Source organism: Pseudorca crassidens, chromosome 3 (genome assembly GCF_039906515.1).
Source record: "Pseudorca crassidens isolate mPseCra1 chromosome 3, mPseCra1.hap1, whole genome shotgun sequence".
NCBI classification, from domain to species: Eukaryota; Metazoa; Chordata; class Mammalia; order Artiodactyla; family Delphinidae; genus Pseudorca; species Pseudorca crassidens.
This window is the reverse complement of record NC_090298.1, coordinates 166,855,358-167,067,704: the sequence shown is the minus strand read 5'-3', so window position 1 is coordinate 167,067,704 and position 212,347 is coordinate 166,855,358. Positions and strand designations below refer to the sequence as shown.

Sequence of the window (212,347 nt, the reverse complement as noted above, 5' to 3'; positions counted from 1 at the left end):
GCTAAGGGAGGCCCACCACCACCCTACTGGGGGCTTCCTTTAGCCGGTCCCTCTGGGACAATCTCCCTCAATCTAGCAGTTTTCCGTTACATTAAAGCAGGAAACCAAATGTAAATCCTGACTCCTGTGTTGTCATGGAAACCTGCTTTAATACATTACATTTAGGAGTGGGGGGGGGACTGCAAACTGATTTCATTTGTGAACAACAGGGCAAAAACACAGCAGTGAGAATTTACCAACAGAATCAGGCTGAAGATTGAAAGAACACAACACCTATACCAGGATTAAGTGGACCTTGGGCCAGGAGGGCAAAGACGGTTCAATGCTAGGAAGTCTAGTCATCAAGATCACAGTATTCGCATGTCCAAGGAGAGAAGGTACAAGAACATCTCCATGCTACTAAAAATGTATTTGATGAATTCCATAGCCATTCAAAAATGAAACCATAAGACTGCAATTTGGAAATTTTGTTTTATAATTGCAAAGTAAGGAAAATCTCTTTAAGCAAGATGCAAATCCCAAATCTAAAAATAGGGACTTCCCTGGTGGCACAGTGGTTGAAAATCCACCTGCCAATGCAGGGGACATGGGTTCGAGCCCTGGTCCGGGAAGATCCCATATGCCGCGGAGCAACTAAGCCTGTGCACCGCAACTACTGAGCTCGAGTGCTGCAACTACTGAGCTCGAGTGCTGCAACTACTGAAGCCCGCGTACCTAAAGCCCGTGCTCTGCAACAGGAGAAGCCACTGCAATGAGAAGCCCGTGCACTGCAACAAAGAGTAGCCCCCGCTCCCCACAACTAGAGAAAGCCCACGCGCAGCAGCAAAGACCCAACGCAGCCAAAAATAAAATTTAAATAAATAAAATAAAATAAAATCTAAACACAACAAATCTGGCTATGAAAAAATTAAGTTAAAAGTGAGAAAACTATATGCAACTTAAGTGACAGAAAAAGGGCATGCATTATAACATTTTACATAATATATAATACATAATACTAATTTTTTCAGTGAGAAAAAAAAGCCCAAACTCTTATTTGCCAAAATAAAAATGGCAAAGGACATGAATAGGCAGCTCACAGAAACAGACCCACTGAAAAGAAAAAAAGAAGGAATACTAAAGGTATTCAAATATATAAAGGGATGTTCAGTCTTCTTCATAGTTAGACATATGCCCATGTCATCTTCACTGAGTTTGCCAACTGTCAGGAAAATGGGCAACACAATGTGAAGATTTGTGAGAATCCGTTCTCATCAACACTGGTATAAATGAGTTCAACTAAGGGGTGTGGCAGGGGGGAGATTTGGCAAAGACTTTCAACATGTAAATTGCATTGAGACTTTTTCCCACTGGTCTCACTTCTAGGAAATTACATGCTGCACAAATATCCTCCCATGGGTGTCAAAAGAAGTATTCTCAAAGATAATCATTGCAGTACAACCTGGAATCACCCTAAATTAATTTTTCCCCCAAGAAACAGGGAGACCTCTACTTTCTCCAAAAATGCCTCATCAATTCAAATATTTCAAATTTTCCTTTTTCTCTCTCTCTCTTTTCTTTCTCCTCTGATACCACTCACATATGATTTGCATTGACAAGTTATAGTAATTCGTAATATTCTCATGTGTTTTCCTGGGTTTTTTTTTCCTCTGGGGGAACTTTGAGGATATAAAGGCAGGGTGTGAAATTGGTATAAGAAAACAGACATCCTGTACTTACACAGCTTGGTGTCTACCCATCCTGGTCTCATGGGGGTTTATTTCAACACTTCCACATAGCTCTGTTATTCGTAAAGTCTTCATTTCTGACCCTTATTCAAATACACTGGGCTCTCGTTTTTGGTTGCTTTTTCTTATTATGGTAAAATACACATAACATAGAATTTACCATTGAAACCATCTTAAAGTGTACAATTCAGTGACATTCAGTACACTGTTGTGCAACTTTTACCACTATCTTGTTCCAAATTTTTTTTCATCACCCCGAACAGAAACTCCATACCCATGAAGCAATCACTTTTCAGTCTCCCTCCCCTCAACCCCTGGCAACGGCTAATCTACTCTCTGTCTATATGGATTTGTCTATCCTGGACATTTCCTGTAAGTAGGATCATATATTAGGTGACCTTGTGACTCTCACTACTTAGCATACTAGTTTTCAAGGTTCATCCATATTGTAGCATGAATTAGTGCTTCATCTTTTTTTATAGCTGAATGACATTCCATTATCAATAGATGTAGATATGGATTTTGAATCCTCAGACCCATTCCATGATCCCATGTTGCACCTACATTTGAAACCACACTTTCGGAAATGGGCAACATGGCTGAGCTGCAACCTATGAGAATTTTTGAGTGTTGGGCTTCCCTGGTTTCTGATGCTACTGGGGTCATCGTCCAAACAGAGGCTTCATCTTAACCCGTTTCAGAGAGAATTTAGATTGTGACTGGACCTGACAAATAAAATGCTTAGGAGGTGGATAAGCTTCCGAGACGAACTATTTGTACCCGAATAAGACAAAAATATTAAGGAAGTACTGCCAACTAAATCTAAAAGGATTAACACTGTGGTGTTTGCCTCTCCTTCTGCCTCCTTCCCTCCTCCCAATGTAGTTTTCAAGAGAGATGAAAGACGGGATGAAACTCATGTAAAATATTTTTATTTCTCAGAAACATTTCCTTTCATTGTTGCGATGTCCAGGACTCTTTTCTACTGGCTTAGAGTGACACCCAAATCTAGATGGAAAAATATATACATAAAAATTATAATTGAGAGAAAACTGTTTCCCAGGCTCACAGACATAGAGAACAGACATGTGGTTGGCAAGGGGAAGGGATAGAGTGGGAGTTTGGGGTTAGGAGATGCAAGCTATTATATAGAGAATGGGTAAACAACAAGGTCCTACTGTATAGCACAAGGAACAATATTCAATACACTGTGATAAACCATAATGGAAAAGAATATGAAAAAGAATGTATATATATGTTTAACTGAATCACTGTGCCGTACAGCGGAAAGGAACACAACATTGTAAATCAACTATACTTCCATTAAAAATAAATTAAAATAAAATAACTGTTTTCTAACATAAATATAATAATGGAAAAATATTCAGTGGGGTTCTGTGACCTTTTTAGAAAACAATGAGTTAAATCCACAGGTACAGAGATGACAAAATGTCCAAGATACATATTATTACACAAAAAGAATTAAGTGAAGAATAGTGTAAATAGAGCGCTATCATTTGCGTTTTAAAAGGGGAGTAGACTACAGCAACACCAATTAGCATATACACATTCACAGATGTGAATGATCTCTCAGGAAATATCCCTCAAAGAAGGCACAGGAGCTGGTAATCCTTTTTTATCTGTTTGGATTGTTTTAACCATGTATGTGCATTCCTTTTCAAAAATCAGCATAAGACAGAGACTTTTTTCAGAATAGCATCATCATATCTACGAAGTGAAATAAAATAAAATACAGAGGAAAAATTTTAACAGCAATAACTCTGACCCATATCTTTAAAAAAAACTATAGTACTTTTTAAGGGGACATAAAATAGGACTTGAATAAATAAATAAATATGCCTTATTTCTGGATAAGAAAACGGAGTGTTGTCTAAGGGCCACCCCTCCCCCTCCAAGAAAATAATTTACAGATCCAATTTAAATCAAAATCTGTATCTAAAAGAATATAGGGGGATGGACTTCCCTGGTGGCACAGTGGTTAAGAATCCGCCTGCCAATGCAGGGGACACGGGTTCGAGCCCTGGTCTGGGAAGATCCCACATGCCGCGGAGCAACTAAGCCCATGCGCCACAACTACTGAGCCTCCGCTCTAGAGCCCGCAAGCCACAACTACTGAAGCCCACGCGCCTAAAGCCAGTGCTCAGCAAGAGAATCCACCGCAATGAGAGGCCCCCGCTCGCTGCAACTAGAGAAAACCCTTGGGCAGCAACAAAGATACAACGCGGCCAAAAAATAAATAAAATAAAATAAATCTACTTTAAAAAATGAAATAATGCCATTTGCAGCAACATGGATGGACCTAGAGATTATCATACTAAGTGAAGTAAGCCAGAAAGAGAAAGACAAATACCATACGGTATCACTTACATGTGGAATCTAAAATATGACACAAATGAACGTACCTACAAGACAGAAACAGACTCCCAGACATAGAGAACAGACTTGTGGTTGCCAAGGTGGAGGGGGGTGGGGGAGGGATGGATTGGGAATTTGAAATGAGCAAATGTAAAGTATTATATGTAGGATGGATAAACAGCAACGTCCCACTGTATAGCACAGGGAACTGTACTCAGTATCCTGTGATAAACCATAATGGAAAAGAATCAGAAAAAGAATGAATATATGTTTATGTATAACTGAATCACTTAGCTGTACAGCAGAAATTAACACGACATTGTGGATCAACTATACTTCAATAAAATAAATTTTTAAAAATAAATAAAATAAAATGGAAAGCATGGGGGAGGGATGTTTGAGGGCACTGTTCAAGTCCACTGTGCCACTTATTTGAGTGCAATCTTGGCCAGGTCCTTCATGTCTCTGGACCTCAACTGTGCAATAGCCTCATCTTTAAAACGGCACCTGCCGTGTACCTTCATTCTGCAAATATTGAGCTCCTACCGTGGGCCGAGACTGGGGATCTAGAGGTGAAATTAGAGCCATTTAAACTCCCTTTTTCTCATACAGCAGCGCAGGGAGACACACGATAAGCAAAACATGTGACTGACATATACAGACTCAGTCGGACTGGGCTGTATGCTGTGGAGAAAAATGAAAATGGGATAGAAGTTACCAGTGGGTGAGAAAGAGGTGAAATTTTAAATAGGAGGCCTTCTCTGGCATGACAACATTTGAGCAAAGATCAGAAGGGAGTGGCGGCAGATCTCGTGTGGGTATGTGGAGGAAAGGCATACGAGGTAGAGGGCACAGCCTGTGCAATGGCCCTGAGGCAGGGTGATGACTCGCATGTTGGAGGAACAGAGGGAGGCTGGTGGGGCTGCAGCTGAGTGAGCAAGTGAGCGGAGATATCAGACAGGTAAGGAGGGGACACTCATATACCCCAGAGTCTCACAGCCCATCATGAGGTTTTCAGATCCAACTCCTAGGTCATCACGGGGATTAAAGGAGTTGGTACAGACCATGCACTTCACACAGAGCCTGGCATATAGCAAATATTCAGCCAACACCAGCCAAGGATTCTTTCTCGAGACCGTCAGCAAAAACCAAAACGGAGCCTTCTGTAAATTGCATTGGAAAATGGACCATCATAAACGGTCCCAGTAATAAAATAACCATCTCCCACCAGCGCGTATCAGATTACCAAGAGCCAAGAAAACTCCTAGAACTCAGCCTCAGCTGTTCTCCAAGCGGCCCGACCTCTGAATCCAAGGAGTGGGTCCATCTGAGACCTCAAGGCATGTTCCCATCCCAGGAGAGCCCAAAGGTCAGTTTTGAAGTCACATCCTCCTTCTATCCAACAGGCAAAGCCCCAAACGAGCAGAGGCTGAAAACCCAACTCCATTCTGAGTAAGTTCCCACACACCCAGACTGCCCTGCCCTAAATGGAAAGACACTTCTCTCTCCTTGGCTGAGAAATGTGACTATATTCAAGGGCACAGGAAAAAAAAAAGAAATAAAATGATTCCAAGAGGGGTGTTCATTCAGTTAGGAGAGGTTTTCTGTTGACATTTTGGGGCAGGATAATTCCTTGCATTGGGGCTGTCCTGTGCACTGTAGGATGTTTAGCACCATCCCTGGCCTCCACCCACCAGAGGTCAGTAGCACTCTCCTTTCCAGTTGTCAAAATTGTCACCAGACATGGCCAAATGTTCCCTGGGAGGCAAAATGACCACCAGGTGAGAACCACTGTATTAGGATAGCGCCAGCTGCTGTAACAAATAAACCCCAATGTTTTCGTTCTTCCTTGCTCATGTATGTGACTGTTTATTTCTAGACCTCAGTTTCTGCATCTGTAAAATGGGTATTCTGGGTTGATGGATGATGATTCAGGGATGTAACCCCCTTCCATCTTGTGCCATCCCTAGGATCTCTGCACATGTTTGCAGTAGCATCCCTTGAAAGGCAGGGGGAGGGAAGGAACAACCCAACTGTCCCTCAGCAGGGGACTAGGTAAATAAACACTAAACAAGATTCAAGTCATAGAACAAGGGTTGGTTTTTGTACAAGGCTTTATGGGCACACAGTCATGCTCATTCATCTTTTATACTGTCTGTGACTGTTTTTGTGCTAAAGCAGAAGGGTTTTAATTGCAACAGAGACCATTTGGTCCATAAGGCCTTAATATTTACTCTCCTTCCCTTAGAGAAAAATTTGCAAAGTCCTGCTGTGGAATATACCCTCTTTAAAAGTAGTGGAATCTGGGACGAAGTGAGAGTGTGGCATTGACATATATACATTACTAAATGTAAAATAGATAGCTAGTGGGAAGCAGTCGCACAGCACAGGGAGATCAGCTCAGTGCTTTGTGACCACCTAGAGGGGTGGGATAGGGAGGGTGGGGGGGAGACACAAGAGGGAGGAGATATGGGGATATATGTATACATATAGCTGATTCACTTTGTTATACAGCAGAAACTAACACAACAATGTAAAGCAGTTATACTCCAATAAAGATGTTAAAGAAAAAAAAAAAAGTAGTGGGACTTCCCTGGTGGTCCAGTGGGTAAGACTCAGGGGGCCCGGGTTCGATCCACGGTCAGGGAAATAGATCCCACATGCATGCCGCAACTAAGACCCGTCGTAGCCTAAATAAATAAATAATAAAAGTAGCATGATAAATCTTGTTTTCCAGGTAATGACATGGAAAGACGAACGCTATCTATTACTATTTTTTTTAAGTTGCAAAAATTATGCATCGTACAATTCCATTTTGGCAAAATGTATGGGTATTATTTATTCATTTGAGTCTATGTATGCTCATTATCTTCATTATGATGATGGCTGTATGTCAGAACTCATCAATTTTTTTACTTTAAATCTGTGCAGTTTATTGTTTGCCAGTTATATGTCAACAAAGCAACTAAAGGTAAAAACAATGAGATGCATTTAGTCCAAAGTAGTTCTCCTGCACACACAGCTGGCAAAGAGGGTCACTACTTTCCGTATCCTTTTATCTCCTTCCGGTACTGCTAAGCGCCCCCTTCCTGAACTCCGAGCTTCCACTTCTGCCCCCTAGAGGCCTTTCTCAGCACTGCAGTCATGGGACTTTTCTTTATGTGGTGTCCCTCCCAGGGCTCCATAGGGCCGGCAAGGCCACTCGTGGGCCCCCCTGCTGACCTCCCATCACACTCACTCTGGCTCCCTATGTTCCAGCCATTGGAGGTCTTTCGGCACCATCCATCAGCTACAGATAGGCTGTGTTCACTGCTGTGTCCCCCACATCTGGACCGAGGTTTGGCACACAGCAGGCATCCTAGGAGTTGTTTCCTCCATAAATATTTGTGGATGCCCACGTTGGACCAGTTCCTTAAGTTGGTACTAGAAAACAGTGGTCTCTGCCTTCGTGGAGCTTCCAGTTGAATCAAATAATCACACAAATAAATATATTAATATATTATAGTATATCATAAATATATTAATTCATTGTGTTATATGATAAACTTAACAAATAAATTATTGCAGATGCCATTTATTCGTCCATTCAACTGCACCTTGTCAATGATCAATTCTAGAATACAACTGGTCTTTCATTCCTCTGTGGCTGGTGTCTCAACTGGAAAGAACCTCTTCTCCTTCTAGAAAACTCCTACTCATCCATCAAAGCCCAACTTAAAGTATACTTTCCCTGACTCTCCTCTCTCCTCCACATCATGAGATGAATACCTCCCTCCACTGTGCTACTGTGGAAATAAATGAACTGCTGAAGCATTTAATTCAATAAGTCAGAAAGAGAGAAACAAAACAAGCAAGGAAGGAATTTGTAATGAGTGACAGAGTAGATCTTCATCAGTGAGAACACATAAAAACACTAGAATAAAGAAAGGAATTCAGGAACTGAAGAACCGTATCTTTAGCCCATTTATTCAAGAAACAGAAAAAGAAAACAAATACAATTATCTAAAACCAGATATAGAGGGGGTTTTTTAGTAAAAGAATATGACATACAACTCTAAGCTGAGAAATTTGAAGATCTCAGTGAAACTGAGCTTTCTACAAATAAATACATTACCAGCATTAACTCAAGAAGGACGAAAACACCTGAATGAATAAATAAAAAATGATGGGAATAAAACCTAAAGATATTATCAAAAATAAACCCTCCCCAAAAGGTCAAATCTCAAATGCTTTCACCATTCAACCTTCAAAAAGTTCAATCTTCAAAAGGTCAAGAAATAGATAAAGATTTCTAAGCTAGATGGAAATTTCCTAATCATTCTGTAAACAGCCCAACCCTGATACAAAACCTGACAACCTAGGAAAAAATGTTTAAAGACTGAGCTCATCAAAAAAATAAAATAAAAATAAGAGGAAAAGTACTAAATATGACCCAGGTTCACAGACTCTTATCCATAATTCTGAAAAACCAAAAAGTTCTGCAAAGTTCCTTTTTTTTTGGTAAGTTTGCCATCAAAACTAAGTTAATAGCCAACTTGACCCAAAGAGATGTGAGCCTCTTTATAGTATTTATGACACAGAATGTGAATATTCATGCATCTTTGCTGCTGAAATATTAATGTGCTTGATTACAAGGTCTCCTACAACCCACTAGGGGTGTTAAGTGACAATTTAGTATATGCACTCTGTTGCATATGTATGAGTGTGTAAAAACAGTAATTTGCCGTGACCTTAGAGGCTTATGCAGGAATGCAAGGATGAATCTATGTTGGCAGTTGGGTCACAGGAAGCATCAGGGTGCATTTCTCCATCTCCTCATTTAGCGATATCACGTTGGTAGTTTGAAATCATCCGTGGGAAGAGTCTTTACACCACAGAAATTGGCAAGTGCTTCTGAAATTTTCCCCCCATTTACCAGCACTCTACCGAACATTGAAAAGTCTTTTAAATAAAATTCAGTATCGGTAAGTGAAAGAAACGATAGTAGATGTTCATTTCCAGAGAAGTCAGAAAGTTATTTGGTAAAATCTTGATCCATTCCTCATATAAAAGTTTACTAATGCAAGGACATTTTTATTGTCCAGGAAGGCATTTTAGCATACAGTGAAACACACGGGCTCAGAAGTTCTATTCCCTGTTTTTAAACCTTGATTCTTCCATTAGCTGTTTTTTCTCGGGTTCTCTGAACCTAAGTTTCCTCCTGTGAAAATGGGAATAAGAATAGTACCTACCTCTGAGGACTGAAAGAATTAAATGAAACCATCCTATGAAACACATAGAAAAGTGATAAGCAAATAGTAAGAATAGTAAATGGTAGTTATTGTTATTGTGTTTTTGTGTGTGAAAGTTGTTTTTTTTTTTTCGTTGGAGTATAGTTGATTTACAATGTTGTGTTAGTTTCAGGGGTACAGCAAAATGAGTCAGTTATACTATTAGTTATACATATACCTATTCTTTTTCAGATTCTTTTCCCATTTAGGTTATTACAGAATATTGAGTAGAGTTCCCTGTGCTCTACAGTAGGTCCTTGTTGATTATCTATTTTATATATAGTAGTGTGTATATGTCAATCCCAATCTCCTAATTTATCCTCCCCGCCCCCCAACCTTTCCCCTTTGGTAACCATAAGCTATTAATTGTTAAATATGAAAAAAATAACACTTTCCTAATAACAAATTATTTTATCTCAACCAGTCTATTATGTTTAACATAGAAACACAAGCTTTCTTGTCACAATTAAGGAAAGACTATGTTGCTATTATTAGTTAACATTTGGATGTTCTAACCAACACAATAAAACAAGAAAAAATAAATATCAAGAGAAAAGGAGATCAAATCATCTTTATTTACAGGTAAAGCCTTATTTGCCCTAGAAAATCTAGCTGAAAAACTATTCGAGTTAACAGGAAGTCGGGAAGGCAACAGGGTAGAAAAAAATACACAAATACTAATTACTTTCCTATAGACCAGCAATTATCAAATAATATAATGGGGAAATGACTCATTTTATAATAGCAACCCAATATATGTATGAAATGTGAATGAAATCATTAAAAATTTAATGTGAATAAATGTGAGTGAAATCATTAAAATCTTAAGGAATATAAAAAATGAATCAAATAAATATTCCTGAATGGGAAGAATATTATGAAGAACTACTATGGTACAGAAAACAAAAAATACAGATTTATAGAAAAAAAACAGAAGATCCTTAAACAGACCCAAATATAGATAATTATTTCGTATTTATAAATGAGGAACTTCAAATCAGAAGGCAAACAGCTACTTATTCAATAAAATGGATCTGGGACAACTGACTAAACTTTTGGAAAAAAAAGTTACATTTGACCTTCATTTCAACCCTCACAACCAAATAAATTCCAGATGGATAGAGAAGTAAAATGTAAAAAAAAAAAAAAAAAAAAAAAAAATTGCAGTAACACACCACTAGAAGAAAATACAAGATGGAATATTTACCAAAGTTATCAAGAATAAAGAAAAAGACTGAGAAATTTGACTAGATACAATTTTTTTTAATTCTGGGGGCCAAAACCATCTTCAAAAAGTTAAAAAAGAAAGGAAAAACTAGAAAAGGCTATCTGAAACCTATTTGCCAGTGGATTATTTTATACGTAAGAAATCTTAGAAATCAATAAGGAAAAGATGAAAGGCTCATGGCCAAGAGACACATAAAAAATGCTCAACTTCGTTAGGTATCAAAATGTTACAAATTAAAATGAGATGCGGTATTTGCCAATCAGTTTGGCAAGACAAGAAAAAAACACCCTTATGTATTCTACTGTGTATACAGAGTATATACACTGTATACTATAGTAGCTTTATTTATAGTTGCCATAAACTGGAAACAACACAAATGTCCCCCCACAGGATAAACAAACTGTGGCATAAGCCATACACCAGACTACTTCTCAACAACAAAAAGGAACAAATGCCAAACACACGCAACTAGAGGAATGAATCTCAGATTCATTCTCCTGAGTGAAAGACTCCAGGCTCAAAAAGCTAAATATTGCATACTTCCACTTATACAACATTTTGGAAAAAGCACAACTGTAGCAACAGACATCAGAGCAGTGGTTTCCAGGGACATGGGTGGAGGGAAGAAGTTGAATACAAAAGAGCCTGCAGGAATTTGGGCAGATGACAGAAAATTCTGCAGGTATTTGTCAAAACCTATAAAATTATAGACTGAACTGGGAGAATCTTACTGATGTAAACAATACCTCAATAAACCTAAAATTTTAAAAAGAATTATCTTAAGGAAGAGTATATGCAAAGAATTGTATATACGGTTGGTTGACATAACATAATACAAAATACATAAAAATGAATCATTTAGAAAAATCTAACTGTATAATAACTGAGGACTGACACAGTAGACTGTGGAATATCCATATGGGGTCCTGGATTGATTCCTGGAACAGAAAAGGGACATTAGTGGAAAAACTGATGAAATCCAAATAACGTTTGTAGTTTAGTTAATAGTAATGTACCAATGCCAATTTCTTGGTTTTGATAGAAGTACCATAGCTGTATAAGATGGTAACTTTAGGGGAAGCTGGGTACAGGATATATGGAAACTCTCTGTATTGCTTTTACCATTTTTCTGTAAATCCAAAATGATTTTAAAAATGAGTTTTTTAAGACTGTTTAAACATTCATTATGCAGACATAGATAAGAACTCTGGACATGTATGCCAAAATGTTAACATAAAATCACAACTGGCTTTTATGTTATTCCTTCTATCTGCACTTGGATTTCTTCACAATAAATATACATGTATAATTTTTTTTACAGTGTTACAATAAAAAACAAGAAGCCAGGGACTTGCCTGTGGTTTGCCATAGATTGAAAAACAAACAAACAAACAAACAAAAAACAAGAAGCCAGTATGACTTTCCATGAAGCTTGGTCTCGTAAGCTCACCTTGTGAGTTTTTTATTCATAAATCACCTACTATGTGTCAGATCCAGAGTCCACCTTTGGACAGAAGTTGTCGTCACAGAAAATCCAAAGTGATAGATGGTATGTTTTCTGCCCCAAGTCATCAATTTCATGAGACAAGTCCATCTGAGCCCATGCTCTAAGAATTGCATTGGTGAGCTGTGAATAAACAATAATTTCCTTAAAAAACAAGTGGGCACAAGTTTTCGATAGTTTTCCTTCTCCCCCACCCTCACCATCTCCATGGACAATAGCCTCCAAGCCCCTAAAATTTGTTCAGATTGTTGGAATAATTGACTCCGTTTCTTGCTGGCTGTTGGACAGGGGACGTTTTCAGTTTCGTGCCATATGTTCCTAGGGCAGCTCACAACTTGGCAGCCTGTTTATTCAAAGCCATCAAGGTCGAGAGAGAGAGAGAGAGAGAGAGAGAGAGAGAGAGAGAAAGAGAGAGAGACTGCTAGCAGAAGACAGTATCATATCATCCTAACATCACAAAATCCTGAGCACATAATCACAAGCATCCCGTCACTTTTGCAATGTTCTATTGGTAAGAAGCAAGTCACAGACCCAGCTCCCACTCAGAGGAGAGGCTTACACAAAGATGCGAACCCCAGAAGGTAGTCACTTCGGTGGGGTGGAGGCGTGGCAATCTGAAATCCGCTTGCCTCTATAAATCAGATCACTGCTTCAACTCCATTTTAGCTCAGAATCTCAAACACAGCAGCCAAGAGATTCCATCAGGGATTAAGGCTGGGAACATCAGAACATTATGAGCTGCCTGAGAGCACACAGCTCACAAGTATAGTCAAAGCTGATATATACATAGGTATGATTCTGACACTTATCCCAAAGATGTTTCTGCGAGCAATTCTCACACAGCAGCTGGGTGTCCTAAATTCAGCTCAATTCTGTCTACCTGGAGATCGTGTCAGATTCCATAGGTTAAGGGCTCAGTCCCACAGAACTGGCCCCGCCCCCAACTTCAGATGCCAATTGCAAGTCCAGGCTGTCACTTGTGCTTCTGACCCATCAGTGTATAAATAGGAAGTTCCCACGACCCCCTCCTTAGGTTTGATTAATTTGCTGGAGCCCCTCACAGAACTCAGAGAAACAGTTTACTTACTAGATTACTAGTTTATTATAAAAGGAGATAACTCGGGGGGGGGGCGGGTGATGAATTGGGAGATTGGAATTGACACATATACACTGTTGATACTATGTAAAAAATAGATAACTAATGAGAACCTACTGTATAGCACAGGGAACTCTACCTAATGCTCTGTGGCGCCCTAAATGGGAAGGAAATCCAAAAAAGAGGGGATCTATGTATACGTATAGCTGATTCATTTTGCTGTACGGCAGAAACTAACACAACGTTGTAAAGCAACTATACTCCAAAAAAAATTAATTTAAAAAAGAAACAGAAAAAAAAAGAAAAGTTAGAACAGGATTAATATAGGGGTGTAAGTTTTCTTCTTGTGTCTTGCCTACCCAGTCCAAATGTGACATTTATATAATTACCTGCATACATTTTAGTTTTCTTTCTTTGGGAAAAAAAAAAGATAATGAATTCTGGATAATTCTCTCTTAACCATTCTGAAACCTTCTTCATTGAACTTTAGCCTACCAACATTCATAACAAAGGCAAGTTTTTTTTTTTTTTTTTTGCGGTACGTGGGCCTCTCACTGTTGTGGCCTCTCCCGTTGCGGAGCACAGGCTCCGGATGCGCAGGCTCAGCGGCCATGGCTCACGGGCCCAGCCGCTCCGCGGCATGTGGGATCTTCCCGGACCGGGGCACGAACCGGTGTCCCCTGCATCGGCAGGCGGACTCTCAACCACTGCGCCACCAGGGAAGCCCCAAAGGCAAGTTTTATGTCGACTCACAATATGTCTCAGAATAGGGCCAAAGTTATTTTTTATTTTTAAGATTTGAAACTGTGCACTGAGAAAATTTTTTTAAATATATCTATTACTGAATACAGAAAAAAAAAAGAAAAAAAAAAAAAGTAACTTAGGAGCAGCGGGATGGAAGAGATGCCCAGGGCAAGCCATGGGGGAGGGGGCGGAAACTCCATGACCTCTCCAGGAGCACCACCCTCCCAGCACCTCCACGCGTTCACCAACTCGGAAGCTCTCTGAACCCCATCCTTTTCGGTGTCTATGGAGGCGTCATTACACAGGCATGGTTGATTACATTATTGCCCATTGGTGACTGACTCAACCTCCAGCCTGTCTTTCCTCCCCAGAGGTCAGGGGGTGAAAGTTCCAAACTTCTCATCACAGAATTGGTTCCCCTGGTGATCAGCCCCATCTTTAGGTAACCTGGGAAGCTTTCCAAAAAGCACTTCATTAACATAACAAAAGACACCTTTGTCACTCTCAGCACTTGAGAAATTCCAGGCATTCTAGGAGCTCTGTGCCAGAACAAGGGATGAAGACCAAATATATATATTTTTTTGTTTTTTTTTTTTTGGCTGCCCCACTCGGCTTGCGGGATCTTAGTTCCCCGACCAGGGGTTGAACCCGGGCCCTCGGCAGTGAGTGCGTGGAGTCCTAACCACTGGACCGCCAGGGAAGTGCCCCAAATATATATTTCTTATTATATCACAATATGCTACACTAAGTTGGTCCAGTTGTAGCTTCCTCCTCCAAGAAGACTTCCCTGATGTCCAATGCCCCTCCCAACCGTGGTGGGAAGAAGTGTCAATTAGCATTTTCTGAGCTGGTCTCAGACGCTCCTCAGAGGGGCTAAAAGCCTTTTCCTCTCTGCACTTGCCCTGCCCCTACTCTGTCCACACAATGACCCTGTTGGGACCCTCCGTCAGAACCATCTTCCTAAGCTCAACCCCAGCTCCTAGACCTGGGAGTTTTGATGTGGCCTCCAGCCCTGGCCCGGCTGACTCACTCAGCCTCGCAGTGATGGGGGTCGATATGAAATTAGTTCTAACCTTACACCTCAAGCAAAGCCATGGGTATACAGCTCTGGACCACACCCCCAGACTCAAGTCACATCCCAGAATGAGATATCAAAGAAGTTTCCTGAAGGGGCAGACCCAGGAACGTGGGCCAGAATACCTCCCCATTTTGATTTGCTCTGTTTTTTAATTCTGGGAAAATAAATACACATAACGTGAAATTTACCATTACAGCCATTTTTAAGTGCACAGCTCAGTGGCATTAAGTTACATTCACATTGTTGAGTAACCATCCCCACCATCATCTCCAGAACTATCTCATCTCCCCAAACTGAAACTCTGTCCCCATGAAAAACTAACACCCCCCTCCCAGTCCTTGGTACCCACCATGAAACCTTCTGTCTCTATGAATTTGGTTCTTCTCGGGACCTCATATAAGTGGAATCACACAGTATTTTTCTTTTTTGTTTTTGTTTGTTTGTTTTTGTTTTTGTTTTTTCGGTACACGGGCCTCTCACACTGTTGTGGCCTCTCCTGTTGCGGAGCACAGGCTCCGGATGCGCAGGCTCAGCGGCCATGGCTCACGGGCCCAGCCGCTCCGCAGCATGTGGGATCTTCCCGGACCGGGGCACGAACCCATGTCCCCTGCATCGGCAGGCGGACTCTCAACCACTGCGCCACCAGGGAAGCCCTATTTTTCTTTTCTGTGTCTGGCTTGTTTCACTGAGCATGATGTCTTCAAGATTCATCCATGTTATAGCAGGTGTCAGAATTTCCCTCCTTTTTAATACGGAATAATATTCCATTGTGTGTGTATCACATTTCGTTTATCCACTCACCCATCATGGCCATTTGAGTTGCTTCCACTTTTTGGCTATGGTGAATATGTAAATCTACATATTTTTAATGATTATAATATAATATAGTTGTCTATATTCACTATACCATGCATTAGGGTCCTAGGTCTTTTACTTACTACTTGTTGCAAGTTTTTACCCTTTAACAACATCTGTCCTATCCTCCCACACCCCCATCTCCTGGTAACCACCATTCTACTCTCTGTTTTTACAAATTTGGCTTTTTTATTTATTTATTTTTTTTATTAAATTTTTTTTGGCTGCGCTGCACAGCATGTGGGATCTTAGTTCCCCAACCAGGGATCAAACCCATGGTCCCTACAGTGGAAGCATGGAGTCTTAACCACGGGACCACCAGGGAAGTTCCAGTTTGGCTTTTTTTTTTAAGTTATTTATTTTAATTTATCTATTTTTGGCTGTGTTGGGTCTTCGTTTCTGTGTGAGGGCTTTCTCTAGTTGCGGCGAGCGGGGGCCACTCTTCATCGCAGTGCGCGGGCCTCTCACTGTCGCGGCCTCTCTTGTTGCGGAGCACAGGCTCCAGACGCGCAGGCTCAGTAGTTGTGGCTCACGGGCCCAGTTGCCCCGCGGCATGTGGGATCTTCCCGGACCAGGGCTCGAACCCGTGTCCCCTGCATTGGCAGACGGATTCTTAACCACTGCGCCACCAGGGAAGCCCCAGTTTGGCTTTTTAAGATTCCACATATAAGTGATATCATATAGTACTTGTCTTTCTCTGATTTATCTCACTTAGCATAATGTGTTCAAGGTCCATACATGTTGCGGTACATGAGAAGATGTCCTTCTTTCTCATGGATGAATAGCGTATTTTTATTCCACATCTTTTTTATCCATCCATCCATTGATGAGTACTTAGGTTTTCCATATCTTGACTATTGTGAATAGTGCTGCAATAAGCATGGGGCATGGGAGTGCAGATACCTCTTTTATATTTTTTATTTCCTTTGGGTATATACCCAGGAGTGGAATTGCTGGATCATATGGTAGTTCTACTTTGACTCTTTGAGGAATCTCCATACAGTTTTCCATAGTGGCTGTACCAATCTGATTTCCTACCCACAGTGCAGGAAGGTTCCCTTTTCTCCACATCCTGGGAAACACTTGCTATCTCTTATCTTTTTGATAACAGCCATTCTGACAGGTGTGAGATGATCTCACTGTGGTTTTGTTTTGCATTTCCCTGATGATTAACTCTGCTGAGAACATTTTCATGCACCTGCTGGCCATCTATATGTCTTCTTTGGAAAACTGTCTAGTTAGTTCCTCTACCCATTTTTTTTTATCAGATTGTCATATTGTTTTGATTCAGTTTTTGTTTTTGTTTTACAAACCTCAGTTTTGACAAGGGAAAACAACACGTTGAAAGGGAGTTAAATAGAGAGCGTCTGAGCCAGCTACAGACTGTATGATAGGGGGAAATACCTACCTTCTCTGAGCCTCGGGAACCTGACCTGGAAAATGAAAATACCTCCCAAAGGGGGAATGAAAGTTCAATGAGACAGGCATATAGTATGTGCTCAGCAAATATTCACTGGTATCATAATTACTATTATTTTTTAACTTCAGCCTCTATGGTGTGAGCTTACTGGTCTGTGCCTCTCTTTTATAGTTGACACATAGCAGGTTCTCAACTAACATTTGTTGAATGAATGAATCTTTGCATTAATGGAGCTGTATGCCCAGGGAATCTTCCTTCCTTCCCTCCTTCCTTCCTTCCTTCTAGTAAGATTTTTTTGAGCACTTGATAATAATAATGGATAACTTTTGAGCCCACATGTGCCAGACACCATATTCTAAGCACTTCCCATGGCTTTACTCTGAATAAAGAAATATTATCATACCCATTTTATAGACCAGAAAAATGAGGCACAGAGATGTTAAAGTGCTTGCCCACATGGATGGTAAGTAGTGGAGTATGAGATTCAGTTAGAAATAGACCAGATAGGACCCTGACCACACAAGTTTCCATTCTCTAATTGCAGAGAGGAAAAAAATAAGCCCAGTAACAAGAAAGAAACTCAGAGTGTCATAAACATAATAAAGAAAATAAAGTCAAGTGATGTGATAGTGAGTGATGGGGTGGTGGTGGGGGATTCACTTTGGAAGGGAGGGAGCATTTGACCTAAGACACAGAGAATGAGAAGGGACTAGCCATGAAGATCTAGGAGGGAAAAGAGTACCAGGGAGCAAAAACAGCAAGTGCAAAGGCCCTGAGGCTGGAGAAAGGTCCGTGCAAAGGACAAAAATGTAGCTGGTGTGTCTGGAGGGCTGTGAGCAAGAGGAGAGGGGTCCAAGTTATTGGGAGGAAAATAAAAAACAGCATTTATAGCATCTCAGCCCTGGGCCTGACACACAGCCCACACTCAATAAATGTCACGATTGTTCTGACTGAATTCGAAGAGGTAGGAGCTGCCTTTGTTGCCTCAGAGGCTGAACTTTGGGAAGTTCCCTGGCCTTTAGGTGTGGCTGAGGCCCAAGTGTCAGCCATGGGAACCTCTCCAAGGCCTAGCTCAGGAACACCCTGCCTGGGAAGCCCTGACCAGTCGGTGCACCATTCTTCCCAAGTCCTCAAACACTGCCCTGAGGTCACCCACACCCACCTGCCAGGAACAGGGCTGGAGAGTCAGCACCACCTTCCCACTCTCCCAAGACGCCTCCGTCAGAGGTCAGCGACTCTTTTTCACACAATAGTGAAACCGAGGAAAGGAACAACCAAAAAGAAGAAGATGGAGAAGAAGGAGGGGGAAGGGGAGAGGGTGGGAGAAGAAGAGGAAGAAAAAGGAAAGAAAGAGAGAGAGTGAAAGAAAAGAAAGAAAGAAAGAAAGAAAGAAAGAAAGAAAGAAAGAAAGAAAGAAAGAAAGAAAAGAAAGAAAGAAAAGAAGGAAGGAAGAAAGAAAAGAAGGAAGGAAGAAAGAAAAAAGGAAGGAAGGAAAGAGAAAGAAAGAAAAAGAAAGGAAGGAAGGGAGGAAGAAAGGAAAAAGGAAAGAAAGAAGGAAGGAAAGAAAGAGGGACTTCCCTGGCGATCCAGTGGTTGAGGCTCCATGCTCCCAATGCAGGGGGCGTGGGTTCAATGGGGTCGGACAGCTAAGACCCCACATGCTATGTGGTGTGGCCAAAATATTAAAAAATGAAAAAAAGAAAGAAAGAGAGAAAGAGAGGAAGGAAGGAAGGAAGCAAGGAAGGAAGGAAGGAAGGGAGGGAAGGAGGGAGGGAGGAAGCTTTGTTCAAAATTCATCTTTACTCAAAATGCTTGTAGGTATTAACTATATTTAAAGCACCTGCGATGACTGATGATCAGGGCAGGGTTTTCATGGACGCTTGTGTCTACCAGGGACTTAAAATCCTGAAACATGGCCTTTGAGCTGGGTTCCTCCTTCCCGTGGGAAGCACCATGAACCCTAAGCCCCTGGTCTTGAGGCTGTACAGGGCTATCCTGCTTGATCAGAAAACATGACTGTAATTCTTCGCAAGTCTGTTAGGAAGCGGAATCCACTTCCCCAGACCTGGAATCTGGGCTGGTTGTGTGACGTTATGACTTGGTCTGACCAATAGAATGTGGTTGTACCATCTAATGTTCCACTAGCAGAAGCACGGAGAGTTCCAGTTGCTCCACGATTTTGTCAACATTTGGTATCGTCGGAAATGTCCACTCTGGCCATTCTGGTGAGTGTGTTGTGGTACCTCATGGTGGTTCTAATCTGGGATGGCTGAGGACACTGCGCATCTTTTCATGGGCTCACTGGCTATTCACCTGTTCTTTTGTTTGTAAGCATCTGATCACTGAGGATGCTGGGCATATTTTCGTGGGCTCTTGGCTATTCACCTGTGCTTTTGCTCTGAAGCATCTGTCAAGTCTTTTGCACCTGAGATACCTTTTATGTCTCTAAATTCAGCCCACGCTTCAGGATCCTGTCTGTCCCCAAAAAGACTTACAGGAGAGTTTCTCAGCCTCAGCACTGCTGATATTAGGGGCTGGCTCGTCCTTTGCCATGGGGAAGGCGGTGTGCTGTCTTGTGCCTTGTAGGATGTTTAACAGCGTCTCTGGCCTCTACTCACTAGATGAGAGTAACACCCCACTCCACGAGAGTGACAATCAAAAACACCCCTAGATATTGAACAATGTCCCCTGGGGGCGAAGTCACTCTGCAGTGAAGGACCACTGGCTCAGAGTGACCCATGCTTGAATTAAATCTCTCTGGGTCTCCCTAGCTCTGAAATTTGGACACTACTGACAGTGCCCCTCAGGGTGTGCTGAGGGTTTGGCACCTCAGCAGGGTGTGCTGAGGGTTTGGCACCATAGCCTCTCAGGTTCACCATCCAGGTACCCACTGGCTGTCCAATAGATCACCTCTGATTTGTTAAGTATCATCTAGTTCCACATGTGAACTCAGCAGTGACTTCATGGAGCTGAATCCTGCCAGCAGAATCAGACCCTGAACATCCCAGAATTTGTGGTCCCAGCTCTTGCCCCCTGGGAGCCGGGGCCCCCGTCCAAGAAGATTGTTCCCACTCCAGACAGCTCTGGATCCCTCCATGGGAACCACAGGGAGGCCCGGAAGCTGCAGGGAGGAATTTCCTCCACTGCATCCTTGTTCTCTGAAGGCGAGTTTGGCTTGGGGGGTAGCCAGAAGGTTCAGAGTCAAGGCTGGGGGACAGAGGAAGTCAGGGCCTGTCAAGCTCTTCTCTCAATCTGAGGGCGTCGGGAGATCCCTTAGCTCAGGACACGCTAGCTCTGAAGGCGCGTGGGCACCACGCATGGACACACTCAGACCTGGGGACACACGCAGGCGTGTTGGGGACACATGTGTGTTCGTGTGGGCACATGCGCAGACGTGCTCAAGCATACATCTGTGCGTTAGTAAGCACATAGGCAAGAATATCCTCCAAAACACGCGTGCAAACACACACACCCACGTGCTCAGGGGCATGTGGACACCCGTGTAATCACACACTCACAGATATGCTCCAACACACTGACATGGGCACACACACAGGTGTCATCAGGTGTGTGCATGTGCCTGTTGGGCAGATGTGCACAGATTCCTATGTGCAAGGTACACCCGTGTGGGATGGCACACAGGGACTCGTGTGGGCATGCACCTTAGACAGCCTCGGGCACACATACAGATGTGCTCAGCACACGCAGGTACATGCGTGGCACATGCAAATACATGCGGGACACATGCAGAGATGTGTTCAGACCCATGCACCGACCAGCACAGTGTCACCCACGTCCTGTTTGCTCATGCCACTACCCCCAGTGCCCAGCTGCATATACACTTGTCAGATTCAATCAACAAATGTCTACTGAGTACCTTGTGTATGCGGGGTGGGGGGGCTGGTATGTGCTCTGCTCTTGGGATCCAGTGGGGACTTAAAAAAAACAAACTGGTCTTACTATTTACAAAAGTCAAGACATGGAAGCAACCTAAAAGTCCATCAACAGATGAATGGATAAAGAAGATGTGGTACATACATACAATGGAATACTACTCAGCCATAAAAAAGAATGAAATAATGCCATTTGCAGCAACATGGATGGACCTAGAGATTATCATACTAAGTGAAGTAAGTCAGAAAGAGAAAGGCAAATACCATATGATATCACTTATATGTGGAATCTAAAAAATAATACAAATAAACTTATATACAAAACAGAAACAGGGCTCCCCTGGTGGCACAATGGTTAAGAATCCACCTGCCAACGCAGGGAACATGGGTTCGAGCCCTGGTCCGGGAAGATCCCACATGCCATGGAGCAACTAAGGCCGTGCACAACTACTGAGCCTGTGCTCTAGAGCCCGCGAGCCGCAACTACTGAAGCCCGCACGCCTAGAGCCCGTGCTCCACAAGTGAAGCCACCACAATGGGAAGCCCGTGCACCGCAACAAAGAGCAGCCCCCGCTCACCGCAACTAGAGAAAGCCTGCGTGCAGCAACGGAGACCCAGTACAGCCAAAAATAAGTAAATTTATTTTTAAAAAAAAAAAGAAACAGAAACACACTCATAGACGTAGAAAACAAACTTATGGTCACCAAAGGGGAAAAGGGGAAAGGATAAATTAGGAGTATGGCATTAACAGACACACACTACAATATATAAAATAATTAAGCAACAAGGATTTACTAGATAGCACAGGGAACTATACTCAATATCTTGGAATAACCCATAATGAAAAAGAATCAGAAATATATATATATATATCTGAATGTATATATGAATCCCTTTGCTCTACACCTGAAACTAACACAATATTGTAAATCAACTACATGTCAGTAAAAAAGAAAGAAAAACAAACAAACAAGCGGGTCTTGCCCTGCAGGAGTAGAGAGACCAGAGGGGAGCCCAAAGCTCAAATCCAGCCACCTGCCAAAACAGACTTGAAGCGGGGAGAAATGTCTGGGGACATGTGGGTTCCCAGAGTTCCACAGAGGTGGCAGGATCGGGCCATGGCAGGAGACCCAAACACGATTTGGGAGTCAGGAAAGGTGTTGTGGGAGCGAGACTCTGACAGATGGTGTGTTTCGCTGACACACTTACACATGCCACACCGGGGACACGTGCTTAAACTGGAGGGCACACACAAGCTTGCATCCCCACCTCCCTCGCGCCCCTGCATTTCCCCAGGCCCACCCCACACGATATTTATCCCCAAAGTAAAGAGAAGCAGCCCGGAGGACTCACATGGGGCTGAGGGGGGGGGGGGTACGACTCACAGGGAAGCAACTCCAGGACTCTCCCCAGCCTCCATCTCGTGGGATCTCCCGCCTCCTCGGCGCCCCCAAGTCGGGGTCTCGGGACTGTCTGGCACCCAACACGCTCACACTCAGGATCTGACATTCCCCGCAGCCAAAACTCTCAGGTTCATCCTTGCCTCCACCAAACGTTCTTTCGCCCCCCAACTGTCTGCCCTCCATCTTGAACTGTAGCCGACCTCAAATCTTACCACCAGCTCAGTCTTCAAAATATACCCAGAATCCAGCCACTTCCTTTTCCCACGCTCCCTCACCTGGTCTGACCCCAGCATCGCTCACCTGGACCCGTGCAGTCCCCTCAGCCCTCGACCCCGGCTCCCACTCTCGCCCTTACAGTCGGTCCTCCCCGAAGCCGCCACCAGAGGGCGCCTGTGAGCCCCCGACTCAGGTCGCGTCCCTCCTCTGCCCACAGCCCACCAGGGTTCCCACCTCCCTGGGGTAAAAGCCCAAGTCCTCCCCGTGGCCCACAAGGCCCTGCACGGCCTGCTCTTGTCCCCTCCCTGACCTCACCTCCTTCCTCTCTCCGCCTCGCTCCCTCTGGTCCAGCCACGCGGGCCTCCTTTTTGTTCATCCAACAAGGTGGGCACAGCACTGCCCCAGGGCCTTTGCATGGGCTGTGCCGTCTGCCCAGACAGCTCTTCTCCCTGATATTCAGTCTCACTCCCTTAACCTCCTCCGGTCTTCATGTCTGTTCTCTGTCCCCTGCCGCTTGAAAAGTCACTCCAGACAAGGATGTCTGTGGGCTTTGTGCTCTGCTGGTGTCTCGGTTCCAAATGGTGCGGGTGCACAGTATGTATTCCATAAATATCCCTTAAAGCTGCGTAAACGTTAGACATCATTGTTGCTGTTATTAACCTATCTACTATCTGTCTTTCAGTCCCCCGGGGATGAGGGCTTTCTCCTCCTTTCTTTTAACAAATGTTTATTGAGCACCTACTATGTGCCTAGCGGGCAAAGGAAATAGACGAAAATCCCTGCTCCCAAAAAACTTGCATTCAAGAAGGCAGAAGGCAGGTCAATGTGTGCAGAGCAAGAAATGATTTCAGATACAGCAGAAACTAACACAACATTGTAAACCAACTATACTCCAAAAAATTTTTTTAATTTATATATATATATAATAGATTACTAATAAGAACCTGCTGTATAGCACAGGGAACTCTACTCAATACTCTGTAATGGGAAAAGAATCTAAAAAACAAAAGAGTGGATATATGTATGTGTATAACTGATTCACTTTGGGGTTTTTTGTTTGTTTTGGTTTTCTGTTAATGTTTTCCATTTATTTTTTGGATGAAGGAACTAAGTCATGCCGTCATAAAATGTAATCAAGCACCCAGTGAAGGTACAGAAGAGTACCTGCCAGCCTTAGAGCTGTGATCATCTGATTCACTTTTTTGTACACCTGAAACTAACACAACATTGTAAATCAACTATACTCCAATAAAAACAATTTTAATTAAATAAAATTAAGTCCAATCTAAAGAGTGCAAAAAATATGATTTCAGAAAGTGGCAAGAAAATGCAGACAATAGAGAAAATAAAACAGGGAGAGAGTGGAGAGTGGGAGGGGGAGAGGCAGAGTAGTGGAAAGATGGGGAGGCAACCACTTTAGGTCAGGCTGGCGCTGTCATTTCAATTCCAGCTGTGATGGGCGAATGAAGGAAGGAAGGAATGCACACAGCAGAAACACGTGCTCCAGCACGCAAGACACACCCCCAGGGCAACATGCACACACACGTGTCCAGATAACCAGCTCCCCAGCCCCTTACCGCAGACCTGGGCTTCTTTGACCCCTAAGTCCTTGAGGGCGTGGGAAGAGAGGTCCCCATGGCTGGGATGCCCCACCCTTCCTCCAGGTTCCAAGACGCCCTGCCAGTGGGCTCCCCAGGAAGGAAAAGGAAGAGCGTCAGCCCGGGGCAACCTCTCCCTTGTCGGGTGGGCCAGCCACTGGGGTGGGGGAACTTCTTCCCAGCACTCTCCCTTCCAGGGTGGCCAGAGGGGTTGCTGGAAAATTCCAAGCACGGGAAATAGAGACGGGCAAATGGCGGGAAGCAGGCAGAGACGTTACACCCATAGACTGGTGGGAAGTGAAGCCATGCGTCCCAAGTGCGGAGCCCCGGAGCCTCTCCCAGGGCCTGTCTGCTAGGGAACCAGGCTGATATCCAGGAGGCATCCTCACTCCATACCCTCCCTCCATATCTACATCCAATCCAGCTCATTCTGCCTCCGGAATCCCCCTCAAAGCCACCCGTTTGTCTCCCTCCTGTGCCCTGGCCAAGCAACCACCCTCTCCCCACCCCGCCACCGACCTGCTTTCCATCCTGCTGGTTGCACCCTCTCTCCATCCTGCCCCCACCCAGCCCCAGCCAAAGGGATTTCTTTCTAAAACAAACCACAGACCTTGCCACCTGCCCCCAGCATAAATCCTCCCATGGCTCCCCATCGTCCTTGGAGCCAAGCCTAAACTCTTCCCAAACCCACAACCTCCAACCCAGCACACCACGGCCTCTGTCTCTAGCATCCTTCGTTATAGCCTCTCCCCTTCATGGTTCTGCTTGCAGCAGACAGGTGGAATCACTTTGGATTCCCCTGCAGCTTTGTCACGGGGTCCCCCAGCCTCCTCCATCCTTCAAGGGTCTGCTGAGCATCGCTTCCTGAGGATGGCTCCCTGGACTCCCAAGTCCAAGTCCACCTGGGCTCCCGCTAGAGCACAGGCCATATTGCTTTTTTCTTACCTGTATCTCTGTCTCCCCAGCGGACTTGAGCTCTGCAGGGGCCTCCCACACCTGGCACGATGTCTGGTTCAAAATAAATGCCTAACAGATAACACAAGAGGTCCTGTACAGGGAGGTGGGTTTCAGAAGACTGGGCCAGGCAGGGGACAGCCTGCTACTGTCCTAACCACTGTTCCATGGTTGCGATGGATGAGTGGTTACCAGGCACTTACTAGTAATTCTTCATGGTTCACACGGAGGGTGGACATAGGTGATCATTTTCTCTGCTCTCTTAGCCAAGATGAGCTTCATGGGCCAAAAAAAGAAACTTTCTCAGTGGTGCCCAGGGCAGAATCAGCATCTAAAAGTTCAAAGCTTAACTTTCCCTAGCAGGGGGGGCTTGATTAACCCTGGTGTTGGGGTGCTCACTACCTCTCACCATTGATGACCCTAACCACGAGAAGGCAGGTTCTGGCACCATCTCTCCCGAGCCTCTGTGCACCCCACCCAGCAGTGGAGGATGCAGTGGAGGATGACCCCTGCCCCACCATAGACACACCTCAAGAGGGAGCTTGGGCTGGAAGAAGCCACAGGACTCATGTGTCCAGGTAACTAGCAGAGACAGGCAGGGCTATCCATTTCAGGACTCATCTTACAATTGGAAGTAGGTAAGGAAATGATGCTGTGCTTCTGTGGGCATCTCGTTGTGAGAACGTTGGGTTCTTGGGTTATATTAAGATGTGGTTTTCCTGTTGGAGCCTCTCATGTCCTCTGTGGTTTCTCCGGGGGTTCAACAGGAGGGGAAGGAGAAGGTCCTCAATAAGGAGTGGGCATGAGAAGGGGCCCAGCCTCCCCCTACCTCGTGTTGCTGTCTGAACTCAGAATCCAGCCCCCAGGGGACCCCAAATGGTCCCTGAATGGGTTGCCACAATTCACAAATAAAAATATAAGATGTCCGGGGACTTCCCTGGCCGTCCGGTGGTTAAGACTCCACGCTTCCAATGCAGGAGGCGGGGGTTCGATCCCTGGCCTGGGAGCTATTGTATAAGATCCCACATGCCACGCTGTGTGGCCAAAAATAAATAAATATTATATATATATATATATAATGTCCAGTGGCCTCTACTTTATTTGGCAAGCCTGAGTATACAGGTATGCTAGGGAGCCTCTCCTGCCTGAATAAACTATGTGCCCTGCATAGAGGTAGGTCTCTTTTTGTAAAGGGGGCAGGTACTGTTTTGCTTTAAAAATACAAATGGATTAAAGTCATTAATGAAAGAATCATAGCTTTTTGCCTACACACACACACACACACACACACACACACACACACACACACACACAGGGTTATGTAGTTAAAAGGGCACCAGAAGAGGACTATTCCAACAGACGGATCTGCAGGTGCAAAGGCCCTGAGGCTGGAAAGCTATTGGCAGAAATGGAGAGAAAACCTACCTGGTGCCTACGGCGTACGATATCCTGTTCTGAGTCCTTTACCTGCATCACCTCATCTAAACCTCTGTTACAGAGGCGGGATTGCAGCACAGACAGATGTAGGTGCTTGTTCACACAGCAAGTCATTGGCAGAATCAGGAATTGAATCCAGACCCCACACTCTTAGCCCCTGCAGATCCTGTCACCTCCACTTTCCATCCAGGGATAGTAAAAGCCCCAAGAGCAATCATCCAAATTTTCTGATGTCACAAATACAGACAACCAACTAGTGGTTACCAGTTGGGGAAGGGAAGGGGGAGGGGCAAGAGAGTGGTAAGGGATTAAGAGGTACAAACTACTATGTATAAAATAAATAACCTGGGGTTTCCCTGGTGGCTCATTGGTTAGGAATCCGCCTGCCAATGCAGGGAACATAGGTTTGAGTCCTGGTCCAGGAAGATCCCACATGCCGCAGAGCAACTAAACCTGTGCGCCACAACTACTGAGCCCACGTGCCACAACTACTGAAGCTAAGACCAAATGCAGCCAAAGATAAATAACTAAATAAATATTTTTTTAAAAAAAATAAATTAAATAATCTACAAGGATACATTGTACAGCACAGGGAATATAGCCAATATTTTATAATGACTTTAAGTGGAGTATAATCTATAAAAATGTTGAATCCCTATGTTGTACACCTGAAACTAACACAATATTGTAAGTCAACTATACCTCAATAAAAAAAGGAAGGAAATCAACATTGGTAACAATGTAGCTATTAAAATTTTTTCTGATGTTATAAAGGGGCCCTAACACAATGAGAGACCACTACACACCAACTGGAATGGCTAAAATTAGTAAATGACAACACTAAGTGTTGACAAGGGCTTGGAGCAACCAGAACTCTCAAATGTTGCTGGTGGGAATGCAAAATGGTGTATTATTAGCACTATTTTGTAAAACAGTTTACATCTTTCTTATGGAGGTAAATACACATTTACCATATGACTCCCAGCAATGCCATGTCTAGATATTTTCCCAAGAGAAATGAAAAGTTGTCTTCACACAGAAACTTTGACATAAATGTTTATTGTGGCATTATTCATAATTGCCAACAACTAGATACAATTTAAATGACCTTCAGTGGGTGAATGGATAAACAAACAGCGGTATATAGCATACAATGGAGTACTTCTCAGAGACCGAAAGGAATCACCGATACACACAACAACCTGGATGAATCTTTAATGCATGAGTGGAAAAGGTCAGACTCAAGGCTAAAAAGCTGAATGATTCCGTTTATTTAATAGTCTGGAAAAGACAAAACTATAGGGACAGAGAAGAAATCAGTGATTTTCAGGGCTAGGGAAAGAGGATGCCTACCAAACTCTCAATCCATCCCTCTCCCACACCCACCCCCCTTGGCAACCACACATCTGTTCTCTATCTGACTCCATTTTTGGTTTTTTTTTTTTTTTTGCGGTACACGGGCCTCTCACTGTTGTGGCCTCTCCCGTTGCGGAGCACAGGCTCCGGACGCGCAGGCTCAGCGGCCATGGCTCACGGGCCCAGCCGCTCCGTGGCACGTGGGATCTTCCCGGACCGGGGCACGAACCGGTGTCCCCTGCATCGGCAGGCGGACTCTCAACCACTGCGCCACCAGGGAAGCCCCTGACTCCATTTTTAATGAGACTTCTGTTTATTAATTTCAAACGGGCAGCCTCAGCTGTGATTGTTTATGGTCTATACATGTTAGAGGAAGAGTAACTAAACATATGATAGATGTCCCAGTACCCTTTTCTCTGCATCTCTGTCAGCAGTAGGTGTTATCACTTTTTAATGTTTTTTTATCACTTTTAAAATATTTTAGGACAATTGCTTGAAATTTTTTTGTTCAGTTTTAGAAAATATTGGATTTTCCATATCATGGACAAGTTAAACCTGTAGAATTTCACAAATTTTCTGATTTCCACCACAATTTAACTACAATAAGATGATAATTAAATACATGTTTTTCCCTTTTGTTGGTTGTTGTTTTCGCGCCTCACTTGGGTGTGAAGTGATAGCTCATTGTTACTGAAATTTGCACTCTCTGGGCTCCCAGGGATTATATTTTCTCATATACTTTGGCTCTTGGGTCTGAGACGTACCTGTTCACATCCTTTCTAAATTTTCTGTTTACGTTCTTTGTCTTTTTCTTATCAATGTGTAGAAACTCTTTATATATGAAAGTCTAACCCTTCTCAGACGACTAATTGATTTTTACTTATTGGTTTTGTTTATAATATCAATTCCCTAAAATTTTGTAAGTTTATATATCATCATATATTTCTTTCATTTATGCCTTCCAAGTTTCCCGTCTTAGTTTAAAAAACAAAACGAAACAAAAAAACAGTTTTTAACCCTAAGTTGTAAAAGTAGCTTTGAAATCCATTCTACCACATGTGTTGGGTTTCTCGTTTTTGTTTTTTTGTTTTTAATATTTATTTATTTGGCTGCGCCGGGTCCTAGTTGTGGCTCAAAGGATCTTCTTTGCTGCCTGTGGGATCTTTAGTTTCGGCGTGCATGTAGGATCTAGTTCCCAGACCAGGGATCGAACCTGGGCCCCCTGCATTGGGAGCGTGGAGTCTTAACCACTGAACCACCAGGGAATTCCCTCGGTTTTGTTTTGTTTTTACATTTTATCTTTAGCCCTTCTGGATTTTTCTGCAGCACAGAAGTATTTCACTCAATCACATTTCAATGAACAGTGGGAGAAAGAAAGGTAAACCTAAGGTCCACGTGTGTTCCACACCCATGTCCCTCATTAACTCAGCCATGGTCTGGCCCCTCGGCCTCGGGTGTTCTATCCCTGGTCTGGTTTTTCCTTTTTCATCTCTCTGTGGTCTTAGCTCAGCCAGAGAAGCCCCGGGGAAGCATTGCCTTCTATTGGCTATCAAAGTGATAGCACCCACATTCTGAAGAAAAAGCCATCTCTTAAAGCTACAAGCAGGATCTATTCACATGCCTGGGCTTAAAACTCTCCAGCAGCAGATACCAAAAGGATTGAAATTAAGGACTCAGATAGGTATTTGTACACCCGTGTTCACAGCAGCATTATCACAGTAGCCAAAAGGTGGAAACGACTCAAGCGTCCATTGACAGACGAATGAATAAACAAAATGTTCTCCATACACACATGGAATATTATTCATCCTTTAAAAGGAAGGAAATCCTGACACATGCTATGACAGGATGAAACTTTTTCTTTTGGCTGAGTTGGGTCTTCATTGCTGTGCGCGGGCTTTCTCTAGTTGTGGCGAGCGGGGACTACTCTTTGTTGCAGTGCATGGGCTTCTCATTGTGGTGGCTTCTCTTGTTGCAGAGCACGGGCTCTAGGCACGCGGGCTTCAGTAGTTGTGGCACGCGGGCTCAGTATTTGTGATACACGGGCTTAGTTGCTCCGTGGCATGTGGGATCTTCCCAGACCAGAGATCAAACCTGTGTCCCCTGCATTGGCAGGCAGATTCTCAACCACTGCACCACCAGGGAAGTCCCAACGTGATGATACTCGAGGACATGAAACTCAGTGAAATAAACCAGACACAAAAGGACGAATTCCACTTATATGAGGTCCCTAGAGGAGTCAAATCCATAGAGACAGAAAGTAGGATGGTGGGGGACTTCCCCTTCCAATGCAGGGGGTATGGGTTCGATCCCTGTTTGGGGAGCTAAGATCCCACACGCCTCATGGCCAAAAAACAAAACAAAACAGAAGCAATATTGTAACAAATTCAATGAAAACTTTTAAAAAAAAAAGGTCCACATCAAAAAAAATCTTAAAAAAAAAATAAGAGGGCCTTCCCTGGTGGCGCAGTGGTTGAGAGTCCGCCTGCCGATGCAGGGGACACAGGTTCGTGACCCGGTCCGGGAAGATCCCACATGCCGCGGAGCGGCTGGGCCCGTGAGACATGGCCGCTGAGCCTGCGTGTCCGGAGACTGTGCTCCGCAACGGGAGAGGCCACAACAGTGAGAGGCCCACGTACCGCAAAAAAAAAAAAAGAAAGAAAGAAAGTAGAATGGTGGGTTCCAGGGCTGGGGGAGGGGATGGAGAGTCAGTGTTTCATGGGGACAGAGTTTCAGTTTGGGAAGATGAGAAAGTTCTGGAGGTGTCTGGTGGGGCTGGTTGCCCAACAATGGGAAGGAACTTGATGCCACTGAGCTGTGCACTTAAAAATGGTTGGCATGGTAAATCTTACGTTATGTATATTTCACCACCAAGGAAAGCAGGAAAGGGTAGCACAGGCGGGGGGCGGGGTGGGGGAAGCCTCATGGAGGTGAGACGGGGTAGTGGGTGGGGAGAGGGGAGCCAGGGGCACACGGCTGAGAGGTCAGCATCCAGGAGGTCAGTGGGGACCTCAGCAGGGAGGACATGGGGCCATGAGGATGGAGACTGAGAGTCTGCAACCTTCTCAAGCACTTGGGCCATAAGAGGGGGCAGCAGGGCAGGGTGGCAGGGAGAGGGCAGTGGAGTCAGGGGACAAGCCTGAGAGAGTTTAAACTCTGGAGGAGGGGGAGCCCAGGAAGAGAAGAGTAAGAAGAGAGATGGAGAGAAAATCAAGGTACAGGAGAGAGAGACAGCAAGAGAACGAAAGAGGAGGAAATTCCTGCCACCCAGAATGCCCTTTCCCCAGACCTTCATTTATACGCCTGGCCCCTGGGCACTCAGGTCTCAGCTCCCATGGCCTTCCCTGACGCCCTTCCCCCTGTGCCCAGCTAAAGCAGCCACCACCCACCCCCACCCAATCTCTGTCACATCACGATGTTTACTTCCTGTCACAGCAGTTAACAACATCTGAAGTTACCTTGTGGGTCTGTTTCCTGGTTCACAGTTTGCTTTCCCCAATGAACCGTGAGCTTCCCCAGAACAGGGGGCTGCTTCTGTCTTTTTCACCACAATCCCACGCCTACAAAAGTGCCCAGCATACAGTAGGCGCTCAATCAATGCGTGCTGCATTAAACAAATAATCAACTGGTTGCAGGATGTGTCGTGCACGTGAATCTGTATGCCTTCGTGTCTCCTTGGTTCCAGGTGTATCTTGCATTTGCACATTTCTGTGGACCGTCGTGTGTGGGTCCCAGAGGACAAGCACGGGGTTCTCAGTCAGAAACGGTTTGTGTTGAAGGCCCCTGGGTCTGTGTACTTGTGGCTTTTGTGGGGGGGGGGGACGGGTTGTGTCACAAGACAACCAGTGTGTCCGTGTCTCCCCGTGTGTTCTCACAGGTGCCCAGCATCTGCCCTTGTGTGCATGTATGTGTGTGTGAGTCATTACGTGCCCCCATGTACGTCCAGGGTGTGCACTCTGTGTGTATGTCCTCATGTCCATCCTGAGTGTCCGCGTGATGGCACGTGCTCATGTGTGACCATGTGCGCATGAGCACAGCGGTCTATGTTAGTATCTCCTTGCCTGCCCCCCTCTGGATGCATCTCTGCAGGTTCATGTTTCCAGGAGTCCAGGAGCCTGCTGTGCCTGTGTGTGTCTCTGGTGTCCTGTGGGGGGAGGGGGGCTCCTGCGTTCATGTATGAGGTGTCACACGTGCAGGTGCAGTGGTGTGCTAGTAAATGGCGAACAGCTGGCTCTCAAGCGGAGGACGCTGATTTGCCCATTTGCATGGTGTAAATACCCTCACCACGATCAACTTCAAAGCACCAATGTGATGTCACCAAATACAGAATTGCAAAGATACAGTCCAGTATGCAAAGGTATATCTTGATAGATAGATGATAGATCTATATAGATATATAGATATGGAATATTATATAACGCCTTTATATACTATTTCCATCAAGCAGTTTCAGTAGATATAAATAACCTCAACAGCATGAGTAAGACAACGTAATAAAGGCCATATATAACGAACCCACAGCCAACATCGTTCTCGATGGTGAAAAACTGAAACCATTTCCTCTGAGACCAGGACCAAGACAAGGCTGTCCACTCTCACCACTATTATTTAACATAGTTTTGGAAGTTTTAGCTACAACAGTCAGAGAGGAAAAAGAAATAAAAGGACTCCAAATCAGAAAAGAAGAAGTAAAGCTGTCACTGTTTGCAGATGACATGATGCTATACATAGAGAATCCTAAGGATGCTACCAGAAAACTACTAGAGCTAATCAGCGAATTTGGTAAAGTTGCAGGATACAAAATTAATGCACAGAAATCTCTTGCATTCCTATACACTAATGATGAAAAATCTGAAAGAGAAATTAAGGAAACACTCCCATTTACCATTGCAACAAAAAGAATAAAATACCTAGGAATAAACCTACCTAAGGAGACAAAAGACATGTATGCAGAAAACTACGACACTGATGAAAGAAATTAAAGATGACGCAAACAGATGGAAAGATATACCATGTTCTTGGACTGGAAGAATCAACATTGTGAAAATGACTCTACTACCCAAAGCAATCTACAGATTCAATGCAATCCCTATCAAACTACCAATGGCATTTTTCACAGAACTATAACAAAAAATTTCACAGTTTGTATGGAAACACAAAAGACCCCGAATAGCAAAAGCAATCCTGAGGAAGAAAAACAGAGCTGGAGGAATCAGGCTCCTGGACTTTGGACTATACTACAAAGCTACAGTAATTAAGACAGTACGGTACTGGCACAAAAACAGAACTATAGATAAATGGAACAGGATAGAAAGCCCAGAGGTAAACCCACATGCAAATGGTCACCTTATTTTTGATAAAGGAGACAAGAATATACGATGGAGAAAAGACAGCCTCTTCAATAAGTGGTGCTGGGAAAACTGGACAGCTACATGGAAAAGAATGACATTAGAACACTCCCTAACACCGTACACAAAAGTAAACTCAAAATGGATTAAAGACCTAAATGTAAGGCCAGACACTATAAAACTCTCAGAGGAAAACATAGGCAGAACACTCTATGACATAAATCACAGCAAGATCCTTTTTTGACCCACCTCCTAGAGAAATGGAAATAAAAACAAAAATAAACAAATGGGACCTAATGAAATTTAAAAGCTTTTGCACAGCAGAGGAAAACATAAACAAGACGACCCTCAGAATGGGAGAAAATATTTGCAAATGAAGCAACTGACAGAGGATTAATCTCCAAAATTTACAAGCAGCTCATGCAGCTCAATAACGAAAAAAGAAACAACCCAACACAAAAATGGGCTGAAGACCTAAATAGACATTTCTCCAAAGAAGATATACAGATTGCCAACGAATATATGAAAGGATGCTCAACGTCACTAATCATTAAAGAAATGCAAATCAAAACTACAATGCGGTATCATCTCACACTGGTCAGAATGGCCATCATCAAAAAATCTACAAACAATAAATGCTGGAGAGGGCATGGAGAAAAGGGAACCTTCTTGCACTGTTGGTGGGAATGTAAATTGATACAGCCACTGTGGAGAACAGTATGGAGGTTCCTTAAAAAACTAAAAATAGAACTACCATATGACCCAGTAACCCCACTACTGGGAATATACCCTGAGAAAACCATAATTCAAAAAGAGTCATGTACCACAATGTTCATTGCAGCTCTATTTACAATAGCCAGGACATGGAAGCAATCTAAGTGTCCATCGACAGATGAATGCATGAAGAAGATGTGGCACATATGTACAATGTAATATTACTCAGCCATAAAAAGAAACAAAATTGAGTTATTTGTAGTGAGGTGGATGGACCTAGAGTCTGTCATACAGAGTGAAGTAAGTCAGAAAGAGAAAAACAAATACCATATGCTAACACATATATATGGAACCTAAGAAAAAATTTTAAAAAGGTCATGAAGAACCTAGGGGCGGGCTTCCCTGGTGGCGCAGTGGTTGAGAGTCCGCCTGCCGATGCAGGGGACACGGGTTCGTGCCGCGGTCTGGGAGGATCCCACATGCCACAGAGCGGCTGGGCTTGTAAGCCATGGCCGCGGAGCCTGCGCGTCCGGAGCCTGTGCTCCGCAATGGGAGAGGCCACAACAGTGAGAGGCCCGCGTACCAAAAAAAAAAAGAAGAACCTAGGGGCAAGACAGGAATAAGACACAGACCTACTAGAGCATGGACTTGAGGATATGGGGAGGGAGAAGGGTAAGCTGTGACAAAGTGAGAGAGTGACATGGACATATATACACTACCAAATGTAAAATAGATAGCTAGTGGGAAGTAGCCGCATAGCACAGGGAGATCAGCTAGGTGGTTTGTGACCGCCTGGAGGGGTGGGATAGGGAGGGTGGGAGGGAGGGAGGAGACATGGGCACATATGTATATATATAACTGATTCACTTTGTTATAAAGCAGAAACTAACACACCATTGTAAAGCAATTATTCTCCAATAAAGATGTTTAAAAAAAAGACGATGTGGTACATATATACAATGGAATATTACTCAGCCATAAAAGAAACAAAACTGAGTTATTTGTAGTGAGGTGGATGGACCTAGAGTCTGTCATACAGAGTGAAGTTAAGTCAGAAAGAGAAAAACAAGTACTGTATGCTAACACATATATATGGAATCTTAAAAAAAAAAAGTTCTGAAGAACCTAGGGGCAGGACAGGAATAAAGATGCAGATGTAAAGAATGGACTTGAGGACACAGGGAGGGGGAAGGGTAAGCTGGGATGAAGTGGGAGAGTGGCATGGCCATATAAACACTACCAGACAGCTAGTGGGAAGCAGCCGCATAGCACAGGGAGATCAGCTCGTGCTTTGTGACCACCTAGAGGGGTGGGATAGGGAGGGTGGGGGGGAGACGCAAGAGGGAGGGGATATGGGGATATATGTGTACATATAGCTGACTCACTTTGTTGTACAGCAGAAACTAACACACCCTTGTAAAGCGATTATACTCCAATATAGATGTTTAAAAAAAAAAGAGAGCATAAGTAAGAGAAAAATGTAGCAAAATAATTAGGAAGTGATGAGCTTTTATTTTATTGCAGTAAAACGGCGTGACCAAAAATGTGCCACTTTAACCATTTTGAAGCGTGCAGTTCAGTGGCGTTAAGTACGAGGTGATGGATTTAGTGGTCATTACTTTTGTTCTGAACAGAATTTATTTAACCATAAATTCATATCATTAAATTTTTATGATGCCTGTCTTTAACGACTTGCTGGCAAAATTCCTAAACATTTAAGAACAGGCTCCTGTGAGCCAGGACAGCTGGCCCCGCATGTCCCGTCACAGGCTCCTTCTAGCCTCAGCATCCAGGTGTGTGTCCCCACGTGAGTGGTTCCCGGGCTCTCCATGACTATGTTGTGTGCGCCTATGCACCCACATGTCTCTGAGTGCAAAAGAGCCTAGGTGTGCCTTGCACGCACACAGGTGTGTCTGCAGGCAGACCGCTCTGTCTGCACACCCCCATGTCTTCGAGACCCACGGTTATCTACGCACCTGCGAGTTTGGGGGCCCGTGTCTCTCCAAGAGAATCCACTTGCCTGGGTACCCACTCCAGGGGCGTGCGGGAGGCAAGTCTGAGCATCTCTTCGTAACCCCACACCAAACAACATCAGGTTGGCAGTTGAAATCAGCCACGATGGGAGTATTTACACCACAGGGATCTGCAAATGCTCACATCATGGCTCTTTTTGTGTGTGTGGTCAAGAGAGGTGGTTGGTAACCCTTTACCAACACACCATGGGGACCCATGTGCCCCATGTAACCTCGTGTGTGCCCACACGCCAGTGCCTGTTCATGGGTGTGCACGAGTGCCTGTGTCTCCGTGAATCCACATGACTGGTGTGTCCCCGTGCATCTCTGTGTGTGTACCCACGTGCTCGGGTGAGGCCCCAGCACCCCGTACCTCTTCGGCAGTTGGTTCCGCAGGAAGTTGTCTGGGTGGGGGGAGGGTTCTGAGGCTCCCCCCCCCCCCCGCCCCGTCCCCTACCCCAGCTCCTCGAGACACCTGCATGCACAGGTCTGGGCGAAAGAGGAGGGCTCCCTCTTCTAAAACCAGTCCTGTGCTGTACGCAGACCCTGGCCTCAGCCCCCGGCTGCGAGTGGAGGCGTCAGCCAGCCAGGCAGGCGGCGATTGTGGAAGAGGAAGTTAGGGCAGAGTTGGGTCACCCTGTGGTTTACCCTGGGCTCTGGCCCACAGATGCTCCCCCCCAGGCTCAAAGCCCAAGCCATGGGTCCTGGAGGATGCAGGAGCTCGTAGCCAAGCTGGATACCCACAGCGGTGAGGGCAAGGCTCCATCTGGTGAGTGACAATCACTGGGGAGTGGGGGACAGGTGGACCAACGGGGGCAGAGCGGCAGTGGGGTCTGCGGAGGAGGCCTGAGGGGCCGCAGACAGACCATCCAGGATTTCTGTCCACCTTCCGGTCAGCCCGCTTCCCGAGTGGGCGGGGGGAGGCTGCTTGCCCTTCTGCAAAAGTCTGTGGTCGCAAGAACTTATACCTCAGGGGGGTGGGGTCCACGATGGGCAACAAAGCCAGACAGAAAGATGGAGCCCCTTGTAACCAAAGTCTGCACAGGGAACAAGGGACAGGGGCTGAATGGTGGGGGGGGGGGGGGGGGTTGGTGGATCAGGCTCCCCGTGGCAGAGTCGCCAGGGGCGCTTTGCTTCTTAAACGAGAGATTTGGCGTGAAGAGAGAGGTCCCAGACCTCCCTGAAACAGAATCCGAAGCGTGGCGCTGGGGAGTTTGACATTCAAAACAAATTCCCGCTTAAGACTGAGGTCTGAGAGCCAGTCCTGAGGAGAGCCTCACCCTGATCTTCCAAGGTCATCCAAGAAGGAGGACCCTCCCCCCGGGCAGCCCTCCTGGTTGGAGCCCTCCCGGTGGCCCACCGAGGGGAGTCTCACTCCCCCAGCTGCCAGGGGTGGGGCGAGGTGGAGTGGGGAAGGCTGTGGTTTCTGCAGGGCACACCCAGGCCTGCAGCTTCCTCCCTGCCCTGGGTGCCAACAAGGCCATCAGGTGGGTTTCAGGCACTCTGCGGTCAGGGAGGGTGGCCCGGGAACAGCCAGGAGAGGGTGAATTGGACTGGACGGCTGAGGCCAGGGACGATGGAGCTGGTGGGGTTAGCCTAGGGGGCACATCGGGGAAGGCCCTGAAGCCCGCACTCAGAGAGTGGACTGTCCACGGAGAATTCCACTGGCTGGGTCACCCGCGGTTCTAAGGAAAGGGTTTGACAACCAGTGACAGCCAAGGGAATGCCATCCCTACTCCCAGCCCCCTTTGAGCTCCCTGGTCACCACCGCAAGGGAGTCCCTGTGGGAAGGCTTCCCGGCAGAGGCAGGCTTTTCACTGGACCTTGAAGCACCAGTGGAATGTCAACCGCAAACCCATCAGTGTATCTAGTCTGGGACATTCCCCGCATGCGCCCTGGCCCCCCAGCCCCCGACACAGCACTCAATACTGACTTAAACGGCAGAGGAACTCCATCACAAAATCGAATCTTTCTTTGCCTTTAACAGTGAATTCAAATCCTCCCTGGAGCTCCCCTTTTCCCATCAGTTATAGTCTGGGGCAGGTCTCTGACATGTAAGTTTCACATTCCAGGGAGGGGTGTTGGTCAGGACACCACTGTCACCACTCTGGGCTTCCGTTTGTTCCTCTGTAAAAGGGTCGTTGTAGACCTTGCATGTGAAATCATGGCACAGTGCCTGGCATGCAGTAGGTGCTCTGAAACATTGTCAGCCTCGCCTGTTCTCTCTTATTCTGTCTCTGTCCCCAAACCTGGCTTCCCTGAGCAATCCCTGCCCATGCCACAAGTGTGCAACCTCAGGAACTTTCTGTGCCACACCTAGAAAGAGGGACTAATGGTGGGTCTCAATCTCTATGAAGTATGTGGGGTAGACTTGTAAAAAACATGGCGACCATCTCCTTGGACTCTGCTTGAGGTGGGCTCTTCCTCAAGAGGGGTGGGGTTTTAGCATCCACAGAAGCATCGGAACACAGCAGTGAGGTTCATTTTAGAAGAGCCCTTGGGACCACACCCCCATGGAGAAGCAACTGGGTGGAAGGGGATATACTGGGGGTAGGGAGACCCTCTCAGGAGATGAAGGTGGCTGGACCAGGTCAGGGCAAGAAGGATACAGATGCAGGAGGAGGACCGGGGACAGGACTTGGGGACCATTTGGTGGCTCTCGATGGGGTTCAGGCTAAGAGGGAATCCAGGACAAGGTGCTGATTTCCACTCAAATGAGGGGATGGAGGTGATTTGAGAAGAGGCTGTGTTTAAGATGTTTGTTACTTACCCTCCTTGTGTCTCGGTTTCCTCATTTGGACAATGGGAGTGATGGAAGTGTCACTACTACCATCCCACCGTAGAGTGGCTGAGAAGACTAAACGAGCTATTGATGTAAAACTGTTGGACTGGAGCCTGGCACAACACAAGCTCTTGTTAAATGTTGGCTTGGGTTGCTGTTACTTCATCCCTGGCCTTTAGACTGGCATGACCCCCACAGCTGGCCCCCTAGTTGGCACCCCCTCCCCATACCCATCCTCTTAGCCTGTCCCTACACCTGCCCACACGGACTCCAGGCCCACACACTCTTCCAGAATCTCTCCTCTCCACATCAAGAGGTGGAATCAAGGTGGAGTCCCTTGTGCCTGGACTTGGGCAGACCTTCATGGGTCCCTCAACTAATAAAGTCTAGCAGAAGCAATGTGAGATCATAAAGGACAAGGCCACTTATACCTGGCTATCTCTCTCTCTCTCTCTCTCTCTCTCTCTGTCTCTCTCTCCCCCCGCTTGGGAGCCCTGAGCCTCCAAGTGAGAAATCTGGCTTCCCTGAGGATGACATGCAGAAGAGACTATGAGAAAAGACCACAGAGAGACGAAAAGAGATGCCCATGGAACCCCAGCTCTTTGAGTTTTCCCAACTGTGTGAACAAAGATGCCTTAGCCCCATACAAATACAAAGTTAAAGAAATAGAAAAATAAGGTGCTTCCCTGGTGGCGCAGTGGTTGAGAGTCCGCCTGCCGATGCAGGGGACATGGGTTCGTGCCCCGGAACGGGAAGATCCCACATGCCGCGGAGCGGCTGGGCCCGTGAGCCATGGCCGCTGAGCCTGCGCGTCTGGAGCCTGTGCTCCGCAACTGGAGAGGCCGCAACAGTGAGAGGCCCGCGTACCGCAAAAAAAAAAAAAAAAAAAAAGAAATAGAAAAATAATTTTTTTGTGATGAGAATGCTTAGGATTTACTCTCTTGACAGCTTCCATGTATAACATACAACAGTGTTCATTATATTTATCATGTTGTACGTTACATCCCTAGTAGTACTGATTTATCTTACAGCTGAAGTTTGTATCTTTTGACTGCCTTCATCCAATTGTTTAGCTCATGACTTGTTGGGTCAGCTGGGTGGTTCTTCTTGCCTCAGCCAATCTCTGCTGGGTTCATCAATGGATTCATGGGACGCTGTCCTGGAGGCTTCCCTGGAATCTGCCCTTTCTAGGGGTCAGGACACCGTTGTGTCAAGAGAGTACCCTTACCAAGGGTACCCTTACCAAGATGGCAGCCCCCATCAACAAGATGGTAAAAGACCTCACTAAAATGGTGGAGACTGTCACCAAGATGACAGATGCCCTCACCAATATGGAGGCTATCCTTGCCAAGATGGCAAATACTTCTATAAAGGTAGAACACATTCTGGGACTTCCCTGGTGGTCTAGTGGTTAAGACTTCGCCTTCCGATGCAGGGGGGGTATGGGTTCTATTCCCTGGTCAGGAGCTGAGATCCCACATACCTCGTGGCCAAAAAGCCAAAAACATAGAACAGAAGCAATATTGTAGCAAATTCAATAAAGACTTTAAAAAAAAAAATGGTCCAGGGACTTCCCTGGTGGTGCAGTGGTTAACGGTCCACCTGCCAACGCAGAGGACACGGGTTTGATCCTTGGTCCAGGAAGATCCCACATGCCGCAGAGCAGCTAAGCCCGTGCGCCACAACTACTGAAGCCCACACACCTAGAGCCCGTGCTCCTCAACAAGAGAAGCCACTGCAACAAGAAGTGCGCGCACCACAACAAAGAGTAGCCCCCGCTCGCCGCAACTAGAGAAAGCCCGCACGCAGTAACGAAGACCCAAGGCGGTTAAAAATAAATAAAATAAATTTTAAAATAATAATAATAGGGCTTCCCTGGTGGCGCAGTGGTTGAGAGTCCGCCTGCCGATGCAGGGGATGCGGGTTCATGCCCCGGTCTGGGAAGATCCCACGTGCCGCGGAGCGGCTGGGCCCGTGAGCCATGGCCGCTGAGCCTGCGCGTCCGGAGCCTGTGCTCCGCAACGGGAGAGGCCACAACAGTGAGAGGCCCACGTACCGCAAAAAAAAAAAAAAAGAAATAATAATAAAATTTTAAAAAATTAGAAAATTGTCCACATCAAAAAGAGAATCTTTAAGAAAAAAGATGGAACACATTCCATATCTTGCACCTCCATTCAAACTCTCCACCAGCTCTTTCTACTATTACCATCCAGGACCAGAAGACCACCCTTTGGCAGGCCAAGGGGCTATTTACAACTCACAGGAACTAGCGTCAGGTTAGAGGAGGCAATCCAAGTGGTAAATGCCATCAGAGCCTCCTTCTGGCACAGACACACAGTAAAATCAGAACACTTTAACCTGAGACATTCAAGGTCACTTGGCCCTCTGCCTCTAATGACTCCCACACATGCAAATCCACCCAGCCTTCCTCCCCTCCCCACAACATCACAATCAGCTCGACAGCTCAAGGTGGGAACCACGGGTTCCTAACCTAGTACTCGAGCAACACCATGGTCCACTCTGGCCCTGGTGAAATAAGAGAAATTGGGGGGTTAACCACAGTAGAAGTCACCTCCCACGTCTACTCACTACATAGTCAACCCTCCGTATCTACAGGTTCTGCACCTGTGGACTCAATTAACTGCGGATCACGTGCTATGTTTATGATCTGCAGTTGGTTGAATCCGTAGATGCGGACGGCCAGCGATGGGACTTGAAGATCTGAGGATTTGGGTATTCACCGCAGGTCCTGGAACCAATCCCATGCAGGTACTGAGGGATGGCTATATATCAGAACTTTCCACTAAGTGGGTACCCTTGATACTGCCCGTGGAGAGGATACCTGGAAATATCTCTTCCCCGTGATGTTTTACACCAGACCAACCCATCCCTGTGCCACATTCTGCTGTACTTTTCACTGCAGTATCTGTATCTTCTGTGGGTCTGTTGCTATTGTCGGTTTTCTTCTGATTTTAGGTCACGAGATTCTATCTTCTGTTGTGCTTCAATCTTGATTGAATGCCTGATAATGTTTATGAAAGACTGTAGATGTCATTGGTGGTTCTTCGTGGTGTTATTTCCCTCCAGAGAGGTTTTACTTTTTGCTTCTGGAAGGTAGTGAAAGTAAATGCAGGTGACTTTAATCAGGGATGAAGCTGACTTGAACCTGGATTTTGGTCTGGGTGAAGGTTGGTCCATTTCTGGTCTCCCCTTGCTCCTAGGGTATAGTCTTTGGTGACCCCAGCTCTCTCCTCTTTGTGAGCCCTGACTTCCAATGTCTATTTCTCCAGCCCCAGAAGATTGCCAGAAGCTACACTCAGTTTCTCAGCCCCTTTCTGGTCTGCTTCACACTTAAGAACTGCATTTAGGGCTTCCCTGGTGGCGCAGTGGTTGGGAGTCCGCCTGCTCAATGCAGGGGACACGGGTTCGTGCCCCGGTCCGGGAGGATCCCACGTGCCGCGGAGCGACTGGGCCCGTGAGCCATGGCCGCTGAGCCTGCGCGTCCGGAGCCTGTGCTCCGCAACGGGAGAGGCCACAGCGGTGAGAGGCCTGCGTACCACAAAAAAAAAAAAAGAACTGCATTTATATCAACGATTCGCTTGTAAGGGAAAAAAAAAAACACCCAGCATTGCATTATGTCTACCTCACCTCTCTAGGATTCTGACACCTCAAACCTTGGCTGCCAATGCCTTCAAATTGAGGGTGTTTTTTTTTTTTCTTCTGCTTTTATCCAGATTTTTTAGCTGGATTTACCCTGGTGGAAAGGTGAATCTGCAGTAAGGTAGCCTGCCATCGTTAGAAACAGGTATCCCTGTTGTATTTTTAACACAAGATTTTTAATCAAGCCTCCATTGCTAACTGTGCTTGACTCACTGTGTTTCTCTGTTCCTGAGCTCCTGGGTCCCTGTCTTTGTTGCCATCAGTTTGATGGAGGTCCCTCCTGGCTTCTCACTGCTTTTAATTTCCCTGAAGTTCTCATATCTGCTCTCCACCCAAAGGTCTGGAAGATCCAAGAGGCATCTGTAGTCTGTCCAGGGAAAAGTATGTGGTGGGAGATGAGGAATTAAACCCTGGAGCACAGCAGAGGAGGTGAGTTTTTAAATCTCCCTGAGCTGGTATCTGGATTTCTATGTATGTATGTGGCTGTTTGTGTATAATTGTGTGTGTGTGTGTGAACATATGTCTGACTATTTGCGTGTGTACGTTTGCCATTGTCTACATGCACTGGGAAGTGTATTGGATGGTGTTGGTGTATAGAGTGTGTGTTTTTATATCTTTTTGTGAGTGAAAGATCTGGAGGCCACCTACTCATAATAGGATGGCGGAAGTGATGAGAGAGGTGCAGATGGGGTCACCAAGGCCAGTGGGGAGACCATGAAGTGGCTAAGGACAGAGCCCTGGGAACACAGAGTTTAAAGGTCAGGCAGAGAAAGGAAGAGCAGCCGAGTCAGGAAGGGATACTGAGAAGGAGCAGACAGAAGAAGAAAAGGCATGAGAGGAATGGATTTCAAGAAGAAAGTGGTCATACTTGTGCAGTAAAGGGGAAACTGAAAAGTGCCCATTAGATTTAGCCCCAGAGAGAGCTAGAAGACTGGAGGGGATGGAAATAAGACTTCAGTGGGGCTTCCCTGGTGGCGCAGTGGTTGGGAGTCCGCCTGCCGATGCAGGGGATACGGGTTCGTGCCCCGGTCCGGGAAGATCCCACATGCCGCGGAGCGGCTGGGCCCGTGAGCCATGGCCGCTGAGCCTGCGCGCCCGGAGCCTGTGCTCCGCAACGGGAGAGACCACAACAGTGAGAGGCCCGCGTACCGCAAAAAAAAAAAAAAAGACTTCAGTGGATGATGGAGTCGAGTAGGTATGTATAGGTAAAGACAGACTTGTGGCTAACCCTTTGAGAAGGGAGGGTGGAGGATGAGAGGTCACTGAAGAGAGAAGGGACAGCCAGGAATTTTTCAGGCATTAGTGAAAATGCAAGTAAGGAGGCTTCCACCACCAGGCGGCAGCACTTGTACAGACAGGCGCTGGCTGGCACCCACACAGATGCACACAGAGATAAAGACACAAAAGTAGACACAAAGAAACCCAGGCAGATACAAAACCCCCCACAAATACCGGATTCAGATCTCCCCAAGTCCCAGATGAGTCATGTAGACCCAACCCCACAGATACTGATGGGCATTCAGATAAACACACACACACACACACACACACACACACACACACACACACACGATCACAGAGATTTTTAAACTACGAGGATAATATTATTCAGCCATAAAAAAAGGAGGGGAATCTTGCCATCTGTAACAACATGGATAGACTTTGAGGGCATTATGCTAAGTGAAGTAAGTCAGACAGAGAAAGACAGATACTGTGTGATCTCATTTAGATGTGGAATCTAAAAGAAAACACCACCACCAGGGACTTCCCTGGTGGCACAGTGGTTAAGAATCCACCTGCCAATGCAGGGGACACGGGTTCGAGCCCTGATCTGGGAAGATCCCACATGCCACGGAGCAAGCAAGCCCGTGGGCCACAACTACTGAGCCTGCACTCTAGAGCCCGCGAGCCACAACTACTGAGCCCATGCGCCACAACTACTGAAGCCCACGCACCTACAGCCCATGCTCCGCAACAAGAGAAGCCACCGCAATGAGAAGCCCATGCACCACAATGAAGAGTAGCCCCCGCTCACCGCTAGAGAAAGCCCGCACACAGCAACGAAGACCCAACACAGCCAAAAATAAATAAATAAACTAATTAATTAATTAAATTAAAAAAAAACACCACCACCAAACTCATAGAAAAAGAGATCAGATCTGTGGTTATCAGAGGCAGGGGGTGAGGGTGGGGGAATTGGATAAAGAGGGTCAAAATGTATCAACTTCTAGTTATAAGATAAATAAGTCCTGGGGATGTAACGTACAGCATAGTGACTATAGTTAACACTGCTGCATGGTGTGTTTGAAAGTCGCTAAGACAGTAAATCCTAAGAGTTCTCCTCAGAACAACAACAAGAAAACATTATTTTCTCTTTTTTTTTTTTTTTTTGGTATCTGTATGAGATGATGGAAGTTAACTCCACTTACTGTAGTAATCATTTCACCACATATGTAAGTCAAGTCATTATGCTGTACACCTTCATCTTATACGGTGCTGTATGTCAATTATATCGCAATGCAACCGGGGAAAAAAACCCTAAAACGCTTGTATACACACCCCCCCATAGACAAGTTGACACTCAAGACTTGAAAACACACACTCTGTGCTAACACACAAATACACTGTCAAAAGCACAGAGACAATGAAACACACACACACACAAACACTCAGACATTCACGCATACCCAGGTCCCCCTCAGGACCCAGTCTATACTTGTTTTCTGAGGAACCCTCACTGCACCCTTCAGCTCCTCCTGGGAATGTCTTGTCCAGCCAGGGTGAAAAGCCTATAAGGCAGGGGAGGTGGGGGTTAGTACTAAGGACTTGGCCTCCTCCAAGGCTGGAGTCCCTGGGGCCCCCCCTGCCCCAGCCCCAAGCTCCCATCAGCTGATGTATCTGGCAGCCCTTGCAGACAGGCTCCGCCCCTCTTGCTGGCAGCCCCGTCCTGGCAGATATTCCCAGCCGATCGCCTTCTTCATCCTGCTGTTCACTCACATGCTCGCACACACGGCCCCCATGGCTAGCTCAGCGCTCAACCACACCTGGCCGGCCCTCTCCAAGCTCTGGCTGAAGCGGTGGGCCTTCAAGAGAGGTAAGGGGGCAGGCAGTGAGCAGTGGGTACCGGCCACCCAGGCAGGGCTCCCTGGACAACCTGCCCAACCATCCCACCCCAAGCCTTTCCTCGGCCCAGGGGCACAGACTCTGCCTGAACCAGCCCCAAATTTCATGATCTCTGGTTCCCTGGGACCCCAACAGAACATCACAGACTTGTGGGGTCCCTCTTGTCTCAGAGGAAACGTGTCCCCAGGCTCAGCCAGGATCTTGTCTTGGGAGGTAAATCTGTAGAAGGAGAATCCACCCTAGAACCGGGGTAGCCTGGTGGCTTCCTGGGGGCTCCTGATGCGAGTTGTTCCAGGATGGCTGCAGGACAGAGGTTCAGAGAGGCAGCAAAAGGAAGGAGGTTTGAGACTTCCAGAAATTCTGGTAGACACCTCCCTAGAACACACACACACACATACACACACACACACACACACACACACATTGGCTGGTAGCCCCCGGGTCCCAGGACTTCAGTTTACTACGTGGCAGCTGGAGAGACCCTTGTATCATATCACCCTTGTATCATATCCCCCCCAGGACTTCAGTTTACTACGTGGCAGCTGGAGAGACCCTTGTATCATATCCCCCAAGGTCTGGGTGAATTGCTTTTGCAAAAAGGCATTTCTTACATCTCGGCAGGAGTTTAGTCCTGGAAGATAGCCAGATGGTGTCCAAGGCCATGGGGCACGGGGGATAGTGTGATAGGAGCCCCCTGTACCCCCTGCATAAGCCGAGTACTTGTTCACGAATGAGTTTCCATGCAGGAGAGCAGTCAATAAGAAGATTCGTTAGCTTGTTCATTACGTACGCTCTGGTTGAGGACCTGTCGTGCGCCAGGCACTGTGCTGGAGGAGACTGGAATATCGAGAATCGGGGGACCTGGAGGCTGGGGCTGGGGAGGGAGACGGTGGCGTGCGGACTGAGATGCAACGGAAGAGCAGTCGTAATGGTGGGAATTGCTGCCAGTTACTGAGCCCTTGTGAGGTTCAGCTCAGAACGGAGGAGTGATGATCTCAGGGTCACACGGCAAGTACATGCTGAGGGAGCCAGGATTTGAAACCAGGTGTGTCTCGAGGCTACCTCTGTGGTGTGTTCTGACCAGTGAACAAAGCTACCAGTGTGGGCAGCTGGAGGGCTTGGGGAGGGTTTTTTAATCCACCAGTGGATGGTAATGTTAGAGAATTAGGGTATCAGCCTCGGTTCCCACCTGGGACCCAGATCCTTACGAAGGTCTACCCACTCTTGGCCGCCCAGCCCCCCCGTCTCCCTGCCCGGGAAGGTTGAAGCTGTGACTTATAGGCCGACAGGTTGGGGATGAGCTGTGGGAACCAGTGGGAACTCTTAAACCCTTTTATGGCTGATGCTGCAGGGGCTGCTGTGGGAAGAGGCTGCCTAGAACTTGAATACAGGCTGGGAGGTGGCTCCTTAGCGAGCAGCATGGGGGTGGGGCGCAGAGAGGGACTCCCTCACCGAGTCCTTCCATTCTCTCGCCTTTCTGTGTCCTTCTTAACCTCTGTAACTGGCTGCCTGGGCACCAGATGGAACCTCCTGGGAAAATAATGGAGTGGATTTGGAGAGGCAGACAAGACTATGGAAGTGGGGTTGGGACCTGCAGGAAGTTCCCTGGGGCAGAGCCCCACTGGCCCTTCCCCTCAGGTGCTCAATTACCCATTTCGGCCATACTTTTTCACTCATTCCCTGGTACATAATAAGTGTATATATAATGTGTGCGTTCTGTGTCTCAACTTGGTGTCCTTCTTGCCTGGCCTCTCTGCCACAATTCTGCCTCTTTCTATCTACGTTTCTCCCCTCTTCATCCCCTCAGAATACCAAGTAATGCATCACTGCCATCTAACCATCTACTCGTCCATCCATCCAACCACCTACCCATTCATCCGTTCAACCAGACAGACAGTCAACTATCCATCCATGCATCCACGTATCCATGCATCCATCCATCCACCCATCCATCCGTCTAACCACCCAACTATTCATCCATCTAAGTATCTACTCATCCATCCATCTAACCACCCATCCATCCATTTATTTAACCATCCATTCATCCAACCACCCAGCCAGACAACGTTCCCTTCAGCCAGGCAGCCAGCTAGCCAACTATCCAACCACTCGTCCATCTATTCAACAATTCATTCATTCATCCATACCACCGTCCACGCTTCCCTCCAACCATATATTCACCCATCTATCCGTTCATCTGCTCACCACAGGATAGCTCTGTGGTTGTGAGCCCTTGCTTTGGAGCAAGAAATACTTGGGTTCACATCCCAACTCTGACTCTTGCCAGTCCAGTACGACCTTGGATGAGTCAGTACATCTCTCTGAGCCAGTTTCCCCTTCCATAATGTGGGAACTCAGAGGGTTGTTGTGAGGATAGAAGAATGCAAAGAACACGACAGGCTTAGCACAAGGCAAGGCATATTGGAACTGATCCACACATGTAAGATGTTACCACTTGGGACTTGGGGGTGTAAAAGTGTGTTGGATACAGAACTTGCCTCACGATCTGGAGCGGGGGACAGCAAACCGTTTCTGTAAAAGGCCAGAGAGTAAGTGTCTTCAGATTTGCAGGTCATATGGTCTCTGATACAACTACTGAACTCCGCAGTTGTAGCATGAAAGCAGTCAGACAATACGGACACGAATGGGTGTGGCCGTGTGCTACTAAAACTTTATTTACAAAATCAGGTGTTGAGTCAGATTTGGCCTGGGAAACTCCTGGTCTAGAAGCGAACAAGTAAGCCAGTTAAAGTACAACAGGGAGTAGAAAAGGGGTGCAGACGAATCCAAAGTCTTCTGGCTAAGACGGTCTGCAGAGGATCAGAGAAAAAGTCCTCGGCTGCCAAGGCAGGAAGAGTGGAAAAGGGTGGTGGGAACAGCACAGGGGCACACAGGAGAATACTGAGTTAGGGGCTCAGGTGTGCGTGGGGAGTTGAGAGGGTAGACTGAAAAGGGCTCGAATGTCATTCTAAGGGGAGTCCAGGGGTAAGGACCAGAGGAAGGGGAGTGACTCTCTGAAATGTCATGCCAAGAAGACATACCAGCTACTGCAACAGAAGAAGCCAATTGTGGTTGGCTATTGTTTGTGCAGGAAAATCCCAACAAGAGTTGTGGTTGTGTAGGAAGAGCTATAATGGAGGCTGACATTAAGATAGTAGCAGAGGCAAAAAGAAAAGAGGATGGAGTAGAGAAATGTCGGGGAGGTGAAATTGACAGGGCTTGGTGTCCTGAGGGGTAGTAAGGAGGCAAGGCTCATCTCCGGGTCTCTGGCAGGGTCACTGGGAAGACTGGGAAGACACTGATATGGGGACACAGAAGGAGGAAGGAAAACAAAGAGTTTGGCCTTGACAGCTTGAGATTGGAGCGCGGGTGGGAGGGTTGGGGTTCAGATTGTGGCTCTAGGATGGGAACTCAGTCTATGACACCAGGATCAGGGCTCAGTCCATGACACCAGGATCAGGAGTCAATCCATGACACCGGGATCAGGGCTCAGTCTATGACACCAGGATCAGGACTCAGTCCATGACACCAGGATCAGGGCTCAGTCCATGACACCAGGATCAGGGCTCAGTCCATGACACCAGGATCAGGACTCAGTCCATGACACCAGGATCAGGGCTCAGTCCATGACACCAGGATCAGGGCTCAGTCCATGACACCAGGATCAGGGCTCAGTCCATGACACCAGGATCAGGAGTCAGTCCATGATACCAGGATCAGGGCTCAGTCCATGACACCAGGATCAGGGCTCAGTCCATGACACCAGGATCAGGGCTCAGTCCATGACACCAGGATCAGGGCTCAGTCCATGACACCAGGATCAGGGCTCAGTCCATGACACCAGGATCAGGGCTCAGTCCATGACACCAGGATCAGGAGTCAGTCCATGACACCAGGATCAGGGCTCAGTCCAAGACACCAGGATCAGGGCTCAGTCCATGACACCAGGATCAGGGCTCAGTCCATGACACCAGGATCAGGGCTCAGTCCATGACACCAGGATCAGGACTTAGTCCATGACACCAGGATCAGGGCTCAGTCTATGACACCAGGATCAGGGCTCAGTCCATGACACCAGGATCAGGAGTCAGTACATGACACCAAAGTCAGGGCTCCGTCCGTGACATCAGGTTGAGGTTCAGTCTATGACACTGGGGTAGGGGCTCAGTCTGTGACACAAAGTTTGAGGCTCAACGTGTGACACTGAGATCAGAATGGAGCCTGTCATCAGGGTCAAGCCCGGCCTGTTCCTGGGTCAGAAGCTTCCATGCAAAGAATAAACTCAGGCCTGGACTCTCACCTTTAACCTTTGGATCCCAGACTCTGAGGGTCACAGATGCAAGGCATAAGGTTCTGCCTCTGGCCTCTACAGGCTGCAGGAGGCCTCAGGCCTCTGTGAGGTCCCTGCCCAGGGAAGCAGACAGACCCTTCATCCTCTCCTGAGGCCCCCTGGGGCCTCGGCTGAGGGACGGGATGGCTCCTCCAGGCGGCTTCCCCTCCCCTTCTAAGCTCCCATCAGCCTCCAGGACCCAACCCCGCATCTGGCTTTTCTCGTCCTTCACAGCCCGCTTGTCGTGTCCTATATTTCCCTGAGTCATAGAAGCTGCCTCACGGGAGATGCAAGGTTGAATGAGGGCAGCGGAACAGAGGCCCTCAACCAGGTTGGGAGAGTAGCTGGGAAAGTAGTGATGGTTTCTAGAATATTCGCAGCGATGGGAATTCCCTGGCGGTTCGGTGGTTAGGACTTGGCGCTTTCGCTTTCACTGCCAGGTCCGGGTTCCATCCCTGATCAGGGAACTGAGATCCCACAAGCCATGTGTCGTGCAACCACCACCACAATCCATTTTAGAACATTTGCATCACCCCCAAAAGAAATCTGTATCCTTTAGTCATAGCCCGGAGTTTCCCATTTCTCCCCAGCCTTAGACAATCACTCATCTATTTTCTGCCTCTATGGACTTACCTATTCTGAACATTTCATATAAATGGAATCACATAGCATGTGGTCTTTGGTGGCTGACTTCTGTGATGTCACATCACGTCTTTAAGGTTCGTTCATGGTATAGCAGGTGTCAGAACTCCATTCCTTCTTTTTTTTTTTTTTTGCTGTGTCGCGCGGCTTGTGGGATCTTAGTTCCCCAACCAGGGATCGAACCCAGGCCTTTGGCAGTGAAAGCGCAAGTCCTAACCACTGGACAGCCAGGGAACTCCCAGAACTCCATTCCTTATTATGACTGAATAATATTCCACCGTATGGATGGACCACATTTTGTGTATCCATTCATCTGTTTATGGACATTTGGGTTGTTTCCACCTTTTGGTTATTGAGAATAATACTGCCATGAACTGTCATGTACAAGTTTTTGGGTGGATCTATGTTTTCCATTCTCTTGGGTATGGGTATCTCTTGGGTATGGGTATCTATGTTTTCCATTCTCTAGGAGTGGAATGGCTGGGTCGTATGGCAACTCTATGCTTAATTTTTTGAAGAATTGCCAAGATGTTTTCCAGACTCCTTGAGTCTTTTATGCCCATGTGATACCTTTTCATTCATCTGTTTATGAAATGTGTTTATTTCTGCCTTGGCTATTTTCTGCTGTTCTTGCTACCTTCCAAAAGCCCCAGCAATTTTGCATTCACAATTTTGTATTCGTTGTCTTAAAGAAGGCTCCCCAAATTATACACCTGTCAGCACCCCCAAAACTTGGGGCAGTGTTTGTATTTACACAGCTGGGAGGAGAAGGAACAGAAGTGGGTACAGACAGCTCACCCCATGTTGGGATAGAAAAGGACAGCCTCACCCCTTCCCCTCTGCCAGCTGCAATGGTCATAGGCAGAGTGGCCACAAAATAGATCACCCCACCTGTACCCTTTGGAGGGTGACAGTGGGCTACTGGTAATCATTACTTGACTTGGTAGCATAAACTAGGACTGTCCCCAGCGAGCTGAGACATGGGGTCCCCCAGCCACAGGGGACCCAAGCTAAGGAATGGATGAGGACCTAACTGCCACTGTCCAAAGGCATCGCCATCCCTCTCCCCACCCCCACCTTGGCCCTTCCTGAAGCTGCTATCGCTCTTACCGCAAACGTGCTGTTCAAACCTCCATTGGATTCCTCGCCTCCACCTTCACCCACATCCTCCAGCTTCACCTCCCCTCAGCACTCTCCCCTCAGCTCCCTGGTTGCAGCAGGACCCAGGATGTTTTTGCAGGGGGTGTGGAGGAGCGAAGGGAGTCCAGATGCCAAGGCAACGCAGTGCAGTGCAGTACAACGCAGTGCAGTGCAATGCAGTGCACAGGAGAGAGGCACCGTAGATGGGGGGGGGGGCGCGTGGACGAAGGTTTCTGGAGCGAATAGGATGAGGTCTTTAGGCAGGCGGCCCTACGACAGGAATGGGGGGCTCTTAGGCAGTGGGTCCTGCAGCGGCAGGGACAAGGCACAGGAGGAAGATCCTGGCGGACACCAGTGGCTGGACCAAGACATTTGACCTTCTTCCTGCAGGCGGTGCGTAACCTCCGTGGGGATTCAGATACGCAGGGGTGACGCGCTCTAGCTGCGGTGTAAGGGGCAGGGGGAGAGAGTCGGGGGTGCCTGTTTCTCCCTCGGCAAAAGGCTCCATCCAACACCCGAGATCAAGCCAGGGCACCCTCCTGACCTGGAGGGAAGGAAGGTGACCAAGCACCCCAGCATCGGGCCCTGAAAGGTGGGCACCATCACACCCACCTTCCAGGTGAGGAAACTGAGGCGCAGAGAGGTGACTTCCCCAAAGGTGTGCAGCCATCAGGGGCAGGTCCGGGCAAGGACACAGTCTAGTTGACCCCAAACCCCTTGTTTTCTCCTCTATACCATGCCACCCAGGGGTCCCTGGAACTCAAAGTACAATATAGGGACAGAGACAGCCTGAAGTTCTACCATTAGAGACCCTCTAAAGGTGGGCACTGGGTACTTGCATTTGGTTTTAGGGACCCATGCTGGCAAATGAGGGCTTCTTGCTAGAGCAGGCATGACAAATCGATTTCATCTCATGAGCTAACTCAGATCAGCTGGAGACGGCTTCCCAACATGATGCAGCGGGAAGCGTTCCGAGGGGACCATGGCTCAGGAAGAAAGAGCCCTGGGATTGAATAGAAATGTCTGTCCCAGGCTCAGCATGAGTGGTGTCGTGTATGCTGGCTTAAAAAGGGAACTCCTTGGCGGTCCAGTGGTTAGGACTCACTCTTTCACTGCCGAGGGCCTGGATTCGATCCCCGGTCAGGGAACTAAGAGCCCACAAGCCACAGGATGTGGCCAAAAAAAAAAAAAAAAAAGATCATGGGGACCCTCCTCCCCTGCCATCCCATTTTACAGATGAGAAAACTGAGGCCCAGATGCAGCACTCAGGCCCTGACTCTTCAGGCCTCCCACTCGGCCGTGACACCTTGTCCCTCCTTTCCCCACAGGCTCTGAGCCCAAGCCCTATGTCCAGCCCTTTGACTCTGGAGCTGCAGACTCAACCACCAAGAGCAGCGGTGGACCCTGGAGGCCTGAGGACCCAGACGTCCCCGCCATGGAGGATGAGCAGGCATGTGTCTGACTGCTGAGACGGGCAGGAGCTGATGACGCCTGCAGCAGCAAGTACACACTTTTAGCACCTGCAGGAACACTGTGTGCATAATTTCAGGGAACTCTCCTCAAAACATGGCAGAGTAGTTATTATCCCATTCTACAGAGGAGGAAATGAATGCTTTCTGGAACAAGAAGAGGGAGGGTGGGATGAGTAGAGGGGAGGGTTGATGGATGGATGGAAGGAAGGAAGGATTGACAAAAGAGATGGATGGATGGATGGATGGATGAAAGAATGGAGGGAAGGGAGGGAGGGAGGAGGGAAGGGTGGCTAGATGGGTGCATGGGTGGGTAGAACAATCAATGAAAAAGGAAGAAAAAGCTCCCATGGGCACCTCTGAGCTAGAACAGCCCTGCAGAGTGGTCCTAAATCAGGCTGAGATGGCCAAGCCGTTACGTCCCCACATCAATCAGTCGTGGCCTGTGGACTGCCCAGGAAGGGATGTATGTGACTTCCCAGAAGGAGACTGACAGCTGACAGCCATCTGCTGGCAGCCCTCCTCCAGCATCTGGGGCAGCCCATTCTCACTGAAGTGGGGGGTCTGGGTGGCATTTTATAACACCCACCACACTAAGGAAGGAGGGTCCATTACAGTCAAACCATATGTAGGAAATTCTGTGTATCTGCCTATCATTTTACGGAGGAGCATACTGGGGTCCAAGCAGGAAAAGAATTGGGCTAGGTGTCAGGGAGAATTCAGGGTAAATGAAGACAAGACCAGGACTTAAGTTCAGCTCTGGACCTTCCAGGGCTCTGGACCTCTTGGAATGGGAACCCTGGGCTGCAGGCAATGGGGCAGATAGGATGGCAATGGAGGAAGCGTGTACCTGGAGAAGCAGGGAGCCCTGGGTATATACGGGGAGGCTCTACCCCACCACCACCAAATAAGCCCCGCCACCCACATCCGTGTCCTTATCTCGTTGGTCACCAGAGCTGGAAGCAGCAGAAGGCAACATCCTTGCCCTTCCTTCCCCAAGCCCTGTGAACACTACATCTGTACAACCCTCAATTCTGTCCATGTCTCTCCTTCCTTCTCCACTGCCCTGGTGGAGGCCACTGTAATCGCTCACCCAGGTGATTTGCACAAGTGTCTTCACTGCTCCAACAGCCCTGCCCCTGTCCAAGCCTATCTGGGCTCTGCATCTTGCATAATCTTTCTGAAGGCAAATCACAGCCCCCTGGCCTCCATACCACCATTGTTTGGAACTTAGAGATTAAATCCTTCCTTGGCCTACCAGGCCTGCTGATCCAACCCCATTCCCTCCCCCACACAAACCCCTTCAGCCATAAGGAAATCTTGCCAGTTTGCGGGGGAAGCACCATGAGCTCTCAAGCCAGCAGGCTTCTGAACATCCTGTTCTCTTAATGCCTGGAATGCCCTCACCCAGAGCCTCTACCTAGCTAATTCCTACTCATTCCTCAGGGCTTCCCTCACTGTCACTTCCTCCAGGAAACCCTCCCTGATTTCTTCCTTCCTTCCTTTCTTTCTTCCCTTCTTCTTCCTTTCTTTCTTTCTTTCCTTCTTTCTGTCTTTTTGTTTTTAAAACATTCAGTAGGACTTTTCATTGAAAAAGATATATATACTGATAAGATGTAAATTATTTTAAAATATATGCAACTTGACCTATATAGCCAGCTCAAGAAATCATTTACATGTCACATAGACACTATTTTATGCGGTTGGAAGTAGGGTTTGGGGGTTTTATTTTGTTACGGAAACTGTCTGAAGATGGTCTAACCTGTCCTAGTTGAGTTGTCCTTCGTAGATTTTGCACACCAACGATTACCCCAGGGTTTGTCCCTTTTTAAAAAAGGAATTTTCTATATGATCTGGCTTAGACTAAATCTTATTTTTCAAACTTAAAAAAATTAAGTTTAAAATAATAATAACAAAAAAGGGATTTTCTAAGGATAACTCCAAACCAGAATTCCTGTCCCTTCAAACAGGGTCAGCTGGCCCCCCTTCAGTTCTTTTCCAGCTCATTTTCTAGAACATTCACTCATCCTTGATTATAATCGCTGGATTTAGTTGTCAGTCTACTCCAATTAGCTCCATCTGGCAGGGTCATCAATTTGCCCAGAGGAAGGGCCCTGACTCCTGAAGTATAAAAACAATAACCATGGTTGCAACAACCAATATCTACTTCCATTGATCGAGGGCTTGCAATGTGTAAGCATCATCTCATTCTACCTGCCCAGCAATCCTACAAGAAGGCAGCATCACGCCCATTTTAGAGATGAGAAGACTGAGGCCCAGAGAGGGTTAGAAACTTGCCTGAGTTCACACTGAGCTAATAAAAGACACGTGAGGGATGCAAACCTTGACTAAGGCCTTTCTATCATTCCAGCCATCTGAAAACTGTCTGTCCCTGTCATTTATTTGCTCTTTTGTTTGAAATCAATTCCCTTTTTACACGATGAAATGGAACCAGAGAAATGATATGCTTGAAGTTGCTTTGGTGTGCTATTTTTTCTTAATATACAAGGAGATAAATAACTATTTACATTTTTAAAAAACGTGGACCCATGTACTATCTCAATCTGCACGCAGCAAGCCCTTTGGTAGAGTGGGATTCCTGGGACATCTCGTCTCTGGGTCTGCCATTGAGGGGGGACCCATCCCTCAAGGTTCCCCAGGGTTCCGGGAGCAGGAACCTGGATTTACTGTATCCTCTCTGGGGCATCAGGGCCAGCATACAAATGTTTAGGGAGATGCCTCAGTGGGCCGGCTCCCATTTCTGACCCAGGAAATGTTGAAGGAAAGATACAAGTTCCCCAGCAAAGGACAAAGCCCCCTCCCTCCCCCCTCCATCTCTGTACCTGCCACAGCTGCCCACCATCCCCTTCCACCCAAAGCTCTGGCGGGGTTCCCACTTCTGCCTCCTGTGAGGGAGGCCAGATAGGAGAGGGAGTGGGGAGGGCCCGGCCCAGGCCAAGAGGCTGTCCTGATGTATTTATATTTATAGGAGGATGAAAACCAGAGAGGCAAGGAAACTTTTGGGGCCGTGGCAGAGGAGACAGGAGTAGGCAGAGGTTACCAAGGCACCAGGGATGGGATTGGAGTGATCTCGGGAAGGCTGCCGCTGAAATCATAGGAGAACCAGGGGAACCTGGACCAGCCAGGGCCAGAGGTGTGGGCTTTTTGGACGGAGACTGAAGAAGAGGGACCCTGGTATATGAAAGATACAGGGAGGAAGCAGCAGGCAGAGAAGAAGCAGCCAGGGAAGTTGGGGGGAGAAAGATCAGTGGGTGCAGGTACTTCCCTGGCAGTCCAGTAGTTAAGACTCTGCACTTCCATTGCAGGGGACATGGGTTCGATCCCTGGTCGGGGAACTAAGATCCCACATGCCACGCAGTGCAGCCCCCCACCATGGCCGGGGTTCAAAAAGCCAATCAGAGAATTGCCGTACGATCCAGCAACCCCACTTCTGCAGATCTACCCAAAAGAGGTGAAAACAGGGACTCAGACAGACATTGTACATCCCATATTCATAGCAGCATAATCCACAAGAACCAAAAGGTGGAAGCAACCCAAATGTCCATCAAAGACTGAATGGAGAAACAAAATGTAGTTTTGTTTATAGCCATACAATATGGTCCATCCATACAATGGAACGTTAGCCTTTCAAAGGAAGGAAATTCTGACCTATGCTAAAACACAGATGAACTTGGAAACATTACACTAAGTGAAATAAACTAGACACAAGAGGACAAAGATTGTATGATTCCACTTATACGAAGTCCCTAGAATAGGCAAATTCAATAAGACACAGTAGAGTCGAGGTGACCAGGGGCTCAAGGAGGTGAGAATGGGGAGTTACTGTTTAATGGGTACAAACCTTCTCTGGAGGAAGATGAAAAAAAGTTCTGGAGATGGACAGTGGTGACGATTGCACAATAGTGTAAATGTACTTAATGCCACTCAGTTGTACACTCAAAAATGCTTAAAATGGTGAATTCTATGTTATGTATACTTTACTACGATTTTAAAAAAGAAGGAAGGTGTCAAAACTGTAGAAAGCTCCAAGTGGGGGAGGTGAGAGAAAAAGCCAGACCCTGCATAGCTCTTCCACCCTCATTCCACGGCAGGTGTGGACACTGCCACCTGCATCCTGCCAGCCAAGATCTGCAGCCGACCAAGAGCGTGGCTCTTGGCTGGCAGGTGTTTTCCACTTTCAATTGGCTGCTTCTCTGAAAATTCCCCACACCAAGTGTTAGCAGGGACCTTCCTGTTACCCCTCCCCTAGTAAAGACTGGCCATGGCCGGCCAAACGGTCCAGGGATAAATAGGGTTGCAATATTGAGCAGATAAAATTAAAGGATGCGCAGTTAGACTTGAATATTGTAATGTTTGGAATCTACTTACACTAGAAAAAAGATTCGTTGTTTATATGAAATTGGAAGTTCACTGGGCGTCCTGCATTTTATCTGGCAGTCCTATCCTGGGGCCTCTTATAGAGCTCATGAAGGGGGCCAGGTCTGCTCAGTGGGCCCTTCAGGCCACCAATTGGGACAGTCCATCAAGGGCTGCCTGAGCTCACATAGATGTCTGGGGTCACATCTCAGGGTTGGTTTTGCATGGAGCACTTGTAGAGGACTTCCCACCTACCCACAAAACCCTGTCTGAGGACAGTGCTAACAAAGGCCTGGAAAAGGACAGTCCCTGTCCTGCAGATCCTGACAGCCCAAAGGAGGGACACCTTATTTAGACTGGAGGAGTCAGGAAGGCAGCCTGGAGGGCATGCCCAAGTTGGGTTTTGACGGGTGAATAGGAGTTCACCAGGCTGCCTCTTGGTGGCTTGGGAGAAGATGTTCTCCAAGGAAAGGAAAAAAGCAGGTGCTCTGGGGGGGACATAAATGACAAATAGAATGACTGGGAGGGAGAGAGAGGAAAAAGAAATAGAAGAGTAACAAGGGTAAGAAAGAGGATAGAGCTTTGGATCCAGACAGATCTGAGTTTGGGTCTGGCTCTGCGGTTTACTGACTGTGTGGCCCAGGACTGTATGGTCCTTTCTCCTCCCTGAGCCTGTCTCCTGATCTGGAAAGTGGGACAACAGCGCCCCCTGGTGGAGCTTCTGTGGGATTAGGGTTAACACCCGTGTAGTTCTGGGTGCAGATTGGTTGCTGCTTTGGTGGATGTGGCAATCATCGTCCACCCTTGTGTATCTTCCGTGTCCAACAGCGCCTGGCACATCGATGCCTCATGGGTGGGTTGCGACGTGAGGCTGCAGACGGGCCAGAAGCTGGAGGCAGCCTACCCTGGAGCCCTTTGCACTGTGCTCACGAGCTCAGGCTTCTGCTGTCCGGGAGCGGAAGTTATTGCAGGGGATTTAGGAGCGCAGAGGTTCCAGGCTACCCTCTGGTAGGACGGAGCAGGGCCGGAAATAGGGGGAGGCAAGCGAGGTGCGGGATCCGAAACTGTCATGTCTTAACATTTTGATAATTTGCTCATCACGGAACTCTTTGCACTGTATTGAGTTCTTTTTTTTAATATTATATTAAAGTATGATTTTCTTTATTCTTGAGTTTTGGCGCACCCCCTACAATTTTGTGTCCGAGGTGAGTGCCTCACTTGCCTCACCCTAGGCCTGGGAGGGAGACTTAGGGTACAGGAGACCCATGAGTACACACCCTAAGCAGCCCCGGGAAAAGACTAGGAGCCCCTTGGGACTTCCCTGGTAGTTCAGTGGTTAAGACTCCGCGCTTCCGCTGCAGGGGGTGCGGGTCCGATCCCGGGTGGGGGAATGGAGATAGCGCATGCCACGCAGTGCGGCCAAAACCAAAAAAGACTACGAGCCCTGACACTGCCTGAAATTCCACCAGTAGCCGTAGCACCAAGGATAATTTACCCCCGTGCAGCGCTTTTGCAAATTGCGTTCACAGGCATGATCTTACGTGAGGCTTAAAACAAGCTGGGTGAGCCGACAGGACAGAGGTTATTTTGTCTGTTTCATAAAACCATCAGACAGAAATTCAGTAAGGGAGGTGGAATCAGGTCTGCCAGCCCAGATTTCTGGCCCCTTTTGGGGGCATAAAGCCTTGAAGGCCTGGGTTAGACATTACACTGAGGGGACCACCCCCATTCTACCCCACCTGCCACTAGATGGGCGCTGAACCCAGGTTGGACGGGAGGGGGGTGGGCAGGGTCTGCGAGTTGGGGGCCTCTGCTGCCCTCGGTCAATGCCTTTTCCCCATCCGTCTCCAGGAGGATGGAATTCCAGGGCTGCTCGGCAATGGCGAGAGCTCGGAGGACTTCAGCCTGGACTTGGGGGACCTTCAGGGTAGTGAGTATATCCAGGACCTGGGCCTTGAGGTCCCTTCACAAAGCCAGCCTAGGGGGGCCAGCGGCAGTGGGCCCCCTAGCGAAGAAGCCGGAGAAGACTCGCCCTTCTCCAGCCTGGCAGGGTCCCAGGGCCTGCCTCGAAGACGCAGCTGGGAGAGGTCGCGGAGCTGCTCTGAGACCTGGCAGAGGTCAGTCCCGCCCCACCCCCCCAACGCCTTCCGGGACACACCCCCAGGGCGGCCAGGCTATGCTGCCCCCCTGCCTCTCAGTCATCTAGCTCAAGGGCCACCAGAGGTGTCTGCACTGTCAGAAGGCAGCCCCAAAGGCCCTCTCCGGAGATGCAGGCCTGCACACAGAGCTCACGTGGGCACATGAATCCGTGTGCATGGGTAAGCATGCACACGCTGAAGGAGCGTGCACCAGCCCAGACTGGAACTGCGTGAACCCGGCCGGCAGGCTCACACCTAGATGTGCACACCCGCCCGTGCACCCTGGGCGTACATGCCCACGCTCAACACGCAGGCGTGCATCCTCTCCCTGCTCAAACCCAGGGACGCATGAACATGTCACTTGCACATGTGTGCACAAAGCCACAGATGCACTTGTGATCAAAACACAGATGCGTGCTCAGTGCCACCCACAAACCACAGTGGCAGCCCCAAACAGTAGAGAGGGGTGCTTTAGCTTCCCCCTCCACCCCTCACGGGTCCCCCCGATAGAAATCCAGTCTGTGTAAAAAAAAAACAGTGGGAGGGAGGACTTCCCTGGTGGTCCAGTGGTTAAGACTCCGAGCTTCCAATCCAGGGGCACAGGTTTGATCCCTGGTCAGGGAACTATGTTAATACCACATGCCACTGGGCCAAAAAAAAGGTAAAAAAACCCAAAACACAAAAAACAGTGGGCTCGCGATGCAAATGGAATTTCAGCATCAAATCCCCCAGCCAGACTCCCCACCCGCCTCTCTGGTACTGGGAGAGCTGGACCCCTCTCTGTGCCCTGTCCCCCCAGAGGGCTACCCACGGGTTCCCTCCAGGCCCCCATGCTTCACATGCTGGAGCTGGGGCAGCAACCAGGTGGAAGAGACCCGACTCCCTCCCTTCCTCCACCAGGCTCAGCCTCGAAGCCTCAGCTGCAAATGAGGGGTCCTGTCTCCCTCGGACACTGGCCAGCCTTGCTCTGAACTTGCCAGGAGAGGGCCTGCAGGCCTGGACCAAAGGGTGTCTGTCTGGGGGCGGAACCCCCCCAGAGGCACCAAACAAGGTGGGTGCAACCTGCAGCCACCCCGGACGATACCACACCTGTGGGCCCAGGCACTGTCTCTGCAGGTTCCAAGGAGTGCCTTGCCCATAGCTGGGGGGACTGCTTTATCATGGCAGGTGTAGCCCGTGACTGGGGAGTCGCTGGGTCCTGAGATCGCAGCCCAGACCTGAAGGTCCTTTGCTGGGCTGGGATCCTTGGCCATAAGTTCACCCCTGGGCTGGGGAGCAGAGTCATGTCTCCGCATCTTTGCAGCTGGAAGGAGGTGCTGCCTGTGACTGGACTTTGGAAGTAGGGAGGGCTCGTCTGAGGTCTGGGATTTTAGCCCAAAACTGGGGAATGCATGCTCGGAGCTGTTGCCTCTGCCTGGGGCATCTTTGCCCATGACCGTGACCTGGGGGGAAATGACTGGCCACGGCTGGAATTTGTGGCTCAGAATTCCAGAGCTGCAGCCCACAGCTGGGGTGGGTATGGCTCCAGCCCTCAGCTGCTGTGGAGTCCCAACACTGTGCTCATGCCCCATGGCTGGGGGCTGCCCCTGTCTGCAGCTGAAGGCTGGAGACCCTCGACCCGGCGAGCCTGCCTGCAGCCTGGGCTGTCTCCAGGCTTAGCGAGATGCTTATTCCCTGCAGGAATGTGACAGCCCCGAAAAAAGAGTGAGGTCACGGTCGGTTCCCGTGTCCTTCGATGAGATCAGCTCCCTGGAAATCTTTCCGGCTTTGGAAGTACCCACTCCAGCGGTTCAAGGTAGCCCAGGCTGGGGGTTTCCTTCATTCAAACCAAGTGGAGTAGGGGGTTTCTGCTGGAGGGTCCCCTGGATGGGGCTGGTGGAGGGGGCTTAGGGTCCCCTGGACAGGAACTGGGCAGAATGCTGAGGGGGTGAGGGGGATTCCTGCATCATATGCCCTTCCCCCACCCCTACCCCCCCCACCCCCCCGCCCCGGGATCCTCCAGCCAAGGTGGACATAACACTGCAATGACCCGCAGGGCTCCCTCTTCTCCCTCTGACTCTGTCTCTTTCTTTATCTCCTTCTTTGTCTCTGAATCTCTATCTGAAGAGCTTGTGTCCCTCTGGTGTCAGACAGACCTAGAGGCCAAACCGGAATCTACCACTTTCTAACAAGCCTCTAAGCCTCCTTAACCTTCTCACGGAGAAGGGGACAATTACTGTATCTCCTTAGGGTCGCTTGGAGGGTTCACGGACCGCATATGTGTAAAGCGTTTAGCCAGTCGTAAGCACTCATGACACGCCGGGGACACTTCCATCCCTGGCTCTCTGCCCTCTTTTCACCTCTCCTCCCTGAGAGTGGCAAGCCACATCTGGACAGCCTCCATTTCTGCAGGGGTGGGTTCAGGGGGCACCATGCCGGGCTGGTCCTGCCCCAGGGCCCCCTTCACGCCTGTGCCTCTTGGGGTGGGGGCTGATTCCAGGCCTGGATCCACCGGTGCTGGAGTGCATGGAAAAGGACCACGTGGAGCCAGATCATGTGTGAGTGTCCACCCCTGGGTCAGGGAGGGACCCCCTGGACAGCCAAGGAGTCAAGGCTTGGGGAGGAGGGAGGCAGAGTGTAGCATCACTGTCTGTACGTGACCAGCCACTGTCCCCCTATAATAATCTCGATCTTCTCTACCACACCACCCTTCTCCCCGGAGAGGGACCCAGACCCCTCAGAAAGGTTCTCAACAGCATGGGGAGGGGCTGGGGACCCAGTTTAGCTGCTGCATCAGCACCCCGGACCGGGTCGGGCAATCACAGCTCGCCTTGGGGAATGTCTGTCATGTGGGGCAGCTGTGGGCTGTTTTTATCTGCCATTGCAGGCTAATTGTCCAGCAGGTGCTTCAAGAACTCCGACAGTACCATGGGTAAGTGGAAAGGGGGCCAGGTGTGAGGCAACAGGTACGTGAGGACAGAGGCGGAGGACAGGTGTAGGGGGACAGGTATAGGAATGAACAGGCATGGTGTGAAGACAAGGAGAAATGGGAGGAAAACGGTGACAGGAGAGGTGGGAGGACGCCCAGGTGTGGGAAAGGGCAGGATGCAGAAGCGAGCCGCCACCAGTCCGTGCACTACCTTTGTCCAAATGGGAAAAGGTACCTCTTTCCCAAAATACTGCCATCTGTTAGAAAAACGTCCTGACATGCAGATTTTGTTTGACCAAGACCTGTTATCACCCTCTGCTGGAAAACCCCTCGCAATGACCACGTATACAAGCCCACATGTGGAGGGATGGTGGGATCTCAGACATGGCACGGGGGGGGCACACCTATCCACAGGAGCCCAGAGGGAGATGGGCACGAAACGGGGCATCTGCGGGAGGAAGGAAGGGCTGTTGTGTCTGTCCCCTCTGATCCTGCAGGGCCCGGGAGAGGGCTCGCTTGTCCATCAGCCCCGGAGGAGCCCACTCAAACCTCACCTGGTTTGAGTTCCTGTCCGAGTGAGTACGCAGAGCTGCTGGCGGGCTGCCACTGGATTCCCACAAGAGGTTACCGTGGGCCCTGAGCTGGGGGCCCCGTCCTCTCACTGGAACCGTCAGGGCAATCAATGGTAGGGGTGGTAGGGGGGCTCCTCATATGCCCTGGGAGGGCAGAGGAGGGCTTCTTGGAGGAGGTGACAGCTTGAGCTGGATTCCGATGGAACAGTAGGAGTTCACCAATACGAAGAAATGAGGATGGGGAAAAGAAATCGGTGCCTTCCTCAGGAACGGTGTTGGGGTGGGGCTGGGAGGAGGGGAGGGAGGGGGGAGTCAGCAGAGGCCAGATCACACCTGGGAAGCACAGGAGCACAGCTCTGTGGTGAGCGATGATGGTGAGCACTGAGGGGTACAGACTGGAGGTACGGAATCTCCCTCCAGGGACTAGATTCTGCGGGGGCTGGGTTTCTTTGTCAATGACTTAATACATATTTATTAAATGAGGGTGTGCCAGCCATCCAGGAGAGGCACGATCTGGGGCTGGAGCATTGGATGGGAAGAGGGAAGCCGGGTTTGACAGATATCCCACAGGAAGAATGGGCAGGATTTTAGGCTGATGGAGATAGGAAGGGGGCATGAATCAGAGGGAGGAGACTGCGATGGACAGGGCCCATCAAGGGACCTCAAGTTGGAGACCACGTCACCTTCCCCTCTGCAAACCTGGTCCCCAAGGTTCCTGAAATTTGCAAACCTCTGTAAATGTTTGTTCAGTGAATGAGTGAGTGAGAGAAGGAGGGAGAGAGTTAGGGACCACAGCAGGGGTGAAACAGGATGAAGGGGCCTCAGGGAGACAGATTCCAGGTGGATCCCAGAAGCGACCTGCAGGACTGGCTCAGAAGGGCCTTCTGGGTCTGCTGCGCTCTCCTCACTAAATTTTCTGCCCCTCAGGAGCGAGGACAGAGCGGGGAAGATGGAGAGAAGTGACAGGAGTGCCAGGGTGAAGCGCAGACTGAGTTCCCTCCGATGTCGAGTCACCAGGCAGAAGGAGAAGGTCAGGGGGCCGTGCCGGGGGTGGGGGTGGGGGGAATCCCCCTCTGCCTTCTGCTGCTTGTCAGGGTGCCCCTGGCTCCAGATCTCTATGCTTCGAGGCGAGACTGGATGCACAGGGCATTCTAAGGCCCACCTCTGTCCCCAACAGGGGAAGAGCCCAGTGCTTCTGAAAGACAAAGGACAGGATGCTCGAGAGCGGAAAGAATGTGTCAGCGGGCACCAGCTGGCTCAAGGAACCTTCTCTGGCCACTCCAGCTGCCCGCTGTGTGGCAAACCTTTTCTGAACTCTGGTAAGTCCGGTGGCCCAGCCCAGCCCCCTGGATGGCAGCCGCTTCCTCTCCTTCACTTCCCCTAAATCATTCTCACGGTATCCTTCTCTCTTTGCATCCTCGTCCTATTTCACCCTTTCTAAGCTCGAACCAACCCTGGCTTCCTGGATGTTCACCAGGAATCCATCCCTAAGAGCAGGGACCATTTGGTTAGCTTGGGTGCCCCCCTCCCCGCCGCCGCCAAATTCCCTTTGAGTCTCAGCTTTCGTCGTTGCAAAAATCCTTTGGCAAAATCCAGACTCGGGCAGTATATTAGTTAGCTAGGGCTGCGTAACAAAGTAACACCATCTGGTTGGCTTAAACCACAGAAATGCATTGTCTCACAGTTCTGAAGAAGTTCGACATCAAGGTGTCAGCAGGGCCAGGCTTCCTCTGAAGGTGCTAGGGAAGGGTCCACCCCAGGTGTCTCTCCTGGCTTCTGGGATTCTGGTGGCTTGTGCCAGCAGAACTATAATCTTCACACGGCATTGTCCCTGTATGCCTGTCTACGTCTGAAATTCTCCCTTTCCTAAGGACGTCAGTCACATTGTATTAGGGGCTGACCCTACCGTAGTATGATCTCATTGAACTAAATAAAATGGCAATGACCCTATTTCCAAATAAGACCACCTTCTGATGTACTGAGGGGGGTTAGGACTATAACATATGAATTGGGGTCGGTGGGGGGAGGCACGATCAGCCCGTAACAGGCAATTTCCTGCCTCCCGGGGCTGTCTGGGGGGTAATGGTGTCTGCTCAGGAAAAAGTACTGGGTTCCAGAGGCCTTGGAGGGAGATGACTCTGGCCTTTTCTGAGATTTAGCGTATCACCTTTTTGAAAACAAATCGGGCTTTGTAAGGGAGAGAGAAGAGGCACCGGCAACTGCTTGTTAGTTGCAAATTCAGGCTGGTGCAGGGTTCCTCAGCCTTGGCCCAATTGCTATTGGAGGCCTAGTAATTCTTTGCTGGGGGAAGGGGGAGCTATTTTGTGCATTGGAGGACGTTGACCGGCATCCCTGGTCTCCACCTACTAGATACTTATTACCCCCCCATCCCATGAGTCATGACAACCAAAAATGTCTCTAGATGTGGCCAAGTGTCCCCTGGGGGCTAGGATTGTCCCCAGTGAGAATCACTGCAGAGGGCCGTAGAGAACTGGCCCCAGGATGGGCTGTGCCGTGACAGCTGTCCCTCCACCTGCAGGGCAGCTGCCTCCCTGTGACCTGAGCCACAGGTTTTGCATTTCCTCCTTGCCCGGCCCCACACATGGGCATCTTCCTTCTTCCTGATTCCTCCCTCTTTCCGGAGCACTGTTTTTGCTGGTGGTGGGACTGTTGCCTGCTCTTCTCAGGGGTGTCCCCTTCGGAGCTTTCTCTGCATTGGAAGATTTCCAACCCGCTTCCTGACACATGGCCTCAGTTTTCAGCTGAGGCCACCTGGGCTTTGCCAAGTCTTCAGCATCTTAAAGTCCTTTTAAGCAGCAGGTGACTTCCTGTTTCTGTTGACTTCCTAATCTCTTCTTCTGGGGGTCGGGGGTGAGGTCTGCTGGATACAGGGACTTCCCTGGAGGGCCAGGATCAAGCCCCCACGGAGCTGTATCTGAGGCATCAAATTCAAGGGGCAAGTGGGAGGTTGGCAGGAGGAAGAGTGAGGTCAAATATCCGGGACTGGGCCATGGACAGTACAGAAATGCATCCACGCTATAATGACAGGGTTGAGTATTTTTGCAGCACGTTCTCAAAGCTGAAAATATTTACCTTACGGTTCTTTACAGCCAAAGTTTGCCGATCCCCGAGCTAGCTTTCCCAGCAGCAAGGAAGACCCAGGGAAGTGACTTACAGTAGCCAACAGATCAATGAACCCCTTACACATCTGACCTTGAAGATGAGGGTTCCAACAGGGACTCATTTCCTGAAGGTCACTTTACAATCACAGAAGACTTTGTACAAATAGAGAGTAACATTACTATACTGAGCAGATACAATATCCCAAACACCAAGTCCTTTAAACAGATTTCCTCATTAATCTTCACAACTCTGTAAGATAGGCACTAGTATTCCCCCTTTCTACAGATGAGGAATCTGAGGCCCAGAGGAGTTAAGTTCTTGCCAAAGGTCACACAGTAGGGTCTGAACTCAGAGCCTGAGCCCCTGATCACCAATCCACTGCCACATAACGCCATTTAATATTTTTTTAACTTTTTTTTTTGATGTGGACCGTTTTTAAAGTTTTTATTGAATTTGTTACAATGTTGCTTCTGTTTTATGTTTTGGTTTTTTGGCCGCGAGGCATGTGGGATCTTAGCTCCCCGACCAGGGATCAACCCCGCACCCCCTGCAATGGAAGAGGAAGTCTTAACCACTGGAGCGCCAGAGAAGTCCCTATTTTTTGTTTAATAAAATTAATTTTTAATTCTTTTAGTTGTACCAAAGGCAAAATTTTATAGTTTAAAGGAAAATTAAATTACAGATACATGAAAACCAAAAGTTTAATATACCAAAGACACTCTGTTGTTTGATGCGCTTAATGTCAATATTTGGGGCAATTTTTAAGGTTTTCCCACCAAAAAACGGCATTAATAATAGCTCTGTACAATAATATTTAGAGTAATAGGAAGATGAAAACACTTTCATACCATATTTTTGCCAGCTGTTCTAAAGACAGCAAACACGTGCTCAGTTGGTTTTCCTTCGCTTTGAAATAAGCTACCGGTAATTCTAAACCAGGCAAAAATGTATTGTTGCTGGATGGAATACAAGCGGTCATCCTTGCAAAAATGTTTTGCAATGAGTCCTTGGCTTCTATGAAAGCCCTAAACTAGTAAACGAGAGACTAGAGTTTATTTTCAGATTCTGTGACTGGCTTCCAATAATCTTTTATCAGTAGACTTACAGGCAAAATACCAGGTACAAAGGATCAGATTCCATTCTTTGGTATAAGCATGAAACTGTTGTGGATTGCTGTCCGTGGCTAGCATAAAGCAACGAATTACCACACGTAGAATGCAATGCAAGGCAGGCAGGAGGGATAACTTAAATGTTTTGTTACTTCAAAAAGACCAGACCTGGGACTTGTAAGTGGAATCTTTTGCTGCATTTTGGCATTGTACCCTAACTTAGGATATACAACTATCTATCTGAGGACTCCCCTAACCCTCCAGTGGGCGGCAGATCCCTTTTCTCCCCGAAACTTTTCATTTTATTTTTTTAACTTTTTTTATTTTTCTTAATTTTTTTTTTTTTTTTTTTTTTTTTTTTTTTTTTTTTTTTTTTGGCTGCGCTGGGTGTTCATTGCTGCGTGCGGGGTTTCTCTAGTTGCAGTGAGCAGGGTCTACTCTTCGTTGCGGTGCACAGGCTTCATTGCGGTGGCTTCTTTTGTTGCGGAGCACGGGCTCTAGAGCACGTGGGCTTCCGCAGTTGTGGCTCGTGGGCTCTAGAGCGCAGGCTCAGTAGTTGTGGTGCTCGGGCTTAGTTGCTCCGCGGCATGTGGGATCTTCCCGGACCACGGCTCGAACCCGTGTCCCCAGCATTGGCAGGCAGATTCTTAACCACTGCGCCACCAGGGAAGTACTTTCATTTTAGATTTACAGAAAAGTGCAGAGAGACCCCCCCTTACGTGGTTCACCTAGCTTCCCCTCATGTTAATATCTTATATGACCACAATATGTTTGTCACAATTTAGGAACCAACATTGGTACAGTACTATTAACCAAACTCCAGACTTAATTCAGATTTCACCAGTTTGGGGTTTTTTTTTTCCATTAGTGTTCCCCTTCTGTTTCAGGATCCAATTCAGATACTACATTATCTTCAATCACCTGTCTTCCCAGTCTCTCTGGTCTTTGAGGGTTTTTCTCCATCTCTTCTTATTGTTCATGACCTTGACAGTCTTGAGAAATGTTACCCAGGTGTCTTGTACGATGTCCCTTAATCTGGGTTTGTCTGATGTTTTCTTATAATTAGAAAGGGGTTATGGATTTGGGGAACCTTCCCGGCTGATCAGATCGGGGGGACGTGCTATTGACATGACATCTGTGGAGATGTTCACCTTTAACACCTGGTTAAGGTAACATTTGCCGGGTTACTATTTTTCCCGTTTCCCTACTCTCTTCTTTGGAAGCGAGTCCCTCAATCCAGCCTACTCTCAGGATGGCAGGAGTCAAGTTCCACCTCCTGGAAACATCATTTGACTTTCGGGACAACCCTTTGAGGTCAGGGAAGATTGGAGCTCGTGTCACAGAAATGATGTGGCTAGCACTCAGCGTGGCGCCTGGTACATACAGGCAATGGTAGCACCTACTGACATCATCATTATTTCTTGTTGTTGAGGAGGCAAAGCTAGCATCTAAATCACAGACCCTAACCCTGGGCTCTGACCACAGCCCCACACCTGTCTAAGGAAGCATGTGAGGCCGGAAAGGCTGTGTCTCGCTCCCAGCAGGCGGAGAGCAGGCACTGCCCAGGTATAATTCGTCACAAGCCTACCTCCCATCGCAGGTATTCAAAGCCAGATGTTACTGACTTAAGGAAACAGCCCCACAGTAAGTTAAACAGAACAGTGAATGAGTCACGCTCCAGGTAATTATGGAAGGTGCGTCTCCAGGGTAAAGCTGAGATGCTTTACCTAGAGACCAACCCCACTGATGGAACACAATTCCAGACAGTCCTGTTCCTGGCCTTGACCTCTGAGGTCCCTCCGGGGTCTGACCCCGCCTACCCCTCCACCCTTCTCTCCCACTACTCAGCCACCGGGATTGCCCGCCGCCGCCACCCTGAAGTCTTGTGGCTGCCTGTGCCCATCACCTGCACCTTGCTCATTCAGCACTGTTCCTGGAACTCCCTCTGCCACATAACTCTTACTCACTCTCTAAAACAAAGCGAAGGGCCACCTCCCCAGGAAGCTGGCATTAGGTGGCTGTAGGTTCTGAGCGTCTCTGAGGCCAATTGCTGTCAGCCAAGGGCCATTTTGTCCCCCTAAAGAACATTTGGCAATATCTGGAGACATTTTTGGCTGTCAGGATTAGCAGTGCTATTTGCATCTAATGGGAAGAGACCAGGGTTGCTCAATACCCTCTGATGCACAGAAGCCCCTGACGACAGAGAACTATCCAGCCCCCACTGTCATTACTACCAAGACTGGGAAATGCAGCTATAGACATATAGCTCCTTAGCTCTTAGCAGAGTCCCTGGCCCATGATAAGGACTCAAAAAAATGCAGAAAATGGTTGGATGGATAAAGGGAGGACAAGAGATACCTCTCCTTCCTGACAGGCCCCTTGGAAAGGTTTTAGGGGAGAACTTTGTCAACCTGAAGGTTTCTATAACCCAGGGGGCTATAGAAATAGGGCTCATGCCATTCTTCCTGCTTAGAATCGTCAATGGCTCCCCATTGCCTTTCGGATAAAGTCCAAAAGTCATAGCAATTCAGAGAGTGAACATTTACAGATCCATCGAGACCTCTGGGCTTCTGACCTCAGTTGGGGTGGGGTATCTGATGGCCTCAACTGGGGTGGGGTTCTTGCACTTCTGGGCTCCCCAACTCCCTGGACATGCTCCCTCTCTTGATCATGAAGCCTAAACTTAAAGTGAAGGCAGGTCACTTGGGAACTTTGCCACCCAGTTTCTGAACTGAGAGCTCTCAACCACAGATTGTGTGTGTTTTGAGGTGAGTTTGGTTTGACCTGGTTGAACAACTTGGGCCTTAGGTTAAAGGTGCTTGGCTTCTCTCCTGATTCCTGCCCACCCCCTCCACTTATGGGGGACCTGGGTTAGACAAGAAGCCTCAGGACCCGGATGGCTGATGGCACCTGAGGGGTGCTGACACTTGGAGAGACATCTGGCGTGGCTACAGGTGTCTAAAAACATCTGTGTGGGGGTGTCTGGCATGTGTTTCAGACTCTGAACACCTGTTTGGGGGTATCTGATAGCATCTGTGTTGGAGGGTGTCTGAAAGTGTCCATGTGCGGTATGTTTCTGGGTGTTTCTGGGTGTCTGAAAGCCTGTTTGGGGGTGTCTGATGGCTCCTGGATGAAGGTGTCCGGTACTTTTGAGATATTTGGCGTGTTTTTCAGATTTTGAATAGTTTGGGGGCATTTAACAGACCTACGTGGGTGTCTGACCTATTTGAGGGTGCCTGAAAGCGAGTATCTGATGGCATCTGCCTGGGTGTCTGGTATGTGTTTGGGGTATCTGGTGGTACCTATACTGGGGTGTCTGGGACCACTTGAGAGTTATATGACTCATTTTTCCAAGATCTGTAATCTTCATTTCCTGTAATCTATGCTGCCACGTCTTCACAGGAGACAGCCCTGTTCTCTCCATTTCTCGTACTCTCCCCTCTCAAACTTCTCGTCCCTGGACTCATCCCCCTTAGATGTCCCCAAGCTTCCACTGTACCCCAACTCCCGCATCCAGACACCCCCAACTCCCCAAGCCGCCCCCCCCAGTACCGCTATCTTCTCCCAGGAAACCCCTCCCAGTTCCGCTAATCACCCAGGCCCCCGTTGACCCCACAAAACGCCCCTCAACCCCGCTGATCTCTCCTTAAGATCCCCTCTAAGCGCCCCCCAGTCCCACAGATACCCCAGCGCCCCACTGACCCCCTCCCCAAAAAAGCCCCCCACCCCGCGGATTTCCCCTCAGGATCGCCCGTAGCCCCCTTGCTCCACTAACCCGCCCTTCAAGGATCACTCTCACCCTCCTCGCAAATACTCTTCAGTCCCCTCGCCCCGCGTAAACCCGAGCGAACGATCCCTGCCTGAGGCCCCAGGTACAGCTTCAACCCAAGTCCTTAGTTACCCGGACCCACCGATCCTCGCGGCCACGCCCCCTTCCGGGCCCACACCCTCTAGTCCGCCCTCCGGGGCGGAGCAGCGCGTGCGCACCTCGCCCGCGCGGCTTCCCGCTTCCGGCTCCGGGCTGAGGGCGGCAGTGGATCCCGGGAGGCCGGGCGGCAGAGGCGGCCGGGACACTAACGAAGCTGCGGGCGGCGAGTGACCAGCGGGGGACCGAGGTGAGGCCGGCGGGGCGGGGCTGAGGAGAATGGGGTTCGGGCCCCGAGGAGGCGCCGTCGGGGCCCGGGGGCGGCGTCGGGCGCTAGACCCCCGGGGCTGCCTGGGCTTCGGGCCCGGCCCCCATGGGCTCGTCCAAACTGGCGGGCGGGTCCTGCAGTGCAGGCTGCCCCTTTCGTGCATGTGGGCTGTGTTTGGCGAATGCAGAGTGCAGACGATGCCCGCCGGTTCTGTCCGAGCCCCAGCGCTTGGGCGGTGCAACCTCCGTGGTTCAGCCGGGAAAGGACACGGGTTCTAGGTTCTGGAGCTCCCCGGGGCAGGACCTGGGATGTGGCGATAACCATAAAAATACCCAGCACCGGGGGGACTTGAAGCCTCCGAGCAGCACTTATTCCGCGGAGCAGACGTCCTCCTGACAATTGATCGTTGGGGTAACAAAAACATACGAAGTGTGTGTGCTTTGGGTCTTTCTTAGTTCTCTCTCCAGTTTCTCTCTTGTGGGAGAATTTAGATGGTGCGGTGCAGGAATGAGAGGCCCTTTGGTCCTTGCACGGTTTGTTGTAGCTGTCCTCTTGTCTTTTCTACCTGGCGCTCTGTTGAGATCGAAGCGGTAGAAGAGATGGCTGGCCCAAGGGGTCAAAAGTGTTCGCGAAGTTTTACCACAGAAGCGAAGAACACAGCTTTTCCCCCTTTTGCCTCCGTTCGGGGAGAGTGGAACTCCAGCCAGGAGCGAGGAAGGGCGGGTCCCTTCTTGTTGACCAGAGAGAGTTCAGGACAGGTGAACAGCCCTATGGCCAAGGGCGATCTGGGGATGATTTTGCAGGTATCCGGGTGAATGAGTAATTCTGGAGCTGTACGGAGAAGTGTCCAGAGCCCAGGCTTGAGTGTCAAATCAGATCTGGGTTCTGGTGCCAGTTTCCATCACTAAGTCTCAGTCTCCCCACCTTTAAACCGGGAATAAGGATTGGTTGGGGATTTGATGGGGTCATATGTGTAAGGTGCATGGCACAGCGCCTAGCATATGGTGAATGCTCAATAAATGTTATATACTCCGTGCATAGGGTATGCCCCCAGGCCTGTATTTTAATTTTAATTTTTTTTTGAAGTACAGTTGATTTACAAAGTTGTGTTAGTTTCAAGTGTACAGCAGAGTGACTCAGTTATGTATATTCTTTTTCAGATTCTTTTCCATTATAGGTTATTACAAGATATTGAGTATAGTTCCCTGTGCTATACAGTAAGTCCTTGTTGTTTACCTGCTTCATATATAAACAGGTAAACAACAGGTGTGTATATGTTAATCCCAAATTCCTGGTTTATCCCCCACCCCCGCCATCCCCTTTGGTAATCATAAGTTTGTTTCCTATGTCTGTGAGTCTACTTCTGCCTCCTAGATAAGTTCATTTGTATCATTTTTTTTAGATTCCACATATAAATGATATGCGATATTTGTCTTTTTTTTAATTTTTATTTATTATTTATTTTTGGCTGTGTTGGGTCTTCGTTGCTGCGCACGGGCTTTCTCTAGTTGCGGCGAGCAGGCGCTACTCGTCATTGCAGTGCACGGGCTTCATTGTGGTGGCTTCTCTTGTTGCAGAGCATGGACTCTAGGCGCACGGGCTCAATAGTTGTGGCGCACGGGCTCAGTAGTTGTGGCACACGGGCTCAGTTGCTCAGCGGCATGTGGGATCTTCCCGGACCAGGGTTCGAACCCGTGTCCCCTGCATTGGCAGGCGGATTCTTAACCACTGTGCCACCAGGGAAGCCCTGTCTTTCTCTTTCTGACTTACTTCACTTAAATATGATATTCTCTAGGTCCATCCCTGTTGCTGCAAATGGCATTATTTCTTCCTTCCTTCCTTCCTTCCTTCCTTCCATCCCAGGCCTGTATTTTTAAGTTGACATTCCAAGTAATAAAGAGTCTGGAAAGTTTGAGCATCTCGGTTGTTTGGACTGGGTCAGAGTTTTATGCTTTATCAGTAGCTTGCTAGCTCTATGGCTCAAGCCCTTTTGAGTGGGAAAGAAAAAAAAAAAAACGTTGCTCTAAATCCAGTAAGAGCATACAGCCGGCGGGCATACTAAATTTAATTCTTGTAAATTTAACTTGTTTGGGGTTTGTATCGCTTATGTCCCTTTTCAATGGCATACCTGAGAGAAAGGAGAAAGGGATTCTTTGGTTCCTTTCTTTCTCTTTTTTCCTTCAGTCGACTTGAGAATGCCCCCACGCTGAAAGTTGTGGTGGCATGTACGTTGTTCCTGGCAGAAACTGTGGTATAATTTTCATTCTTGTCACACAGTAACGATTACAGCTGGCTGCAGGGCCCGTTGCCCATGTCACCAGCGCCCGGGACTAGGGCTGTAGTCACCAGCTGTGCCTCCCTGGGTGTTTACCTTCCACGTGTTTAGCATATTTCTGATCCTTGTGTCAAGGTCTCCTTCATTTTTCTTCACTCATCCTGGGTCCTGTTTCCATTTCCTCAAATTCCATCGATGACTTTTTAAACACTTTCATCTAAACATTTTCATCGGGACGCTCTTAAATCATTTTAAGCCCAGAGGTCTTTGTTACGTCCAGCCCAATCACTGTTTCTTTGTTAGTTAAACTTTACTTTTCCCCTGAAAGTGGCGAAGAGCCGCTCTGTTTTGAAAACCCTCTCTCCAGGTGCAAAACAATTCCAGTCACAGTTCTGGAGCGGCCCGGTAGGAATTTTTTTGGAGGAGGAATGTGGCTGACGGGGGAGGGGCAGAGTGATTAAAATAATGTCCTTGTGGAAGTCTCAGGGAAAGGACCCCTGCAGCTATGCTCATTTTTTGTGTGGTTAAAATTGCCTTGGGTGTAAACTAAATTCTACTGGCGTTTCTCTGCTTTTGTTCTTAGGTAGATTCATAGTTTCCACCGAGATTAAAGTAGTGTTTGGTTACGTTCAAAGTAGCAAATACACAGCCGACTTGCCATCGTGTCTTGAAAAAATAATGTTCTAAAGGTTTAATTTAGAGTATTTACGGTTAATGCATTGTGGGTGGTTACATTTTATTTTATTTTGTTTTCATTTTTTTTTAATGGCTGCGTTTGTTGTTGCACGGGAGCTTTCTCTAGTTGCAGCAAGCAGGGGCTACTCATTGCGATGGCTTCTCGTGTTACGGATCACGGGCTCTAGGTGCACCGGCTTCAGTAGTTGAAGCATGCAGACTCAGTAGTTGCGCTGCATGGGCTCAGTAGTTGTGGCGCATGGGCTCAGTAGTTGTGGCGCACGGGCCTAGTTGCTTCGCGGCATGTGAGATTTTCCCAGAGCAGGGATCAAACCCGTGTCCCCTGCATTGGCAGGCGGATTCTTAACCACTGTGCCACCAGGGAAACCCTTGACCTGTTTTAGACTTCAGACCTCCAGAACCAAAAGAGAATAGATTTCTGTTGTTCTCAGCCAGCGTTTGTGGTAGTTTGTTACAGAAGCAATAGGAAAATCGTGCACCTGGTTTTCCTTCTCATTTGACTTGGGAGCCTCCTATGCACACCCCTGCACCATCTCATTTCCCTTTCCGTCTGTCCTTCTACCACGGAAGCTTCTAACATTCCAGGCTTTTTAACATTCCCCAGCAAGCCGCTGTCACCCCACCTTCGCTGACCTGCCCTGCAGCCCCTTCTCTGCACACATAGCCGTGAGCACCGTGAACACAGAGGTGGCAGCAGGGAGCTCAGATCTGCTTCGGTGATATTGGAGGTGCAACTAAAACTCTCTAATCCTCAGTTTCCTGTCTATCAAATTAGAAACATAATACCACTCCTTATTTCCTAGGGTTGTCATTGCGTGTGGAGTGCTTCTGCAGTGTTTGCGTGTGTTCGTTCATTCCTTTATTAATTCATTCAGCAGATTATTACCTGGCACCCTCTGTGAACCAGGTCCTAGGTTTACAACAGCAAACACAACTTTGCTTTTTTTTTTTTTTAAATAACTTCTTTCATAACAAATATATATCTACATATATATACATATATATATATATAGTATTTTTCTTAAACGAAGTACAACCACAGTGGTCTCCTCCAGAAATCCGAGGCCCAATTATAAGTCACACCTGGTAAATCAGTGCTTCTAAATTTGTCACCAGGTTCCCCCTGCACCCCCTCCCCGCTTATGATCAGGAAGCTAAAACCTTCCTTGTGGTGTTTCTCCCTCTTCTAGAATATTCCCAGAGCTCTGATCAAAGGGGAAGGCCCCCAGCTTCCCCACCTGCTGGGGAGAGCTCTGCCATCCACAGGGTCAGCCATTCTGCTGCTGCTTTTTTTAATTGGGATATTATAATTCATATACCATAGCATTCACCCTTTTAAAGTGTATGAGTCAGTGGTTTTTAATATAGTCACAGAGTTGTGCAACCATCACCACTAATTCCAGAACATTCTCATCACTGGAAAAGGAAATCTCCTACTCATTAGCAGTCACCCCCCATTTCCCTGTCCCCAGGCACAAATCTGTTTCCTGTCTCTATGGATTTTGCCTGGACAACTGATCTCTAGTCAGTAAGCAGAGGGAATTCTCTGGTGGTCCAGTGGTTAAGACTCCGCGCTTCCACTGCAGGGGCGCGGGTTCCATCCCTGGTCGGGGAACTAAGATCCCACATGCCGCAAGGCAAGGCCAAAAGATAAACAAACAAACAAACGAAAAGCAGAAACGGAGTTAAGGTGAAATCTGAAGGCCTTCTAGATGGTAAAACTAAACACTGTCCCCGGAGATTTTTAAAAACTGGGGTTGCTTTCCGTTGGTCTGGAAGTTTCGCCTTGTAGATGGGCGTGGATAGGGGGGCTTCTGGGACACTGTGTGTTTGGTTTTGACCACGATCATAATGAAAACTACCATTTTACACAGTGATGCCATAAGCATGCGCACACGTGCACACACACACACACACACACACACACACACACACACACCCATGGGATCCAAAGTTTTACTCTGGTAGTTTCTATTCTATTTTATTATAAGCTGTCTTCCCAACTCATGAATGGGCCTGGTCCTCAACTGGTCCTCAATGTCAGAATGCCACACCGGGGTCCCAGTGCACCAGACGGTAAAAAAATGTTTAGAAAAGGATGAAGCACTTGGTGACACAATAACTCTGACTTTTGAGGAACTGTATTAGTTTCCTAGGGTTACTGTAACAAATGACTACAAAATGGGTGGTTTAAAATGACAGAAATATATTCTTTCGTGGTTCTGAAGGCCAGAAGTCTGAAATCAAGGTGTGTGCAGGGCCATTCTTCTTCAGAAGGCTTTAGGGAAGGATCCTTTCTTTTGATGGACTCTTTTCAGCTTCTAGAGGTGGCCAGAGGTGATCTTTGGCTTTGGCCAGCTTTTTTTTTTTTTTTAATTGAAATATAGTTGATTTACAATGTTGTATTAATTTCTACTGTACAGGAAAGTGATTCAGTTATACATATATATACATTCTTTTTCATATTCTTTTCCATATGGTTTATCACAGGATATTGGATATAGTTCCCTGTGCTATACAGTAGGACCTTGTTGTTTATCCATCCTTCTGCCTCCATCTTTTTTTAAAAAATAAATTTATTTTATTTATTTTTATTTTTGGCTGTGTTGGGTCTTCATTGCTGCGTGCGGTTTTTCTCTAGTTGCGGTGAGCAGGGGCTACTTTTCGTTGCAGCGCTTTGAAATTGCGGTGGCTTCTCTTTTTTTTTTTTTTTTTTTTTTTGAGGTATGCGGGCCTCTCACTGTTGTGGCCTCTCCCATTGTGGAGCACAGGCTCCAGACGCGCAGGCTCAGCGGCCATGGCTCACAGGCCTAGCTGCTCCGCAGCATGTGGGATCTTCCTGGACCGGGGCACGAACCCGTGTCCCCTGCATTGGCAGGCGGACTCTCAACCACTGCGCCACCAGGGAAGCCCCGCGGTAGCTTCTCTTGTTGCAGAGCACAGGCTCTAGGCACATGGGCTCAGTAGTTGTGAAACGCAGGCTCAGTAGTTGTGACTCGCAGGCTCAGTAGTTGTGACTCGCAGGCTCAGTAGTTGTGGCGCCCGGGCTTATTTGCTCCGCAGCATATGGAATCTTCCCGGACCAGGGCTCGAACCCGTGTCCCCTGCATTGGCAGGCAGATTCTTAACCACTGCGCCACCAGAGAAGCCTCTGCCTCCATCTTCACATGGCCTTCTCCTCTCTGTGTGTCTGTCTGTCTCTGTATCGGTGTGTCTCTCTGCGTCCAAATCTCCCTCTTCTTTCCCTTATAAAGACACTGTCCTTTGGATCTAGGAGGGCCCACCCTAAATCCAGGATGATCTCATCTTGAGATCCTTGACTTGATTACATCTGCAAAGACCCCGTTTCCAAATAAGGCCACATTCTGAGGTTCCGGGTGGACATGAATCTGGGGGGGACCCTATTCCACGCCCCTCAGGAACTTTCTATTTCCAGTGACGTGTAAATGAGAACAAGTTTACAGGGGTTATTAGTACTTCATTCTTACACTCTTTAGAACACATTGTAATTTTCAGGTATCTTAAAGCTAAGTGTTGAACTTCGGCTTACTCTCAGGAACCCAGTAAGTAAGAAGAGGAAAGAGGAGATCTTCAGGAAAACTAGTTCCTTGTTGGCAGCTTCTAAATCTGAATCTGCTGTGAATATAATTTGCTACAAAGTATAAAGAGGTGCCTGATATGTTACAGTGGGTCAAAATGTTTGGCTAGTTGCCTGTACTCTGAATAACTCCTCCTTCTCCGTGCGTTCAAATACCACCCTCATCAAATACACAACTCTTGTACCTTAGAGAGGGAGAAGAATGTTCCGTCTGCCTAGCCCTGCACCTAGCTTACATAAGTACATGAAAGTGTTCTCTTCCTGACCTTGAGACATGAGATATATTCAAATATATTCGAGCTCACACCGTGGCAGCACTAAAAGGAATACTAATGAAGGTTTTGCAAGGTTCTGGAATTTTCCTAATATAGGAGCTGGTTAGAGCTGGCATTCTTAGGACGGTGAGGATCTTGAGATGGTCAGAAACCCACCTCGTACCTGTTTGCTGCCAGCATGGGCTATTTCAGGGCTCTGGAATTCAGTAATGACTCCACACAGTTAAGCCACTTTGCTGCTTCCCTTATTCCATTCCCTTGTGTGTGTCGGGGATTAAAAATGGGAGCTTCCCATGCCCCGTGAGCCCTGCTGGGTGCATCTTGATTGTTGAGAATAGGCCCTTGTTTCCAAAACAAACCAACTAGATACAGTAGACCAGGGCTCAGCAGACTTTTTCTGTAAAGAGCCCGATAGTATATACTATAGTCTGCAGGTCACACAGCCTCGGTCACAGCTACCCAACTTGCTAAGGCAGCCCCAGACTACGTGGAAATAAGTGGGCATGGCTGGGAGTCAGTAAAACTTTATTTACAAAAACAGGTGGCTGGCCCGCAGGCCAGAGTCTGCCACCCACTACAGTAGACTCATGACTTTTCCTGTTCTCTTTCTAGGCCCGTGACTCCGATCTTGTAAATTTGGCGAGGGACACAGGTGCAGGGGGGACAGGAGTTCCTCGCAGGTGTGAGTTTACACTGAGAACTCCCCATGGAGGGTCTCGCTAAGCCTCACCTACCCCTCAGACCATTTTGGTTGTCCTGTGACAGAAATGCAGCGCCCTTGAATAATTTCCCAGGCCATTGCAAGCAAACAGGTTTTGTTTTTTTTTTTCCTGGCATTGTAGGTGCAAGTTTTTCTTTCCTCCCTTCCGCCTTTAACAGAATGCTTTTTATCTGCTGAAAGAGAAACCCACTGGCCTCTGTCAAGTGTTTGATTTCCTCTGCCCTCCTTCCAGCCACCTCTGTTAACATTTGCTCTGTGTCTCCTGCATTGAAGGTTTTGAAAATAGTAATAATATATAATAAGGCCAGTTGGGGTTTTCTGGAAGATTTCAGATGTGTAGTAGCTACACCTGAATTAATCTTTTCAAAATCATCTGTTTTCATTGACAAGTTTTTCAGTCATGTCATTTTGATTTCTGGACAGTCAGCTGAATTAACATAATTGTTTAAAACACGCCAGTGATGAAAAGCCGGCTGCCCTTCTTGGCGGGGCCTGAGGGGGTGGAATGGTTTTGCTGGGCCCAGTACAAGCATCTGGCCTCGTACTCAGAGGGACGAGAAATACTTACCCACGAGGCATATGCTCCCTGTGGATGAGACTGAAGGTGCCTCCTTCCTGACACCAGAAAGTAGTGTGAAATGGAGCAAAGGGGAGTGGATAAGCTCTGGGACAAGCCTGGACAGCGCAGGGGTGTCTTCCTCATGTTCTTTCCCAGCTGTGTTCTTACCAAAGTGTCAAGGTCATACCTCTGTCCTCCCGACCAGATTTGCCCTTTTTCAACCTCATGTTGGAAGGCCATTTCCGTTGGTGGTCCATGTCATCCTTTAGGTGTGATTCTTACTAGTTTACTCTTTTTTTTTTTTAATCACTATAGAATTTCTTTTTAATTGAAGTATAGTTAATTTACAATATTGTGTTAGCTCCAGGTGTACAGCAAAGTGATTCAGAAATATATGTGTGTGTGTGTGTATATTCTTTTTCAGATTCTTTTCCATTATGGGTTATTACAAGATATCGTATAGTTCCCGGTGCTATACAGTAGGTCCTTGTTGTTCACCTGTTTTACATATAGTAGTGTGTATATGTTAATCCCAAACTCCTAATTTATCTCTCCTTCCCCCCCACTCTCCCCTTTGGTAACCATAAGTTTGTTTTCTATGTCTGTGAGTCTGTTTCTGTTTTGTAAATTAGATCACTTGTATCATTTTTTTAGATTCCACTTATAAACAATATCATATGATATTTGTCTTTCTCTGTCTGGCTTACTTCACTTAGTATGATAATCTCTAGGTCCATCCATGTTGCTGCAAATGGCATTATTTCATTCTTTTTTATGACTGAGTAATATTCTATTTCGTGTGTGTGTGTGTGTGTGTGTGTGTGTGTGTGTGTGTATCTCACATCTTCTTTATCCATTCATCTGTTGATGGGCACTTGGATTGCCATGTCTTGGCTATTGTAAATAGTGCTGCTGTGAACATTGGGGTGCGTGCATCTTTTCGAATTAGACTTTTCTCTGGATATATGCCCAGGAGTGGGATTGATGGATCATATGGTAACTACTAGTTTACTCCTGGTAAAAAGTTCCAGGGACACCCCCGCCTCCCCGCTCCCCCCCATGCAGTGGTTAAACTTGTTCATCAGAATGCCTCACAACACTAAACGGAGCGATTTTTTCCGCTTATTTCCATGAACCATCCTTGCCAAATGCTAAGGGAGCTCTGAGGAGTGAGCACCACAGGGTGCCTTCCAGGCCACTTACAGAACACTGTGGGGGTCCCTGGATGTTGGAACCAGTTCCTCGACGAAGCTCTCAGGGTCCCAACCATCACGCAGGACAGCTGTCAGTAGAGAAGGAGGAATGAAGCTCTTAAGTGCTGTTTGAGTGTCTCCTGCAGCTCTAGTTTTGCTTTTTTTTTTTTTAAGAAAACATTTTAACCATTTTTAAGTATAGATTCACATTGCTATACACCCATCCCCTCCACCCATCTCCTGGACTTTCTCATCTTCCCAAATTCTGTCCCCATGAAACACTGACTCCCCAGGCCCCTGTCCCCCACCATTCTACTTTCTGCCTCTAAGAATTTGACTACACTGAGTCCCTCGTATACATAAAATCATGCAGTATTTGTCCTTTTGTGACGGGCTTATTTCACGGAGCATGATGTCCTCACCCAGGTGTAGCAGGTGTGAGCATTTCCTTCCTTTTTAAGGCTGGATAACATTACATTTTACGGATATATCACATTTTGTTTATCCATTCATCTGTCAACGGACACTTGGGTTGCTTCCACCTTTTGAGTATTGTGAATCATGCTGCTATGAACATGGGTGTGCAAGTATCTGTTTGAGTCCCTGCTTTCAGTTCTTTCGGGTCCATACCCAGAAGTGGAATTGTTGGATCATATGGTGATTCTATGTTTGACTTTTCTGAGGAACTGCCACACTTTTCCATGGCAGCCGCACCATCTTGCATTCCCACCGGCAACACATGAGGATTCTAGTTCCTCTACATCCTCACCAACCCTTGTTATTTTCCATTGCACCATCCTAGTGGGTGTGAGGTGGCATCTCATTGTGGTTTTGATTTGCATTTTCCCAGCAGTAAGGATGTTGAGCATCTTTGCACGTGCTTATCGGCCATGTCTGTATCTCCTTTAGAGAAATGTCTATTCCCGCCCATTTTTGAATCAGATTGTTTGTTTTTTTTAATCGTTAAGTGGTAAGACTTCTCTACACTCATTGCATCTGACACCAGAGGGTTGTAAGAACTTAAAAGCAAGTCTTAGATACCCATGACCTCTGACATCTCCAGGCATTCCACCAGAAGACTGGTGTCTGGTAAGTATGGTCCCAGGCCTGGGAAGGAAGCAGAAGAATTGGCCCAGGTCAGTCGCCCAACTAGAGACCAGCCAACCCGCTGTCATCCCCCTGTCCCCCAGAAGAGTAGGTTATCAGAGCTGAAGTCATGAGCCTGAAAACCAGCATGAATCATTAGGAAGAAATGGTGTCACATCAGCCTCATTTCCTCTTCTGGCAGGTGACCGTCTAGTCAGTAGACCAGGAAAACGGGGTGGAACGTGGGGAGATGGGAAGCGTCAGATCGGGTCCTGGACATCATTCTTGGGGGCAGAAGTGAGAAGCACACAGAGATGTTAAGATAATTCTGAGCTAATCACCATTTAGCCAGGCTTATAACTAGTTGGATGAAAGTTCCCAAACGGCATTAATTAGTGAGTTAATTAGAGGGAGATGGCCCCCCGGGTTCCGTCCTCTGCTCTGTCCACCAGCCATTTACCATGTAATTTTTTTTTTTAATTTATTTTGGCTGTGTCTGGTCTTCGTTGCGGCATGCAGGCTTTTAGTTCCCTGACCAGGGATCAACCCCACGTCCCCTGCATTGGAAGGCAGATTCTTTACCACTGGACCACCAGGGAAGTCCTTACCATGTCATTTAGAAAAGCAAAGATGTGGAAAGTTTGCTTATCAAAGCTGGAGGGGTGGCCTCCATCTCTGTGTCATAGAATCGGGGCCCCCAAATCTCAGCGACTGAAATAGTTAGCTGAAGCCAGCAAGGTGGGCTTCGGGGCAAGGAATGTTTCGGTTCCCATGCCTGGATCTAACTCGGCATTTCCTGGCCTGGACGCCATGGACATTGGGGGCCAGCTGATTCTCCGTGGTTGGGATGCTGAACAGCATCCTTGGTGGTGACCCACTCGATGTCAGGAGCACCCCCCATAACCCCTGGTAGTAATGATCAAAAGTGTGTCCAGATGCTGCTGAATGTCTCCCAGGGATCTGAATCAACCTCTGGTCTCAGTAAGCAACTATGGAAATATAGGATGGGGAAGGAGGAACGACAGCCTGTGAGAAAACAACCTAGAGATTTCGGTTGGTTCTGAGCTTCCCAGTGGTTCTGAGATGAACTACTCCTCACCCCCCTTTCCTGTTCCGGTACTCCTTGCAACAAAGCAGGGCCCCTCAGGGCTGTAATTTCCGTGTCTTGTCCCGTTCAGTCTCCAGGCAGCTCTGCAAAGCAGTCTCCCTAGCCCTGGAATCTCGTAAACTCCTTGGCTTCGGGTACCGTCCTCTGCCCAAATCTCCATCCCTCTTCTAGACCTGTCTCCTGAGCGCCCCACTCCTGTGTCTAGCTGCCACCTGCCATCACCCCGAGTCCTCCCAAGCAGCTTGGGTCAAACCCGCCACTGCTCCCCCCGACTCCGGCCCTAAGTCTGCCCTGCCTGTCCCCGACCCCCAGGTCAGTGGTCCTGGCACCCTCCACCCTCGGCCCCTTCCAGTCTGCTGCCCGCTTGCATCCGCTACTTTCAGAGGCAAATCTGAACTAATAACCTCATGCATAAACCTTTCTGTAGCTTCAGTTTCAAGGATAAAGTATAACCCCCAGAGGCCCCCTAAGGCCCACCACAGAACCGTTGCGCACAAGGCATCCCCTCCCCGACTGCCCCTCCACCCCCACTTTGTTTCTCCTCGTTTCTCCTCTTCTAAACCACAGACCAGGCATCTCCCTTACTTGCCTGCCTCTCTCTCTCCCTCCCTCGAACAAATATTTATTGGGCATCCACCCTGCACCAGGCCCTGTGCCTATAACCGACAACACAGAGATCCCCACCTGCGTGGAGTTTCCTAAGTAAAACATGAGAATGCAGTGCCCTCCTCATTATTTGTGGATTCTGTATTCACGAACTCGCCTACTGGCTAAAGTTTCTCTGTAATCCCCCCAAGTCAGTGCTCACAGAGCTTCCTCCGCCATTCAACAGCGCTCCGGGCTGAGGTTGAACTGCACACTCGGCCTTCCCGCCTTCCCCTTCCCGCCTTCTGCCGTCTCAGCTTGTTCTGTAAACAAGCATCCTTTTTGTGGTGTATTTAGTGCCACATTTTCTGCATTCTTGTGCTTTCTGTTGGCAATTGCGCTGTTTTGAAAATGGCCCCCAAGCCTAGGGCTGAAGCACTGTCTAGTGTCCTAAGCCCAGGGAGGCCGCTACGCTCCCTCTTGGGGAAAACACGTGTGTTCCACGAGCTCTGTGAGTTACAGAGCTGTTGGCCACGAGTTCAGTGTTAATGAGTCAGAGATATATATTCAGTAAGTCGCCTTTCAACAGAAACACACATCACACGAGGTTCTGTATTAATGGCTTGATGAAAATATGACCAGAGGCTCTTGGAATCTAACCCCAGATTTGCCCTAGAAGCAGCGGCTCGGTAACCACTAACTCAGTGTTCGCAACAACTTTATAGACGTAACCAGTGCACGAGTGGGTGCAGAAACCTCCCAGATTGGGCCTCCTTGACCTTCCCCTTCACTTCTGCCCTGCAGGTGTGTCTTCTCTCCAACCACGTTTGTCCCCTGCACCCCAGGGGCATCTGCAGCCTGGGATCCCCAGCCACTGTACAGGGAACTCCTCATCCCCAGCCTGTCTCGGGAGCACACCCTTGCCCTGAATTGGAGGCCCTGCCATGCCTGCTGCAGGACAGGCATCTGTCTCCGAGTCTTACTCTCCCGACCCTTGCTCCTCCAAGCCCCTTTTCACTCAGGACTCCTCATTTCAAGGAGCCACCCCAGCTTTTCCCCATGCTCTGGACCAGCCAGCTGGGGTGTACAGGTGTGGGACATGAATGAGTCACACGGGGGATCTGGGGCAGAGCCTGCCCTGGTGGTCCTTACCTTGTCAGTACGGGTTTTCTGAACTCCACACACTGCACGATGGGTGGCTGCCCGTGGGAGGACCGAGCCCAACCCAAGGCCTCACCTCCAGCCTGTGAGCACTCAGAGATGATCAACTCATCACGAAAGGCCAGCATTTATTTCTAAAAGCCATATGCCTTCAGTAGTTAGCTTAAAGTGGATAAATGTACTTTTATTTGCCTGTCTTTTGGTGTAGATCCAACAGCCTTTCCACCGATGGAAATTTGTCATGTTTCTTGAAACCAGACCTATGGTAGAGACTCTGCTCTCTAATTTCCACTTAATCAGAAATTTAAAGAAACCTCCGGCCATCCAACTGCTGAATCCTTTGAAATAATTTTAGATTTACGAAGGGTTAAAAAAAAAAGATCATGCAGGTATTCCCTGGCAGTCCAGTGGTTGGGACTTGATGCTTTCACTGCTGGGACCCAGGTTCGATCCCTGGTCAGGGAACTAGGATCCTGTAAGCCACATGGCACAACCGAAAAGAAAAAAGATGGTGCAGAGAGTTCCCATATACCCTGCACCCAGCTTCCTAGCGTTAACTTTTTTTGTTTTAATTATAAATGTCATATGACCATTGCAGAAAATTTGGAAAATAGAAAAATGGGGGAAAACACCCAAAATCCCTTGCAGCTACAGTTAATTTTCATTTTGTTGTATCACCTCCCAGGATTTTCTTTCTTTACCCCTGTTTTCCTGCAGGGTTGTCCTTGTCGGTACAGTCATTTGAAAAAGCAGTTTGGTGATGCATATCTAAAATCATAAAGCATTTCTAACCTTTGCCTCCGCAATTCTGTCCCTTTGAGACGTGTGTGTGTGTGTGTGTGTGTGTGTGTGTGTGTGATTGGAATGCGTACATCTGACAACAGGGAAATGATTAAAGCAATACTTAAAAAGACCATAGCAGCATGCAAAACGTGGAACGTTGGTATATTCACCGTGATGACAGCTGTCATCGTATACACCCAGGCAAATAAAGATCGGGGCACAGTGACATTTGTAAATGATGGCAAGAATATTGGCCAATTTTCCTTTTCTTTTAATTTTTCCTTTAAAAAAATTTTTAAGTTCACTCCTGTACTAATAATTGAGGGATCAAATTCAGGTAACAGTGACATAGGTGACATTTTTTCATGAGCCCTTACCAGTGTTTCATAAGGGCCGTTTCTTATCAGCCAGGAATCTTTGCAGGTGAAGAGTTTGTACCACATTTGTTCTTCAGGACCATAACATGCAGCTGGCTGGATTTATGCCCAAGAATGTTCCGCTTTGTTCTTTTTTTTTTTGCCCCTCAGATGACTCACCACTAGCAGTTTACCTCAGTTAGTTCTTACCTTTATTAAAGAAGAATAATTTAAAAAAACACCATCTTGGCATTAGATATTAATCAGAGTTGTGCCTTATTTATCGATGGACTAATTAAGCCAGTGCCCACCCGCCCCCCCCCCCCAAAAAAAAACCTTTGAGGTTAAGGTTTATTAAGAACGCTCGCTAAGGGCTTCCCTGGTGGCGCAGTGGTTGGGAGTCCGCCTGCCAGTGTGGGGGACATGGGTTCGACCCCTGGTCCGGGAAGATCCCACATGCCACGGAGCAACTGAGCCCGTGCGCCACTACTGAGCCTGCGCTCTACAGCCCTCAGGCCGTAGCTACTGAGGCCCGTGCGGCTGGAGCCCAAGCTCTGCAGCGGGAGAGGCCACCGCAGTGAGAGGCCCATGCACTGCAGTGAGGAGTGGCCCCTGCTCACCGCAGCTAGAGAAAGCCGCACGCAGCAGCGAAGACCCAATGCAGCCAAAAATAAATAATGAATAAATAAATAAATTTATTTTTAAAAAAAGAACACTCACTAAGAATTCACTCCTAGGCAGTACACCAGCTACTTAATTGACATCTAGTGATTTGGGCACTAAAATTAGCTCTCTGCCTGACTGTCCCATGCCAACCTCATTTTTTCCCTTATGCAAAATCAGAGTAATATTTTTCTACACATCTTGTCACCGAAATTATGCTAGACTGCTTGAGGTATCATGGGGACGGATTGGCCCATTTCTGCCGGGATAAAGGTCTCACATGAATAGTTCCAGTTAGCGTATATTTTGTGCCGCGAAGTGTCCCTGACTCTTAGATGTCCCGGAAGAAAAAGCAGCTTCGAACAGTTTTCATGGAGGGGTGTGGTTTCTCCCCACGCATCTGAGTTTTTCCTTAGTGTGCCGTCAGAACTGTTTAATCAGAGGTCACCTCGCAGTGTGGAAAGGTTCGGAAGAGCCTTTTGCGTCTCTCAGGATTCTGGGGCTGGGGGAGCCCGAGGGAGACCAGGTGCTGATCTGGGCGGTTAGAGATGAGACCACTCACGGCCCCGCCCTCATCTTTCCCCTGACAAGCTAGAGGCCACCTGGCCCATCACCCCGCTTCCAGTTGGGTAGTGGGGTTCCGTCTGGCCTGCTTGCAGACACAGAACTTTAAAACCTGCCAGGAGGGAATTCCCTGGCGGTCCAGTGGTTAGGACTCTGAGCTTTCACTGCCGAAGGCCCGGGGTCGATCCCTGGTCGGGAACTAAGATCCCACAAGCCACACAGTGTGGCCTAAATAAATAAATAGATAAAAATAAAAATAAATAAACTCTGCTAGGAAAGCCCACCCTCTGGGGCCAAGGGCAGTTGTGTGTGCCCAGTTCCCAAGGGTGGGAGTGTCTCTGGGCACCGTGCAGAGGAGGAGAGCTGTCCTCATGAAGTCAGCCAGGGTAGCAAGGGGGCCACGGAGACCCCAGGAGAAGAGTGGGCTTGGGCGGGGGAGGTCAACTTTCAGGGCACACAGGACGGGACAGGTCCTGTCGGGGTGATGCTGGCTCAGTAAACGACAGGTCTGGGGGTGAGAAAGTGCACCTGGGGTGGGGGGCGCGGTGGGCAGGGAGTTCATCAAGAGAGGAGCCGTGAGGGTTGACAGACCCTCATTTCGTTCCCCCACCTTCCAGCAGAGCCCAGTCTGTTCCGTGGAGATTTTTTTGTTTCTTAAGTGGAAAGGTGACAAGTTGTCTTTAAAGTGAAATAGCCAAGGACGGGCTCGCACCCGACCCCTGCAGGCCTCACCCTTGGGTGTCTGCCCTTGACCTTCCTGGCAGGGACCAGGTCTTCCTGTGTACCTGTGCCATGCGCATAGAGATGGCCGGTGATGTCACTCAGAGATGAGTGACACCCGACCCTCACCCTGACGAGGTCAAGGTTTGGTGGGGCCTGAGGCAATGAGATGAAAGCAGTGTGTGTGGGGGGGGTGGGGGGCAGGTAACGGAAGCGCACTGCAAGGCCTAGACCACGGGGGTGGGGAGCAGGGCAGGGCAACCCAGAGGGACTCTGACCTGGCCCCAAAGCTGGCCGAGCAAAGGGGCACCTGGGCCAGGGCCTCCAGGGCTCCCCAGTGCTGCATGACAGCACAGTTGGGGTACAGGGTGCAATTGGTGGCAAGAGGTGAGGCCTGGGAGGGGCCTGAACCCTGGAGAGTCCGGCACAAGCAGGCCAGGGAGTTAGGACTTTATACCGAAGCCATCCATGGGGACGCTGATCAGGTGTGTGGGAAGCTGCACAGGCAGCAGGTGGGGAGGGACCGGGGTGGCAAGTCTGGATGGGCAGTCAGCCAAGGAGGTCACAGCCTTGGCTCAACGGCCAGGACTTGTCCCGCTGGCACAGAGGGAGGGCCCTGCACAGAGGGGAGGAGGCTCCCGGAGAGCACGGGGCGGGGGGGGGGAGCCCCAGGGACAATGCAGGGAGAGAATGAGTGTGGGCGGAGGGGAAGCCACCTCTCCTGGGAAGTGTGTCAAGTCCAAGTTCCCTGGTGGGGGGAGGCCATGTGCTCCCAGCTCACCACAGTGCTCAGCAGAGCTCTTTTTTTTTTTTTTAAATTATTTTTTGGAGTATAGTTGATTTACAACATTGTGTTAGTTTCTGCTCTACAGCAAAGTGAATCAGTTATACATATACCTATATCCACTCTTTTTTAGATTGTTTTCCCACATGGGTCATTACAGAGTACTGAGTAGAGTTCCCTGTGCTATACAGTAGGTCCTTATTAGTTATCTATTTTATATATAGTAGTGTGTCTATGTCAATCCCAATCTCCCAATTTATCCCTTCCCCCTGCCGCCAGAAGAGCTCTTTTGAGTGGATCTAAAGTATCTGAGAATCCAGACCCTCGACCCTGCTTGCAGAGCGCGACCCACTAAGCTCCCCAGCAGCTGGGGATAGAGTGGTCGACCAGACAGTGGCCTGCTCTCAGGAAGCTTCCAGACAGTCTGTGCTATGGTGGGGGAAGATGGACTGTGGAAACGAGGGGTGGGGGACCCAGCTGCTAAGAATTTATCCCAGGAGAGTATCCATTGCTGATGAAGTATGTCACGCAGATGTCCATCACAGTTTAATTTACAACCACGGGAAACGCTGGAAATACCCCAAGAACACGACATTAGAGGAATGGTCGTGTTTAATAAGTGATTTTACAGCCATTGCAAAAGGTTTCCTTAAGAAAGCTGCTGTAAAAGCTTTACACAATATATTTGACAGGCTGGCAGAATGTTTATGACACATCTTAAGCAGAAAGGCAGGATGTAAAATTAAGTTTGGGCAGGAGCTCACCCATGTATTAGGTCAAACCGTGCGAAATGGTCATTTTTGTAGGTCAGAAATGGTTGATGGTTGGCCACCGTGTGACCTCACTGAAATGAACGGAAATAAGAATGGAAAGGAATGTGCTAAAACAGGAGCAGTGGTTCTGTCTGGTTTGTGAAATCCCAGGCGGTTGCTATTTAATTATTATGGAAAACTAGAAATCCCTCGTCTGCGTTAACGTCACCTGTTACATAGGGGACCCCCCCCAAGGAGAGCCCACTTCCACGCCCGCCCATGAGCCAGCCGTTCACGGGGACCACCATCCTGGACTTCCTTTCCTCCAAGCATCACCCCCATCCTTCGGCCCCTTCCTCTCAAGTCACGGCTGGGACCCCTGGGTAGTTCTATAAACTCTCCAGGGCATACCCCACTCAGCCCGAGTTGGCCCTCATGGGGGCCTCAGTCCGCCTACATCCGACCCTCCATGGTACTTATTAGAACACCGCTTTCTAGGTGCCACTTCCAGCCAATGAACTCACTGAACTTGGCCCAGGCCCTAGATAAACTCCAGGGCAGGCTTGGCCGGCCAGCAGTTTGGCCCTCCTAGCTCTGGTTATCGCACTGATACTGCTGTGACCTAAGATGGCCCAGCCCTGTGTGCAGCACACTGTTGGTTTATTGAGCCTGCCTTCAGGCACCGAAAACCCCTTTGGTTTTCTCACCTGTGCTGCTGCTACAGGTGGGAACCTCCCATGCCCCCCATCTTGGCTGAATCTCTTGATATTTCCTCCATAGTAGCTTATCAAGATGGTTTTGTGTTTGGGAACTCCCCGGCAGTCCAGTGGTCAGGACTCAGCACTTCCACCGCAGGAGGCCCAGGTTCCATCAGCGGTCAGGGATCCCGCATGCCACGTGGGGCGGCCCCCCCCCAAAAAAAAGCTTTGTGTTAATTCATCTCTCTGTCTTTATTTCCAAACAAAATCTGGGGCAGCTTCTCTGCTCCATGTCATCTGTGAATTTGATAAGCGAGCCTCCTATGGTCTCATCTCAGGCAAGACCAAGGACAGAGCCCTTTGGCATTCCACTAGAGACCCTCTTTCTACGTAACAAGCTTGAGTGTGGATGCCCAGTAAATTTTAAAGTCGCCCAACCTGCACTCCTCAGTTCTTAATACCCCCTGGAATTTACAAGGATGTCATGAGGGATTCAGCCAGCACCTAGCTGATACCCCAGGGGCCCGTATCCACTCTGTCTCCCCACTGTGCACAGAGCCACGAGGATTAGCGACCCATTTGCTGTAGTGGCTATAAACACCTTCACTCTGTCTACTCTCCTGTAGGGCTGCAAAGCACACCTCTCAGAGTTTAGTCTTGATTTGTTCCAGGAAACGGGAAACCCAGGATTCACGGCCTATTTCCCATCCCCACAGCCCATGAGCCATTTTTGCCAGAGAGTAACATCGAGTTTGTACGATTAACTTCCTTCCTCCTTTCCAATCAGGATCGCTTTGCCCTTCTGTTGTTTTCTGTCACTCTGCGCTCCCCAGCTCCCCAAAGGCACTCCACACAGGCTCAGCCAACTGTCTCCGTGACGCAAACGTTGTCCGATCTGGCGACTTTAGTTGGCGCCATCTGTGTCCCTGGACAGCCGTGTGCCAGGTACTGAGGAGTTGAGGTCAGCTACACGTCCCTCGTCCTGCACTGAGCTTCGACGCCATCCTCAACGTGCTTTCTCTGATCCTTCTTGGTCCAAGTGCCATCTCACCAGCAGAGGAGACAGAAGGAAACCACGGTTAAGCAGTCTCGTTTTAGGGAGTTCCCTGGTGGCCTAGTGGCTAGGATCCCAGGCTTTCATTGCTGTGGCCCGGGTTCAATCCCTGAACTGAGATCCCACAAGCCACGCGGTGTGGCCCAAAAAAATGGGGGGGAGGGGGGAGTCATTTGTGTCGTATTTTAGATTCCACATGTAAGTGATATCACATGGTGTTTGTCTTTCTCCGTCTGACTTACTTCGCTTAGTATGATAATCTCTAGGTCCATCCATGTTGCTGCAAATGGCATTATTTCATTATTTTTAAATGACTGAGAAATAGTCCACTGTATATGTATACCACATCTTCTTTATCCATTCATCTGTCGATGGACATTTAGGTTGTTTCCATGTCTTGGCTATTGTGAATAGTGCTGCTGTCAACCTAGGGGCGCATGTATATTTTCAAATTATAGTTTTGTCTGTGTATATGCCCAGGACTGTAACTGTTGGATCACATGACAACTCTGTTTTTAGTTTTTTGAGGAACCTCCACACTGTTTTCCATAGTGGCTGCACCAATTTACATTCCCACCAACAGTGTAAGAAGGTTCCCTTTTCTGTACACCCTCTCCAGCATTTATTATTTGTAGACTTTTTAATGATGACTATTCTGAACTGTGTGAGGTGGTACCCCATTGTAGTTTTGATTTGCATTTCGCTAATAATGAGCAACGTTGAGCATCTTTCCATGTGCCTGTTGACCATCTGTATGTCTTTGGAGAAATGTTTATTTTGGTCTTCTGCCCATTTTTTGATTGGGTTTTTTTGGGGTTTTTGTTATTGAATTGTGTGAGCTGTTTGTATATTTTGGAAATTAAGCCCTTATCAGTCACATCATTTGCAAATATTTTCTCGCACTTCGTAGGCTGTCTTTTCGTTTTCTTTATGGTTTCCTTTGCTGTGCAAAAGCTTTATCATCTTAACCATCGTAAGTGCACAGCCCAGTGGCATTAAGCACATTCACATTGTTGTGCAAGCATCCCCACCATCATCTCCAGAACTTTCTCACCTTCCCAAACGGAAACTCTGTCCCCATGAAACACTGACTCCTCATACCCCACCCTCAGCCCCTGACACTCACCATCTACTTCCTGTCTCTGTGGCTGTGACTCATTTAGGGACCTCACATGAGTGGAATCACACAGTATTTGTGCTTTTGTGTCTGACTTACTTCACTGAGGATAATGTCCTCAAGGTTCATCCATGTTGTAGCAGGTGTCAGAATCTCCTTCCTTTTTAGGGCTGAATAATATTCCAGTGTTACGAAAGGACCACATTTTGTTTATCCATTCATCCATTGAAGGACACTTGGGTTGCTTCCACCTCAGCATTATTGTGAATAATGCTGCTGTGAACATGGGTGTCCCTAAATATTTTCGATTATTTGTCACTTCCTTCCCTCTGTCCCAAGAGGGGCCTGGCCCATTCCTGCCCTTTTGAAACATAACTCGGAGCACCCGCACACACATACCTTTTCAAATGTTATTCTTTTGTTTTTAACAAGGCTCAGTTCCTCCCGAACTTAACTTTTTTTTTAAAAAAGGAAACTTTCATTTGAGAATAGTTTTCAGTTTATGAAAAACTTGCAAAGAGAGTACGGAGTTTCCTTATACCCCCACCCCCGCCACGTAGTTCCCCCTGATGTTCACATTACTGTTGACTAAACTCTGTACTTTATTCAGGTTTCACCAGGATTTCTGTGCCAAGGTCCAGCCCAGGAGCCCACATTGCGCTTAGCGGATTTCACTTTTGAGCTACTTCCCTGATGTTGTCATCCTTTGCAGTTAAGCATCGTCCAATTCTAATAACCAGCCTTTGAAAATCTGAACTTGGTGGTCTTCCATGGCAGCCCCTCATCCTCCTCCTTCAGATCCTGCCCGCTTTCCTTACTCCTCATGATTCTTCATCAAATCATGTTCCAAATTTTTTATTTTATTGAAGTGTAGTTGATTTACAACGTTGTGTTAATTTTTGCTGTACAGCAAAGTGACTCAGTTATATATATATATATATTTTTTTTTTTTTTTTTTTTTTTTTTGCGGTACGCAGGCCTCTCACTGTTGTGGCCTCTCCCATTGCGGAGCACAGGCTCCAGACGCGCAGGCTCAGCAGCCATGGCTCACGGGCCCAGCTGCTCCGCAGCATGTGGGATCTTCCCGGACCGGGGCACAAACCCGTGTCCCCTGCATCAGCAGGCGGACTCTCAACCACTGCGCCACCAGGGAAACCCTTCTTTTTATATTCTTTTCCATTATGGTTTATTAGGGTATTGAATATAGTTCCCTGTGCTGCACAGTAGGACCTTGTTGTTTATCCATCCTGTATATACTAGTTTGCATCTGCTAATCCCAAACTCCCAATCCATCCCTCCCCCACCCCCACCCCCCAGTCTGTTCTCTATGTCTGTGAGTCTGTTTTTGTTTCGTAGGTATGTTCATTTGTGTCGTATTTTAGATTCCACCTGTAAGTGATATCATATGGTATTTGTCTTTCTCTGTCTGACTTACTTCGCTTAGTATGATAATCTCTAGGTCCATCCATGTTGCTGCAAATGGCATTATGTCATTCTTTTTTTATGGCTGAGTAATATTCTATTGTGTATATGTACCACATCTTCTTTATCCATTCCTCTGTCAATGGACATACTGGTTGCTTCCATGTCTTGGCTATTGTGAACAGTGCTGCTACGAACATTGGGGTGCATGTATCTTTTTGAATTATAGTTTTGTCTGGGTTCATTTTCCAAATTTTTAAGACCCCCCCTTCCCCCTTTAATCTCAGATATCAGGTCTTTGAAATAAACACCTCTTTTCTTCTTCTTCTCAAAAGTAAACTCTTAACACAAAACCAAACAAAGGAGGAATTATCTATAATCACAATAGGCAGGCATCTACTCATTATAAAACAGTACTGCATTTTGGTACCAACATATTCATTGATGTCATTGGAGAAAAGGAAAATGCCATTCAGCTGATGAACCTCCAGGTTATCTGCCAACCAACCCATTTCAGAGAGAGGAAGCTCCTTGGCCATTCATTTTTGTTATTGTTTGTTTCTGTTTTAATTTTAAGGTACATATGCTTCCTAGGTTGCAGGCCCCGTTCAGTAACGTAACATTCACAAATGTCAGGTGTACCCAGCGAAATGTCATTTCAGACCTGAGCTTTCCAAAAATCTTTTACTCAGATTAATTTTCAGCAAGATACACACGCATAAAAGATCACGCAGTTCCCTTTTCTCTAGACACAGGCAGACAGTGAGTTGGGCACAGTTTCTTAGCTAAGCAGACAAGGTACAGTTGCACCCCCCCCATATCCACAGGTTCCACATCCTTGATTCAGCCAACCAAGGATCAAAAATACTCCAGAAACTTCCAGAAAGCAAAACTTGAATTTGCTGCGCTCACAGCCAACTATTTACCTAGCATTTACATTGTATTAGGTGTGATAAGTAACCTTGAGATGATTTAAAGTGTACCTGAGGGTGTGCATAGGCTCTATGCAGATTCAGCTGACCCCTGAACTGTGCGGGGGTGGGGGGGGTAGGGGCGCTGACCCTCTGTGCAGTCGAAAATCTGAGTATAACTTTATAGTTGGCCCTTTATATCTGTGGCTCCACATCCTCAGATTCAGCCAACCACGGATTGTATAGAACTATAGCGCATATTTAGTGGGGGAAAAAAATCCGCTATAAGTGGCCCTGCACAGTTCAAACCCGTGTTGTTCAAGGGTCAGCTGTATTGATACTTTGCCATTTCATGTGAGGGACTTGAGCATCCTGGGATTTGGGGTTTTGGCATCCTTAGAGGCCCTGGAACCAATCCCCTCCGGATACCGAGGGCTGACTGTATTTAGCATTCATGCTAATAACAAAGTAGATTTTTCTTTTTTTTTAAATTTATTTATTTATTTTTTTAAATTTATTTTTGGCTGTGTTGGGTCTTCGTTGCTGCATGCGGGCTTTCTCTAGTTGCGGCGAGCAGGGGCTACTCTTCGTTGCAGGGCACAGGCTTCTCATTATGGTGGCTTCTCGTTGCGGTGCACAGGCTCTAGGTGTGCGGACTTCAGTAGTTGTGGCACGTGGGCACAATAGTTGTGGCTCGCAGGCTCAGTAGTTGTGGCTCACGGGCTCTAGAGCACAGGCTCAGTAGTTATGGTGCACGGGCTTAGTTGCTGCACGGCATGTGGGAACTTCCCAGACCAGGACTTGAATCCATGTCCCCTGCATTGGCAGGCAGATTCTTAACCACTGCGCCACCAGGGAAGTCCCCAAAGTGAATTTTTTCTATGCTTTGCGGTGATGTTGGGGATTTACTCAATAAGGGCAGATTCTCCCATGAGGTCAGGGACAGGCAGGGATGGCTGGCCTAGGGCCATCTGGCAGCTCTCTCAGCCAGGTATAATTTCTTACCATCCACACCTTTGTGCATTTCTCTTTTACGTGGTGGCCCCTGGCAGAGGCTTCTGCATGAAGTCCCCAGGTTTCCAGCCAGGACAAAGTCTTGCGTTTGGCCACTCTTAGTGGAGCAGCCCCACATCCTGTTGGGTGGCTCTTTTTTTGGCCACACTGCAAAGCTTGTGGGATCTTAGTTCCCCAAGCAGGCATCAAACCCATGCCCCCTGCGGTGGAAGCACCGAGTCCTCACCGCTGGATCACCAGGGAAGTCCCTCTCATTACTTTTTATACTCTCACAGTCTCTTCTCCCAAATTATGGTGACTCGCCATGAGGTCCTTGGGCATGTCTCGTTTTCATTGTAACCCTCTCTGAATGTCTCCAAGCCTGCTTTCTTATAAAGCACTATTCCCAGACCCTCCTCCTTGACCATCAGAACTGCTCTCTGAGGTCTCAGTTGAGTGTCCATCACCTTCTGCAGGAATTCTTCTTAAGAGGCTGTGCCCTTTGGCCTTCCCTCTAAGAGATGAAGGGAGGGAAGAAAGAGGAAGTCTGCTTGTTCTTTCTGCTGAGGTGTCCAGTGAGTGATAAGAGAAGCTCTGGAATTAAATGAGTTCGCAGGAAACACGGCTTTATTCACTGTGTTCTGGTCTGAATTGTGTTCCCCCAAATTCCCATGTTGCATCCCTAACCCCCCAGTGTGATGGTAATAGGAGATGGGGCCTTTGCAAGGTGATTGGAGTAGATGAGGTCATGAGGGTGGGGCCCCCATGATGGGATTAGTGCCCTTATAAGAAAAAACCCTAGATAGCTTGTTCACACTCTCTCTACCATGTAAGGACCCAGCAAGAAGGTGGCCATCTGAAGCCAGGGAGCAAGCCCTCAGCAAAGGCCGAATCTACTGGCACCTTAGTCTTGGACTTCCCAGCCTCTAGGACTGTAAGACATAAATTTCTATTGTTTAAGCCACCCAATCTGTTATTTTATTATGGCAACCGGAGCTGTTTACGACTTTGGGCATGAGTGTTCTTTCTTTTTTTTTGTTGGTGGTGATGCTTTTGTTTGTTTCACACTTTTTCTTTTGAAATCATTACAAATTCACAGGAAATTGCAAAGGTGGTACAGAGAGGTCACGTGTACCCCTCGTGCAGTTTCCCCCACTGGTTACTTCTTTGTAACTACAATATAATAGGATGTCAAAACGAGGAAATTGTCATCTGGACAATATGTGAGTCTGGTCCAATGCCATTTTATTACATGTGTAGATTCCCACAGCCACCACTTCCCTCAAGATCCAGGACTGTTCCATCACCACAGATTGCCCTTGAACTTCTGCATTATATTCTCACCCACTCTTCATGCGCCCGCCTCCCCCTCCACTGATAACTCCAGCAACCACAAATCTTTTCTCTATCTCTATAATTTTGTCATTTCAAGAATGCTACATAGGGAATTCCCTGGTGGTCCAGTGGTTAGGACTCCGCACTTCCCTTGCTGGGGGCCTGGATTTGATCCCTGGTCTGGGAACTAAGATCCCGCAAGCCACTCGGTGCAGCCAAAAAAAAAAAAAGAATGTTACATAAATGGAATCATATGGTGACCTTTTGAGATTGTCTTTTATCTCAGTATAACGCCCATGAGATCTACCCAGGTTGCTGTGTGTTATCAACAGTTCCTTTTCCTTGCCAAGGAGTATTCCGTGGCATGGGTGGACCGCAGTTTGTCTGACCATTTACTCAGTGAAGGACATCTGTGTTGTTTCCTGTTTTGGCCTCAAAGCAGCTGCGAACAGTCATGCAAAGGTTTTTGTCTGGACCTGAGTTTTGCATTTCTCTGAGATAAATACACAAGAATGCAGTTGTTTAGTTTTCTTTACAAACCACCCAACTGTTTTCCGGAGCGGCTGCACCCTTTTACATTCCCACCAGCAATGTATGAGTGATCCAGTTTCTCCACATCCTCACCAGCATTTAGCATCATCACCGTTTTTTATTTTAGCCATTCTGGTAGTGACGGCTCACGGTGGTTTTGCATTTCTCTGATGGCTAAATGATGTTGAACATCATTTCACGTGCTTTTTTACCGTATGTATATCTTATTCGGTGAAATGTAGTCTTCATCTCTTATGCTCATTTTCTGAATGGGTTATTTGTATTTTTACTGTTGGATTTTGAGAGCACGTCATACATTCTAAATGCTAGTCTTTCGTCAGGTAGGCAGTTTGCAAAATATTTCCTCCCACTCTGTAGCCTATCTTTTCATCCTTTTAACAGATCTCCCACAAGCAAATGTTTTTCATTATGACGAAGTCAATTTAAAGATATATTTTTCTTTTGTGGATCAGGCTTCTGGTGTCATAGCAAAGAACTCTTTCACCCATCCAAGCCCCAGTTCCTGAAGATTTTCTCCTATGTTAGCTCTGAAAAGTCTTATAGTTCTACATTTTCTGTTTAAATCTGTGGTCCATTTTGAATTCTTGTTTGTGAAAAGCATGAAGTTTAGGTTGAGGTTCATTTTTATGCCCACGGACATGGCCATTGGTTCTTTCTGCGTTAACTTCCGGAATTATCCATAGAATAATACGAACTATTTTGTAGAATAGTGATTTGCAAGCATATCGCTTGATGGTATAACCCACATGTCCTGCATGATATTTACGCCAAAAATATATATTTGCTACCATATTATCCTTTTGCTATACATGAGGGATTTTTCAACACAGATCTCTAGATCACTCATTATTAAACATTAATTCTCAACGTATAAATCTTCATTCCAGAAGCAATTAACTGTGGGTGGTAGCAGTACAGGTTATTTCTACTTTTATACTGTTTTGTGATTTTTAAGTCTTCTGCACACACAGTCAGGAAGATCCCACAATTCTTTTTTAAGTGGTGTTTGCTGGGTTTGACGTAATTTGGGAGTGGGTGGGGGGCTTGTGTATTTTTTTTAATTTCAGGTTCACAAAGAGTATTCTTTCTGGCTCACACTTCTAAGCCCCAATATGCCTTTTTTTTTTCTTTTTTTCTTTTTTTTTTCTCTCTCTTTGTCCTCTGAGGCATGGGGTTAAGGTTTGGGGTTTGGGGTGTTTTTTTTCCCCCTCCTGTATTTTTCTTTTTTTTCTTTTTTATGCTGTCTTGCTTTTGTAACATCCAACTGAAGCAGGGCAGAGAAATCAATGAGTTGTCTTGGCATTGATTTAGTCTATTCCCAGGTGGCTGCCAAGCTGGGAACTGTGAACTGAAAACTTCATTTGGTATCAGATTTTCTTAATTGTCTCTCGAACACTCGCCCGCAGCCCGTGCTTGCTAGAACTCTCCAGAGACAGGTGGCACTCGCAGCCTGAGAGAAAAGTCTTCGAAGACACAAAGAATGGGGGCAGGGAGGGGGGCCTAGGACCTCACCAAATATGAGAAAAGGGGCAGCTGTTTCGAAGCCAAGCCTTTGAAACTGCCGGGCGGCTGGTGGTTTTTTTGTTTGTTTTTTTGTTTTTAATATTTATTTATTTGTTTGTTTGTTTATTCTGGCTGCTCCGGGTCTTAGTTGCGGCATGCGGACTTCTTAGTTGTGGCATGCGGGATCTTTAGTTGCGGCACGCAGGATCTAGTTCCCCAACCAGGGATCGAACCCAGGACGCCTGCATTGGGAGCACTGGACTGCCAGGGAAGTCCCCTGCGTGGCCTTTTGCAGAAAACCGCAGGAACCTCTGTGCCCGGGCCCAGCTGCCTCCCAAAGATGTTTCCAGTTACTTTCCCATCGAGCAGCAGGAGGAATCTGCCATTTAGAATATAGAATTCTTTTTTTAAAAATTGAAGTACAGTTGATTGACAGTGTTGTGTTAGTCTCAGGTGTACAGCAAAGTGATTCAGTTATACGTATATATATCTATATGTTCTTTTTCAGATTTTTTTTCCATTACTGGTTATTATAAGATATTGAGTATAGTTCCCTGTGCTATACAGTAGGTCCTTGTTGGTTAGAATATAAAATTCTTGCTTGGAAGTTGGTGTTTCTAGAAGCCAGTATGCTTCTAGATTATAAAGGACAGTTTAAGCCCAATTAAGATGGTCACTTGATACGTCATAATGAGTTTCCTTGAAAAATGACTTTCAACAGGTTCTTAACTATCAAGTCTTGTCCATGGACTTCCCTCGTGGGTCCTTACGTTCCCCCAAGGGCTGATGGGGTTGTGCTTGTATATCAGAGGATTTATAGACTGCAGGTCACTCGGGAGCCTAAGTACGCTAGAAATTAGCCCCTATTAACCTGAACTTTGTGGCGTGGGGTCTGTTGTCCAAGTAAAATCCCAAAGTGGGATCATCGTAGCTGTCACACCAGCTTAGTCATCTGATTTGCTCACAGAGACCACTCTTCAAGAAACCGAGGCAAAACAGGTTTAAAAAAAAAAAAATCATGAGAACAGGCTGCTGTCTGTTTGTGGCTGAGAACGGGTGTGTTTTTTCCTCTGGGCCAAGAACTTTTTCCATTTTCACCGTTCACTTCTCATTGTCATTCCTGGCTCTCCTCTGGGTCCCCTCTGTGGTGGACCGGTTGCCGCAGCGGGCCAGGAGCATGCCGATCGATGGTACCTCTCAGCGGTGGGCAGGCGGTGCTAATTAAGCTCCGAATCGGGTTCGATGGCTGTGCACACAGCACAGCCCAGATCCCAGCGACCCACCACCCACTGTCTGCCCCACCATGGCTGTCTGGTTTAGGAAAACACGAGGGCAGGATAAATACAGATTCCTGTCTGCCTCAGAGCCAGGGGCAGCATGACTAAGTCATACTGGGTGTGAAACCTACAAATCACTGGGCTTGTTCTCCTGCAGAAAGGTAGCCCTTCTTCACAGGAGTTTATCCGCTGAACAGCTTTAACTGAGATGTAATTCACATATCATACAGTGCACCCATTTCAGTGTCCAGTGCAGTGGCTTTTAGTGTATTCAGAGTCACGGCAATCCATTTATTTTATTTTGTTTTATTTTATTTTATTTATTTTTGGCCATGCTGCACAGCTTGGGGGATCTTAGTTCCCCAACCAGGGGTCGCACCCAGGCCCTCAGCAGTGAGAGCGCCGAATTCTAACCACTGGACTGCCAGGGAATTCCCCCCCTTTTTTTTTTCTGCAATCAATCTTAGAACCCCCAAGAGAAGCCCCATACCCATTAGCTGTCACCCTCCAATCTCCCCAAGTCCTAGGCACCTACCTATTGATCTACTTTCCATCATTGTGGATTTACCTGTTCTGCCTGTTTCCTATAGATGGACTCCTACACTGCATGGGCTTGTGTGCCTGACCACTTTCACTCAGCAGGATATTTCCCGGGTCCATCCACATGGGAGCATGTTTCAGCATCTCATTTCTTCTTTAGATGAGCACTATTCCATTGTATGGATGCAGGATTCTGTCTCTGCAAATTCACCTACTGGCTAAAATGTATTTGTAACCCTCCAATCAGTACTTGTGGGGTGTTTTCACAGTCACGTGCAGACACTTGCGGTGAAAAATGTGAATCACTAAGGCGCACGTTCCCAGCTGAGTTTGAACAGGCCGTGCCCAGCATTCTTGCTTCAGCTCATACTGCAAACACGTGTCCTTTTTGCAGTGTATTTGGTGCCACATGTTTTGCCCTTTTTTTTGGTGGGGGGGGAGCTTTTTGTTGGTGATTTGGCAAAGGGACCCCCAAGCATAGCGCTGAAGTGCTGTCTAGTGGTCTTAAGCACAAGAAGGCTACAGTGGACCTTACAGAGAAAATCTGTGTTAGGCCAGCTTCGTTCAGACACACGTTCAATGTTAATGAATCAGCAGTATATGTTAACTAACGCATTTTTCAATAGAAACACACATAAAACAAGGTTACGGGATGAATGGTTGGCAAAAGTGCAGCCAGAAGCTCCCATAGGAGCCGTGGTTCCGTATTAGCTAATTCAGTCCCTACCACGAATAACAAGAATTGACTGTAACGTTTTATTCCGGAGTAGTTCAAGACTTACAAGAAGTTGTAAAAATAGACTTCCTGTGTACCCTCCACCAGGCATCCCCCACTCCTGACATCTCATGTAACCATAGTCCAGTGGCAAAACCAAGACATTGATACAATGTTATCAGCTCAGGGACAGACCCTATTCGGGCTTTGCTCGTTGTTACCTGCACTCTTGTGAGGGAAAGGGGAGTGTATATATCTATGAAATGTTTTCCAGGTGTACATGTGAGGAACCAGTACCACAGTCAAGAGGCAGGACTATTCCATCACCCTAAATAAACAATGATTTCTTTTTTAAAAAACGGTGGTAGGGCTTCCCTGGTGGTGCAGTGGTTGAGAATCTGCCTGCTAATGCAGGGGACACGGGTTCGAGCCCTGGTCTGGGAGGATCCCACATGCCGCGGGGCAACTAGGCCCATGAGCCACAACTACTGAGCCTGCGCGTCTGGAGCCTGTGCTCCGCAACAAGAGAGGCCGCGATAGTGAGAGGCCCGTGCACCACAATGAAGAGCGGCCCCCGCTTGCCACAACTAGAGAAAGCCTTCGCACAGGAATGAAGACCCAACACAGCCAAAAATAAATAACTAAACAAATGTGGGGTTTTGATTCAGAAAAAAAAAAAAAAAAAAACGGTAAAATATACATAAACATAAAACTGACCAGTTTAACCAGAGTACAATCCAGTGGCATTAAGTACATTCACAGTGTTGGGCAACCACTACCATCATCCAGCTTCAAAACTCTCTTCATTTTCCCCAACTGATACTCTGTCCATGTTAAGCAAAACTCCCCATTCCCCTTCCTCAGCCCCTGGGAACCCCCCATTCTAATTTTTCTCTCTATGAACCTGACTCCTTTTGGGACCTCCTAGAAGTGGAATCCGAGGGTATTTGTCGTTTTTGTGTCTGACTTATTTCACTGAGCACCATGTCCTCACGTTTCGTCCATGTTGTAGCAAGTGTCAGAATTTCGTTCCTTTTTGTGGCTAAATAAAATCCCGTGAAACAGTGCTTTCTTGGCACCTGTTTCGTGGGAGGCACTGTCCTCCATTCTACTGGGGAGGCAGACAGTGATCAGAATAAGTAAATTATATCATACGTTTAGTTCATCATTCTTTTAGCTGGAATTCTACCCCTTGTACCCTTTTGAGTCCAGTTGTACCTGGGGCCCCTAATCATGGCCCCCAAGACATGAAAACCTCAAAGTGTCTTAATCATCCAAGGAAGATCTAATTCCATTTATCGTAGATTCAGCATTACCGATCATTTTCTAAAAAGTCTCTGGAACCAGTGGTTCTGAGAGGGTGTTTAGGGTGACTTTTCCTCCCGTGGGCTGTTGGATTAAAGCAGAATCCATCCGACTTCAGGCAGGACCTCGGATCACAGGAACAATCTGTCAGCCGCACCAGGATGCCGGGCAAAGTCTTCATTTTAGCATTTGTCCCGTATTTGTACATCCAGATCATAATTGCCTGGGTGGAGTTCACTGGGCGTAGAAATGCCAGGAAGTGCCTGCCCTGGACCGTGGAGGCCTCGATTTATGATTTTCACCATTGCAAACGAGTTGGTATGTGAGCGAACAACCTTGTCACCTTTGTCTACTATGATAATAGCCGTTGTTAGCTATTTATGATCATGACGTCAGGATGTTTGAGGTCACTGACCAAATGGCATCACGTAGTCTCCGTGCTGCTCAGAACCAGAGTCCCAACTACTTTCCTTGTGTGACATAGAGAAACTGGTGGGTGGGTGCATTGGGGACCCAGGAGCTGGGTCAGGAAGGCCACTGGACAGATTTCTTTTTTTTTTTTTTTGGCCATGCTGCTCAGCATGCGGGATCTTAGTTCCCTGACCAGGGATGGAGCCCATGTCCTCTACATTGGGAGCGCGGAGTCTTAACCACTGGACCACCAGGGAAGTCCCCAGATTTCTTTTTAAGGCTGCTGTTTGTCTTAGAGCAAAGCTTTCAAATGTGGCTTTCACCCTGAGAATAAATAGATTAGCCAAGCGGCCCGTCACAACTAGGCTTGACTTAAATGGTCGACTTGTCAAATAGGAGGAGGAAAAAAAAAACAGCTTCATTAATGACAGCCTGGCTTTCAAAGAGCTGCATCTTTCCATCGATGGGGAAGGATCAGTGGGTACAATACATCTGAACATTCCAACTCTTTTTTTTTCTTTTCAATACATATTTTTTAATTAAAAAAGGTAAAAATTACATTCACATTCTTTAAACACTTATTCTAATATCACATTATTTTTTTAAAATAATTTGACTCTTTGTCTCTTACTTGTGTTCAACATCCTTTCTATTCAATATCCAGTCTGATGCTAGATTTCTGTTTTTGTTGTTGTTTGTTTTTGTTTTTGTTATGTGTGTGTATGTATGTGTTTGGTTGTATGTGTCCAAAATCCAGTACAGTCATGTACTTCAAGTATAATTATAATAGATCAATACTTGTCTGTAGATTATGACCTTAATAGAACATACGAATTCTTGCTAGTACCGAGTATGAAAAAAATTGCAGATTTGAATCAGGTAGTCCTGTGAGTGATGTCATGGGCTTTCATTTATCAAATATAAGTGGCACTGGACATTGTACATATCTTCTTAATTCTCACTGTCCTTATTTATCAAGGTGAAGATAAGATTGCATACCTTGATATTTATTGAGAGGATCGAATGAATTAACATATAACATATGGGAAGAACATATTCAAGTATATGATCTACTGGAGGTAGTTGGCATCAACAGTAATATCCCAACTCTTAACTAGCAGATGAGGGCAGACAACCCTTCGGGGCTCCTGTCGTGTGTTAGGTTGGTTTACGATCACCTTATAATATAGGATCAGGGCCTCTCATCAACCTTGGGAGTCAAATTCTATCAGAGCAATTAGGAACAGTGGCGCGTGCGGCCAAACACCAGAGACCCCATGGTCTCTGCATCTCAGAATCATCCTGACAGCCGGTCTCAGATTAATTACAATCTGAGATGTGTGTGATGTCGGCACAAGCTCCCAATCCGTGATCTTAAGAGTCTTTGCGGTGGATGTAAACCGCCCTTTGCTTTTTACCCCCTACCAAGACGGAGGGGTACGGGGTGGAGGAGTTGTTGTGTTGTTCCTTTTTTACCTGAGGAGAAAATACTGTGCGATTTCCACACTAAACGGTCACAGCGGGGACCAACTTCCTGCCGTCCATACCCGAGGCTTCAGCCAATACAATACGAGAAGCAGCTTTCCATTTCTAGAAGGATCACCCCCGGGGCTATAAAAACGGCAAAGCCCGGCCAGGTCTCGGCGCCCCCAGCGTGACCATGGGGAACGCACACTCCAAGAGCAGCGACGGGGCCAGCTCGCTCCACAGCCGCCCCGAGCTCTCGTTCTACAGCTCTTTTCCCAGGAAATGGAGCGAGAACGTCTTTCTGGATAACGAGCTGCTGACCTCCAAGATTCTGTCCGTGCTGCGGCCCCAGTCAGAGAGGGGCCTCCGGACGGGCCACCTCCGCTACCCTGCCCACTTCCTCAGCACCAACTCTGTCTTTGCCTCCGTCGCAGCATCCCTGAAGGAGCACCCGAGGGCCACCCTCCTGTCCGATGGCAGCCCGGGCCTGGCCAGGAATGTCGGCATGACGGTCTCGCAGAAGGGGGGTCCACAGCCAGCACCCAGCCCGGCGGGAACGGGGACGAGACTTGGGTGAGTCGGGTAGCCCCTCTTCCAGGGGCTGGCGAAGGGAGGGAGCAGGGGTGGCATTCCTCAGGGACCCCGAGGGTAGCCTCTCCGGAAGGAGACCCTGGGGGGGCGGTTAGGGAGAGCCCCACCAAGCGGTGAGATTGCTGTTAACACCTGCTTTGGAGAGTCACTCCTTTTCCTTTATCAAAAATGATGTGTTCTGGGGGTCCTCGGCCATTTGGAGGCAGTTTGCTTCCTGCTCTTGAAGGACCCTTGGACAGGGCTCCTCTGTGTCCTCCAGACGAGGCTGGAAGTCCACTGAGGTTGCCGCAAAGTCTGTGTCCTGTTATTCATGCCTTAATCTGGTTTTCCTAGGACTTTGAGGTGGTTCTTGTAATATTGCATTCAGCAGCGTTCAGGTAGAAAACCTCATGTAAAAAAGAAAAAAAAAATGTCACTGCCGTGATCCTTGGATGAGTCGGTGGGGAGAGGAGCTGATTTTCTTTTTCCTCTAGAAAGGATTCTCCCTCCAATCTCAAGTGGGAATGAGGCTGTGTCCACCCTACTCTGGCCAGAAAGAATTCCAGGGGTTCCTGAGGGCTCCGGTGGCCAGGAAAGGAAGCATATGATGAATGCGCCCTTAGAATGTACTTGAACATTAGATTAAAGTTAGTTTTGATGGCAGACATAGGGAACAAACTAGTGGTTGCCAGTGGGGAGAGGGAAGGGGAGAGGGACAAGATAGCGGCAGGGGATTAAGAGGCACAAACTACTATGTATAAAATAGATAGGGATTCCCTGGTGGCACAGTGGTTAAGAATTTGCCTGCCAGTGCAGGGGACATGGGTTCGAGCCCTGGTCCGGGAAGATCCCTCATGCTGTGGAGCAGCTGAGCCCATGCGCCACAACTACTGAGCCTGCGCTCTAGAGCCCATGAGCCACAACTGCTGAGCCCGCGTGCCACAACTACTGAAGCCCTCATGTCTAGAGCCCATGCTTCGCAACAGAGAAGCCACCACAATGAGAAGCCCAAGCACTGCAACGAAGAGTAGCCCCTGCTCGCCGCAACTAGTGAAAGCCCATGCGCAGCAACAGACTCAACGCAGCCAAAAATAAATAAATTAAATAAATAAATTTATTTTAAAAAATAAAATAGATAAACTGCACGGGTGTATTATACAACACGGAATATCGCCACTGTTTTTTAATAAGTGTAAATGGAGTATAACCTTTAAAAATTGTGAATCACTATGTTATACACCTGTAACTAATATAATATTGTACATCAACTGTACTCCCCCCAAAAAACAGGCAGTTTTGATGGAAGACCTGATGTCACATTGACAGATAGTCTCCTAATTTTCAAAATGATCTGTGAGTTAAGGCTTACGTTGATAGCCAGAAAGTTCTCAAATAGTATCTAATCAGATTGAGTAATGACGTGAGTTGCCTTTGTAGAATGTGTGTGTGTGTGATGCAATTTTTTTAAATGACTGGTTTTATGATTTCCATTTAGACCAGTCACAGGAGAGATGGATGAAACCGACACAGTGTCTCTGAAGTTCAAGCAGGCAGCCGATGACTCTCTTTCACTTACGTCTTTGAACGCTGACTCCGTCTTTATAGAAGGTACCGTCACCTCGATTCTTTCTCGGGTGTCAGGTGGTCTCCATTCACTGGGAGGCGCCGAGACCCACATCCGGGCGTCCAGGCGGCACGGGCAGGGGCAGCCCCAAGCCTGCCAAGGCCCCGGGCCCCTGAGCAGCGGCCTCCTATCCTTCCCTCAGACCCCTACACTGCCTCGCTGAGGCGTGAGATCGAAGCAGATGCCCACGAGTTCGAGGCTGAGTCCTGGAGCCTCTCCGTGGACCCCGCATATGTGAAGAAACAGAAGAGGGAGGTGGTGAAAAGGCAGGATGTGCTCTATGGTAAGGAGGCCTGCCACGCCAGCCCTTCACTTCCTACCCCTCCTCCCTCTTCTTCTTCTTGATTTTTTTTTTTTAATTTATGAATTCCATCTGGGAGCCAGGGCTCCACTGCTGACCCTCCCTGAGACTGTGTGGCCCACTCCACCTACTGCCCCAGGGTAGCCCTGCCTTCCGGGCCGGGAAGGAGGTGGCCGGACGGGGCTTTGTGAGAACCAGTCCCCGAGGACAGGAATGGCCGAATGCCCAGTCCTGACTTGTCCTTACCTTGCTGGTGACCCCAGGAGAGAAGACCTCCTGGGCCCATCCCAGCCATCGCTGGTGACCACAGACAGGCCCGGGCGTGGTGGAGGTTTTGGAGGCAGGTCCCTCTCTGCATGTGACTGTAGTGCTGCTCCGGGGTGGGCGCCCCTTCCCACCGGCTGTTGGAAAACCTGGCCGTGGGCAGCCGCTGTCCTTAGATGGGGTGTTGCAGTCACCGTGGAAACCACATCTCCCAGGCACCACCCATCCCTGGGCTGGGTGCCCCCCTTCGGTCCCTCCAGGCCCCCAGCACTGCTCAGTGGTGTCCACTCACCAGTGGACACTCAACTGCCTTCCACGTTTTGCACACTGAGCTCCCTGCCAGGGCCAGAGCAGGTTGGGGTGTGGGTGGAGAGGAGAGCCTGAGCCCGGCCAGGAGTCCTGCCTAGAGGGTGGGGGGGGCAGTGCAGTCCGTCGCTTCCCTCTGGGCAGCCCTGTGTCACGCTGTCTCCACTGCTGGGCAAGTGCAGAGTCCTTCCAGCCCTGTGGCTGGCGACCCTGGCCCCAGCTGGCGCCACTGACTTCTGTTTCATCTCTAACAACTTCAAGGCCTTGACTTAAACGGCAGAGGAGCTCCATCACAAAATAGAATCTTTCTTTGCCTTTAACAGTGAATTAAAATCCTCCCTGGAGCTCCACTTTTCCCATCAGTTACAGTCTGGGGCAGGTCTCTGACATGCAAGTTTCACATCTCAGGGAGGGGTGTTGGTCAGAACAGTCTTCTTGTTTCAAACAGCCTGGAAACGTCTTCGGTTAATATTAGGCAGGAACCCCTCCTGTGCATTTGAGGTCCCAGCGCACATCCGGGTCCTCTCTTTCCTGATATCCTTCCACCCCTCGCTGTCCCCTTAAGCTGGGCCCCCAGCACTGCTGAGCCGGGGAGGACAGGAAGCCCGGCCCCTGGGCTGTGAGACCACCAGGGCGAGGGCTTCGCGGAAGCCTGAGAAGCCGGCCTGGCCCATCGCGGGACAAGGGAGAGCCGAGCCGGGGCGTTGGCCCCGCACCACTAAGTCCCGCGTCCCTGTCCCTGCAGAGCTGATGCAGACGGAGGCCCACCATGTGCGGACGCTCAAGATCATGCTGAAGGTCTACTCCAGGGCCCTGCGGGAGGAGCTGCAGTTCAGCCCCAAGACCGTCAGCCTCCTCTTCCCGGGCGCAGACGACCTGCTGGAGGTGCACGGCCACTTCCTGTCTCGGCTGAAGGAGCGCCGTCAGGAGTCCCTGGAGGAGGGCAGTGACCGCAACTACATCGTCCAGAAGATCGGGGACCTCCTGGTACAGCAGGTGGGCGCGACCAGGGCGGTTCAGGGCCTGGACCAGCCCCTGCCCCGTCTCTTTCCTTCCAATGCAGAAAGAACATGCCCCCCACTTACTGGGAGCCCCAGCCCCCGAGGACTTCAGTCCCGGCCCCTTAACAGCCGCGCATCCTGCCACCAGCCTAGAAACACAAGAGACCTAAACGGCGAACGCACTCGTCTAGACACTACCCAGTGGGTGTTCTGGGCTTTTGTTTGGTTGGTTGGCTGGCTTTCATTTTTTTTTGGTCTCGACGGCTGTTTGGTTTTCGGACCAGAGCCATCCATGGTCGGGCCGTTGACCCTGAGCTGACTTCTGAGTGGACTTCTGGGCCGAGACCGAGATTGACAGAGGGGACGCAGGACCCCTCGTCTGCCCTCGGAGTGCCCGGAGCATCCCAAGTCAGCTAACTAGGATTCACGAGAAGACGCCGTTCGCTTTTGAATTTTTCTAACATTCTTCCACTTAAATTTCTTTTTCCTTCTCGGATTTCGGGATGTTTTACAAGCACCCGTGACGTGTAGACGTTTTCTCCTTTTCCCCCTTGGTACCTTGTGCCGAGACACCACGTACTGAAGCATTTCTCTGTTTGGGTGCCAGCGAGCCAGACAAGAAAGTGAAATCCCAAGTCAAGTCAATCTGCGTTTCAGCAGAGTCAGGCGAATGAGGTGAAAACATTCCCTGGCAGTTTCTGTGTTTCCTTCTGGTAACGCCTCCACGGCCTCTCTTCAGTTTTCAGGTGAAAACGGGGAGAGAATGAAAGAAAAATACGGCGTCTTCTGTAGCGGCCACAACGAGGCCGTCAGTCACTACAAGTTGCTGCTGCAGCAAAACAAGAAATTTCAAAACTTGATCAAGGTAAAAAAAAAAAAAGGGGGTATTTATTTTTAATTAAAAACATATCCTCAGGGCTTCCCCGGCAGTCCAGTGGTTAAGAATCCACGCTTCCAATGCAGGGGGCGCGGATTTGATCCCTGCTCAGGGAACTGAGATACCACGTGCTGCACGGTACGGCCAAAAAATTTTTAAATTTAAAAAAAAAAGAAGTATCCTCTTTGCAATAGGTTGTTCCCCTCCCCCTCCCCCTCCCCCTCCCCCCGAACTGTAGGCTTTTGGAGAGGTTGGGATTATACACAACTTGTTATAAGGCAGTGAATTTTCAAGGTTCTGTCTCATTTTTAACCACAAACTCATTCAGAACACAGTGGTGAAAGCTCTGGAGAGTCCCCAGGTGTAAAGCAAAGCAGACCTAGGGTTTTGTTCCTGCCGCAGCAGGGTGGCCCTTGAAATGCCCCTCAATGGATGACCATGGGTCCTCAGACCGTTGAGCGGACATGAGTGTCCTCGCAAGGGGCCGCCCTGCCCTGGGAGCCGGCCCTCCAGAGCCACCCGCTCTGCCTCGGATTCTCCAGCAGATGCAAGTCCTGCCTTCCTCTAAGCCTTTGTCCTTTCATCACCTCCTCCCCTGTCTGGTCCCCATGCATCCCCCGCAGCCCATGGAATGACCCACACCTGTCTTCTTTCTGCCCGACAGTGTGCAAGTGCTCAGGGCCCAGGAGCTGAGTCAGTAGTCGTGCAAGACCCCGTCCCCCCGCATCCTGGGAGGCACTCCTGGGTCAAGGCTGCCGGGCGCCTGCACCCCACAACAGCTCCACACCTGCAGCCTGTACCCCAAGGACTCTAACCTGAAGTGATATCCAGCAACTAAAGGTCTAGAGTTAAGGATGCAGGGTTGTTAAATTTCACCCCAGGGAACTTCCCTGGCGGTCCAGTGGTTAAGACCCCGCGCTTCCACTGCAGGGGGCACGGGTTCGATCCCTGGTCAGGGAACTAAGATCTTGCACGCCACGAGGTGTGGCCAAAAAAAAAATTTTTTTTTTAAACTTTCACTGCATTATCCTGGCAGTGGATAGATGTGAAAAGGAGAGGGTTGTTTGGGGGCCTAAGTCCAGTGGTTAGGACTTGGCACTTTCACTGCCGCGGGCCCAGGTTCAGTCCCTGGTCAGGGAACTAAGATCCCACAAGCCACATGACATGGCTGGGAAAAAAAAGTGACTTCAGGTGACCACTTCTTAGGCTCTTAGCCAGAAGCGTGCACCAGCAGCCGCCAGGGAGCCAGTTCAGAGAGCACCGGCCCAGCCGCGTCTGGAGGGTCCCGACGGCCGTCAGCAGGGTTAGGGTCTGCACATGTGCGTGTGCACGTGGACAGCTCTCCAGGAGATTCCCACAACCACCCCCCACTCACTCCCCCACCCCCCGGCTGGTTTCTTCCTAATGGGTTCTGCGGGGGCCCACATTTTATAGCAGGTGAGGCTGCCTCTGCCCTTGTGGCCTTTCTGTATACAGCAGGCAGTCCCTGCTTTCAAGTACCTGCAAAGCGGCAAGGAAAAGGTCCCCGTAAGCCGAAAAGGGACCGTGAACTGGATATCGCTCGATGTCCGACCGTGAACTGATGTGGCGGGAGATGAGACACCCACGCAGCATGCCTTTGTTTTCTCCGTTTCATAGAGAATCGGCAACTTCTCCATCGTGAGACGGCTCGGCGTGCAGGAATGTATCCTTCTGGTCACCCAGCGCATAACCAAGTACCCCGTGCTGGTGGAGCGTATCATTCAGAACACGGAAGGTACGGTAGCTCTCCTGTCTTGCCCTTAGGTGCTTGGTGGGGAGGAGGGTCTCTGTCTCCCCACCCCCTATTCTAATAGTGGGTTAGATAATCCACTCTGCGATCTGTCCCTGGTTCTCCGGATTCAGCTGGGCTCAGCAGTCACTAACTGAGCTGCCACCTTGCAGAATCCACTGTGCTGGGTGCTAGGGTTTCCGACCAGGGTGCCTGGTCTCGCCTGCCGTTACCCCCCCAGTCCCCGCACAGTCTGGGCTGGAGCAGCCCTCAGTCAGTATTGGAGAGTGGATGAAAAGACACAGGCAGTGCCCTTGCTAAGGTCACCCCTGGGTGACCCACACAGGCCCAGAGGTGACCTCCGTGTCACGTGCCTGGTCATGGAGGGCAGAGAGGAAGGGCATGTAGCCCAGCCGGGGGTTCCCGGAGGCCAGGGCAGTGCTGACCGCACCTCCCTTATCTCCAGGGGATTTGGGTGGTGGGAGAATGCACAAAGTTCCCCTGCCGTGAAAGCAGAGCCCCTGGAGTGGGAGGAGCCAGCCCTTGGTAATGGCTGGAGGTGGAGGGAGTCTTTTATGGAGAGCTGGAGGGCAGGGGGGAGTCTGTTTACCGAGGAATGGCCGGCGGAGTTATGCAGGGGCTGTTCTTGCCACTTGACTGGCACCTCAGCTTCTGCATTCGACAGAAGCTCTGTCTTGGTGAAAACCAAACTCTGGGCTGTCACGTTTAGTTTGGAGAAGCGTTTACATCTCAGGAAATTCGAGTTGGAAGGTGATTCTCGAGGGTCCACTGAGCAGTGGCCTCGGGACACACCTCCTCGACCCCATAGCCTGTCCGCCTCCAACGTGTTCGTGGACGCAGACCCAGGAAAGCGCTAACTCTGCTGTGTGTGGCAGCTGACTCCGAGGACCACAAAGACCTGACCCAGGCCCTGAACCTCATCAAAGGCATCATCTCGCAAGTGGACGCCAGGGTCAGCGAGTGTGAGAAAGGCCAGCGCCTCAGGGAGATCGCGGGGAAGATGGACCTCAAGTCCTCCAGCAAGCTCAAGAACGGGCTGACCTTCCGCAAGGAGGACATGCTGCAGCGGCAGCTCCACCTGGAGGGCACGCTGTGCTGGAAGACCACGTCCGGGCGCCTAAAAGGTAAAGTCCCGCTCCAGTCACCTGCTGGATGCCATCCTGGGTTGGTGGATGCCATCTTGGATCAGTGGCACCTCCTTGGATGAGTGAGCACCATTTTGGATTGATGGGCACCAGCTGGCACAGAGCCACTGCAGCCTGGCTGCTTCGCGGCTGAAGGGAGGTTACCTGCTGAGTCAGGTCGAGCACAGAAGTAGAGCAGGAACGAGGGGAAGGTGGTCCTGCCAGCACGCTCTGTGTCCGGTGGTTGAGATGGTGTGGTGCACACAGGGAAGGCCACCGGGTGAAGAGGGCACACTGAGTCCTTGCCTCCTGAACAGAAAGCCGGGGTATCAGGACACCCCAGATTTAGCAGAGGCCCCAGGGTTCTAAACAACAGTCACAGGCCCCAGTCGGGGTAGAGGATGCCACCTGGGCCACGGACCTCTGTGGCCCCCAGCGTCCCACCCGCTGTTCGGGGTGAGCTCCACGCCCTACTTGCAAGATCCGTGGTGTGGTTCCAGACCAGAGAGCGCCCGGGGCTCATCCCTGAGCTTCCTGTCCGTTTCACGAGCCTCTAGAAACATCCTAGCCTGTCCACTGGCATCAGCCTCTTTAAAGATCTCTGGGGGGTGTCGCAGTAGCCACCCGACAGGATGTGCTTGTTCGTAATTTGAGCAGGCGAGCAGCCAAAAGATACAGTCCGCAGTTGAGCGCCCCTGCGCGCCAGGCGCGAGGCGGGCGGCAGAGGCCCCGCCCACGCGGGGCTCCAGTCGGTGGGCGGAAGAGAGGCAAACACAAAAACAGCGGAAAGCGCAGTAAGTGCTTTAGAGGAGCCCAGCGGGCTGCAGCGAGAGAGAGTCCCACGAGGAGAGGGTGTCTCATGGGAATGGGGTGTCTGAACAAGCTCCCCGAGGAGGAGGTATTTTCGTTTCCCGCAGCGCGAGCGCTCCTGTTGGAAACACACCTCGGGATTTGCACCCACGTGCACCAGCTCTGCCGGGCGGGTCACCGCACCATGTCCCTACAGGGACAAGACTCCGAGCCTGCCACCACCAGGAAGCTCGGGCATGCGGGCACGAGAGTTTTGCTACGGCAGGAAGCAGGACGCGAGCGTCCAGGGGCTCGGCGTTAAAAGCTGAAACCAGGAGGGTGATGGGGTGGGGTCAGGTTGAAGGGCGCCCGCGGGCTGTGGCGCCGGCCTGGGATTCCACGTCTGCCCGGCGGGACCCTGTAAGATGTGTCCTTCTGCGTTCTCCCCTTAGATGTCCTTGCTGTCCTGTTGACGGACGTGCTTCTCCTGCTACAAGAAAAGGATCAAAAATACGTCTTTGCTTCCGTGGTACGTGTCCCGTCCCTTCGCAGAAAGGGCTGCTCGAAAGCTGTCTGCACGGGCCGGGGATGGGGGGACTGAATGGGCTCCTGTCCAGTGGCCTGAGGCGGCTTCAGGGTCATGCCAACATCTTGCCCAGTTCCGCCTGGGCTCTGTGCTTCCGTGGCCCTTCCCCTCACAGGCGCCCGGGCTCTCACAGGCCCGGGCAACCTCGCCGGGAGAGCCTGTCCCTCCTTCCCGGGGAGCTAGCGCATCGCTGAGGATGCGCACTCAGGCAGCCACTGCCCTGGGAGCTATGACCACGTCGGCCCCACGGCATGCTGGTCCCAGCACAGCCGCGTCACGGGAGCCAAGCTGGCCGGGAGCTCCGTGCGGACGGAGGGCTCGGAGTCAGGCTGGGATCCCACCCATCCCACCCGGCCCACGTCCACTGGGGACACCGCCTCCGCCTCTGCTCGCCTGGGTGACCCGTGGGTGCCTGCCGCGGGGGTGCTCAGCGAACCCATTAGCCTCTGGGTTCACCTGGAGAGGAAGGTGGCCTCTGTCACTCAACTCCAGAGTCCCACCCCTTTCCCAGGGACTTAAACTAGCTTCTCAAGAAGTTTCCAGAAATAGGTCACGCTGTCTTGCCAAACGGTGGTCTTGCCCTGACGCCAGCCCACCTCGTGTGCTGTGTGTTCACTCACGAGGGTGATGCGACATCTATGATCTGCTGTGCTGCCTGCTACCCATGGCCTCCCCGCTCGCCCTCTGTGTGTGTGTGTGTGTGTGTGTGTGTGTGTGTGTGTGTGTGTGTCTGTGTCTGTGTCTGTGTCTGTGTCTGTCCTGATTGCCTCTCCTCAGAAAGACACCAGTCCTGTTGGGTCAGGGCCCACCCTCATGACCTCGCTTTAACTTAACCACCTCTTTAAAGACCCAGTCTCCAAATACCGTCACATCCTGAGGTTAGGACCTCGGCATCTGGATTTAGTGGGGAATGGGGGGAAATGCAGTATAGCCCATAACAACCAGTTAAAATTGCGCATTTTACTGGTCGGTCAGAGCATTATCTCTTGTCGGACACACCACAGATTGGGAATACTGGCTGGCTCTGGGTGTTTGGGGCACACGGTTGGGAGGAGGATTTATTTGTCATCCCAGACTGCCTGCTCTTGTATCTTCTGAGTTTTATACAGTGTACGTGCGTTAGCAATTATAAAACATTTTTTAAGCACGTTGAACAAGCACATGAAAAGGATGTGAGGATATCATCGCGATAGTGTCCGTTTCCCCCAGGTGGCAAAATCTTTCTGCTTTGAATTGTTGGAGGATAAGCAGGGTGCACGCCTCCCCCGTTCCCCCCCAAGTCCCCTTCCCCGCCGGCTCATGGCTCCACGGCTGTAGGCCAGGTACAGAGTGACCCTCCCCGCCCCGTCCCACCTGTGCAGGACTCCAAGCGCCCCATCATCTCGCTGCAAAAGCTCATCGTGAGGGAGGTGGCCAACGAGGAGAAAGCCATGTTTCTGATCAGCGCCTCCCTGCACGGGCCCGAGATGTACGAGATCTACACCAGCTCCAAGGAGGACAGGAACACCTGGATGGCTCACATCCGAAGGGCCGTGGAGAGGTGAGAGGGACCCGGGTGGGCCTTCCCTCCACTGACGGCTGTGCCCCTGGCTTTGGTGGCTGGCTAGTCAGCAGAGACCTTGGAGCGCCTGCGAGGGTGCCGGGGGTCGCAGGCGGAAGACCCCTTCGCTTTTCCCCTCCCTGTCATTCCACCTCGGTGCTCTGTCCATCCCCTCATCTAAGGGCAGACAGAAGACGCCATTCAGCCCCTTCTGACAACAGCTAAAAAGGCCCAGATGTCTGTGGCTGGAGGATGCGGGGCCCGCAGCTCTGTATTGGTGGGCTGTCTACCTGACACAGGGGGCTGTCCTTCCTCCTCGGGCCAGGGGACCCCTCAAGACCCCAACCCTGTGGCTTTGAGTGATGCCTGGCTCCTGCCACCGACAGACGGTGGTCCGGCCCCCACCCCAAGCCTGCTGCTCCCTCCCTTTATGCCCAGAAGCTTCTCAAAGCTTTAGTCTTCTTCGAGCCCCCTCAGTCCTCAACTTGGACTCTGCTGGCCTTGCAGCGTCCCGTAGCTGGGAGGTCCCCAGGGAAGGAACTGCTCTGTCTCCTCCACCCCCCACACCCTGCAAGACATTTGAAACCTGTGGCCGGTTACGTCCTGACACTTTGAGACTGGATGCTTGCCGACGGCTGTGTTTCTGTCCTGCACGGTTGACCATTAACAAACTAAATCTCTCAGCACATCAGAGATGCTCTTTGCAGCCGGACCTGCAGGCAGACCTCAGTGCTGTTTCAGAGGCAGCCAGTCCACGGAGCGTGCTCGCCCATCTGTCCCCTCTCCCTGCAGCTGCCCGGATGAGGAGGAGGGCCCCTACAGCGAGGCCGAGGAGGAGAGGAAGATGGTCGAGGCCCGCGCCGTGAGGCTGAGGGACTTCCAAGGTAAGGGCGGGGTGGGGGGATGGGGTCAGTGTGACCTCGTCTGGTGACTTGGCCCCGAGAGCCCTCCTGGGCCCGGCAGTGGCCTTTCTGTTCTATCCCATCAGAACTGGCCATGGAGCGAACCGCCGCCCAAGTGACCAGGAGTTTGGCTGTGGGCTATCCCATGTCCTGCGGTTCTCTGGGCCGTTTGCCCTGGGGTAGCGCTCTTCCAGAGGGCGTGTGGGAGAGGGGAGTGGGGCGCTAGGGTTGCTCCCTTGGTCCTCGCTCAAGAAGGGCTCAATAATTCACATACATTACCAGTCACCCATTTAAAGTATGCCATGCAGTGGATTTTAGTGGATACCAAAAGGATGTGCAACCATCACAGTCAATTTTAGGCTGTTTCCATCACCCCAGAAAGAAACGCCATCCCCATTAGCAGTCACTCCCGTTCTTTCCCCATCTCCAGCAGCTGGGAACTTCTGTCCTACTGTCTATCTGTCTATGAACTTACTTACTCCAGACACCTCGTATAAATGGGGATAGTTGTCGCTTTGTGACTGGCTTAGTTTACCAAGCGTGATGTTTTCAAGGTTCATCCCTGTGGCAGAATCTCTTTCCTTTTTAAGGCTGAATAATATTCCATTGTATGGATGGACCACATCGTGCTTATTCTGCTCCCCGGTTTTTAACAGAGTCCTGTGAGATTTCAGCAAGGTCATTGCCAAGAATCCATCTCAGTACTTTGTGGTCTCAGGCAACTCCCCTCCTCTCTTTCACTCACTGTGATATTTATGTTTAACATAGGTAACATTTGAGCAGTAAGCGCATAAAATTAGGCAGTATGTATTTTATTTCTTTTTGTGGGGAGAGGTGCAAGTTTGAAGGTATTAAGGAATAAAAATGTCCAAAAGAAATCAGAGAAATCCCACTGACCCCTGAAAGTATAATGTTAACATAGTATTCATTTCATCCTGTTCTAAATTTGTCTTTTAACATCTTCATTGGAGTATAATTGCTTTACAATGTTGTGTTAGTTTCTGCTGTACAACAAAGTGAATCAGCTCTATGTATACATATATACCCATATCCCCTCCCTCTTGCATCTCCCTCCCACCCTCCCTATCCCACCCCTCTAGGTGGTCACAAAGCACGAGCTAATCTCCCTGTGCTATGCACCTGCTTCCCACTAGCTGTCCATTTTACATTTGGTAGTTTTATATATGTCAATGCCACTCTCTGACTTCATCCCAGCTTACCCTTCCCCCTCCCCATGTCCTCAAGTCTATTCTGTGCATCTGCGTCTTTATTCCTGTCCTGCCCCTAGGTTCTTCATGACCTTTTTTTTGTTTTCTTAAATTCCATATATATGTGTTAGCATAGGGTATTTGTTTTTCTCTTTCTGACTTACTTCACTCTGTACGACAGACTCTAGGTCCATCCACCTCACTACAGATAACTCAATTTCGTTTCTTTTTATGGCTGAGTAATATTCCATTGTATATATGTGCCAATCTTCTTTATCCATTCATCTGTCAATGGACACTTAGGTTGCTTCCGTGTCCTGGCTATTGTAAATAGAGCTGCAATGAACATTGTGGTACATGACTCTTTGAATTATGGTTTTCTCAGGGTATATGCCCAGTAGTGGGATTGCAGGGTCATATGGTAGTTCTATTTTTAGCTTTTTAAGGAACCTCCATACTGTTCTCCATAGTGACTCTATCAATTTACATTCCCATCAACAGTGCAAGAGGGTTCCCTTTTCTCCACACCCTCTCCAGCATTTATTGTTTGTAGATTTTTTGATGGTGGCCATTCTGACAGGTGTGAGATGATACCTCATTGTAGTTTCGATTTGCGTTTCTTTAATGATTAGTGATGTTGAGCATCCTTTCATGTGTTCATTGGCAATCTGTATATCTTCTTTGGAGAAATGTCTATTTAGGTCTTCTGCCCATTTTTGGATTGGGTTGTTTGGTTTTTTTTGATATTGAGCTGCACAACCTGCTTGTATATTTTGGAGATTAATTCTTTGTCATTTGCTTCATTTGCAAATATTTTTTCCCATTCTGAGGGTTGTCTTTTCATCTTGTTTATGGTATCCTTTGCTGTGCAAAAGCTTTGAAGTTTCATTATGTCCCATTTGTTTATTTTTGTTTTTGTTTCCATTACTCTAGGAGGTGGGTCAAAAAGGATCTTGCTGTGATTTATGTCATAGAGTGTTCTGCTTATGCTTTCCTCTAAGAGTTTTATAGTGTCTGGCCTTACATTTAGGTCTGTAATCCATTTTGTGTTTATCTTTGTGTATGGTGTTAGGAGGTGTTCTAATTTCATTCTTTTACATGTAGCTGTCCAGTTTTCCCAGCACCACTTATTGAAGAGGCTGTCTTTTCTCCACTGTATATTCTTGCCTCCTTTATCAAAGATAAGGTGACCATTTGTGTGGGGGTTTATCTCTGGGCTTTCTATCCTGTTCCATTGATCTATAGTTCTGTTTTTGTGCCAGTACCATACTGTCTTGATTACTGTAGCTTTGTAGTATAGTCTGAAGTCAGGGAGCCTGATTCCTCTAGCTCCATTTTTCTTTCTCAAGATTACTTTGGCTATTCGGGGTCTTTTGTGTTTCCATACAAATTGTGAAATTTTTTGTTCTAGTTCTGTGAAAAATGCCATTGGTAGTTTGATAGGGATTGCATTGAATCTGTAGATTGCTTTGGGTAGTAGAGTCATTTTCACAATGTTGATTCTTCCAGTCCAAGAATATGGTGTGTCTCTCCATCTGTTTGTATCATCTTTAATTTCTTTCATCAGTATCGTATAGTTTACTGCATACAAGCCTTTTGTCTCCTTAGGTAGGTTTATTCCTAGGTATTTTATTCTGTTTGCTGCAATGGTAAATGGGAGTGTTTCCTTAATTTCTCTTTCGGATTTTTCATCATTAGTGTATAGGAATGCAAGAGATTTCTGTGCATTAATTTTGTATCCTGCTACTTTACCAAATTCATTGATTAGCTCTAGTAGTTTTCTAGTAGCATCTTTAGGACTCTCTATGTATAGTATCATGTCAGCGGCAAACAGTGACAGTTTTACTTCTTCTTTTCGATTTGGATTCTTTTTATTTCTTTTTCTTTGATTGTTGTGGCTAAAACTTCCAAAACTACATTGAATAATCATCATGAAAGTGGGCAACCTTGTCTTGTTCCTGATCTTAGAGGAAATGGTTTCAGTTTTTCACCATTGAGAACGATGCTGGCTGTTGGTTTGTCATATATGGCCTTTATTATGTTGAGGTAGGTTCCCTCTGTGCCTACTGTATGGAGAGTTTTTATCATAAATGGGTACTGAATTTTGTCGAAAGCTTTTTCTGCATCCATGGAGATGATCATATGATTTTTATCCTTCAGTTTGTTAATATGGTGTATCACAATGATTGTTTTGCATATATTGAAGAATCCTTGCATTCCTGGGATAAACCCCACTTGATCATGGTGTATGATCCTTTTAATGTGCTGTTGGATTCTGTTTGCTAGTATTTTGTTGAGGATTTTTGCATCTATATTCATCAGTGATATTGGCCTGTAGTTTTCTTTTTTTGTGACATCTTTGTCTGGTTTTGGTATCAGGGTGATGGTGGCCTCGTAGAATGAGATTGGGAGTGTTCCTCCCTCTGCTATATTTTGGAAGAGTTTGACAAGGACAGGCGTTAGCTCTTCTCTATATGTTTGATAGAATCTGCCTGTGAAGCCATCTGGTCCTGGGCTTTTGTTTGTTGGAAGATTTTTAATCACAGTTTCAATTTCAGTGCTTGTGATTAGTCTGTTTAGTCTGTTTATATTTTCTATTTCTTCCTGGTTCAGTCTGGAAGGTTGTGCTTTTCTAAAAATTTGTCCGTTTCTTCCAGGTTGTGCATTTTATTTGCATATAGTTGCTTGTAGTAGTAATCTCTCATGATCCTTTGTATTTCTACAATGTCAGTTGTTACATGTCCTTTTTCATTTCTAATTCTATTGATTTGAGTCTTCTCTTTTTTCTTGATGAATCTGGCTAATGATTTGTCAATTTTGTTTATCTTCTCAATGAACCAGGTTTTAGTTTTATTGATCTTTGCTATTGTTTCCTTAATTTCTTTTTCATTTATTTCCTATCTGATCTTTATGATTTCTTTCCTTCTGCTAACTTTGGGGATTTTTTGTTCTTCTTTGTCTAATTGCTTTAGGTGTAAGGTTAGGTTGTTTATTTGAGATTTTTCTTGTTTCTCGACGTAGGATTGTATTGCTATAAACTTCCCTCTTAGAACTGCTTTTGCTGTGTCCCATAGGTTTTGGGTCGTCATGTTTTCATTGTCATTTGTTTCTAGGTATTTTTTGATTTCCTCTTTGATTTCTTCAGTGATCTCTTGGTTATTATTTTTTTTTCCTTGGTTATTTAGTAGTGTATTGTTTAGCCTCCATGTGTTTGTATTTTTTTAGAGTTTTTTTCCTGTAATTGATATCTAGTCTCATAGCATTGTGGTTGGAAAAGATACCTAATAAAATTTCAATTTTCTTAAATTTACCAAGGCTTGTTTTGTGACCCAAGATATGATCTATCCTGGAGAATGTTCCATGAGCACTTGAGAAGAAAGTGTATTCTGTTGTTTTTGGATGGAATGCCCTATAAATATCAATTAAGTCCATCTTGTCTAATGTTTCATTATTAAAACATCTTGTGTTTCCTTATTTATTTTCATTTTGGATGATCTGTCCATTGGTGAAAGGGGGGTGCTAAAGTCCTCTACTATGATTGTGTTACTGTCAGTTTCCCTTTTTATGGCTGTTAGCATTGTCCTTATGTATTGACGTGCTCCTATGTTGGGTACCTAAATATTTATAATTGTTATATCTTCTTCTTGGATTGATCCCTTGATCATTATGTAGTGTCCTTCTTTGTCTCTTGTAATAGTCCTTATTTTAAAGTCTATTTTGTCTGACATGAGAATTGCTACTCCAGCTTTCTTTTGGTTTCCATTTGCGTGGAATATCTTCTTCCATCCCCTCACTTTCAGTCTGTATGTGTCCCTAGGTCTGAAGTGGGTCTCTTCTGGACAGCATATATACAGGTCTTGTTTTTGTATCCATTCAGCCAGTCTGTGTCTTTTGGTTGGCACATTTAATCCATTTACATTTAAGGTGATTATCGATATGTATGTTCCTATTACCATTTTCTTAATTGTTTTGGGTTTGTTTTTGTAGGTCTTTTCCTTCTCTTATGTTTCCTGCCTAGAGAAGTTCCTTTAGCATTTGTTGTAAAGCTGGTTTGGTGGTGCTGAATTCTCTTAACTTTTGCTTGTCTGTAAAGGTTTTAATTTCTCCGTCGAACCTGAATGAGATCCTTGTTGGGTAGAGTAATCTTGGTTGCAGATTTTTCCCTTTCATCACTTTAAATATGTCCTGCCACTCCCTTCTGGCTTGCAGAGTTTCTGCTGAAAGATCAGCTGTTAACCTTATGGGGATTCCCTTGTATGTTGTTGCTTTTCCCTTGCTGCTTTTAATATTTTTTTTTTCTTTGTATTTAATTTTTGATAGTTTGATTAATATGTGTCTTGGCATGTTTCTCCTTGGATTTATCCTGTATGGGACTCTCTGTGCTTCCTGGACTTGATTGACTATTTCCTTTCCCATGTTAGGGAAGTTTTCAACTATAATCTCTTCAAATATTTTCTCAGTCCCTTTTTTTTCTCTTCTTCTTCTGGGACCCCTATAATTCGCATGTTGTTGGGTTTAATGTTGTCCCAGAGGTCTCTGAGACTGTCCTCAATTCTTTTCATTCTTTTTTGTTTATTCTGCTGTGTGGTAGTTATTTCCACTATTTTATCTTCCAGGTCACTTATCTGTTCTTCTGCCTCAGTTATTCTGCTATTGAACCCTTCTACAGTATTTTTAATTTCATTTATTGTGTTGTTCATCATTGTTTGTTTGCTCTTTGGTTCTTCTAGGTTCTTGTTAAACGTTTCTTGTATTTTTTCCATTCTATTTCCAAGATTTTGGATCATCTTTACTATCATTACTCTGAATTCTTTTTCAAGTAGACTGTCTATTTCCTCTTCATTTGTTTGGTCTGGTGGGTTTTTGCCTTGCTCCTTCATCTGCTGTGTGTTTCTCTGTCTTCTCATTTTGTTTAACTTACTGTGTTTGGGGTCTCCTTTTCCCAGGCTGCAGGTTCGTAGTTCCCGTTGTTTTTGGTGTCTTCCCCCAGTGGGTGAGGTTGGTTCACTGGCTTGTGTAGGCTTCCTGGTGGAGGGGACTGGTGCCTACCTGTGTTCTGGTGGGTGGGCCTGGATCTTGTCTTTCTGGTGGGCAGGGCCGCATCTGGTGGTGTGTGTTGGGGTGTCTGTGAACTTATTATGATTTTAGGCAGCCTCTCTGCTAATGGGTGGGGTTGTGTTCCTGTCTTGCTAGTTGTTTGGCATGGGGCGCCCAGCGCTAGAGCTTGCTGGCCATCGGGTGGAGCTGGCCGAGTCTTAGCGTTGAGACGGAAATCTCTGGGAGAGCTCTTGCCAATTGATATTACGTGGAGCCAGGAGGTCTCTGGTGGTCCAATGTCCTGAACTCGGCTCTCCCACCTCGGAGGCTCAGGCCTGACACCAGGCTGGAGCACCAAGACCCTGTCAGCCACACGGCAAATAGAGGTAGAAGACCAACATCCACTCAGCCTCAGGGCTGTTCCAATGTTGTCAGGGCTCCGCCGGTCCCTCTGCGCTGGTTCACCTCCTCCCCAGTGTGTCCCGTTCTAACTCTTATTTCTGTCAGAGGGTAATAAAATACATGCCCTGCACAGATGCATCTCCACGGATACCACAGAATCATACAGGAACGTCTCCTCATCACCCACTCCCGACAAGAGTCTTAGTGAATTAGAAATAGATGTTTCCTTCACCAAGATCTCCTTTATTATCTTGGACCAAAAGCCAATCTCGTCTTTTACACTGGACCGTCAGGGACACTCCCATCAAAGTCAGGAGCGAGGCAGGGCCCCCCACCCCCCCACTCTCACCATTAGTATCTTCCTCCTGGACGTTCCAGCCAGGGTAGTAAGGGAAGAAGCAGAAGTAAGAGATCACGAGTGGTAGGGAGGTGGCAGAATTATTTTTTGCAGGTGACATGATTATCTGCCTAGGAAATCCTGTAGAATCAACTGGAAAACTATTTGAAATGTAAGAGAGCTCAATAATTTAGCTGAACGGGATGTGTATATTTATACTAGCAATCACCAGTGAGAAAGTCTAGTAAAATAAGTCGTAGTCATGGCAGCAAAAAAGAGGTATAGGGACTTCCCTGGTGGTCCAGTGGTTAAGACTCCCTGCTTCCATTGCAGGGGGCCCGGGTTCAACCCCTGGTCAGGGAACTAAGATCCCGCATGCCTCGTGGTGCGGCCAAAAAAAAAAAGTATAAAACCCAGAGACTTGTAAGAAGATTAGAAAACTAAGTCTCATAAGGCTCTCAGTTTGTCCCAAACTAATAAAAATCAGCCCGTTATGGTCCTCCCCCATCCCCCCACCGTGTCTGATTTTTATAATTGAGGGAAGTAAGCTGGAGACAGGGCCACACCCTTGCCTGCTGGTCGGGAATGTTGGACGAAGGGAGAGGTCCAGCTCCGGACAGGGTGTGGGTCAGCAGGGTTCCCAGAGGCCCGCCTGGCCCTGTGAGGCATCCTTATACCAGCTCCTGGGGGAAACTACCGCAGAGGAGGCCGAACCCCACACCCATTGCCACTTTGCAGAGCGACTTAACATTAAAGACCAGCAGATCGCCCAGAGCCTCAGCGAGAAGCAGCACATCTACCTGGAGATGGCTGAGATGAGCGGCCTCGAGGACCTCGCCCCGGCTCGGCTCCTCTTCCGGGGAGGGGACCTCCCCGAGAACCTGCAGGGGGAGCTGATTCTCAAGTCGGCCATGAGTGAGAGTAAGTAGCCACCAGCCCTCGCTGAGCGCCGGCCCGCCCTCCCTGTGCTGCCTGGTGGGCTCCTGGGAGACCCCAGGCTGGGCACACAGCCCCGTGGGGCCCACAGGCCACCCTGTCCGGGCACGATTCTGCCTGCCTCTATTCTGCTTAGAGCTGGAAGGTCCTTGGACCCAGTCGGGTGCAGACCCCTCTCTGCAGATTTACAGTACCATCTCCTATTCACTCAACAAACACTCCCGGTGCTGGACCCGGGGGTCTCAAATTGACTGAGACGGTTCCTCTTTTCTGATGAGTGGGTCACTGATGCTGTCCCCAGAAAAATACACACATACACATTTGGTGGGTTGTTTCAGGGGCTCCTGGCCGCACAGCCACGGGAGGGCACTGGCCGGTAAGCAGCCTGCTTCCAGGAGCTGACAGGGTCCTTGCGGAGCTCCTAGAAACTTCCACGCAGCTGCTGAGCCCCATGCTAGGCCAGGGCATGTGCTCCTGCTGGGCAGTCAGGCAGGAGGGCCAGCACTGTTCTTTCAAAGTCAGGCGAGACAGACACAGCCCTGCCCTCCAGAATTTTCCATCGGAGTGAAAAGGCCAGAGGGGTCCCGCTTGGACGGTGCCCCTGCTCAGCCTTGCTCCCTCCGGCCGTGCCTCCCATGTCTCCAGTCACCACTGTTCTTGGGCTCCCGAGACCCTCTCATGTCCTGTGCCTCGGCCTAGAATAGTCTCCCCACCTCCTCACCTGGCCAAAGCCCGTCTGTCCTCGAGCACCTTATGTGACCAGCCCTTCTCCCCCAAGGCCACCTCCCATGGCCCCTGACCTTCTGTATGGCTGTCAGCACACAGGCAGTGGCCACACCGAGTTCCCTCCTAGGCCCAGCGCAGCCCCAGGCTCAGGGCCCGGAGCGCCCCAAGGTCCGGCCTCGTGTAGATACAGATTGGCACATCCTGGGTGCAGTACCTGTGTAGGGGGTGCACAGAGTCAGAGGGGGTGACCGACACCCTGCGAGGCCGTGGCCCGGGTCTCTGCACCCTGCTCTGATGCCCACGGCAGGGCCGCGGGTGACTTGGTTCCCCTCCATCTCCTTCCACAGTCGAGGACATCCAGAGCCTGATCTGCAGGCGGCTGGGCAGCACCAACGGCCAGGTGGATGACGGGGGTGGCTCCTTGTCCCCAGCTCGGAGGGTGGAGGCCTCCGGGGGCTACGACAGCGCCGGCAGCCCCGGCAAGAGTGAGTGGCGCCGCCTCCTCTCGGGGCTGGGGCTTCTCGGGACCCCAGGAGGTCGGCGGGTGCGGGAGGATGTGCAGTTTCTTAAAACGTTCCCTTCACAAAGCATTCTTGGCAAAGCCCAGGCGTTTGCTGTTCAGCATCTCTGCTGCTGATTCCCCTCAACCTTCTGTAAACTCTCCGGGGTCAGGGTTCTGGAACTTTCCAGGGGTGGTGAGTCACATTCTGACAGCAGCACCCAGGCCAGTTCCTGCTGCTGGTCTCTGAGCCCCAGATGCCGCCCTTTCTGCCCAGGTCGGAAGGCAGCAGCCCGGCCACGATTCCTACCCAGGCTGGGGGCGGGGTGGGGAACAGGGCATGCAGACCCCTCGGGACCCGCGGCATCTCATGCGCCTGGCTTGGGGTTTCAGATGGCAGTTTTCAGAAGAACGTCTGCAGCAGCAACCCCAGCCTCCGAGACTGGCAGGGCGCCGCGGGCAGCCCGGACTCGAGGCCCGGCGACACCCCGGGGGCCTCCGAGGAAGCACCGCAGGCGGTACGCTGCCTCCTTGGGATGTTCCCGAGCTCCATACAGAGTCGGCCCCAGTGCTTTTAATTATCGTCAGTGAGGGGGAACAGCCTGTGCTTGGCTTGTCTGGTTTTTCCGTCTCAGGGCAAATAGTGAGCAGCGTCGTCCCGGTTGACGGTGACTAATAGTTAATGTGCAGATTGACATGTGGCCAGGTGACCCTCCTGGTTCCTCCTGCAGGCCCCGGCAAGGGCGGGGTGGGAGGCAGGAGAGGGGCGGGCTCAGGGCAGCAGCCTCAGCAACAGGTGAGAGCCACCGTGTGGGGACCACGAGCTTTCAGTCTGCACAGGTGTCCTGCCCCGCCCCCCCCGACCCCCCCCCCCCCCCCCGGCCGGGTGCCGAGGTCACTGGCTGTTCCGTCCTTTGACTCAGAAGGCCCACCCTTGCCAAGCGCTGGGGTCAGAGTTGGAGGCTGGCTGCCTCTGGCCACCTCTGAGGTCTGAGGCCTGGGCTCTTCTGACAACCACCCCCTGCCAGCCCACCCCCCGCGGCCAGGCTAAGAGCCTCCCACACGGCGGGCCCAGCCCGCCCGCCCGCCCGCCCGCCACCCTCGCACCTCCCGCCACCCTCGCACCTCCCGGAGGCCACCCTGCGCCCACCCTGCGCCCTCAGTTTCCAGACACCAAGGCTGGCACACGTCAGACGAGCAGGCGGGGGCCTGTCCCATGCTAAGGGGATGCCTTAGCTATAATACGCGTGTCCCGCTCGAGTTGGATTGGCCCTTAGAAGCTCTCTGAGCTGTGATGCCGTGTTTCCACAGGCGGAGGCACCAGGTGCTGAGCCCAGCCCCCGGCTGCCCGCCCTCCTGGAGTCGGAGGTAAGCGCGGGCTTGTGCGTCCCCCCAGGGCCGGCACGCACGCCCGGCGGGGCTTCCTGCAGAGCGCCAACGTCCCTCTCCTTTTCTCAGCAGCTCGTCCGGCGGATCCAGACACTGTCCCAGCTGCTCCTCAGCCTCCAGGTACGTGGCTTTTGGGGAGCGTGGCAGGCTGCACGTGCCCTTCTCCGGCTTGAGGCTGTGGTCTGGGGGAAGGCCGGGCTCTTCCTGAAGCCGGCCGCTCACCGGCCCTCCCCTCCCCCAGGCGGTCATCGCCCAGCAGGACAGCTACGTGGAGACGCAGAGGGCGGCCCTCCAGGAGCGGGAGAAGCAGTTCCGGCTGCAGTCGACGCGCGGGAACCTGCTGCTGGAGCAGGAGCGGCAGCGCAACTTCGAGAAGCAGCGGGAGGAGCTGGCGGGCGTGCAGAAGCTGCAGGGCCAGCTGCGGCTGGAGCAGCAGCGCTGGGAGCGCGAGCGGGAGCGCGAGCGCCAGGAGCTGGGCCTGGCCTCGGCGCGGCTGCAGCAGCGCGAGACCGAGGCGCTGCGGCTGCAGGAGCAGCTGAGCCAGGAGCGCGAAGAGCTGGAGCGCCAGCGCCAGGCCTACCAGCACGACCTGGAGCGGCTGCGCGAAGCCCAGCGCGCCGTGGAGCGGGAGCGCGAGCGGCTGGAACTGCTGCGCAGAGTGAAGAAGCAGAACACGGTGTCCGGGGCGGCCGGGGCGCTGCCGCCCGAGGTGCTTGCGGAGGTGAGCGCCGGGGGTGCGCCCTGGGCCCGCGCGGGCGTGGGCGTGTCTGTGAGTTGTGAGTGCATGAGCACATGCGTGGGTGTGTATGTATTTTGGGGGCAGGCGGTAAATGGCAGCTCCGTCGGACCAGCGTCAGTCTCTACCCAGACCTGACCCTCCCAGCTAAGAAGCTTCCGTTAAGCCACCCCTCACCCGGGAATTGGGCGGGCAGGCAGGCCAGGTCCAACCATCTCCAAAAACCCCGCCCCACCCGGGAGCCGGCAGAGTGCGGGACGAGGCTGGCCCGCAGCGCCATGCAAATCTGCGGGGCGTGGCTCCTTGTCGGGACACGGAAGGGCTGCCCGAAGGAACCAGCATTGGTGTCTTCTGGCGTTCTTTCAGGCCCAGCCCCCCAGCCACACTCCCAGCTTCAACGGGGAAGGGCTGGAAGGGTCCGCGGCCCTGACTAAAGCGCCACGGCCCCGGGTGAGCTCGCTGCTCTCTGGTGCCGGGCCTGAGTACGCAGAGCGCCCCGAGGTGAGCCGCAGGGACAGCACCCCGGCTGAGGGTCGGCCAGCCAAGAGCGACGTGCCCATCCAGCTGCTCAGCGCCACTAACCAGATCCAGAGGCAGGCGGCCGTGCAGCAGCAGATCCCCACCAAGCTGGCCGCCTCCACCAAGGGCGGCAAGGACAAGGGCGGCAAGAGCCGGGGCTCCCACCGTTCGGAGAGCTCAGGTGAGTCGGGGCCTCCTGGCAGCCCCCTCCCTACCTTGCCCAGGGCCTGCCTGGCCCCTCGCCTTCGGAGGGGGCATCGGGAGGAAACCCCAAGGCACAACTGGTGAGGCAGCTGAGGCTGCTCCCTCCCCCCCAACACGTGGAGGTCTTTCATCTCAAAGAGCAAAAAAATGGAAACATCAAACCTCAGCTCTGTTCCCGCCTTGGCCCTCAAACTGGGATCAGGGACAAGGGACCGCGCTGGTGATTCAGAAACGAGCCTTGGAAACCTTTGCGCAGTTAGTCACCCCGGGCGGGAAGTCGGGCAGGAAGTTGCACAGTGATCAATGCTACCGCTGCCCCACCGAGCCCCGCCCTGCGCTGGTCCAGGTGCTGCCAGCTCTGCTGGTGTCCTTGCTTCACCGATGGCGTGCTCAGCCCTTGCACCAGAGCACCCTGCAGCCAGCTGGCCCTGGTAGGGAAGGCCCAGGGGGAGAGTCCCTGGGACATTCCTGGGGAGCAGGTCCTGTGTCCCAGGACCACTGGGCAGCAGGGTCACAGGGCCTCTCGTCCAAAGGTTGAATGACTCCAGGGCCTTCTGTGGTTGGGCAGGGGTGTCTGCCCTGGATTTTGTCACTGAATTTGGGGCCTAACGTCTGAGTGGGGTCTATTCCTGGGAACGGGCGCTGGGGAAAGTGTGGGCGAGAAGTGGGATGAGGCCCTGGCCCAGGTCCGCAGAGCGCTCCTGTGCCTGGAGCGAGGCCGAGCACCCCAGCTGGCACCTTCCTCCCGCTTCCAGCCTCATTTGACCTGAAGCAGCCACTGCTTCTCAACAAGTTCATGGGCAAAGAGGAGAACGCCTCTCGAGGCCGCCGCTCGCTGAGTCCCGTCCCGCGCAGCTCCACACCGCCCCCAGGTGAGCCGGCCTGCACCCCACCCCCACCCCCTGGCACCCTCAGTGCCTGGCAGCTCCTGACACCCACAGCCCCCTCTCTCTTCCAGACTCCTGCCTCCCAGCCCCATGCCCGGTCCCGGCTGATGTCCCCAACGAGTACTTCACCCTCAAGGCCTGGGGGGCATCCTTCCCACCCGTGGCCCTGTTCTCCACACCACTCGACAAGGAAGAAGCCAGCAAGGAAGATGTCATCTTCTTCTAGGGGGCGTGGCTCAGGATGCAGACCCCTTCCTGCGCTCTCTGGGGACGCGCCCCGCGGCCCTCTCCCCTTCCCAAGTAGACCTCTGCCAACCACCACCAGGCCGGGGCAGCGTTGGCCTGCCATCTTGAGGTTCTGTAGGATTAGCAGTGGTGCCTGGGCAACTTTGTAAACTTATTTTTTCTAATACAAAAAGGAGAGTTTTTAACGGAGGGTTGAACCAAAGCTAACCCATGGAGCTGTCATCGTAGCGCCCCAGTTGGGTAGAGGAGAGACCAACTCCAGGCTGTGTTTGCAAGGTAGTGACCAACTGTGGTGGTTCCACCTAGAGCATGACAACAGGCCAGACCCTGGCCTGAGGAGTTGCTGGCCCAGGCTGGGCTCCGTGGCCACCAGGAGACCCTGGAACGAGTCATTATGGCACCAGAAGGGGCCCAGTGGTGTTGGCTCTGTCCACAGAATCAGGCAGAATTGACTTCCAGGAGTGGGTTCATGGTGAACCTCCAGGCCAAGACATGAGCCCAGCCAGGGGTGGCACACAGCTCTCCCGGGACAGGGCCACAGGGCTGGGCAGCCAGAGAGGTTGGCTGATGGCTTGCCTGGCGGGTCCTCCAGGTGCAGAAACTCGTCCTGAAAGGGGCTGACCTGGAAGGGACTGACCGTAGCTCACTTTAATGTGGTGGAGGTTTTTAAAACCTGCTCTTGTCAAACTCGGTGCTTTCCCAAGGCGCCTCACCAAGGCAGCGTGGTTCTGCGGGCCTCTCGAACACCAGGCGCCCAGGAAGCCAAGTCCAGAGCTTCAGCCAGGGCTGGCACGCACCCGAGGGTCCCAGCCCCGGGTGGAGGGTCCTCCATCCCCATGAGATGGGCCAGTTGTTCCAGGGCTGCTGGGGGGGAGCCCCTAGGGCTGGTGTCCCGAGCCGACGGGCAGATGCTGGGACAAAGGGCAGTGGGGTGGAACGCTGGAGGGACCCACGTGGCCTGGGTGGTGACTGTTGCCAGCAAGTGCACAGACGGCCGCCTCGCGGGCACCTCAAGTCCAGTGAGCTGTCGCAGCTTATTGTCAGCAAACACCCAGGAGGAGGGAGAAGGCCGCCGGTCCAGCCTCGAGGCGAGGCTGTAGGTGTCGGGGATGGCATCGCACGTCCACGAACAGTCCCAGGGTGGTACCTGGGTCAGACCCACATTCCAGCTTTGGCCAAGTGCAGGCTTGGGTGCCAGGCGGGAGGGCGGGGCATTCCAGCCTTTTCCTGCACCCCAGGCTCCCCAGTGGAACCCACAGCCCGAAGCATTGGCGGGAAGACTGAGTCCTGACGGAACAGGAGCCCGGGCACCCGGTGCGAGGTGACACAGCCAGCAGTGACAAGGAACTGACAGTGGTTCCGGACCTCTCCAGAGCTGTTTCCTGCCCCCACCTCGCCCTTGCCCGAGGGCCTGCGGCACCAGCGAGCAGCAAGGAGCAGCAGCCTCCCCGCCCCAGGACACGTGCCACGTCTGTAATCAGTGTTTGTGTTTTGTACTGAGACGCATCAGAGCACTTTAGAAAAGTTGACTTTTAAGTTCCTGTCCTGTTGTGAAGAGGACATTGCTGGGCCGCGAGCGCCACCCACAGATCCGCTGTGACGCTGTGACCCTCCCAGAGGATTCCTCGGGCGATCAGCAGCTCGAGCCCGCGTGGATCTCAGCAGAGGAGATTTCCGGGTGGTACCAGCAGCTGGGCAGCACCGTGGGCACATCTCACCAGGACCCCGAGGTCACTCCCCGGTAGGGTCCAGTCTTATTTGTAAAGTTAGGGGTCGAGCAGATGTTCCTATTTCTGTGGGATCTGTGCACGTTAATCGTGACCATGACCTTAGTTCACCCGACAATTATTTTTACAATGATGGCAGCATTTCCTCACTGTGATATATGTCGGAACCGCCCTAGAACTTAAGACCTGATTCTAGCAATAAACGTGTCTGAGATGAACTGACCGGAGTGGCGGTTCTTTGGAACTTTGTTTTAGGATCACCTGCCCAAAGGCTGGTGCTGCAGCGTGCTCTCGGGGCGGGGCGGCGGGGAGGAGAGGAGCCTCGGACCCTCTGCTGCACTAGGAGGCCTGAACACCAGGCCCAGGGCCTGCCTGTGATGCCCTGTGCCTCCCATGTGGGCCCAGGACACCACAGCAGTGCTCTCTGCCGCTGTCACCTCTCCTGCCGGGTGCACTGCTCCCCCTGCCCCGAGGCTGGGGTGGGGAATGTAGGGAGGTGGAGACACCTCCCAGGCAAGTGACAGCACCTTCCCCCCGCTGGGCACCAGCTCAAACCAGTGGTTGGATGGACTGCACAGAGAGAGCCCAGGCCAGGTAGCCTGCTCTGTTCCCGGTGAGGAAGCCCCAGACAGACAGTGATTCCATCTGGACAAAGTTGGAGGCAGTGCCAGCGCCAAGGTGGCTACAGTGGCCCCAGGGGGAGCGCTGACGAAGCCAGGGTGCGGAGAATGCCGCCAGGTCCTCCGGCCCTGGCCGGTCCCCTCCCACTTAGGCCGCCCCTGTGGTCCTGGGGCGTCAGCCTCCTCGACAAGGCGGGGCCCCTCAGCCTCCCTGCTCCCTGACGGAACACGCGCTCCCCGAGTCCCGCGCCGGGGCCGGTCCCCTGGAATTGTCTTGCTTCACCCCAACCTGCAGCTGAGCTGCCAGCCCAGGGAAGGGCACGGGGCAGGGTGTGGCCACACGACAGTTGGAGCCGGCTCCTGGTCACCAGCCCACCCAGCTGTGCCTGAGGCCGTCAGCTGCGTCCCCGCCCCGCTGCCCAGGCTGCCCAGGCCCGAGGGGGATGCCAGCCTCCTGGGGCACCTGTGACCTGCCGTGTTACACGTCCAGGTGTTCACGTGGTCCCCTGACAAACACGCTGCCTTCCAGGTGTTAACTCACCGAGTCTCCCGACAGGTAGGCAGGTGCCGCTCTGACCCCCACCCTAATGTCGCTGGTGCCTCTGGGTGCTGGGAAGGCAGAGCGTGCCCCCCGTTTACCAGAGGGAAGAGGGACCCCCTCCCTCCTCCTCCTCCCTCCCCTAGCCCAGAGGGAGCCCCCCCGTTGGATGGGGCCTGGTGGGGTCCCTGCAGCCACCCCAGCTTTTCCTGGCCACGTACCTTCTTTGTAAAAGAACAAAATGTGGTTGAAAGCACGTGAGGCTTTAGGGACTGTAAACGCCCCCGGTGCGTTGGGTCTCCCCGGTGCTTCTGAGTTGTGAGGGAGAGCGCCATTCCCTCCGCTTTCCCGCCAGGACTCAGATGTGGAGGGTCACAGGCAAGAGCCAGGGGCAGATGTGGGCCACCCACCACCCGCCGAGGCCACCCGAGGCCACATGTGTGTGGCCTCTCAAACGTCAGACTGGAAAACAAGCTCGTCCTGTCCTGCCTGCCGTGCTCTCCACGAGCTGGGAGACAGGCGCCTCGGGCGTCTCCAGAGATGCTCGGAGCCCACGAAATGCTCAGACCAGCCCTGAACGGACAACGGCAGCTCTGGGTCCAAGCGGTGGCTGTGAGATGCTTCGGCCATGACAGGCACCCCGTGATGCCCAGGAGCACGAGACCCGGGCACAGCCTGGTGGAAGCGGCATCCACGCCCGGGGTGCCCGAGCCCGCGGGGAGGGAGGACCGCCCTCCATGGCTGAGGGCCGCTCAGGGTCGGCGGGCCGCGCTTGGCAGCGTCGGAGGGGACCACCGGCCAAGGATGCTGCAAAGGCGGGCGGGGAAGTGTGGTTTCCCACTGCGGCTCCAGCCTGCAGGAGGCTGAACCCAGGCCCACAGGGGCACCTGCACACCCTCCCTAAAATAAGGCCCAGGGGCACCCCCGCCCGCCCGGGAGAGAGGGCGTGTGAGTGAGCAGACAGGAGGGACCGGGGCGTTAGGAATAAGCTCTCACATCTGGCCTCGCAGCAGCACCACCGCCTTTAATTGATTCTCATTTCACTTTCTTCAGGCCCACCTGGCGCTCGCCATCCCAACCCGGCTCCCCTGCTCGCCTTTTGGGTACAGGACTCCGGCCTGCGGGTGCCTGTTCCACTGCACCGAGTCTCGGGGTCTACCCACTCCGCCCACACACACCCGCCCCTCTGGGGGCTCGTGCCCCAGGCTGCTCTGCGCATCCTCTGGCCGCGCCTCCCCACACCTGGCCTTGATCTGCTCAATTAAAGACCTGGCCCCTCCCCGGCGATCGCTGCTCCGTGGGAAGGGCCGCCGTCAGGGTTCCGGCTCCCCGGTCCATCAGGGGCGGCGTAGGCCTGGCCGCCGGCCCCGACTGCCTGGTACATGCTGAGGAGCGAGGAGATGGTGCCCAGGAGGCCCACCAGCCACGGGGGGAAGCGGCCGGCCCACAGGATGCCCGGGGGCAGCCAGTGCACCGCGTTGGCCAGGTCAGCCAGGTTGCTCAGCAGGGTCAGCGCCTCCGACCGGATCTGGGCCTCCATGTCCCTCCGCTTGCCCTGGGGCAGCCGGCTGTGGGAGCAGAGTTGGGGGGTGCTCAGGGAAGGCCCGGGCGCCCCCCGCCCACCCACAAGGGCAGGGCAAGGAGTGCTGGGGAGGGAGGAGGACTGGCAGGGCTGCGTCCAGGTCACACTCGCCAGAGGTTGCCCACGGCGGGAGCGAGAGTCTCAGGTCCACACCTCCGTCCTCCTGAGCCCGTGGAGCTGGGCAGGGGTGTGGGCAGCTTCTGGGCTTGTGCTGGGAGTGGCCCTACCCCGTGTTCTCTCCCAGGATGAGATAGTGACTGACCTTGGTCCTCAGCAAACGGACTCCATCTCCCATCATCCTCCCTGACGGGGGCACGGCCGTGAAGGCTCAGCCCTGGAGTCCTGGCTCTGCCACTTCCTGCCTAGGGGGCCTGCAGCTAGCCTCAGTTTCCCCATCTGTAAAAGTGCTACATCCACCCGGAGGCAGCAGCAAGGCCCCTCGATGTGGCACACATCATGCCCCCCCCAACAACGGGGCCTGCACAGGGCGGGGCTCATCGCTGGTGACTCTGAGCACCTCCCTGGCTTGGGGAGACCCTTTGGGGTACCCGGACTGCAGGAAGAAGTCGGCCTGTCTCCTGGGCAAAGCCCCGGACGTCGTACCTGGTGAGGGCTGCCAGGGGGCTCCTCAGCCTCTGTCTCAGCTTCAGGACCATCCACAGGGACCTGCAACACCACAGAGGACGGGGTTGGAGAAGCCGGGTGGGGTGCGCAGGGGCCTGAGGGGAGGCCCCGCCTGCCACTGTGGCCACAGGTTCCCTGTAAAGTTTGCCAGCCTCGCCAGTGAATGGCTCCATCTGTCCTGCGCCCTTCTGGCGCGCCAGAGCAGCCGTGCCTCGGAAGCTCCTGGGGACTCATCCCTAAGGCAGGCCCCCCCACCTATTGGGCTGCAGGTTTGGGAGTGTCCGGTGCTTCTGACCTGGCCAGTCAGGCTCCAGCCCGGCCACTGTGAACCACTGGCCCCAGGACCACAGCTCAAAAGAACATTGTGCCACGTGCAGGGTTGATGGCCCAGCTGGGAAGCCACCCCTCTGTGGATGAGGACACCGAGGCTGGCCCACAGCCGGCCTGGGGAAGCTGTTCCCCTCCCTGCGCCTCGGCTGGCTCACCAGGGAAATGGGGTCCAGATGGGCGCCAGGCCTGCCCCCTCCCCCCACACACACACCCTGGACACTGGCCAGACCTGTCTGAGGTGAAACTAGATGACCTTTTGGGCCCCGAGGTCTGGTGTCTGCAGACTGAGGAAGCGGCCATCAGATGGGCATCCTCTAGAGCTCCCTGGGGACTCTGGGGCCCTGGTGGTGTCCAACCAGGCTGCTCTGCACAGCCCTTGCACCCTGCAGCCTGGGCTGTGGGGCGTGCAGGGACGTGAATGTGCCGAGTCCCACCAGTTGGAAAGCTGACCTCAGCCAGGCTTCCTGACTCAGAGGTCCGTCCAGGGCCTGATCACATCTTCCCAGCCACTGTGTACCCATCCAGTTGACATGTTCCCTGAGGGGATGGGACAGAGGGCAGCACCTTCAGTGAGGTCAGTGGCTCTGCATCAGAGCCACCAGGGGGACTCAGGCAAAATGATGCTCCTGGGCCCCCAGACCTGAAGAATCAGAACCTCTGGGAGCCTGGGCCAGGCACCTACATTTCAACAACCTCCCACATAACTCTCCGGCACCCTGGGGTCTTAGGAACCCCCGGTCATCATGAGCACCCACGAAATGCTTCCCAAGCCCCACACCCTTGCTCACATCACATACAGAGAAATGAGGGGAAAACTAGAAGCTCTAAAAATGCATGGACTAACAGGCAGAGCATATTCATCCTAAAAATGGGATGTTTAGGGCAGTGAAAATATTCTGTATGATACGTCACTGGTGGATACAACTCACAGAACGGGCAACACAGGGCGTGAACCCTGATGTAAACCATGGACGTGGGGTGATTACGCTGTGCCAGCGTCGGTTCATCGACTGTAACAAACGCCGTGCTCTGGTGCCGTGTGGATGGTAGGGGAGGCTGTGTGTGTGTAGGGGGTACGTACATGGGAACTCTCTACTTCCGGCTCCGTTCTGCTGTGAACCTAAAACTGCCCCCAAGAAAAAGTCTATTTAAAAAAATTAAGGGAACCAAGGCTGCCCCTTCAGTCTCTTGGGGCCGGAGGTCACAAGGCAGCCTGAGGAGACGCTGCAGCCTCAGAGCAGCCATAGCCCAGCCCAGGCTGCCCAATCACGCGAGGAAGGCCAATGCCCAGAGGGACGGGCCAGCTCCACGACAGCCATTGTGGCTGCGAGGGGAGCTTACATCAAAAAGCTTCCCTGGTGGCGCAGTGGTTAAGAATCCACCTGCCAATGCAGGGGGCACGGGTTCGAGCCCTGGTCCGGGAAGATCCCACAGGCCCCGAGGCAACTAAGACCGTGCGCCACAACTGCTGAGCCTGCGCTCCAGAGCCCGCGAGCCACAACTACTGAAGCCCACACGCCCAGAGCCCGAGCTCCGCAACAAGAGAAGCCACCGCAATGAGAAGCCCGTGCACCGCAACGAAGAGTAGCCCCCGCTCGCCGCAACTAGAGAAAGCCCGCGCACAACAAAGACCTAACACAGCCAAATAAATAAATAAAATTGTAAAAAATCAAAAAACAAAATACAGATGGAGGACGGGGCCACAAGCCGAGGAATGCAGGCAGCCTCTAGAAGCTGGAAAAGGCCAGGAAACAGGTTCCCCTCTGGAGCCTCCAGAAAGGAACTCAGCCCTGCCCACACCTTGATTTTAGCCCAGTGAGACCCATTTTGGACTTCCGACCTCCAGAACTGTTAAGATGATCAATTTGTGTTGCTTGAAGCCGCCGAGTTTGTGGAAATCTGTTTCAGCGGCAATAGGGGACGGAGACAGTGAGGTGGTGAGGAGGAAAAGCAGAGGAGGCAAAGACCCCCGCGCCTCCAGCCTGTCTTCCCGTCAGCCTGGGGATCTCGGGTGTTCCCTTCCAGCCCCCTGGCGGGCGGCCCCGCTGCTTACCTAGCAATCCCCAGGAGCAGGGAGAGGCCCCAGAGGGCTGTGCTCAGTGTTAACCACGGCGCAGACTCCACGTGGAGGATTTTGGCGTCGGCAGCCCAGGCGATGTGCTCACAGGGGTAGTAGAGCTGGTCAGCCAGGTTGCCCAGGACAGACACGCAGCGGACAAAGATGGCCTCCTCCTGCAGGACCGGGAGAGATGGGGGGATGGACCTAGGATCAGACCTACCCACTGCCCATGTTAGACGCCCAGGCCATGCCAGGTGGCAGTCACAGGGCAATGTCCAGGCCTGGCAGGCTGGCCTGTAGCTGGCACTGCAGGAGAACAAAGGCCTGATTTCTCAGCAGTGTGGTCAACATTGCCCAGCGGAGTGGCGGGTCTGAACTCAGCCGCTCAGTGGAATCCCCCAAGGAGTTTCAAAAACGCCACACCCAGCCCCCAGCCCCAGGGATTCTGCCTCACCAAGGCTGGGGTGGGCCCCAGCACCAGGAAATTTTTTTAAGTCCCCGGGTGATTCCCGTGTAGGACAACTTGGGACACCCTGCATCAGAGCCTTCCTAGCTCCTGTGCGTGGGTGTCTGGTACAGGACCCTGCGAGGGGAGCAGGGGAGGCAGCCCCACAGGGAGCCCTGAGCAGGCAGATCAGGGTGGCCGGGTGGGCTGCCACACACCCGGTGCCAACTTCCAGCAGGCACTACACTGCAAGGCTTGGGTCAGCTCCCCCAAAGCAGAAAGGGGTCACCACCCCTGCAAACAGGCAAACTGAGGCTCTTAGAGGAAGCTGCCAGCTGCCCCATCTCATACAGGGATGGGCCTCAGGCTGTTGAGTTGCAAATCCCATGCCCTCCAACCCTGAGTCCTGAACCCCTGCTTGCCCAGCGAGGCAGGGCCAGTTGAGGCTGCCGGAGCCTCTACCCTGGGCTCCGCCCCTCAGGGTCCGGCCCCCTCAAGGCTTCCAAGCTGGCCGGGTCGCCTTCACTTCTCTACCTTTAACCTCGTCATCCTCACTGCCTGCCATACCCTCTGCCTCTTCTCTGTCGTCCCAGGAACCCCGCCCTCCCAACCAAGGCCCCACCAATGCTCGCTGCCCGCCTCCTTCCTACTGGCCAGCTGTGATCCTGCCTCCCTCTGGGTTCTGAATCCCACTCCAGCTCCGCCATCCTGTCTGGGGCCTTCTGGGGTGTTCTGGCACACTTCACCCCTCCGTGAGGACGGGGCCTCCCACCCCGACCCCAACGTGCTCATTCCGCTGGTGTTTCCTGAGAAGCAGCAAGGTCCGGGCCCTACGCTGGGGAGGAGATTCTCACCGGGGCGGGAGGTGGGAGCAGGGGTGGGGACCAACAAAAGAGGTTCTTGTTCTGGCCAAGGGACCTAGGAGATGCAGGGAGCCCCCCACCCCTTGCCTGGGGACTCAGGGGAGTCCTCACAGAGGAGATGGGGGGGATGCACAGGAAGCTGAAGAGATGGGTGTCAAAGCAGGAGGAAAGTCCAGGGAAACACTTGAGATTGGGGATGATCAGGCCACGGGCACTGGGGCAGAATGGGGGAGCATCTGAGTAAGTGAGTCAGAGAGGAGACCCTTGGAGAGCAGGGGCAGGGCAGCCCAGGAAGGGGGCATGACTCAGCCAGGCTGGCCCAGGGCAGCTTCTCAGCCCATCCCCTGGGGGGCACAAGATCGTACCACCACCCAGATGAGGAACACTGCTCTAGATCCACTGGTGAAATGATGCGGTTCTGTTGTAGTAACGGCAAGACGTAACTAATCTACGTGTCCAACAGGGGATCAGTTCAGTAAATCACCATCTGGCTATACATGTGTACTACGTGGCCATAAAGAAGGAAGAAGCTTCTTTTGTTTTTTGTTTTTGTTTTTGGCTGCACCACGTGGCTTGCTAGGATCTCAGTTCCCCGACCAGGGATGGAACCTGGGCCCTCGGCAGTGAAAGCATGGAGTCCTAACCTCCGGACTGCCAGGGAATTCCTGGAAGGAGCTTCTTTTGGATTGATATGGAATGACCTCCAAGTTGTACTGTTACGTGAAAAAAGCAAGTGGCAGAAGAGTGTAAATGGCATGCAACTATTTATGTAAGCAATGTGTATTTGCCTGTGCAGGTGCAGGAGACCTGATAAAGGAAACACAAGAAGCTGACAACAGTGGCTGCCTCTGAGGAGGAAAATTGGCGGCCAGAGGGTCAGGAAGGAGAGAGACTTTTTAATTACGTAGTCTTTAGGGATGTGCAAACGTATGAGCTAATTTTTTTAATTAAAATTGAAATGAGAACATCGGATTGTCTCCAAAAGTAGTAAAATTGGGGACTTCCCTGGTGGTCCAGTGGTCAAGACTCCACACTTCCAATGCAGGGGGCGCAGGTTCCATCCCTGGTCAGGGAGCTAAGATCCCACATGCTGTGCAGTGTGGCCAAAAAAAAAAAAAAGTAAAATTGAAAAAAGTAGTAAACTGCCCACATGATTGCCTTTATAAAGACCAGTCCATAAGACGCTGACTTCCCGGGGTCCACACCTCCTCCCTTCAGCCCAATGCGCCCTGTTACCTCTGCCCCCAGGCCGTACTGCTTGGTGTAGACGAACATGGCCACGTCATCAAAGAGTCGCAGGACGGTCCTGCAGTGGCTGAGTTGGGAGGACAGTGCCAGCAGGCGTGTCCCCACTTCTGACCTGGCAGGACATTGTTCCACCAGGACCCCGCCCACCAGCTGGCAGCAGTACCCCAGCGTTCGCATCTGTGGGAAACCAGAAGCAGTCAGCATGGCCCTGGGGCAGGACTGAGCTGGATCACCCCTGACCTGGCCGTGGACCCCATAAGATCAAGTGGGAGGACGAGTCTCCATCAACAAACTTCCAGTAAAAGCCAAAAGTTGAAAAGGATACTTGTAGGTGGGATAAATGGAGACACATGACATCATTGTCCAAAAGGCACTGGGAAACTAAGAGTATTGGCTCATGTCACTGAATGGCACAGTCTTTGGAGACATATGTGATGGGGACAAGAAAAAGAAACCCCCATTTCTCACCTCCTGGATCCTCCTTTTCCCAGCATGTAGGAGGGCTAGGTGGAAATGTATTGAATATATTTGCATCTACCTGGCTGCACGAAATTCTGTGGCTGGGCTGTGGATTGGGAAGGTGACCAGGCCTCAACCCAGTGGACAAAAGGATCATTTGTTTTTATTACTTTACTGAGAAGGAACCCAGTGGTGATTTGGGAATCAGTGGGTGATTTGGGGCATGGCGAACTGGGTCTGCATCACCACCCTTATATCTTTGTATCATCTGCTTTTCAGAAGATACTTTTTCCTGTTGTTTTATATATTATTTTTACTTGTCATTCCTTTTCAGCACCTTTGTAATGGCAAAAACGCTGCAATTTAAATGTCCAGCTTGGGGGCGTTTGTTAGAACCTGAACACCCGATCATACGGGATTTGGTTGGAACCTGAATGCCCAGCTACTGGTACATTCCCTAGTACAACCTGAATGCCTACCTGTAAGAGACTGATTGGGACAAGCTCAGAGTCTGACCTCAGGGGCCTGGAAGGAACAATCTACCCAACCAGAGGGGATGTGGTGAGATCCTACACATCCAGCCATAGGGAAAGCCCTGCAAAATCTTAAATTCCCGTGTGAGATTGTTTGGGACAACTCAGGGACCAACTACAGTGGCCTAGTCCGATCCTACATGTCCAGCCAGAGGGGGCCCTGCAACATCCTAAATCCTCATACGATATTGTTTGGGACCCAACGACCAGCTACAGTGATCCGGCCGGATCCCAATGCGCAGACGTGAGGATTTAGTTGGTACTGTAACTGTTCAGTCACGATGGGGTGGCCGGAACAACCTACATGTCCACTACTCGGGGACAGGGCCTCTGCCCTGGGGGATCGTGAGTGACCCCGCTCCCTCTCTGGCCTCAGTGTCCGGGTCTCGGGGCTTTGGCCCGACTCCGAGACCTCTGGTCGCGCTCCACCCCAGCCTCACCAGGCGGTCGCGGCCCCTATAGGACTCCAGCGCCGACACCAGACCGCTCAGGGCCACCATGGCGATCCGCCGTGACGTCACCTCGACGTCAGCGCGCCGCGCCAGGGGGCGGGCCCGGCACCAGGCTGCGCGCTCCCGGGAACGGTCTGTGCAGGCGCGGCTGCGACTGTTTGTGGGGCACTTGACCGTTTGTCTGCTGCTGGGAGGGACAGAGTTTGCAGCCTTGGGGCCGCCACGTGTGCGCTCCCCAGGGCCTGTGCACCCAGGTGGATCCTCGGAGTTAGCTACCCGAGTTTTCAAAGGTAACCAACTGCCCCCACACACAAAAATATTCCAAGCAAAACACCAACCTGTTTGCCGTGGTCCAAGAAGGGAGTTCTCTAATTTTTCTGCGTCACCCTTTCTGTATTGTCTTCTTGTCTGTAGGGAGCATGGATGGCTGTTGTCATATCATGTAAGGCATTTTTAGAAAGTCAAGGAAACTTGGGGGAATTCCCTGGCGGTCCGGTGGTTAGGACGCTGTGCTTCCACTGCAGGGGGCGCAGGTTCAGTCCCTGGGACTAAGATCATGCATGCATGAATGCATAAATAAATAAACTCTTCCCCTTTAAAAAAAAAAAAGTCAAGGAAACGCATAGAACCGTTCTAGAAGAATAGACGAGAATCTGATAACTGGAATTGCACCAGAGAGGATAACTGGGCGGCTGGTATTGACAAATAAAAACACACACCGTGAGAGCTGTGAGTTTCGGGGGTTTTTTGTTTGCTTTTTGTTATTTATTTATTTATTTTTGGCTGTGTTGTGTCTTCGTTTCTGCGCGAGGGCTTTCTCTAGTCGCGGCGAGTGGGGGCCACTCTTCATCGCGGTGCGCAGGCCTCTCATTCTCGCGGCCTCTCTTGTTGGGGAGCACAGGCTCCAGACGCGCAGGCTCAGTAGTTGTGGCTCACGGGCCTAGTTGCTCCGCGGCATGTGGGATCTTCCCAGACCAGGGCTCGAACCTGTGTCCCCTGCACTGGCAGGCAGATTCTCAACCACTGCACCACCAGGGAAGCCCGAGTTTCCGTTTTATTGAGGCATTTACTGAGGACTGTAGCCCTAGACACAGCCTCAGACAGGTCTGAGGAAAAGGTGGGGGGAAGGTCAGTATATGTGTGATTTTGGAGAAGGGTATGTGTAATCACACATCTCAGGAGAAGGTAGCTTCTGGTCACAAGGAACAAATACTGCAGTTAATGATTTTAGTGCTTTTCTTAGTTTGGAAAGATGCAAGAATCCAGGCTCATAAAAAATTTGTCCTGAAAATATCTATCTGAAGTCCTGCCAGTTTTTCCCCGAGCAGAAAGAGCCTCATTCCTGATCTTCGGCCCTGAACTCCTGTCAGGGTTTGATGAAGGTCAGTGACTGCAGTTGCCAATGACTCAGTCCTTGTAGAGCCAGACAGTGAGCAACATTCTTTGGTTGTCACTGGGAAGAGATTAAAATGTTCACCTTTGCACTGTTTTGTAGCTTTTGAATTTTGTGCAGTCTCTATGGACTAGCCGGTCAAAAAAATCAAAGACATTTTCTCAAAAAGTTAGCATAGCCTGTTTTCTTTTTTTTTTTTTTTTTTTTGTTAAATTGAGGTGAAATTCACATAACAAAAAGTTCACCATTTTAAGATATACAATTCAGTGACTTCCCTGGTGGCATTGTGGTTAAGACTCTGCACTCCCGGGCCTTCCCTGGTGGTGCAGTGGTTAAGAATCCGCCTGCCAATGCAGGGGACACGGGTTCGATCCCTGGTCCGGGAAGATCCCACATGCTGCAGAGCAACTAAACCCGTGCGCCACAACTACTGAGCCTGCGCTTTAGAGCCCGCAAGCCGCAACTACTGAAGCCTGCTCGCCTAGAGCCCGCGCTCCGCAACAAGAGAAGCCACCACAATGAGAAGCCTGCGCACCACAACAAAGAGCAGCCCCGGCTCTCAGCAACTAGAGAAAACCCGCGTGCAGCAGCAAAGACCCAATGCAGCCAAAAATTAAATTAATAAATAAATTTATTAAAAATTTTTAAAAAAAGACTCCGCACTCCCAATGCAGGTGGTCCAGTTTCAATCCCTGGTCAGGGAACTAAATCCCATATGCGTGCTGCAACTAAGAGTTCACATGCGACAACTAAAGAGCCTGCAAGCCGCAACTAAGGAGCCCGCCTGCTGCAACTAAGACCCGGAGCCACCAAATAAAAATAAATAAATAAATAATTTTTAAAAAAGATGTACAATTCAGTGGCATTTAGTACACTCACGTGTTGTACAGACATCCCTCCTTTAGAGTTTTAAAATGTTTTCATCACCTTCAAAGGAAACTCTGTCACTCTTTCGAGCAGTCACTCTATTCTTCCTCTCCCTAACCCCTAGCAACCACCATCTGCTTTCTGTGTCTATGGACTTACCTGTTCTGGATATTTCATATAAATAGAATCATACCATATGTGAACATTTGTGTCTGGCTTCTTTCACTGACCCTGTTTTCGAGGTTCATCCACGTTGTGCATGTCTCAGTACTTCATTCCTTTTGTGGCTGAATAATATTCCATGCTCTGGCTCCGTCACATTTTGTTTATCTGCTCATCGGTTGATGGACACTTGGGTTATCTCTACCTTTTGACTCTTGTGAATAGTGCTGCTATGAACGTGGTGTACGTGTACTCGTTCTAGTCCCTGCTTTCAATTCCTTTGGGCATATACCTAGGAGCAGAATTGCTGGATTATACGGTAACAATGTCTGACTTTTTGAGAAGCCACCAGACTGTTTTCCACAGTGGCTGCACCATTTTACATTCCCACCAGCAATGCAGAAGGGTTCCAGTTTCTCCACATTCATGCCAACACTTGGACTATTAATTTTAATAATACATTTTAACCCAGCATATCCAAAAATATTGCCATGCCAGCATGGGCTCAGTCCGGACTAACGTACGTACGCTTTACCACCTACTCCCCCCACCTCCATCCTCTTCTCATAGTACATCAGCTTTCTTCTTCCTCTTCCCAGTCAGCTGAGGAAATGCCTCTGCGTACTTTCCTCCTTTGAAAGATTGCGTCTGCTCTTCTATTTTTCCTGAGCCTAAAATAATCAATAGAGGTCAGGGAAAGATAAGCTGGCTTACCAGTAAGGAGACACACATGGCACGTCTCCTACTAGCTGGGAAGTGGTATCTCACCGTGGTTTTGTTTTGCATGTCCCTAATCACTAACGATCTTGACTGATCTCCTTTAAAAAAACAAAAATTTCCTCTTGATTTCGACTCCTATCACTCTCCCAGCCTCATTCACTCCTATCCAACCACATTGCCCTCCTCCTGTTCCCTGAAGTTGCGGCCCATACCTGACTCGGGACCTCTGCATGTGCTGTTCGCTCTGCCTGGAAAGCTCTCCCTCCAGATACCCACATGGCTCCTTCCCTCACCTCCTCCTCATGTTTATTCAAATGCCATCCTCTCACGGGACCTCCCCTGCACACCCTCCTGGGCACTTCCTGCCCACATTTCTTGCTGGCTTATTTTTCTTCTTAGTTGGTAACACTACCTAACATAACTGTCTATGTTGCTGCTTAACCTAGTCCTCTAGTTATTTGCCTGGTTGTCTAGTTATTTGTCTCTCCTCAACAGAATGTGAACTCCACCAGGGCAGGGCTTTGGATCTGTCTTGGTCACAGCTAGATCCCCACAGCGTGGCACAAAATAGCTTCTCAATAAGCAGTGTTGCCTGTGGGGCTCAGCGCCCTGTCAAAAGCTCACTGTTTCTGCTCCATCCGCACTGTCCTGGGAGATCCTATCCACTCCCACGATTTCCCTAGCCGCCTCTTTGCTGGTCTCTCCCCCCATCTCTCTCCAATCCTGCCCTGTCTACTGCTCCCACCTGCCCCCTGGACAGTTCCCCTGCAAATCCTACAAGCCCCTTCACACTCAGCTACTCCCAGACTGACATCAGACTGACAGCAGCGGCATCTTGCTCTTCTGTACTCCCATCTCGAGGCTCCCCTGCCCATCACCCAGGCACAGCCCTGGATATCACTCTCACCTCTTTACCTCAGTATGCCCCTCCCATGTCCCAACAGCCACCAAAATATCCCCGGAATCCATCTACTTTTTCCCAGCCCACATCCTCCTCCATAGGCAGCCCCCATTCTCTCTTACCTGGACCCCGAGCCCCAGCCTCCTTCCGAGGGCCTGACTTCCCCAAGACATCCAAGAGACTCTTTAAGCCTCACATTCGAGCACAGCCCTCCTTGCTTAAGACTTGGGTGCGGGTGTCTGTGTGCTCCCCAACCCCCTAACTGGGGACACTGCTCCATCAGCAGAAAAAATCCAGGGACTTCCCTGGCGGTCCAGTGGTTAGGACTCCACGCTTACCACTGCAGGGGGCCCGGGTTCAATCGCTGGTCGAGGAACTAAGATCCCGCAAGTCGCACGGTACAGCCAAAAAAATTAAAACAAAAACTATATACACACACATACAAAAAGCAGAAAACGTCCAAGCCAAGCCCAAGGCCCACAGAGGGAAGGGGGCCCCTTGGGCTGTGGAGCGGCTCCGTGAGTGACTGGATCCCTTCTCTTGAGCCTGTACTGTCCCCATGGACCTTGTAAAAACACAAGGCATTTCTCTGATGCCTGCTGTGCACCAGGCTCCGTTCTAGGCACCAAGGAGACAGCGGTGAGTCTTGTGGGCAGGGCCCCGCCCTCCCAGTGTCTGCCACCATCGGGTTAGGGCTGAGTTGACCTTTGGGAAAGAGACAGGAACCGGCCTGGCATTCACAGCCGGCCTTGTGGTTGCTAGGGCCTGGCCTGGCGATCACAGCATTTCACAGAACGCCCACATTGGACAAGGCCACTCTGTGACCGTGGTTGAACAAGACAAAACAAGCCCACTCCATCATGGTGTCTGAACAGAGACAAAACATGAACATTGTCCAACTCACAACAGCAACCAGACATTTACTGGCTAATCTAAATGACTTCTGTGTCTTTGCCAGTCGCTGCTTTAATCTTACTTCATTCCTTAGACTTTGTGATCCAAATTATTGTTTCTCTGTAAGGGTGTTACCTCTCCCCCTTGCTTCCTGACAGCATCCAGGATCTACAAACTCCTGGGTCCTCCTTTTCCCAGCAGGCAGGGAAAATGTATATTTGCATCAACCTGGCTGGGCCAAAGCCCTCAGCAGAGCCCTGGGCTAGGGAGCAGGTAATGGGACCTCGACTCAGTGGACAACACAACACTTTGCTTGAATTTAGTGAAAAGGAACCCACTGAGTACATAAGTCCTGGAGCTCAAATTCAAAGTACAGGGACGACAGACCAGAGGACTGTATTATAAACATTAAACCCGCCAAGAGACCAGATGTTAATTGTTGCAGACACTAGAAAGAAGTGATAGTTATGTGACACCATAGAGATGTTGGCTAAGGCTACAGTAGCAACCATGTTGCAATAGAAATGTATCAAAGATCGGTATGTTGTATACCTTAAACTCACACAGTGTTATGTCAACTATATGGAAAGGAAAGAAGAAAGAAAGAGAGAGGGAGAGAGGAAGGAAGGAAAGGAGGGAGGGAGGAAGGAAGGGAGGGAGGGAGGGAGGAAAGAAGGGAGAGGAGAGGGAGGGTGGGAGGGAGGGAGGGAGGGAGGAAGGGAAGATCCCATTCAGTAGGTGATTTAGGGCACCATGAACTGGGACAGGTTCACCACCCTTACATTTTTATTTCATCTGTTTGTTAGTTGTTTTTTTTTTTTAAGAAATTGCTTTCTCCTTTAAAAAATTTTTTTGTATTGTGGTACAATATACATAAAACTGACCACTTTAAACATCTTTAATTGCTTAGTGGCGTTAAGTACATTCACACTGTCGTGCAGCCATCCCCACCGTCCATCTCCAGAACGCTCTCATCTCCCCAAACTGAACCTCTGTCCCCATTAAGCATCAACTTCCCATCTCCCCGCCCCCCTTCCCTGTCCTGATGTTTTTATATATTATTTTTATTTGTCGGAACATCTCAAAAAAAGGAAGTCAAATTTCCAACCGGTAAAAGAATCCAACACAGAGCAAAGCCCCGCTTACCGAAACCTCCCAGGAAGCACCTAAGACGAGCCCAAGTCTGATAGGTCCATAGAGTACGCCCTCCCCGCTGCAACAGGTAACAAGCCCTATGTGTTCAAATACCTGTGTGTTCCTGGTGGTCTTGGGGCTGGAGGTGGAGAGCACAGATGTCTCTAAGGCTACATTGCAGGTATATGAGCCCTGGAGTGGCATTAAGCGGTACAGTGACTCAGACGGTTCGGCCTATCCTGTGCAGAAGAGTGTTAGATAGCAGACAGGGAGGAAAACCTGGGGAAATGGGGATAATGGACATCAGCGGCCTCTGACATCAAATCCTCCACGCTGAAGTGGTTGCCGCGTTAAAACCTTTGATATGTGTTTTCTAAAGAAATTGACATGAGCAAATAGCTGTGGGCTGAAGTGATCCAGGAGGGCCTCCCACAAGAGAAGAGGCTAAGCCAGGGGTGCTGGTGGCATCCAAGGGTCTGGTCTCTAAGGTGCAGAGAGGAGAGTGAGGGAAACACCTCAGCTCTGAGCAAAGGCCAGAAAGTCGCAGTCGGCTAAGTGGGGTGCTGGGAGCCCGGAGCTAAAAGCCCAGAGAAATGAGTAGAAGGTGTGTAAACCTCAAACAGCTTGAGGACAGAAAGAATAGTCAGGACCTGGGACAACTGCAGAGGGCAGGAAAACCAGTGAGGCGGTGTGTGGCAGAGATGGGACAGTGGCCAGGGTTGGGCAGAGAGACGGAAGTGGGTTCCCAGACATGAAGGAGCGGAGAGCCATGGCCTCGACAACTGACTGCGAGTGAGGAGAGTGGGTTCTGGCAGCAAACTGTCAAGTGCAGTGGTTAATTCTACAGCTCTTCCCGTTTCTCTGCACCAGCCTCAGGGCCTTTGCACCTGCTGTTTCTTCTGACCAGAATGCTCTTACCCCCAGATACCCAAATGCCCCGCTGCCCCTCTTTCCAGGTCTTTGCTCAACTATCATCTCAGTGATGCCTTCCCTGACTATTTAAAACTACAACCCTTCCACCCGAAACCCCATCCTTCTACCCTGTGTGACTTTTTTCCCCACAGCACTTATCAGCTTGTAACTGACTCTGCAAGTTATGTGATTACATTTATACATTATTGTTTGTCTCCTCTGGGCCCCATTACCATCTCCACAAAAGCAAGGCTCTTGGTTTGTTAATGATGGACCCCCTCTGGGGGCCTAGAACCATGCCTGGCACACTGTAAGTGCCGTATGAGTGATGACTTACAGCTCTACTTTCCCTGGGGGCAGGCAGAGGGGCTACACCTGTTTCTTTTTGTTTCTTTTTTTGGCCGTGCCAACCGGCTTGCGAGATCTCAGTTTCCTGACCAGGGATTGAACCCGAGCCCCACAGTGAAAGCCCGGAGTCCTAACCACTAGACCACCAGGGAATCCCTTACACCTGTTTCTTATGATATCCAGTGCCTGGCACAGAGAATGGAGTAAAAGGCAGCATTGACCCCGCGGGCACCTGCTCAGTCCCTTCTCCGTGCCCTCACAGGTGGCGCTGCGTCCCGCGATGGCCGCGGGAACCCTCCTGCCGTGCCCAATGTCCTGGCTGGAATTGCTCAAGGCCTCGCACTTTGCGCTGGGGCCCGACCCGCGGCTGCACGTGGACGCCAAGCAGTCCGCGTCGCACCGGGACTTTCCCGCCTACTGGAACGTTACCCGTGGGCCGCTGTGCCAGCCGCCGCCCCGCGCGTCCCTCTTCCAACAGGGCGCGCGCTGGGCCGGCCAGGAGCTCCTGTCGGAGACGCACTGCGCGTATGCGCCCGCGTCACCGCTGCTGTCAAGGGAGCGGGAGCGGGAACTGGCACGGGAGCGCACGCTCGCCATGCAGGCCAGCAACCTGCACGCGCACGCGGACTCCCGCGCCCGCACCGGCCTCTCCCCCGCGCGCGCCCACTGCGGCAGGCCGGCGCTTCCGGAGCGCGCCAGCGAGCAGATCCGCGGCGCGCGCCTCATCTTCGACCGCGACTCGGTGCCGTCCCGCGACCGAGCCAAGCTGCCCATCCCGCCCAGCGCGCACCAGGAGTTCTTCTCGCTCCACGACATTTGCCCGAAGCTCCGCGAGCCCTCCTGCCTCTTCGGTGAGCGCGCGCCCGGGCACGCTAGGCAATTTACCCAACACAATGGTTCTCATGGCGAGCGGGGATTCTGTGCCCAGCCCGGCGGACGTTTGGCAATGCCTGGGGATCATATTTTGGTCTTCACGACTGGGCGTGGGGGTGGAGGGAGAAGGCGGTACCATCAGGGAGCGGCTGGAGGCCCGGGATGCTGCTAAACATCCTACCACGCACAGGAGAGCTTTCCACAGTAAAGAATTATCCAGCCCCACATGTCAATAGTGCAGAGGCTGAGACACACTGGAAGCTCCTTAAGCCTCAGTTTCCGCATCCACATAATAGGCATGTCTCCCGAATCTCTCCAGGGTGCTATGCGATGGCCCGAAGTCATGAAAGCTGGTTTGGGGTCAGACAAATCTGCTAAGTGTCCCCCACCACCACCCCAGCCCTGCGACCTTAGTAGTTGTGTGACTCTGAGCAAGTCGATCTCTCCCGGCCTCAGTTCACTCACCTGCAAAGTGGGTGCAACAACAGGGCCCCACTTTATAGTTATTGGTGAAGCCGAAAGGGCCCCGAGTGCAGAATATGCCTGTCAAATACTGAGCGCTCAACAAAGGGTCGCTGTCATGAATATGATTTTCCAGTTCTGTGATACAGAGGACCTTCTGGTAGACATCACTAGTCAGAGACCCTCCAAGCTGGGTTCACGGATTGTCAGTTGGATTTGACTCCACCTGGTTCTGAATTTCTATTATTTCTGGCAGGTTATTTGACCTCTCCGAGCTTCAAGGAGGCTTCAGGTGGGGGGGGAATAATATCGGCCCCCCAAATGAGGTGCAAAGCACTTAACCTAGGTACTGGGCTCAAAACTTGGTAGTTATTCTTGTTGTCATTATTATTATTATTATTATTGGCCACACCGTGCGGCTTGCGGGATCTCAGTTCCCCGACCAGGGATTGAACCCGGGTCACAGCAGTGAAAGCCCAGAATCCTAACCACTAGTCCACCAAGGAACACCCTTGTTCTCATTATTTTTTATTATTTTGGGAGTGGGAGCACAGGAGACAGGATGACAGCACCTCCTACCAGAGACAGTTCCAGGCCCTTCCAGGCCCACTTGCCTTGACGTGTAAGAGGGTAAATTGAGGCTGGGCTGGTGCTGCTGGCGGCGGGGGGAGCAGAGGTGGGCGCTGGGTGGTCTTGCCCTTCCCACCCCTGTCCTCCCACAGGCCTCCTCCAGCATAGAACTGGGAGACTTCAAGATTGGCTATGGGCCCATGTGTGCAGAGCAGAAACAAGCCTACAGGCCCCAGGTTCTGCCCCCAGACAGGTACAAAGGGACCATGGCCTACTACTAAGATGGGGCAAACGGCTCTCAACGACATGTGGGATGTGTCACCTAAGGCTCTAGGGCCAATGCTGTGCCTTTGAATTCTCCATCACCCACAGGCAAGACCCACTATTATGCCACACTTCCCACGATTAGCACCCCACAGCTCGGCCATTAGAAAGCCCGTCCCTCTCTCCTTTTTCCTGGGAGTTGCATGGGCCCAGATCAGATGGGTCCTCCTTCTCCCACCTCCTTATCTGCAGGTATGACAAGGCCCAGGCCTCAGCCCACATCCACTGTGTGAATATTCGACCTGGAGATGGCCTCTTCCACGACAGGACCACCAAGGGTGAACACTTCTATGCCCGGGAGCCAGGTGAGAGCCTGCTGCCTGCCCCGCCCCTCACTCCCACAGCAGCCTCTCAGAGCTGCTCAAGACCTACTCTGCCAGTGGCAGAGCCTTTTGTTCTTCACCACGACCTGACTCCGGAGTCGCACATCCTGGAAGGAAATGGGTGCCCTGGTCCGGGCAGCCTCACCACCTCCACGCACTTCTTCCACGGCCAGGTCAGCAGGAAGGGGAAGAAGGCAGCAGGGCTCGTCAGGGAAAAGGGCTTCCCAAGCAGAGTGAATAGTAGCATGTGCAAAGGCCCTGAGGTGGGAGGGAGCTTGACATGCGTGCGGGCATCTCCTGGATCTGTTTGTGTGAAGTAGGGTGAGTCGCTTAACCCTCCAAACCTCAGTGGCTCTGCCTGTAAATTGAGATAACAGTACCAACTCCCAGCGCCATCACGTAGGACCCAGAGAGAGTGTGAGCCGTCCAAGGTCTCACAGCGCCCACTTCTGCCCTCCGTCCTGGCCATGGGACATCCCTGACACCGGGAGCTTCCCAGATGCCATGTGGTCCTACAGCCGCTGCCCGCGACCAAGCCACCCAACCGCCACATGCCTCATGAGAAATTGCAGAGTCACATAACCCTAGGGGAGCCGTCGCTGCTCGGACAGTTCTTCCAGACCTCCATGGGCACAGACTATTTACCCCCTGGGATGCAGAAGCCGCCGAAAGCTCAACCTCCGCTTGCTGCAGAGCAACCTGCCCCAGGGCACAGGCGGTGAGCGCGGGACCCACCTCGGAAGCCCCGCCCTTGGCCCAGCTGTGGTCCCGCCCCCGGCCAATCCCACCCCGCCCCCTGCCCGAGTCTGGCTCCGCCTCCTGAAGGGCTAGATCCCACCCCCTGAGCCAAGATTACCAACTCTGACCCTGAACAACCCCACTCCTTCGTGATCGTGACTCCCAACGCCCCCCCCCACACCCCGTCATGGCCCCACCGCTGCATGACTCCGCCCCTCTGGTCTGGCCCCGCCCCTCTCCATATCCGCCCTCTCCTGACTCTTACCCCTCCTCTTCTGGGACACTCTGGCTCCGCCCCATGACCAGCTAGCCTATTCTTCCTGCCCACCCCTCCCCCCCAGCCCCCGACCCTCGCTAGTCTACCCTTGCCCCGCCCCTGGCGTCCTCAGCCCTATCCTGGCTGCCCCATCCTCCCCGCCTCATAATCCATCCTCCTCCCCTGACAACGTCAGCACTAGCCCAGGCGTCGCCCTTGAACCCTCACCCCATCCTTAGTCTCCCATGTCCCTTCTCCCTGGGCCCTGCCTTTCCCCCCTCAGCCCCTCAGCTCAGCCACCCCTCCCAAATCTCCAGAAACAGATTTTTTAACCATGAACCAGAAGCTGCTGAGGCCACACAGAATAGGTCCAGCCGCCATGACTGAGGAGATGCTACCGTGGGTGAGGGAGGGGGAGGGGTATCTCTCTAAGCAGGTAACCCCCGAAATCAGTGTCGAGTTATCTCAGGAAAATTATAGCATCAACTCAGACTCAGTTACTGTCAAGTCTGCTCAGGGTCACTCTAGGCTCACCCCAGGCTCAGGGTCATCTTAATGTCATCCCAGTCCCAGGTCATCTCTAGCTCAGCCCCAGGGTCATGTCAGGGTCAGCTTCGTATCACCAGCCACAGTTATACTCCAAGCCAGGGGTTAGCTCAGAGTCACCTACGGTCAACCCAGCCCTGGGGTCATTCCAGGGGCCCACCTGCTTTCTCTCCAGCTTCTCATCCAGCTCCTGGGTCAGCCCAACCTGGGGTTCCCTTTTGCCCACCTCCCCAGGACCCAATCATCAGCCGTTCCCCACTCTTCGATGTTCCCAAGGTGGTGCGGGAACTACAGGGTGGCCAGGGTGGGCCAGCCATCCTCCAGGCTGCCCTGCCAGGCTCCCCACCCTGACTCCACAGTGCAAGTATAGCCACTCGGAGCCCCCGCTGGGTAGACAGCGCTTCTTCTCGACCCTAAACAAGGATGAGTTTGCTTTCAAGTACCAGGGCCCAGGAGTGCTGAGATGGGACGACCTCCAGGAGAGTCATGTGCCCCTGGGCTCCCCTCGCCAGTGGGGCTGTGGGGCTGGGAAGGTGGACCCTCGGGCCCCCCAGACCCCTACCTACCCATGCCACAGCCAGCAATAAACACCACTTTGGCAACATCCCACCACTTTCCATCAGTCAGCCATGAAAGAGGATAGGGTGCCTGTGGGGTCGGTGAGAGAACGTACGGGAGAGAATGACTCCATGGAGAAGCCCTGAATTTCCGCAGACCCTGGGTGTCATCCCACTTTGGGCAGGGAGGCCATCTCAGTTTGTGCAAAAGCTTGGTGGTCTGACACTTGTAAGGTGTTCAGGTGATACCACAAGTTCTTTCTTTCTTTCTTTTATTCTTTTTTTTTTTTTTTTTTTGGCTGTGCCACAGGGCTTGTGGGATCTTACTTCCTCAACGAGGGATTGAACCCGGGTCCATGTCAGTGAAAGCGCCGAGTCTTAACCACTGGACCGCTAGGGAATTCTCGCTGCCAAAAGTTCTGAATGGTGTGGGAGGATGGAGTTACAGTGTTGAACGGAGGCAGCGTGGTGAGAGGTTGAGAATGTAGGCTCCTGGGGCTGAATGGACAGAGTGCAAATCCTGACTCCTCCCTGTCCTGGAAAGTAGTCCTGGGCAAGTCATTTGACCCCTCTGAGCCTCTCTTTGCTCATCTGTAAAATGGAGATAAACAATAGCTCTCTCTCATTAGATTGTTGTAAATGAGAAATGTACACACTGGTTAGTGTGCGTGGCTGGGGGTCAAGAAGGGAGAGCTTCCTTTCCGAGGATGAAGGTAAGGAGGGTGTAGGATGGAGCTCAATAATTGAGAGACTGGGTGAGGCTCAGAGGGGGCATGAAAGGGTGGACATGCTGAGAATGGCCCAGCAATGTCCCCTATTGTGAGCAGAGGCTGGAAGCTGAATGGTTGGTGCACTGGCTGGCTGGGCAGCTGGCGCCCAGATCACAGCTGGGTCCAGGGGCACATCAACAAAAGTCATCAGCATGTGATCAGGCCCAAGGGGGTAGGTGTTCAGCCAGAGACAGAATGAAAAGGGTGGAAAGGAGGAGTATGGGGTGGAGACTTGAAGCTGGTAAGTATGTCAAGGACATCAAGTATGTCAAGGACTAGTACCTTGGACAGCACCCCACCTTGAAAGTCTTGGGGTCTGATGAATCACCACCAAGAAGCCAGATCTGTCTGGGACGATAAGATGGGCCTTGGAGGCCCTGCCTCTGCAGGCTGTTGAGAATCTGGTTTCAGGGAATGAACACGGTTCCCTGACCCTGTAGACAGACCTTTAAAGACCAAGGCCCCCAATCCAATGGGCCACTAAGAGCCAACCTCAAGCCTGGCCAGGAGACCTTTCCCCATGGGCAGCAATCCTGTGAGACCAGCTTGTCACTTCCACAGGAAGGAGAGGAGTCCAGTTTGGGGTCCCACGGGGACAAGATGGACCTTTCGGCTGCAGTCATGGTATCCATGTCGACCATGAGAGGGTCTGCTAGAGGCAGAACACCTCTTCTGCTTGCTTCCACTAATGATGTAGATGACACTCGTCTGAATTGCCTCATGATAAAACAAGCTTTCTCAGTCTCGGCACTATGGACATTCTGGATAGGATCATTCTTTGCGGTTGGAGACTGTCTTGTGCATTGTAGGGTGCTTGGCATCATCCCTGAACTCTACCCACTCCATGCCAGTAGCACATTCCTTCTCCCCCCCCCCAGTTGTGACAGCCAAAATTGTCTCCAGACATTGCCAAATGTCCCTTGGGGGGGAAAGTCGCCCCTGGTTGAGAACCACTGCAATAAACCCATCCTACAATGATTCCTAGGATAAAATTAGGCTCTCCTGGTAAAGCCGGTCTGCTTGTTGACCAGACTACATGTACAAAAAGCTTTCCCTTTTTGCCTTGCCTGCCAGGAAGCTCAGAAAGCTTGCTTTGATTCCATGTAGCTCCAGTTGCAGGATTATGTGTACTCCTGCCTGGTTCTAGGAATGGTTTCAACTACCGAGACATCAGATGAGAAATAATGGGTAGGAGTTACAAGGAAGCAGATTTCAGCACAACTTGAAGCATTTTCTAACAATGGAACTGACCAGCCCCCGGATGGGTTGCCAGGAAAAAACAGAAACTTTACTCAAGATGTCTTCAGTACAGAAAGACACTACATTATGATGATTCTGGATGTATTCTATGGATTTATGTCTATCCCTCCTATATCCCACTTACCCCCCAGAAAAGGCATTTCATATGAACTACAAAAACTAAAAAGACTTATGAAATAAGATGAGTAAAATAGTATTGAACATGGGAAAACAGATTAAATTTTAAAGGAAAACATTTTGTCAATGGTAATCATTGCTAAGCAGCAGACTTGTCTTTTTCTGTCCCTAGGCAAATGATTTCATGCTCGACCCTCACTTTCCTCATCTGTAAAATGGGGATGGCAACAGTTCCTCCTTCATGGGGTGGTTACGAGGAGTAAATAAAATGTGCGTGTACCATTCTTTTATATATATATATATATATTTATTTATTTATTTTATTTTGGCTGCGTTGGGTCTTCGTTGCTGCGTGCAGGCTTTCTCTAGTTGCAACGAGCGGGGGCTACTCTTCGTTGCAGTGTGCAGGCTTCTCATTGCGGTGGCTTCTCTTGTGGAGCACGGGCTCTAGGCGCGTGGGCTTCAGTAGTTGTGGCTCGCGGGCTCTAGAGCACAGGCTCAGTAGTTGTGGCGCATGGGCTTAGTTGCTCCGCGGCATGTGGGATCTTCCCGGACCAGGGCTCAAACCCGTGTCCCCTGCATTGGCAGGCGGATTCTTAACCACTACACCAACAGGGAAGCCCTCATATACCATTCTTAAAACAGGGCCTCGCACTTGGCTGCAGCTCAATAAACAGTGCCTAAATTTTGTTAATGTCTTGGGTATTTTTGTTGCAAGTGTCAGAAACCCAGCTGTATCTGCTCAAGCAGAAAGGGATTTTATTGACTTAGAAACAAGAAAGTCTGTAATTAGGTCTAACATCAAGCCTGCTAATTCCTCATCAGGCATGCTCTCTCCCTTGCCGCCTCTCAGTCCAAGCAGTGGCAAAAAACAAAAGCAAAAACAATACAAAACAAAACGCAAATCCTAATGATTAAAGCCCCAAAGGAAGGGGTGGAGGTCTTCCCCTCAACTCCTCACGTTAGAATTTAACAACCCTCTGACTGGCCCATTTGAGTCACATGTCCAGCTGTGAACCAATCACTGTGTCCAGAGGGATGGAATGCTGTGATTGGATGCCTGGGTGATTTGGTTCTCCAAACCTCACCAGGATCTTGGAGTCTGGAGCCCAATCTTGCTGGATCCTGTCTCCTAGCAACAGACCTGTGCCTGCCCAGCCCCACAGCATCTATCTTGCCCCAGGTTACAATCTAGAGGGCAGAAAGACTCAGCCAATAGGCTCTTCCCAATGAGGTTAATTGTGCCTAATAGACAGGCAGTGTTCAGTGTTCAATGCTTGAAAGGCTGAGGCATTAAGAGCCCACCGGATCTCTGATAATCCCAATCTTATCTCCCCATCTCAGTACTAACTTCCTCTTTTAGATTGGGGCAGAGAATTCAGCCGTAGCAATCTCACAAAATTGAGCAGGTGCTAGACTCTGCTTTAAGAAGGTGCTCATAGGGACTTCCCTGGTGGCACAGTGGTTAAGAATCCGCCTGCCAATGCAGGGGACACGGGTTCGATCCCTGGTCCGGGAAGATCCCACATGCCGCGGAGCAACTAAGCCCGTGCGCCACAACTACTGAGCCTGTGCTCTAGAGCCCGCAAGCCACAACTACTGAAGCCTACACGCCTAGAGCTCGTGCTCCGCAACAAGAGAAGCCACCGCAATGAGAAGCCCGTGCACCGTGACAGAGTACTGCCCATGTGCAGCAGTAAAGACCCAGTGTAGCCAAATAAATAAATATAAATAAATGTATAAAAAAAGGAGCACATAGAGGTAGCTTGTGTCTATCTCATAAGACCTTGCCGAAGACTTCATGAAAGCTCCCACATGTTCCAACATCCTGATATTTTCCTCCAAAGCCGCTTGAGACGCAGTCTCAGGTGACACACAGAGTGCGAAGATAAAACGGGCAACGATTTAATCGGCCATTTTTCTTCAACATAACAGATTTCTGGTTTCCTGAGCAAGGCCCTTCTACAGGGCTGCCACATATATCTGGGGAGGTTGTGCACTGCACAAGTCTTGAAGGCCTATTCACTTTATAATGAATATATATGTCAAGGTGGCCCCGGCCCTCTACTTCACCTTTGTTCAGCCAATTTCACATTTTAAGTTATTTCCTTCAATACCCTTCCCTTTTCTGGAAATCATGTCTAAATTAGTCAAGACTGTCATGACTGCAAGAGACAGAAACCCACTAAACTAGCTCAAATACCCAGGAAATTTGTTGGCTGGAAAGACTGTGAGCTTTCCGGCTTCAGGTACGGCTATGTCCAAGAGCTCAACCAATATAGCTAGAGCTGTCTCTCTGTCTCTCACCTCTACATCCTGGTATAGATTGGCTTCAGTCTGCAGACTGTTCTTCCAGACAACTGAGGAAGGTGGGTGCAGGCAGAAGGAAGCCAATAAACAGCTCATGATCCCAAAGGAAGAAAGAGATTCTCCAACCTCATGACTTCGTCCCAGCCCTCATTGTGGCCGGGGGGTGGGGTTCTTGGGTTGGTAAGTTTAGATCGCATGGTACTGGGGGGGCACGGGTTAGACACGGGTCCATCTGGAGTAGTGGAGGGGGCTCCACAAAGGGAAAGCGAGGTGCTGAGAGACATACTGGGCAGACTGAAATGACAGCTGTCATTACAAGTATTATTTGTAATGGGATCATCCAGTAGGATGAAGAACAAGCGACATAATCCAATTGCAGTTTCAAGTCTCTCAGATCTGCTGCTGGCTTCTCCACAGAGAGCTGGAAAGCAGGTCTCAGGCCACAAGTTCAGCCCAGATCTAGAAGGTTCTGGAAGGAAGAGCGAAGTCTCCTGGAGGCCTGATTTGCACGCAAGGGTAGGTGTTGTCCAAATTCGTCAAAGACCATCAGAAGCACGCCTGTAGTCAAAAAAAATTTTTTTAGCTTGCGCAGCAAGGAAGATCCTGTAGCGGGGAACCATGGGGCATCTCCAGAAGAGTTGGGGGACAGGAGGGCATCTTTTAGGATTCGGGCTTGTGCTGGGTAATTTTAAGAAGAGGAGAGTAGAAGCAGCTCTAGCCTGGTGCTGTCAGCAAGCAGGGAGCAGATCGGCGACTGGGACTGGGTATTTTGGTGATTCTTATCTCAGAAGTGGGAGGATGGACATGCGGCCATCATTGGGAAGAAGCGGCGGTCATCTGAGTTAGTTGCGGGGGGGAGAGGAGGGGGTGTGTGTTCATTTTTGTGGTTGCAGAGTGTCCTTGTGTCTATCTCGGCTCAGGCGCGGTCACAGAGCGGCCTTGTGTGATCATTGTTTATATTCTGGGATCGTTGTTTATGTTCAGGGAAGAACATCTCACGGCCCAGCTGCCAGCTGCCAGGGCTGTATTTCACTCCCTCCTCACGGGGATCTGTGTCTCCAGGTAAAGTCTGCCCGGAGTGCTTCCCAGATCTGGTCTAGGCTTCAGAGGGAGCATCAGGCACGGGGAGTCCACCAGTGACAGCGGTGCGTGACCAGGGAGGAGAAGGAGGAAACACTCAGTATCCCCAACTCTTTTCCTTGGAGGAGGAGTCTTAGAGGGAAATGCTGGACTGAGCAAAGATACACAAGTTTGTAAATTCTCAGCGTCTTGACTATGCTGATGTGCGTGGCCAGTCTGCAAGACAGAGAGAGAATGTTCGGTGTTTCTTGAAACCAGAGAGAGTCAGAGACCTGGGCAGGAGGCAGAGACAGGGAGAGAGAAGAGGATAGAGACACAGAGGGACAGAGGCAGAAAAAGTGAGGGCAAGAGAGGCAAAGAGATTGAAATGGAGAGAGACATAGAAATAGAGGGACAGAGCGACAGAGAAGGAACAGAGAGAGAGAGGAAGAGGCGGAGAGGGATCGAGAGCGGCTGAGAGAGACGCAGAAGAGGAGAGGCCGCGGCGGGGACAGCGCGGGCGGGGCGCGGCGCAGACAAAGGCGCGGCCGCGCGGCCGGGTGGCCGGGCCGGGACAAAGGCTGGCCCGGGGGGAGGCGGGGGCAGCGATGGCGACGGCCGAGGCGGACGCGGGCGAACTACAAGTCCCAGCAGCTCCCGCTGCGGCCCTCGGCCGGCCCCTCTCGCTCCCTGGGAGCGCTTGGCGGGGCCGCAGGGCCGAGGGGGCCGCCGGCGGGGCTGGCGGGCGGGGGGCTTCCTGCGGGCCCTGGGGGAGCCGGCGGGCGCGGCGGGCCGGGCTGGGGCGAGGGGCGCCGGGTGAGTGTCCCCGTGAGCTGGTCGGGCGGGTGGCGGCCGCGATGGGGCGGGGGTGAGGGGGGCGGGCGGGCAGGGGGCCCCGGCGCGGGGCGCGGCCCTGGGCGACCTCTGTCCACCCCCTTCCCTCGCCTCGCGCGCCGCCAGCCCCGGCCCGGGAGAGCAGAGACGCCGGCGCGATGGGAGGGGGCCGCGCGACCCGCGGGCCTAGCGCGCCGGTTCCGCCGCTGCGGCCCCGGGGGAGGGCCCGGCCCGAGCTGGGCGCCGTCAATCGGGAGGTATGGGGGTGGGGGGAGAACCCCTGACTTGGGGTGGGGACGGGAGTCCAGGACGCCCGCCTCCCCTGGAGGCGCTCCAGACCCCCCACCCCAGGAACCCAGAAGTGGCCCCAGGTATTGTTCTCCTCACCCTTCAGCCTGGGGTAGGGAGTTCAGGAAGCCCATCTTCAAGAGGGGGATCCAGGGGTTCCCTCCCTCCCCCAGGACCCCAGTTATTGTTCCCCTCACTCTCCAGTCTTGGGGTCCAGAGTTCTGGAAGCCCCTTCCCCAGGAGGTGATCCAGGGTTCCACCTGCCCCCCAGGAACTCAGAGAAGGATCCCAGTTCTCTCTCCTCCCAGCGTGCAGCTCAGAGATGGGAATTCAGGAGCGAATCTTAGGGTCCCCCTGTCCCCTGGGAATCTAGGAAGGGACTCAGCACTGTCTCCTGACCCTCCGTCGTGGAAGTTAAGGAGGTGAACTAGGAACTCAGCCCTCTCTGTTTGCGTACCCACTCCCAGCTCTGGGGTTGTGGCTTGGGAGGTCCCCCTCCCCAGAAGGAGAGCCAGAGGTCCTCCCCTGTCTCCCAGGAATAGATCTATTTGTTGTTTTCTCCCCGAGGCCTAGTCATGTGGTGGGCATCACCTCCCCTTCAGGTAATCCTGATTTCCTCCTGCTCCCCTGAAGGGATCCCAGCTTGTTTCTCTGCCCCCCTCCCTACCTCTAGCCATGGAGCTAGAATTCAGGATCTTCCTTCCAGGAGGGGACCAGAGTTCCTGACGCCCATTCCCGTACGTCGATCGTGGGGTCAGTCACTCAGGAATCTCCCCTTCCTAGGAGATGGCCCAGGGTCCCTCCAGTAACCCAAGAGGAGCCCCAGGTATTATTCTGCCCACCCCAGCTAGGGGTTAGAATTCAGGATCTTCTATCTACTTGGGCAAACAGGTACACCGACACCTGTCCCTACCCTCCTGGCTGATGGATCCATGGGTCTCCCTGCTCCCTCCAGGGGTCCCACATATTATATCCCCGCACTCACTCTAGCTTTAGAAATCTGCATTCAGGATCTTCTATCTAAGATAGAATACAGGTGTTTGGACTCAGTCCTACCCCAGAATTGTAAGGTTTGGAATTCACGTTGTCTCTTCCCCAGGAAGCAAGCCAAGGGTCTTTCTGCACTCCCCCAGTGAGGAGTACCAGTTGTTGTTTGCCCCCGCCCCACTTTTCCCCCAGATAGAGGCTTCAGAGGTCAGGATGCTTCTTCTCTAGGAGGTGAGCCAGGGGTCGCCCTCCCTACTAGGAGCCCCCAAACATGCCACCCCCAACTGTGGGAAGGAATTCAGGCCATGTACTTAGCAGAAAGCACGAGAACCCAGACACCCTCCCCTCTTCCCCATGAAGGGGCCATGGTCAAGGGGATAGGTATCTAGACTCTCTCTCCTCCACAGGACCCAAGCTGCCCACCAGAGGAGGAGCCCAGGATGGAGAGAGGGGCAGAGCCATGGAGCTGGGTACTGGAGACCTCTAGTGCTGGGTCCCACGACTTCTATCCAGGTGTGGGGCTGAGAAGGGAGTCCCCCCCTCCCCATGTCCCACCAGGGTCCCTCTTCTCCCTGCCCTGGCGGGGGCGAGTGCAAAATCTCCCTGCAGTGCAAGACAAGAGAATGACCCGTGTGTGCCCCGGAGTGGGATCTGGGGCCCGGCCTAGCCCCCTCTCCCTTCCCTGCTCAGGCTCCAGAAGAGACCCCCCGGTTCTCCAGAACTTACCTCCACTCACCTTCTGCCCTCACCCCGTAGAGCCTGCCCCGGAAGCAGCCAGCACTTCCACACCCGGGATGCGGCGTTCGGTCCTAGTCAGGAACCCAGGCCACAAAGGCCCGAGGCCCAATTATGAAGAGCTTGACTCCGACTCAGAAGACCTAGACCCCGAGAGTGAAGAGCTGGACCCAGTTTCTGAAAACCCAGAGCCTGAGCCGGAAGACCTCAACACTGTCTCTGAAGATGTGGACCCCAGCTATGAAGAGCTGGAGCCTGTCTCCGAGGATCTGGATCCCGATGTGGAAGCTCCGAGCTCCATCTCGGGGATCCATGACTCGGATCCCCAAGATCTCGACCCCATGTCTTCAAGTTTTGACGACCCAGACGTCATCGGCCCCGTCCCCCTGGTTCTCGACCCTAACAGCGACACCCTCAGTCCCGCTGCCACCCCAGACCTGGACCCCCTCTCGTCCGACCTCACTGCCACCCCCGAGGTCCTGGCCGCCGGCCCCGCGGTGCTCCCTGCACCTGCCAGCCCGCCCCGGCCCTTCTCCTGCCCGGATTGCGGGCGAGCCTTCCGCCGCAGCTCGGGTCTGAGCCAGCACCGCCGCACCCACAGCGGCGAGAAGCCTTACCGCTGCCCCGACTGCGGCAAGTCGTTCAGCCACGGCGCCACGCTGGCCCAGCACCGCGGCATCCACACGGGCGCGCGGCCCTACCAGTGCGCGGCGTGCGGCAAGGCCTTTGGCTGGCGCTCCACGCTGCTCAAGCACCGCAGCAGCCACAGCGGCGAGAAGCCGCACCACTGCCCTGTGTGCGGCAAAGCCTTCGGGCACGGTTCGCTGCTGGCGCAGCACCTGCGCACGCACGGCGGCCCGCGGCCGCACAAGTGCCCGGTGTGCGCCAAGGGCTTTGGGCAGGGCTCGGCGCTGCTGAAGCACCTGCGCACGCACACAGGTGAGCGGCCGTACCCGTGCCCGCAGTGCGGCAAGGCCTTTGGCCAGAGCTCCGCGCTGCTGCAGCACCAGCGCACACACACGGCCGAGCGCCCCTACCGCTGTCCCCACTGCGGCAAGGCCTTCGGCCAGAGTTCCAACCTGCAGCATCACCTGCGCATCCACACCGGCGAGCGGCCCTATGCCTGCCCCCACTGCTCCAAGGCCTTTGGGCAGAGTTCGGCGCTGCTGCAGCACCTGCACGTGCATTCGGGCGAGCGCCCCTACCGCTGCCAGCTCTGCGGCAAGGCCTTCGGCCAAGCCTCCAGCCTCACCAAGCACAAGCGAGTGCATGAGGGCGCGGCCGCTGCAGCTGCTGCGGCCGCCGCCGGTTTGGGCCTCAGCCCCGCTTCGATGTTGAGGCCGGGGCAGGTCTCCCTTCTGGGTCCTGATGCTGTCTCTGTGCTGGGTTCAGGCCTGGGCCTCAGCCCCGGCCCCAGCTCTGGCCTTGACCCTGACCCTGGCTCTGCGCTGGGCTCCCCCCCCAATCCCAGCCCCAAACCCATCCCTGGCTCTGGATCTACCCCCACCCCTGATTCTGTCAAATCTTCTGACCCTGAGCCTGGGCACAATGCCAATTCCGACCTTGTGGCCAGCCCCGATCACAGATCTGGTCCCAGCCCCGACCCGGATCCCGTGCCCAGCCCTGACCCCAGCTCTGAGTCCCACCCTGACCCCGGCTCTCCCACCCATGACACTGTCGGCGCAGTCCTCCCTACCGGTGAGAGCCCCGAGTGGGTGCAGGAGCAAGGGGCACTGCTGGGGCCTGATGGCTGAAGGGCATGCTGGCACCCACAGGGGCCTGGGAAAGTTGTGTGTTGTGCAGTTAGTAAAATCCTCCCACCGCCTCCTGGCTCTGTGTTGTGGTTCTCCTGTTGCTGTTTTTCCTCTGATGCACAGCCTCTTCTGGAGATGGGAGGGTATGGCCGGAGCCAAACATACAAATAGAACGTCAATGTCCTGGCTCCTCCCCCAATACCCTCCAGGCTTCCTAGCTTCCCCCACAAGGGCTCACACTGGTCCATCCCAGCAGTTGCCACTCCCTGCTCCCCCAGACCTGGCCACCCCAGTCAGGGGCAGACTTATCCTGTGGGTGATCTAACTCCCTTCCTTTTGGAGTTGGCTTTCCCAGGAATGGTGGGATTTCTGGCATGTTGACCGTCTAGTAGGCTGATGGTGGAGGCTGGTATGAAACCATGTGGGTGGCCCTGCCCCGTCTGCTCTCCTAACTTACCCCTTGCCCTTCAAAGCCCACATTGCAGGTACACCACGGGACAAAGGAGGGCACTCATTTATGCATCCAACAAACATCTGTTGATTGCTTGGGTCTCAGCAGGGAACAAGATAAGTATGGCCTTGGCCCTCACACAGCTCAGAGACCAAGTTTAGAAACATTTAAAAAGTAATTACAGAGTATGTTACATTCAACAAGAAGCATAACAAGACTTCTGATTTAGATGGCAGACAGCCTTCCCAAGGAAGGACTTTATAATCCCAATAACCTCTAATTTAATCATCAGTACTGTTTGCCCAGGCTTGTGCTATGCTCTAGCATTTTCTCATTTAATTCTCTCGGCAGCTCCACGAGGCAGGTAACTATGAATATTCCCATTTTGCAAATGAGGACGCTGAGGCACACGGCGTTCAAGGGACTTTTTGGAAGACCCAGAAGTGGTGGTTGGGAGCGCCCAGATTTAAACCCAAATTGTCTGCCCTCCAGAGCCTAAGTTCTTAACCTTTATGCTCTAGGGCAAGATTGTGCAAAGGCCCTGGGGCCGTTGAGAGATGAGCTAGGGGAGGAGTTAGGTGGGGCCAGAACAGAAGGCCCTGGTAGACTGAAGAGGGGAGTTTGCTTGTCATCCCAGGGAAATGGGAAGCTACCAACAGGTTCTGACTGATACGAATTATTTTTTGAAGATGCTTCTGGCTGCTGGATGGCGAGTGGAATGGAGGGGATCCGGAATGGGAGCCCAAGATCAGGGAGGTTGTTGCAGTGGTCCAGGCCATAGGGAATCTTGGGGGACTATGGGTTTATAGCCATAGGAGTGGGGAAAAGTGGTCCTATTTGCGATATAATTAGGAAATGAAGTAGGATTTCAGGACAGTTCGGATGAGGGGGGGTGAGAGTAACGCAGAGTTTCTGGGAGGATGGAGCGGGGCAGCCTTGAGATAGGATCATCATCCGACACCGCGGAGGGAAAGGGGTCAAACACTGGACATGGAAGTCAAGAGGTTAGCACTGGACGGGGGCATGACGAAGCCAGGACGGAGCCAGCAGCCAGCCCATCCCCCAGCACATTTGCGCCCGTCGGCGCTAGGACCTTGGGGCCGCCTAAGGGCAAGTCGCCAGCTGAGGCACGCATGCGTGCTGCTCGGGCAGGGGTCGTCGTGGCGCAGGGGGAGGGACCGGATCCCGTCACCTGCCTCCAGGGCCGCGCTGGTCACGTGACTGGGGCTCGAGTCAGCTGACGCGGGAGGGTTTGAAGCTACACCGCGAGGGAGCGAGGCCGCAGTGACAGCAGCGGGTGTTTAGACGCCGGTTGCACCGCCGCGCCCGCCGGCGTTCGGCGCTCCCCTCCCCGGCATGGCGGTGCCCGTAGGCCCGCGCGGCTCAGGTGAGGGCGCGGGTGGCCCCGCAAGTCCCAGGACGCGTGCGGCGGACGGGCGGGCGGCTTCTCCAACCTGGGGCGGCGGAGCTCCCGGTTTCCCTTTTCTCAACTCTGATGCTGACCTCTCAGCGTCCCCTTGGCGTAGATATGGGCAGACGGCTCCTAGAACCTGGGCGGCGGGTGGGCATCAGCTTCTCCGACCTCGGAGTGGCGGGACTCCGACCGCTCTTCCTGAACCCAGGCTCTGCTCTGAGTACCTCAATTCAGGCAGCTGGTGGATCGCCAGCTTTTCCGACTCAGGCGGCGAGGGTCCCAGGATTTGCATTCTGAGCCTAGATTCGGATTGTTCAGCTTTGCTGGAACTCCGACAGCGGGCCCCAGCTTCTCCAACCCGCACGTCAGATTCCCAGGCTTTTCTTCCACAAACCAGGAGGCAAATGTTCAGCTTCTCTAAACTTAGGCAGGAGTGCTGGGGGCGGGGTTGCCACCTTAAGCGCAGGCGCCTAACTCAATTTCAGCTCTCCAAACACAAGGAAGCTCAGTCGCCTCTCACAGGGCAGCATGCAGGAATGCCCTTTGTGTTGATCTTCCCTTCTTAAGCTAGCTGCAGACACCTGAAAGATGTCCTGGCTGGTAGAGTCTGGGATGAATTAGCTGTGATCCCAGCCAGGGAGGCAGCCTCCCTTCTGGCTTCCCATCCAGCTATCTTGTAAACAACCACGATAGCATCTGAGCTCCAAAGGGACCAGGGGCTGGCCCTCCCTGCCAGACAGGTTCTGACAGTGCCTACATTTCATCCTGGTGGCCATGCCAGGCAGCAGGCCAGCCAGACCCTGGAAGGAAGCGGGGTTCTCCCAGTGGGGATGGTGGGTTGTGTCAGGAACAGTTCAGGGCTGCTGTGACCAGCTATGACCCGAGCCATTGCTGAAAACTTGGACTTTCATCTTGGACTGGTCAGGATTGAAAGGAATAAGTGGTCCTTAGAGTAGCCTCTATTCGGAGTTCCCTGGGGGTCCAGTGGTTAGGACTCAGCGCTTTCACTGTTGTGGCTCGGTTCAATCCCTGGTCGGGGAACTAAGATCCCACATGCCACACGGCACAGCGAAAAAAACCCAAAAACAAACCAAAAAAATAGAATAGGCTCTATTCATTGAGGAATTATTGAGACTCAGAGACCGAATGCTTTGTAAGTGTCAAATCCTTAGCTTCTTGGTGAGAGATTTTATTGCCCCATTTTGCAGATGAGGTAGCTGAGGCTCAGGGAAGCCGAGTGCCCTGGAGCAGGGGCAGGAATCAACTCAGGCCCTTTGGAGTGACTTGAAACCGCTGAGCCAGCACTGCTGCATAGATCCCTAAAATGTTACGGATTTTCTGGTTTTCCTTAGATCTCTCAGAGTTCTTTCTTGGCTGGAGCTTGGGACCTGCCTCCCCTATTGGCAGGTGAACCTGCCTAGGCCTGGTCCCCACTGCCCTCTCCCATCCCACAGAGACTGAGCGCCTCCTGACACCCAAACCTGGGTATGGGACCCAGGTGGCGCCTTCCCCAGCCCCTTCCACCCCTCCAGAAGAGGAGGATCTCCGCCGTCGTCTCAAGTATTTCTTCATGAGCCCCTGTGATAAATTTCGGGCCAAGGGCCGCAAGCCCTTTAAGCTCATGCTGCAGGTGGTGAAGATCCTGGTGGTCACAGTGCAGGTGAGACCTTCAGGGCCCCCACCCCACCCCACAGAATGCCACCTGTGGTTGCTGTTTTCCTCGAAGGAGAATCTTGGAGTCAGAGCTTAGTCCTGACCCCACAGCCCCATATCATGATAGTGACAGTGGCACTAATCCGTCAGGAAGCCCTCTCGGATCTGCACGGGAACAGCTCCTTTAAGCTTCATAAATGCCCTCTGAGGTCCTAGCCACTGCTCTTGCCCCTTTCTATAGATAGGACAGCTGAGGCTCAGAGAGGTTAAGGGACTTGTCCAAAGTCACATAGCAGCTGAGCCTTGGAAGGTGGCACTCGGACCCTGGCAGTGTGATGCTGTGCTTACTCTCGAGCATTCATCCGGTAAACATTTCATGAACATTAGTTGTTGCCACGAGTTCTATGAGTGGCCACTCTGCGCTGCGCCTTGGGGACGTAGGGTGGTCATGCCCTCATGGGGTGGGCCTTCTCTTTACTCTGCCTCCGCTCATGCGCCGTGGGAGACCCCATGCCGGTAGTACCAATCCTCCCCATCCCTCCCGCCAGCTCATCCTGTTTGGGCTCAGCAACCAGCTGGTGGTGACATTCCGGGAGGAGAACACCATCGCCTTCCGGCACCTCTTCCTGCTGGGCTACTCGGACGGGGCGGACGACACGTTTGCGGCCTACACCCAGGAGCAGCTGTACCAGGCCATCTTCCACGCCGTGGACCAGGTGTGGGCAACCAGGAGCAGGTGGGCAGGTGGGCCCACCCGGGAGAACGGGCGGGGCTCACTGACCCTCCCCTCCTTTGCCCACAGTACCTGATGCTCCCCGACGTGTCCCTGGGTCGGTATGCTTACGTGCGGGGCGGGGGCGGGCCCTGGGCCAATGGCTCGGCCCTGGCCCTCTGCCAGTGCTACTACCACCGGGGCCACGTGGACCCAGCCAATGACACCTTTGACATCGACCCCATGGTCATCACTGGTGAGTGGGCCGGGCAGGGCTCAGCTGTCGGGATTTAAAAAAAAAAAAAAAAAAAAAAAAAAAAAAAAATCCCACTCTAGGGACTTCCCCGGCGGCCCAGTGACTAAGACTTTGCCTTCCAATGCAGGGGGTGCGGTTTCAATCCCCGGTGAGGGAGCTAAGATCCCACATGCCTGGCAGCCGGAAAAAAAAAAAAACAACAACAAACATAGAAGCAATGTTGTAACAGATTGAATAAGGACTTTAAAAATGGTCCACATCAAAAAAAAAAAATCTTTAAAATCCACTTTGCGTCCTGCCCATCCGCGAGATGGGGTGGTCACGATCGTTAATAATTTGATGATTAGCAGAATGCTTGGCACGCGGAAAGAGCTGAGTGTTATGTTTCACTATCATTCATTCCCTAAACATTTGGGGGCCCACTGAGCGCCAGGCACTAGGGTCTGTGTAGGGAGTGAGACAGACAGACCAGGCCTGACCCTAGGGGGAGACAGCAGGAACAAACGACAAATGTCGAAGTATGAAGGGGGAAGGAAAGCCGGGAAGGGGTCTGTCGGGGACTCTGGGGAGACCTGCCTGTGCCTCCCCTGTCCCCAGTGTCCCTTCCCTGACTCCCTGTCTTCAGACTGTATCCGGGTGGACCCTCCCGAGAGACCCCCCGTGCCCCCCAGTGATGAGCTCTCCCTCTTGGATGGCAGCACCAGTTACAAGAACCTCACGCTCAAATTCCACAAGTACTGCCCCATCAAGGGGGCTGAGGAGGGGGGAGGCAGGACTCCAGGCATCTTCAGGGGTGGGGGTGGGGGCGGGGCAGCCACTTCCCCACAGGCGGGGGCAGGGGCGGGCCATGCCGATGCGGCCAGGCGAGCACTTCCTCTGCCAGCTGCAGAGTCAGCGTGGGGCAGGCGTGCTGGCGCTCCGGGGCAGGAGGGATGGGCAGAGCCCCCCCACCCTCACCCAAGCCTCACCCCCCCCCAGGCTGATCAACGTCACCATCCACTTCCAGCTGAAGACCATCAACCTCCAGAGCCTGATCAACAATGAAATCCCAGACTGCTACACCTTCAGCATCCTGGTGAGCCCGCGACGCCTGGGGGGTGGGGCGAGGGACCGGCCAGGGACGGGGTGGCATGGTGGGCCGGGGACTGCTGAGTCCTGGAGCTGGGGACCCTCGGCCAAGGGCAGCGTGGGGGTGATGGGGGAGGCTGGGGCTGGAGAGACCATCCGTCGTGCGCCTCTGGGGGCCTAGGTCTGCTGAGGTTTACTCTGTCCCGTCCCGTCCCGCCACACCCCTGCAGATCACATTTGACAATAAGGCACACAGTGGGCGTATCCCCATCAGCCTGGAGACCCAGGCCCACATCCAGGAGTGTAAGCACCCCAGCGTCTTCGGCCACGGTGAGCCCCCAAGCCCCCGACTAGCGCTGACCAGGGGCCCCAGCCTGCCCAGGAATTCCCCAAGCCCCAGACCAGCATGGACCAAACTCCCGACTTACCCAGAGAAACCCATGAGCCTGATGACCAACCCAAACCCGCCCTGAAGCCGCCTCACTCCTGGCCCTGCCTTCGGCCCCTCCGCACAGGAGACAACAGCTTCCGGCTCCTCTTTGACATGGTCGTGATCCTGACTTGTGCCTTCTCCTTCCTGCTGTGCGCCCGCTCGCTGCTGCGAGGCTTCCTGCTGCAGAGCGTGAGAGCCGCCCCCAGCCTTCCCCAGCTCTGGGACCGTCAAGGCCCGGGTGGCAAGCCTCCCACGTCCGGACCGGCCCTCACCCCGCCCACCTCCCCCTGCAGGAGTTTGTCAGGTTCATGTGGCGGCAGCGGGGACAGGTCATCAGCCTGTGGGAGCGGCTGGAATTTGTCAACGGCTGGTACATCCTGCTGGTCACCAGTGACGTGCTCACCATCTCAGGCACCATCATGAAGATTGGCATCGAAGCCAAGGTGGGTCCTGCCACGCCCTGCCCCCGAGCCCCGGGGTCTCCTTCCAGACCCTGGACCCCTCTCCCACCCCTGCTGATGCCTGCCCGGGGCCCCATCCCCAGGGAAGGGCCAGGCTGGATGGGGTTGACGCTGCTTCTGCCCCTAGAACCTGGCAAGCTATGACGTCTGCAGCATCCTCCTGGGCACCTCGACGCTGCTCGTCTGGGTCGGTGTCATCCGCTACCTGACCTTCTTCCACAAGTACAACGTAAGCCTCCGACATGCAGGCGGGGCCCTCCCAGGGGTGGCCACGTGCCCTTTAATTGCCACCCCCATCCCCAGATAAATTCGTACACGTATTGCCATCACCAGCCCCTGCAGATGACCCGCCAGAAGCCTCTTCCCCATACCTGCCCACACCAGGCACACCTGTCATTCCACCTGGGCAGGGGTCACATGAGCCTGCTCTTTCATACTCCTCCCCCGAGCTGAGTCCAGCCAGGGGGTGCCCTTGGGCCTACTCAGCACCACCCTGCCTTGTTGATGGTCATCCCCGTTTCTGTGGTCACCCCATCATGCCCTTGGGCAGGCTTCACCCCATCTGCAGGCTCACGGCCCACCTGGCTTGTGGTCCCGCCCCCATTGCTGACACACACTCCCACCCTCCCCCGACCCCAACCCCCACCCCTCCGCAGATCCTTATTGCCACGCTGCGGGTGGCCCTGCCCAGCGTCATGCGCTTCTGTTGCTGTGTGGCCGTCATCTACCTGGGCTATTGCTTCTGCGGCTGGATTGTGTTGGGACCCTACCATGTGAAGGTAGGGGCTGGCCGGGACCTGTGGGTGGCGCTTGTGACCCACAGATGAGGGATCCCTGGCTCCCCATCTTACTTCCCAAGCCCCCTGACTCCTGGTCTATCTATTGTTGACTTGGTGACACTGAATGACCCACCTTGACCCCCGGTTCCTTACCAGCAAGTTTGCAGCAGTTCTACCCACCATCCCCTCTGATCCCCGGTGACCCTAGCCTTGACTCTATGACGTTGTCATTATTCAGTGACCCCCCCCCCTCAAGTGGCTCTATCGTGACTACTGGTACTCTGTACGCTGTCCCCTCTGACCCCACAAAGCCCCCAACCCCGGCCCCCAGCCGTGCCCACAACTCCCTCTGACCCCTGACCCCCCTGCCCGCCGGCAGTTCCGCTCGCTGTCCATGGTGTCGGAGTGCCTTTTCTCGCTCATCAACGGGGATGACATGTTCGTGACGTTCGCGGCGATGCAGGCGCAGCAGGGCCGCAGCAGCCTGGTCTGGCTGTTCTCCCAGCTCTACCTGTACTCCTTCATCAGCCTGTTCATCTACATGGTGCTCAGCCTCTTCATCGCGCTCATCACCGGCGCCTACGACACCATCAAGGTCAGCTGCCGGCCCACCCGCCCCCTCGCCGGCCTGCCGTCCCCCTGCCTCCCCGTGGGGCCGTGCATGCATGTGTCCATGCACGGCCCCAGACTCGGGCTCTGAGTCCCTCGTGGTTGGCCACGGCGGGGTGCGCAGAGGAGGACCCAGGGAGAGAATGTGGGAGACGCTACGAGGCCAAAGGAGAGGGTGGCTCGGAATTGGGGGGCCCAGGAGGGACCCATACCGTCCCGGTCACAGCTGCCACACTCTCAGTTTTATCAAGGTGTGGGGCTCGGGCCAGGTAGGGTTCCTGCGTCTGCTTTCACCGACAGGGAAGCTAAGCCATAGAATTTCAGTGACTCGCCCAAGGTCAGCTACCAAGCACGTGGTGGAACCCAGCTCAACCTACGACTGTCTCATTCCGGAAGCCCCGCTCCCAACCCCTCTGTCCTGTGGGTCTGGGGAAGGGTGGTTGTCCTGCAGGCTGCGAGGGTCAGAGCAGAACATGGGCGTGGCAGGTAGACAGGATCTTTTAGCAAACACGTGTGACAGCCTACCGTGTGCCAAGCCTGGTGCTGGGTGCCAGGCACCTGAGGAAACGTACATGGTCGGTCCAAGACTGATGGGCAGGATGAATGATGCACAAACGGGAGTATAACAGCCAACTGATGAGAGGTGTAAAGGAAGAATGGCAGGTTACAGAGAGGCCCCTGCTTTAGACTCGTATCGGGCTGAGTCCAGGGAAGTTTCTAGAATGTGCTGTCCAGTAGTAGTCTCTAGTATGAAAATGAAATACAATTCCAAATGCAGTTCCTCACTTACACCATCCACAGAGCAAGCGCCCAAAAGCCAATGTGACTACTAGCTACCAGATTTGGACAGCATAGATATCACACCTTTCCATCATCTCAGGAAGTTCTGGATCGATGAGACAGGAGCCCAAGAGAGAGCACCAGGGAGAAGGAACAGCCAAAGCAAAGACCTAGAGCCAGAAAGGACTTGGAGAGGAGATATTGGCCCTGTGAGGTTGGGAGAGATGAAGACAAGGCTAAAAGCCAGAACATTCACTGCTGCTGGGAATGCAGATGTTTGCACCCCGCCTGCTCGCCGCCCCCACAAGTGGGTGGTTGCCAAGCACCCAGATTGGGTCAGGCACGGCTCGAGGCGCTGGAGCCACAGCGGAGGGCACCAACTGACCAAGATTCAGGGTGTGCACACATTCAGTGGTCAGGGAATGTCTCCGGGTGAAGCAAACCACGAGGAACAGCAGGTGGAGGGCACAGCACGGTGCAGAGGCCCAGAGGTGGGAGCCTGGTTGGTCCACAAGGACCGGTGAGAAGATCCAGATGACTGGGGAGAAGGGGGGAGGAGGGGTAGGGGAGGGCGCATCTCAAGGGCCTCGGAAGTCAGAGGCCACTTTCATGCCGGGCCGCCGGGCATCTCTCCCCAGCATCCGGGCGGGGCGGGCGGAGAGGAGAGCGAGCTCCAGGCCTACATCGCGCAGTGCCAAGACAGCCCCACCTCCGGCAAATTCCGCCGTGGGAGCGGCTCCGCCTGCAGCCTCCTCTGCTGCTGCGGCAGGTTGGAGGCCGGGTTGGCTTGGGTTTGGGATTGGCTGGGGGGAAGGGAAGCGGGCCTGAGGGAGCTGATGCCTTCCGCCTCCGCTGACACCGACCCTCCTCCAGGGACGCTTCGGAGGAGCATTCGTTGCTGGTGAATTGACTCGGACCCGGACCGTCATAGACATTAGCCCCCGGACTGCGGAGACCCATGCTTATTTATTTTAACCTTCGCTTTTTAAGGACCGGCTCCTTGTCGCGCCCTGTGAGGGCCCGGGCTAGTCGGGTCGGACATTGGAGTGGGACAGGGAGGGTTAGAGTGGGTGGTAAATAAACGGGAAAATTAACTTGCTCTCATTTCTAGCGGGAGGGGTATTCCCTGCGCCAACTGGTCTCCGGTCCCTTTAAAGCGTCGCCACACTCAGTGTGGCTGGCTCCGCGCGACCTTCCAAGCATGGCGGGGGGCGGGGCTGTGGCGCACCCAGAGGTGAGTAACTTAAAGGGGCCGCGCCTGCGGCGCTGGGCAGAACACTAACGGAGTTGGCGCAGAGTGGACCACGGCTGCGGCCCTTTGGGTGAGTCCGGGTTTTCTTCGCCCCGTCCCTTCGCGGGTTGTTAGCGAGCCCTCGGCTTTCCCAAGGTGTGTCTTCCGCCGATTCCCGGTAGCTCTCGACTTTCTGACTCTCCCATCCGCCCCACCCCGCCAGCCTCCGGCAGGTGTTTTCGCACCGGTTGCCAGGGCACCCTCGGGTGGAAGGAGACTAGTCCCCCGTGAATTTTACAGGTAATGTCTCAAGGACCCAGTGACTCCCCCAGATTTCCATTAATACTCGAATGGCGCCAGAAGCAGCCTCAGCCTCCCAGAAAAGTCTCAGTAATATTCCAGCATTCCTCAGTATCATGTTCGGACGACTGCAGGGACGTGCCCAACCAGCTTTCGGTTTTCCCAGTAATAGTCCTATAGTCCTCAGAATCTCTCGGTAACTTCCTAGTGAGCCCCCACCCACCCACCCGTAATTCCAGCGTCCCTGGTTACGTCTCCCAGCAATGGCGCCAGCATCGTTCCTGGAATCCCAGTGGTGCTCTGCACCATCAGAGACCCCATAACTTTACCATTACGTGACAGTAAATCTCCAGCATCACCCAGTAACACTTTGCGAGCCCACCCCACTCCGAGCGTCCCAGGATGCTACTGAGACCTCGGCATTGCACCACGACCCCTTGTGAAGGAGCTCCCGGCTGCACTCCCGCGTGCCCCAGTCTCTGTCTCCCCGGGGCCAGGCTTGGGCCGGGAGCCAGGCATCTCCCCGGCCCCATGACTCGGGCCCAGTTTTCGTGGGGTGCGGGCATCCAGTCTTCGCAGGGGGTGCTGGGGTGCGACCTAGGGATCGGTAGGTCAGGATTGATCAATCCTTCAGAGACTGGGGAGGGGGCCACCTGCTGGAGAGAGCCGTGCCCCTTCAGGGACTTGTTCGCTGGCTGCTAACAGTGGGTGCCCGGCTGGCTGCCCTTTGGCCCCAGGGTGGGTCTGGATAAGTGGGGCATCAGGTCGGCCTGGTGCGTAGGTAAGGGGAGCCTGGTGGGGACCCGGGGACCCACCTTACTCCCTAGCTCGGGCCCCGAGGTCAATTTGCCCCACCCCTCTGCTCCGCAGCGCCCCTTCAGTCGCCCACAGGCCTGCGGAGAAGCCGCCCCGGCAGTGGGTACGAAGGGGGCAGGGCTTATAGCAGGGGAGGGGCGGGCCCAGAGTGATGACTTGCCCGGGTTCGTCCTGCTTCCTACTCCCCAGGAGTCTGAACTACCAGACGTGCCGCCCAGCCTGAAACAACTGATGGAGGCGCCGCTGCAAACCGGAATGGTAAGGGTCGGGGGTTCATGTGGCGCCGCGGGGACTACAATTCCCGACGTGCTCAGCACGCATTATCGCGGCCTCGCGAGAACCAGTCTGCGTCTGTTCAGGCGGAACTACGTTTCCCGGTGTGCACTGCGGGCCGCCGAGCCTCCAGAAAGCGTTGCTCCCCAGGGGAGGGAGCAGCGCTGGCCCATTTTGCAGATGGGGGAGTCGAGGCCCGGGCCAACTGCGATCTCGGGGGCGGCCTTGGCTCCGTGGGATGAGGTCCCGGACGTCCCGGCCCCCGGGGAAGGCTTGGCGGAGCGGGCATGCGATGCACAGCCAGTGCCGTTCGTCCCGCAGGTGCTGGGCGTGATGATCGGGGCTGGAGTCGCGGTGCTGGTCACGGCCGTGCTCATCCTCCTGCTGGTGCGGAGGCTTCGAGTGCCGAGTGAGGACCCGGAGGGCCTTCTGGGGGTGCTGAGGGATGGGAAGCTGAAATGTCCGGGCCCCTGAGGCAGTAGAGATGGGATTTGCTGGAGCCTGCACGCAGCGTCCCCATCTCTGGCCGTGCGGAGTGTGCGTAGAGGTCAGATTGCCCCTCTCCGCACTTACCCCTAGAAACTCCAGCCCCGGATGGCCCGCGGTATCGATTCCGGAAGAGAGATAAAGTGCTTTTCTATGGCCGGAAGATTATGCGGAAGGTGAGTCTGGGACCCCCTGGGGCTCCCACTGGCCACACAGAGATCCTGCCCTTTCCCTAATTATACTTCTTAGTAAGCCGGCCGCCCTCCTTGATCAAGGGCCTCTGGATCTGCCCCCCTCTTCCCTAGGATCTGAACTGGCAGTTGACGCGTTCCTCCCACCCCACCCCATCCTTGATCCTCCCAGGTATCACAATCCACTTCTTCGCTGGTGGACACCTCCGTCTCCACCACTTCCCGGCCACGCATGAAGAAGAAACTTAAGATGCTCAACATTGCTAAGAAGTAAGGCTGTGCTAGGTGTACTTGGGGCTGTCCAGGGCTTTTTGAGTGATCATCCCACACCGAAGGGTGTATCTCGGGCTTCTTTGAACCCCACGGACTGTCTTAGGAATCTTGCCATGTCAGTGGGACTATTTCAGAGCTCTCCCCAACCAGACAGGCTGTCTGTATCACCCGAAGGCTCTCTCAGTGATGTTCCCTGCCACAGGGGCATCCGTGAGTTATTTAATCCCCAGGCACTACCTCGGATGTCTTGTCATACCCTTAGGGGTCAAATCTGGGATCTCCCCACACGAGAGGGTTTATTTCAGAGTCTCACTGGAGTTATCGCAGGTCTCTCTGGGACCTGCAGGAGGGGCTATCTCTGGCTTTTGTTCCCTAGGGGTTATCTCAGCAATCTCTCTGCATCAGAAAGCATCTCTCTGTGTCACCTCCCTTGGATTTTCCCCAAACTACACGGAGGCTGTGTTAGGGGATTCTGTTCCCTAGGAGTCATCTCAAGAATCGTTTGGCACTAGAGACACGGGAAGGGCATGTCAGGGCATGTCATCAGCAAAGGGTCCCTCAGGGTCTCTGAGAAAGGCTCTCTCAGGGATCTTTCCAAGTTGGGAGCTGGCTCTGGGGTCTCCTGACATCAGAGACTCTATTTTGAAGGTCTGTCTCAAGTGTTTCTTCACACTGAGGGGCCATTCCAGGGGTGTCCATGGTCAACAGGTGTGCTATCCCATGGCTTTCTATGACTTGAGTAGAAGGGCTATCTCTAGGTCTCCCACAATTAGTTGAGGGTCTGTCCACCTCCTGGGAGCGGTTTCAGTGTCTGCACACCCTTGAGGAGCTACCCTGATGTTGCCATGGCCTTGAGAGAGCTATCTCAGCTCTCTGTGACCTGGGCGAGGGCTAGCCCAAGATCTTCCTGATCAGAAGAGGAGCTGTTTCTGGATTTCTCTGTAATGTGGAGTTTAACTCAGTTTAAGCTCATTCTAGAGGGTCTATCTTGAGCATTTTGTGAGTAGTGGAAGGACTGTCTTCAGTAGCAACTGTGACTTCCAGGGAGGAGCTCTCCTAGGTCCACGGTTAGTGGAGGGGCTGTATCTGGATTCTCTGCACGTAACCAGGGCTATCTCAAGAGTCTCTGTGACCATCAGAGAGGCTATCTGAGGGTTGTCTGAGACTGGGGAGGAAGGGTTATCTCAGGGATTTTTATAAGGATCAGAGAGGTTTTATCTGGGGTCTCCTGATATAATGGAAGCTACCCCAAGGCTCTGCCTACGTGACGGAGGCTACATGATGGAGGCGTGCAATATGTGGGGTCCCATGATGAACAGAGGTGCTTTTCTGGGGTCTGCCCATATCTTGGAAGCTGTGTCAGGGGTCTGCTTAATGAGAGGGTTCATCTAGGGAGCCTGTGACTAGTGAAGGGTGACCTCAGGGTTTTATTTCAGGGGTCAGCAACTTTTCTCTTTTTTCGGCCACATCTGGGGCTTTGCAGGCTGCGCGCAACGCTGCTGCAACTGCTGCAACGACTCAACTCTGCTGTTGTAGCGTTAAAGTAGCCTCAGACAATATGTAAATGAATGAATGTATTAATAGCTCGTGCCAATAAAGGTTTATTTACAAAAGGAGGTGGCTGGCCTAATTTGGCCAGTGGGCCACAGTTTGCTGAGTCCTGCTCTGGTGTCCCCGGGGTAGGGCTCTGTGGGGGGTCTCAGGTCTTCCTGAGTCCCCTCCCTGCTTCTCACCCCCCCCTCGCTCCCCCCTCCTCCCACCAGGATCCTGCGCATCCAGAAAGAGGCGCCAACGCTGCAGCGGAAGGAGCCCCCGCCTGCGGTGCTGGAGGCTGACCTGACCGAGGGCGACCTGGCCAACTCCCACCTGCCCTCCGAGGTGCTCTACATGCTCAAGAACGTCCGGTCAGTGTCAAGGTGCAGGCAGGGGGCTGCAGAGCTGGGGCTGACCTGACCTCCTGCATCTCTCCATTCCCCGGTCCCTATCCAACAGGGTGCTGGGCCACTTTGAGAAGCCGCTCTTCCTGGAGCTGTGCCGGCACATGGTCTTCCAGCGGCTCAGCCAGGGTGACTACGTCTTCCGGCCAGGCCAGCCCGACGCCAGCATCTACGTGGTGCAGGATGGGCTGCTGGAGCTCTGTCTGCCGGCTCCTGTGAGTGGGTTCCCCCTCCGGGGGGCACCACAGTGAGATGGGCGGCAGGGATGAGCAGTGGTGCAGTGGTCACCGGGGACAGGCAGTGCTTTTGGTAGCAGGGTTGGTGGGCTTTTTTTTTTTTTTTAATTTTGGCAATGCCGCGAGGCGCAGCTTGTGGGATCTTAGTTCCCCCACCAGGGATTGAACCTGGGCCACGGCAGTGAAAGCGCCGAATCCTAACCACTGGACCGCCAGGGAATTCCCAGGGTTGGTGGTCTTATGAGATGTGCAGGCAGGAGTTGGGAACGGGTGTCCAAGAGCATCTGGGGTGGTCTGCACAGTCACCGGTTATGGTTAGTGATGCTGGTCGGAAGGTTCAGTGGGGTCCGGGTGTCAGTGATCACCGAGGGAGAATGAGGACCAGTGGCGTGGTCAGGGGGCAGGACGTGGGCTGGCAGGGCAGGGGCAGCCCTGGTCAGTGCCCGCCTCCCCCACCCCGTGTCTCAGGATGGGAAGGAGTGTGTGGTGAAGGAAGTGGTTCCTGGGGACAGTGTCAACAGCCTTCTGAGCATCCTGGATGTCATCACCGTGAGTGACCAGTACGGAGGGGGCGGGGGAGGCTGGGTGGGAGGCCACACCCACCAGGCTGGGTTGGGGAGGGTCACCCCCAGGGCCCCCATCTCTGATGCGTGCCTGATGTTGCCGGTGGTCCCTCAAGGCAGTGGCATCAGGAGGGGTCGGGGGGGAGCAGGAAGGGGGGCTCTCACAGCCCCTGACCTTGATTCTCCTTGTGCCCCCGGCACCCCCAGGGTCACCAGCACCCCCAGCGTACTGTGTCCGCTCGGGCGGCCCGAGACTCCACGGTGCTGCGGCTTCCAGTCGAGGCCTTCTCAGCCGTCTTCACCAAGTATCCCGAGAGCTTGGTGCGGGTAGTGCAGGTCAGCGGGCCATCCACTTCCTTTCATAACCCCCCACCCATCACAGGCTCCTGGGGGCTGGGACCCAGCAGCCAACAGGCACTGAAGCTGCGTTTATCGGCCCTGAGCAGCCGGACCTCTCTGACTCCTCCCATGAGCTGCCTCCACCCCGTGTCCCCAGGTTTCTGCTGCCTGATTGTCGGTTTCTCCCTGGCTCCTAGGGCCCTGCCCAGCCCCTTCCTGCTCTGACCTTGATCTCCTGGCCTTAGCTCCATCTCCCTCTCCCCACCCACGGCCCCACCCCCTCAGTGCTAAGTCCTGTGGCTGACCCTCTTTCTCCCTGGCCCCCTCCTCTGACGGCCATGCCCCCAAAGATCATCATGGTGAGGCTGCAGCGGGTCACTTTCCTGGCGCTTCACAACTACCTGGGTCTGACCAACGAGCTCTTCAGCCACGTGAGTTACGTGGAGAGCACCAGGGGCCGGAGGGGTGTGCGGCGTGTGCCTCCCCAGACACGCCACAGGATCCCCTCTGCCCCCAGGAGATCCAGCCCCTGCGCCTCTTCCCCAGCCCGGGCCTCCCAGCCCGCACCAGCCCTGTGCGTGGCTCCAAGCGGATAGCCAGCACCTCTGCTTCTGAGGAGGCGAGGGAGACGCCTGGCCGGCCGCCTGACCCCACCGGGGCCCCACTGCCTGCAACTGCAGGTACCCAAGATGACCCCTGCCTGACCCCCAGGAACCGTAGGCTGGCCCAGCCCACTCCCAAGAAGCCCAGGCTCTGCCCCTCAATGCATGTCTCAGTTCCTCAGATACTTCCACCTGAGCTGCCCAGCCCCCCCGGGACCTGCTTAGCTAGGTACCCAGGTGTGACTCCTGTTTGGATCCCCCAGGACCCCTGGCCTCAGTCCCCTGGGCCCACTGGAATCATTTTTCCTAGTCCCCCGGTCCCCAGGGACTCTGAGCTGACCTCTCCCCAGACCCCCTTCAGCTCCCCACCCCCAGTCATGGGCGCTCTGAGGGGCAGGAGCCTGAACACGCGTCTCCCCTAGGGGACCCAGTGAAGCCCACATCCCTGGAAGCCCCCTCGGCGCCCTTGCTGAGTCGCTGCATCTCGATGCCAGTGGACATCTCAGGTTTGGGGCACCAAGTGGAGTGGGGGGAGGCCATCGAATTTCTGGGTTGGATGCAGGCCTGCCAGTCTTGATTTTTCTCATCCGTGAAATGGGAATATCAGCAGCACTTACTCATGTCTTTTTGTTGTGGGTAGTCGTTGAGATGGTGCCCTCCCAGCTGTGGTGAGAAGGGTTGCAAGGGCCAGAGCAGCGATCGATTAGTCATGTCTGTGTAGCCGCGGCCTCGGGTACATAGGTAGTGCTTGCTTAGACTCCAGCTATGGCCACTCTCATCTTTATTGCATTTATTGCCCCCTGCCCACTGCAGGCTTGCAGGGCGGCCCTCGCTCGGACTTCGACATGGCATATGAGCGGGGCCGGATCTCCGTGTCCCTGCAGGAAGAGGCCTCATGGGGGCCCCAGGCAGCCCTGGCTCGGGTAAGGCCCTGCCCTCTTCCCCCACCCCACCCCAGTCCCCTCCTGGGACCCTGGTCTGGCCACAGGTGGAGTCCCCCGAGGAGGAAGGTCGGGTGGGAGCAGGGAGATCACAGGCCTTGCCCCACACAGACCCCTACTCAGGAGCCCCGGGAGCAGCCAGCCGGCGCCTGTGAATACAGCTACTGTGAGGATGAGTCGGCCACTGGCGGGTGCCCCTTCGGGCCCTACCAGGGCCGCCAGACAAGCAGCATCTTTGAGGCGGCGAAGCGAGAGCTGGCCAAGCTGATGCGGATTGAGGTGGGCAGCTGAGGGTGTCTGGGGGACCAGGTTGGGGGTGGGAGGCCTGGCTGGGCCAGTCTCAACCCCCTTTCCTTCCTCCCCAGGACCCCTCCCTTTTGAATAGCCGAGTCTTGCTGCACCACACCAAAGCCGGCACCATCATTGCCCGCCAGGGGGACCAGGTGAGGCTGAGCCCTGAACTCTGATCATGCAGCCCTGACCCAAGACCTCTCTCTGATCCTTGCCTTTTCACCTTAGATGTAGACCTCCCAGTATATGATTTCCAGCCCCTGACCTTTGGATCCTATGACTCTGACTCACAGCCCTCCCTCCCCATGTCCTCTGGACATATTCTCCTCTAACCCCTGAACCTTTTATACTAGGACCTCCACCCCTAGATTTCTCTTCCCTGTCCTGGCATTTCCTGCAACTTCCATTTTCTGACCTTTCAACTCTACAACATACTCTGATGCTCTGTCTGCTTCTCATTCCTGGGTCCCTGCTAGGATGGGGGCACTCAGTAAACGGGTGCAGGTCAGAATCTGGACCTGGAGGCTGGGAACTAGCCCCACGAGCTGGATTTCAGTGCCTCCTGGTGACACACAGGTGTGGGAAACTGTGCATCCCACTAATCCGTCCATTCTCCAGGCGGGAAAACTGAGACCCGTTGTGATGTCACAGGCCAGGAGCACAGAGGAGGAGGGTTAGGGAGGAAGCCAAACATGAAATCCGGACTCTGCCCTGACTCCCTGTGTGACCTTGGGTGAATCATCTAGAAACTTGTCATCTTCCTCGCCTGCAGAATGAGTGTCGTAACTATCTGCTAGAAGTGTTGGGAGGATGAAACAGGAAATACTCAGTTCGCAGCTACTAGGGTTTGCAAGGGTGACAGGCCAGGGGAGGGTTGGAGCAGCAGCTCCCAGTCGGGGGATGGGCTGGGGGTGACAGTAGGGGTGACATGACTTAGGCGTTGAGACCACAGCACTGCCCCAGGCTCAAGGGAGGAGCCCTGGGCTTGGGGGAGGGGCTGGGGGTGGCCCAGCTATTAGCTGGCTGGGTGGTGGTGGTTGTTTTTAATTTTTATTGGAGTATGGTTGATTTAAGGGTGGTTGTTATATCACATGATCAGTTGACTGAGTGGCCACGTTGAGCTGCTCATTGCAGGGTGGGCTCCTTTCTGCAGAGGAAGTTTTGTGCCAGCTGTTTGAGGTACTTGGGGGACTGGCTGAGGAAGTGTGGTCACACCGTGGCCCTTGCAGGGGCCCCGGGCCCCTGCTTATCTGGGAGCCTCTGCTGGGCTCAACACAGCCCGGCCCCAGCCCCAGCCCCAGCCCAGCCTGCTAACACACCAGGCTCCTCGGGGTCTTCAGAACTTTGTTAGGGACAAAGCTGGTCTGCTGTGCCCCCCTCTGAAACTTTACACCAATAGTTTTCAACGTCATTGTCAACGACATTTGGCGACGTCAAGACATTTTTGATTGACTTGGGAGGGTGCTACTGTCATCTAGCGGGTTAGAGACCAGGGATGCAAGACTGCATGGGCCAGTCCCCCGACAACAGAATTATCCAGTCCAAAATGTCAGTGTTGCCAAGGTTGAGAAACCCCGCTTTCCACAAACATTTCCCAAAGCATATTTCATGGAACGGCCATATCACAGGGGGTCTGTGTGCAACATGTTGGAGAAACACAGGTTATTTTACCCCTTCATGGCAGCTCCCAGTGAGCATTATTAGCATATTCAAGGCTCTGAGAAGTCCTGCAGTGAAAAACAACATGCTTCCCAGTCTGAGGACAAATGGCAGCCTACTATTAGTCACTCCCATTTATATCCCAAACCCAGTCTGGGAATTCTATCTTGGAAGGTTCCAGCATGTGTGTATGTCTCCTGGGCCTGGGCCTCTCCCAGGGATCCTTGCAGTGTTTTGGCACTCATCTGGGGCGTTGTGGGGTGTCAGACAGGTTTGTGTAATGAATGAGGAAGGAATCTTTCTGTCTCTGGGCAGTTTCAGTTCCTTATTTGAAAGGGTGGGACAGAGATGTGTCCAGCTGGGCAGGCTAACCAGAGGGGAGAGGGGCGTTTGCTGTGTCCCAGGGTTGTTGCAGAGGCAAGAAACACCAGTGGGGCCCCCTGCCTTTGGGAAGCTCACAGTTCTGACAGACAGTACAGTCAAAGGATTACACAAATTGTTACTACATCATATGTGCTTAGTGCTACAAAGGAGATGTTCTCAGCTCCACAACGTCTGGTTTAGTCAGGGCAGTGTCTCTGTGGAAGTGACCTCCAGAGAAGGAGGAAGGATGAGGACGAATTAACTAGGTGCAAGGGGAAGGAAAGAGCATTCTCTGCAGAGGGGACAGTTTGTGCAAATGTCCTGTGGTAGAGCTATTCCACCTGTAGGAAACAAAAGGAAGTCAACAGCGATGGAGTGGAACAAGGGAACTGGGAGCAAAGGGGATTTTTTTTTTTTTTTTTTTTTAATGCACTGCACGGCTTGCAGGATCTCAGTTCCCTGACCAGGGACTGAAGCCAGGCTCCGGGCTTCAGCAGTGAAAGTGGCGAATCCTAACCTCTAGATCACCAGGGAACTTCCCAAAGGGGATTTTTTTTTTTTGCGGGGTGATAGTTTTAGAGACGTAATTCATGCGTTATACAATTCACCCACTCAAAGAGTACAATTCACTGGTTTTTAGTATATTCACATAGTTGTGCAACCATCACCACTGTGCATTTTCAGAGCATCACCTTAAAAAGAAACACCATACCCTTAAGCCATCAGTCTCCTACCTCCTAAACAGCCCCAGTCCTAAGCAACTGCTAATCTTACGTTTCTATAGATTTGCCCGTTCTGGACATTTCATGTAAATGGAATCATACAACATGTGGCCCCTTGTGTCTGGGCTTCTTTCACTTAGTATGCTGTTTTCAAGGTTCATGCATGTTGTGGCGTGTGTCAGTGCCTCATTCTATTAGGGCTGACTACTGTTCCATTGTACGAATGGACCACATTTTGCTTCTTAATTCATCAGTTGATGGACATTGAGTTATTTCTACCTTTTGGCTAGTAGGCATAATGCGGCTATGAACGTTTATGTGCAGATGTCTTTGTGGACACGTTTTCATTTCTGTTGGGTAGATACCTAGGAGTTGAGTTGCTGGGTCATATGGCAACTCTATTTTTTTTCTTTTTTTTTTTGGCTGCGTTGGGTCTTCGTTGCTGCGTGCAGGCTTTCTCTAGTTCCGGTGAGCGCGGGCTACTCTTCGTTGCGGTGCGCGGGCTTCTCATTGCGGTGGCTTCTCTTATTGCCGAGCACGGGCTCTAGGCACACGGGCTTCATTCGTTGTGGCGTGTGGGCTCAGTAGCTGTGGCTCGCGTGCTCTGGAGCACAGGCTCAGTAGTTGTGGCGCACGGGCTTAGTTGCTCCGTGCCATATGGGATCTTCCCAGACCAGGGATCGAACCTGTGTCCCCTGCATTGGCAGGTGGATTCTCAATCACTGTGCCACCAGAGAAGTCCCGGCAACTCTATTTTTAATTCTTTGAGGACTTTTTAAATTTTTGCCACATTGTTTCCCAGTGGCTGTATCATTTTACAGTCCCACCAGCAGTGTGTAAGGATTCCAGTTTCTTACATCCTCTCTAACACTTTTTGATTCAAGCCATCCTAGTGGGTGTGAAGTGGCATCTCACTGTGGTTTTGATTTGCATTTCCCTAATGATTCATGATGTTGAGTTTACTGGCCATTCAAAAATCTTCTTTGGAGAAATGTCTATTCAGAGCCTTTGTCCATTTTTTTTTTAAATTATTTATTTATTTATTTTTGGCTGCAGTGGGTCTTCCTTGCTGCACGCAGGCTTTCTCTAGTTGCGGAGAGCAGGGACTACTCTTCATTGCAGTGCACGGGCTTCTCATTGCAGTGGCTTCTCTTGTTGTGGAGCATTGGTTCTAGGCGCGGGCTTCAGTAGCTGTAGCACGCGGGCTCAGTAGTGGGGCGCGCAGGCTCTAGAGCGCAGGCTCAGTAGGTGTGGCGCACGGGCTTAGTAGCTCCGCGGCATGTGGGATCTTCCCGGACCAGGGCTCGAACCCGTGTCACCTGCATTGGCAGGTGGATTCTTAACCACTGTGCCACCAGGGAAGCCCTTACCCATTTTTTAATTGAGTTATTTGTCTTTTTAGTACTGAGTAGTAAGAATTCTTTACATATTCTGGATACCAGACCCTTAGCAGATATATGATTGGCAAATATTTTCTCCCACACGGTGTGTTGTCCTTTCACTTCCTTGATAGTGCCCTTTGAAACTCAAAAGGTTTTAATTTTGTTGCAGTCCAGTTTATCTGTTTTTCATTTTGTTGCTTGGGCTTTTAGTATCATATCCAAGATTCTGTTGCCAAATTCAGTGTGACCATGATTGACCCCTGTATTTTCTTCTAAGAGTTTTATGTATGTATGTATGTATGTATTTGGCTGTGTTGGGTCTTTGTTGCTGCGCATGGGCTTTCTCTAGTTGTGGCGAGCGGGGGCTACTCTTCGTTGTGGTGCGCCGGCTTCTCATTGTGGTGGCTTCTCTTGTTGCCGAACACAGGCTCTAGGCGCGCAGGCTTCAGTAGTTGTGGCACGCGGGCTCACTAGTTGTGGTGCACGGGCTTTGTTGCTCGGCGGCATGTGGGATCTTACCGGACCAGGGCTCGAACCCCTGTCCCCTGCATTGGCAGGCGGATTTTTAACCACTGCGCCACCAGGGAAGTCCCATCTTCTAAGAGTTTTATAGTTTAAGCTCTCAGATTCATGTCTTTGATCCATTTTAATATGGCATAAGGTGAGAATCCAACTTTATTCTTTTCCATGTAGCTATGCAGTTGCCCAGCACAAGCAAAGAGGCTCTAAGCTCAGCCATGCTCCTGTGTAGCCAGTCTTCGTCGGCTCTTGCTGGCTGTGTTGAAAAGAATTCATGGGCCTTAATCTGGGTTGAGTTGGGTGATCCATTAGCAATGTCTGCCCTGGTGCTGAGTGGGAATATAGATAACATATGCTGCTCAGCTCAGTGCTATGGAAAGCCTTCACTCCCTCCAACTTTTCCTTCCTTAACCTTTCCTCTGGAGTGCGCTGACCTGAGTTGTGGGTGAGGTGGTGCCCCTGTGCCCATCTCCTGGCCCTCGCCCTACAGGATGTGAGCCTGCACTTCGTGCTCTGGGGCTGCCTGCACGTCTACCAGCGCATGATCGACAAGGCCGAAGACGTGTGCCTGTTCGTGGTGCAGCCCGGGGAGCTGGTGGGGCAGCTGGCCGTGCTTACCGGCGAGCCCCTCATCTTCACGCTGCGAGCCCAGCGTGATTGCACCTTCCTGCGGATCTCCAAGTCTGACTTCTATGAGTATGGCTGGGCCCGATATGGGGGTGGGGCTGACGCTTAGGCAGCCCCGACCAACTCTGTTCTGCCCTGCACGAGGCCATCCCTCTGAACAGCCAACAGTTTTCCAGGGAAGATTTGAGCCCTTCTTGTCCCACCTCCAGGCCATCCCCCACCCTCTCTACTCCCTAAGGGCTGTTCTAGGGCGCCCCCGGCCCATGCACCCCTGCCCTTCGCCTACAGGATCATGCGTGCACAGCCCAGTGTAGTGCTGAGCGCCGCGCAGACCGTGGCCGCGAGGATGTCGCCCTTCGTGCGCCAGATGGACTTCGCCATCGACTGGACAGCGGTAGAGGCGGGACGCGCACTGTACAGGTGCAGGCCCTGCCCCCACCTCTCCCCTCAGGCCCTGCCTACGAGGACCCCTACCCTGTCTGACCCGCCCCTCCCACCCCCACCCCAGGCAGGGCGACCGCTCCGACTGCACCTACATCGTGCTCAATGGGCGGCTGCGAAGTGTCATCCAGCGTGGCAATGGCAAGAAGGAGTTGGTGGGCGAGTACGGCCGCGGGGATCTCATAGGAGTGGTGAGCTCGGCCCCACCCACTGACCTCTAACCTCTCCCAGTCCAGTTTCCCCCCACGCCCAACATACACTTCATCCCAGGTAACCTGTTGGGGGTAGAGAACGCTCCCTCCCCAACCTATGACCTCGTGCAATCCACTTTCCCCAGCTCCTTTCCATGGGGTGGGGCCATGGGGGCAACCTCATCAGGGTGGCGAGTCTGATCTGAATCAGTCTCCAGACCTCTCTACATCAGAAGAGGGGACCCCCGCCGGTGTGGATCCCTGTCCTCCTGTCCTCTCCCTTTCCTCAGAGCCCCGAGATGGGTAGTAAGGCTTGGTTCTCTCTACCCCCATCTAGGGGTTGGGGCGGGGTGAGGGGGACTCGGTAGGGCCTCCTCTCTGCACCCACGGTCGTCCTCTCCCTTACCTATCAAGCTCCTGGCTCACGCAGCCCTGATCAGGCACGCTGTCCCCTAGGTGGAGGCGCTGACCAGGCAGCCACGTGCCACAACGGTGCACGCGGTGCGCGACACAGAGCTGGCCAAACTCCCCGAGGGCACCCTGGGCCACATCAAACGTCGATACCCGCAGGTGCAGCTCGCTGGGTTGTGGGCTGTTCTCCTAACGGGGGCTGGACAGATGGGAGTGGGGGCGGGTACCCAGAGAAGGCAGGGCCTAATGTGTGGAGAGGGGGGTTAGATGGGGGTGGAGCCCTAGGAAGGAGGTGAAGCCTCCAAGTGAGGGCGAGGCTCATGGGGTGGGACTCAGGTAACAGGGACCCAGGCGCCCTGGTAGAGGAGGAAAAGGTGGTGCAGAATTGCTCCTCCAGTCTCACTGGACCGCCGGCCTCCAACGACCCAGGTTGTCACCCGCCTCATCCACCTGCTGAGCCAGAAAATTCTGGGGAATTTGCAGCAGCTGCAAGGACCCTTCCCAGGTGAGAGCTGGCCAGCGCCCGGGAATGCTAAGGGATCTAGTCCAACGCCCAGAACGAGCTAGGAGAGGGAGCCATTGAACCCAGGGCATGCTGGGAAGTGGAGTCCTGCGTATAACCCGCTCTGGGCGGGGCTTCAAGTGGGAAGTGGGAATCCGAGTTCCGGTGCATGCTGTGGGCTGTAGTGCTGGTTATTGGGCATGCTGGGAAACGGAGTCCTGGACCCAGGGCCGGCTTGTTAATAGAATCTGAAGTATCAGTGGTGCTGACAGGAGGAGTCTTTAGGGCAAGCTTGGTTCAGGGTGTCAGGGCTGGCTGGAGGATGGAGTCCACATACTAGGAAGGGGAAACCTAGACTAAAGTGTGCTGGTAAATGTAGTCTATGGGGTGGTGTTTGGGGCCCAGGGCATGTTGGAAAGTGGCTTCGTAGGTTACCAGACTGGTGGGAGATGTGGTTCCTGGTCCCGGTGAATGCTGGGAGATGGCCCCTGTCCCAGTGCATGCTGGGGGTGGTGGTGGTTGTGTGGTTCCCTTCCCTGGGCATGCTGGGAGATGTGGTTTCCGTCAGCTAGGATACGATGGGAAATTGAGTCAGATTCGAGATGTGCAGAAATATGGACCTGAGGTTCTATGTTATGGTGACCTGACCCTGGAGCAGCCTGGCAACCTCTACTCTCCTTTTCCCCCCAGGGGCTTCTGCCCCATCAGCCCTGACACCTGGATCCTGAGGGTAGGGGCGGGAGTGGGCCGTGGCCAAGAACTGCCCCTATGCCCAGGGTCTTCCCCGATAGACTTTTCCCCCAGTCTCGCACCAAGTACACAAATACATGTTCTCTCCCACCCGGCTGCCAGGACCGCCCTTGGTGTGATTCTGGGGCAGATAGTGGGGGCAGGGACTTTAAAATCTCAGACCTCTGGGAACCTGGAGAATGCACAAGACAGACAAAGCCCCTAGAAGAGTTTACAGCTTCAGAAGCAAGATACAGTTTTTAAGATACAAAGAAAGAGTACAATGTCGGATAATGTATTGTGAAGAAAACAAAATAGGATCTTGATGGGGTATGACTAGAGGCGGGAGGGAGGCTTTTCTGAGATCAGTGAGCTGAGACGTGATAAATGAGATGGGGCCAGACGCTGACAGAACTCTGAAGGCTCTGCACACAGGGTTTGGCGGTGTTGAAACACTTCAAGGAGGAAAGTGAGTGAGGGGGAGGGGGGCAAGTCATGCAGGGACTAGAAGCCGTCGAAAGGCATTTGAACTTGTTCAGACTGTTATAGGAAAACTGGAGGAGAGGAGGCTGGGAGAAGTCCGGTCAAGAGATGGGGGTTGATGGTTTGGTCTAAAGTGTAAGTAGAGAAGCTGAGAAGCAATCAGTGCGTCAAAAATATATTTATTTCCGTCTAGTTTTGTGTTCAAGTCCCTTTAGTGGACAGAGGCCCCAAGGCCAGAATGGGGTAGGGGCACAGATCAGTCCACACAGGTGGAGTGGAAAACAGAAATGGTTATACAGTTGTGTAATGGATGCCACTGAGGAGATTGGGCCAAAACTGAAGGTCAGATAGGCAGGTCTTATCAAGAACAGTGGTTGAGGCTGTGAAGCTAGGATTGAGGCCATGACCTTCACTACGGCATCACTAAGCCTCAGCTGAGGAACAGGGAACAGGGATTTCTGAGAAGGCAGAGGCGAGCTGACCTTTCCAGACACAGGACTGCACAGCAAATACCATCCTTTGGGGTCTCAGCAGGTTCGGGCCTAGGTGTTCCCCCTCACTCGGAGCTCACCAACCCAGCCAGCAACCTGGCAACGGTGGCAGTGCTGCCCGTGTGTGCCGAGGTGCCCATGGTGGCCTTCATGCTGGAGCTGCAGCATGCTTTGCAAGCCATTGGTCAGTCGTGGGCAAGGGCAGGCTTTCCGTCTGCATGGGGCAAGGCGCATGTGGGTGGGGGCATTGGCCAATGAATGGAGACGCCTGGGTGGGCCAGCGGTGGGGCTGGGGGGCTGGAACAGGGCTGTGGGAGCGGAGTGGGTGGTATTGTCTTATAGGAGGGTCCTCCAGGTCCGTTGACCTGGGTTCCTAAACACCCTTCCTCACCCATCCCCAGGCCCCACACTTCTTCTCAACAGTGACATCATCCGGGCACGCCTGGGGGCCTCTGCACTGGACAGGTGTGTGTTGGGGGTGCAGGAGGTTAGGGTGGGGCGCGAGGGATAAGCTCAAAGCATAGGATTCTTTCAGATCTCATTTGAGGTCTAGGCTGTGAAACAAGGAGCATGCGCCCCCATTCCTCTGGTCACTGGGGAGACAGTGTAGTGAATCCGCCCCTGGAGGATGCAGGCGTGTGGGGCTTGGATGTCCAGGTCCCCCTCCCCAGAGCAATGGAGCTACATGGTCCCTGAGGGCAGGGACCCCTGACTAGCCCCAGGATGACGCTCCCCCGCCCCCATCCTAGCATCCAAGAATTCCGGCTGTCAGGGTGGCTGGCCCAGCAGGAGGACACGCACCGCATCGTGCTCTACCAGACGGACGCATCGCTGACACCCTGGACCGTGCGCTGCCTGCGCCAGGCCGACTGCATCCTCATCGTGGGCCTTGGCGACCAGGAGCCCACGCTTGGCCAGGTCTGGAGACCATTCACAGTGACCCCATCCCTGGGATCCCGCCCCCTGCCCTCCGGTGCCTGCGCCGGGCCACGTGCACCCTCACCGGTGGGGCTAGGCGACCAGGAACTACGGGGCCAGGTGTGGGAGGGGCAGGGAGGAAACCACGGGTGAGAGTGACTTCCGTGCTTCCCCCTTCTCCCCCCACCACCCCCACAAGCTGGAGCAGATGCTGGAGAACACGGCGGTGCGCGCCCTCAAGCAGCTGGTCCTGCTGCACCGCGAGGAGGGCCCGGGTCCCACGCGCACAGTGGAGTGGCTCAACATGCGCAGCTGGTGCTCGGGGCACCTGCATCTGCGCTGTCCGCGCCGCCTCTTCTCGCGCCGCAGCCCCGCCAAGCTGGTGAGGGGCCCTGCAGGGGACTGGTCGGCTCTCAGGACCTTTCAGGGGCGTGGCTACTGGAGGGGCGCGGCCTAGAGACCAGCGGGGCCAGGGCAGTGACTTGGAGGTCAAGACGCCGCTTCCTACACCCGCATCCTCATGGGCCGCGTCTCTCCTTTCACACCAGCACGAGCTCTACGAGAAGGTTTTCTCGAAGCGCGCTGACCGGCACAGCGACTTCTCCCGCCTGGCGCGGGTGCTCACAGGCAACACCATCGCCTTGGTGCTGGGCGGGGGCGGGGCCAGGTGAGGGGCGGGGTCAGCGCTGACAGGGGCGGGGCCAGGGGCCCTGAGGGGTAGAGCTGATTCCCTGGGTGCGATCCCATAGGGGCGGGCCGGCACCACCTTCCTAGCAGGTGAGGGAGAAGGGATAAGATTCCTGGGGGTGGGGCTTAGGGGATCTCCAGAGGGTCACTGGGTCTCCACCTTGCAGAGGCTGCTCACATATCGGAGTGCTGAAGGCATTAGAGGAGGCGGGGGTCCCTGTCGACCTGGTGGGCGGCACGTCCATCGGCTCCTTCATCGGGGCCCTGTACGCCGAGGAGCGGAGCGCCAGCCGCACTAAGCAGCGGGCCCGGGAGTGGGCCAAGGTGTGTGTTGCGGGGAGGGGTCCCCCCACCCCAGGAGCACCCTGAAACCTCACCCTAGACGGGCTTCTGGGTTTCTCCTGCCCCTCCCCGTCTTAATCTGTGAACCCCACCTGGATCCTTTATAGAGATACTTCCAGGACCTTGGATGACCGCCCCCACCCCGTGACTTTCTGGCTAGTGACCCTAGTCTCCAGCTCCCAGCTGGAGAAGTCAGGCCCCTTAGGGACTGCCTAGTCAGTGAGCCCCGAGTGACTCCTGTTTGACCCCCCGCTGGCCCATTGCCCCCTAGAGCATGACTTCAGTTCTGGAGCCCGTGCTGGACCTCACCTACCCCGTCACTTCCATGTTCACGGGGTCGGCCTTCAACCGCAGCATCCACCGTGTCTTCCAGGACAAGCAGATCGAGGTGCACTCTTCCCCCATGCCTGCCCCTCCCCTGCCCCTCCCCACAGGAGTCCCCACTCCTCCTGGACCGCAGTCCCTGTCCCTGTAGGACCTGTGGCTGCCGTACTTCAACGTGACCACGGACATCACCGCCTCAGCCATGCGTGTCCACAAAGATGGTGGGTACCCCAGCCAGCCCCACCAAAACCACTGTAGCCATGTGGGGAATGGGTGCGGGGGAGGGGCAGCCGAGCATCTGGGACATTGTTAACATGAGTGACCATCCCTCCTGGCCTGAGTGCTGAGCACTAATCGTCACCCACTGATGCCCCAGAGGCCCCAGGTATGTCTGTCCTCGCGGGCAGGAGACCAAGAGACCAGTTGGGCGCCTCACCCCCTCACACCAGTCCCCACAGGCTGCGTATGGCGTTACATCTGGGCCACTGCCTCCTACTGCCCCTACCTGCCCCCGCCTTGCGACCCCAGGGACGGGCACCTGCTGGTGGACGGGTGCTATGTCAACAATGTGCCGGGTCAGCGAGCCCACCGGGCTGGCCGGGCCTCCAAGTGTGTCTGAGTGTGCCAGTGCGTGTCTGTGTCTGTGTGTCCCGCCGGGCAGGCTCCCTGTGGCGATACGTGCGTGCCAGCATGACGCTCTCGGGATACCTGCCGCCACTGTGTGACCCCAAGGATGGGCACCTCCTCATGGACGGCGGCTACATCAACAACCTACCAGGCAAGTAGCCATCTGCTTGTCCCCGTGCACAGACACGCAGGCAAGCTCATAGCAGGCATGTGTGTGTGCAGGTGAAGGATGCGCCCATGTGCTGTATTTGACACACACACACACAGGGCAAGCGTGGGCACACGCAGGTGGGTGGGGCAGCTCCACGACGAGCTTTCTTTCACACCCACTCACTTGAAGCATGCAGATGAGAGGCAGGGGGGTTGCAACTTAAAATTCCACACACCCAGTGGTGTGCAAACACAAGTAGACACCTACACTGGCTACACAGGCGCTTGAGGTCCCATAGATCAGGGATCCGCACACTGCACCCCACAAGCCAAATCTGGCCCCCTGCCTGATTTTGTAAATAAAGTTTTATTGGCACACAGCCACACCTAATCGTTTATCCTTTGTCTGTGGCTATGTCTGTGCAGCCCAGTTGAGTAGTTGCAACAGAGACCATATGGCCTGCAAAGCCGAGATTAGTTTTTCTCTGGCCTTTTACAGACAGCTTGCCAACTCCTGCATAGGCGTTCTGTACAGATACTTGCACTCACACAACCTCATGCGCGTGAGCAAGTGTGTACAAACTCACAGGTGGACGGACACACTTGGACGCACAAAGAAACATACTTAGACATTGATCTAGGGACACGGGAAAGGAATACAAACAGTCCTGGGTGTGTGTGCAGAGATATAGCACACCCAGAGGTGGGTGTGTTCACAAACATACAGACGGGACATGCACATACCTGATAGGGGTGTGTACAGCACACACACACACACAGACAAGCTTACCACGGGCGAAGTCTTCTGGAGACTTAGGTGTCTTTGGGGACTGGACCTGGCTACAGGACCCTGTCCATGTCCCCCCAGGCAACCCCAGACCCACTCAGGGGCTCTCAGTGGGGCACCCAGACCCACAGCTACAGCACCCTCCTCACCACGCCATCACCCCATTCTTCACCCCATCCGTCCCGCTGCCTGAATCTCCTTGATCCGGCTCTTTGCTCTGTGTCCCTTGTCTCAGTCTCAAGATCCCTCTTTCTGCCCGGATTCTCTCTCCTTCCATATCTCTGGCCCCTGATATCTCTCTCTCCCGCGAATCTCTGTTGCTGTCTCTGGTCCCCTGCATTTCTCTCCCCGCGGCTCTGTCTCCCGATGTCTTTATTCCCGCATCTCGCTGCGTCTCTGATCCTCCGTCTGTTTCCATGACTCTGATCCCTTCATCTCTGCCTCCTGGTGTCCTTACTATAATCTGTCTCCGTGTTACTTTCCTTCCATATCTCTCTCCCCCATGTGTCTGAGCTTGGGTCTCTTTCCCCAGTGATTTTATCCCTCTGCCTCCATCTTCTCCATTCCTCTGGCCCTGGTTCCCCAGACCTAAAAGCTCCAACACCCGTCCCCTCCTCCACATCATCGGCCTCTACAGCCATACGCTTTGCACGCCTACGTGTTGTTCGCATGTTTTTTTTTTTTTTTTTTTGCGTGACCACGTGCGTGATGGTGTTTGCGGGGCTGCATTGAACTTCCCTGCCTCAGTCCCGGTGGAGAACAGCCCCCTGACCCCCATGCCCCACAGCGGACATTGCTCGCAGCATGGGTGCCAAGACGGTCATTGCCATCGATGTGGGAAGCCAGGATGAGACGGACCTTAGCACCTACGGGGACAGCCTCTCTGGCTGGTGGCTGCTGTGGAAGCGGCTGAACCCCTGGGCAGACAAGATCAAGGTTCCAGACATGGCCGAGATCCAGTCTCGCCTGGCCTATGTGTCCTGCGTGCGGCAGCTGGAGGTCGTGAAGTCCAGCTCGTACTGCGAGTACCTGCGCCCACCCATCGACTGCTTCAAGACCATGGACTTCGGGAAGTTCGACCAGATCTATGTGAGCGGGTGGGAGCCACTTGGTGCCAGTGTGGTGGGCCGGCAGAGCTTTAATACTGAAAGCCCAGAGCAACATGAAGGGAAGGATTCTAGGGCTGCATTTGGGATCCATGGGGAATAGAACGGTAATCAATCAGTGATGTCTGCAGTGAGTGTGGCAAGGGGATGTACGTGTGTATGTGCGAACTAAGTTTCTTAGTATGTGCCAGCGGCACTGCCTGAAGCACGCTGTAGAGATTTCTAATGCCGTTTCTGTGTAGGTGGGAATGAGAACCACGAAAAATTAGTAACGTCCGATGCCAAGTCTGGGATACACTGGATGGAGCACTGTATAATGTGCCACTGACCCAGAAAAATGTGTCATAGCCCATGCCAACTGAAAATGATCAGTAGCTGGGACTTCCCTGGTGGTCCGGTGGTTAGGACTCCGTGCTTCCCCTGCAGGGGTCATGGGTTCGATCTCTGGTCAGGGAACTAAGATCCCGCATGCCGCACGGCGTGGCCAAAAAAAAAAGAGAGAGAAAGAAAGAAAAGAATATGATCAGTAGCTGCTGCCCAGAGCCCTGAGTAGAAATGTCTGATTCCCTTTCTGGGCTCACTGGGAAGGCGTACCATGCTGGATTAGTGATGTCTGTTATGGGCATGGGAGATGATGATATTTACGGGTATACCGCATATTTGCAGACCTTGAAATAAGCCTGCACGCCGCCATCTCGAATCATTTGGTACTTGGCACACTGCATGGGGCTGAGTGGGAAAGCATGAGCAAAGAGTGATTGGTAATGTCTGGCAGGGGCACAGGATAGGGGACATGGGGGTGAGTGTGCTACGTGTGGCCGACTCTGAAATCAGTGTAGTCTCAAATGCCAGCTCCAGCAGAGCATCAGGGTTTTGAGGGGCCAGGGCAGGGGCAGAAAGGGTGGGGATAAGCAGAGAAGATGAGGCAGAGAAGAACACCCCCAGGGATTGCAGACATGGCCCCAGCCCCCCTCGTTTCCTGCAGGATGTGGGCTACCAGTACGGGAAGGCCGTGTTTGGGGGCTGGACCCGGGGCGACATCATTGAAAAGATGCTCACGGACCGACGGTCTGCAGACCTTAATGAGAGCCGCCGTGCAGATGTAAGCCTGCGCCCTCTTCCTCCGGCGGGGCCACTCTGATGACACATCCCCAGTCCCCTCTGGGTCTCCCCCAGACCTCAGACGACCCCGAGAGCCTCACCCACGCCTCTCCGCAGGTGCTTGCCTTCCCCAGCTCCGGCTTCACCGACTTGGCGGAGATCGTGTCCAGGATCGAGCCCCCCACGAGCTACGTTTCTGTTTCCGACGGCTGCGCAGATGGTGAGGGGGCTGAGGGCATCCCCAGGAGCCCGGGGTCGGTGTACTGGTGGCTGGAGAGGTCAGCCCAGCCCAAGCGCCCTGAACTTCACCCACTGCCATTCCAGGGGAGGAGTCGGACTGCCTGACTGAGTACGAGGAGGACGTGGGGCCAGACTGCTCGCGGGACGAAGGGGGCTCTCCAGAGGGCGCGAGCCCCAGCACTGCCTCCGAGATGGTGAGAGTGGGCGGTTCGGGCCCCCCACAAGGTGGGGAGACCCGGCTGACTGCGCCGGTGTCCCGGGCTGTGTGTCACGTGCGGGGTCGCCCCTATCCCTGCAGGAGGAGGGGAAGCCGATCCTCCGGCACCGGAGCTGTCTGCCGCAGGACGCCCCCAGATCTGCGGATGCCTGAGGACCTCGAGAGGGGTCCCCCCTTGGGCTGGACTAGGGGTGGGCCCTCTGGAGGCGGCTCACTGCCCCTCTGCCTGCTGCTATGCCTGTGACCCCCCGGGGTCCCCCTTGACCCCCAGCCCCCAGGGTCCACACACTGGACTGGCTTGTCCCCCGGGGGAGGGCCAGCACTGCACTGATGACCCTTGATCAGTCCCACCAATAAACCTGCCCCTCTCGGAAGCGGCCGTATGTCATCTTTGGGTTCAGGGGGCACCTCGCCCCACCTTCCATGCTCAGGATGGCCAGGGCTGGGGCCAGAAACGACCTTGAGCTTGTCACCATGACCTGTGCTCCCAGCCTCGGGGTGAGCTTTCCCCACTGGGAGTGGCCATCCCCAACTTCGCCTGTGAGCCCACACACATACGTATGTATATATATGGCATAAAATTTATCATTTTACCCCTTTTTAAGTGTACGGTTCAGTGGCACCAAACAGATTCACATTGTGCAGCCATCCATCCCCAGAAGTGTCTCACCTTCCCAAACTGAAACTCTGTCCCCATGAAACACTCACTCCCTACTCCCCTCCCCCAGCCCCCGGCCCCCACCACTCTACTTTCTGTCCCTAGGAATTGGACTTGTCTGTGGACCTCATGTGAGTAGAATCATATATTATTTGTCCTTTTGTGTCTGGCTTATTTCACTGAGCAGAATGTCCTCAAGGTATCTCCGTGTTGTAGCAGGTGTCAGAATTTCCTTCCTTTTTAAAGGCTACATAGTATTCCATCGTATGGATGGACCACATCGTGTTTATCCATTTACCCGTCAGCGGACGTTTTGGTTGCTTCCACGTTGGGGCTGTTGTGAATTGTGCTGCTCTGAAAACAGGTGTACAAATACCCCTGCTTTCCAATCCTTTAGGTAGATACCCAGAAGTGGATTGGCTGGACATAGGGTAATTCTATGTTCAGCTTTTTGAGGAAGTGCTAAACTCTTTTCCACAGCAGCTACACCACTTTATGTTCCCACCTGCGATGCACGTGGGTAGCTTTTAAGCAAAGGAGAGAACGGCCAGATCTGTTTCTGGAAGCGGATGGAGTGGAGGAGGCGGAGGCAGGGGGCCAGAGACCAGGGAGAGATGACAAGGCCGAAATTAGGACAGTGGACACAGAGACGGTGGGGAGGGGACAACACCCAAGAAATGCGTACAAGAAATTTTGGCAGAACTTGGAGATTAATGCTCGGTGGGAGCTCGGGACAGGGGATGCCAAGGAGGATGAAGGGACCTTGGCATAGGTGACCAGGGAGGGGCATCATTTTAAAAAAATTTACATCTATTTATTTTCAATTAAAAAAATATATTTTTGGCCACGCCGCACGGCTTGTGGGATCTTAGTTCCCCAACCAGGGATCGAACCCAGACCCCTGCAGTGAAAGCATGGAGTCCTAACCACTGAACTGCCAGGGAATTCCCTTTTCTTTTTTTTTTAAATTGAAGTATATTGGTTTACAATGTTGTGTTATTTTCAGGTGTACAGCAAAGTGATTCAGTTATACACACACACACACACACACACACACACATATATGTATGTATATACATATATTCTTTTTCAGACTCTTCCCTTATAGATTACTACAAGATATTGAGTAGAGTTCCTTGTGCTATACAGTACGTCCTTGTTGACTATCTGTTATATATATATAACAGTGTATATGTTAATCCTAACCTGCTAATTTATCCCTCCCCACCTTTCCCCTTTGGTAACCATACATTTCTTTTCTATGTCCGTGGAGTCTGTTTCTGTTTTGCAAGTAAGTTCATTTGTATCATTTTTTTTAGATTCCACATATAAGTGATATCATATGATATTTGTCTTTCTCTGTCTGCCTTACTTCACTTAGTATGATAATCTCTAGGTCCATCCATGTTACTGAAAATGGCTTTATTTCATTCTTTTTTATGGCTGAGTAATATTCCATTGTGTATATATATCACATCTTCTTTATCCATTCATCTGTCAATGGACATTTAGGTTGTTTCCGTGTCTTGGCTATCGTAAATAGTGCTGCTGTGAACATTGGGGTGCATGTATCTTTTTGAATTACGGTTTTCTCCAGATATATGCCCAAGAGTGGGATTGCTGGATCACATGGTAGTTCTACTTTTAGTTTCTTAAGGAATCTCCATACCGTTCTCCGTGGTGGGTGCACCAATTCACATTCCCACCAGCAGTATAGGGGGTTCCTTCTTCCGCAGGGAAGGGCATCTTGACTGAGATGAGGGTGAGGGGAAAGGACCAGGAGAAGGGGACACTGATGCTGGGCTCTGCTTTGAGCATGTTGAGTTTGGGGAGCCAGAGGAACACTCCAGGGGAGACAGCAGGGGCTCTGGACATTTGGGATGGGAACTGAAGAGAGATTTGTGCCGGGAACATGTCTGGAGGTGTCAGGACAGCAGTGGAGACTGGTGCCGTGTGGATGGGTGAAGTCGTCCAGAGAGGATGAGACAGTCAAGAACAGCCCTGCGGCCCATGTGTGTCCTGACTCTAGATGGTCCTCTGAAGTCCCCTCCTCACCTCGAAATAGCTCGTGATTTGAACCAGCTGGGATGGGTCTAGCATCCTAATTCTGGTGCCTCTGTGGCTTTGGGGGGTGCTACTCTTCTGGGGGGCTCAGGTTAGGCCAGAGATGAGGTGCAGCTTCCCAGAGTCCCCAGGTATGTGGCTTTGCTGGGGCTGCCATAACAAAGTACCCCAGACTGATGGACTTAAACAACAGACATCTCTCACAGTTTTGGAGAATTAGAAGTCAGAGACCAAGGTGTCAGCAGGGTTGGTTCCTTCTGAACCTTCTCTCCTTGGCTTGTAGATGGCTGTCTTCTCCCTGTGTCCTCACATGGTCCCCCTCTGTGTGTGTCTGTGTCCTGATCTCTTCTTATAGGGACACCAGTCACTTGAATTAGGGCCCACCCCACTGACCTCATTTTAACTGAATTGCCTCTTTAAATGTCCTTTCTCTAAAAGCACTCACATTCTGAGTTACTGGGGGTGTTTAGTCCATTCAAGCTGCTATAACAAAGTACCATAGGAACTTCCCTGGTGGTCCAGTGGTAAAGAATCCGCCTTCCAGTGTAGGGGATGAGGGTTCGATCCCTGGTCGGGGAACTAAGATCCCATATGCCGCGGGGCAACTAAGCCCATTCCACAACTAGAGAGAGAAGCCCCACATGCCACAACTAGAGAGAAGCCCGCGCACCGCAGTGAAGAGCCCGTGCGCCTCAATGAAAAATCCCACATGCCACAACGAAGACCCAACGCAGCCAAAAAAAAAAAAGTCTAGAGTTGTACAACCGTCACTGCAATCAAGTTTTAGAACATTTTCATCACCCCCCCAAATTCCCTCAAGCTCATTGCCGCCGCTTCTCTCTCCCCCAACCCTGCCACACCTGCCACCTACCCTGCTTTCCTCTACAAATTTGTCTTTTGCGGGGGTATTTCATATAAGCAGAATCATATAAAATATAATCTTTTATATCTGGCTTCTATCACTTAGCAACTTGTTGAAGTTCCTCCATATTGCAACATGGATCAGTACCTTGTTCCTTCTTACTGTAAAGTAATATAAACAATGGAAATTTATTTCTTGCACTTCTGCAGGCCAGAAGTCCAAGATAAGCGTTCTGGAGAAGGCCCTTTTCTGGGTTACAGACTGCTGACTTGGTGGAAAGAGGACAGGAGAGCTCTCTGGGGTCTCTCTTATAAGGGCACTAATCCCATTCATGAGGGCTCCACTGTCATGACCTAATTCCCTCCCAAAGGCCCCATCTGATACCATCACATTAGGGGTTACAATTTCAGTGTATGAACTGGATTGTGGGGGGACACAAACCTTCAGTTCACTGCATGGGGATTAGAACTTCAACATACGAATTCGGAAGGGAAGGGGCCACAGTTCAATCCATAACACCAGGGAAGATATTTTCAGCATGGTGAGGCAGTGAAGGACATAGGCCTGGAGTCAGACCACCTGGCTCGAATTCCCATTTCTTCCAATTCCTAGATTTGAGAGGAAGAGACCTGGCTTTTCCAAGCTTTGGCTCCTTCATGAGTTCCCTACTGTTTCTGTAACTGATTACCATAAACCTGGTGGCTTAAACCAACACACATTTATTATCTTACAAGTCTGGAGGTCAGAAGTCTGAAATGGGTTCCACTGGGCTGAAACCAAGGTCAGCTGGGCTGAGTTCCTTTCTGGAGGCTCTGAGGGAGAACCTGTTTCCTGGCCTTTTCCAACTTCGAGAGGCCACTTGCATTTCTTGGCTTGTGGCCCCTTCCTCCACCTTCAAAGCCAGCAATGGCTGGCTGAATCTTTCTCATCCTGCATCACTGTGACCTCTGCCTCCATTACCCCATCTCCCTCTCTGACTCTGACCTTCCTGCTTCCATCGTGTAAGGATCTCGTGACAGCATTGGGCCCCCCTCCTGGGTAATCCAGGATCATCTCCCATCTCAAGATCATATCTGCAAAGCCCCTTTTCTATGATTAGGTTGTTTGTGGATATTGAGCTGTGTGAGTTGTTTGTATATTTTGGAGATTAATCCCTTGTCGGTTGCATCGTTTGCAAGTATGTTCTCCCATTCTGTAGGTTGTCTTTTCATTTTGTTTATGGTTCCCTTTGCTGTGCAAAAGCTTTTAAGTTTAATTAGGTCCCATTTCCTCATTTTAATTTTTATTTCCATTATCCTAGGAGAGTGGTCCAAAAAGACATTGCTGCTATTTATGTCATAGAATATCCTCCCTATGCTTTCCTCTAGGAATTTTATAGTATCCAGTCTTACATTTAGGTCTTTAATCCATCGTGAGTTTATTTTTGTGTATGGTGTTAGGGAATGTTCTAATTTCATTCTTTTACATGTAGCTGTTCAGTTTTCCCAGCACCACTTACTGAAGAGACTCTCTCTTTTCTCCATTGTATATTCTTGCCTCCTTTGTCGTCGATTAATTGACCATAGGTGCGTGGGTTAAAGCCCATGTTCTATGTAAGGTGACACATTCACAGGTTCCAGGGATTAGTACACATACCTCTTTGGAGGGGAGTAGACATTATTTTGCCAATCACAGCTCCCTCCCAAGTTCAGGGGCTGAGCCAGTAGGAGCCTCTCCATGAATTACGGTTGTTACTAGGATGATCAGCTGGTCATGACTGATGTTCTGACTATTTGTACCTGGAACTTCAGCACCTCGAGGGTAGGTCTCCATTGTTGAATCAATGGCTTCTTCCTTCTGGAGAAGCAGGTCTCGGGATGTCAGCACCACGGACAGCGAGGGCGCTATCCAAGGTACTGCTTAAGCCCACCCCTCTCTACCTCCCCCTCCGAGCCCCCGACATCCCTGCCCCTTCCAGATTCGGGGGGGCACATTAAGCTGAAAATTCAGCCCAAGTGTGCCCCCTGTTGACGTCTCCACCCTAACTGCCTCCCACTCCACCCTCACTTGCCCCTCAATTCCATTAGCATTTCCTCTGTTACTCAACTCTCCATAGATTCCTGCCTTGGAGCCCTTTGTAGCTGAAATGTTTGTTCTCAAATACCCCGCCTTCAGATTGTCTGAAGCTACTGTTTAAAGCATTTTCCCCACTCCCACTGCCCCGTTTTCTTGCCTTTTATTTATTATTATTTTTTAAATTTTTATTTATTTACTTTTGGCTGCTTTGGGTCTTCGTTGCTGCGTGCAGGCTTTCTCTAGCTGTGGTGAGTGGGGGCTACTCTTCGTTGCGGTGCGCGGGCTTCTCATTGCGGTGGCTTCTCTTGTTGCAGAGCACGGGCTCTAGGCGCGCGGGCTTCAGTAGTTGTAGCACACAGGCTCAGTAGTTGTAGCTTGTGGACTCTAGAGCACAGGCTCAGTAGTTGTGTTGCACGGGTTTAGTTGCTCCGCAGCGTGTGGGATCTTCCCGGACCAGGGCTCGAATCCGTGTCCCCTGCATTGGCAGGCGGGTTCTTAACCACTGTGCCACCAGGGAAGCCCCTTTCTTGCCTTTTAATCATGCTCGCTAACCACAGTTGCTTCACTTGTTTATCATCTGTCTCTTTGAGACATGACCAAATATAAGTTCCAGCACTGGAAGAACCTTTGTGTAGAAGAGCTTCTGGCCTATAGTAGGTGCTCGGTAATGTTTGTCAAATGAGGTCAAGCTCTGAAGGTAAAGCAAAGATACCTGTGATGTCTCCCACTCTCTAGGAATCTCGAGACCCCCCACCCTGAAGCCACATAATGTCCTCTTTCCCTTAAGCACATATGAGCACCACCAATAGCAATAACGATAATAATTCATTTTTGGAGAGATTGCCATATATCAGGCCTCATGCTGATGCATGCATATTCTCCCTCTGAATTCTCACAATAGTTCTATGGAGGACATATGATTATTATTATCCCATTTCATAGAAGAGATAACTGAGGCTCAAAGAAGGGGTTAAGTGACACAGTGGCTACGAGATGCAGCCAGGCTTCATATTCATTAGCCTACCCACCACCCTATGTTATCTCCCTGGGAAGTGGATTTATTGAGGTTTCCATGCTAGGCTGCTTTCCTGTGGACAGCACTTGATCCTCAGGAAAGAAATCTTCCATGGATCTAGAAGGAGCCCCCTGGTCACCCACCATCAATGTCTCCTACCTTCTCTCACTGATGCTGGGAAGGCTGGGACCCCTGGCACCTTGGAGTTGGAATGGAGCTTGTTATGGGATGAATTGCATCCCCCCCCCAAATTCATATATTGAAATCCTCATCCCCAGTACCTCAGAATGGGACTTTATTTGGAGATAGGGTCTCTAAGAGATAATAAAGTTAAAAGGAGGTAATTCAGATGGGTCCTAATCCACTACGACTGGTGTCCTTATAAAAGGGGGAATTCGAATCCAGACACACAGAGGGACAGCGATGTGGAGACACAGGGGGAACATCATTTACAAGGCCAAGGAACACCTGAGACTTTAAGAAGCTAGGAGAGAGGCACAGAACAGGTTCTCCGTCACAGCCCTCAGAAGGCACCAACCCTCTTAACACTTTGATCTTGGACTTCTAGCCTCCAGAACTTCTAGCCTCCAGAGACAAGAAAAGTTGTTGTTTAAACTACCCAGTCTGTGGTCCTTTGCTATGGCAGCCCTATTAAACTAATAGAGAGCCCTTGGCTGGACCCAGGTACCATGATGTAGATGGGTTGGTGTATCATCAGGATAATTTAGATTATGCTAACCTGTGGGCCTAAAACAATACAAAATTAATTTCTCACTCCCAGGACGTATCCATCACAGGTCACCTGGGGATTCTTTCCCATGTGCCACACTCCATGACCCAGGTGATGAGCAGCAACTATCTGGAATGTTTCAGGTCACCATAGCTGAGGAAACTCTCTGGCGGCCCTCACACCAGCAGTTAAATACTCTGGTCTGGGAATGACACAGCATTTCTGCTCACTTCTTATTGGTCAGGACGAGTCACAGGGTCCTACCCAACCAAGAAGGGGCAGGACAGAACAGCCCTACCATGTTCTCTCAGAAGAGAGAGCATTGGAAACATTTGGTGAACGTTCATGACTAACAGAGTTAGTTGGGCTTTCACTGGAGCTTCAGACTACTTCTCTCTGAGATTTAGCTAATGCTAAGAAATCTTGGGGTTCCAGTGAGGGCCTGGGTTCTGGGTTGAGGGTCTGCCCTGCAGCCCACAGGAGCTGGACAAGAGTGGAGTCAGAGGAAGCTGATGGAGCCAGGCTCACAAGAGGGGTGTGTGTGTGTGTGTGTGTGTGTGTGTGTGTGTGTGTGTGTGTGTTTCTGGCCAGGTCTCTGGAAATGGCCATATAGAGATCAGACAGGGAAGTGACAACAATGTTGGACCCCAAGACATCTGGGAAGCTGAGTTAAAAGACCTCTTATACATAGAGTTAAAATATGACCCAGGGCTTCCCTGGTGGCGCAGTGGTTGAGAGTCCGCCTGCCGATGCAGGGGACATGGGTTTGTACCCCGGTCCGGGAAGATCCCACATGCCGCGGAGCAGCTGGGCCCGTGAGCCATGGCCGCTGAGCCTGCGCGTCCGGAGCCTGTGCTCCGCAATGGGAGGGGCTGCAACAGTGAGAGGCCCGCGTACCGCAAAAAAAAAAAAAAAAAAAAAATGACCCAGCAATACCACTCCTGTGAAAATATATGTCAATTGATGAGTGGATGAACAGATTGTGGCATATCCATACAATGGAACATTATTTGGACCTAAAAAATAATGAAGTACTGATACATGTTACAATGTGGATGAAACTTGAAAACATTATGCTAAATGAAAGAAGCCAGATACAAAAGGCTGCATACTGTATTATCCCATTTGTATGACTGCTTCCATTAATATGAAATATCTAGAACAGGCAAATCCCTAGAGAAAGACAGATCAGTGGTTGTCAGGGGCTGGTGGGAGGGGGAAATTTGGAATGATTGCTAAGGAACACAGGGTTTCTTTCTGGGGTAATGGAAATGTCCTCTTTTTATCGAGGTATAATTGACAAAATTGTAAGATATTTAAAGTGTCCAATGTGGTGATTTGATAATGGACACAGTGGGAAAGGATGCCTCCCCAACTAGTTCATTAATACATCCATCACCTCGCATGTTTACCTTTCCCTGTCTCTCCCTCTCTCTCTCTGTGAGAACACTTAAATTCTACTCTCTTAGTCAATTTCAATTACGCAATACAGTGTTATTAACTGTAGTCACCATGTTATACATTAAATCCTCAGACCTTATTTGTCTTCTAACTGAAAGATTGTACTCTTTACCAACCTCTCCCTATTTCTCCCACCCCCATTCTTTGGCAACCTCTTTTCTTCTCTCAGTTTCTATGAGTTCTACTTTTTTTTTTTCATGCTTTGTAGCTATTTTATTTATTTATTTATTTATTTGGCTGTGTTGGGCCTTCGTTTCTGTGCGAGGGCTTTCTCTAGTTGCGGCGAGCGGGAGTCACTCTTCATCGCGGTGCGCGGGCCTCTCACTGTCGCAGCCTCTCTTGCTGCGGAGCACAGGCTCCAGATGCGCAGGCTCAGTAGTTGTGGCTCATGGGCCCAGTTGCTCCACAGCATGAGGGATCTTCCCGGACCAGGGCTCGAACCCGTGTCCCCTGCATTGGCAGGCAGACTCTCAACCACTGTGCCACCAGGGAAACCCTATGAGTTCTACTTTTTTCTTTTAGATTCCACGTACAAGTGATTGCAATATTTGTCTTTCTCTGGCTTATTTCACTTAGCAGAATGCCCTCCAGGTTCATCCATGTTGTTGCAAATGACAGAATTTCATTCTTGGGACTTCCCTGGTGGTCCAGTGGTTAAGAATCTGCTTTCCAATGCAGGGGACACGGGTTCAATCCCTGGTCGGGGAACTAAGATCACACATGCTTCGGGGTAACTAAGCAACTTCTGAACCTTCACACTCTGGAGCCCACACGCCACAACTAGAGAGAAGCCCACGTGCCACAACGAAGATCCCACATGCCGCAACTAAGACCCAATTCAGCCAAATAAAAAAATATATATATTATTATATATTTAATTTTTTTCATTCTTTTTATTTTTTAATTTTTTTAAAGATTTTTTTTTGATGTGGATCATTTTTTAAAGTCTTTACTGAATTTATTACAATATTGCTTCTGTTTTATGTTTTGGTTTTCTGGCCCCAAGGCATGTGGGATCTTAGTTCCTCGACCAGGGATCGAACCCACACCCCCTGCATTGGAAGGCGAAGTCTGAACCACTGGACCGCCAGGGAAGTTCCCTCATTCTTTTTTTTTTTTTTGCGGTACGCTGGCCTCTCACCGTTGTGGCCTCTCCCGCTGCGGAGCACAGGCTCCGGACGCGCAGACTCAGTGGCCATGGCTCACGGGCCCAGCCGCTCCGCGGCATGTGGGATCTTCCCGGACCGGGGCACGAACCCGTGTCCCCTGCATCGGCAGGCGGACTCTCAACCACTGCGCCATCAGGGAAGCCCCTCCCTCATTCTTTTTAAAGGCTGATACTATTCCATCACATATACAGTGGAATGAATATATATGTATATATCTCACAGTTTCTTTACCCATTCATCCATCAAGGAACACTTAGGTTGTCTTCATACCTCGGCTATTGTGAATAATGCTGCTATGAAATAGGAGTGCAAATATCTCTTCTAGATAAGGATTTCATTTCCTTCGGATGTATATCCAGAAGTGGGATCACTGGACCATACGATAGTTCTGTTTTTAATTTCTTGTGGAAACTTTATACTATTTTCCATAATGGCTGTACCGATTTACATTCGCACCAGCAGTGCACAAGGTTTCCTGTTTCTCCGCATTCTGTGATGGAAATATTTTCAGATTGACAGTATGATGGCTGCACAACTCTGGGAATACACTAAAACCCACTGAATTGTACACTTTCAATTGGTGAATTGTATGATATGTGAATTAGATCCAAAGACAGGGCAGGGGCCCTTTGGGAGCAGAGGACTTGGTGATTAAAAACAGGGGCCTGGGGGGAATTCCCTGGTGGTCCAGTGGTTAGGACTCTGCACTTCCACTGTAGGGGGCACGGATTCGATCCCTGGTTAGGGAATTAAGATCCCACAAGCTGTGTGGTGCGACCAAAAAGCAAAACAAACACACAAAAAACGGACCTGGACATTTCTCCAAGTTGGGTGGGGAGCTGCCCCTTGCCAGCTGGGTGACTCAGATTCCTCACCTGTGTCTTCTACATAATTTTAGTCCCCAACTCAAAGTGTTGCTTTGTGATTTAAGTTGAATGGAACAGAGCTCCTTACAGGAGGACGCGCATGTGTACGTACACACACACACACACACACACACACACACACACACACCCCTTCTTGGATCAACTCATCTCTTTGCCACCAGGGGGCGGTCCTGCTATAATGTTTGGCCTATGGGTGGGGTTAAGTGTGGAGTCCCAAGCTAACTGCCTCCTTTTTTTTTTTGTACTTTAAGGTAAACAACATTTATTGGGCGGGGGCAGGAGGGTGCTTTTTCTCACTATAAAATGATTACCAGCGTGCTTAGTTAAAATTTTAAAACAGATAAAGCATAAAAATAAAGGTAATATATGTTCATTTGGAAATATATACTCATGATATATGCTCATTAGAACATTCAGAAAACATGGAGTATAAAAAAGGAGCATAAGTCATCTGAATTCTATCGCCCAGAGGTGAACACTGCTAATAGTTTCTTCTCTTTTCCCCGTTTCTTCCTCTATGTTCAGTTTAAATGTCCCAGTTTTGCTTTTATTGAAACTCAGAGCCATGAATGAAAAGACAGACAGATTTGATGATATGGAAACACGCTGAACAAAGACAAAAGGGCCAACAAAGCAGCAGCCTGGAAGGAAATACTTGCAATAAAAATGATAGGCAAAAGGGCAATAATTGTTAATGTTTTATTAGCTGCTCACTGCATACTGGATACTGTTCTAGGTGCTTTATATACACAGCGTAATTTAATCCTCAACCCTGTGAGATGGGTACTATTATTATCTCTATTTCACAGATGAGAAACAGAGAGGTTAAGTGACTTGCCCAAGGTCACACAGCCAGTAAACAGCTGAGCTTGGTTCAAAGCAGCTTGGCTGTGGGGTCCGTACTCCTAACCCCTACATCATCTGGACTGTGTAAGCAAGCTAGAAATATAAATAGCAGAAAAAAGAAAAAGAAGACAGCAACATGCTCTGTCTCACTAGTAATCAGACAAATTTTAGTCCTCATTCTTTAACTTGGCAAACATTAAAAATATTGCAGGCGTCAGGTCTTATGGAGAATTGGATGAATAATAATCATTGCCACACTGTCAGGAGGGGGAAATGTAAATTATTGCAAATTTTTGGGAAGGGAATTTGACTGTGGTCAAACAAAATATTTAAAGCACATCACCTTTGTTCTGGCCACTCTACAATCAACAACTGATCCCATGAATATACGTTCCCAAGTGTGCTCATCGAAGACTTGCTTGCAATGATGCCATTGCTTGTAAAAGCAAAACATGGAAAACAGTCTTGATGACTGACAATAGGGGCATAGTTAGACAAATCAGGGCACGGCAGACTGTGGGAACGCAGCACAGTCATTAAAAAGAATGAGACAGACCTATATTACTGACATGGAAAAAATCCCTGTGTATATTACTGGTATATTGCTCAATGGGAAAAAAAAACACATAACATTGTATACAGTCTGATTGCATTTATATTAAAGAACACGAATGATACACAAGTATGTACGTGCATAAGACGCCCTGGGAATCTACTCCAAACAATTGACAGTGGTTCCCTCTTTGGAAGAAGTGGCAGGGTGACAGTTAAAGGGGGAACTTCTGTATCTTCACTTTTTGTATTGTTTGACCCTTTTTACAATGAGATTGTACTATTTCAATAATTTTTAAAGCCCCCAGAAAATAACTTGTTAAATATTCCTCTAAAACAGGACGACTCCTCCTCTCCCCTGCCCACATGGCTGCAAAATTATTTAACCAGTTCTTTCCTGCTGGGCACTTAAGTTGGTTCTAACTTTTCACTGTTACAAATGAAATTGGGATGAATATCCTTGTATGTTCATCTTTCTTTGCCTCTGTGATGATTTCTTTATGCTACTCCCAATTCATTAGTGAAGAAATAAATAGGCAACACGTATTTCTTTGCTTATGCTCTTAGGGAAAATAATGCCAGATGTGGAAATACTGGATTAAAAATAAGTGGTTGGGGAATTCCCTGGCAGTCCAGTGGTTAGGACTCCGTGCTTTCACTGCTGAGGGTACAGGTTCAATCCTGGTCAGGCGAACTAAGTTCCCACAACCTGTGCTGTGCAGCCAAAAACATAAAGAAAAAATTTAAAAATAATAAAAAATAAGTGGTTTTGTTAAAGTTCTTGATGCATTTTGCCAAGTGTTCTTGGAAAAAATGATCCTCACCACCAGCAGTGGAGGAAAAATTTCACTCCGTAGAACACTTAAAGAGATAGGACAGGATCCCAATTTTAAAATATCCACTGATGCAATTGAAAACCGAATAGCTCACATCCACGTAGTGTATTATGTGCCAGGCTCTGTTTTAAGCCTTTCATAAATCACTTTTTGATTTATTCCTTGCAACAATCTGACTTTGCCTCTTACTTTAAACTGAGGCAAGGAGGACGGAGTGACTTGGTCAGCGGTCTGAGTTTTTGAGTAAGAAGCCCAGAGTTGAACGTTGAACCTCTAACCAGAATGGCTTAAGGCTCTGTGTTCATGCCTTTTCTAATATCAAGGCAATCTTAACTTTTTTTGCAAATGGTAAGTTAGTAACTATTTTCCCCTTTACGGACCATAGTTTACGTCAGGACTACTCCACTCTGCCCTTGTAACTCGAAAGCAATAAGACAGGATGTCTATGAGTGCACGTGGCTAGGCTCCAATAGAACTTATTTGTGGACACATGAAATTTGAATTTCCTGTAATGTTCAGGTATTGTCAAATAGTCTTCTTTGGATTTTTAAAAAAGTCAAAATCATTCTGAGCTTGCAGGCCATACAAACACATGCAGTGGGCCAGTTTTGGCAAGTGAGACATAGTTTGCCCAACCTTGTTTTATTTTTTATTTTTATTTTTTTTTTTGCGGTACGCGGGCCTCTCACTGTTGTGGCCTCTCCCGTTGCGGAGCACAGGCTCCGGACGCCATGGCTCAGCGGCCATGGCTCACGGACCCAGCCACTACGCGGCATGTGGGATCCTCCCGGACCGGGGCACGAACCCATGTCCCCTGCAACGGCAGGCGGACTCTCAACCAACTGCGCCACCAGGGAAGCCCGACCCTGTTTTATTTTTGTTTATTTATTTATTTTTTGAACAGTGGCGCACCCTGCAGGATCTTAGTTGCCTGACCGGGGATCGAACCCAGGCTCAGAGAAGTGAAAGCACGGATTCCTAACCACTGGACCGCCAGGGAGTTCCCAATGCCTACCCCTGTTTTAGATGTTCACATAAATCAAAGATATTAACCCATTGTAATTAATGTTGCAAATATTTTATACCAACTTATTTTATGGCTTTTTTGTTTGTTTGTTTGTTTTTGGCCATGCCACACGGCATGTGGGATCTTAATTTCCAGACCAGGGATCGAACCCGCGCCCCCTGCAGTGGAAGTGCGGAGTCTTAACCACTGGACTGCCAGGGAAGTCCCTTATGGCTTCATTTTTTTACTCTTAATTCTTTTATTGATCTGAAATTTATTTTGTCGCATGATGTATGGTAAGGTTTGAACTAACTTTCTTTCCCAAATGGTAAACCAGTTGTCTAAGTTACATCTATCGAATATTCCATACTTTCCCCACCAATTGGAAATGCCATCTTTATTATGAATTATTATTGAATATTTTTAAAATAAGTTATGCTACATTTTTTTAAATTTTTTATTTATTTTATTTATTTATTTTTTTTGGCTGCGTTTGGTCTCCGTTGCTGCACGTGGGCTTTCTCTAGTTGCCGCGAGCGGGGGCTACTCTTTGTTGCGGTGCGTGGGCTTCTCATTGTGGTGGCTTCTCGTTGTGGAGCACGGGCTCTAGGCGCGCGGGCTTCAGTAGCTGTGACACGCGACCTCTAGAGCTCAGGCTCAGTAGTTGTGGCGCACGGGCTTAGCTGCTCCGCGGCATGTGGGATCTTCCCAGACCAGGGCTCGAACCCGTGTCTCCTGCGTTGGCAGGCGGATTCTTAACCACTGCGCCACCAGAGAAGCCCTATGCTACATTTTGTAGATAAGAAGAGAGATATATAGACAGTTGAAAACTAGAGTCTATTCTTTTCTGTTAATGTTTATTTATTCTTATAATAGTACCACACTATTTACATTGTTGTCATTTTATAGTAGGTTTCATTCGCTTTTCCAAAATTTTATTATGATATTCTTGCCTATTTATTCTCCCAGATATATTCTAGGTCAGTCTTCAAGATCTTTTCCCAAGTGGCTTCCCCCAAGCCCACTGGAATGTTTATTTGTAAGTTTTTTTCGTTTTGTTTTGTTTTGTTTTTGCGGTACACGGGCCTCTCACTGTTGTGGCCTCTCCCATTGCGGAGCACAGGCTCCGGACGCGCAGGCTCAGCGGCCATGGCTTACGGGCCCAGCCGCTCCGCAGCATGTGGGATCCTCCTGGACCGGGGCACGAACCCGTGTCCCCTGCATCGGCAGGCGGACGCTCAACCACTGCGCCACCAGGGAAGCCCTATTTGTAAGTTTTTTAAACCTATAAGTCAATGCAGAGAATGTCAGCAACCTTATAACATAAAGTCCCCCATTCATGAATAGGTTTTAGTTCTCCATTTAATTCAAGCCCTCTTGAGTTATATCTCACTTGTCCTGCACATTTCTTGTTGGTTTTATCTTAATTTTTATTATTATTGTGAATGAATGTATATTTTTATAAGTTGATCATCTCTGGCATTTGGGAAAGCTATTGAAGGGAGGAGATATGGGGATATACGTATATGTATAGCTGATTCACTTTGTTATAAAGCAGAAACTAACACACCACTGTAAAGCAATTATACTCCAATAAAGATGTTTAAAAAAAACACACACACAGGCATTTGGGTGATGTAATAATGGACTCCCAATCTGCTCGCATTAATCCCTTGGAATAAATTATGGAGAAATCTGGATGACAGTCTTTCTAAAATGTATTACATGGAGTTAACTTTAATAAATTTATATAGCATTAATCCAGGTATGCCTGGAAGGCATTTAAAAAATTTTTTTTAATTAAAGAAAAGAAAAGCTATTGTTTCATATTTTTATTTTGTAACTGGCCACATTCATTAGTTCTAATAATTTTCAGTTAGCTGTCTGAGTAGACAATCATGTCAGTGATGGACTGTCTCTGTTTCCTATTAATCGCATGGCATTTCTGATTCCTGCCTTGTTGCGTTGGCTAGCACTGTTAGAAGTAAAGCGGAACAATACCGGTGATATTGGCCATCTTCATTTCTTGTAAATTTTTGTGAGAACTCACCTTGAGCATGGTGTTGGCTTTGATTTCAGAGTTTTTATCAGGAAAGAGTGTTAAATTGACTGACCCTCTGTAATGCACATTGACAGGTATGGTGGGTAAGCTGGGCTATTGAGATGATGATTGCCATATGATTTTCCCTTTTCAATTTCTTGATAGGACATATTACATTGATTTTCTAATGCCGAACCGGCCTTGCATTGCTGAGATAAACCCCACTTGATCATGATGTGTTTTCTTTTTAATATATGGCTGGACTCTATTTGCTAATATTTTTTAAGAGTTGTCTGTGTCCGTATTCATGAAAGATATTGGTCTGTGGGATTTATTTTTCTTGTAATATCCTTATCTGGTTATGGTATCAGGATAATGCTACCCTCACAGAATTAACTGGGAAGCATTCCCTCCTCTTCTTTTTCTGTAAGAGTTTGTTTAAAATCAGTATTATTTTCTTTCCTTCAGTTTTGTAGAATTCACTGGTGAAGCAATCTGGGCATGAAGTTTTCTTTATGGGAAGGTATTTAATCACAAATTCTATTTTTTAGTAGACACAGGCCTATTTAGGTATCTATTTCTTCTTTTTTTTATACGTACATATATATACATGTACATGAAATATCTTTATTGTTAGTTTTACAAAAACAGGGTCATATTATTCACACTTTTCTGCATTTTTCTTTTTTAAATTTAATTTTATTTATTTTTTTATACAGCAGGTTCTTATTAGTCATCCATTTTATACACATCAGTGTATACATGTCAATCCCAATCTCCCA

The 212,347-nt window shown here is 51.0% G+C and overlaps 6 protein-coding genes and 1 long non-coding RNA gene across 26 annotated transcripts; 6 read left to right on the top strand and 1 right to left on the bottom strand.

The window, feature by feature from the left end:
• The first annotated feature begins 36,821 nt into the window (after window positions 1-36,821).
• On the top strand, window positions 36,822-53,357 carry LOC137222561 (uncharacterized). Its single transcript, XR_010942493.1, has 3 exons — window positions 36,822-36,998; window positions 43,010-43,100; window positions 53,235-53,357. It is a non-coding gene; the product is annotated as an uncharacterized lncRNA (long non-coding RNA).
• Window positions 53,358-63,295: 9,938 nt separating this feature from the next.
• On the top strand, window positions 63,296-131,640 carry ARHGEF18 (Rho/Rac guanine nucleotide exchange factor 18). Of its 5 annotated transcripts, none has more exons than XM_067733986.1 (22): window positions 63,296-63,373; window positions 64,298-64,400; window positions 64,548-64,689; window positions 105,349-105,487; window positions 106,980-107,092; window positions 107,251-107,391; window positions 108,725-108,975; window positions 109,720-109,845; window positions 111,496-111,613; window positions 112,504-112,752; window positions 113,994-114,070; window positions 115,489-115,667; window positions 116,460-116,551; window positions 124,292-124,474; window positions 125,563-125,700; window positions 126,108-126,232; window positions 127,026-127,082; window positions 127,176-127,223; window positions 127,345-127,824; window positions 128,206-128,539; window positions 129,318-129,434; window positions 129,521-131,640. In XM_067733986.1, the coding sequence occupies exons 2-22, from the start codon at window positions 64,320-64,322 to the stop codon at window positions 129,673-129,675; spliced, it is 3,345 nt and encodes a 1,114-aa protein (XP_067590087.1). In that variant the 5' UTR covers window positions 63,296-63,373; window positions 64,298-64,319; the 3' UTR covers window positions 129,676-131,640. The 5 variants fall into 5 exon arrangements, with proteins under 5 accessions (XP_067590087.1, XP_067590086.1, XP_067590089.1 ...); XM_067733985.1 differs by having other exon boundaries at window positions 127,173-127,223; XM_067733988.1 differs by lacking the exons at window positions 63,296-63,373; window positions 64,298-64,400; window positions 64,548-64,689 and adding an exon at window positions 71,586-71,717 and having other exon boundaries at window positions 127,173-127,223.
• Window positions 131,641-133,584: 1,944 nt separating this feature from the next.
• Window positions 133,585-149,015, bottom strand: PEX11G (peroxisomal biogenesis factor 11 gamma). 4 transcript variants are annotated; one of them, XM_067733983.1, is made up of 6 exons: window positions 148,936-149,015; window positions 141,514-141,583; window positions 139,720-139,908; window positions 137,170-137,348; window positions 134,766-134,828; window positions 133,585-134,148 (listed from the first exon to the last, which is right to left on the bottom strand). In XM_067733983.1, the coding sequence occupies exons 3-6, from the start codon at window positions 139,906-139,908 to the stop codon at window positions 133,842-133,844; spliced, it is 738 nt and encodes a 245-aa protein (XP_067590084.1). In that variant the 5' UTR covers window positions 141,514-141,583; window positions 148,936-149,015; the 3' UTR covers window positions 133,585-133,841. The 4 variants fall into 4 exon arrangements, with proteins under 4 accessions (XP_067590084.1, XP_067590083.1, XP_067590082.1 ...); XM_067733982.1 differs by lacking the exon at window positions 148,936-149,015 and adding an exon at window positions 143,666-143,913; XM_067733981.1 differs by lacking the exon at window positions 148,936-149,015 and having other exon boundaries at window positions 141,514-141,728.
• On the top strand, window positions 148,787-155,596 carry SAXO5 (stabilizer of axonemal microtubules 5). The gene is given in 10 exon segments (XM_067733984.1): window positions 148,787-149,361; window positions 149,780-149,795; window positions 150,385-150,471; window positions 150,564-150,664; window positions 150,928-151,040; window positions 151,122-151,231; window positions 151,577-151,731; window positions 151,733-151,776; window positions 152,370-152,455; window positions 152,958-155,596. Coding segments are annotated over 10 exon segments (1,515 nt in total). The 3' UTR covers window positions 153,186-155,596.
• A 3,748-nt stretch (window positions 155,597-159,344) lies between these two features.
• ZNF358 (zinc finger protein 358) lies at window positions 159,345-163,342 on the top strand. 4 transcript variants are annotated; one of them, XM_067733976.1, is made up of 3 exons: window positions 159,359-159,487; window positions 161,188-161,293; window positions 161,537-163,342. In XM_067733976.1, the coding sequence occupies exons 2-3, from the start codon at window positions 161,221-161,223 to the stop codon at window positions 163,267-163,269; spliced, it is 1,806 nt and encodes a 601-aa protein (XP_067590077.1). In that variant the 5' UTR covers window positions 159,359-159,487; window positions 161,188-161,220; the 3' UTR covers window positions 163,270-163,342. The 4 variants fall into 4 exon arrangements, with proteins under 4 accessions (XP_067590076.1, XP_067590077.1, XP_067590079.1 ...); XM_067733978.1 differs by lacking the exon at window positions 159,359-159,487 and adding an exon at window positions 159,744-159,876; XM_067733979.1 differs by lacking the exon at window positions 159,359-159,487 and adding an exon at window positions 160,511-160,619.
• A 1,554-nt stretch (window positions 163,343-164,896) lies between these two features.
• Window positions 164,897-172,979, top strand: MCOLN1 (mucolipin TRP cation channel 1). Of its 3 annotated transcripts, none has more exons than XR_010942492.1 (14): window positions 164,897-165,107; window positions 166,589-166,794; window positions 167,336-167,503; window positions 167,590-167,755; window positions 168,381-168,489; window positions 168,734-168,830; window positions 169,054-169,153; window positions 169,339-169,445; window positions 169,550-169,699; window positions 169,845-169,946; window positions 170,374-170,496; window positions 170,876-171,091; window positions 171,986-172,405; window positions 172,524-172,655. XR_010942492.1 is itself a non-coding variant. In XM_067733974.1 (14 exons), exons 1-14 carry the CDS (start codon window positions 165,077-165,079, stop codon window positions 172,793-172,795), a joined length of 1,743 nt encoding a protein of 580 aa, XP_067590075.1. In that variant the 5' UTR covers window positions 164,903-165,076; the 3' UTR covers window positions 172,796-172,979. The 3 variants fall into 3 exon arrangements, 1 of the variants encoding a protein (XP_067590075.1); XR_010942491.1 differs by having other exon boundaries at window positions 171,907-172,405; XM_067733974.1 differs by lacking the exon at window positions 171,986-172,405 and adding an exon at window positions 172,759-172,979 and having other exon boundaries at window positions 164,903-165,107; window positions 172,524-172,654.
• A 154-nt stretch (window positions 172,980-173,133) lies between these two features.
• PNPLA6 (patatin like phospholipase domain containing 6) lies at window positions 173,134-195,757 on the top strand. 8 transcript variants are annotated; one of them, XM_067733971.1, is made up of 34 exons: window positions 173,134-173,207; window positions 174,422-174,490; window positions 174,827-174,914; window positions 175,085-175,167; window positions 175,355-175,452; window positions 177,219-177,359; window positions 177,448-177,607; window positions 178,097-178,177; window positions 178,399-178,527; window positions 178,881-178,961; window positions 179,048-179,210; window positions 179,555-179,638; window positions 179,946-180,055; window positions 180,197-180,352; window positions 180,439-180,516; window positions 185,500-185,705; window positions 185,925-186,056; window positions 186,145-186,268; window positions 186,725-186,838; window positions 187,109-187,184; window positions 188,928-189,068; window positions 189,286-189,349; window positions 189,634-189,802; window positions 190,002-190,184; window positions 190,351-190,469; window positions 190,657-190,813; window positions 191,103-191,219; window positions 191,307-191,376; window positions 191,817-191,933; window positions 193,507-193,808; window positions 194,811-194,927; window positions 195,044-195,146; window positions 195,251-195,360; window positions 195,465-195,757. In XM_067733971.1, exons 2-34 carry the CDS (start codon window positions 174,464-174,466, stop codon window positions 195,534-195,536), a joined length of 3,972 nt encoding a protein of 1,323 aa, XP_067590072.1. In that variant the 5' UTR covers window positions 173,134-173,207; window positions 174,422-174,463; the 3' UTR covers window positions 195,537-195,757. The 8 variants fall into 8 exon arrangements, with proteins under 8 accessions (XP_067590072.1, XP_067590071.1, XP_067590070.1 ...); XM_067733970.1 differs by having other exon boundaries at window positions 188,925-189,068; XM_067733969.1 differs by having other exon boundaries at window positions 180,185-180,352.
• The last annotated feature ends 16,590 nt before the right edge of the window (window positions 195,758-212,347 follow it).

Excerpts from the sequence above, each read along its gene's own strand:
- ARHGEF18 (XM_067733987.1), top strand. The coding sequence starts at position 105,108 with ATGGGGAACGCACACTCCAAGAGCAGCGACGGGGCCAGCTCGCTCCAC. Across the intron at positions 126,233-127,025 it reads CCGAGGAAGCACCGCAGGCG|GCGGAGGCACCAGGTGCTGA; the intron begins GTACGCTGCCTC and ends GTGTTTCCACAG. Across the intron at positions 127,825-128,205 it reads CGCCCGAGGTGCTTGCGGAG|GCCCAGCCCCCCAGCCACAC; the intron begins GTGAGCGCCGGG and ends GCGTTCTTTCAG.
- PEX11G (XM_067733980.1), bottom strand. The coding sequence starts at position 141,223 with ATGGTGGCCCTGAGCGGTCTGGTGTCGGCGCTGGAGTCCTATAGGGGC. Across the intron at positions 139,909-141,163 it reads ATAGGGGCCGCGACCGCCTG|ATGCGAACGCTGGGGTACTG; the intron begins GTGAGGCTGGGG and ends GGTTTCCCACAG. Across the intron at positions 134,149-134,765 it reads CCCCTGGCAGCCCTCACCAG|CCGGCTGCCCCAGGGCAAGC; the intron begins GTACGACGTCCG and ends CTGCTCCCACAG.
- ZNF358 (XM_067733976.1), top strand. The coding sequence starts at position 161,221 with ATGGAGAGAGGGGCAGAGCCATGGAGCTGGGTACTGGAGACCTCTAGT. Across the intron at positions 161,294-161,536 it reads GTCCCACGACTTCTATCCAG|AGCCTGCCCCGGAAGCAGCC; the intron begins GTGTGGGGCTGA and ends CTCACCCCGTAG.
- MCOLN1 (XM_067733974.1), top strand. The coding sequence starts at position 165,077 with ATGGCGGTGCCCGTAGGCCCGCGCGGCTCAG. Across the intron at positions 168,490-168,733 it reads CTCACGCTCAAATTCCACAA|GCTGATCAACGTCACCATCC; the intron begins GTACTGCCCCAT and ends ACCCCCCCCCAG. Across the intron at positions 170,497-170,875 it reads TGGGACCCTACCATGTGAAG|TTCCGCTCGCTGTCCATGGT; the intron begins GTAGGGGCTGGC and ends GCCCGCCGGCAG.
- PNPLA6 (XM_067733966.1), top strand. The coding sequence starts at position 174,686 with ATGGGGGAGTCGAGGCCCGGGCCAACTGCGATCTCGGGGGCGGCCTTG. Across the intron at positions 177,608-178,096 it reads AGCTCTGTCTGCCGGCTCCT|GATGGGAAGGAGTGTGTGGT; the intron begins GTGAGTGGGTTC and ends CCCGTGTCTCAG. Across the intron at positions 180,056-180,184 it reads CCCAGGCAGCCCTGGCTCGG|ACCCCTACTCAGGAGCCCCG; the intron begins GTAAGGCCCTGC and ends TGCCCCACACAG.